We start from the raw sequence: 288,358 nt of genomic DNA, 5'->3' as shown, positions 1-288,358 counted from the left end.
AAAGGATTGACTATTACAATCAAAATTAATTGCGTTTAATAAAGGACTGCTGTACTTTTGTAATGTATCCAAATCACACTCCCATAACTTTCCCTTCATGTTTCAGAAAGCTTTTGGGAAATTCTGTTTTGCTCCTTTATTGTAACTATTTCTAGGAGAAAAGGGCATTCAGTACTTCCTGAAGGTAGTTTTATTTCTTAAATCACTGAATCAAAATACAGTGGTTAATGTTAATAAATACTTACTTTGGTTTTAAGCTTAGACTCATCAGCAGTGCCACAAGCTAATCTGTGGATTTGCCTGAGGTGATGTTGTGAGCCTGTACAGTGTTATATTTGAAGTTGGGCTCATCCGTTGATTTACTGAATAAAATTTGCATCTTTAACAAAGACCTGCCATAGCTTTATCTAGGTAAATAATTTTATGCATATTTTTCGGTAGTATTTTACGAAGTTTTTTCCCTTTTAGTTGTTTTAACATTACTTTCTTCTCTGTCCTGGGCTTGTTTGTTTGTTTTCTCTTTTTTATCTTTAGGAAAACTGTTGTTTTCAAAGCCTATCAGAAAAAAATGTTGGGAACAAAAGCAATTTCCTATCATCATGGACCATGAACTGTGAAAGTGATGCAAGCTCAACTAATCTTCTCACAAGTCAATATTAAATTTGTTCTGTCTCTTATTTTTTGTTGTTGTCTGCTTTGTCTGTATCTGCTTATTCTTTCCTTCCTCACCCTTATATTGCACATCCTGTGGGCTAAGGACAAACCTGCTCAGAGTTTGTACAGTGTCTTGTCTTGCGAGGAAGTGTCTTCAATGATGGGTTGGATTCTTCAAATGTCATTACTCTGTTCTCTGAACCTGATAATTTGTTGATTCTTATAATTCATATAATCTGCTGCCTTTTGCTTTTGTATTTGGTGAGGATGAGTGTCAGGATTTATGTTGCTGAATACTGGTAATGGTGTCTCTTCTATATTACATGAAGTTCTTGAACACTAAGAGATCATAGAATAGAAAAATAATAGGTAACAATGGTACTTATGTAGAATATGTTCTACTCATCAGTTTTGCTCATGAGCTGCAGTACACCCTCCAGGACACCTTTACCAGAAGGGCAAATCTGTGAGAGTCGTCCCCTTGTCAGAGGTCAGGGCCCCCTTTAGATCTGGAGCATTGGCAGTCCTGAGAATGTGCTGGTTTCCAAAAGTGTTTGCTGCAGAACGAGTGTGTCAGCCTTGCTGAAAGCCCTTGGCTTTTCCTCCTCTGCCTGCTTTGCTCAGATAATCCTGCAGCAGCTGTCAGAGTTTCCTTTTGATTCCTCTGGCTGCAGCAAAGCTGCAGGGACACTAGAAACCTGGCCCTGACCCCTGCTGAGCTAGTAGAGATAAGAGCAACATCATCCTCAATGAACCTGTGTACCATTGCCCTATTTCAGCTAAGTGAAGGGTCAAAGTCAAATCCCTGATTTATTTCCAAGGATGAGTGGCAGGCACTCCTGCCATCGCTGGTTCCTCAGTGATGCCAGCTGCCTGTCCCCTGTCCCTGATGCTACTCTTGGGGGTGGCTGCATGTGGAGTAGTGATGTGCTATGAGCAGTTCTGTGTGGTTGCATCCCTGTTTGCGAGAGCTAGAAGGCAAAAATGGGTGTTTGTAGATCAGGTTATGCTCAAATTTGATTGGGACCTGCTGTCTGTGGTGTTGTGATCTACTGTAAAAAGTGTCGTCCGTGGATATCTGTGGGGGAGCTGGGGTCTAGGCAGCAAGGAGATCATTAATACAGCTGCCAAGTTGGTCTTGTGTCATTTGGTGCTGTTTGTGAGGCTCAGTGGAACACACATGCCTTATTTTAGATGATGTCTCACTGTCCCTGAAAATATGTCTCTTGAAAGTTTTCCTCTTATTATTTTTAGCTTCAACATGCATTTGTGAACTGTCTGTACTCAGGAAGGATGCTCTGTAGTTGATTCAGTTCTTTTCCTACAAAGCATCCCCACTGGAAATGGCTTAATGTATAATCTGTGGTGTGAGGAGGCTGGCAGTGAGAAGTGTAGGAGTAGGTGATTAAATCATTCCATAAATACTGATAGACAGTTTGAACATATACTGCTCAGATAACTACCTCCACTTTATGTCTGTTGTTATCTATTGAAATAATTTGTTTTCCTACAGGTAAAACTTAATGTTCTGATTTTAAATTAATCTGCATTAACTTCTATTAGCACAGTCTACTTTCTCTTTTTGTTTTGACATCATATTCAACTCTGCTAGATAGATCCAATAGTTTTAGCATTTGAACCTGGTATGTAAGAGCTTTACAAGTATATAGATATTGCTGATTTGCCTTTTCTGGACCTTCCATGTCACACTGTTTAATAATAAAATTTTTAATGCTTAGAAAAGTAGAGGGGTGATGCAAAGGGTAGGCCTTATTATTTCAACCTATGAACACTCTTCATTAAGGACTGGACTTTGCAATAAACTCCACACCCTCAACTCGTCTATGCAATATTAATCCAAACATAACTGCTGGAGGGTACATGTAAAAGACTTACAAATATATTTCTGCAAAGACTTAAGATGTCATGAGATTAAAAATGTATATTCCTCCCTTGGTTTTTGCTGTTATCAAAATGTCTAGATTATGGCTTTATTACTAGGTAGGTGGTGTAAGCTTGGCTTTGACCCTTCAATGAGGTATCAGAAACTCCTGACTGAAAAAGTTTTCAGCTCTGAAGTCGCTTAGTCTTGAACCATTTTTCTTTGTTCTAGTGCTGGCAGTACTGATCTGACAAGCTGCGGGTGAAAGCAGCAGCCCGAGGTCCCCACTTGAAGTGTGTCTGGGGATCTTGGGCGGCTCACTTGCTCCTGGCTGCCTGAGAGCTGACCAAAATCCCAGGCATGGGCATGGGAACCTGCTTTGGGGCGCCTGATCTGCTGGTACATCCTGGGGGGATTAGTACCTAAGTGCTTTTTGCACAAAGTGTTAAGAATACCATCCTGTCACCTTTAAAAAACAGTGAAACAGAGCCCTTCATGATTGTTCACTCCTTTGTGTGCCTTATGGCTTCCTAATTAAAAAAAAAGCCACCTAATGTGTCTGTTCTGTTCCTTTCTTTCAAAGCAAGAAATCTGCATTTATGTATTGGAAAGGGGAATCTGTCTTTTATCCCTTTCCTTTTTCATCTGCAAAAAATGGTAGGAAAGAAGGAAATACTAATGCAGTGTTCGAATTAGTTTTTCCCTGTTTTTGAAAAGGTCTTTTTTAACCTATTGACTATAGTTTGTACATTTAGAAGTGACACTGTGTAACTCCTAGTGTGCAGCACAGTGACTCTTACGAATGCTGAGTGAGGACTAAAGTCAAATCCTCCTTTAACCATTCTTTACTCAGCTTAGTCAAGCTTTACTCTGCTGTGCCAGTGGATCTCTGCAGGTCTTCCAGATTTACAGTCCCTAATCCAGGGTGATTTTCAGGAGTTCCAGTTTGTGGTATTCTCGCCACCAAATTGCCCAAATATTAAACTTCTAAATTCCCGTATGTTCCTCCTGTTTGAGGAGATAACGTACAATGGGGAAGAAGGCATTTTTAGCCTGTGTAGAAAGCAGTTTCTCAGCAGCTTTACTTTCTGGTCCCAGTCTGATATTTCATAGGTATTGCTGTTTGGTTTTTTATTGTGGGGTTTCTTTGGTTTATTATTTTGATTTGTTGCGTTGTTTTTTTTTTGGTTTTTTTTTTTTTTTTTCCCCTTCGATGTAGGTATTGAGTTTGTTGAGGTTTCTCAGTTGTATTTCATTTCTACCTTCCTGAGATTTTTCTTCTTTACTGTGGAAAAACTGTTTTTTTAATGAGAGTTTTGAAAATAATCCTGGAACAAATGACTCAAAAGTGCTGTTGGTCAGGCAGGTTTGCCTTAGTCTTTGCCTTTATGTAGCTGGGCTCTGCTGGCTATAATGGAGGCAAATCTACTGGGAGATGCTTCAAGGGCAATATACACTTTTTCCTCTTCTCCAGGTATTTTCTGGTTTTGATATTTACTCAGATATTTTTTCTTTGTATTGGTTTTAATTTTTGATTAACAGTGCAATACCTGAAGAGATCTGCTTAGTTATTACAGAATTTTTGTTAATAGTTGACTGTATGTTTGCACGATCAGCCTTTTGTAGAATGTCTCCATTTATTTATTTATTTGTTTTACCTACCAAGACAACAGGCTGAACACTGTCAGCTTTAAACCAGCACCAGTTCAATGCATAGATGGAGAACACCTATTATGTGCCTGTGCTTCAACACAGATATGAGTAAGTGGAAGTCACATATACATTTGCTTAGTTTGTGCTTTTCTTCAAATTCTGCTTCTGTTTAAGGACCATCGTTCTTATTCTGTGATGTTTCTCTCCTGAGCAAGTGTGTAGAATAACCAGGGGGTGAACTACTGTTCCAGAGTAAAGTTGTACTTTTAGTCAAGTGGTGCTGTAAGCTCTTAAATTGTGTATGACCTGTTTGGCCTTACAACTCCCTTCTAGAAGAGATAGTCAGCAGATGTATTGTAACTAGACTCTATTGGAAAAGGTTACAGTCTGGAGAGGAATGTCCGCTCTGTACTTTAAATCTCTTTCCATTAAAAGTTACCTTTGTTGCCAAGCAAATAAAGCAATGATTATGTTATGGGACTGACAGTTTTGCTAACGCTTCATATTTCCAGAGCAAGACTAACCTTGTTAAACTGTTGAGGATGATGTGAAATTCAAGGACTCTTACTAATGTTTTTGATGAGACTAAAACATATTTTTACAACTCCTCCCCCCAAAAAACCCCAGACCTTTTTTCTCAATGTGATGGAGGGAAGGACTCCTTGTCTCATGGATTTTTTGTAGTTTTAGAAAGTAAGTAGGCACTCTCTACACCTATGGTGATGTAAAAAGCTCCACAGACTTTAATCTGGGCTGTCTTTACTGAGGATTAAGTATGTTGGGGTTCTCCCTGCTGCATTTCCTGCTGCTGCTTTTTATTGCTCCTTTGGTGTTGTAGGTCTTTGGGAAGAGAAGCTGTTACCCGTGTTCCTTTCATAACTGTCTTGTTCCTACTTTATCTCTTCACAATGAGAAGTGTTATTTTCATCTTTCTTTTTTCCTTTGGTCTGTGTACTTAGGAAATAAGATACAGAGACTATGGTTGCTCTCTCTGTTGCAGTCACTGAGGCATGTTTAAGGGCATTGGCCTGAAGAGTTTTACTACATGCACTGGGTATTTGTGCTCATGATAAAACAGTGTTAACTCAGATATTGATCACTTTTCCTTCCTCTTCTAATTCAGCTCATCAGTGTAAGACTCAGGAGTGACCAATCTCCAGTGAGACCATGATGCTGCATCCTCATCCTCTTCCCCCAGCTGTTTTTGAGAAAGAGACGGGAAGTGATATTCTTCCTTACTTTTGATGTTGGCAAACTTGGCAATGGCTTTTTTATTGAATAAAGAGGAAACAGAACTGGAGGCAGTTTGAATTCTAGTTTTTTCCTGCTGTGCATGTTCTTGGTGCATGTTTGGGTGGGTGGTGCCGATAGCACAGGTACTGATAGCACTTGCTGTGTAACCCATTTCTGATTTAAAAACTTGAGTCTGAATGACATTATAGCAGTATGAGAAAGATTTATTTTGCCTAACTTTGTCTTCTTAAAATGTTTAGGTCTAGTTGAAAGTAGTTATGTGGGTGAGAATATTGCTCAGAGGGAACAAAGATGTGCAGCTCCTGCAGGCTCAGTCAATTTCATCACCAGAAAGACTTTTCCCCTTCTCTGTCTCCATTCATAATTGTTTATTATTTCAAGTCAAATGTCTAAAACACTTACTTCTACATACGTGATAGGATTCTGTCCTTTAACTTGAGTATGACTGTTTATTCATAACTTTTAGAGATAATCATTTTATGGTAAGGAGTGAATACTGATGGTTTAGATGACCAAGATATCAAAGATTACCAAATAGTGTGGCTAAAATATGCAGAATATATCAAGTTAACCTTTGTTTTAACGAAATCTTCCTTTGCCTGTAATACTCCATGAGAAGACTATCATGTAGAAAGATGATTAGGTAGAGAGACTAGCATTATTGTTGATCTGCTGTGTACAAAAATACCAGTCCTTTTTAACCAGGATTACTGGAAAATATCATTACAAAATCAGTGGCACATCTTTTATCTTCCTTCTCTTCCCCTGTTTTTCATGTTTAAAAAAAAAAATCAAAACCCCAAGAAAATATCCTAGAACTGTTAGGTCTGAGCTAGAGTTTTAGCTGATGTAAGTTAATATATAGCTAGAAAACAGAATTAAGCTGACTCACAACAAAGAAAGATGTTCTTATTTCTACTTTCAGATGCAGAAGGAAGGTAGATGAATTTTTAAAACCAGCTACTATTATTACAAATTAGAGAAATAAAAATATTCTGTAGAAACATAGAGAATTTGTGGGGTTGTCTTTTCCTAGGCACGCAGGAAGAGAGAGACATGATGCAAGTGAAGTGGTTAAATTAGGTTGTGGCATGAACTTTAGTGGGGATTGCTAGTAAATAATTTGCACAGTGGAGGAGAGCTTCCTTCCTTAATTGTTTCCACCTGGTAGCAGTCTATTGTCAGACCAGGGACCTCTCTACCCCTTGGAGCAGCACTCTGAATAAGAAATATACAGTGCTCTGTGAGTAAGTAGTGTTTGGATAACAGCTAATTTTGTCTGGCTTCATTTTACAAAGCTGTTTGGAAATGTGATAGAACAGCATTCTCCCTTAGGAATATGTGCTTTCCCACTGCAGTCTCACTTGGGAGACTCTTTTTCTGTGTTTTTGTTTTTACATCACCACTGCTTCTGCTACTGCAAGAACTATGGTATATTTTCAAAGATCAGTATAAAAATGTGAGGTGTTACATCTACCTGTTCAAGCACTGTGACTTCTTTGTTGTGGAAAAATGCACCCTGAAGTTATTTAGGAGTGCACTGCCTTAATAGAAGAAAAATGAAATATAGTCCTTTATTATGCTTTTGATTTAGGTACTAGGAAGAAGAAACCTTGCCTAACACAAAAAAAAAAAAAAAACCAAAAAAAAATGAGAGGGCATGCATGTGAAGTGATATCACCCTATCTTGAAAAAAATCGTAATGATTTCTAACGCAAGTACTCAGTCTTTGGAAATCAACTTGTCACATCTAATGCAGCTTGTGGAATTGCTCAGTCCAGTTTTGGTAGCTGAAGGCTAGAATATGGAAGTCCCTCTTTTTGTAATCGATGCCTCTTTAAAAGTGTCCTTGATTTCCACCTTCAAAGTCTGGAGGACTTAAAAGTGAAATGGGACAAGCTTTCATCAAGAATCAACTAAAATGCCATGTTTCAAGGTAAATGTGTAGGATTACTGCAGGCTGCCTGTGTACACCTGTCGTAGTTTCACAGTCTCATTTAATTTCTCTCAAATGATGGTACTGTACTCTAATAGTTTGTTATATTTGTTGATGGGCTTGGGAATCAAAAATTCAAAATGAAATTACCGCAATTAAAAACGTACAAGCAATGAGACTTACAACTGTCTGGATGTATTAATAAATACAGTCCCATCGGTTGCTGACAGCCCACTGCTTGTGTTGGACGGACAGCTTTGTCACGATCAAACACATGCGTTCACTTGCATGTCCCTGACATCAGGCAGGAGGCAAACAATGCCTACTGACTACCAGGGAAGCTTCATCTGCCCAAGTTACCCTGACTTCCTGAAGCTGTTTGGTATTAGCTCTGGAATATTAAGCAGGGTTGAATCTGCCTTGGTATGTTGGAATGAGATTGCATATTTCATTAAAGCTTAATTTGTTTTTCATGGGGAAATACCAGAGGCTTCGGCAATTGTCATACTTTAAGATTGGGAGAAAGATGCTTGGATGAAATTTAGCAAACAAGGCTGTCAGTGCTCATTTAGTAACTCCTTTGTGAATCATTTTGAACTGTATTTGCATGATTGTAGCAGACTCCGAAAACCTTTTGCAACAATTATTCAGTGATACCACTATGTAATCAGCTGGAGGTAATGGATATGCTTCTCACAAAAATTTTTTTCACCATTTCTGGCGTTTTCAGTCCCTTCCTCTGCCTCTCTGATGGCATTCTGAGCCAACCTGACACTGATCCAGAGAAGATACATGAAGTATCAGTGGGTTGGATGGAGGAGGGGTGCTGACGTTTTTTGACAGAAGGATAAGATTCTGGTTTTTCAGGTTTGACCCTGCATTTCTTAAAATCTACAAGGTTTAAGGACAAAAATCTTGCAAGGTGCTTAAATCCCTCATATTGGAGCCTGGATTAAAAGTGCTTCATACTTCTAGGGTTCATGATCTAATCTAGGAACTGAATTGAGCCCGTGTAACTTGCATGCTAAATTTTGAAATGCTTGCCAGATGGAAAAAAAAAAAAGGAAATTGGAGAGGAAGTAGTACCAAGTAAGCTCTAAAGTTGCATCACTTTGCTCTTTATTTCAAGTAGTGCAGTAGGAAGGTGAATCTTGAGTTATAATGAAAAAGGAATTTGTGCCTTACAGTTAATATTGTTGCGACAGTTAAGTATTTGTAAATAACAGTTCAAAACTGACAGAAAAAATACATTAGATCTGAAATAGGAGCACAGACATTTTTGATGGTGATGGAGTGGGGTGGAAAGTGTGTTTGGAGCTCTGGGGGACAATGTAATTTTTGTTTCCAGCCTATGGAAGTGGTTAGCAGCTGCTTATTGCCCTTAACAGTTTGTTCTTAATTGACAAGGTTCCCCCCTTGAGAGTTTTCAGTTGTATGCTTGTATCTCATCAGACTTAGTTTCCTCAAAACATAAGAAGCCAGGCATATTTCTTCCACCACGGTGGCAGAAATCAAATTGCATCAGAACAATCAGACACTGTGAAGTGAGTTGTAATGGAAGTCTCTGTGCCTGAGATACAACTGTTTCTTAGGCATATGTTATCACAACAGCTACAAGCCTCAGTAATGCTGGATGGGAAAGAAAGAATTATCACTGAATTACTGTTCAAAAGAGGAATAAAATCCAAGTGAATGCTCGTCTTTGGAGGAGCTGAAATACGGCTTGGCTTGCACTTACTGCCTTTTGGGTGTGCTTGTTGTTTTTTTTTTTTTATTCTGCAGCAGAGATAGATGGCCTGAGGAAAAACCAATTAAAAATGCACAGACCCCTTTCAAAGATGGTGTTACTGGTCTGGATAGTGTCTTCTGTGCAGATGCAGTTCCAGTATGCTGTTGCATGTGGTTATGCTTGTGCACATAGAATACTGGCTTCAGAAGTTTAATGCAGTTCTTAGTCCACAGATGCTGTGGTAATTGCTTGGTTGGATACTTGGTATCAAAGCTGGAAGTAGCTTTGTCAATGTACTTCTAATGTTAACTAACACACTCCTAGCGAGATTTTTTTTTTAACAATTCAGAGATAATTTAATACTTTTTAAAGATATTATCATTGCTATTTAAAAAATGTGTTGGCTAAGCTAAAAGATAAAGGAAACATTAAAAATGCTTTGAATACATACATGTGAGCACTATCTAAACTGTTTCATTTTAAACAGTGATAACACTTCACCTGCAGTATATCAATTTCCTGAATTTCAATAGCCTTTGGTCTGATCCCTCCATGAACAGCTGAACCCTGCTAGCAGCAGAGCGATCTTTTTAAACTCATTGCCATGCTGTGTGCATGCATTTTTGTATTGTGATACTGTTGCCTCCAGTAATATTTTTAAAACCATACTTCCATATCTAATATTCTTGGTTAGTAATTTAACTGATCTCCTCTATAAATGTGATTTTTTAGTTTCCACTTCATTGCTGTGCAATTGCATGGCCTACTTAATTTTATGGTTTATGGACAATCTCTCTTCAAAGGATTTGGGAATCCCTCTACCAATTAAATAACATCCATTTTGCCATTGCTCTCATGTAATTGTGTATGATAACATAAAACTGAGACTCCTAAAGCAATTTGATTATTCATTCAGATAAGAAGTCTGACCATAAATCCTTGTTGACAGTGAAATGGAAACAGAGTGGTTTTAGTGGCTTAGGTAGATGTACAAGTGTTCCAGCATTGTCTCTGTGTACTATGAAATGGTTCCCTATAAGGTACCATATGACAATATGTTCTTTGATTATTTTTTTTTTATGGAAATGATTTCTTGTAAACATGGTGGCCTTGTATCTCTTGCTAGGTAAAAGCATTGTTGTTCTCTCCTGCAGAGCAATATATAATGAGGGAGTGGGTTTTGTGGTGAGGCCTCTGCTTTTTCTTTATGGGAAGACAGGGTGAGGATGTGCAGTGCAAAAGAAATGGGGATGGGCAGAGTCCTTTAAGTGTTCATGTTCTGTAGCAAAGGAAAAATGTTGCAGCATACAGAGTGGGGAGTGCACTTGACCTTAATGGTGCTCAGAGTAAGACAAAAATGACCTTTTTGATGTAAGAATCTTTCTCTTGAACCTTTAAGTTTCACAGCTGGTGGGAAGGAAGCTGCATGTGGCTGCTTTTTTAAGTAGCAGAGAATGTAATTGTGACTTGTATCCTTGATTTATAGTTGAGCACTGATAGTGAGTGACAGCCTTAAGCATGCTCTTAGAAACATAGTCTGTCTCAGACTTCATGCCTGGGCTTAGCTTGTCTTCAGCATCTGTGTTACGTGTGTTGGGTGGGTGCCCAGGTTGTCAGAAATGTGACTCTTCTCTCTGCGTCTTTGTCACAGTATCAGGAAACTGAACAAGAGATCAGGGGGCCAGCCCAGCTTTCTGGCTTTTCCTGCTACCTTGCTTTAGCTTTTGTAGACTGAAGGCATCCTTAATTCCTGTGCTCTCTGCTGTCAGAAGAGGTATGCTTGCCTAGCAGGGAAGGTATCAGCCTGATTCCTACTTGCTGCCTCCTGGAGGTAAAGTGGGACAGAAGAGAATCAATTAAGAGATGTAAAGGACATTTTAGAATAAACTGAGTAGATAAAACTCCCAAGAGGCTAAAACTATTTGCAGGACATGGTGAAGGTTTTGGCATTTGCATAATTACATTAACATGTGTAAATCAAACAGATTTCTTGCCTCACAGTGAGAGAAACTGGTTTTAAATATTCTATGAAATGTTGTTTAATATTTGATAGTGAAAGAATTTTTTTTAGAGCGTGTAATTGAGTTGGATTCATGGCTAAACAAGTTAAAAGTTATTTCCATCTGTGTTTCTTGTTCCACATAAATCCCCAATTTTCTATGCTCTCTTGAGTACTTTTAGTACTTTAGCAGTAAATTCTTTATTTTACCTGACATTACAACCAATTTCTCAGTGAAAGCAGTTTTTAGTATTAAAGTGTCATTCCTTCATCAGTAAAAATATTGCTTAATTGAAAATCCTGTCTGTAAATACTAAGTCATGCTTCCAGGTGACCCCTAGGTATGCTTCTAATCTTCTTGTTGGTATAGAAGAGTGGCTTAAGACCGAAGACAAAACTTCTAAAGGGACTGTGTTCCCAGCTTAGTTACCTGAAGATAATTTCTTCTTTATGACTTAGGACTCGGTGTCCTTTGTGCATAGTAGTAGCATTTTCTTCCGATTTTGTTTAGTTTTGCAAGACTGTTAATGATGTATTCACGATTTTTGAAATGTTAGGCATAGATCTGTTGCATATTATGTTTTTATAGACTTCTGCTATTTTGACAGTATTGTCACCACCAGTAATGTAAGATTGATTTGAAATTGAATCTGTATTATGCCAGTAAGTAGTGCATCCAATTCGCACATGTGAAACTAATCCATTTGTGTTCTGAACTCAGGGAAGATATGGCCTTTTACAAAAGGCCTGATCTCACAGAATGTTAATTACCTTTAAAATATCTTGCTGAACTGTATGAGCACAGCTTAATAATCATGCAGATTTATTTAAAAAAAAAATGTGTTAAGCTCCTTGATACAGGAAACCTTGTATAGTTCTTGAGCAAAGAGATTTGTATCATACTCTTCATCAGTCTAGGCTTCCGTGGATTGTTCTGAGCTGCAAGCACAGGAATCAGCTTTGTAAATTAATAGTTTCTCATTTGCTTCAAAGGTAGCTTGCAAGTGAAGTGGTAAGTTTTAGTTAAGGAAGGCACATCAAAGATTTATGTGCTTAAAGGAATCTCGGAATTGCTAAACTCTGATGTTTGAGGATAAATCCTTGCAGCATTTTGTATTGATAGCCAAGCCAAATCCTTGCCAGCAAATCACATTGCCGTTGTTCAGTGTGGAAGGATTGGAAAGTGCCTTGCTAGGAATTGGTTGGTATATGTAGTTTCTCAATTCTCTGTTGGAAATTATGCTTACTAAGTACAATAATGTTCTTGGTGAAGAGAAATAACATGCTATCAGGAAATAACTGAAGAAAACTGTATAGCATACCATATACTAATTGTAGGAGGAGGCAAATTCTTGGCAAGAAATTTAGGAATGTTTCCGTTTAAGACAGTAAAGGTCCGAACCTTTATTTTTCTTTTCCTTCAAGAGGGAAAAGAAACATTTGCTTCTCAAAAATTGTTAGATGTTTTGTCCCATTTTGTTAAGTAATGATGTTGCTGTTGACTCTCAACTGGTCAATGTAAGATGTCGCCTCTCATGGATATGGTACTTAAGATACTGTGTACTCTGCATGTTAGTCACAGTTAAAAGTTCCTATCAAGGAAGCCAGCAAATGAGGAGATAAGGCTGTACTTAAAATGTACAAAAATGATCGTAGACTCATTTATCTGACTGCTCTGGTACACACTGCATTAAAGTACATAATGAATAACTACCTCATGGTTCATGTAGGGTTTAACATTTTTAGGTTGGGCTTTTATCAAAGGCATTAAAAGAATGAATAGCTATTGTATGTATAAATCATATGGATAAGCAGAAGTGAAGTATGCTGCACCCCTTGGTGACTAATCTGCAAAGGATAACAACATACTTTCCCTGGATGATTATATAGCTACCCTTTCAGTTTGCATAGGTCCTGTGATGAATTTTCAAGCTTCAAATAATATTTATTTATAAAATTTTATTTATTGTCTGAATTTGAAGATATTATATATGAATAATGTGGAGTCTTCTCTGTTAATGATCAGTGCATACAAATAATTAGGAAAAGTCAAATACAGTGCTGTCTCTTTTGTTTTCTCCTCTTCCCTGCTCTCCCTCCTCCCCTTTTCTCCTTTTTTTTTTTTTTTTTACCTTCTAATTTTTTACTGGGTAAGAAAAGATTTGATTAGCTTGTCTGATGTAAGCTTGGAACATAAGACTCTTTTCTCGTAGAGTTTGGAAATAAAGGAAACCATATTATCAGTATAGATGGATGGTTAACTGGTTTTCCAAGATGCACTGAGAACAACGAAGAGAAGTAACTACATAGTAATCATGTATTTTCATCTCCTTTGCTTTGGATTAGGGAGCTTTGTTCTTTCTTTTTGATTGGTGACATTTCACCTGCACATCATGTTTTGGTCATCAAGTTTAATCAAGGTCTCGATTTTGGTGTTGATTTTTATGTTACTGTACTGTACTGAACCACTTCTTAAATCTCTGGAAGGAAAGAATTTAGTGCAAGAATGGAGTGTATGTGTTATTTTTAATGATATTCCTCACCATTGATAGGTGGCCCTTACCAGTATGTATGAGTGCAAGAAAATAGCTTGTATTTGTCTGCAAAGTCTGCAAGAGAATCTGCATATGGGTTCTCAGAAGCTGGTGTCTTCCACTAGCTAAAATATAGAACATGTCTCCAGGAGAGGCACCCAAAAATCAGTCTGCTTGGAAGGGGACTGGACTATTTGATTCTGAGGTTTTCTTCACTTTGGAATTTACTTAGTTTCTTTTTCCCTTTGATTGGTGTGAAATAGTCCAAACTAGGATTAGCTCCGAAGCAGGCTGTGAAGTCATTTTGTTGTCCCAGACTTTAGGAAGAGAAGGTTATGTTTACTTTACCCTTCTTAACCTCTGTTCTCATCCATGGTCAGTGTATTGTCTGGGTTTCTGGCAAGCAGCACACCTTATGGAGGAGAATTTAGTTAGCTGGTAACATTTTGTCATGAAACACTGATCCTCTGGCTCTGTATAATTATATATCCCCATGCTTTATCCTACCTGGGGGAATGTCTGAAAATTACTGGGGGGGGGAAATCTTTCTACTCATTGAATTGGGTTTTGATGATAATAAAAAGTGAATTATATTGAACCAAAAAGAATGTAGATCTTTAAACTGTCAAATAATATTAAAAATTAATCAAGAGGAGTGGTGTTCTTCCTGTGTTCTCCTTCTGCCTCTGATTTTAAGATCTAAGCATTAGCATGATATGAGACTGTGAGTTGTGTGAAGACACAAACCGTTTCCTCTCGTACCTTCATTTTATTTTGTTTCAGTTAAACAAACAAGATGAGAACTGATCAAGTCTCTAATACTACCTCTGAATTATTGCAAACTTGGTTAAGATGCATTTGTGACTGCACTGATATTTTGATAATATGGAGGTGCTTATGATGTGATTAACACATGCTACATTTTACCTTGCTCCTGCTGGGAATAAAAGTCTGGAACACTTGATATCTTAGCACAGTACAATCTGAGACTTCTCCAGCAGTCCTCAAACTTCCTCAGGGAAGGTGGGAGCATCTTCCATGTCTTGAGAAACAGTAGGTCCTTCCCAGCCCTAAAAAAGGAATTAGTACCATAGTCACTGTTTAAAACCAACACAAATAATAGCTAGCACAACCTTAAGACCATCCTAGAAGTGGGAGGGTGGTGATTGTTTAAGGGTGAGTCTGAAAGGTATCTGGTTTTGTTCTGATGTGTAGGAGATGATTGCTTGTGGCCACCTCTGGTGACGTTTACTTCTTGTGGGTTAAGAAAGGCAGGATGAGAGGAGGAGCTCTGGAAGGAGTTCTTTGTTCCCAGAGTCTTCTGGCACTAAAGGTTGTGGAGAGCACATCTACACCGGAGATGACAGCTGAGCAGGAACTGGGATGTTGTTGTTGCTATATTGTTTTTATAGTTGGAGGAGGAAGAGAGAAGGGGTGCTTGTAAAAGGTGTTTTCCTGCTAAGGAGGATGTTTTTCCTATCTGAACCTGTGACTACAGAAGGAGGGAAACAGAGGCCATAGAACTTGCAGAAGACACATTTCTCCAGTAGAAAGTTGCTAAAATGCAACTGTCAGCTAGACAATCTCCTAAAATGCTGTACTTCCACCCTGTTTGCTCCTTGTTCCCAGAGATGAGCAGTTGGACTGTCAGCTTCTGTCTGTAACTAGCTTAGTTCCTCCTGGGATGGGTGGGTGATGCAGACATGGCTACAGCAGCGTCCTGCTCATATTTACTTAAACAGTTGAGTTTTTGACAAGGGAGGGGAACATTGATGAAAAAGTTCAGATGGATTTTGCTAAATGTCAGCAGCAGCCTGTGCTTGGAACGTGGAGGGAGGGGATTATAGGATTTGCTGTGGATGATGTGAACCTGCACATCTGGCTGGTTTTGTTATGGTGAGGGTCAAAGGCTATTTCTGGGTACATGTCAGGAACTTCAAAGTGGTGGCAATATTTGAGTCCATAATAAGTATTGCCATGTAAAGGTTATGAGGCTCAATCATAAATGAAATGTACGTTATTTTATATAATCACATTGTACCTGATCCACTTGGGCTCTACTCATCTAGAAGCTTTTGGTGGTGGCCTGACAGCCTGTTCAGATAAGAAAATACTGACCTTTCCCTGCTTTTTTAAGATCTGACAGGGTTCATGTGATTTTTATCTTGCTATTATCATAACAAAAAAAAATTCCTGTACTTAATGATGTGTCTTTGAAAACAAATTTCTAATCGTTGTTCAGGTCATCATTTATGGCTCTGAAGTTCTAATGTGTTATTTATTAGAAAAATATTTTTATAATTTTGCACTCTTTCAAAACAGAATTGCTTGGTTTCTGCTTTTCAAAGGCAGCTTTTAGCAGATCAGTTACTGTGATTTCTTGACTGAGATTACTCTATGCCCACCTATCACCTAACTTCCTACCGTGTCTTTGAAATCAATGGCGTTGGGATGGAAGTCACTCTCTGCAAATGTAGTATTTCTTGTAAAGTTCTCTGGAGTGGTAACGTGTAAAACATTTTATTGAGAAGTAGATTGTTTTCCTCATAAATATGAAAAGTAGAAGTAGCATTATTTTATTTGTAATGTTCACAGAACAGTATCAAAGAATTTTATGTGTGTTTAAAAAGCAAACATGGAGAAGAACAAAAAATATGAAAGAAGGCTTTAATGGGCTTTTTTTTTCTCCTGGGCTCTTATGCTTACAGGCAGTAACAGGACTCTGAACCTTATCTTGTAGGGATTTACACCTGATAGGAAACCAGAGTGCATTTTGAAGGACAGAGCTACTTTGTTGTCTTTGGAATAGTTACTAAGCCGGGTAACAGCATGACTGTTTACAGGGAATAATGCCTCCAGGCTTTAGGCAAAACAGTGTGAAGGATGTGAGAATAATTGGCCCTGGGAGACACCAGAGAAAACCCAAGCCTGTTGGATAGGCTTCAGCATCCCAAGGCACTTGATCCACTGTGAAATTGAGCAGAAATAATGGTACTTTGTAACTCAGGTAACAAGAATTTAGGATCCAGTGTTGATGCTTATTTCTTTCCTGAAGTGGTCTGTTGACATTTATGTTGTTTCTTTTGTGTGCAGATGTGACTCTCTGGGGCTGTGGGGAGGTCTGGTAGTAAGATATAAATGTGTACTGTTTACTGTGTCTTTGGCTCTGACAACTTGCATGTTTCTTATTTAACCCTTTGAACTTTTTTAATGGGAATTTTTACTGTGAAAGATGTATTCAGTTGCAGAAATTGAGCTATGTGATTGCGTTAACCTTATTAATGTTTGCGCAGTTGTAACACACTGTGATTTTAACAATAATGGGATTTGCAGCTCTGGGCTGAAGATTTTAGTCCTGCAGTACTACCTGGAAATAAAGCTGCCTAAAATGTTTAGCAAAATTATTTATATACTCACTAAGCATCAGGCTGTAACCAAGATTGCCATCCTATGGGTGAGCATCCTACTTCTCCCAGACTGCCCTTCCATCTCTCTTCCTGCCTTTTCTATCTCTCCTTCAACTACATGCTTAGTATATTTTGGCAATAGTTCCAAAAGGAAAGAGTCTGTCCCCTGCTGACCCCTGGAAAGCCTTCGAAACTGGAAGTTAGAGGGCTTTGCTGGAAGGTAAGAGATCATATTTCAAAATAAAAAAAAAAGAGGGGGTGGGAGGTAGGTTTGAGTCCGGCTGCAATCTGGAAAGGGAGTGCTGGCAGCCCTGCAGTGCAGTGTCTCCTGTGTGTTACTTAGCCTCCTCATGTTAGGCAACCACTGAAAGGATGCTGGTTCTCTGAAAGGATTACTTCTGGCATGAACCAAAGGAGTGAGACACGGTATTTACTTAGCCCTCAATTTACATATAGCAAAAGTGTGAAGGAAGAGTACAGTTTATGCTGGCCTAGGGGAAATAATCTGTTCTTCATTTTCAGTATGGCTCTGCCATTGAAATTGATGTATGATAGAGCCTCTGTCCCATCTTTTTAGCAAATTTGAGCTCCTCTGAGATAACGGGCTTTTCAGGTTGTTGATAGCAGTGATACACTTGTAAGTCTCTGTCTTCTGCTACCTTGAAGTCCCTTGCATAGAAAGGAAAGAGGAAACAGCTCAGGTAAGTATTTGAAATAAGATTACTAACAAAGATCTTTTATTGAGAAAGCATTCATCTCTGTTCGGGGGTGTGCATGAGGTGATTCCACTACCACTCTGTATTTCACATAATCTTGAGTCTGCCTGTATTGGTTCCTCTGCTTCTTCCAGTCCAGCTCTGAATAAGGGACTTCTCTGTACAGGGAATTCTGTACAGGTAACCAAATAGTTCCAGTAGGTGTGACAACTAACACTTAAAATACATTCTTTCAGACAAAAGTGACACTAATATGAGAACAGTATGAATAATTAAAGTCTTTCTGAAACAATGTTTTGGAACTGGTTTGAACCCACACTCAATTAAAACAACTATTTTGAGAAACTATGTTTAGTTACACAACTTTGAACTAGCAGCTATACACAGTCTACAAAAATATCTATGCTATTATTTCCTTGAAACTAAAAACATCTCATGCTAACCTACATAAAGGGTAAAAGGCAGATGCTTCTGTAAGTCAAGTAGATGAGAGTATAAGGCTGGTTATGCTTTCACAATGTCATTGGTTCAGAACCACATAAAAATGGAAGTGTGTAGGAGTGGCCAAAAATTTATGTTTTTGAGATGGAAAAGGTCATCTTTCTGCATTTGAGTCTGTAGGGACACTGAATACAATTAAACACTGTTTAATTAAACAATTAACAGCCAGTTAGCTGGTGATGAGAGTCTGATTGTGAGGTTGAGCTCTACTGCTGTAAATTAAGTTTGTTTTGAGGGGTGGCAGGATTGAATTAGCACTTGTGTTAGTGAGGGAAACTTCTGGCTCCACGTTTCCTTCTCTTATTTTTATTATTATGCTATTTTCTGGAAGAAGGTAATATACAGTTGCAAGAAAGCTGTTCTTGGAGTATCAACTACAAAAGGTTGTATGTCAAAAAAATGTTATGGATATCTAGTGTATAAAGAAAAGAGGAAGCAAGTATGTTGTTGCCTGCATGTTCTGCTAGAAAATATTAAACTGAAAAAACTTTCAAAATCAAGAAGAACTTTCTGAGTAAAATCATAACAAAAATGTATTTTCACATAAATTCACAATGTAAGTTATGAAAGCAATGTTAAGATGTCCCATGATCTGAATTATACTAGATACTTTTAACTGCCACTCAATTATCCCTTTTGTAAGATGTTAAATTACTGGACAAAGATAATCTAGGGTTATACAACACTGCTGCTTAAGTACTTTGCTATTATTTTAGTTTTTATTTTTAATCAACACTTGCAGTCTGTGTGTCTGTGGCTCCTAGAAAGCTGAAGACAGACACATTCACTTCCTCATCTAATGCATATTTTCTGCAATTCAATAATTCCCACCCACTTCACTTTTCATCTTTCTTTGTGTAGTGTGTAAAAGAGGTGAGTTGGTTTCTTGAACATTTTTCTGTTAAATCTGTAGTCTTGGGGTTTTGGATGAGCTTCGTGAGCACACTAAGGGACATTGGTGGTTGGTAGAGTTGACTTAAAAGGGTATGAAATAAGTTTCAGAGGTGAGTTGTGCTTATAAGGGCTCTCCCTGCCATTCTCTCTTCCAGAGGAAGGTCAAATTTTGGTTTAGAGAGAAAGACCGGCTTGTACCATGGGAAAAGTTGAAGAGCCAAATTGTCTTTCTTCCACTTCTCTTGAAATACTCCTCAGTGTTTACTTCATCAACATTCTCAGGGAAGAAGGAGTAGGGAAGTTAGATTGCCTTATGAGTAAGGCAATCTAGTTAACGTTTGAGTTGCAGTATCGATAGCACAAATAATTAATGAAGAATAATAATTGAAGCCAAACAATGCAATTAGAGGGCAAGACTTCACAATCTGACTCTATAGGGAAGAATTAGTACATCATGTAAAAAACCAATCACATCAGGTTGTTAAAAATCTGGATGATATTTGCAATGTATTTGTGGCCAAAAGATATAAATCCATAAAATCTGGTTTCCATAGAAGAGTGTCAGACTCCTAAACAGCACTCATGTGTAGTGTTGTTGCTTCTGCATCTTTTGATTTCAAACTGTTTCTAGTTTTCTGTGGTGATGCAAAATGCAATAGTCCTATCGAATCCTGAGAACGAAAAATGTAGTATTTCATTTGCATTTACTTCCTATTTTTTTTCTTTTGTTAACTTACGGCCATAGAGTGGAAGTTTAGTGACTTTTGTCTGTGCTGCTCTGAAGACTATTTCCAGATGGCCTACAGAGAGTCATATGTATGGTGTCCTGCCTGGGTCCCTGTCAGCTTTGTTCCTTGTTTTTGTTTTTTCTCGAGTAAACTACATTTCTCTGGTTGCTGCTTAGCCTTCACTTTTAATCGCACAGGAACAAAGGCACATCAAATACTATGGAATAGAAAAGGAAAAACAAAACAGAAGAACTACTCTTGAAGACATGATATATATGAAGGAGTGAGCTTCTTAAGCTATTTTACTGTATAATTATGTGTAAAGGTTTTTATTACAATATGTGTTTTTAGTTCTTGAGAGTGCAGGTTGTCAAAGACACTTAGCTGATATTGCATCTCATTTCTCTGTTCTGAAACAAAAGTCTGTTAAAATCACTTATAATTTTAAGTGACAACTAGAATATCTATTTTAGCAGGGCTTTCAACCAGAAGCAGCAACAGAGCAGCACCAGTACTTGATGTTTCATGAAAAAAATATTGAATGACAGAATAGAAACCTTTCAAAATGGGGAAGATAGAATTTGCAATTGTCACATGGTCCAGTGTCTATACTCCCAAGTGTCCAAAATAATTTTCATCTTAGGAATAGAAATATTATTTTATTGTACAATGAACAGTACCAAAAATGGCTAGAAACATACGTTGTCAGAAAGGCATGGTAAATCCTTTTTGTCTCAGAATAAATGTTGCTGCAGCACAACACTCAGATAGTGCAACAGTGATATTCTAAGCATTATCAGTAAAATCTAGGCTTTATTGTGAATAAACATGTTTGTTGTGATGTACTGAGATTCCAGAAAGTCACTGATGCAGTGCACAGTCTCGATCAAATCCCACTAGTATGTACTCATGTGATTTGCAGATAACTAAACAAACTGCTTTATTATCTTGCCAGATATTCATTTTCTGTAAAACTGGCAGAATTGCTTTCTGACACTTGCTAAAAGGCATCGTTAAAGGCTTTTTCAAGTTCTCGTTTTTGTCTTATTTCAGTCTTGGACCAGCACTCTAAATGATGGTTTCGATTCCTCATTGATGGTGATAAACTCATAATTTTCATACTGAATCCCATCATCCTGAGCTCAACTGTTGGCAAAACACTGCTCTACAACACCTAAGTGCACTTCTTGTGATCTCATGCAATACTATCCTGTTTCATTTAATTTCATCAGGATTGATTTTTGAGTAAGCAGATGGCTTAGTCTTCTCTAAGAGTCCATAAGGAATTGCCTTGCCAGAAATAGTTTGTATTTCATGACATTTAAGTTTGCTGTGATTTAAGAGTTTGTGAGCATACTCAGCTTTTTTCTGTGCTGTTCATCAGTAGGGTTTCATTGCTGATCCTCAGACTCATAAATGGAGACCACAATTCTGTTGCCAGATACCTTTCAGAGCAAAGCCTGTTTGGCCGATAGGACACTGGTTCCGTGCGTGCCGTTGCTTGGACTGCTCAGGCAGCCTCATCAAAAGCTTAATCCTCTGTCTGTTTTGAGGATCTGGATATATTTAGTGCAGCTAATATGAACTGGAGAAAAATAGCACAGGAAGACAACCTGGTTTAGCAACATTTTCTTTTTTTTCCCCACACACAATGGATTAATCTAAGTAGAATGATTCTAAAATGCTATGTTAATTGCCTAAATCATTACTTAAAAAAAAAATAATCAGGAAATAATAAGTACAAAGAATATTTCATTATTTTTGACCTCTAACTATCATTCTATACTGGATAGTGACTAAGTATATAATTATTTAGTATGAAATTTAACTTTTCATTACTTAATTTTTGTTCTTTTTCCAATGTATACGTTCAGTCTTAATTTTTCCTATGTTATAAAAAAGTGAATGACACTTCTAATTGCATTTTTTTCTAGTTTTTTTCTTTCCAACCTATCTTTTGTTATGCTCCTTTTGGTTAAATATTGTGTTGCAGTATCTTGGATGTTGTTGTATTGTGTACTTGAGACAGTGAAGGCCAACCACAGACTGTTCTGTATTAGCAAAACCACAGCCAGAAGGTAAAGGGCAGCAGTGGCTCCCCTCTAACCAGTGCCTGAGATTTTGCATCTGGGAAATTGCTTCCAGTGTGGGGCTTCCCAGTGCAAGAGAAGAGTTTTTGAAGAAGAGCAAGTCCAGCAGAGGAATGTTGCGGTGGTTTGGGGACAAGGGCATAAGTTCGCAGGGGAAGGCTGAGGAAACTGAATTTGTTCAGATTGAAAATGAGAGAACAAAGGGAGATCTGACTGCTGACTTCAGCTGCCTAAAGGATAGCATTTAGAGGAGATGGATCTTGTTGGAAATGTATAGTGGAAATGGAAGACAACAGTTACATGTTGTTGCAGGAAAATTCTGATTAGGTAAAAAAATACCCCCAGTGTGAATGGTCAAACACTAGAAGAGGTTTCTCAGGTTTCTCTTCTCTTGGAGCCCTTAATACGTAGATTGAACAAGATATGGAGCAAACTGATCTTTCTTTGAAATTAACCCTGTCTGATGCAAGGTCTTAAGCAAGATGACCTCCAAAGGTCTTTCCCAACCTAGAGTACTTGGTGAATCAAGGAATATCCATATGAATCATGGATTTTTTATTTTTTTTTTAGTTCTTGTTGCCTTATATAAACTGAATAACTAAGAAAAATTGTGCTTATGACAACCTTCCCTCTGAAGTCTACTTACCAAAGGAGGTATTTCTAGTTAAGGGACTAGACCTAATTGATTTTGCTTACCCCTGTCCCTCCAGATTTGTTCATGGAACTAGAAGAGATCACACTTTCATTTTACTGATGGACTGGAAAATAAGCTCTTCTGGTTTGCAACTCCCTGGAGGTTCATCAATTTTGAATAAATTGGCAACTGAATGGAGCTATTTGCATGAACCAAGATTAGAAGAAAAATTATGGAGCCTTGCTGTATTCACAAAACATGCTATAGCTGTCAAAGTGGGTTTTTCTCTTTAATGAACTACACAGGCTTAGACAAACAAACTTATTATTATGTGGCTTTTTTTAAGAGCTCACTATAAAGTTTTCATTCTTGCATCGTCATACAGAGAATATTATTATTGAGAGTGTTAGTACATTTTTGTATACGTAAAAACTCATCTGTCTTGGTCTTCTCTCTTTGCCAGGCAGACCAGGTGCATTATGTATGTACAACAGAAGTATAAAGAATATGTATATGAAAAGGACTCTTTAGAGGGAAAGGAGCTTAAAAAGACAGGAATCTTGTTTTGAAAATTTCTAGCAGCTAATATAGTGTAACTTTGAAACCTAGGCTGTTTTGCTGGATTTTATTGTTATATTTTCCGTCTGTTTGTGTAGCTCTTTGCTTTTAAATTGAATGTTTGCTGAGATGAAAGGAAAGTTTTTTAAAAGGATGCAATGAGTAAAGTTGTGCCTCAGCAACACAGTAATTTTGTTTTTCAGTTGACTGAACTAAATGTAGGAAAAGGAACTGGGAAATGTCTTTGGACAGCACTGTTCATCAGTATATCCCCTTCAAAAACTGATAGGGCTGATCATCAGCTCAAATTAACTGTTTGTGATTGGGATTGTTTTGATGTGTCCCAAATCTTACCTTTTCAAAGCTACTGGCAGGACTACAGAATATTAAGGACAGAAATGGGCCTTTTTTGGGTATGTGTGGAAGGGAGCAAGGGATAGGATTGGAAGAAAAAAATGCTCATGAATTATTTCAGTATATTCTCCATTCACTATTTTTCTTCTGTTTTGTCTCTTAGTTGGCATTCCTGTTGGTCTCTCTGAGTGACCCAAGGAGGGACTTATGTTCTTTCATTTCCATCTTCCACCTTCTTCCTACTTCTGTGTCTGAATCTTTCTCTGATGATGTCTGTAGCTCAAACTGTATACTGTGACTCAAACATCTTTTCCTTATTACATGAAATTTCCAGGGGTGATGAAATTAGAAGGCATGTATGATAGAGAAATAGTTCCTTAGAAATGAGCATTCATTGGTTTCCTTTATTTCCTTGTTCAGTTTGCCCCCTGTGTGTTTCAGGAACTGAGTCTGGTGGGAAGCTGCTGCAAACAGCACTGCTCACTGGGCTGTTTTCTTACATGGACTATAGATGTATCTTTAAAAGCATTGGTCTGTACCTAGAAATGTAATAATTATAGAATCACTCCTTTCTGTCTTAATATGGATTGAGAACACTGGGCAATATCATAAAGCCTCATTTTGTTTGTTTATAGTAAGGCTATTGCCCTATATACTCTCTTCAGCTACCCTGTTTGATTCAGGGAGAAAAAACCCCAAACAAAACAAATCCTCAAACAAACAGACCGCACCAAACCCTCTAGAAACTCCAAACAAAAAGCCTGACACCAAACTTCTGCATAGTCATATTGTGAGTGTCCTGAGAGTTTACAGGCTAATGAGGAGAGTGTATAGGAAGGAGAGTTTGGCTGTACATTTGTGTGTGGTCACACTCCTTCCAGCTATGCCTGTATATTGTGGACTGTTTCAGCAGCATGCTTTGCCCTCTGGTCATGTTCAATGATTCATTCAATGCTGTTGATTGTAAATACTCTTTACTATTAAAAAGTAAAGGCTAACTGTGGGTGAAACAAAGAAAAACCATTTCACTCAGCACTGCTTTACAAGCTGGTACATTGTGCTTTTTGTCTCAGACAAACTGTCCCTCCTATTTCCTCTTAATATAATAAGGAATGGAGTTCTGGTTTATCTGCTTTTGAAATATATTCATGGTACTATTTTTTGTTTCTTGTGCAGAAAAATAAACTGCTTTCCAGGGGCAGATCAGACAACAAACTTGAAAACAATGCAATTAGGTTATAAAGCATCTAACCAATTTAATGCATTAGTAATAGCAGTATTTTTCCAGTATATAGCTTCACAGCAAAATGGGAATCATCACAACTACAATTACATATTTCAGATGGTCCAATGTATGTCTTTTACAAGTGAAATCAAGCAGATGCTATTCTGTAGCAAGAAATGCATTAGACTGAAACAAGGCGTATATTATTGGCCTTTACAAGTGTCTCTTGGGGTATGAATAACTGTAGATTCATTGGCCTTGTTCCTGGCTTTAGGGATCAGCAGTAGTGGCAGGTGCAGCTTTGGTGCTGTGAGATTTGTCTCTGGCTTCACTCTTCCTGCAGTGGTGATGGGGATGGGGGATGATGTATCTGAAGGTCAACTGAGAAGGATGCAATCTGCTGGAAATGTTAGCTTATTTGAAAAGCATTTTTATCCCATAATGACTAAAATGATGGCACCAGATGCAGAGCAGTGGTTTTGAGATGATTTATATTGATCGTTTTTGCTCATGTCCTGTTTTGCTGCCTGATTAGTACTACTGAGCTTTTTGTCCTAAGCTGATGATAAGATATAAGGATTGTCAATAGCTCTCATTATCATTATTTTGAATTTGCATATTAACACACAAACATATCATAATTACCCTGGTTTTTTATGGCTGTTTGCTGTATGTATACGGGGAGAGGAAATAAAAAATATGTTTTTCATTTTGCTTTGTAAGTCAGGACAGTAGTCTTGATGCAGTAACATACAATCATTAGGAAGGGTTATAGATAGTGATTTTAGAAACTTAACATTTTTTTCCTTTGTTGTAACATGTGACCTTTTCATCTCTTTGATCCCTTAAACTGTGTACTGCATAACCTTGGATTAGTAGAAACAAGAAATGCTGTGCATCATCTAATGACATATTTCTTCTGGCTACATCAAAGAAGGTTAGATAAGATCTGTTGTAGGAAATCATCTGCATAGTCTACAGGAGTGAAGGTTGTAGCCGAGGATACTGTGACTTCCTTTTGCAAAGAAGGATAAAACTGAAATAATCTACCATGCTGGTTTATTTTAAAATGCTTAGGGAAGCCTTGAACATACTTGAAATAATGTTGACAGTGTAAGAGCAGATTTTCTCATGTGTTCTCCTTTCCTACGTGCTGACATTGGAAATACTAGTAAGAAGTTACTGAATGTTGATATGGCTTGTACCTAATTTTAGATTATTGAGAAGCTGCTGTTTAATTTGCTTGGGTTTGATATTGTGGTGTTCAAAATTCTCCTCAAGCAGAGGTGGTGAACAGTATTTTTCTTCTATCTGAAACTGAAATAGTGGTAATAGGAATGAATGGCAAATCTGGCTTCATTCCAGTCTCATCTGTAAAATAGGAGTAATGTTTTTATGATTTGGAGATGGTGCAAAACTGGCAAAATAAGTTCAAAGATGCAGTCAGTGAATCTTTTTAACCATACATGGTGTGCTCCTCTCTTAATCTTTAAATAAAATCGGTCTTTGCTTCTATTAGGAAGAAAAATAACCAGTGTGAGAAGGAATCTTTAAATAAAATTATTCCCTCTCTTGAAAGCTTAAAACCAATTACATTTTCTGCTGTAGCCTTGCAGAACAGAAATGTGTAGGCATTGTGCAGAAACATTTGGGATGAAAAAGAGGTGCAGACAGTGATATCTTCTCTCTGGTGACCACTGACAGGACCTGAGGGAATGGCCTGAAGTTCTATCAGGGGAGGTTTGGGTTAGACATTAGAAAGAGATTCTTCACCCAGAGGGTGATGGGACACTGGAACAGACTCCCCAGGGAAGAGGTCACAATACCAAGCCTGACAGAGTTCAAGAAATATTTGGATGATACTTTTGGGCACATGATGTGACTCTTGGGGATGGTCCCATGTGTGACCAGGAGTTGGACTCGATCCTTGTGGGTCCCTTCCAACTCTGCACATTCTGGGATTCTGTGAATTGTTTAAAATAGTATGTACAGGGGGAGACAGGCCAGTCTCATTTTATGTAGAATTTCCAAGGTGCTTGTAGTTGGCTGGAATCACTGTGTGTACTTACAGTACAGTCAGGAGCTGACTCTGATGTCAGGCTGCATCTTCTGTTCTCTATTTGCAGCTCTTTCTTCTGACCCTTGGCATGGGGAAAGGTGACACGTGCCATTGAGTGAACATCCCAAGAATTCATGCCCTGCAGTGAAATGCTTCTCCTTTGACAGTTTATCAGTCATACATTGGGCAACATTATTGAGTGCAACAAAACTATGGTGCTGTTCTTGTTTAATTGATGGCCTTTAAGAATCCTTTGCAAAAGTGCATATTTTGACTATACCATGTTGTGAGTGATATTCACAGAGATGTTCAGGTGCCTCACTCATAAGTTAGGTTTGATGAAGGAAATGCCAAGGTAATAAAGTACTTAATACTGGCCAATGGAATTGATGATTTTTGAGTGTTTTCCATTTTTATATCTGAAAGTAACATATACTTTCTTTCTCATGTCGGAGAATGTGTAGTGATTGTAATAAGTAGCAATGAGATGATGTTAGGAATGTTAAATTTCCTGTACATAAAGTTGTTTGACAGCTGACCTGGCCCGAATCAGCATTTTCCTTTAATCTCAGAATGTACTAAAGGGATTCTGCTCCCCTCTGCCTGCCTCCCATTCCCAACGACTGAATGTCTTATCAGAGATCGGTCTTTGTGTCTCTTAGGAAGAAAAATAATCAGTGTGAGAAGGAAGTGAGTTTCTTATAGTTGGGCCCTTAGGATAGGAAGAGACCAGAATAGCTTTTATATGAGGGAGGTATCCTTTAGCATGTAGAGGATGGGAAAAAATTGACACAGAAAAATTCAATCATGCTACCTAGAATTTTTGTAATAAATGTTTTCAGAGGTAAAGTAGAAAGGATGATAGTTCAAGAATTCAGTTTTAAAGTGTTTTTGCAAAGCTTCTCGTGGGAGAAGTGAGGACGAACTGCTATTTTTACTCTGGCATTTTAGCAAGTACAAATCTTTAGCTTTGGCATGTCTTATCTTGAAAATCTATTCTTAGTTTAAACCTAAATAGCAAAACTCACATGAATGCACTGAAATGGTTGCATGTGGTGCTGAGTAAAAGTGCCTACAGTAACAATGGATTTAAAGTAAATGAAATATTTAGGATTTTTTTTCCTTGGCATTAGAGCTCCAGTTACCTCAGAGCAATACCTTTTCATCTCTATTCATTGTGGACAAAAATGCTTCTGATTCATTTCTGAGGGGGGAAGCTTTCAGTAGCCAAACTGCAATCCAGATATCTGAGGTGTGAGATCAGAATTTTTAACAAAATGTTTTGTGTACTTCAGGCAACCGAGTTGTAAAGATTGTAAAGATGTGGTAATTCTTTAAAATTTGGTCTTTCATAGAATTCTACGTCAAATTGTATTTTGATGTTCCTTTAGAGTCCAGTGTACACTATTTAGTGAGTTTATGTAGAAGTGAATCACATTGTGAAGTGCTTCTAATCACTTAAGACATTTGGCTTATTGGTTGTAAACATAAATGGTATTTTTGATTTCCAGGCATGATCACTGGAAAGAACACATCAAAATACAGTTAAGACTGTCTACATTTAAAGCATGTTTCCACTGATACTGGTTGCAATGGTGCAAATGGTGGCAGTGGTTGCGAGTCACTGCTAGTTGTTTGGAGCAAGTTCTTCATCTCCTTTGGCTGTTCATGGAACCTACAGCTGCTCTGTGTATCTGACTTTAGTATTTCGATTTAGAACAGTATGGAATGAAAAATATTTCATTAAAAAGCGCAGACCAAGAAAGGAATTCAAGACAGCTAATAGCAACCACCTCCAAAAAGATTTCTGTAAACAAAAAAAGCATAGAATTAAGAATGGGTTTCTGGGGTATTTATGAGGTCATTTGGACAAGTTCTATCTAATGTCCTGAAGAATATCTTGGGCACCTCCTAGTTCACTAAGTTTGGACCTCTGCAACACTTCACATGATATAAACAGAACAAAACTTTTGGTATAGAGTCATTTTACAAAATAATAATAATAATAAATAATAATAATAATAAAAAAATTGAGTGAATGAGCTTTTTATTCTTACACTCCCTTTTTTCAGTCTATGTTCACTCTGTAGCATTGAAAGCCTTTTCTCCTTCAAATTAGCGTGGAATCACAATTTGAACATATCCTTTCCAAGCTTCAACTGTTTAAACAGATGGGGGAAAAAAAAGAAACAGCAAGTACAGCTCTTTGCAGCAGATGACTCCAGCCGGTATGTTTTGAGCAAGTTTAGCTGCCGAAGAGCTTTTCTGTTCCTTAGTGATTCATTGTAGAACAACTCTGCCTGAAGCACTGATGTTGCTTGCTGGATTTGGTTTGTGGGACTTAGTGGTTTCAAGTTTCTTTTTTGTGTATACTTGTGTCTTGGTTTAAAGACAAAAATATTGGGAACTCCAATAAAATGAACCTTTTATTTCCCCCAAGGTAGAGAGACAAAAACAATGTGAGGAGGAATAAGTGAAAAAAATAGCAATTTACTAAAAAGAAAATACTAGTAACTACAAAGATAGAGGGGACATGGTTTACCCACGAAAGAGGAATCAACCAACCATGTGACCTCCCCCCCTGACCCGGGAACAAAGGGGAAACAAAGATGGTGAAGGGTCTTCCCAGCCGACCAGGCCTGTCTGCCCAACCAACCAAAAGAAAAGGATAGCAGAACAGGGGCAAACTTGCACAGGAAAACTGTGCAAGGAGCCACGCTACCAAACTGGCCACTCCACACCACAGATTAGGTTCAGGTCTTGACTGCAGTGGTGGTACCAGTTCAGAATCTCTTTGTTCCATGCTATGTGTTGTCACGCTTGACTTGGCTGGGCTGCGGGAAATAGGGATTCGTTTCACTTTTGCTCTCTCCAATTTGGTGGTCCCGGCACTGGCACGGGTTCTGGCATGGGCAGTGGTTCCACACAGTGAATGAGTGGCAGGTGAGTGATGAGTGGGCAGTGGTGGCACTGAAGCAGTGGTCTGGTGCAGTTGTCCTAGGCAGACAGTGGCGGCGATCCGGCAGCAGTGGTGACTGGGATGGAGCTCCAGCAGCGGGTGACTGTCCTGGTGAGGCAGGGATGGTTTCCACTTTCAGTGGCTCCTGAGATCCTGGAACTGCTCCAGCCCACAGCAAACCCCTCTTCCCCCTTTCCCCTCTAGCTTCCCATGTCGGGCGGGATTATGCCATATTGCCCTTAAACATAGTACCTTTGTTGGGGTACAGAAATGTTCTTTAATGGCCGAGATGAAAACAAGCATAAGAAACATTTAATTCTCTTAAAAATATGCATTTTAGTAAAACTCTTACTCCGTTGTAGTTTACTTCATTTTGTAGATTTGCAAAGAGATAACAAATAGAATTGAAAGACTGTTACAAGTCATAGCAATGAAATAGGTTGTTACCACTTCCTGTGCAGTTTACTGGCAGGGCTGAGTAAGATCCCACTCAGCTATTAAGCATAATTTTCCACATCAGTAGTGTTAGTGAAGGCTTTTTGACCATTTTGCTACCCTAAAGAGTCTAGCATGTAATTTATATCTCAGTCTTTGGACACCAGGAACACTGAAAACTATAATGAAAGTAGTATGAGGTTTCTGAGTAGCATTCAAAAAAATTAAGTTCTCAAATGCGTTCTCATTTTAATTCTTAAGAAAGAAAATGTGCTCAAATTCATCCTGTGATTTAATTTTATTTTTTTTCCCCCATGACACTGAGTAAATAGGTACTGTCAGGTTTTCTTTTTGCTTTGTAACTTGGTTGGATGGATTGACATGTGTCTACTGGCTACAGCAACTTCAGAGTGCTTAAGTTATGGATTTTACTTTTTTAGTTGACAGTGACTTTTTAGTCCGTAGCTGGTTTATGCCATGAGGCTTTAATGTGGCATGGAAACACTCTGATGTATTACAAACTGGACAACAAATTCCCCAAAAGATGAAGAAGCAGAGCTGAATAAAACCTGCAGAGTCCAAAGCAGCTAAATCTTACAAGCTGAGCTACTCACTTAGCAGTAGCACTGAAATGACCTCCACTATTTGTGGCTGTTTATTCTTGCTGGAAATGTTGGGTTAGAATCATGTTTACTACAACAGTGTGTGGTACGTGGCTGGTCTAGAGAGATTCATCTGCTTCACATACCAGTATGCAACCACAAACCATACGCTCTTAGCTATTGAGTACATCTCTTGTGGGTTTTGGGAGTTTGGAAGGAACCATTAGCCTCAAAGAAATGAAACTGAGATGGGGGGGAATATCTCTGCAGTGGTCTGTTTCATCAGAGGATTTTGCTTACTAAGCAAACATACCATGTTAAATAAGGATGTGGAGAAATCTGTACCTATAAATCTCAGTGGCTCTTTGCCAATCTGTCTTAGGGAAGAGTTTTTTTTTTCATTACTCAGCTGTGGTGATTTGATAAGATATTATGTGCTTGAGTAGGGAACATCAATTTAATGTGAGTAGAAACACTAAAGCATCCTTTCTGTAGCTGTTGTTGTCCAATCTATAGATTGTTGATGCTTTGGAAGAAGGTGAAATCTTCCCCCTCTTAATTAATGTAAATTAATTAATCTTCCTGGCCTGTTAATAAGAGGAATAGTGGAGCATTGAATGTTGTCACCTTCATTTAATGCCTTGGGTAGAAATTCTGATTTACCCCTTCTCTAATTCTCCCTTCTCTTGTGTGCTGGCTGCTTGGGGCTCATATTGCAGTGTATACCTGAAAATTCTCCTTTGTTCCCTGTGCTGGTTTAAAGGTAAACTGACAGGAGAAATGAACCCAACTCAAACGAGATTATAAGTCAGAATTACAATGTAATAAAAATAATACAATAAATGCAATTATACAGAAGAACAATTGGTTTTAGCCCACAAAAACCCAGATGTATAACCCGGCACCCTGGGGCACAAACAGAATGTTGTTCGTTGGCCCTCGTGCTGAGTCCAAAAGTAAAAGGAGAGGAAAAACCTGTTGGTACAAGTGATGGTCGCAGTCCGGTCGAGGTTCTGGTCCTCCTCTGGATCTCACGAGTGGTACCAGAAGTCTCAAGACCCCAAGATTATATACCCTCAGGTTCAGGCAGTAATGCCCAGGACCACCCACAGGGCAGGGAGTTCCACAATTGGTGCGAGGACAGGAGCATCCTCCTATCTCACAGGCCTCTTAACACCCAGTTTATAGCCTGAGGGGTCAGGCCTGCTCTGGGCAGCTGCTGCAAATGGTCTGTTGTTAACAATTCCTGGGAAATGACATGGAGAGTGTAGAATACACAGTTTGGGTTACACCCACACAGTGATGAGCTGCTCCCAGCTGTTCTAACTAGGGCATTCCCATTATCAGACCTGCTAATAAGTCCAGGACAGATAAGCTGAACTTTTCTTCCCTGTACTACTCAGGAGAGGCAAAAAGGGCTCTGAATAGCAAGAGATACCTTTTAGATGAAATGCTCAGAGCTCGTATTAGTATGTTCCTTAGTCTTCCTAGTGGTTGGTGGAGTAGCTTGGCCTGTGTAGAAGAGGTAAAAATAAATGCAACTTTACCCATGTACATATTTAAATATTTTTGAGTGTGATCTCTGGTTCATAGGTGCAATAATTATTGGATATATGGTTCTATTCTTAAATTCACACCAGTTTCTTTATTATGTTAATTTGCTTCTGTACATGGTACATGCTCTGTTGTGCACAAGAATCTGAAAAAAGGTGCTCAGATAAACATCATCTCCATAAAATCTCCATATTTTGAGATTTTTAGGAAAAGAATTTACAGACAGAATTGTACCTCAGGGTCAGCTGTGAGATAAAGCAAATGGTAAAACTGAAGCATTGAGAGGTGACAAGAGAAGTGAAAAGTTTGTCTTCATAGCACGGGGTTATTGTCTGCCTTATAGTAAATGAAATTGGCATTGCTGAATTGTATGAGTGTTGCACCTTACGGTTCCTGGCCCAGACTTTTCCTGGCATATTTTGCAGATCTCAGTATGGACAGAAGGAAGAGTGATTAGAGGCCTTTTTTTTGTTGTTGTTCTTTTTTAACATTAGAATGGGGAGGCCTAGTAGCATACATAATTTGATAAAATGAAATGGAGCAAAAATAGTTAGAATAGTTAGAATTCTTGTACTCCGTCAGCCTTTTCCTGTTACTGTATAAAACCAGAATGTTTACCTTCTTTTTTTCCCCTCTGTCAAATGCTCAAAGTATATGCTATTGGTTATCCAGGTCCAAGACTGAATAATCTTTGTACTTATGAGGGAATATGAAGTCCTAGTTTTTGACTTCCAACTTCTGCGTAAAATGTAATGCCATTGGGATTATCAGGCTGTGTCAATGTGATCACTATTATGCATCAAAGATTGTAAATGACTCTGAGTGGAATGACTGCATAAGACAAATATTAGGGGTATTTAATGTTTCCATCTGATATCTGAAGCAAGCTAATGCTACTGGTTCTTGGTATTCTGTAGATGAGCAGTAGAATAAGCATTTGAACAAAAGCTGATGATAGAAAGTAGAAGCCTGTGTGAATGGGCTAGAGGTTTTAAAAACACACATGAAAAAATAGTTCTTAAAAGGAGAAGGAAAGATTGGAGAGATGAGTCTAAAGTTCATTAAAACAATGAAATACTTGGACTCCTCAAATTACATTTAATGGATGCTAAAGTCGTGGCTTAATTTTAAAATTTCAAGAACCGAAAGCACACCCAAGAGTATCATATCTAGTATGTACCTAGTAGCAGATGCCAATAACCGTTGTTTCACAAGTAAAATATTTGTACCTATTCTGGAAGCAGTCACTGTTTTTTAATGTGATTTGTAGAATTTGGGAAGGAAGGTGTTGCTGCATTGTCTCAACCTCAGAATAGTAAAGGATATTTTTATGCCAGAGTGGACATGGAATATTTAAAAGAATTGTCATTCCCATAAAATGTCAATTTCTTTTCCAGTAAGATGATGGTGATTTGGTTACATATGGTGGTAGTTTTCTATCTGAACAACTGAATTATTTAGTAAAAACGTCATAAGAATTGCTGACTTCCTAATTCAGTAGCTTTTCATTTTACATGCTCAAGTAAATTAATAGCTAATTTCAAAGTTTAAAAAAATGAAATACCCCATCTGTGATTTATAGGGGTCACAGAATCTGTTTAATCATCTCCTAAAATGTAGGTAACCATGATATGCCTCCTGATGGACTGAAGGCTGCTCTTCTTCCAGATGAAGCTTGTAGACTTTGCTGTGAATTCTTATAACAAGTGCCTGCAGTGATATAGCTGTACTATTTTTGTTTTTTTAATGCCCAAAATAGAAGCAAATCACTGATTCCTACAGTATTTAACTTCTTAAAAGTTTCTGGTTTGCTATCATGCAATATATTCTAATGTTTTGAACTAAGCAGAGGTCTGAGCTTGCTGCAGTTCCTTTCCATTTTGCATGATTTGCACAAACATCTTTGCTAAGTAATTCTTTGAAAAATTTGTGTATACTAATTCTTCCTGAAAATATTGAATGGAATATTAATTGGATTGTTTCACTTTGACACACAAGTTGAATTACATGTGTTGAGCTTTTGTGAGTATAAGCAGGTTTCCTTTGTCTGCAACAGCAGACAGAGTTTGATGTAGCTTTTGGAGACTGCAAGAGCATTTGCCTATAGGGTTTCAAATGAAATTGGTTTTCTACAGCTGTTGGCTTCCTGATGCCAGGAGTCCACAGATTAAGCTGTTCCTTTTTGTTGTAAAGAAAGATCTGCAAGAACGTTTGTAACCCCCCGCCCCCACTCCCCCTCAAAACCCCTCACCCTTGATAATAACCATATCTGAAAATGAAAGCAAAATCTGTAAAATGAGAAAGAAGACAATATGATCTTATATATATGTTCAAAAATATATTTAAACTTGAAAGTTGATGTTGAATGTACAAGTCTTGTTCCCATCAGCTGTGTATATTAAATCATGTAGCAGTTTGAGCTTTATATTTAGGATGGGGAAAAATTATATGAACATTTATTATGCAAATATCCAATAAACAGATGCTGAACTTTTGAGCCTTAAACTTAGATTTGTCAGCTTCCAGTGTGCACTGTGTAAACAGGCTCTTAACAGGATGTTAGGATCCTGGAGTAAGAAGCTGGGCAATAATTCATGCTTTCTGCAGTTGCCACTGGAGCAGGCATGCTGAGAGGTCTTACGTGTGTGTTTCATGTATAACCTTTCCAAATATTACAAGCCTTTATGCTCTTTTTTTTTTCTACTATGTGTATGCAAATTAGGGCAGAATAATTAAAGTGCATGTATACATGCATGGGTGCAGATACACTGTCCCCTATGTGTGCTTTTACAAAAGACTTTTGACAACTAAAACCTATGTTGTATTTGGGCCAATTCTAATTTTATTGCTGTGTCCAGGTATACATACCCACCTTAGCACCTCCCTTAGCCATCTAGCAGTTAGTACTAAATTACGCTCCTTGTAGTTCAAAAGGATACTCAAGTTGTCTAGTTTCCAATTCCTGCTTCTTTCTCTCTCTCTGTATTATTTCAGTACTCTTCATTTAGCAAGTGAGGAAAGTGGCATTACTTAATACAGCTCACCCGCATTAATGAAGTTGGCAACTAAAGAATTTACATGCTATAATGATGTGTTTGTGTACAGTAAATTTTAAAAGAAGAATATATAATAAATTGTAGTGGAAAAAAGGTAAAGTGGGAACAGATAATGTATGGAGTGAGCGAGCAGTCTGTAAAGACTGCAGAAGGTTTTCCCTCTGGGGATGGTGTAGTTTCTTCAAAAAAATTAAATTTTCTTTTTTCTACTCTCAGAGAGAAGCATTCTCATTTCTTTGCGGTTTGTTTTGCTTAAATACTGTTGTATATTGTTTTATACATTATTACAACAGATGAAAGTCTCATGTAGGTCCAAGAAACAGGTTAAATGCCTATTCACTTAATGGATTACATTAAATATTAGAAAAAATGGGTTGAACTTTGAAGTTGCTTCAGAGAAAAAAACCCTATTGCCAGGTTCAGAGTTGGCATTAAAGTATTGTAAACAGTGGGAGCAAGCAAGTTCCAGACAAAGATTGCTCCAGCAGAGGTAACTCATTCCAAATTTAAGCTTTTTGCAGTAATGACCTGGAGTGCATCTCAACTGCTATTCATTATAAATCTGAACATGAATTATGTTATTATGATAGGATGAAATGAAAACCAGTATCATATTGTCCGGGAGGATCTCAGCAGAGCTTGGGTTCAAGTCCAAAGGATTTAAGTCTTCATCATGTGTGCTTTGCAGAGAGGGGTGAGTGCTGAATGGGTTTTCTGAGAGGTGGATGTTCTCCAGGCCAGGTTTGAACCAGGCTGCCTGAAAGACTCTAAGATCCTCATGTTGTTACCTCCTTGTGGCTTAAGTTTGATTAAAACAGAGAGAGACAGAATTTCAGTGTCTCATCAATATTTCTAGACAGAGTGGTAGCCTGTTTCCTTTGTTTTGTTGGTTAAAGAAAGGAAAACAAACAAAAGTGCAGGTGCCATTATGAATTGTGACCTGGATGTATTTACCAGGTCACTTCACTGACCTGTAAATTCCTCAGATCAACCTCATTAGACATCACAAGGTTAAAAGAAATATCAGACTTTGAAGAGGAGAAAAAGCTTAGAGTCATGGCAATGATTTTGATTGTAGAGGAAAAATAACTTTTGAAGCCTCATGATACAGAATTACCTACAAGTTGGCAGAGTCTCATTTAAAGAAATAAATGCAATTTATGCGATACTTAAATTTCAAAGCATATTGCATATTGTAGAGATGTCTTTTGATCTATGTGCAGAGTGTCTGAAACTTTGAATGCAAATGTTACACTCCTTGCTGTTACTAAATTAATAAGAAAATCAACATAACAGTAATTAGCATGTTCATGTCCTCGGTATAAATTCAGCTATCCAGAGGAACTGGTTTGCATAAACAATATGAATCAAAACTTCTTCCTGTGTACTGAAGAGCTGCAAATCAAAAAATGCAATGCTGTTATAGAGCATTGAACATACTGTTATAGAGGTTTTTGCTCTCTTTGAGGATCATGTAATGAAATATAAGCAGGTGGAAATACATTTATGACTTTAGTGAAGTAGAATAAATTTCTTACTTGCCTACTTGCAAACAAGTGAAAAAAATCCCAACCAAAAAAACCCAGACCAAAAACTCATTATACCTTACCTTAATGCAATCTATTTTTCATAATATCTTGGGAATTCTGTATATGCTCTGTAGTCTGACCACACAAATGTTTCTCATCTTACTGCATTATTATAGACTTGGTCTACCTGGATGCATAAGAAACTTGCCAATTAATTTTCATTCTTAGGGTTGCAGTCTGTCTTTCAGACTGCCTTGTGATCACACTCACCTAGTCTGAATTGAATTTAAAAGGACAAAGAATTGGAACTATTTACTTCCTCCCTAGAGATCTCTCATACATTGAGGTCGATTTTGCTTAATCAAAATCAGGCCTTATGAATTTAAGCAAGTGCTGTGGTTTCAAAAGTGGATTCTGCATTGTCCAGAAAAAAAACATGAGTGAAATACTGGACTTTATTCAGTCTTTCTTTGGGCCATATTACAGAAAATACAAGTTCAGGGAAAGGAGGGTGGGGTGTGAGCAATCACAAGGTCAGGTTTATTAAATAAGTTAATTAAATTCTGCTTATGGTTGTTCTTTTGTAAGCCACTTGAGGAAAGGAATGTGTTGAGAAAGCTGTACCAACCACAAGTAAAACCACTTGTTTGTTAAAGAAGTTGAGGGGAGCATTCCCTTGCAAGTAAGGTGGAGATAGAGCAGAGTCTGAAGAAAATCCCATTCAACCATTCAACAAGTTGTTCATTACAACTCTTAGTCCTGTAACTCTGGAAAAAACAAATTGTATATCTTCTCCTATTAAGTGGTTGAGTGGAACTAATATAGTATTTGTACTGTGGATAGGAAAGACATTACTGAAGCTCTGGAAATAACTCCTGCAGTGTGATGATCTGTGGTCTCAGGCAATAAACTTGTCAGATTGGTGTGAGTGTATAATCACGCCTAATAAAGCAAGACAACTTAGGGCTGAGGTAAAGACATAGTATTGCCTTACATTTGTGTTCAGTAGCTATCAGCATATACATTGTTTTGTTTATATGTATATATAATACTTCAAAGATAGAAAGGTGTTTTACAATACTCTGTTAATTGACCAGTTAATACAATTCCCCCCTAAAAGTCTAGCTGTAGCTTAACTTGAGTTCTAGGAAGCAGTGAAATGTTTAAGTTTCTCTTACCGTGTAAAGTTGTATTTCCAACAAAATATGTAAAAATTCCCTTGTTTCATTTAAAAGTGGGTATAGCATCTTTTCCCACTTGTGATTGATCTGATGTTTGTATTTATTGCATGAATATCTATAGAAACACATAGCAAATTCAGAAATACCTTGTTCTTAATAGCTATTTAGATGAACTGTGTAAGATTTAAGCAGCTATTGAAGAGGCTTCAGTCTCTTGCAAGGCATGTTTGCAGCGTGATGTCTTGTGAACTCTTGCATATGAGGATTGTGTGCATGTGACAGCAGCAGAGCTTCTGATTTACTAGGGGTGCTTGAAGAGTAAGGATAACTCATAACTTAAAGTAGAAAACATCCAAGGTAATGTTATACATCATGATCATCTGTATCCCACATTTCTCACCTTACTGATAGGCTTTTACTGCACCTCCCCTTTCCAAAAGAGCAGGTAACCTTGGTGTCCAACAGAGTACCAGTGGCTTAACATTTGTCATCCATGTGATTCATACTGGTGGGTCTGTTAGGCTGCTGGCTTTTGCAGAAATGTTTGATGGTTTTGTGGTGTGGAACATGTTGTTTTATAGAGCCTGAGCAGTGGCCAACAGATTTGTTTCAACTTTAACCAGAGCCCGATTCCAACCAATTACCCCAGAGAACGAATCCTGGCACCTTGCATTGGTGCTATTACTGTGATAGACATCAAGAACAGATCTAGGCAGCTCTGCAGCTTCAAAGTTAATATTGTTGCTTTCTTGTGCAGCATCGCGGTTGCTGCTGTAGATACTTTCTTATTTCTTGTACCTGCTGAAGGGAAGAAAGGTGAGGACTAACTACTTACTTAAGATTAGAGGAAACATTTTCAAGAGAAGCACTTAAAATGTGATTCACCTCCAGCTTGTTTGCCTCTCATAATTTTGAGTGCTCTTCACTGACTGAATGTTGTGTGCTATTTTGTCTGTATAGACCTCTAGGGAAAATTTAACTAAGAGAAATGTGTTAATACAAATTAAATACTTTTTTTTCTCTCCCTGGTTGACATGCCATCTGTCAATTCCGCAAGAGTGTTAAGTATTTCTGAAGTCTAATTGTGGATTTTTTTTTCTTTAGCATAGGAAGTACTTTTCAAGCTGTTCTCAAGCGCTGAGCCCCTGCCTTCTCTCTAGTGTAGCTTATACAGTGATGACTTTAACTTTTAATCAACTGATAGCTTGTTCTTGCTTTTTCCTCCACCTCTGGCACTTCAGCACTTCCAAGTTTGGCAGTGTTTTGGCTGGACTTCACGTGCATATTAGTTCTGTGCGGTCAATAGTCTCTTAGCTGTGTTAAGTTACCTACAATATTGCAGCTTTCACAGTATCACTGGACATGTTCCTTGCTGTCTTTTACTTGCTTGCTTGCTCTCCCTAACTCAGGTGATGTACAGTATAATAATTTGCTTGGAAAATATGATCCAAACTCCAAAGTTTATTCAGAAATCCATATTCCAGGAATAAAGAAACTCTACTCTTATTACGTGTCTACCTCATGATGTACTCACTAAGACATTTATCATTCTTTTTTGATAGTTACTACATCTTGGTTGCTCAATGATGTCATGACCAACTAATGTTCTAATCTTTTTTCTGTCAGAAATCGCATTCTGGGGAATGTGAGCTAAGGTAAATTGATGCTAACATGCTATAATACCTTATAGGGACTATTTTAATGTTGGAATGCTTACTGATTTTTCTACTCCATTGGATTGATCCACAGAAATTATGATTCTAAGTATAAAAAGCAACATAGCACTGAAGCTATATATAGCACTGCTGTTTGTATTGCGTGCCACTTGCTAGAGTGCAAGGAGAGAGTAATGTTTGCCCAAGTTTACTGAAGCTGTGTCTTCACTTAGAGAAGGGGAAGTTGGAAATGACCAGTTCTGTCTCTGCACTAAGACAGAATTTGAGTGAAATGGGAGAGTGTTCCTGGAACTACCCATGTGAGTGAACTTCAGGTAATAGTGGTGCACGTGAGCCTCCTAAGAGAGGCTGGAAAGGAAAGGGCTTGTGAGGGGTAAGAGAAGGGCCTACCAGAATGGCCCTGCAGTCTTCAGTATTTCAGCTCTGGATCTCTGTTTCCGGTTTGGAGGCATGGATCTCTCAGAAAACTAAAAAAACCTCTTTGTGATATGCTTGTTAAAATGTACACTGCTGTAACCCTGTCCTGCTTGTTTGAGGAAATGCTGGAATTTGAGCATGGATGAGTGTCATTTACAGTGTTTCTTACTTTTGGAAGCTATTCTCATCCAGGCCAGAGCAGATGGCATTAGGATAACAACCTTGAAGATTCATGGTGCTGAAAAAGGACATTATCATTTCTCTTCTTTATTATGTTAAACTGAGAGCCCAAACTGAAGTACCTAGGGAGACACAAGAAATAGAGCAGGAAGGAAGGGAAATCTTCTGTCTGGTCATGAGGATCATGAACAATGGTCTCCCTGGTACACCTGAGTATCTGAGACTTAAAATTTTGTATTTTTGATGACTCCCTCTCAAAGTGAAACAAAATTCCTTGTTCTCAAGAGTCCCAACAAGAGTTGTACCTTATGTATTTTTTTTGTCTTTAAACCCAACTTATGTGTTTGAGCTACTGAAGCACTTAAAGATGGTGCTTATGTTGGAACTGCTTAGTAGCTTAAAGTAGAAAGTCTTTTGGGATCAGGAATGAAAAGGAAAGGAGTAATGTGTATTTCTTCCAGCTTTGGGTGAAAATAGTGTGATGCAACATTTTCTGTGGAACCCAAATTCTTATTAGGGGGACAAATATGAAATACTGACAGCTGTTTAATATCCATAACCATATATGACTCTGGGACTGGACGGTAATCTTGTCTCTGAAGTACAGAGGCTCTATTATTGTTGTTTTATATGGCTTATGTTCTCTTTGAAGTGTAGATTTTTTGACTTTCAGTGATGTGTGGTTTAGGTTCTCGTACATTTACAAGATAGAGCTGTTTGTGTTGTTTAAAAAAAAAGTGTGAGAAGAGGGAAGTCCTTTCTGCTCCCTTCAGTTTGGCTTCTCTCTGGTTCCAGGAGTGTGGTGCAGAGGAGAAAGGAAAGAAATTTTCTTGTTATTGTAGTTTTTAACATTGAACAGTTGCTTTTAAAATTATTATTATTTATTTGTTCTTATATGTGCCTTCTGGTGTGACTCACAAGTGAGATGGAGTTTGTGGATTCATCTTGTTCCCTCTGGGATATTTGTCCACATTAGAGAAACATCACACATCCCGACAGCATTGACAACCTGTCTTTCACAGAGGCTCAATGCCGGAACCGATGGGTTGTTGCAAATTGGGAGTGAGGCAAATTTGAAAGCTTTCTCATGCTTACACAGCACCTGCCTTTATTGTGTCTTGATCAGGTGCTTAAGAAGTCACAATAGCAGTATAGGAACCAAATTAGCACTCTGCTTCACATGAAAGAGCAAAGAATTGTGCAATTATTGTGTGGTGCTTGTAAATTAGGCTGCAAAACTCCACCAATGACTTCCAGATTTAAATCTATAAGCACCCAACTTGCAGTGTTAATGCCCTAATGAAGACACTGTAAGAACAGCTTAAAAAACACAGCCCAGCAAATACTCTCATTAAGTTTCTAAATAGCATCTGTTTTCCCCTTACCTTAATATGTGAACGTGCTAATAAAATAGTGTTGTAGAGGACAGTGTAGATACTTACTACAGTTTGTGGCTTCACTCTGAAAGACAGGCTACCCTTGCAGTCATTTGAATTGTATTTTGCAGGCAGAGCTATGTTTCAAAAGAACTTACGCTGCCAGTCAGCAAACTGAAAAGGCAGAGGTGAAGAAGTGCTACGATCAGTATTCTAGTGTTCAGCTTGCTTGTGCAAAGCAGGCTTCTATCCAGATTCATTAAGTCTTTTGGAAGAAAAGTCTCAAATTTGTGGAGGGTTTTTTATGTTATTGCAAAATACTAAGCCTGTTTTTCCTTTTTAGAGAATCTTGCTAAAGGCTGTCTTCAGTCTAGTTTGCAGCTTCATCCAATTCCATTCTGTCTTTGCTCTTTTAAAGGTTTGGTTTCGCTGCAGTATAACTTTCAGCATCTGTAAGAACCCTCTGTGGATTGCTGAACAATAGGGGGAGAGCGAAACCATTGCCAGCTCTGTATGAACTGAAACCTCTACTTTAAAATTTTCTGGGCCTGAATGCATCCATCTAACTTCGAGGTCCTGATTGATCAGTGCTGGGAATAGTATCAAATTCCAGCTGGTTGTGATGTGCCAGGTCACGATTAAACTATCTCATTTGGGAAGGGGGGAGGAAAAGGAGATGAATGAATATGTATTCTGCAATTCCTTAAAAAGTCAGGATTCCTGTAACTCCACTCCACAGGTGTGGAATAATTTTGGCCACTTCTTCCTTAGTGCCTCAGAGCTCTTCTACACTGAAGCCAGCGAGGAATGGCTTTACGGGATCAAGCTGTTGTTAGAGGTTGGGGTATGGTGCTACCTGTGATTTTCGTGTACAAAACCCAAAACATTCAAATTTGGTTTAGCAAAATTCTGAACTCTTCTCGAAGCTGTGCTCTTGCAAACTGTGGAGTAATATTGCAAGTAAGTGTTTGTATGTAACTTAAGAAAGCAGAAAGATTGCATTTTGTTTTGTGTGATGAGATGAGGAATCACTTAGTTAAAGGCCTGTCCTAAATGAATCCCTCTCAAATAAATGAATTATATTAATGTCTTGAGTATGTTATCTTGAAAGTGTTTCTTCAACAAATGCTTTTAAAAAAACAAAACACTGAAGTTTGGAGTTATTAGATATGTTAAATGCAGGTTCTGTGTAGTGAAACTTCAGCTCAGCATAAAATAATGCATTTATTTTAATTACTCCAAATGCATAAAACTAATAAAGATGGAACTGCAGATCAGAATGTGAATGTACTGTAGTGTTTTTTATGGAGGTATGGTGTGACTGAATTCACCAAAAAAAGATAAGAGCAAGTTTGTAGATTTCCAAATCACACAACTAAAAAGATGATCGCTTCTTGTGTCAAGTAGTAGAAAATAGGAAAAGCTATTATAAAGAAAATGAAGAAAATTTATTTTTGTTTTTATTGATAGGCTTATTTCACCGAATCACGGAATAGTTAGTGTTGGAAGGGACCTCTGTAGATTATCTAGTCCCACCCCCCTGCCAAAGCAGGGTCACCTAGAGCAGGTTGTAAAGGATGTGTCCAGGTGCATTTGGTTGTCTCCAGAGAGGGAGATTCCACGGCCTCCCTGGGCAGCCTGTTCCAGTGCTCTGCCACCCCCAATGTAAAGAAGTTCTTCCTCATGTCAAGGTGTGACTTACTGTGTTTTACTTTATGGCCAATACTCCTGTCTCTGGGCACCACTGAAAAGAGTTCTGGCACCATCCTCTTGACACCCACCTTTGAGATATTTATATGTGTTGATAAGATCCCCTCTCAGTCTTCTCTAAACTAAACAAGCCCAGCTCCTGCAGTCTCTCCTTGTAAGAGAGACACTTCAGACCCCTCATCATCTTTGCGGCCCTCTGCTGGACCCTCTCCAGTAGCTCCTTATCTTTTTTGAACTGTGGAGACCAGAACTGAACACAGTACTCCAGATGTGGCCTCACTAGGGCAGAGTAGAGGGGGAGGATCAGCTCCTGCTGACCACACTCTTCCCGATGCACCCCAGGATACCATTGGCCCTCCTGGCCACAAGGACACACTGATGAGTCATGGTCAATTTGTCATGCACCAAGACTCCCAGGTCATTTTATGCAGACCTGCTCTCTAGTAGGTCAGCCCCCAGCCTGTACTGGTACTTGGGGTTATTCTTGCCCAGATGCTGGACCCTACACTTGCCCTTGTTGAACCTCATAGGTTTCTCTCACCCAACTTTCCAGTCTACCAAGGTCCTGCTGAATGGCAGCACAACCTTCAGGTGTATCAACCACCCCCAGTTTTGTATCACCAGCAGACTTACTGAGGGTGCATTCTATGTCTTCACCCAGGTCACTGATAAACAAGTTGAATAAGACTGGACCTAGTATTGGTCCCTGGGGAATGCCACTGATGGCAGGCATCCGACTGGATTCTACTCTGCTGATCACAACCCTCTGAGCTCTGCCATTCAGGCAGTTCTTGATCCACCTCACTGTCTATTCATCTAACACACATTTCCACAACATCCAATGCTCTCCCCTCAGTGACCCATCCTGCCATGCTGCCATAGAAGGCTATCAGATTGATCCATGCTGACTACTCCCAATGACCTTTTCTTTTACATGCTTGTTGATGATGTCCAGAATGATCTGTTTCATCACCTTCCAGGCATGGAGGTGAGGCTGACTGGCTGTAGTTTCCTGGGTCCTCCTTCGTGCCCTTTTTGAAGACGGAAGTAACATTGGGTTTCCTGCAGTCATCACAGCAATCTCCTGTTCTCCATGAGTTTTTAAAGATGATGGACAGTGGCTTAGCAACAACATCTGCTGGCTTCCTCAGCACCCATGGGTACATCCCATCAGTGTCCATGGATTTATGGGTGTTAAGTCTGCCTAGCTGATCTCTAACCCAACCCTCTATGACTAAGGGGAATTCTTCCTTTCTCCAGCCTTCCTGTCTTACTTCCAAGGTCTGGGATTCCTGATGGCCAGCCTCAGCAGTAAAGACTGAGGGAAAGAAGGCATTTGGTAATTCTGCCTGCTCTATGTCTTCTGTCACCAGGATGCCCAGCTGAATCAGCAGCAACCCCACATTTTCCCCAGTCTTTTGTTTTGCTGCTGTGGAAACTGTACTTGTAGAAGCTCTTCTTGTCCTTGATAGCCCTTGCCAGACCCAATTCGAAGTGGGTCTTGGCCTTCCTCATCACATCCCTGCATGCTCTGATGATGTTCCTATAGTCCTCCCATGTGACCTGTCCCTTTTTTCATATCCCATAGATTTCTTTCTTTTATTTGAGATTTGCTGGAAGCTCCCTGCTCATCCGTGCAAGTCTCTTGCCCGCTTTGCTTGATTTCTTGCTTATGGGGATACACTAGTCTTGAGCTCGGAGGAAGTGATGCTTGAATATTGACCACCTCTCTTGGGCCCCCTTGTCTTCTAGAGCTCTAACCCATGGGATTCCTCTAAGTAGGTCTTGGAAGAACTATCCCACCATGTCTCTGTAGTTGCAAAGAGACCATATCCCTGTGACTGCACATAGGTTTCTATTCTTTTTTATTCCCCCTGCTGCATGTGTTTGTATACAGGTACTTCAGAGAGGTAATCAAGCATGCAGGTTAGCTGGAGGATTCACCATAGCCATACACACCCTTGATGTGGTTAGCCCTAGGATTCTTGAGAGGCAGCCAAGGGACATCTATCGCTGCACTATTTGTCATGGCCTGCTCCCCAGGAGGATGCAATGGCATGAGCATTGCCACTTTGGACCCTATCCCCCAAATCCCTCAGTTTAAAGCCCGTCTCACCACATTGGCCAGCCAGCTGCCAAATAATTCTCTTACCCTTTTTAGACAAGTGGATCCCATCCCTCCTTACCATACTACAATCATTAAAGTTCAACAGCCAAATAATTCTCTTACCCTTTTTAGACAAGTGGATCCCATCCCTCCTTACCATACTACAATCATTAAAGTTCAACAGTACAGTAGAGTACAATCATTAAAGTATGATTTCTGAAGTAAACTTTAAAATCTGTGGTCTTCCTTTTCAATCATAACCCAAACTGCTATTTTGAAAGGTGCCAATGAATTGCTAAAGCCAGAGTGGATATTCTGCTGTTACAACATTTGTTCCTTAATTTCTTTGATTGAAATATTTAACACAACTTAATACTTGCTTGCTTATCTTAGATAATGTTATAGTTAATTGCCACCTCCATTTTCTGTCTTTTCTCCCACCTCAACTGTGCTTAACTTCTTGGTTTAAAGATTCATGAAAATAAATCTCCTGAAGCTTCAAAATAATTAGTCTTTTTACTTTAATAGTGGACCTTGAGAAGGGAAATTAGATGGGCTTTCCCTGAAGTTTAAATTCTCCTCCATTCTTTAAAGCAGAATAGTGTGATACTCCACATAAGCAAGGAGAAAAAAAATTCTTTTTTGCCCCATTACATTCAAAACTGCTCCTTAAGGAGAAGCTATTAAAACCAAATTGCATTTAAAAAAACAACTTTGTTTTTCAAGACAAAAGAATGTGCTCCAAAATCTGTGACTGAAATGAGAACTGAATGCATTAACACATTATACATATGGCATTTATTAGGCATATATAGTACCATGAGCATAAGTTGTTTTTTTGTTCCTTCTTGGGAGAAAATTTCCTGAAAGTCATGCACCATGTTAGTAGTCACTCTTAAGACATAGAATGAGACATTTCTTAAATTCTTAACTTGAACCAATAGGAATTAATCTCTAGAGCATTCACTGTAGTTAAGTTAAAATAAGTAATATAGGAAATATGGCAGTTAATAAACAGTTAAATACAGGTGTTACTTTAGAACAGCATTACATTGCTCTGTTTGGCAAGGTTATTCCCTCTCCAATTCATCTATCTGTAAACAACATTCAAATATGAAAGCACTGATTTATTTTAGCATGCTGCACTGCTGTTCCTGACCTGTATTATTCTGGAACATCTGTTGCCCTAAATTTTTAGGTTTGAAGTAGTCTAAAGTCTACAATATTTGGTCATGTTGTGTATTGACTTTGTCTGAAATTCCTCTTTGATGTTCATTTTGCTTGAATGATGACTTCAGATTTGACTCTTAAAAACAAGCCTTTCTTTCATCCTCCCTGGGCTTCAGTCCTTTTCCACCTTTCCTTGTGAATTCAGAGTTTTAGAATTGTCTTAGTGTTTTGGTCCATTCCTCTTGGTCACTAAGCACTGGTTCCATTCATGTGTATCCTTCCACTATCTTTGGAACAGTGACCAGCTGTTTACTCTTACTCTCATTATATTTTTAGTAGTCATGTCATTTAATCACTTGGATATTTTGAAAAGCATATTGAGTGATAGTTCCCAAAACCTTCAGAAATGTGGAAGTATTTTTAAAAACACGTCCTTTTCTTTCCTTTTAACATAAAATAATGTTTTCCCATTTGTTTATAAATGCATGGCTTTTATTAGCAATGCAATGTATACCTACTTAAATAAAATAATTGCGTAATGGCTTGCTCTTTATTCATTGCATTTCAGCAAAGTTCCCTAACTGATTAGAAGATTTAAGTGCTGGGGAGTGTTTTGTTGTTGTTGTTTTTCTTTTTCCTCTCCAGTTAACACATGGATGATAATTTTTATTCTGATATGTTTTATAATAATCAATACAAAACACCAAATATGACAAGACTCATAATCTCTTTGGTATGTAATTTCATTTTCCATTTTTTTTTTTTTTTTTTGTACCCTGCATTCCTCTGCCCTTCACTGGTCCAGCTCTTCCCTTGCTCTCCTACTGCCTCAGCTCCCTTCTCCTCCCTTGTGTGTAAACCTGGTTTTTGCCCTCCAGATCTTCCCAGCATAGACTCATTTCCCATTACCATTTCCTGCTTTTGTTATGCAATATATTGAGGTTTGGCCCTTTGAGCTTAGAGTAGGTTGACTTGATGCCAGGGAAGCCATGAGAAGCGATGGTCTCTGGCTGCTGACAGCTTATTCCTGAGCAAAGCAGCTGCAGGTGGATTTGGTTCTCTGATAAGAGCAACTCTTTTTTTTTCCGTCTTTTTTTTCCACTGGGAATTTTGACCTTTCTGAAAAAGGACAAGCATGTCATCAAAGTTTAAGGAAGATGTGAAGTTTGTACAGTGCCCTAATAGTAACAGCTTAGCTAAACTAACTCACTCAAATGAAATTTGAAAAGGAAAAAGAAATCCACCAACAACAGAGCTTCAATGTGTATGTTAACATCTAAGCTAGGATTCTGGACTCCCTTCAAAGCCAGTGGAGGAAAATAGGCAATCTGGGCATGATTCACTTAAAGCCAATGTTGAAAATGGTCAGATGATTGCTTATTTCTCAAAGGGAGACATATAAAGTTTGGAGTGCGTTATCGCACTGGAGAATCTCTTCAAGCTTGTGGAGCATTTACTTAGGAGCAATGATCAGGAGTAATTCTACTTTTAAAAAACAAACCTTCTGGACTTTATATGAACACCTTTGTTTTTTTTTACCTTTTCATTAAAGCGTCAATCCTTTAATAAAATAAATCAGAGTAGTTGAATAGGTACAAGTGATTCCTTCCAGAAATATTTCTGTATATTTTCTATCCTCTGTATAATGGGAAGTGTGAAAATTTTTGAGGGAATATTTGTACTTAATGCTCAGCTAATTGGGCCCTTGTATACAACCTAAATATTTTTGGCTGGAAGTGATGTGGACTTGGCCTCTGTTTATTTATGTTTATTCAGAAATTTGTAACTGCAAATTAGTGATCATGTTGCTCTGACAACAGAGCCATTTAATTTTTTTCTTGCCTTTAGGAAGGGAGAGAGGGAGTCGGAGGGTTTGGAAACTTTAACATAGCTTATTGTTTACGCAGACGAGAAACTTTGCTGCCCTGTAGCTTGTGTATTGTCCCATAGAGTTTTGGTGGCTTGACCCACTCTTCAGTCTGTTGACCCTTGTCTTTCTGCTCAAACTTGTGCCTGTCTGATGCTAATTAGAAAGCTGTTTTCAGTCATGTCCTCCTGAAAGCAGGATCTTGTCCAAAGACCACATTGGTGGTCCCAAACACACATTTTCCCAGTTGCCCTAACTGCCTGCACTCTGAGCAGTTACCATACGAGCTGCATTATGTAGTTATTAAGCGATGAGGTTAAGATATCAAGTGCTAAAACACTGTAATGTTGGCTTGCTTTCCAGCTAGCTAGATAACACAGTCATAAAGGAGTTATGCTGGTGTCCTGCCTGTCTTTGGTCACATTCTGCTTTAATTTTTTTAACTGTAGCTGTCGATTCAAAACACAAGGGTGCTATATAAAAGACTATTATGTTGAAGATTCAAATAGTGTAAGACTTTTTGTGTGCTGGGCTGCCTTTGTATTCTTTCTAAAAGTAGTACAGAGGAACTAATAGGCATTCGGTGTCAGGGCTTTACAGAATAACTTGAATATTTTGCAGCAGCTGGATGAATAGAACAAAAAACAATGTATAAATTATCCTCAAATGACCTGTTTCTAGTCTTCCCTTGTCATGGTGGAGCTGGTTAAAACTATGAATCTTGCCAATAGAATTTTTTGTTTCTGAATAATTAGTATAACATTGTTATATTGCACAAATCCTGTAAATATATTGTCAAATACTCTGATAGAAAACAGAGTTGCCTGGGTCCATCCAGGTAAGTAAGCGTAGACTTGACAAGTATGAACTTAGATAACTAGAATGGCTTGGAAAGCATACTAACTAAAACTTCTGTTCATAGTTTTCCATCTTTTTTTTTTGTGTCACAATTTCCTAATTTGAGAAAGGTTGATGATGGTGGCATTCAAAAACTGCAGACACTTTGATTTTTTTTGTGTTGTTTTATTTTTTCTTGGTCAGTCTTAGGAGTGATATAATGAAGTTTGCTTATTAGTCCGTTATAAATTGAAAACTGTTTTTAAAATACAAACTACTTTTAGTGAGCAAAGGCACAGAAATTGCCTAGATTGCCTTATGTATGCATCAAATGAATAATTCCAAATATCCATACTCAAAGTCAGCTGAAGCAGTTTTAGATGAATATTTACTGATGTGTAGAGTTTGCTCAGTCAAGGAAATAGTCTGCAAAAACTTGAAAAATGTGACAAGTTGTAATTCTAGAAATTTTGTTAGTGAGACCTAAGTGCTTCATTGAGTGAAGTTCGTGAGCAAAGAGGACTGTGTACGGTCCCTTTTTAATTGGGAGCTGCGCGCTTTATTATTTGGAACTGATTAGGCAATGCTAAAAGACTCAGTCAGCTAAGATAGAAAACTTATTTTCCTGCTGTTTTTAAAAACTGTAAATAGCAACCTAGAATCCAACAGGCTAAGGCTGATTATTATTCATAGAATATCCTCAGTTGGATGGGACCCACAAGGATCACTGAGTCGAACTCCTTGCCCCACAGGACAGCCCCAACACTCACACCATGTGCCCAACAGCATTGTCCAAATGCTTCTTGAACTTAGGGTTGGTGCTGACTGCTTCCCTGATTCCAGTGGAGCCTGTTCCAGTGCATGACCACATTCTGGGTAAAGAAAATTTTCCTAATATCTAACCTAAATGTCTGACACAACTTCAGGCCATTCCCTTGGGTCCTGTCACTGGTTACCAGAGAGAAGAGATCAGTGTCTGCCTGTCCACTTCCCCTCATCAGGAAGCTGTAGACCATGATGACATCACCCCTCAGTTTCCTCTTCTCCAGGCTGAACAGACCAAGTGACCTCAGCAGCTCCTCATACGGCTTCCCCTCAAGTGCTGAAGCCTGAAAATCTATCTAATGCAGTTCTACATTCAAGGCCCTTCCCCATCTTCATTGCCCTCCTCTGGATGCTCTCTAATAGCCTAATATCCTTCTTATATTGCAGTGCCCAAAACTGCACACAGTATTCAAGGTGAGGCTGCACCAGTGCAGAGCAGAGTGGGACAATCCCCTCCCTCGACTACCTGGCAATGCTTTGCCTGATGCCCCCCCAGGACACAGTTGGCCCTCCTGGCTGCCAGGGCACTGCTGACTCATATTCAACTTGTCATTGACAGGACCCCCAGGTCCCTTTCCATGGCGCTGCTTTGCAGCATCTCATTCCCTAGTCTATATGTACGTCTGAGATTGTCCCATCCCATGTGCAGAATCCAGCACTTTCCCTTGTTGAACTTCCCATGGTTGGAGATTGCCCAGTCCTCCAATTTGTTGAGGTGTCTCTGCAGGGCCTCCCTGCCTTCGAGGGAGTCAACAGTTCTGCTGAATTTCGTGTCACCTGCAAACTTGCTTAGTATCCCTTCCAGTCTGGCATCCAAGTCCTTTATGAAGATGTTGAAGAGCACAGGGGCCAAGATGGAGCCCTGTGGAACCCCATTAGTTACAGGTCACCAGTCTGATGTTACCTCATTCACTATTACCCTCTGTGCTTGATCCGTGAGCCAATTGCTCACCCACCACATGATGTGTTTATCCAGCTGTGTGCTGGGCATTTTGTCCAGAAGGATCCTGTGAGAGAGACACTATCAAAAGTTTTACTGAAATCCAAAAAACTTACATCAACCAACTGGCTTCCCTTGATCAACTTTGTGGGTCACCTTGTTGTAAAAGGAAATCAGGTTTGGCAAGCAGGACTTTTCCCTCACGAAGCCATGTCAGCTGTGACAGATGATTGTGTTGTCTTTCAGGTGTTTTTCAATATCCCAGAATAATCTTCTCCATAATTTTACTAGTCACTGAACTGTTATTATATGTTATTATATATGTGTGAACACAGTTACTCTGTTGAAAGTTTGTCGGTATGTTTGAATCTTTAGAGAAGTACTATAATAAGTGGATTGCCAACAGGGATTGAAAAAAATCTCCTGGTCTTGAGTCATCTTCTTGTGCATCAGATTGAAAAATTACTCCATAGAAGAATAATTAATAGAAGTAAAAGCTTTTTAGTGCATGTGTCTGTGGTTTGTAGTGTAGGAATGTGGATTTTATGTGTGTGTGCATTTTTTTCCAGCATCTTTGCTGTGTGTGATTACTGCTGAGCTTTCTATCACAGCCCCAAATTGCTCTTAAACAGGAAACCCTGTCCAGTTGTTTTTAAATGAAAGTGCTTTGGCTGATGTATTTGGCATGCACCTTGTCTGTGACTATGGTTATAAGATATCTTATTAAGTGAGCAAGAGAAACAACTGTAGTATAGAAAAATGTCATGACACATAAGGTCTCTTCAGGTGTTTTTAATCACAGTACTGCTTTTGTCATCCTAAAGCAGCATGGAGGTTTTCAGCCTTCATCACTCTCTGGTTTAGAGACATCTTCCTGAATGTTGTTTTGCTTCCAAACAGCTTCATTTTTACTCTGTTAAAGAAAAAAGCAGTTAGACTCTTATCTGCTTAGAACCTGTAACTCTTTGAACCTATTACCTGAACATTTTGATAAAACATAAAATCCTTTCTAATGTTGAATTCAAAACTAGTGTGTTGATGCCATTGGATGAAAGGGCTAGCTTAAAAGTTTGTTTAAAAACTTTAAGATCTACTTATGTGGGAAGTGTAGGTTATGTAAAGACTAGTGTGAAGATCTCTGGTTTTATAGCTAAATATAAAATTAGACTACCTAGAGGTTGTTGAAAAAAAGAAACACCTGGAACTTGAGTATTGATACCCTTTATAATTCTATTTTATTGTAACTGTGGATGTTGTTCTTATCCATGTTGCTAGTCTTACTAAACTATTGGAGTTAATATCTTCTAAGAACTAATTCCACCTACTTCACTTTCTTGCCTCTGCTGTGAAAACTGTTATTTTTAATTTTTTTTCTAAATTAAGAGAGCTCTCTTCCCCCACTAGTTTTGTGTAAGAGCATTGTTTCATTTTTCTTGCTGCATTCTGAATGTTTTATTTATTTACGTATTTTTTCAGTGGAATGGGGTTGGAAAAGGTCATTAAATAATTGGACATTTTCCATCCCTTTTTCTCACAGTAAATCAGGTCTTAATGCTCAATTACTCTGCAGCTATTCAGGCTGTTGCAGAGTAGGTGTAAGCTACTACCTTCTAATTTGGCAGTGTTTTAGAATTTCTCTGGCTTTTCTACCAACACTTCTGCTGTTGGTATAAATGACTATGATGTAAGGTAGAGTCAAACTTGAGGTGTAACAGAACATTTTCTTTAATACTAAATGTCTAGATCTGCATCTTTTGCTGTGGTGCCTGCGCCTTCAAGTTGTGATTCGTGATGCCTTTTGTATGACTGTGTTTAAAATTATTAATAAGCATTTTAAGGAGAGTAAGTTCTGTGATGCTAATTATCAGCAACATTTGAATTCTATATTATAGCACTTAAAAACCAGTATATGGCAGTTTATTGTGTTTTAATGCTAACTTGTGCAAATTCTAACCCCCAAGATGTCATTTCTTTAATAATTTTCCCAGCATTCATCGATCATAAACTTTTTTTCTCCCTAGTAATAAGAATGTGAGAGTGGTCATACTAGATCCATCTGGCTTACTATTTTGTTCACAGGAATGAACAGCGGGTGAGCAGAGGTGTGAATGAGAGCAGAGGAAAACTCAGTGATACTTTCCTAGAACCATAATAGCAAGAATCTGCATTTTGATTCTGCACTGAATACCCATCAAAGTGTGTGTTAAAGTGAAAACCTTACTTTGTATTTCATTTCCTACATGTCATGAAATGTTTAGGCATATCTGTTCTGAGGCTTTTTTGTGGTATTTTTTTCCAATTTGAAAGTTCTCGGTTTGTTTAGCTACTTCATGCATGAAATATGGTAGTCTTCTTTCTGTCTGTATGATTTCTGGTTCCTTTTTTAAGAAAAGAAAAACATAGTTAAGCACAGTGGCCTCTAAATAAATAAATAAATAATTGGGTGTACACATAAGTATATAGCATGAGATAATTAATTTTTTTTTGAATATCCTTACATTCTACTTAAATTTCATAATAAATGAGCATTAAAACTCCAGCTTAAGAATATCTAATAACTCCTGAGATTTTTTTTCTTCATGGGCAATAGCTAGGTCAAAGTTCATTACTTTCTGTGTGGGTATACTCAGGATTTGTTCTGCTTGACTAAATGTAGAATATATTAGGATTTATTAAAAGTGATTTTTTTCATGTAATTAATTGCCTGCAAAATATCATGAGGGTTTTGTTCAGCTCTTCAGAGTTGGCATTAATTTTTACTGTTGGATTAAACCCGGCAAACCCTGTCATTTTCACTGTTACTGCTTTTTGCCCTTACTCCCATTTTTCAATAATTTCATAAAATGGGCAAAAACAGAGGTGGTTTTTCCGTCTTTCTAAAGATATTGCAATAGGTATTAAGAATTTATTCTGAACCTTTCATATGGTTTATGTGTTTGTTCTACCTGCCATGTTTTAAATGAAAATACCATTTTCTTTTAATTTCTTTCTTCCGTGGCAGCACTGAACTCTTGAGCTTTTTATCAAAACCAGCGTACAGTAGTGGAAATTCACTGTCTTTTAGGAAGAAATCATCAAACTTGAATCTGTTAGGATGAAAGCAAACCTTTAGTTTACTTATTAGCACTATAATACAGGTATTTTCCTATTTTAATCTTTCTTCTATTGCATTTAGCTCTGTTTGATAGTATTAGAAGATCTGATTCTCCTTTTGTTGAATTCTTATATCAGAATTTTCATCAACATAAATGGTTACTCCTACTTTATACAAATTAAAGTAAGACTTACTATCTTACTTGCACCAGACATGGTAGTGATCAGATTTTTAAGAGATAGACTGTAAACCTAGGAGTGTACATGCAGTTTGTCTTTCATGAAGTTACATGTGTTTTATTTAAATATGCAGGAAGATTTATCTCTAGCTTAGTTTTGCTAGGCTTCTTGGGAACTTTGCACAGTACTGTTTCATCTTGACTAACCTACATAATTTCCTGCCATCAGCATTTTTTCCACCTCCTCTAGGTCCTTAATAAATACATGGAACAGTGTAAGTCCCAGCACAGCTCCCCAGGGCGCACCACTGTTAACTTCTTTCTATGCTGAGAGGCTGCCATTTACTAATACTCCTTTGCTTCCTACCTGTTGGCCAGCTTTCAAGCTATGACAGGACTTCACTACTCGTTCTGTGGTTACCAAGGCTGTGTTTTGTTCTGTTTGTTTTTTAGTCTCTGATGTAGGACACGTAACCTACATTCAGGACTTCTTCCTTGTCTGGTGTTTTCTTAACTCTCCCAAAGAGTTCTATGAGTGGAGAGAGGCAATATTTCATACAAATGTCTGTACTTCTTTTCATCCCTGTAATGCTTGTCAAAATGCTTAATATGCCCATGTATATTCAACCTCATGGTCCTCAAAATTCAGATATTTTTCACTTGTAAGTATGCTACAGCATACCCTTCAATAAAAGAGGGTAAGCAGAAAACCGTAATTCAAGTTGATGGTGTGTGGTAATGAATGATGCAGCTAGACATTTTCCAGTGAATTTGTATCACTGATGTTCTTTTATTCTCATGCCTACTAGCAAAGCAAATGAAATTATATCTACATAGGTTACAGCTTTTTTCAGTTACCTTTTTATTGTAAAACATATACATTTGGTTACTGCAAATTGCACCATGAAGGTAATTTACAGGATTTTAATCTTCCTGAATAAAGGATCCTCCTTCTTTCTATATACCATAATTAAATCAGCATATAAGAAACTGTAAAATAGTTTATTTTTTAATTTGGTTCTATTACAGTGTTTCTTTTATGTCGTGGTTTTCTTCTGTGGTATCATCCATTTGGCTTTGATTTTACTTTCTCAACTTTTCACTCCCTTCAACAGTTAACATAGTTGCTACTTTTTATTTTGGGTTCTTTCCCCAGTTTCACACTTCCTCCTGATTCTCTCAAACGGGAGAGCTAAATAGGCTGTTTGCTTGTTTTAGCTGAGTTGCAATTTATATAAATAAAAACTTTTTTGTTTAGCAGCAAGCATAGATATAGCAAGTTTTGTAGCTGGTGTGTCGAAAAGCAAAGCTAAGTTTATTCTTGTCTAAAAAATTTCAGAACATTGCCACTGTCAGTTGAAATTCAAAATCATTGAAATTCTGTCTTCTGTCTATTCTAATGTAAACTTGTCACATTGATACTTCGTAGGAGATCATGGGCAACAGCTTTGCGATCACAGGATTTGTGTGTATGCATAGACTAAATGTTGCCATATGCAAACCCCTTACTGGTTTAATATTTAGAAATTTGGATTATTTGGGGTTAGGCCATTGGTATTTTAAAGCATGATGCATGTGTCATATACTTGAATTTCTTATCTGATGTTATTTTGATTATAAACTTTTTGAATTAAGGAGAAAGGTCATGTGGATGAAAAGAAAATGGTCTGCAACAAGATTGTGTGCTGGTGTACTTGGGTAGATCCTTGTGTTTCAGTATTTAAATACATTGTGGCACTAATTATGTGGGTATATATGGGGATACAAGTATGTGGATCACTCAGAGCTTGGTTTTATTTAGAAAAGTACTTTAAAAGCAGAAGAATAATGATTTTATACTAAATATTACAACGGATTCCTCTCTGAAGAGTGTAAAATAGCTTTGAAGAAGGGATATGTCTAGTTCTATTAATAACCTGATAATAAATTTCAATGTCAGAAGGCTGCTGGGAAGCTGAAGACCTTGTCTTTTGGCTTCATTTGCTTAATTCTTTGTAGAGTCTGTTCTTTTGGGAAATACTTAGGTAATACCATTTATTTAGAGTGTTTGAGTAAGTAATTCATAGCAGATTGCTTTGACTGATAATGAGCGCTGCTGCTTTTCATCTTGATATGCTTCTTTCAGTAAGATAAGCAGAGATACACAGCTGTTCTTTTATACAAGAACTAGTGTCTTAAATATCTTGAAACTTGAAGCTGTTCCTTGTCACCCTCCCTTGCTTCCTCCCAAGTGAGGTACCATGTTCCAGCTGAAAACACCCAACCTTCTCCATAATTAAGAACAAAATAGAGACATCATAGGTCTTCTGTCACTTATACTTACTCCAGGGTTGTGAAGGAGTTCCAGTTGAGAATGGGCTTCATTGTGTAGCATCTAGTGTGATCACACCCAGGAGGAAGATCTTGTGCTGCAGATTCATTCAAATAGACAAAGGGATAGATTAGCACAAACCAAATTCCTTCCTTTTTTTCCTGAAGCATAATGCTGTTCCTTAGCACTCGGAGGTGACAGATTCCTGTGAGTGCAGTCAAGAAGGGAACTTGCCTTGTAGGAGAGCTGGTGCTTGAGGAAGGTGTTCAGTTACGTGTGCAGGAAAGATAAAAATGTTAGGTGTAAGCATTGATGCTTTTAAATGCTCCTTCAAAAGACCCAAGAAGTAAGCTAGAGGAGAGTTGTGAGTTGTTTCTTCCCCACTGTGGTGAGAGCCCAGCAGTAGGGTTGAGAATCCCTGTGGGCTTGCGGATGCTGAGCTGCAACACACTCATGATCTGTCTGGGGTACTGGGTCCTTTTGGGCAGGTACATTTGCACTGCTTAAGACCTGAAGTGATTTTAAGTCTTGTTCTTCCTTCATCGCAACTACAAACAACTAAATTTCTCTCACTTCCTTCCTTTATTTAAGACTTGGTTCATGGTTCATGCTCTTTTTCCTCCCTCACCTCTTGTGGCTTGTTGGTAGCAGGGAAAGGTGACCATGCAGGTCTTCATGGTTGTTTGGACAGTCCTTGTTGAAGGAATAGAATTGGTCATATGTGGCTCCAAGCAAGTAGTGACATATCTTGAGCTGGGGAGAGGTGTGTGTGTGTTGGGGGTGTCACAGTGCTTCCTTCATTTGTACAGCTGTTAAGAGCATCCAGGATGGTTCTGCTTTCTGCAAAGTATTTGTCTGCTGTTGTTCGCTTTCTATTGCTGTAAAGTTTGTTTCGTACTTTTGTTTCTGCTGAAAGTTCTCAGTAAGATATGCTTACTCACACCTAAATCATCTTGTCTTTCTGGCCAAAAAGTAATTCTGTATTCTCAAAATAAAAAAAAAAAACAACCAACAACATAATAGTCCTCTGGATTATTTGTTAGAGGATGACATCTTAGAGGTCAGGGCAGGCAAAGAGCTGCTGTTACGTTGATTTGGAATGCCACGGAGTACTTCTTGAAGGCTGGAAGTCATTACTTTTACAGACCTGTTATGTCTTATGTGCTCAGCATAAGCTTACTCTTTTGGCCCTTGCTGTATGCTCTCCTGCTGTGGTCCAAATGTTTCATACACTGGCTACACAGCCTTGCTTCCTCCTCATATCAAACACAGCTGATTCACAGATCTGTGACCTTTCACTGATCTACTGGTGTGTAGTCCAGAAATGTGAGAGGACAGAGGAGCTCTGTTACGCTTTGGAAAATGTGTTATAAGAAACAGATTCTCAGTACAGCTTTATAAGGTAGGCACTCCCTTTCATAGGGTCTAATTTGCCTTTGGCAGAACAGCCTCACAACTCTCTTCATGGATTGTGTTGTGAAGCCACACAGAAGTGTGTGTTTGTTGTGTGAATAGATGCCTTTTTCCCTGGATGCTGCTTCCATGGAATGATGTGTTAGACTTTTATGTGAGACTTCTAAGAACTGGGGACATTTGCATTTGTATAAAATCGTTTGGATAAAAGTCCTTTCGAGCTAATCTAGGAAGGAATTGAACAGAGATGTCTTTGCTACTTATTCAGAAAGTACTGAGCTGCCACTTCTTCCTTAGTCTGAATAGAGAGGTAGGGAATAAACTTAAGAGAAAGTTTAAGAAAACATCAGGAATTATCAGAAGAGTTATAGGCCTAATTCAAGCTGATTAGCTCCAAAAATGATGAGAAATTAAGGGTTCTTGTACTGATAGCTTCCACTTAAAAATGCAGATCATTAAAATATGTTATCTGTATGCACTCTGTATTGCTTTTCATACTTTTCATTTTGTTAACTGGAAAACCTTTGCTTTTCTCCACCTGCTGCTTTTTCCAGACAGTCTTTGAACATCATGAAAAATGCACACATCTTGTTTTCATGCTTAAAAAGATTTTCATGTGCCATCTCACTTGGGGTGCCATAAAAATGTTAGTGGCTTGATAATTGCAGACTTCCAATTATTTCAAGTAAGTGGTGAAACATGAACATTTCAGATACTTAGTTTGGAAAGGGGCAAACAAGATTTGTTTTTCTAACAATAAAAGTGGTGTTTTAGTATTCTTAGTAATGCACAATCCAATATTTACAAATAAAGTATATATGGGTGAATAAAGAATTCTTCTGTACATACAGGCAGGCACTGGACATATTTGCTCAGTAGCAACCACTTCCAAACTTCTGTCAAGTGAACTAGAGTTTAAAGAAATTCATGGGTAACGTACTGACTGATATTTGTTATTGTGTTGGTCATAGACATAATCACAGAGCAGCAATTCTTGCATTGTATTTGGTATTTTTAAAGCCTATAACTTACTTCATGTGCTACAAGGACAAAAGGAGAATTTGGCATGAAAAGTGATTGTTTGAAAAGCCAACTGATTCATTGCTGAACTTCCATTTTTCATACTGCTAGGCTATTCAAATAAATCCAGATCTTTCTGAAGCTAATTCCTTGTCAAAATCCCACTTTTGTCAGTGAAGCAAGACCCACACGTGCACTTTACTTAAATCTTAAAAGCTCTTTTACATGTCTTTTCAATTTTTTCTGCCCTGAAATGTTGTTCAGTGGAAATATTAGCACCTTCCAGGACTATTATGTTTGCTTAGGTAATAAGTAGAATTTTATTTCTCTCCTCCCACAACAGAAGAAAATTCCCAGATGAGACCATCTACAGGATTGAGTGCCTTCAGTGCAGAACTCGAGTGGAGGCCCAAACACTGAGCTGCTATTTTTCTTTTCAGCAGGAGAAAAATGTATAATGTCATAATAATATTACTTGTACACTTCCCATTAATGGCATAATCCCTCTCCATCCCATCAAACTAATGTCTTCCAAAGAAAATATATGATGAAAAAAAGGAGGAGGAAGACCTATTTGTAATTATTTTCATTTGTCAAGCAAGTTAGTGCTTGTTCTGTCTTGGTTTTACTTCTTGCATTTGAAACTGAGTTCTCCATTAACATTGTATGTGTACATAGATCACTATAACACTTGAGCTCCTCATGGTCATGTAGGACCTGTCATTACAGCAAGGTAATAATGTTTTTTAAAATTGTTTTACTACAAAGAAGGAGTTATGAGTCAAGAGGTTTCCTAAAGTTAGATCCCTAAAGAATTTCTTTGTGTATTTCGATGATTTCAATAGGCATTTAAATTCTGGTAGTCTGAGTTATGTGACACCACCAAGGTATTGATCGGTACTGGTCCTCTAAAAGCAACGTTTCATTAGACCACCGAGGTAACATGTCTGGTAAAGCCAGCTCTAAAACCTCCTCCAACTTGTGAGGTTTCTGTTGGTCTTTGGGACGTTGAAGGCATAATTTCCTGCTCTTCCAGATGGTTCAATGTGACCCGAAGCTGATGTTAGGGGACAACCTTATTACCCATCTCCCTAACAAAATGTACAACACACATCATTTAAGCAGTGAACCAGCAACAAGTTAAATAGTTGTACTGTTCGTGACAGAACCTTAATTAATAAAATCTGACTCAAAGTGAGTAAGTATGCCACTAGGCACATCCTTGTGATTAGATATTTAAAAGAATCGTGACAAATTTTTTCATATGTTGTTATTGTAATTATTATATTTTTGGTCCTGGGTTTTCATTCTTGCTTTCAATAATCCTGAAAGTCTGAAAATAGAGAAAGTAGAGATTACTGTGCTGTTGTGTGCTGAAGTATTGCCTACATTGTTCTTTCTGTATGTAACTCATAGGTTTTTTATTTATCCCCTCTGATTGCTTGCTGCTTTATTCTATGCCTATTGTTGATATTTTTAAAAGAAGACTGAGGGTGAAGTAAAAATTGGCTTAGGATAGATAAACCGCTTCAGTAACAGGGTCTTTGACTTGTCTCTTTGGGGCAGGTCTTGCAAAAAACCTGGGGCAGATGCACTTAAGTATTGCTACTGCATTATTCAATCAACTTGAATTAAAATAAATTATTTAAGTAAAATAAAATATTTGCATGAAAAAGCAGGAACTCCATAGAAATTTTAAAATGTGATTTTTTTCAATGACACTGTAAAGTGAACTTATTTTTAGCTTGATAACGTAAAAGAAAAGCCATATCTCTAAACAACTAGCTTTTTGGGTTCTAATATGTTCACTTTTTCAAGTATTTTACTTGCACGTGAAATGAAAATGGAAAGCAATTGTTTAATGTAGAATTGTGAGGAGTATTCTAAGAGTAGTCTAATTGCCATTAGAGTATGGTAGTCACTCAAATTTAGTCTCAAATTGCTTAGATCAGCAATCTCTTCATCCTTTTTTAAAGGGAAATCTTACTCTGAAAATGAAACGGACTATATTCTTTACTGCTGTTTGCCATTTTTGATCCTTTATCCTGGCTATAGTTAACAGTGTTCCTTTTGATAGACTATGATTTGTACATAAATGTGAGAAGACCCTGGAGACTTGGAGGTGCCAATAAAATGGGTCCCATTAGATGTAGTGGACTCACTTCAGCTCTAGAAATCAGGTGCATAAATAGCACTGCAATTGGGAACAGGTAGAGGTGTGCCTGACTTGTCTGAGTGGTGATGGCAGGACTTCAGTGTGTATTCAGATGTCTTTTCAGGTATGGGCTCCTAAACCAACATCTGACTGACCACTATTGCCTTGTATGAATATAAAACTTGCTGGTGGTGAAAGTTGCTACCAAAGTCTTAAGAACAGAAATGATGTTCTGAAATGAAGTCATGACTCTTTTAACGTTACTGTTGAAGCCAAGCATCTGGAACTAGAGATTTAAATGACCTGTGAATGCCAGGAACCCTTTTCTTGTTTGTGTTCCATCAAACTTTGACATTGCTGTAGTAAAACCAGAATACCATTTGAACCCTGAAATGTGTCAACTTCTGCAGAATATAAAAGGGTAGTCTGAAAGTGGCAGCAAAGAGAATTACATTGATTTCTTATTGATCTTGTGAGTGCATATACAAGGTATGATTTTTCTATTTTTGATGCCGATTTGAAAATGTGAATTGTTTAATGTAGCTTCAGACCAGCTTGTTCAATGAGGCTTATTATTACACAGCTGTGAGATGTTTAAATTTAGGCATGTTTCTGCGCAGGCTATTACTATATTTACTGATTTCTCTGCAAGAGAGATGATGGAAAAGATCAGTAATACCTCTATCCTCTGTATACCTACCTAGAACAATTGAAATATTTTCAGTCCTTTTTGGTTACACAAGTATTGATATGAATCTTCTCTTTGTTGTTCCAGCCACAGGTGCTTGCCTGAAGTACTGTGTGCGGTTTTAGGCATCACAATGTAAGAAGGATATAGAGCTGTGAGAGAGCATCCAAAAGAGGGCAACAAAGATGGTGAAGGGCCTTGAGGGGAAGCCATATGAGGAGTGGCTGAGGTCACTTGGTGTGTTCAGCCTGGGGAAGGCTGAGGAGACCTCATCACTGTCTGCAGCTTTCTCGTGAGGGGAAGTGGGGGGGCAGGCACTGATCTCTTCTCTATAGTGACCAGCAATAGGACCTGAGGGAATGGCCTGAAGCTGTGTCAAGGGAGTTTTAGGTTGGGTCTTAGGAAAAGTTTCTTTACCCTGTGGGGTTGGTCAAGCACTGGAAGGGGCTCCCCAGGGATGTGGTCATGGCACCAAGCTTGACAGAGTTTAAGAAGCTTTTGGACAATGCTCTTGGGAACATGGTGTAATTTTTGGGGTTGTCTTGTGCAGGGACAGGAGCTGGTCTGAATGATCCTTGTGAGTCTCTTCCAACTCAGAATATTCTCTGATTCAGGTTAGTTACATTCATAAATCTATCACTACTTAAGTTCACCTGGTTTTAGTAGCCCATGTAAATTTTAAGTGAGTTGTCAGTTGAGGTTAAACCATGACAAATAGAGACTTTTTAATATTGGAATGGAATAAATTATCCTGTTAGAGGGTTACAAAAACTTGTATAAATAGTGGAGTCTTGGTTTTTAACTTCACTGTTGGGAAGCATGACCAGATGGAGGACTACTGAAAAGAAGATGGGACACTGTGTATAACACCCAGCATTGGACCTTTCATACAGAACCATTTCTTCTGTTGAGGAATTAGCAGTGCTGTCCAAAAGCGATGTTTTTCTTCCAGCTGTACTGTTTAATGCAAGGTTGATAAACATAATTCTCTTCTTGATTTGATTACAGATGAAGGAATCTATTTTTCACATTCGTAATGGTTATGTAGGATGTGTATAGCAGGTCGGTGCAGTACCATATGTGATTATTCCAGGTGGCCTTTCACACTTCAGAGCCTAGAAGTTTTTACAGCGCAGTATGAAAACCAAACAACATCATAGTGTTCAGAAACTGGTGGTGGAGAGGAAGGAGGAGATGTTGGGAAGGTGTTATGGGAACTTCTTTTTCTAGTGTAGTGGATTTTTTGAGTAATGAGGATACTAGCTCCTTTTTGTTACTCCACTAATAATTGTTGACCTCTAAAACATGATTCGAAACTCACAGCAGTTAAAGCAGTCTCATTGCCCTCTATGGCTTTTTGGGTCACGGCAGCCGAAAAGACTCTCAGAGTCCTTGCCCTTTCATTTGGGAAGTATGATTTCATAGGGGCTTCCTGTTCCTATGAGGTGACTGCTCTGAGCTGACTTCATTCAAAACTGATTACAGAAACAATTTGAGGCTGTCTGTACTTTTAGTTTTCTATTCAGTGCCTAATAAGCATTTGTCAGGCTTTTTATAGACAGTTTGTGAACTTTAGAAGTATAAAATGCTTACATTTAGTATGATGAATGGGGATTTAGCTAAACTACTCTTATTAACATTAACTGAATGCCTTTAGAATTTATGTAGTATTTTACACTTTTGAAATGCTGTACTAACATTAATTTTCACAACACCCCTGTACAGTACTGTAGGTGAGAAACATGGTGTCTAAATACCCATCAACAGTACTGAGAACATCCCCACGAGGGTATAAAAAAGTGACCGAACAAAGACCTTATAAATTAAAAACCCGCTTAATTTAGTTTAATCTAATTTGCTAACTTTTGTTCATGTAGAACAGTAGATGACTGTGCTTGCTCTTAAGAATTCTAGGTATAATGGCACAGTAGAATGAAAGGAAAAATTCCATGTTTCTTTGCTTCCTCCCCCTAAATTATGCTGACTGGGTTTTGCACAAATATATTTAATGTGTTTGTGGTGCCTAGAGAGAGACATTGGAAGGCGTGAAATTTATACATATGCAAAAAACTCCATAAAACAACAATGTACTTGATGATAAACCTGTTGATGTCATCATGGCTGCATTTGTAGAAGATGGCCGTTTCGACCCTCGCCCGGCTACAGGGCTTTGCAAATGTGGATAAGGCCTTCAAGCCTGCGCAGTGGATTTTTTAGGTGAGACACAGTGGGCGCTGAACTGAACCCACCCTTTAATCCTAAAGTTCATCTGCCGGGGCCGAGCGAGCTTGGACGGTGGCAGCGAGGTCCTCAGGATGTAGGTTTAATTAGTGACCTTCTCTTAGATGGATGGCCTTACAGGGCTGAACAAGCTCCATATGCCCGGGTTTAGAGTTGTCCTTCTCCTCTGTGTGCTCCGAGGCTCCTCCTCTCATCTCCCACGAGGGCACAGCCCACGCTGGCGAAGCTCCCCCTCTCTCACTCCTTTCTCCGCGCGGGGCTGGGCTGCATGCGCTGCCAGGACCCACCTGTTGATGTAATTGGGGAAAAATAGAGGGTAGTGTATTCACAACAGCTCAGTCAGATGTAAAAGTTTTCCGATCTGCTTTTAGAACCAAGATTTCAGAACTTGGCATGAAAAAATTCTTAGCCAGACTATTAAAAACTAACATAATCCAAAAAGGCAGATTGCTTGAAATTTTGATCACTTGCTTAATAGAGTGTTTAAGTTCCTAAGAGCCAACACCTCATCATAATTTAGCACTTGGTTAGAGAGGAAAGAACCGCTATCACTCACTCCAGCTATCAACAAGGAAAAAACCATTATTTTTCCTGTGAATTGATTTATTTCTAGATTATTATAACATCTCTTAAAACCCAACCAATCCTTACCCCACCTTCAGTTGTCCATAAACTCACCACTAGCACAAAGTAGGGTAAAGAGGAAAAACAAGGAAAATAAAAAAGATTACTATTCCCTTTAGATATACTAAAATGTCTTTGCTTCTTGGTATTAAATAAAATATGGGAGGAAAAATTCTTCTCTTATAGTAGTGGAAAGGAAAAACTCTGTCCAACATTTAGTTTCAACTAGTCAGGCCCTAAATCATATTCTTTCTAAAATGAAGACTTTTCCATATAAATATCAAAGGAGTTACTATATCTGGTAACTCTCTGCAGACTAAGGTGATAACAGTGAATATCAAAGACGATTACATACTGGTATTTTTGTTTACATTTATTTCTGACCTCCTGAGCTGAGGAAGTCACTGTGTAATTTATCATGGATAGGTTTTTCTGACACAATTTCTTTTCCTTCCAAGCTCGCGTGTGACACAGCCACTTCATCCTCTGTTTCTAAAGGTGCACAGGAAAGCTATGAAGTGCAGCATCATTTTGTTGACTGAGAGGAAGTTTATACATAGTTATTTTGGAATGGTTTTGTAAGAGAGGAAAAATGGCATAAAAGTGTCTTCTCCCACTTAATTTTGCCCATTTTAAGAGCAAGCTTTAGCTTCTTGAGAGCCTTCAAAATGTAGGGGTTTATACAGAGTGGCTAAATTGGTAAATCATGTTCAGAGAAAGAAATATGTATGTCTGTGGCTGCATGCATGTGTGTGGCTATTTTTTTTTAGGCCAGTTAATTTCACTCAGTGGGGTAATCAAAGCTGAAAAAGGGAGGTAGAAACTTTCCTTTAAAAAGTGATTTGGAAAAAAAAATTCCAAACATTTATTGGATAGAGTTGATGTTTCTGACAAGGACCATCATATATTTGAACAACTTGATGGTTTTGTATTGGAATTTCATTTCTTTAGCATGGGGAAGTAATTGTAATAATTACTGTGTGACATTTTTTTCCCGAATGTGGTTTAGTAATCTTACTTTCTTAGGTGAAAATGGGAGAATTTAGAAGCCAAGAAAAAAAATAAAAAAAACTGGAGGAGAGGGAAATGTCTTGTAATCTGATGTAGAACTGAAGAAATGTTAAAAGGTTTGACCAGAGCAGAATAAGTCTGAAGTCTTACAGCAGAAAAATACTTGAGGCTCAGAAACTGTAATTCTTGAAATTACAATGTTTAAAGGCAGTTTGCAATTATAGTATTGAATGTTTTTTGTGCATGAAAACATCACTTATGAGAAAACATCCCCTGTCTGAATGTTAGATTCCTGCTGCTGTAATAATCTTCCTTTAGGTTATCTTTGTTTGGTAGATGACTCTTAAAAAATGAAAATTAACCAATAAAGCATCAGTCATTAGAAAATAATTCTTTACAGGAATATTTGTCTTGAAATGCCTGAGTTTTTATTTATGCTAACCACTTTACCCTATGAACTGAAGAGTTTTTGGATCTCATTTGGACTTTTCTCCTGAGCCCTAGTTTCCAGTGGCTGGTAAGTTATTGCCCATTTTCCTAGAAGTTGTGGAATTGTAGAATCCTCTAGGTTGAAAAAGATCTCTAAGATCATTGAGTCCAAGTCCACCACAAAATTGCATCCCCAAGTGCCACATCTCCATGTAAATGAGAACTAGGATATTGGTGAATATTTTAGTTATTTGGATTTAAAAATATAATCCCCAATAGATGCATATAAGTTATTTTTCTATAAAACAAGATATGTTTTACTCTTAGAAAGAAGTTGGCAGATTAGACAGTGTTAATGGCAAAACAAGGAGATGTGAGTTTGCATCATAATATCCCCTTGGCAGTGAATATTGAAGTTCAAAAGATGATTTCTGTCGTCTGACCATAACCACGCTTCCAAAAGGGCTAAGTGGCTGCTTAGAAAATAAACCACGTCACTTTATTGAGGGTCTTGAAAAGTGGTGTTCTCTGCCTTTATGAGTCTAGCTGTGATGTCAGTTTTACTACTGCTGGCCCTGCAGAACAGGTACAGTCATGGGAGGCTGAGCTGGTTCATACACCACCCACAGAATTGCTAATGACATTCCAGCTGGCAAATTCTGCCTGGAAATTAAAAGCATAGAACAGTTTCACCTTGTTTATGTGGCTATTTAATATTCTGCTTTGCTTTTTAATTCCTAATGAATCTGCTTGCTGCTCCAAAGCCTTAGACTTGTTTTTGTGTTTGACTCAAGCTGATTGTCCTGTACATTAATTTTGAGTGTTACTGTTGTGGGCACAGTAGATGTACTCTTATGCATGTCTTGTTGAGATCTGTAATGTTTAGCAGTGCACTGTATAAATGTCACTGCAGTTGTAATTAGTTCACTAAACTTTTGCTCGTAAGGCAAGGCCATATAGGCTTCAAAGGGAAACAGCTTGATTTGCAGAAGCCTGGTTGATTTTGTAGAGCAAACAGTTGGAGAGTGATAACTTCTTTTTGTGAGCACATTTGATCTGGATTAGAGGGGTATAAACCTAGAACCAGTCAGCCATTTTCACATTTGCTTTTCTGAGAGGAACCGCTCTTCATTTCTGGTTAAATGACACATAATTAAACAGCTGTGACGGATGAGGGAATATGCCTATGTCCAATTATGAATTCCTCTGTTCTATGAATAGGAGCTATGATTGCAACCATCAGTGTGGATTAGAAACTTCCATTTCATAGCAGAAAACATGCCATATCTGAAGATTTGAAAAATGGATGTAAAGGAAGTTGTCATCAATGGGTAGCTGTAAGTTTGTAGAACTCGAGAAAGTCATTAGTTTTTTACCTAATTTCTGTCCCTGTTGGTCTCCAGAATGGGAAATCCTAATGAAGGGTAAGAATAATGAAAGGAATGTTAGACTGCTTTTAACACAGGTGTTCTAGGACTGGAATCCAGTGGCTTCAATAGAGAGATAGGGGCAGACAGAAACGGGCTTCTCTGAATTCTAGTTCTAGGTAAGAGCCTCACAGTTGCTTCCCATCTTTGTCTTTCCTTCTCCTGCCAAATTAATAATGAGTTTGATGAAGGGAATGGGTGAAGTTTGAGTGATTCAGGATTATTCCTGTGGTCAGGGGTGGTATTTCACTGCTCAAGAAAGAGGCTGGGTTCTACCTTGTTCCAGCCCCATTGGAACATGCAAAATTCATTGCACTTGTGCTGTTCTCCAAAAATAAGACCCTCTGTTGGAAAGACTGCCAGTTTCCCTCCCTTACCTTAGCTAGTAAAATGAGAACCAAAATGCTGCTCTGTAGCTCTTTGTTTGGAAGAGCTAAAAGCACCTGATTTTAAGAAATGAGTTGCAATGCACTAAGGATTTCACTTTTATATAAGGGGTTTTCTAGTATACGATCTAATTAATCGTAATAACCTCTGCAATATAAAGCTTTCCACTGTCTTCCTTACTGCAAATCCATACCTGTAAAAATAGTTCAAATGTTATTACTGCATTGTTCTTTCTGAGTTGTTGGAACTTCTCTACTGAAATATTTCTGGCTATATTCAAAGAACAATTATCCACTTAAGCGAGGTTTTTTGTATTAATGCTAAGTAGATAAGACATTGAAACGTCCATGAAATATATACCAAAAATATTTTTACAATTTCATGTTTAGAGAGAGATCTTTTTGTATTTGTGAGCGTTTTAAGAGTGCTTGGAAGACATGCCAATATTTGATTATTTTATTTATTTTTCCTGTAAAATCACTCTCCTGAAACCAAGAAGTAATTTATGTGTATATTAACACCAATGACCAATTTGCTTTGTCTTCTTTCTAATCATGGATATCTGGGGATATATACTTAGATTTGATCTGAATGGCAGAGACGAAGAGGGCTCTGCACTTAAAGTTCATTCGTATAAGAGTTTGAACATCACAACAATGAAGTTTCATTTCTCAGAATTGAAAAAATCCCCCAACAATCCATGCTTATAATTTTCTAGTAGAAAAAATACCCAGAATCCTAAAACTAAAAAGTCTAATTGAATTAATTGAAAAGGTCTTCTGTAGAGGCTAGTGGCAGTGATTTGCATAAATTCTTATTAAGGTGAATAATGTATTTCTTCAAGATCCATTAAACAAGCTGTAATCAGTTGAGCTTGAAAAAACATCACCATGAAACTTTGGTTTAAAGTAATTACACAGCATATATTTAAGTTCTGAAAAATTACAAAAACATGTCTAAGAGACATCAGCATCCTTCAGACAGTCAGAAGCCATGTAATAAATACCAAGAGGAAGGGTGGATTGTTGTTCCTGGCTTTAAGTTAATTCCACAAAGGCAAAATATGTCTGGTGGGGAGGAAACACAGTGGGGTGTCGTATCAGAGTGAGGTATCTGCAAAGTAGTTTTTGTGCTATTTTGAGGAAGAGAACCTAATGAACTTGAGGTATGCTACAAACTTCAGTACTTACCACCTCTACCTTATGTGGTTAATACCCTACTGCAGGTTTGGCTTTTTTTTTTTCTTTTCTTCCTTTTTGAACAGTTAAGCTGAGCTAGCCATTAAAGCATTTACTTCTGTTTGCAACCTAAAAATTTGTTCCTCTTTTACTTTCCAGGATTAATTCAGATGCAGTCTTTCAAATCACAGGTGCTAACTGGTTAGATGCATTGTCTTTACCCTGTGTTTAATTAAAAACTTTCTGAGTTAGTCCATTTAGTGATAGGAGTTGTGTGGAATTCAGTTTGGAACAACCATTAACTTATTTTAGCAATCTTTTGGATGCCAGGAAAGGTGGGCTTTCAGGAACTCAGAGTGTCTGCTATTCTTGGCCATACTTTCCTCTCTTTATTTAAGGCCATAAAAAATGAGCACTTTATAAAAGGTTACTGTACTGACAATAATAATTCAGTTTTTGGTTCAGTAATTGATTTTTATTTTTACTGAGAGGTGCACTGGATCCCTTCCTTGGCATTTAGTGAGAAGTCATGTTTTTGTACCCTTTTGTGTTGCAGAAGCCAAATTGAAAACTTCAGATGATAGCACTTAATCAGCTATCTAAACCAGCAGTTCCTCAATTGTAGTGTATGTATATACACACTTGTATAATTTGTTACACACTGTTCAAAGTGGTAGTTGACCAGACTGGAACTGGTACTGCTAGAGTTGGTACCTGACAACCTTTATTATACTACCTGTTCAAAGAAAAAATCATCACAATTTGGTCCCTATTCTATTACATTTTGCTTGCTGCTTTCTTTTGTTTGATGTTTACAGTCTGAAATATAGACCTGGGGCCATGAATTCCAGAATGAATCAGGGTGACTGCTATTAGCGAGTTCTAAAAACTTCATTCTCTTTATTTATGTCAATTTAACACTTCCTGTCCTTGAGAGAGACCTTTGGTGGTAGATAGCAGTACCTACAGCAAGAAAACAGGGTAAATATAACTTTTGTTATGTGTGATAGCAACTTTGAAACATCTTTTCTCCTGTTGATCATTTGGCATAGCTTTTTTTTCTTTGAATTTGTCTTACTTGAGAGACTTCAGTTGTACAGCTTGAAATAGGATACACTGGTGTTTTCTTGTATTATGGAAACCTCCCTCAATTAAAAAACCAAAAGGTTTGAAGCTTCTGAATGAAAATGTAATTCTTGATTACTTTTGGGGCTCTGGAGCCCAGAATGAGAAACTGATTGCATGTTTATTTAGTATCAGGGTGTCCTTAAGACTATTGTCAGTGCCAGTTATTTTTAAATGTTCAAATCAGAATTTGTTTCTGATGTCCTCAACTCATTGTGGTATTCCTGATAATATGAGTTAGCTGTTACAGCTTCTTTTTGTGACCCTGGAGAAGAAAGGGAAAAAAAGAGGTTATTTTATTTATTTTAAAAAACCCCAAAACAAAACCCAAACAAACAGAACTCCCCCCCCCAACCCAAAAGACCCCAAAACCTCAGTATGGTGGCCTGAAGTACTTTCTTTGTTTTGTGATAATTGTCACTATTATTTTTTGTTTTATTATATTGAACAGTTTTGTATATTTCTTTCGGCTGTGTAAGGGCTTTTAGATTATTTATTTTACTTTATTTATTGTAATTAAAATGCACCCAAACTGTTGCATGACTCATCTATAGAGGAAAATACACATTAAAATATCTCCAGATAAAATCTGTTGTGATGTTTTTCCCTGTTGCTTCAGTTTTTGATGATTTTACATCTTGTTTAAAGAGCTAGTATCTCAAGGCTAGCTGATGTATGCTAAGATTCAGTCAAACCATTCCTTTATATATTATGGGAGGTCTATAAGTGATGGGTGGCCCAAAACCCAAAGTCACCATTCTATTCAAATAAACACTCAAAGAAAGTGTGTGCAAGACCTTTAACTCTTACAGGAGCTTGGCTGTGTGCCATGTTTCTGACTTAATGGAATGGCTGATTTCAGGGTTGCCTGGGGCCATAACCACAAATAAGCATATGTATCTCTGAGGTCATTGAAACCAATTTTATATTTTCATAGTTATTGGAAATAACTCACCTGGCTTGATTTTTAAATAAAATTGAAGAATATCAGCCTCCAGAAGTACCCTTTAATTTAAAACTTTCACCTGTTTTGTTAGCCTGTAATATTAAATTTAGAGTAGCTTGTGTCTGTAGAAATACTGTTTTATCTTTCTCAGAAGTTGATGATTGAGTGTTCACTGTAAGGTTGGGATTCAAGTAGAAGTGTCTTTATGTAAAATAAGTCTCATACTCAGCACTGCTGCAGTTTCTAGTTAGATTCAGTTCCATTTCCCGGGGTGGGACTTCCACCTCCTAGCAAATTTGAAAAGGAGATGGTGAGTTTTTGGGTTTCGTGTGGACTCCCAGTGCCTCTCATAAGCCAGAAACCACTTCCGTTCCACACTGATTTCTACGTGCTTTTGTCCTAAAAGCCCAAGATTGAGAAGGAACTATAGGGGGTGATAAAGTTGATTTGAATGAGGTATGTATGGCTGATTACATGCATCATCTGGGTAATTTTTTCTGAAGTAGTTGGATAGCAGTATTTTACTGTCTCAGTATTTCTTTGGATTTCCTTAAAAGAACATGGCAGTCTACACTGAAATCTTCAAATGCCTCTGCTGCCACATTGTCTTAGTGGATCGGATGTGTGGGTTGGATAGCTGTATTATTTATTGGCTATGTCTTAATTAATTTCTTAGTGTCTTTCTGTGTGCCATAACATGTGAGAAACCTGGGAGATTTATGGTGTGTACACAGCACTGTATTATTCCAAACAACTAATTTCCTGTGCTGAGAAATAAATCTTGAATTCCTGATTACTTTGTAGCAAGATCAATGTAGAGCCCCAGAAAGAGAAGCAAGTCTCATAGAGCAGAAACTACTTATTCCTTATTATGTTACTCTAGGTTGATTTTATTATGTAGAAATAAATACATCCTACTGTTGTATGTGGCCTGGCAAACTATAATTTTCTTCATTAAACTTTCAGTGGCTAACAATGCCATGAGAGAGAAGCAAAGAGGGACCCTGAACTCTCAAGAAGTAACCTTCCATGGCATTGTAGGCCATAGATATTCACTTTGTTTATGTAAAGGTTCAAATGGACTGTTACTCTTTGGTTAAAAAAAAAGGTATTACAATGCTCTTTCTTAAATGATATGTAAAACACATGCAGAGACCTAGCTGAAAACAGACTTGATTAAGCTCAGACATGTGAAGTTGAAGCTGCTTCTCTCCAAGGTGAAATTCTGTATTTTTAATATGCATATGTGAGAAGATGAGTTACTTGAAGAGAATATATTTGCCTTGTCAACAAATGCAACAACACAGTACCCACTGCTTTTCTCTTTTTTAAGTCTGAAAGTGCTGACTGACTTCTCCAAGGCAGCTGTCCTCTAATTTGTCACCTTCATCGCACTGAGTTACAGGTTTTGCTCTTAATCTATCTGTGATTTTTTCCCCATTTGAACTTTTTTCTTGTTGTGATCTCAGCCAGTCCTCCTTCTTTCAATAGAGGGGCAAAATTATCACTGTTCTTTATCAGTGATGGAATTTTGAAAGACAACTTAAAATTTCTGTCTTAGTAAAATACTACATGAATTGTGCTCTCACAGACCATTTCTGTTTGATATAGATTACTGAAAGAAGCAAACTGTTTACTTTTTTAAAGCTTTCATAAATGTTTGTGTGTGATCAGCTTTCCTCTATAGGTCTTTCTAGGCAGAACTTACAGCTGTCATTGTCTAAAGGCCAGTGTTATGAAATGCCATAACCTTTTGTGGCACTTGGGTTTCTCATCTGCCAGGAAAAATGCAGTCCTCTGGTGTGCTGCTGTCAAGCGTGGTTGGACTTAAATTTTACAGTAGGGAAGTTAAGCCTAGCGATTAAATATTGGGTTGATCTTTCAGCAGATTTTCAGACCTTCATTTATAGAAGTATACTTCTTTGGAAAGTAAAAGCTACTTGGGGAAAAATAAAAAAAAATCATGGAAATCACCAGTGAAGAAAAATGCAAGCAGTTGGCTAGCATAGAGTTGGAGAGACTTGAAAATCTGTAACTGTTTCAGTTCAAAGCTACTTGCTTTTGTAGTTCAGCTTAGCTTGCCTTAGCTCTAGTTTTATTGTCAGGAAAGTTGATCAGTTATATGATTCAGGTAATGGCTTCGGTTTACCTGAATTGCTGTCTTAGATTCTTCTTACTTACTGCCTGCCTCCTAACAGCTATACTATAACATAGAAAGGAATGGGTTTTTGTTGTTTTGTTTTTATACTTGGAAGTCTAAAAAGTCTGCAGAAAGACTGTAAAAGCTTATGCCAATTGCAGTTGATTATAAAACCTACTGGTTTCAGTGACATAAAGTGGAGGTTATTCCAATACCAATGTGAATTAAAGCTAATGTAGCAGAAATCAGGGTTTGATCCTGTGTATTCTGATAACATAATTCAACTAATTTGTTATTTCCTGCCTTTTTAGCTCAATCTTTGACTACATCCAGTAAAATCCTTGAGAGTGTATGGGATGCAAACTTGCATATAATGGCAACTATAAAGCTCATATTTTTTTTTTCCAAAATAACTGTAATTAGTCCTCTTGATGTCACTCCCAAACCATTGCCTACTAACTGTGTGCTCTTAACTGAGGAATGAAAAGAAAGTAAGATTTATTTTAAACACTGCTATTGTTTCAATTTCTAGTCTTTCACAATTGCTGTGGCATGCCACGAAACTTGGTTTACTCTAGTGAATCCCTGATCTTGATAAACTATTGTTGTACCAAGATGAAACAAATTAGTAAAACTCATTTTAGCTTTTTTCAGTAGGAACCACACTTTCCAAACGAGTGGGTGCCAATCTACTCTATTAAAGTATATTTATAAGGGGCATCTCACAGTGCCTCTTGTAAAGAAGTTAAAGAGCTGGATAGAGCATAGTTCATTCATAGAATCATCAAGGTTGAAAAAGATCTCCAGAGTGATCAAGTCCAACCTTTCACCAAATACCACCATGCACCCTAAACCGTATCACAGAGTGCTCATTTTTTGAAAACTTCCAGGGATGGTAACTACCACCTTCCTGGGGAGCCTGTTACAGGACTATGCTGAGCAGTCACTCTATTCATTAGAAGTCATTACACAGCTTTGTGTGAAAAAATATAGGTTTTAATTATCTGGGTTGTTTTACCTTTTGGTAGAATTTAGTTTTCATAAAAATTGGTTTTGACATAAGTCTGTAGTAAGTTCCATTTTTTTTCTGCTAAAAAAAATAAATATAAAAACGCTTACAAGAACGTATCTGGCATGTCTGCAGCAAGGCCTGAAGATAAAGTCTAGCTCCATTACAATTGCTTTCTAGCCAGATTTTCGGCCCTCTATATATTTTGTAGGAATTTTGCTTAATACGAATCTGAGAAGAAGTGCTGCACGATTTTTCAATTTGGAATCCTCTGAGAAGGTACTTAAAATATTTTGATTGATTCACTGGTGAGTAAACTATTATCACAGAGAAATGTAAGCCTCAACTATATGTTAACATTTCTTGCTGCTTTTTCCATCAAGTTAAGCTTGCTTTGCTTTCTGTGTTTCCTCAGACTAATTCATTGAAATGGCAGTACATTATTTGGTTCATGATTGTGTAGCTAGACTTTGGAGCTGACTCAGAATAAATTGTTGTAATCCTCAGGGAGGTTTTCCTTGCCCTCCTTGTTATTATTTGGTATCTGCCTTTAAATGGGACTGTGACTGCATATCAGACAAATTGGTAAACTAGACTAGGAACATAGTAATGACTTTGAAGACAAGTGATGTCTGTTTGGTTCCTTAGACCAGACTGATTTCAGGACAGAAAAATTGTAAGCAGAAGTGGATAAAAATGGTACCTTTGGTAGTGTGTTAATATATTTATGGGCAATCTTTCATATACGTAATTGGGCAACTTGTGAGGGCAGTTATACTAAAAATGGACAATACTTCAAGAAAAAGTACCCAAGATTTCTAGTTTCTTGCCATACAAAATAGTCTTTTAAGGCCTCAGCAAAAATATTTGTAAGATTCCAAAATAGGCTTAACCTAAACGGAAAATGCTTATTCTATACGATATTATTTAAAAAAGTAATTATTAAAAAAATCCCCAAACCCAAACAACTCACCCCACAAATCTGCTAACATGATATCCTTTTGGGTAGCAAAAGTGATATAGGGTGTACAATTGACGTGTGTCAGAATACTAGTTTTATGCATTTATGTATCTTACAGTGGGGCTAAAGGGAGGAAAGAGCAAACTTCTTGGAAACAGGAAACTTTTGTGTGGTCACAGATTCCAAGGCTGAGAGTTTGTAGCGTGGCCCAGTCTGTGCTTGGCAATTCTGTGGAAAAGCCAAGGTGGGTCTGACTGTTCTCTGAATCACTTGATTCTCACTGTGAATAACATGAACATGACCAGTGATACCTGGGTCTGTGATTATTTGGGTTTTTCCCCCCTCCCCCAATACAGACATTTCTTCATGTCTGAGTTCTAAAGACAGTATGAAGATTAAATTGACCTCTGTGGAGATACATACAGCAAATTGTTTTCACTGATCAGATTTTGAATAACACTTTTCAATTAAACCAGTAAAATCCTAAGTTTAGACCAGAACTTTGTTAATGAAGGGTTGTTTTGGTGATTAAATAAAAAGCTTGAAGAAAGGAACTTATGCACAAAAACTTTGATGCATTTTTTTATCCTTCCTTCCCTCCAAAAACTAAATAAAGGAGAGTGTATGTTATGTTGTGGTTCAGTGGTTTCTTCTCTACTCATTATTTCTATATTTGTACGTGCGTGTGTTCCTGGGTATTCTCTTCAATGCTTCTCTAAAAAATCAGAGTGCTGCCTAAAAATGTGTGCCTCTGTTTTCAGATAATGGCTTAAAGTGTGTGTGTCTTGGAAAGGCTTTATGTATATTCAGAAGGTGACCTGTCAAAAAAAGTAGTTTAATATCCATACTATTAATTTGGTTAAAAAAATCGACATGTCTACTTTAACTGCTATATTTAACATTTCTGTCCTTGTACTGTTGTGAGTTGCTGTATGTGAAGTGGCAAAAAATACTTATGTTTTTTTTTTCAATGGAAAGTGGGGAAGAGAAATAGTATAGTGCCATATTCTACTGCAGAATAGTAAATCTAGTAAGACCTGCTGGGCCTGCTTTTATCATCTAATATAAATTTGGGAAGGGCAGCAGAGGTTCCAACTATGAATTCTGACCATGCTTCAGAAGGTGGTATTACATACATATATGAAATAAACAAATTGGGAGTTCCTGTCAGGCAATAGTTTGACTCTGAAAAATATTTTAAAGAGCAACTTTGAATGTGTATTTGAAAGAATATGTATCAGATAATTGAAAAGTATCTTGAAGTCTTAGAAGAACAGAATTAGCAATTTTATGTTGTATGGTGTAGTCAGGGGTTACGATAGTTTATAAAATATCTGTGAGAATAGCAGGAAGCATTTTCTGACTTAGGAGTGTAAGTATCTTTTCACAGACCTATGGTACATGCTGTGGTGAAGAAAGTCAGGGAGCAAACAGAAAGACAGAAGCTGTTCTTACGTTTTTATCAGCTTCCTCTTGAGAGGACGCTGATGGTATTTCATTGTTCAGCATATGAAAGTATTAATTACTTCTCTCATTTCCCTCCAGTGCGGTTTTTTTTTTTAACCTGTGCATGAATAATCAAATAATACTATGTCAGGCAGTTGGAATTGATTAGGGTTTCAAATTTCCATAGTCCATCTTTCAGTGTTTATGTCAGGCTAAATCTTAAACTGAAAGGGAGTGGAGTGCGCTTAATGTTAATATTAAGGCCATATTCTTTCACCATATGAGGATACACTTAGAAATGGAAAGGCTTACAGTATGGAGAATGAGTCAGTTCAAAGCCTTTTTAGTTAGTTTTTGAAATATTTATATTCTGGGTGGAGAAGATTTTTGAGGCCATCTCAACCTTCTCGTTACCGAAATGTTTTGAACTTTTGGTTATTTAAAGTTTTTGAAGCTCTTTTAGTCAATAAGAAAATCAATACATGAACATACTTCAGTGTAGTTAAGGCAATTCCTAATAGCATTCAGTGTTATATCTAAGTATTGCCACCACTTCCTTCTTTCAAAGAACATCTTGCATCTTCAGTTGCAAAGTTGTAAGGGGTCTAGAAGCACGCAGCTGATGGACTGCTGGATCATAGCCAGTTCCTGGTGGACAAAGTTAAACCGCAACTGATAAAGGCGTTGGAAATAAATAAGGAACAAGTTAACTTGCTTAGATGTCTTTTGTTTTTATTTTTTCTAATTTTTTTTTATTTCCATACTGCTTATTTTAAAAGATCAATTTCTTTAAAAAGACATTGTGCAGTATAGAAAAATCTTAGAAAGTTTGTATGTCTTTATACTGTGATACAAGACAATAACCTTTCTCTGTGATTTTCCTGTTTGTTTTCTTGAGTATTTTTGTTTATTTGTCTGTCTTCATTTTTGGCAGTATTTGCAATCATTTAAGGGTGTAGTTATAGTTGTCTCACTCATCCGTCTTTCCACTCTGCTTATATCTAATGCAGGAAAGTCTCATCCAAGAAAGTTTTATGAGTAAAACGCTACTTACAGACCTGTTACTTGTAGTTCCTGTTTGTTCTGGTACTAAACTGAAGCTGACTATGGAATTGCTGTCATATTCCAAAATATAGAATTAAAATTATCATTTGTTAATATATTTTCCAGAGGTCCTGTGCTAATTCTGTATAGAGATAATAGCTTTCACTAGTAATTACATAAGATAGGAAAATTATTTGAAAGTTATAAGTTGTCTTTGGTGTTGGAGCTCTGGGTTTGGTGCATTCAGATGTTTCTATACAGTTTGAAAAGGACCATACTATTGGCATTATTTGAACCTAGGTGTTTCCTTCAATCCCTTTGGTATGTACAGACCCATTTTCAGAGCCAGCTAGCAACTCAGGATCCTGTATATCACCTAGCTAGTTGTTGCCCAGTATTTCCCATGTGATATAGGATTTTCCTTAGAGATTCACCTAAGAACAGGTTTTCTTAAGAGAAACTGAAAGCTGCAACTTGAAACCCAGAGGATGCAAAGATTTTGGTCTCCTGCAATATAGAAGTTTGTTTTGTTTTTTGATTGTTTATCTTAAGCGATTTTGTTTGTTTGTTTGCTTTGTGTTTTGATTTTTGTCTTCGTTTTCCTGGCTTTTTTTTTTTTTTTTTTTCCTGTGAAGGAGCATGGGTCAAACTTTACTGCCTGCTGGATTTGTAGCTAAATTCCACTTTCACAACTATTGAGGAAGAATGGACTTTAATACACAACATGTAAGACATAATTGCCACCAGAATTCTACTAGAATGGCAAATAGTTCCCTTGAGTCTATAATTAAACATTTAGATGAATGTGTTTTCATGTATTTAAGCTTATTACTTTATTATGACATCTCTATCAGAAAATAGTATTTTCTGATTTTTACTTTATCCTGTCAGTACAGACTACATATAAATTATAGTCTGTGGGCAAGTGTAAGAACTGTCCCAAGTATGACAAGCTTTCTGACCACCACGTGCCTAACAGATAGCCTGTACATAGCTTGGATTGACTCAGCTGCTACGTACTTTGGGGATGCTTGTACTCAAAAAAGTTGGCTCTGTCTGGGTTTTCAGTCTTGTTGTCTATACAAGTAACACATAGCCTGGAAAGCATACTTAGGGTATCTCATTAAGATCCACTGTTAAAATTCTCTAGGGTGCTTTCTTGTTGCTGTTTATGAAAAAGGACTAAATCAATACTATTTAAAAATGACTGAGGAAAAACAACGAAGAACCTACAAGTAGAGACTTGCCAGTCCATCACTACCTATCTATTTTATGTGAGAGAGGTCTGGTCAATGGCTTCCTGTGTGCACGTTTGGGATTTCTCCTTTTCCTTTAAAATATGTTGTCTACTTCAAATACTGATGTTAATTTGCAGCATATGGGGACCATTAGTAATACTGAAGCTGGATATAAGGCTTAACTTGTTAAATCACTTTAGAATGTCGCATCTGTTTTTTTACCCTAGTGTTAACACCTGGATCAGTTTAGCACCACTGCAGAAGTTTAGGATGTATATAGCTGTTAATTTTAAAAACATCTGGGATTTTTTTGTGTGTGTATGCATGTAAATGTGCCTGTGTGAATGGCTGGATCTCTGGCATTTTTAAGTTTGATGAAAAAAAAGCTCAGTGATTGCGCTCAAGGTGTGTATTGACCCGGGCAAATAAGTGGTTTGTGGCAGGAGGCAGAAGGATTCTTTTGAATGGGTTAGAAATTATGATTTTGCCTTTACAGTTTTTTGTCTTTCTTCACCTTTCCATTTCTGAAGAATTGGTAGCTGACTCCAATTCCTTCCCCTCCCACCCTCCAGCGCATCCATTTGTTCTATGCTCAGTGAGATATCCCTCTCTCCTGGGATGTATGAAATGGTCAGGCATTGCAAATTGAAGAAAGCAAGCTCCCTGACTGAGCCTGCAACCCTTATCAGAGACTGCTTGAAAGTAAAAATGCCAATTGTGTTGGAATTTTGAGAAATTACTTTTTTGGGTGACCTACTGCCTTTTAGCGAGAGCAGAGTTTGCAGTTCTGCTGAAGAGTGATGAGTGCAGTGGGAGAGCTGCCCTTATTATGCCCATTAGCAAGACTGAACTAATCTGCAGGATGCAACCTAAAGGTAAACTGTGAGTGAAGCAGCAGGCAAGGCTAAAAGCATTTTGTAGTTTCCTTTATTTCAGAGTCTTTCACAGAACCAACAATTAATAATTTTTTCTATCTGCAGAGAGTGAGTGTGGCTGCTAGCATGGGATGTGTTCCTGGGGTCACTCTTGGCACTACCTGCCAGGCTGGGAGGAGTGGTTGCTTTCAGAATTACGGCTGAAATTGGTAACTAAGCAGAGTTAACAGCTTGGTTATTTGGTAGCTAAAGACAAAACAGAGCCTTGCCCCAGCTAGGAGCTGGGGCAGCCCTAGCCCCAGGCATTGGGCACCCCCCTGGGAACAAGGCCAGGCTGGGAATATGGACCCACCTCAGCAAGACCATTGGTAGGGTAAGGCTTGGGGACCTTAAGACTGGCCCTGCTGAGGTGTCACTGGGGCAAAGGCTGATGGCCCTGGGGGACTGACATGGGGTCCTGGGCCCTGGGCAGCGTGGGGGGAGCTGACATGAGGTCCTGGGACTGTGGGCAAGGTGTGGGAGCCTTGGGAGGGTCATCAGGTTGTCAAGGCTCATTAGTGCCCTTGGGGCCCTAATATGAGCAATTGAGTACTATTTATTTTTATTCTTTTATTTTATTAGATACAGAGCTTGTATTTCTTTCCTCTTCCTAGAGATAAACATTTCACTTAATGTTTTTTTGCCAGTGCAGTTGGACAGCCAGGCTAGGGATGCAGATCCCAGCTTGGCTGGTGGTGCATAGGCTGGACTCAAACCCACAGACTCTTTCTGTCTGACCTCAGTGTTACTGAGACTTCATTCACTTTTATTGAGAGTAAAATGACACAGAGCTGCCTGGCTCTGGTATCTTGGGTGCTTGTATTCCAGCATCCTCCTGCACCGTCAAGTCTAACGTTGGCCAAGTATATTTTTCCTTACATTTTATGATGTGAAACAGGGTAGTTGAACTTTAACAATCAATCTGTGTGAGACTTGCTTCTTCACTGTAGGACCTCCAGCTTTCCTCTTGTATTAGACTTTTCTAATATCCCAAAGCATTAGCAAGACTTTTTTTTCTTATAAATATTTAATAAAAAAATAACCATATGAAAAGAAATTTTAACTTTATTTAAAATCCTGATTTCTAGAAAATACAGCATTTGACCTGACTAAACCACTGAGTAAACTGGAACTGGCAACTTCTATATGTTTCATGCTGACTGGCAGATTCTAGAATATGTTGCATTTACATTCACAAGAAACTAGGAGTATTTCAAAATTGCCTGCTGAAATCCATACCCAAATATAGGGTGATCAATACTGTATCTTCAGGGCTTCATTTTTATTTTTTTATTGTTTTTTTCCTTGTTTGTTTCTTTGTTTTAATTTTTAATATGGACAGGTCTAAACAAGAAAGGATCACGTTTGCCTCAAATTTGTTGCTAAGGCTGTGAATAAAATTTGACTGAATTAATGCCTTGGAATGCACAATAGATTTCTTTATGATATGGAGATAATCAGTTTACTTTTGGTGGGGAATAGTCCAATATGAGTGTGTGCTGCATGAAAACTGTCAGCTTAGAGAGAGTGCTAGTTCTTTCAGAAGCATAGCAGAGTTGTGTGGAGTTGTTTTATACATGTGTATTGATAGCCACAGTTCTGTTTGTTTTTTGGTTTTTTTTGCTACGTGGTTACATAGCTTCAAGTGTTGGAAATGGCCATATTTGCAAAAGATATAATAAAAGCTACCATTTCCTGGGAATAACCTGTGTACTGTCTAGGCTCTTTGAGGCAGAATGTGCTGCCTCGGGGGAGGGTGGTTGTTCTGGCAATATTGTTGCCACTTATTTTCTTATTATTTCCCCAAGAAAAAACACTATCACTGTTCAGGGTTTTAACTCTAAATCCTGACATCTGATAGCCGTCCTTAGCCTTTGGGAACCTGTAGTCTAAATATAATATATTTTTCTCAGAGAATAGACTCTTTCTTGCCTAACACCTGCTTTACTCTTGCTGAATTCCTAGTTTTCTGATAGTGGTTCTGAGAGTGATACTACAAACTGAAATCACAGAGGAATTAGGTTTCGGGAAAGGACTACACAGAAGGACGAGATAAATAACATGAAAACAAAGATCTTGTTTTCTTCCAGTGTTCTTTTGTGACTGGACTAAAATGAGAAAAATGTGTGTGGGGTTGGGAAAACAAATACAGGGAACCTGATCCACTGCATAAGCAGAAGTCAAAATGAAAATTTTCAAATATTCTAGAAAGCATCATCAGATCTTTAAAGGGTTTAAGGTGACCTCTCCATAACCTCTATATGCTCAGAGACAAAAGGACATGCTGAGAGGAAGCGTGTCTGAAAGCATTACAACAGTATGCTCTGGACAATGGAAATGCTGAGCTGCATGGTATCTGGAGTATTTGCATGGAGATTCTGTGGCATAGTGTATCAGTGCTTGAGCATTTTTCTTTTCCAGAACAAGAACGACATTTCTGAAGCTAATACCATAAAAAAAAAGGGATTTGGATAAAGGTTCCAAGGAAATGCAGAATGTGAGGGGAGTCTTAGAATATGAATTAGTCATGCACATGCATTTTAAATGTGGGCTTGCATTTCACACGTTTTTCCCCCTCCCTCATCTGAATTGAAAAATTATTAATTATAAGAGGATATTTGTTAGAAAGGCAGATAGAGGGTATGAGTAAAGAATTAGATATAAATCATCTCTCTTGTTTAGTATGTTGAATAGAAGAGTCTTGAGCTAATAAAATAAATGCTAAATGAGTTAAGCTCAGTAGTAACAACAATGCATCTTTAATTGCTTAAATACAAGTAACTAATTAAATTCTACTCATCTTTTTTCACTAAGCAGGTCTCACACCTTTTCCCTCTGCATAAATTTTAAATGCAAATCTTTGGATTTGTACAAACACTGTAGTAGACAGATTTTTACAGTAACAAATTAGACATGGAGACTGCTGATGGCTGGCACCAGTCCTTGCCAGGGTGGTCGAAAGCACAAATGCTGAAAGCTTCAGCAATTTTTTTTTTCTAATCAAGCTGATAGACTTGAATTCATAAGCTAGTACAACATAGAAACATGTTTTTTTTTCTCCTCTATTGGAAATACAAAAAATTTAAATAAAGGTATATTTTCGTCTTTAAAATATTCTGTTGTCTGTCTCTGGCAAGGTGTTAGCAGAAAATGTTGTCAGTCAAAATATATACAAGACAGTTTTGGGTGTGCCCTGTGCAGAAGCAGAAAATTGCATGCTCCTACCGACTTCTGTATTTATTGTTCATCTGTGTCAGAGAGATTCATTCCAAAATCTAAATTAAAATTTCAGTATAAAAGGCCAGTTGGGATTTTAGTTCTGAATTACTGGAGGATCCATTGTTTCAACAATAATGTTTGCAAGTTTTTCATATTTCTTTTAACATTTTAATTATAACTCATCAAATCTTAACCGATTACTCCTGGGTTAGACTCAGAAGAATGTCACTGAAGGGTGTTTTAATTTAATGGAAACAGTGTAACATCTGTTTCTAATGTTTTAAAAGCCAATTTATATGGAAATTTTGCTCTAGCAGGAAGTCAATAGATATGGAGTTTTTAAAACCTCCTGTAAAAATTCAAACTTGAATTAAAGCAGCACCAAAGCAATGCCATTCTTTCTTGTGGTAGCAGTGTGATTGCATTTTCTCAGCCTTTCTTTTATATCCTTTTTCTTCTGTTAAAATGAAGCTTTTATTTGTCTTTTGTAGTCGAGCTATCAAGACAAACCAGGACCTTCTGCCTGAGACGCCGTGGATCCATATCTTCTACAATGACTTTTGGGGGACATTGCTCACTCATAGTGGGAGCCACAAGTCCTACAGACCTCTCTGCACACTTTCCTTCCGCATTAACCATGCTGTTGGGGGAATGGACCCATGGGGCTACCACCTTGTAAACGTCCTATTACATGCTGCAGTCACAGGCCTTTTCACAAACTTCTCCAGGATTCTCTTTGGAGATGGGTACTGGACCTTGATAGCAGGCCTGCTGTTTGCATCTCATCCCATCCACACGGAAGCCGTAGCGGGAATTGTAGGGAGGGCAGACATTGGAGCCTGCCTCTTCTTTCTCCTTTCCCTGATGTGTTATGTGAAGCACTGCTCTTCCAGAGGTTCCTCACCAAGTACTTGGGGCTGGATCTTGGGAGCAGGACTGTGTGCAGGATGCAGCATGCTGTGGAAGGAGCAAGGAGTGACTGTTCTGGCCATTTCAGCTGTGTACGATGTCTTTGTATTTCATCGACTGAAAATGCATCAGATCATTTCTGCTTTATGCAAGGTGAGTCGTCTTTGCTGTAAGCTATTTGTAAGGCACCAATCACTGTTAAACAGGTGCTAAATGAGTTTTCAAGTCCCAGAAATGAGCACAGATGTCTAATGCTTAAAGAACAGTTAAATAGCTTTAGTATTGGGTTTTTATATTTTGTTTAAACCATGTATTATTAGCCATTGCTATTACTTGATGCTGGGGATGGTTTTTTTTTTCAATTACTTTCCTTACTTCCAGCAATTCCCTCATTCTGTTTACCAGCAAGCACTGAATATTTGAATTGAGCACTGAATATCTGACTGCCTTTTGTAAAGAATTCATTCATGCTCTTATCCTCTTGTATCTTGCAAACTCAGCTTAGTTTGGTCAGGCGTGCAAGTGTGGTGGCTGCTATCACCCTCAGGCTCCCTGAGGCAAAGATAAAGCTCTTATTGTTCTAGTTTAACAGAGATGCATAGGGCCTGGGTACGTTCCTTTGGCGCACATTGTTTTCTTCCCTTAGTAGGAGCTATGACTTAAATGTAACAGTGCCTTAACAAAATAACTATTTCTCATTTTTAAACTTCTTATCCAAGAACAAGCAAGTAAAATAAGCAAACAAAAAAGCTCACTAAAACCCCCTAGCTTCCCTCTCCCCAGACTGCATGTATTTTAGGGGTACTCAGAAACTCCATCTGAAATCAAGACTCGGTTACATCATTTACTGTACAAATGAGTGAGCTGAGTATATGTAATTTTCTTTTCACTGAAATGGCTTTCTTTCAGAAAAATACTGACTTAACAAAAGGAAAAAGTTTCATATGGGCATGTCACATTTTTTCAGTGAGACATAAACAAAAAAAGCAATAAAACAAATTACAGCTTTGCAATCTTTCTCAAAAACCTTGACGTTAAAATTTTGATTTCTCACAGAAATGAATCGAAAAGAAATTGTAGATTTTGATAAAACAGTGATGAGTTCTGTTCACATAGACTATACAGCTGTGGTATAAAATGAAAATAGTAGAGTAAAAAAGAACCCCACCTCTAGTCACTGGTAGTTTCCTCTTAAACTGCTGTGACATGTTGACTTAGTTATCATACTCTTTTCTAACAAAATTGAAATGGAAAGAATAATTTCCTGTGTATTTATATACATGTATATTTTTTTTTACTTATGCATATTGGAGTAGGTAAGACCTGTTGAATGTCAGTAGCTAAATACTGTATGGTACATAGTGCACCTAATGATGAACAGAAACAAACAGTAAATTAATTAAGGTTTTTTTGTTTTGTTTTGTTTTGTTTTTTCCTAAAGTGCATCTGTAACAGCAAGCTTTATACTGAAAGGCACAGGATGAGTTCATGGGGTTTATTAATAACTCAAGTGTTAGCTTATCCTATAAAAACATTCACATGACACAGAAAATTCTGAACACCTAGGAAGTTTTTTATTATTGAACAGTCATTGCTCAAAACCAAAACCTTTGCAGACATTTCTGTTGAACTTTTCATGGGGAAAAGCTTTTTCTCCCCTTTTTGCTCCTTTTCTGCTTCAGGACCAGGGTAAAATTGGCCCAGAAGAGACCTAAGTGACACAAGTGAAATCCAAGCTTCCACTACCTAACTTTTTGAACATAAGGCCTCTCTTCCTAGGTGAGGAGCTCTAAACTTGGACACCTGACTTATGAGGTTTTTTTCCATTCAGCATCAGAGTTGCCTTGGACAGCAAATTGCTGTCTATGGAAATTTGTTTGTCCATCTGTAATGATAGGAATAACAATTATGTGCTTTGTAGATTACAAACCTATTTGGAGATTGGATTTTAGCTGGAGGCAATTTAATGGGGAGAGACTACAGTGAACAAAAATATGAATGTTTTGCTTGATCTGCCAGAAATACATTTCCTAATTCACTAAATTACTAGGCTACCTGTTTCTTGCACATCTGTTCAGACTGAGTGCTGCTGCCCTGAGTTTTATCTCAATACTGGGGAAGCCTCTGTTCATTCACTTGCTGCCTCTGTTTGTTACATCACTGAGGAGATCAGCTGGGAGCTTCGGTTACAAAGTATCTCCAGTAAGGCCTCTTTTTTACTGAGGTTTTACAGAAATCATTCGCAAATTGTATAGATTTTTGTAAGGACATAGTGACCTACAGGGCTGGGGATGTCAGGAATGTCTTCATTGAACTAGCCTGTTACGAGAAGCATTTCTTTTGGAGTACTTGTCTGCATACTCTTTTGTACTCCAACTTTGCATGGCCTCTACCTTTAATGTCACAGTTTCCTGTTCCCAAGCACTCCCTGGGCAATAAAGGAATGAAATACAAGCCTTTTGTAAAGATAATAATTGTCAATTAAAAAATAAATAAATAAAGAAAAAAAAAAATAAATTAAAGCAAATGTATCAGTCTTCTGGAGAGCTTCTCGGTATGATAAAAATGCTTAAGAGCAACAAAACCATTACGATTTACCTAACAAAGATACTGAACATAATTATTCTAGTGCATTGCCTCCTTATCAATCATTATTTTCTGAAACACTTTCTTACTGTATTTATATTTCCTTTGGACTTTGAGTTTTACCTTTTCACATAAAATACTGTTTAGAGAATATTCAACTTAGTGGGTCTCTGGCCTGCTCCATATGAAGTCTAAAATTGCTTTTGGAGGATGCTATTTAGTTGATATCTGAATAGTTTGAGAATGATCAATGCACTTGGAGTTGAGAAATTTGGATTTTGATTGTAGCATGTCTGAGCAATATGTGACAAATCCTGACTGTGAAGGCAGGTTTAGATACTGCCCTTTTGATTTGCAATTACCTTTAAATTTATTTTCAAATGAATTGAGGATGTTTACTCCTTAAGATGGACAATTTAAAGTGATAACCTGTCTCTTTTGAAATTGTTAGTAAGAACAGAACTAAGATTTTTACTTAAAGCTTTTGGTTTAGTTTTGTTCTGTCCTTATATATGTTGATAAAGACAAGTGGATTTTTTTGTTGGTTTTGTTTTTTTTAAATTTTGTATTTAAAATAATCAAACCCCAAAGTATATAGCTGAGACTAATTTTTGCATTATGCAGAATTAAAGCATAGACTTGAATTAAGGGTAGTTTTGTTTTTTTTTTTTTTTTAAAGTATTGCATGCACTTTTTCTCTCTTGAAAAGACATTCTGCACTGCTAATTGATAAGGCCAAAATAACCATTTACAGAAGAGTCATCCTGTGTTCCCTAACTGGCTTGAACATTTAAAAAAAATGGAATACGGTTTAAACTGAACCAAAAACCTCCCACCAAACAAAGCCCCTTTTCCTCAGAGAATGTCTGGGCAATTAGAAAGAATTGTGTTTATGTACCGGTTCTGGAATTTGTACTTTGTGTTCTCCCAATTCAATATTAGAAAAGGGCAACTTCAGGAGAAAGGGAAAAAAAAAAATACATTAAAAAGGTCAGTCGAGGAAAAAGTTATGGTCTTTTTTAGTGCACTGGAGGGGAAAAGTGTAAAATGGAGCCAAGGAAGAAAGGAAAATAATTTTAAATTCATTAGCTCAAATCTGTACTATCTAAGTAAGCAGTAATGGTATGAAACTGAATGCTTTGTAATCGAATAGTGGAAAGGGTTCAATCTTCCAATCTACCTTAAGCCCAACCCTGTCCAGCTGAGCCTGGTGCATGTTTCCTAGGCTGTGCTGCAAACTGAACTCAGTGAACTCAGAGGAAATGCAGGTAGAAAAATAGCTTTTAAACACCACCCCCCCTGCCCAAAATATCCCAAATATATCTTTAGGAGTTATTTTAAACCTGAATCAATTCAGTTATATCCAGTTCTCATCATTGCCATACAAATAGCTGTACTCGCAAACACTGAAAGGAAAGGTGCAGGAACAGAAAGAAGGAATGGAGAGAGGCATTTTGGGGAGTGGGTGATTAAGGACCTGGGCTGGCATGCTGCCAGACTATGACTTTCAGCTTCTACAAGCTTTTTCAGAATATACCACTGGGGAAGCTGAGACATGAGTATTTATGTTTAAAGAATAGTAAAACTATTGACCATCTTCAGGATGATCAGCAAAGTATGAACTGGTAAAAGCAACTTCAAAAATGCTCCAGCTGATGGTAGGAGATGGTATTGGGGTGGCAAGCCTGGTTTTTTTCATTGTGTTCTCATCTTTGGGCCAAGTATCCAGTGAATATAAAGTGATGGCTACTACACAAGACCAATTATCATGTGAGTCCTGATTTTTCACACCAGGTACACGACAACATCCCAGTGCAATTTGAGTAGACTGGCAGGGCTTCTGAACAAGGTGGCTGCAAGAGCAGATGAATGTTGCCCCTTATTTAGAAGCTATTCTTGAAGCACCTTAAAATTGTATATCATAGCTACTTATTTAACTATCCAGCTCTTTTCTCTGTCATCTGTGTATTGGTTATTCAGTAGAACTTGGATGCTGATTTTTTTTCCTTTTGCCAAGTTTTGTATTCCTGTCTGCCTGTGATGCTCTCACTCTGGCTGGAAAAGTTGTCAGTCTGGATTCCATTTCATTTGGTTAACTCTGTTTTATTCTGACTAGCTGATGAGGATGTATTTGCTGTCTTTAAGACAGAAGATTTTGATACAATTGTATTTATTGTGGTCACAAATTAGTTGTCTGAAATGAGAGCTATTAAAAAAGTGGTGTTCTACTGGGGCAAACCATTCCTTATGAAAGAAAGTTAGACTTTTATTTGATTTTTTCAGCATTTTAGACCTTGAGTCATTTCCAGTGTAAATTGCATAGCAGGTATGCAGATTGATTGAGATGTCAGGTATGACACGTATCAGATGATTGTACCTGTCAGCTGCTAGATTTGTGCAAGTTAAGCCACCAAAGGTCAAGGAGTGGGAGGGGGGACTTGAATATGGGAGAGAGCTTGTTATGATAGAAAATATGCAGATTCAGAGGTCTAATTGCTTTGTACTTGCAATATGCAGCTTGAGAGCAGAAGCATTAATCAACAGTCTTCTGTCCAATTAATAGTGCAAACCTAATACAAACCCTACTGTGCTGCTGTTTTTTCTTGTAGTGGGGTTTTTTTTAGGTTTTCTTTTGTTTCCTTAGTTGGTTTCCTTTGGTTTTGTTTTTTTTTTTTAATTTATTTTATTTTTCGTGGGAATGGAGCTGGATAACATTAGCAGTTAAAAAGATGGGGCAAATGCATTTAAAGCTCATTTTTAATATAATGGTAATGATAAAGTATTTATTGCTCTGTGGTTTATGTGTACAAACTGCCTTACAGAAATAACTAAACCAGATGTATGTTCTAATGTTCCATTGCTACAATACAGTAACATTTTACCAGATCAACATATTGTTAGTACAGGGGGTTTGTTATACTAAAATAAGGAAATATCTCTTTTCCCATCACTTATTTGATTAAAATCTCCCTCTGGGGGGTCTGTCTCACATGTGGAATTAGTTATTGGTATCTATAGCTTAACACGAACCACAAATTGGATTGCAGGATGTATTATCTAGTCTTCTGTGCTATTATAGCAGTACTGGTTTTGTAAAAAGCAATTTTATTGAAGGCTTATATTTTATTTAAGGTAATGATGTGAACCTGGAGCTTCCATGGATGACATGGTCAACCACCAAACCAAGTTTCATAAAACTCTACTTTCTTTTATGGTCTTGGAACAGCCTTGGTTGTGGGTGATACGTATGATTGCTGCTCGGTATTAGATAAAGCTACTGATTTTTGAGAACACTCTAAACTTCAAGTAAGCCACTTTTGGCATTCTTTAGTCTTTGAAGTGGCTACTTTTAGAACTATTGTGCTTTGGAAAGCAATGTCAAAATAAAATGCTGCTCTTGATTAAAATTTGCAGTTTTGTCTTTCTCTTCTGAGAAGCTCTAAAGCCTTAACAATGTAGTAGTTGGTTTTGCTTATTTTTCACCTCTTCTCCATCCACAAGTTATGCTATTTTGCAGTAGTGTTTCATCATTATTTAAAATCTATTTTCTGCTTATTTTCTAGCACCTAATGAATTTTATTATACTTGAAATTACCCACAGGTCTTGATATTTTGACAGATCTGATCGGTAACCTATTATTTTGTGAGTTATTTCTCTTTTGGGCACCCTATGTCTTTGAAATATAGCATTTACAGTGTTCAGACTGTTAGAGGAGTAGCTGCTCTCTTGCAGGACAGACTTCAATCTTGGAGTCAGATATTTAGTAAGTTTACTTTCCCTTGATGCTGTTTTTATTCCAGTTAAAAATAATAAATAATTTACAGCTTCAAAAGATGATTTGACCTCTCGCAGGTTCATTTTGTCTAACAAGAGCTGCATATTCAAGTGCGCTAAGCTGTTAAATATTACACTGGTGGGCTGGGTAACCTTTAGCATTTCGAGAGCTGTGGGAAAGACTGGGGGCTCTGTTGCCAGCTGGGGCCCCATTTATTCCCTAGCATCTCTCATTCTGCAGTGGTCAGCTTGGGGTTAATTTTGCGGACAGCTTTAAGGCTGTACAAAATTGTGGAAATGCTGAGCCGAATGTGCCTGCACATACATTGCTCATCTTTGCGGATGAGCCAGCCTGATTATTTTCTCTTCACTCTGCTGGATGGCAACAGCGTGACGCCTGTGCGGTCTTGACCAGTACACCCCCTCCCACAGCAGATATTTCCTAGACAAAAGAAGCTTTTTGCAATTTACTTCTCTCTTGACAATTTCAAGTAGCTAGTACTGTGATTTCCTGTAGTTCCCACAGCTCCTTGAGGGTTTTTTGTTTGATCCTGAAATAAGAAAAGCAAGATTGGCCTCCACTATCTTCTCAGAGGTATTGATCTCCTGCAGGTCCCTGTGATGTCAGTGGAATGGTGCAGAATTGGACATCAATATGTATAAATAGCTGTTGTTTCCTGAAAATATTTTCATGGGGTGATTTAAACAGATCACATATGACAGAAATACAGCATCCTAAGGCAAATTTATCCATATCGTATCTTTTTAAAAATGAAGAATCATAAGCCGTCTTGCTGAAGTCACTAACACTGCCATAACATGGATTATATTTTAATATTAAATCTGTAATATCTTTATTTGAATTGCCACTAAAATTCTCATCACTTTTATCTACTCACTTGAAGTCTACAATAATATTTAGGAGCTTGTATTTGAGAATGCCTCTCTGGAAAAATGAAAAAGGCAAAGTTTCTTTAATAAATGACTAAGTAAATAAAAAAAAGAGAGAAGGCTTTTCGTATTTACGGGACCTGTGAAGAACCTTCAGTTTAACAGAGAGGTTAGTTTGCCAGAGGAAGGTTGTCACTGTCTTCAGTAATGCATAAGATTTAAACTGTGTTATAGCATAAAAGTATGCTGTGTTCTTCCATTCTTCCCTGCTGTGGCTTAACCTCAGCCCCACACAGCCGCTTGCACACTGCCACCAGTGGGATGGGGAAGGGGAAAATTAGAAAACTAATGGATTGAGATAAAAGCAGTTTAGTAGATAAATGCAAAAACTGCTTGCACAATAAAGCAAGGAATTAATTCACTACTGCTGGTGGACAGACTGGTGTTCAGGAGAGCAGGACTCTATCATGCGTTATGGTTACTTGGGAAGACAAATGACATCACCCTGAATATTTGGCCCTTCCTTCTTCTTCCTCCAGTTTTCTATGCTGAGCATGATGCCATATAATATCCCTATGGTCAGCTGTCCTGGCTGTGTCCCTTCCCAACTCCTTGTGCACCCTCAGCCTCCTCGCTGGTGGGGTGGTGTGAGGAACAGAAAAGGCCTTGACACTCTGTGAGCACTGCTCAATATAACAAAAACATCCCTGTGTTATCAACACTGTTTCCAGCATATAATCCAGATAAATCCAAAACATATCCCATTCTAGCTACTATCAAGAAAATGAACAAACCAGCCCAAATCAGTACATTCTCCCTGGCTTAAAAGGGATCTTTTTAAGAGTCACAAGGTGAGAAAGTTTCCGCAGGCTTTGCACAATTTTCGTTAGCGCTTATTTTTTCTTCTGAGGTTGTATGCCAATTATTGACATCAAGAACAGCATGACTTTTTCATAGTGTTGTGTATTGGTGGACTCACTACTTTCCAGTCTATAAAACCCATATTTAAGGAATCAATTGAAAGCACCAAGCTTACCATAGTTTCTAACAACTGTGTTTCAGACTATTAGGCATTTACAAGTGTAGGTTTTTCTTCATCTTAGTGATTATTTTAGCTCCCTAATTAGAGAAGCTCTTTAAAACTGTTTTTGCAGAAGCTGGCAATTTTCCTGTTTAAAATATCAGTGTTAAAGAACAGTTAAATTTTATGCTTTTTGTTAGGGTTGGTCAATGTTTATATGTTTAATACTTAAGTATATTTTGTGCTGAGATACGGGGACTTGGGTACCTGTGAACTTTGAGAGATAAGAAATATAGGCAGCTTTGCCCAATCTTCAGATTTCCATTTGTCCACTAGCTAGAAAACCATGTTCCTTTCCCCCTAGCTCTGATTCTTCCACGGGTCCATTGTCTGGGTACTAGCCACAAAATGGGAAAACCAACATACAGTGCTAAAGCTGAGTGATATTTCAGTGAGTTAAATGTTTCCTGGTGTAATTCCTTTTGTCAGATTTGCTTTGTGTGTGATGCCTTTCTGCTTAAACCTGGTTTAGTGCCTTGGTTAAAATGCATGTGTTCATGGTTATATTCATCAAGTATGGATTGTGTTTGTTACGTCGCACAAAGTTTATACCTGTACCTGTATGTACATAAGTGCTTTACATTAGCCTCCTAATGTCATGTTTAGACTCCTAAGTGTCCTGATTTGATGAAGTGTTTAATGCTTGTAGCTCCTGGTGAGCTTTACCTAATGAACGCATTGCACTTGGTCAATCACAGCTAAATAACAAGTTAAACCTTCTGCTCCCAGCAGTCAGGGCATGCAATAATAGTGACAGAAGAGGCAAAACCTCTAAATATGTCCCCAGTCAGAATCAAATAGATTAGGGAGCAGGTGCAGCTTCTGGATGCCCTGAGTTCTGACTCCCAGCGGTATGTTACAGCACCTTTGGGAAAGATAGCACTGCTGAGAGTACGTGACAATCAGGCTCCTGAGTATCTTAACTGTAATTGTCTAAGTTTCAGAACTGTAGTGCTCTGACAGCATTGCCTGAGTCTATTCTCAGTTGTCTTCTTAGAGTCCTAACAAGAAAGAGCCATTCCTGGTACACGAGCATGAGCTCTGATTCCAGACCCAGGAGAACATGTTTTGAAGGAGTGGAAACATATGCAAACCCTAAGTCACAGGGGAGACTTTTCTCTTGGTATTAGGTTTAATTTTGAATTTTCTGGCTTATGCTCATTTTCATTTAAGTCGTAAAGATTTAATGATTATGTGCGCGCTTTTTCTAAGTGAGTGATTCTAAACATTAACCTATCTAGACAGTTACAATATTAAAAAGGGGCAAAGTACAAGTATATGAGATTTACAGTGGAAACAGCCAGTTGTGATAGAAGGCAGCAAACATTTTTTGGCGTATTTACTAGAGGAACTGAACAATATTTTGTACATATGCCCGGATTTCTTTTTCCAGCTGCAATGTAGATTAGGTATGGGGAGGGAAGGAGTCAAGGCTTGCAATTCTGTGGCTATCTTTATGGCTCAGTTATTAGGAGGTGAATTTCTAGCCTCGCTAACCTTGAATGTCACTTAGAAAAGAGAAGAATCTCTTAATGCTGTGGATAGTCCACATTGAGAGAAGGGGAAAAAGAAAAATATTTTTTATTTTTAATTTCCTGGTTTCTAGGAAACTAGTTGAAAATGCACACACAGAAATTACATTAAAATTATCCAAAAGCTTTTGGGGGAAGGGAGAGAGAGAATTTTTGTACTTGGCTCTTAAATGCCAGGTAGAACATATGTACCTTTTTATGATCAGAATGGTAACACTTTCAGACACATATGCAGATTGTTTTTAAGGCTGTAGATTTGATTAGGTTGTGCAAAAGTCAGAGCTTCTGTGACATTTAATCACCAAAATCTTGATTTTCTCCTTGACAATAAAATATGGAAATAAATTCCCATAGCAACAAAGTCTTTAAAGTTAGTGTAGGGACATATTTAGTTAATAAAGGCAATGAGGGAGCAAGGGAAAAGAGAAGGTAGAATTGTGTTGAGTCTCTGTAAATTCGTTCTCTCCCAGAAAACAGGACTTTGGGGGTTATGGTCAAATTTTTTGCATGTTTTAGTCTGCATGTTTTAAAAGAATCCTGGGTAGCTTGTACTGCTGTAGAGTACAATGAAGCTTGCATCAACAGTGTTTATTTAGTAGGGATTGTGAGATTATGGTTTATTTTTAAAATACATGTTTATTATAGTTTTATCTCTTACTTGGAGATTTTTCTCCTTGAAAGACATTATTAGAAGCGGCAAAACACCACCACAAAATAGCTCCCCTGAGTTTTAACATAGAAGCAATGCCAATCTTTTTAACTCTTGCTTCTTTGTACTACTTCATATATAACATTTTTGGCTTCTTGTAATTTGAAATCTGAGGAAAGGCAGCATTAGCAATTTTGTAGAGTGATTTTGCTTTGTTTATTTGTTTAAACCATTATATTTTTACCTCTTCTGACATGAGCTGTTAACTCAGAAGATGACATTTTGTGGGTAATTCTGGTTGAGAGTATGGATTGAAAAACACCAGGTTCCATGATTATGCAGTTCTGTTTAGTTACAAACAAAATCCTAAGTATAATTTCTTTGAGAACAAAAAGTATCAATCTATGTATCTTTATCCCAGTTTAAACCCAGCTAGAAGGTACCTGCATAATGTGTATTTTTACCTTGCTTCCTTTGCCGCTTCTCTGATCTCTTACTGATTCACATACATACATACCAAACCAAACCAAACTAGGCAAGAAGAAAATCCTAAACAAAAACAAAACAACAACAACAAAAAATCCCTCAAACCAAACAAAAAACCCCAACCATCCCACCTTCTGTCCATGTATCTTTGTTCTGGTAATGACATTTTTCCTTGGAAGAGGATATCAATTAATTATTTCAGTCAACTTCTGTAAAAGATATTAGTGGTAAGAAACTCTTATCCTGGGTTAAACCTGTACTATAGTATGCAGTTAGTGATAATGGTAAAATGTGAAAGTATGCAAGCAAGCTGACTTAAGGGACCTTGGTACAGACTGCAGAAATGGATTTAAACACAAGGCAAGTAGATGGGGTCCTTGGATACCTGATACTAGATTGATACTACAGCATAAAGTTTGAAGCTGACCAGACAGGTACATGTGTGCTGATATCATAATTTGACCCAAGTATTTTTGAACCCTCTTTTTATCAGGACACCTTGTAGTCAAAATAAGTTAGCTCTATGATCATTTTGGGCCTTTCAAAATCAGTCTTAATAATTGAGAGGTAAACATTAACTTTGGAAATTTTTAATTTGCTTTCTGTTTTGCAAATCTGTAGAGTAAACCTTTTCAGGATTTCATCTCTAATCATGAAGTTTGAAAAGGGGAAAGAAAAATTCCTTACTTGCTCAAAATTGTGCTTCTTACTCGATGCTAGGATACTTTCAGATAAAACTGTGACCTGGCTGCACTTGTGGCAGATTACTTGTTATCTAGAATCCCACTTTTAACCACTTCAGGCACTATATGTAACTCAAATATGTTTTTTGGGAAAAAAAAAAAGGATAGCGCAATCAGTATCTGTTTTATATTTAAATTATTGTTTTGATAACTCTGTCTTGATGTATCTTTTTGAAGACGTGGTTTCTAAATGCAACTTTGAAAACAATGCCTCTTTTAAATCTATTGATTTTCAGTCTAGAAAATTGTTTCCACTCTAACATAGACCTTGATATATATATGGTACTATATTAGCTCTAAATGCTTGCAAATAACCATTTCTACCTTGGCACAGCCCTGCTCATGATATATTGTGTTGTCAGCAATCTGTGCCCAGTAGCGAAAAAGGTTGATGTGTCCTTGTGCTCTTGGGTTGGTCTCCAAGCTCTGGAGCACGCAGATGGCTGATCTGTGCTCTGATAATCTGATAATAACCCCAGCCATCATCAGGTGAAATAATGAAGATACAGGTGTCAGTCTGACCTCTTCACTAATATCTGCCTTACTTATATTTGTGACTGCAAATCTGCATCCAGTATCCGTGCTATAGCTACATGGCATAGATAACTCATTCAGTTATAGCCTGGTTTCCTACTAGAAATGAATTCAGTCTGAATTTATAACCTTATTCTGAAGCAGCTGTTACTTAGTAGGCTTTTTAATGAAGACAGTGCTCTTTGACTTAGTCCTTAATGCTCAGTGTTTTTAGCTTCAGGTCTATACCATCCTAACATTTGGGGTTTTTTCCTGTGATATTAGAATGCAAGAATTTCAGTGCCTGCTTATGCCCAACTCTTTGGACTAGCTGCCTAAATTATAAGGAAAAAAGGGAGAAATTAGTAATGGTGAAAAAAAAAGAATTGATTGAAAAGTTTATCATATGAAAATTTGGGAACCTACAAAGGTTAAATATTCCTATATTAATCAGCAGAGTTGTTCTTATCAACCAGATGATACAACACCTGTTTTCTGTCCTTATTGTATGCACTGCTTGTACATTTTCTTATAAGTTTTGGCAGACTAATGAAAAGTGAAATTTTATAAAATCTTATTTGATATGTGACCTTCCATTCTGTGGCTCTTGGTGGTTAGCAACCAATCTACTACCTCACTGGGGTAATAAATTCATGTTTTAATGCAGTTATTTGTTTTACTTGTAGTGTAGCAGACAGCTTCAAACCCTCAGAGAACACTTTTTAAGTCCATCTGTCTGTCTGCTCTGTTTTGCTATTTCATCCTCTGGGCATGGTTACAGTGTTTAGATTAAATTTTCTATTACTGTGATACACAAATAATTTAAAATACTGATTTTTTTTTTAAAAAAAAAGGTATTTAAAAGAACCCAAAACGTACATGTCTGAAAACTCACTGCAGGCTTAACCTTTCTTTGAGTCCCAAAGCCATACTGCTCAGCATCAACAGATTTTCTCCAAGCCTGTCAACATGAAGAGACACAGCAAAATGGCTTCAAAATTTTCTTACTGAAAGTCCTAGAAGTGCTTTTTAAGGAAACTAATTTTTCTGTGCATTAAAGGAAATAAGTAAATTTTTCCATTTTTTCACCCTGATGATAAGGTCAATGGCTGTGGAAATTTAAGTCTATCATGTTTTCTTTACAGTTTTTTTGATAAACTGATATATTCTGCCATTAGCTGGCTGTACTACCAATTGTAAATTACATAAGCTGCTTGCAGAAATACAGACTCCTCATGAAGGCTTAATGAAATGTAAATGTCCAGTTAACAGTGTCACAACTTCTGCAGTTCTGCACTTGAATGTTTCATCCTTATTCTATGTTCTGTCCTTAAGAGTGAAGACCATGGTTTTAATGTGGGACCATTGACTTTTTCTGGACTTTGTCCTGTGAAGATACTACTGAACCCTGAAGCAGGGCTTCATGTTCAAAAGTTGTTGTTTTGATATATTTGATGATCTAATGAAAGCTGCCTTTATGATGTGCTTAAGCCATCATGGGTGCACCTCTACTTGTATGTGGGAAATAATGACATTCTTCCTGGTGAAAATAGTTTGAAATCTAGTTCTGATGTAACTAATGCTAAACTTTTTTCTTCAGTGAAAAAACTTGTTTGCAAACTCATGCAAATTCTTAGTCAAGATTTACTTCACAAATTTAGCTTTGGTTGCTATTTGACTGTGTTTTTTTGGTGTAGGTCAGAAATGACTGGGCCTGAAGAGAAATTACCTAGAGATAACTCTCCCCAAAAATGGGAGGCTGGTTAAACAAGATCATTAGTTAAAAGGCTTTTATTTTTCTGATAAGTTAGTGCATGGTTTTCAAAGTCCATCTGAAACAAAGTTCTCTTGCTATTTTTGAAATTGTTACAGATAAGCAGAGAAGGGAAAAATGACTATGTTTCCTGTATCATGCAGGGAGAAAAATATTTCATTTCTTGTGTCCTTTGGATGATAAAAAATTCAATAGTGGGTAATATAGGTAAATAAATCCTAAATGTTAACTCACAGCTACTTCAGATAGGAAATGTTAATGAAGCTGAGGCTACCACTGAAGTCTAGTTAATCAATGTCCATATTAAGTTTGGTACCCCACTGAACACTAGGGACTTGCCATCTAAAGTTAACAGCAGCAATGGACAATAAAGGCTTATTGTTCTACTAGAAGATTCCTCTAAGTGTAGGATTGTAGTACATATGTCCATGGGGTTTATCCCCATCTCTGAAAATCTGTGATATTTTTCAAAGCATGCACAAAAAATTATTTGGATGAAGATCACATTGAAATGCTTGATGCAAAGTCAAAATTTCTATCGCTAAATCATAGTTAATCTTGCTGTAGCCTATTTGAACTGCCTGTTGGGAAAATCCAGGTTTGATATGTTGCAGGAAAGAAGATTGTTGTGGAGCAGCTTAAATATGAAAGTTGTGGGTAAGTGATTGGAAATATCAGGATCATAAGACATGATTTTGTGCCCAAATATCATTTTCTCATGAAGTTAACAAGCCTTTTTAACAACAAGCAACATTACCTTTGTAAAAGAGAAATAAAGAATACATGGACAGGTATATCTTTCAGAAGAAATCCAAGGAGAGTGAAAACTAGAGTGATTTAGTGGTTGCCAAAGAGAGTGAAGTGAGAGAGACTGTTAGCGGTTGAGAAAAAGGATGAACTTCATTAGAGACAATGAGGAGGGGCTGACAAAATCTCCCCCAAAATACCACACTCCTGCAAAATCAGGATGGAGACTTTGTCACTAGAATTACTTATAAGAATAACAACACAATTTGAGCAGCTGGGAAGAAAGGAAGAACATAGATGAACTTAATCCTGTTTTCTTTTTATTTATAAAGATTGTAAAGTAAAACAAGATGATGAAGAGAATGGAGTGTAATACGAAAAATATTACGAATGCGTAATCTTGTTGGATCTTGAGTTCATAGTTTAAATTATAGATCAGGCTTTAATGTTTTAAAGCCTCTCAGTAGAAGTCATAGTATACAGAGAGGAATGTGTGTGTAGTTATATTTTCATATACATTCATTTAATAGGTAGATCATACACAGTACTATTAATAAAATTCTGAAGAGGTGTTGGATCATCTTACCTAGAAATTCCAAATTTTAACATGTAAATGATTCAATTAAAAATACAAAATTTTTTTCCAGTAGTTTTAAAATTTCGTTGTCTGAATTTTGAATCTTGTTCTTCTGGTATATTTCTTCTCCATCTCAATTTTACTTTAAAAATAATTCATATTGATATTGTGAAGACTGTCACCAAGTAGATGAAAACCTGGGTAGCCGACAGACAAACCAGAGGTATAAATGACTGTGTCACAAATAACTGGAATGTTAGAGGCTTATATTTAGGTCTGTAGTATTCTATGTCTTTGTAAATATTTTATAAGGGTCCCAAAGGAAATTTGTAGAGGATTTTGAAATTAAAGGACTCAAATATACCACAATTGAAAGGGGATGAGACAAATGACAGCTCTTAAGCTAACAGAGGTAGTCTTTTGAGGTCATTTGAAACATTTCCAGATGACTACGAAACATCTATTTTTTGCATATTGACCTTTTATTAGAACAAAGGATCTGAAAAAGGTACTTTCTTGTTTTGTTTTGTTTTGGCATATAGACTCAACCCTTGTGCCACTTTGGACCTTGCCCATCTGCTGCAATTTTTATGCTGCCAAGTGTTTATTTAATAGGCACTCTATTGTGCTCAAGTATACAGTTGGAACTGGAAGCAGGGACCTAAACTTGATGATGTGCAATTTCAAAGTGGCTATAAGAGATTAGGGTAATGTGCTTCTAAGAAATTATAATCTAAAACTAATGATCACAGATGTTCACTCAGGTAAAAGAAAGAAAGTTAGGATACAGCTTTGCCCTTACTATCTAGATTTAACTTTTCAAAGTATTGCTAACTTATGCTATTAACTGTTAGTTCAGAAGAGTGCCCTTGGGATTGAATTAAAGATTGTTTATAGTCCTGTATTTTATTGGTTATTTATGTAACCAATTAGGCACTACTACTGAAAATGGATTAGAAATGTGAGTATGAAAATATATTTGAAAAAATGCTAGTTAAAGCAGGGGATTTGTTTTAAAAAAGGACAACTGTGTAAAGAAATCTTGGGTGGTGGTGTTGCAAAATAGAAACCAGATGTTAGAAGAGGAGTAATTTGAAGATGCTAATTGTGAAAATGTGTCCTACCATATCTTCCTAAAGATGATCAGGATTGAAATAGATTCTATGGGCTGTGTCATTCTGTCATAATACAAGAATGAAGTTATTCCTTGCTATACAACATTTTAGTATTTAAAAGCCAAATTTTTTTACAGAATTATGAGATAATTGTGGGTAAAAATGTTAGAAACCAGACAAGAGCAGCAAGAAGTCAGGGGCTAGATGCTTTTATTTTATTTTATTTTTTATTAGGTAAGCCAGAAAACAAAACATGCAAGTTTAGCATGATGATGAGAGAGTTAACTGTTAATTTAGAAATAATTGAATAATAAAAATATAAAGCTTGAAGGTACTTTTTACATATTCTGTAGCAAAGAATAAGCCTCTCTTCTACCGAGTTGTGGGAATATTCCTTCAAGTTAAAGATTGAAGCCTATTATGTAGTGTGAACAGAGCCAGACTGGAAAAGTTTATAATCAGGAGGAAAAAGATAGATAAATTTTGGAAGTGGAATGTGTTCCTAGTTCACAGTCTGATATCTTAAGATCTTGTCTTTACTTTGTCAGAAGAAACATGTCCTATGAAAATGTAAATCTGAAGAAAGGAGAGGTGAAAATATAAGTTAGCTGTAGAAGCTCACTGGCAGAACTTGTCAGTCCAGACTCTGTGATAACCACACAACAGATCAGGCCAAGAGCTGAACAAGACTTTTATGTAACTGGTTTCTGCTAAATAGCCCTTTGCTTTAGAAGAACGATGTCATACACACCAAAACTAAACATAATTCATTTGTACATGCCAAGACTGTGAATTTGCCATTGAAGGCTTTATTTTAGGAAAGATAAAAACCAATTACTCTCACGTTAGTTCTGTACTGTCCCAAGGACCCAACTCTTTATTCTTGTTTTAATGTCATCAATGATAACCTAAAGGTGAAAAGTTCAAAGTCTTATCTAAATATATAATCTTTAAAATTCCAGCAAGAAAATGAAGTAGGAAAAAAATCACTGAACCTAAAAAACCTGCTAATTGCCCATGCATCTCTATCCACTATGTGAAGTTTGTCAGTGAGACTGAGTGGTGTGCATGTCTCTCTCTAGGTCTAGTAGAAATTTTTATTACAAAGGATTTAAAAGTGCATTTGACCAATCTTATTTTATACTGTCAATTATTATTTAGATAAATGTTAAATAGCAACTGATTAGAAAACCTAGACAGCTGACAGTAGATTTTTTTTGAGTTCAGGGGATAAGCTGTAGAGCGTTTAGCATATTTTAACATTTTATTGTGTATCTGTGTAAAATACCAACCTCTGAGAAGGTTGTGCTGTCATGTCTCTCCCCTGTCAAGTAAATTATCGTAACACTATGTGTGAGGCACCAGGAGGTTCTCACTTCCTCCACCCATCAAACCTAAAAGGGAAAATATCGTCCCACAAAATTAGTGAATCTTATGATACATTTTTACAGAAAATTGTGTCTTCTGTTTTATGAACTATGTTATGTGTAATACTTAAAACCAAAGTTGTCAGTCTGAAAGTAACATCACTAATGAAAGTTGATCAGTCAGTATATTTATAATGGAGTCTTCAGACCCCAGGGCACTTCTCAGTTAGTAAGCAAGAGTAAAGCTTGTTGAGATCTACATCACTGAGATAGCTTAGGAAAAACTCAGTGGGAAAAGATAAGTCTTAAGCTGACAGTTTTAACGTCTGATCCATAACTACACAGATGACTGCTGGTCACATTTTGGGCATGAACCTGGAAAGTCCCAATCTGTCAGCCTGGTTTTCTACGGGATCTCCTGGGATATCTGTCACAACTATAGCACGGGGGCTCTAGGAATCAAGACAATGGAGTGATTCAGCAGCATAGTTCCTTGTGTGGAAGGGCAAAGGGACAACACATTTTGGACCTTGCTTCAAAGAAACAGAGACCTGATGCCAAGTACTGGAAGTAGATAATTTATTATGAATCAGAGAAATACAAATATATTAAAAGCCATGTCAAGCTTATAAGTGATAAGCACAACTGTGTTCCCTGCTGTGTATCTTCCTTTTTAAATTCTTCAAGTTCTGTTTTGTACTCCAGAAGGAATTTAATTTCAGAACACTTCCTGATAATACTTGAACCTTGGCATTTTTAGCTATCTCAGTGTTAACTTCTTCCCATGCATTCAACAAAATAACATTGTTGATACTTTCCTCCCATTGTCCTTCTAAAGTGGCCTCAACAAGCAGATGTTAGTTCCAAACTTATTTTTAGAATTTATAGCCTAGGTATAAAAATCATCTAGGTAAAAATTTAGCACAATGCATAAAGTGACAGAAAACATGTTTAGTATTCCTGAACTATAGATAGAAAATTAGCAAATTTAATCTCACAAAAGATCTTTAGCAAGTTAATCTCTGCATGATGTTGTATCAGAAACTAGTTTTAGTATAAGCTTATTTTAAAAGACACACAGATTACATTACTATACTTGGTATTTCTCTCCACCTTTCTACTTATTTACTGTAGTGTCCATCAGTCAAGGAGAAGCCAATCTGACAGAGGATCAATTGTTTTTTCCCCTCTTTTTTCCCTTCTTTGTAATAGAATATTTTCTGTGGCTACTTGATCAAATTTCTGAATCCCCTTACAGCTACTTTAGAGCTTTCAAAGAGTATTTGTTTCTTTTTTTCCTTTAAAAATAAAATAAGTGGTTGTAGTGGCAGGAAATGCTTCTTGAAAATGGTGTGCAGCTACTTAAATGCTTTAATATTTAAAAATAATAACTATTTCATTTTCCCTTAGTAGTTCTAGAAAGTTTCATCCATTCTAGAAAACGTGACTAGGAAAGGGCAGTATAATGTGACTGCTATTCTTATAGCTGGTTATCAGAAAAAGGAAAAAAAATGTTTACCTCAAAAGGCAGTGTAATGTAAATGTAAATTTTCGCTGGAGGAATCTGAGAACATTTGCCTTCCCCCCCTCTACCTTAGTATTCCCGGCTAAAATAGTTCCCATGTGTTGTATTTACCAACAGGTATTAAAGCGCTGTGGCAAGATGGGAAGGATTTGTAATTATTACCATTATTACCCTAGACAAGTTCGTTATTCTGTCTAGATTCTTTTTCTGTGGATTAGGAATAATAGTAGCAGAGTCTTTCCATTATTTCCATGAGTAGCTGTCCTCTAAAAAAGGTGCATTTCTGTAGGCTGGTTTGCTATAAGTTTATTGATATATTTTTGGAAGTGGTACAGTTAAACAGCTCAAGAGAGTTCAAGATGAGAGAGAAAGGAATGGGACCATCTGTAAATAGTATTTATGGTGTAAATTCCTCTTCCTTGAAAGACATACTCTATTTGTAGTTTTAGGTTTCAAGTATGAATGGAGTCCTTTTATAAAGTTTCTAAGAGACCAGCAATTTTAGAAGACACCTTTTTTTGTCTGTGAGATTACTTTACTGAGAAATTTTCCAAATAGGAAAGATATATGGAATACTCAGTCTTAAAATTCTGAAGATTAATTTATGGCACAAAAAGACCTGATGTCAGAAAAATTTCAGAATATGATAATTTTGTCTAGTGGTAAAATTACAACTTTTCAACTCGTAATTTTACACCCTAAATTGAACTCCAAGTGGTGGATCTTTCCCCTTCTTTTATGTATGTTAACTTTGTCAGACTCTAATCAGTTTTGTCAAATTGTATAATTTACAATAGCCATGAAGAAAGCAGTGTAAAGATTGGAATTACTTTAGTCCTTAGAGAAATGTGATTTGCATATAGATCTTGTAGTTTATGGGGAAATACCTGTTCTATTCAGTGGTGAGTTTCTTCATTCATGCTTTATCTGCTGCACTGGCTACCACAGCAGTGAGAAACCCTGCTCTATCTGCATATTTCTGTTAACAGTTTACTCTTTACTGCAGCTAAGTTAGTTTGACACAGCAGAGGTTTTCTCTTGAAGAGGTGGTTGTTTCCCACCTGTACAGGCTTCCTTGCTGGTCTGCAAGTTCCGGGCCTCATGTGGGCCATGTTTGTGTTTTATGCCAGATGTGCAATCAATTAGGAACTTGTGCTGGAACATTTCACACTTTAAAAAGATTTCTATAAAATAGCACGACTGTTTGTCACCTGGGACAAGGCAAAAATCCAAGGAGGTGCCCAAAGTGAAAGGTCAGATTCCAAAAATTTACCCAGTGCTTCCCCTGCTGCTTCCCCCTTCCTACTTTCTGTACAACTTGATGGAAGTGCCTCAGTTCAGACATGATGACCAAACTAGGCAGAATTCCCATTAGACATATTTGTCTAGGAATAAATACAATTACTCTAATCTGTTGGACAAGTTGTCTAATCTCATAGGTCTGCATAGCAGAGAAGAAGGTGTCAGTAAGAATGTCAGTGTTGGCAGTGCAATTAACGCTTACTGATGGTTTTCAATCATTGTGAAAAAATTGTGCGGGGTCAGAAGATCACTTCCTAAATAATTGCTGAAAATCATTAATCCTTTTTAGGTTTTCACAAAAGAACTTGTTCAACGTGTACAAAGTGCTTGTTATACGGTATAGGGAAATCCATGTCTACCATTGGTTTAAGTTATTCATGAAAGTATTTCCTCAGTAGTAGTCTGTTATGATAAATTTTTGGAAGGTAGCAACAAGGTACAAGATATTTTTATTGCCCAAGGGCTGTACAGAGTAGGATCGAGGATGGACATAAGAAGCTAAGAAAACCTGAGCTAATTCCTAAAATACACTTGATGTTCCCAGATATGTTATACTTTCCAGGCTCATATTCCTGTTTTAACTTGCTTTGCAAGGTAGAGCACTATATGAGTTGTCTATGAACATTGCTCCATGACCAAGTACCATGTGCACCTTTCTGTCTAGTGTAAAGGTGGACTCAGCACTGTCCCAGAGGGCTTGGCCTGTAAGAACAGCTGACTGGTCATGGAGAAAAGAGATGCTGCTTTACAAAGTACAGCTGTTGTAGACATCCAGTAACTTTCAATGTTTGCATATCAATCATACTTTAACTGTTCCAAATTTGCTCTTTGTGTTCTTTACTGTCTGGGTTTTTTCTAGATGCAGTGGAGGACCATGGGGGGAATTTGAGATTGGTTATATCTGTATATTGTGACTCTTCTGATTTTTCAGTTGTTCACATCCTCTAATATCTGCTTTTTTATTGGCAAGACTGTTGAAAAGGCATGTCATTATGGCTGTGAAAACAGAAGTCAGACATATGCAGTAATACCTTTTTATTTATCAGTCTGTCTACAGCTCAGACACACAGACCAGTGAAGGCTTAGGGGAAGTTTTTGACTTCAGATAACATAAAGGCGATTAGCCAACCAAAAATATCTCGAAGTAGCTTCCTTTGTTCTTCACTTGTTTATCCACCGCAAAAGCTAAGCTTGGATTTCTCAAAGCTGTTTTAGCCTTCTTTAGACTCTGCTGGAAACTTTCAGGCTTATCCCTAAGCAGTTAATGTTAATGAAAGAATGAAGGTAGTTAATTTGCGAAAGGAGATCGGTTTGTGTAAGCTGGCGGTTATTGTCAGTTGGAAACTGTCATGGTTAGCTGAGAACAGTTGATTTTTTCAGCCAAATAAATTTACCATGGCAGTGGCAAAAAAACCAAACCAACCAAAAACCCCCAGTGAAAAAATTTTCAGTCTAGTTAGGTGTTGTGGAGGTTGTCTATATGTCTAGCAGGATGGCAGAGCTCTTAAGTGGTTTTTTTAGCAGCTCATCCAGCCGAGTCCCTGACAATTCATTGTATGAGTGTGCTCCCTCTGCCTTCAGTATCTGGAATTTTTCTTCAGTCTGAACAAGTATAGTCTATCAAAAATATCACTGCTCTAAACACCTCATCTTTAGTCCACTTGCCGTCTCATTTTTTTTCAGGTTCACTTTAAACAGTGTTATTTCACTGTCACACATGCTTCTGCCTTGCAAAGCTCCTTCTGCCTTGTCATGCTTAAATACTGCCCTGTCCTGCTCTTCCCTTACTTCTTACTGATCTGCAACCAGAAGAGGTGTCCCAGCTGGCTGCTAAAGATGGAGTTTCAGTTGGGGCAGCTGCTGGGAGGAGTGAGGAGGAAAGAGGGTCTGTATTGCATTGAGAGTTGAGGTGGGCAGGGAAGGAAGAGCTGGGACCAATGTGGGAGGGCAGGGAAGGAAAGAGGAGTTTCCTGGAGCAAGCTTTGAGGTACTGCTTCTGCTCAACTGGAGGAAACAAAACGGATTTCAGGAGTAAGTTCCATGTCTTGATCCCACACATGTTTTGTTCAGTGACATTTCTTATTCTTCAGGATGTCCTTCTGGGAATGTTTTGCAATGCCCTTTGAGAAACCTGTTAAACTATTGGTAAAAAGTTTTACTAGGTACGTGGAGGGGAATGAGTTAAATTTAGCAAAAAAAGAACATAGGAATAAAAGAACAAGGGGTTTAAATAGTAAAAGGAGAATTTAAAGAGTTACTTTATTGCTGAATTATCTAGTAACTACATTGAACTTTGTACAGTGATCCCCAGTCTTGTAGTTGGTGCTTTGGAACTTTGCAATTTCTTGGGGGTTTTATTTGTTTGATTTTTTTTCTTATTTTTTTTTAATTTTGTTTTGGTTTTTGTTGATTTTTTGCTTGACTAACTGATTTTCGGAATCGCGGTAGGGGTTTTTTGGTGGTTTTTTTTTGTGGGAGGAGTTGGTGGTTTTCTTTTTTCTTTTTGTTTTTTTTCTTTGTTTGTTTGCTAAGTCTATTCATTTTGCATGCTCTCACACTCTGCAGTACAAAATGCAGTTACTGTGCAGAGGAAAACAAGCATTGTTTTTGTTATACATTTATTCTTCTCTGAGATTTTCAATGGCCTAACTTAGCAGGTATATCCTGGCTAGTCAGATGCACTTTCCATCCAGAAGTATATAAAACTGGGCCATTATGATTCAGTTATGGGTTCTGGAGGATATGAAAATTTTTTCAAGAGAAAACGTTTTTCCTCCCATCTATTTTGGGCTGGAAGGAGTAGTGTTAGGCTGTCAAATTATTTTAATCTGGAGAATTTTGATTGAAGTTCAGAAAGAGCTTGCACATTTTTAGTTGATGTTAACACAGTCACAATGGCGTGTTCAGGACTGCAAATGTCTTTTCTTATCTAAAAACCCATACTGTGGCAGAAGCAAAATGAAGTTTCATAGGATTTAAAGCATACCACTCTTCAAAATATGTTCTTCACTTGCTTTTACAAATTTCTTTTCTCTAGAAATTAATACTCTTTGCATTTATTAAAAGAAGTTGAAATGTTATTCCTTCTTTTTTTTTCTTTCTGTATTTGTGTCAACTCTTCCATTAACATATGGCCCAAAATAATTGAATAGTGGGGCTGCATAATGACACCTAATATATTTATAGATGAAAGAGCAGTATTTAAAGTATTCAGTCATGTGGATCTGTCCAGATCAAGAAGTCAGTCACAGCATAGAGGGATTTGGGGTTACATTTTTAACATTTCTCATATAAATACATCAAAGCTCAAGTATTTCAAGAGCAACCTAAATTTTTTATGCTTTAACACACTGATGGATCTGAAGAAAAACAATATGCCACTTCTCCATTTTTTTCTTCTTTTTTTTTTTAATTGAAGGAAGGACATTTGCATGAAAAAAAAGATCTTTGCGTAATGATGCAAGTTACCTTGAGTGTTAGCTAGATGGCACTGAAACATGCTTCTGCTGAGGTATCAAAGTGACTTGTCTGGAGCATAGTCTTTGTTAAATGAAATTTCAAGAATAAAATATCTCTTAGCTACTTCTTATACTTTTCTAACCATACTTAGATATCCCTAAGTCTTCATCTGAATGTATTTTTCTGTGAAGCCTGCTCCTAATTTCACAAACCTTTTCCTATTCACTAAGTATGTTATCACAGAAAGACAACATGAGATAAAAAATGCTGGAATTCTTGCAAACAATATTATATTTTTTGATTTTTATTTCTTTTCAGAATTTGAAAGTCCATATTTTAACATATCAAGGATACCGTTTTCTTTCTCACTGCTCTAGAAGGAAGCATGCTTAGCATTAATAACATTTTGAAATACAAATTCTGCATGAATTGCATTTGTGAGATAAAAGATAAAATTTACTTTCTAAGAAGTTAGCAGGTGTTCTAGCAATACTAGCTGTATCATCAGCTGGGGATCCTGCACAGAGACCTTGACAAATTAGAGGACTGGACAATCACCAACCGTATGAAGTTCAACAAGGGAAAGTGCCGGATTCTGCACCTGGGACGGGGCAATCCGGGGAACAGACTGGGGAATGAGATGCTGGAAAGCAGTGCCATGGAAAGGGACCTGGGGGTCCTGGTGAGTCCTGGCAAGTTGAATCTGAGTCAGCAGTGCCCTGACAGCCAGGAGGGCCAAACGTGTCCTGGGGGCATCAGGCAAAGCCAGTCAAGGGAGGTCATTGTCATGCTCTGCTCTGCACTGGTGCAGCTTCACCTTGAATATTGCATGCAGTTTTGGGTACTACAATATAAGAAGGATATTAAGCTGTTAGAGAGCATCCAGAGGAGGGTAATGAAGATGGTGAAGGGCCTTGAGGGGAAACTGTATGAACAGCAGCTGAAGTCACTTGGTCTGTTCAACCTGGAGAAGACTGAGGGGAGACCTCATTGCAGTCTGCAACTTCCTGATGAGGGGAAGAGGAGGGGCAAGCACTGATCTCTTCTCTGTGGTGACTAATTATAGGACCCAAGGGAATGATCTGAAGTTGTGTCGGGGAAGTTTAGACTGAATATTAGAAAGAAGTTCTTCATCCGGAGGGTGGTTGGGCACTGGAACAGGCTCCCCAGGGAAGTGATCAGAACACCAAGCCTGACAGAGTTCAAGAAGCATTTGAATGATACTCTCAGGCACATGGTGTGACTCTTCGGGATGGTCCTGTGCAGGGCTAAGGATTAGACTCGATGATCTTTGTGGGCCCCTTCCAACTCAGCATATGCTGTGATTCTGTGATAACACACTTTTACTGGCAAACCTTGGAAAATAAGGGAACTTGGCAAAAATTTAAAGCAAGCATTTTACAAAGCATTGATTTAGCAAATTCCAACCCATCCAGGTTCAAGTTACCCAAATACCACAAAAAGGAAATTAGAAGAAGAAGTAAAAGAGAGAAAGAGAGAAAGAAAGAAAGAAAGAAAGAAACAAAGAAAGAAAATTATAACTACTGCCTTAGATCTAGTATAGAACCAGCTAACACAAATCCAAGGACAATAGGGCCACGACAATGTGGAGGCCTCATGGTGTTGGTTTTATTTGCTCTGGACTCCTGTGGCCACCCACCCCTACCAGGTAGGGCTTCCAGTCTACCAGCCATTTGGGATCTGATTTAGGGCCTCTAGGAGGTGTGATGTAGGGTTTCAGGTGTACCAGTGGCTAATAGCCATTCAGGATCTCGTTAGGGGCTCCAGGGGCTGTGGTGTGGAGTAGTGCTTCTGGTATGCCAGTGACCAACAGCTGTACTAGATGCTCTCAAGGAGGTGGGATGTGGTGGCAGAGCACCATTCCACTGTGGCAGAACTTTATCTGCCCTCTCCCCCACACAGAGTTGTTTGGAGCCTGTAATAAGTTTTTTTTTCCAGTCTCTCACAAATGCACCAAGAATCTTTTAAACTCTTTTAGGGTTTTTTTGAAATACAAATACTAAAGTAAAGCAGAATCTTACAAAAGAGACAAATTTGCTGGATGATATGTATTCAAATAGCTGTGTTTGAAAGCGGGTTTTGTCCTTGCCTACTTTCATCCTTGCAAGGGAAAGACCTCTTTCCCTTGTTTATTAGATGGATCTTTTTGGTTTCCTGTAGGTCTCTAGGAAAGTCTTTCAGTTGACTTTGAGACCCAGTTCCCTACTTTTCTCAAGGCTCCTGTTCCCATCTTCATGGCTCGTTGCTTCCCACACCTTTCCCTGCACTGCAGCAGCATTTCTTGGTTTGCTGCTCTCTGAAGGCGAACTCCCTCCTCCTTCCTAACATCCAGTTGAACCAGTGCATAGTTGCCTGGTAAGACAAGCAGTCAGTTTTGTGCTCTTTTGACAGTGCTCTTTTGACAAGCCACAGCCCTTTAGCAAAATGTACACACGTACCGTAAACTGCAAGCAACGAATTATACACTTGTAACATCTGTCCCTGCGAGAATATCAGCTTTCATAGAAAAAAACCCTAACAAACCAATATACATATTCCTCATGGTTTTGGCCAGTGCTTAAGAATGTAAACCTTTTTAATCTGGGATTTCAGAAAGCAAATAACAAAAATGAAAATGAAGTGGCTTTTCTAGCCTTCCAGTTATTTCTGTGATAAAATTCAGAGGCTGACTGTGGGTTTGACAGAAGTGAGGTCAGCTGCAGCTGTTAATGTTCTTGTCCAGGGGAGGCCTGTTGCAGGCCGTAGGAGGTGTTCTTCATAATTTAACTGTTGGTATAAACCCATCTTTGTTTATACTTTTAGAATGTGGAAAGTATGTAAAGCTTTGCCAAGATGCAAAGGAGGAGGTAGGGCAGTTGATTCTATACCATCACATTACCCAAGCCCAAAAGTTGTGTATTCAGGTTCTGTTCATCTGTCACCTGCAGCTGAACCAGGTTCCTAGACACCTGGTCTTACCTTCTTTTAGGCATATACTAACAGGTTTAAGTGCAGAGTGCCTATAAAGCCTATCCATCCACTTTTGCTTCTGTGTCATCAGAATTTTTTAGTGCTTCATCCCGCTTCTGCTGTAGCATGCTGGGGCTGCTGTATGGATGGTGAGCTCTGAGTGATGAGAATGTGCTGAGACACACTAAATTAAATACTTATTCAATGAGATGCCAGAGCTCAGGTCTCCTCCAAAACAAGGGACTCAAATCATGCATAGTCATGACGGTCTTAAGAAGAGAATGTCTGTATAGTCTGGATAACGAGTAGAGACTGAAATGTGGAAATTTTGGTTTTCTCTTAAAAAGAGGGGTGTTTCCATGATACTGTAAAGTCACTGAGCAAAAGGAAGGAAAATATATTGTCTTCTAAAAAAAGTTCAGCTGCCTAATTCTTCTAGTTGTGAAATTAAGACAGGTAAGATTTCAAAGGAATTTGGAGACTAGCCTTGACAAAGTGATGGTTTCTGTGGAGCCTGTGCTTTAAAGGTTTTCGCTTTCAAACATTTGAGATTTTGATGCTTTTAAGTTGGTAGGTGCTTGAAAATTTAATATTAAAAACACTAATCTCAGAAATCATCCCAGACAAACAACCCAGCAATACTGAAACAGTTTGTTCCAAAGAACTGCAAATACCACTATAGGATAGTCTTTATAGTTTAGTTTCTATTTAGATATGTGAATTGTGGAAGATGTAGTTTTTAATAACTGGAAAAATGTTAAGGTTCCTTCATAGGGACTCCTGAAAAATTTAGCAGTTGATGTTTCTGTCCCTGAATGTATTTTGTTAATGATTTTTATGTTCTTGTACAGATAAGAAGGAATTTTAATGAAACTTTGAGATATGTAATTTAAAATGTTAGCATTTTCAGTCACATTTTTCATCACTGATATAAATATTGCCAACCAGATAAATCTATAAAGTGTGAGTACTCCTAGTCTTTGAAGGTTATTCTTGTTTCCTCTAAACAAGGTCAAGAAATGTATTTTGTTCATTGAGTGGCAAAGTTGAAAAGTACGTGAATGATAACAACTTCAGGTTGAAAATGTCCCTGCTCATTGCAGGGCTGTTGAATTTGACTACTTTAAATATTCCTTCCAACCCAAACTATTCTGTGACTCTACGAATATTTCACTTGGGCTTCCCAGGATGCAGTGTTCAGTTGTGTTAGATTTTACAAGACACTAGACATAAAATGGTGGACACCTTGTTTTTGAAAAGCACTATTGTATTTCAGGATATTACTTGGTGGAAGCAAACAGTGAAAGGAGCTAAGGACGAAGGATGAAAATAAAGTCATTGAAGGCTGTCACTTAGGTTGGATATATGTGCAGCAGAAACATGCTGGAGGAAAATTTCCAGATCACATACTAAAGGAGTTTACTACTCTTTGTAGTGCTTAATGATTTGTATAATTGATACGTACGTTGGGTAGAACCTTCTTGAACTCCATAGAAAGCATAATTACAATTCCTACTACGGTTAGAAATATAACATCTGAATTGAAGAATTAGAGCAAAAGGAAACAAAAGGTGGTTAAGCAATCTGCTTAATATAATTCAGCATATCAGTGTCAGAGCTGGTGACAGAAGAATTATCCTGATCTCTTATCATTTGTCAGGTGCATTTTGTCATAGTACTTGCAGCAAAACTTTGAAGAATCTCCACTTTTTGGGGTGATTTGAGGATAGCTATACCATCTATGAGAGATAGGTGAAGAAGGTTTCATAGGAAGTCTTAAGGTGCTTTTGACAGGAGAATGATAAGCTGATGATGGTTCTGTGGGTTGGGCAGATGGTTTGAAGTGTGGACAAACATGAGCAGTGAAGTTCATCTTACTATCTGAGGATTATCATGAAGCTGAAGTTGTGCATACTTCCAAGGGACAAGAAAATATGTCACAGAGCTTTCTGAAAGACTCAGGAATTTCGACCTTTACTAGCATGACTTTACTAGCATAGTGACGTATAAACCAACCCTGAAAACAAGCAGCTTGTGTAGAATGGATACTTTTAAGACTGCAGGGTGGGAGGAAATTTTGTGGCCATGTAATGCTTCTTTGTGCATGATAGTTCAAGAACTTCTTGTTTTAATGTAGACTGTGTATCTTATGTTTAGTGGAACTTGGTTTTTTTCAAGACTTAGAAAAATGAAATGTTACTTCTTGAAGTATAGTAGTTCTCATACAAGTATTTCCATTATAAGTCTCAGTTTGCTGAAGAAGCAGGGATGTGTGTGTTTTGTTGCAATGCATGGCAAAACTGAAGCTGTCTGATATTCTTGGAAGTCATGGTTTGATAGGCATCTTTGGTAGCAGTCATGGCTTAAGTCACACCGCTTTCTTCAGCTTTCCAGTCCTCTATGCTGTTCTCTCATTGGGCTGACACAATGTCACTCTGCACAAGGAACTGATGACTCTGAAATCAACAGAAAAAAATAAAAAGTTCCTAAAGTAGAATTACTGTCTAAATTCTCATATTGTCAAGAAGCCACAGTCTAAATCTAGAAAATAAAAGCAATTTGAGGCAATTATGCCTACATTTTTGATTTTTAGAATTCTGGCATACTGTGCTCCACTGTCTTCTCCCTACCTTCTCACTGGTGTCCTTCCTTAGCAAACTCAATACTGTAATCTGAAAGCCAAAGTTAATAATTTCTAGCATGCCAAGCCCTTATATCCCCATCTCATGTATGAAGATTATGGCATATAGTTTGCTTAAAAATTACTTATTTTTAAATAATTATTGGAGGCTGGATTTAGCTTTGATCTGAAAGTGGATTAAGGGGAAGGTTCTGGTTTGTGTGTAACTGAATTTGAGTCATCAGCCCACTTCGTGCTCCTCTGAAGGGGAGATGCTGCAGGGAGGCAGGTGACTGCCACAGGCCCATCCAGGGTTTGTCGACGAATGTTTCCTCTCTGCTCTTTTATTGTGTTTTTGCCAAACGGTGTCTTGTTTCAGAGCACAATTTTTTCTTGTTTGCACTATGGAGTGTCTGACCTTAGGCAGCCTAGTTTAGTTCATTAAACCTTGCTAACTGGTTTTATACTGAATTGTGTCTATCTGCTAATCACTGCAAATCCATGTTGTAGATTTGAAAGTACTTATTAAAAACAAGACAAAAACTCAAGATAGGAACAACTTTGAGGATTTTTATTTTGGTGGTTTTACTGTGGCAGAAATGTTCAGTAATGTGGGTGTTTGCATAATGTAACACAACTTATTCCAAATCTTGCCTTTTTTGAATTCTTGAAGAAATTCCACACTCATTAAATAGCTCTCTGCTATGATAACTCATAGAGAGAACTGCTGTACTTCAGCCTTCCTACTGAGTAAATTCTCATTATAAATCATCTCTTTATGGCTTCAAAATGCTACATTTCCAAATTTCACTCATTAATGAGACTGGAATGAATTTAATGATGGCTGGCTGCTTGCACTGGAGAGGTGCTAAGGAAAGACTGTTGCATTTACTTCCTTCATGTCCAAAACATGTTTGCAATGCATTGGACCTATAAACAAGGAATTACCAGGGATAGCTGCGTGTGTCTGTGTGAATATGAATGAGTATGTGCAGGCAATGTAATTTCTATTTGCACCATTTTTTTTCTTCCTCTTTATTGTGTCTGAAAAGCTGACAAACTTATTTAAAACAAATGTTTTGATAACGGTACTGAATGTATTTAACAAAAAATAAATTTCTTCAGTTCTTCTAAAAGAGTATGTAATTTTCCAGAGAAACTGGAGTGTTAAACTAGTTTGACCACAGATCATTACTTCACAGGAAATATTAAAGATTTTGTTTTAAACTAAACAAGATAACTGTGCAGGCTTTCAAGTAAGTTTAATGTAACTGGTTAAGGGGTTTCAGCATACCCCTTACAGTACCAGTAACTGAGCTCTTTTAAGTACTCTACCCCCTAATAGTTTGGTTGAGAAGTATCTTGGTATTGGTTCAGAGGAGGTTGGTAACTGCCTCATTTCTTCACATTAGCTTAATGAAGAGCAATGATATTCCATGTCATGAAGTAACCTTATACTTAATGTATATTCTGCTTCACTATTTTTAATCTCTCTTTATTTGGATTATTAAGGATTTGATTTGGCATTACTGAGGTCAGCAATTGCTTTACCTTTAAGTCTGTCTCTGATTCAGACCCTAGTAATGCAGTTCGTATTTTTAAAAGGCTGTGCTTAAATATCCTTTTAAATATCTCTTAAAAAGACATCTAGACTAAGGGTAGTAAAAAATAACAGTGATATTTTTTATATTTTTTTTACATATTTCATGTGTAGGGAAACAAAGTAGAGGACATCCTATTCAATGTATTCTGTTATTTTTATCCAACATACTTTTGAGAAAGTTTTTTGTCGAAGTGTTTAAAATTTTAATTATTAGCTAAATATTCTTATATTTGTGCATTTCTACTCCTATGATATCTTTGCCATTATTGGGTAGTGATTACTTAAGTAGTTAACCAGGGCTGTTTTCTGCAAAAAGTTTAATTTGTTCTCTCTATTCATTTTCTAATAGGTATTCATTCCCATTTCTGTTTAGTGCATTCAGTAGGGAATGAATAAAAAAACCGTCCCTGGTAATTAACATAGGACACAGCAAACTCTCTCTTCTTCAAATTAGTCTTTGACCATAACCAATTCTATTAAAAGGCTAGTGATCTAATGAAAAAGAGGAACAAATGAAACTGTTATTAAAATGGTAATTTTCCCAGTCTTACTTCTCAAGATTGCACTACTTACTAGTCAGGTCTTACAAAGGTTGTTCATGTAATTTCTTTTATAAGGTGGTTTTTTTTTCTTTCTACTCCAATGTGTTATTTTTCAAACTTTCAAGCATATATCTCCAGAATTTTATTGCCAGTGCTTCATAGCTACCTGGTTAGCTACATGGGAGGCAAGCCTAGGTTAGGTGAGAAAAGAGCATATAGGTGTGCTTCAGACTGTTTTGACTAGGAATTTGAAAGGAGTTCCTGTCAATACACTTGAAAACCAAGCTTTTCACTAGTGGTGAAAAGCTTGACCTATTGTTTGTTAGCATTCTTTGTGAATTACCTTTCATCTGCTCTTGGTCAGACTTCGAATCTTGAAGGTATGGAGTTCTCACTCTAAGTCACTTTTCTGAAGGCTTTGAGACTGTTAGCCATTGCTGTGTTGCTTTTAACCTCTCCAGTTCTTTGTAGTTCCCATTGCCTGAAATGTGATGCTAGTGTAGCATAGAATAAGTAGTAATTAAACAGAGATTGCATCCAGACCACAGGAGATGTCCTTTAGGCTATTATTTATAATAAGGACTGCATCTGAAAGAAATCATCAGTAAGCAGCTGATACTGTAAAATGTATTCCTACTTCTAAAGGGTACTGACTTCAAACATAATAGTTATGCTATTTGTGAGTGTCTTTTGGCCATCCTATTGTACCTACTCATAAATAAATATGTTTTGTGGATGTAGAAGGGAGATGAGGGAGGTGGGATCTTTTAAATAATTTTTTAGTTACAGCATAACCAATATTCAGTTTTTGTCACACAGATAGGTTCTGAGTTACTTAACTTTTTCTTGTCTTACTGAACTGCTAGATCTGTAAATAAAATATCTGCATAAAAATCAGCTTTAAATATTCTTTTTTTGAATTAAATAAGTGACTACTTGTATGATCTTAAATGAATCTTTCTTGATAGTATAAAATGCCTTCTGAGTTGATAAGCAGGCTCTCTGTTTCATGTGGACTTTCAATACTATTTGTGTTTCTTTTTGAAATGTTAGAGGTTTTTTAACCTTTGCTAGAAGAATTAGAATTAAATGTTCAAATTTGTAATATATTTTCTTTGTTATAAGTATAGTTTCAAGATAACTTTGCTGCTTCTTCTTTTGCCATACTTTAAAAGTATAAACAAAACAAACAAAACACCTCAATTTTTTCAGTTGGCAAAGAGAAAACCCAAAAACCCCACATGTAAGATGATGCTTGTTATTCACGATCCACTCCAGAATCCTGTTACCCACTGTAGCAACTGACTTGTAGCTTGATGGGCATCCAGCTCATAGATTTCCATTAAATCTACAGAGGTTGTTCTGTCAAACATAGAGCCAACTTGCTATTTATCCCACGTACAGAAATTGATGACTTCGTTCTACAGGGTTGATAAAGTTGGTTAGTCATTGCCAGAGGCTTAAATTGGGATTAAATGACATTTTTGCTCATAAAATCCATTTCTTTTTGCATTAATCAGTTAAATGTGTCTGTTTACATTCTTACAGTGTTTGTTTTTCTCACACTGCATATTAAACCAGCTCATAGGCTTTAATTTTCCTTTATTGCTCTCTTTTTAGTGTAAGAAACGTGAAACGTGCCATAATGATTTTTGGTGGTAGGTAGGATTCCAGTCTGTACTCTTTAAGAGTCACTTTATAGTTTTCTCTTTTTTTCTTAAGCATGGCTGTACATTGCATAGAAGAGCAGAACAAACTTTGTTAAGAAGAAAAACTGCGTATCCATCCATTCAAATAAGCAGGGCTTTAGTAAATTGCCAACACTTCATACAGGATGAGTAGTTCCAAAGCATTGTCAGGTCAGATTTACTTAATGTGGTGTAGGAGATACAAATGATATGTTAAGCTTCTGCTAGGGGTACTCATTTTCATGGTTCTTTTGTTACTGGAGAGGACAGAACAGCTATACAGCAGGTACAGCCCTTGCTTTCACAGTGGGACTGGGGCAAACCTTCCTTTCTCCTTGAGACTTTGCAGGCCTACTGATCAATTTGCTCAGGTGTAGTGCTGAGCTGTGCTGCCCACCTCAGCTGTGCCACTCAGCTATGAGACTGTCCTGCTTCCTTTTAGTCCATGTGGCTGAGTCAAACTGGTTCCATTTTACACAGCTGGAATCTTCTTTTGGTTCCCTTTGAACTTATATGAATTACTCTGTCATGTTGCTCTATCCAGTTCCTTCTTTTATTTCTAAAAGATCTGTGTTGGAACCAGACTCTTTTAGGGTTTATTAGTATTGAGAAGAGTGGAAGGATTACTTCATGTATCTTGGAGGGTGTGCTTTCATCTGTATTCTCAGTACAGTGTTTGCCTTACTAGCAATGGTTTAAAAATGTTGCTTGTGATCTGTGATAATCTCTGATGCTTCTCTGAAGATGAGCCAACTCCTTGTTCCACTTGCCATACTTGTGTAGCTTTAAGCAGCCAGTGTTGCCCGTCTTTTATATGGATTTATTTTTCTGAACATTTCTCTGTTATTTCAAAATAATTCTGAATTCCATTTCTGCCTTACACCATACTTACATGTTCAGTGAGCTCTCAGTGTGTCTAGTGTGGAAAGTGCAGCACCCTTCCTTCACTGCAAAACCCCTTGAATGAAATAATACTTGTTAAATGAAATACAGGTATGACTGTTGGACCACCTGTCTACCTGTGCAGGGGTGACAGTAGCACTGGACAACATTCCTGAGCAGTCTGGCAGTTCAGGAATGTGTTTTGGTCCCAAGGGGTTTCTAATATGTTCTTGCTGCTGCAGATACACGGATTGTACCTGGGAAGATATCCATAGCATTGCCATTGTCACACAGCATTTGACTGTGTGGACTTAGAGAAAGCCTTTTCCTCGCACTGATCATGCAAACAGATTTATCAAGCTGCTATAGTCCTTCTGCTCTTGTACTACTGTGTTAGGTTCGTGTGGACAGGTTTTGGCTTCTGTGAGAAGATGCCAGAAGCTTCTGGTAGAGCCATTGCCAGCCAACTCCAGGATGGACCCACCACTGGCCAAGGCTGAGCCAATTAGAAATGATAGTAACACGTCTGCGATAACATATTTAAGAAGGAAAAAAGTTATCGCACAGGTGAAATTGCAGCTGGAGAACAGCAGAGTGAGAACATGTGAACAGCTCTGCAGACACCACAGTAGTGCAGAAGGAGGGGAAGAAGGTGCCACTTCCATTTCAGTGCTGTGGCCTGGCAGGGTTGTGGCAAATAGCTTCATTCCTGGTGGGGGTATGTTTTGAGTTCTAGTTCTGCTCCAGTTTGGCTGAGCTGTGATCCAGGAGCCTCTACCTACTATGGAAACAAAATACTGTTAGTCTTGTGATCTGGCAGCATTTTACTACTATGGGAAGTCCCAGTTTTCAAGCCAATATATTTTAAGGAACTCTAAACTGGAAAAGAAACTCCTGTGAGTAGTGCCTGGTGATTTATCTGCTTTCATTTCTGCATTTCCCGAGTTCTTAAAATAACATTTTGTGTATGATGATTTTGATATCTGGACTGTCTTAACAATGTGCTGTATTAATGCTGCTTTGTGAAGTGGACAAGGTGAGGTTAAAAGAGCAGTGTCCTTTGGAAATGCTTTGGATACCACTTAGGTGATGACTGAGCTTTGGCAGGGGCTGCCCAATGAAGAAATCTGCTCCAGTGCCTTATTGAAGAACCATATAATGAAGTGAGGAATTAGGATTTAATGTAAGGGAAATGTGCAATGTGGGTGGGTCATGCAGATGGATTTTGATAGGGTAATGAAAAAGGTTTCTACAGTCACAAAGACTAAAATGGTAGTGGTGGTACTTGCCTATTAGCAGGCAGGAGAGATGTTAAATCTGATCTAAATCGGTGCTCATTTTTTCCCCCAGATGAAAATGACTACTTAAGAAAGGTTAGAGGATTTATGGGGGTGTCAAAACATATGGCAGATGGGCTGGATTAGGACTCATGAGTATAGTAATCCAAATCCTTTCTGCCAAGCATTACAGAGGATCTCTTCTGCTGCTGGACTGCACTAAATGTACACAGTCAGGTCAGAGGAGCACAGGCTGTCAGGGGGCTTAGAGAAGAGTTACTAGTGAAAGTGCTGGTCTGAGCAGAGTTCATTTTAAAAGCACTTTCTTTGCAGCCAAAAGTCTACTGGGGAACTGGCTATATTATTTAATTTCAATAAATTACTGGAATGATTTTTTTTTTTTCAAATTACTTCAATGATTTTCATCCAAAGCCTGGGAAAAAGTAAAGCCAAAATATATGCTAAACCTTTCTCATTCTCTCTGACTATATTAGCACAGAGGGCTAAAAGCTGTACAAAAGTCATGAATGTTGAGAGAGGAAAAAAGGGAAATGAGTTTGTTTTTGCCTTCTAGGCCAATGCTGTGGGATTTAAAAATAAAAAAAAAGAAAAAAAAAAAAGGAAAGAAAAAGAGGCATCCTACTTTAAATTGTTGTGGCAGAAGTTTTAAGTGTTAGGGACTGTTTTAATCTTGGTTCTAGACTGAGTCTCCTCTGAAATCTGAAAATTCACAATGGCATGTCAGTGTTACACTGGTTATTTCTAACCGAAGTTAACATGTAGCTAATTTTAAAAAGTTGTAAAGCTGCTGGCTTTTGAAAAGATCCATGTCTGAAATAGTTTCTGGGGAAGGATGCAAACCATTTGTGGCTGAGGCAACAACAGGATATTTGCACTTCATTCCTGTAGTCAGTTAACTAAGCTAAAGAATCCATCAGAGCTCCTTCTCCAGTTGAGTAGTGCTTTACTGCATGATAAATTGATATGCTGGTGTGGAAAACCACCTACTCAGATATCTCTGAGCTCCATGAGTGAATGCTTAGATATTTCATTTGACAATTATGTAAAATGCTTAAAAATAGTAAAAAAGTTTAGTTAAAGTATGAAACACAATACTGTATATGGATAATTTGTGTTCTTTGTAGAACCAACATGGATGTGAGGATACAGATCTTAGAGATCTTAAATGTAAGCTTAAAAGGCAGGCTGCAAATACTTACTTCAGCAATGAAGATGGATTAGCTCAGAGGTACAGATTGTTAGCATTTCCAGGGATAAATGTGAGAGGTAAACTTTTAATTGTTACTATTTTATGACCTATAGGAAGACCTGAAAGTTTTTAGAAGGTTTCACTATTATCCCTGAGGAATGGCATATCTGCCCTAGCATGGTTTTGTCAGAGAACTTTGTAATGTGAACTTTCTTGGCATTTAATTCAAAATTGCAATGGTTAGGACTTAAGGAAAGTGAGATTTTCTTCCAGTTGATAAGTAAGTATTAACAAAATAAGAAAGCAGTCTAATCAGACTATGATCATCTGTTAATCAAATTTTATTTCCTTAGTATTTGAGCTATCTTAAGTTTTTGAGTGGTGTATAGCCTTCCAGCAAAGACTTACTCTGAATTTCTAATTCAAACAAGCAAAGAAAAATCATCTTTCTCTTCCTAGGTTCTTTCTGTCCAAGCAGTCTCTTCTACCTGGGCAGAGACTCCATAAGAATTTATAAAAGGAAAAAAAATGTCACATTTAACATTTGAGAGTTGCATGTTTGAAGGAAATGAGTTTGAAAATAATTGAGCCAGAAGGGTGGGCAGAAAAAATTTCATGTAGCAAAATATGACAGGAACGAAAGGACAAGTTGAACCAGGGACATAAGGTTTTACTAAGGGCATACATGCAAATCCATGAAATCTGAATAATCTTTTTATTGCAAAGATAAACTTAGTTGGTAGTTTCAGTGATAACCAGTTTACCCAGCTTTATAACATTAAAAGCATTTAAGCAGTTTTGGCAGGCATGGATGAAACCGTATGTGAGATGAGTTGCAAAGTATTATCCAGCTTACAAATTAAAGTTCTAATAGGCTTTCCAGGGAATGTAGTTATCATCAAGTGTAGATGTGGGTTTTGGTTGATATATTACCAAAAACATGTGGATTTTTCAAGATACAGAGATATACAAAAGCTAATATATCAAACTGGAATTAATATGACAAATTAAATCTGTGAACCCAGGCTTTACTTCATGTATAAAAAGTGCCAGCATTTTTAGATGTTTCTGATACAAGTGCCTAAATGTTCTCATAAATTTGTTTGTTCCCTACTACTGCCTCCATTAAATTCTTCCATATTGCATCAAAACAGAATGAATTAATCTGCCATTAATATTTTAAACTTCACGAGGAGAAACTCTGTAGAATGGGAAAAGGAATAAATTTCTTCATGATTATTTATAAATGATCATGACTAGACTTATCATCTTGTTAATAGACCATCAGTAAACTGATGGTAGAAAACTATTAATAACTGACCTAAAATGAAACAGCACAATCATCTGTATTTTGTGATATCAAGGGTTGAGGCCACCCACAAAGGAGAAAAGTGGGACTTTCAGTAGTAGGTAGATCTGAAGGCTCCAAACGATCACTGTAGTTAATAGGTAGGAGGTAGGAGACCTAAACATGGAGTCCTCATTTGTTTTCCTCTCTTACCTTCTTGGAAAATTTAATCAGTTGTCTGGTGAAATACCTTAGGAGAGACTTTCGTTAGGGAAAATGGAACTGGAACATTATTTAGACTTTAAATCTAGTTAAGGCAAAGCATTTTGGAGGTTATGTAGGAACTATTGTAAGATTTAATAAATTCCTCTAAAATAAAGAGTTTTCAAAGGGTTATACAACTAAATCATAAGCAAGGACTGACAGCCCTCAAATGTCTGAAGGCTTGACTCTGGTACAGGCTTGATACAGCTTAAATGAAAGAGCCAGTTCTTTTAGTCTGTGGTCAACAACATACCCCAGCATTTTGTGATCCAAATATCAGAGACTGAGATCTATTGTACTTGTTTCTATTACTGAAAAAGGTTGTATCAGATGATTTCCTGGTTCATTTTGTATATAGTTTACACAACTAAATACATGGTGTTGATTTATGCTAATTTTTTTTTTTTCAGAGAAAGAATTTGACCCTGTTCTTCAGCATTGGTTTATTGACTTCCTGGGGCACTGCACTGCTGGGTGTTCGCTTATACTGGATGGGAAACAAGCCCCCAAGTTTTTCCAACTCTGACAATCCAGCAGCTGACTCAGACAGTTTTCTCACACGTACGCTGACCTTCTTTTACTTGCCAACCAAGAACCTCTGGCTGTTGCTGTGCCCAGATACCCTCAGCTTTGACTGGTCTATGGATGCTGTGCCTCTTCTAAAAGCAGTCAGTGACTGGAGGAATCTACACACTGTGGCCTTCTATGCTGGTCTCCTCCTCCTTGCCTACTTCAGCCTGAAGGGCTCTAGCAATGAGAGAGAATGCAATGGGAGAACTGTAATGAATGGCAAGCAAAATGCTAATGGGCATAGCTGCCACTCAGAAATGGAGTACAAGACACTGGAGGTGAAGTCAAGCTTTGCATCAAAAGAAGAGAATGGCATAAAAAAGCATGAAATTAAGAAACTGCAGCTTCCTTCAACTGAGAACATTGTCGTTCTGTCTCTCTCTTTGTTAATAGTGCCCTTTGTTCCTGCCACAAACCTATTTTTCTATGTTGGCTTTGTAATAGCAGAGCGTGTGCTGTATGTTCCTAGTATGGGCTTCTGCCTGCTGGTTACAGTAGGTGTCAGGGCCCTTTATGTCAAAGCCCAAAAGCGCTTTTTGAAGAACTTGGTTTTTTGTTCCACTGCTGCATTAATTATTTTCTATGGACTCAAGACTGTTGTCAGGAATGGGGACTGGCAGAATGAGGAGATGCTGTATAGATCAGGGATAAAAGTAAACCCTGCGAAAGGTAATTTTTGCTCTTTATGGTGAATGCTTTACTTATTCCAATCTGTCTCTGCATTTGAATTGACTGATTTTATCAGCTACATCTAAAGAGTATACTTGGGGGATGTCCTTTCAAGTTCCAGTGGTATGTGCATTAGTAAAAAATGAAGAAAAGCAGGAATATATTTTGATTAGGTGTTACAGGTTTGACATTAACATGGAGAAAATGAGACCCTAAGGTAAGAGGATACTTTCTTTTTCACTAATATTAGTTCTGTATTTTGAAATTAAAGATGCATTATTAGTATTACAGACCCCACCCTGGTAGTTTTCCATTTGGAATCTGGTATCTATCATGCTAATGAAGATTTTTCATATGTTCACCAAATGTTCTGTTTTCTTTGACTAGAAAATATAAAAAATAGTAAAGGACAGCATCAGGGAAGTGGTGTTTCTTTATTTCATCTGATGCAAATAATGTCAATACTACATAATAAAAATGAGGAAATGAGGGCATATAATTCAGCCTAGGAAATGACTGTAGTTCCCCCTGCATACAAGTACTGTAAAGAGTTATTGTCAAATAACTTCCTGTTAATGTATAAATGTCAGCTATTCGTAACATTGTCCAGCTACGTCTCTCGAAGGTTGTATCTACGCGGTAATGAAAAGTGACCACAGCTAATGTAACACATCCAAACAGGCAGTAAACCTGCTAGTTTAGGGATCAGTAGCAACGTTTAGCTGTAGCTCTGTGGTTTCAGCATATATGGCAGATCCAGCTGGGAACCTGAACTCCACGCTGCCTGGCTGTACTGCTCTTGGCACACATGCAAGTTAATATGAGAATGGTCAAAATACCACCTGTGAGTGCAGTGTAGATATTGACTAAACCTTCCTTATTCCCAAACTGTCAGAAGTGAGAAGGGATCAGTTGACTGCTTTGCCTGTCTGTGAAAGAAAAATTTGACAGTGCTTGAACACTTGAGTTTTTTCAGTCCTCTGCTCAGTAACCCATTATATGATGCAAAGTCATCTGCTGACAGAGTTGTGCTTCTTGGTTGGACAATTATATCATAATCATCATCGTGGCTAGGCTTCGTGAACGAAGATTTGGGAAGGGCTCTACCCACGTTTGTTACAAGTGTGCTGGTGGCTAAAAAGGCCAATACGAGATAGACATGTCCTGTTGCAAAAGGCACAGCAGAAAGACTCCTTAGGTGGTATATTCTGCAAGGCACGATTCCTTCTGTGTTGTCTTTTTTCCTCAAGAGTGATCCTGTGTGCTTTCTCAAAAGCATCAGCAGCGTTGAAGATAGTGTGTCTCCAGGTCTCCCGATTGGAGGCCAAAGTAGACCAGTTATGTTGATCAATATGGCCAAGGCTGAGATGTTGTTTCAGGGAGTCCTTGTATCTTCTCTTTGGGTCTCCTCTCTTGCAGCAGCTGGTGGCAAGTTCACCATAAATCAAGATCTTAGGGAGGCGGTGGTCCTTCATCCTTGAGACGTGTCCTGCCCAACTATGCTGTTTTCAGGGCCTCATAGAAACCTTTGTGATCACCTGTATCTGCACATAATTGGATTTTTTCAGCTAGATCAATCCACCACTTGTTCTGAATGTCACGGAGTTTCTGTTGGAGCTTGCTGCATGCAAGATGAAAGGCTGTTTTTCTTGCGTGACAGGAAGGCAGTGCAAGGTGTGCTTGGTGAGCAGCTCTCTTCTTCCTCAACAATTCCTGGATCTCTTGATTGTTTTCATCAAACCAATCCTTGTTCTTCTTGAAGGAGAACCCTAAGGATTCTTCAGCGGATTGCAGGATGCTGTTTTTAATATGGTACCAGATTGTTTCAGGAGAGGAATCTGCAGAATCTGTGGAATGGTTTTTGAGCCTAGTTTGAAGGTTTGCCTGGAATCTGTCTCTCACTGTGGCTGATTGGAGATTGTTAACTTGGAGTCTTCTCCTTGGGATATTGCCCCTTTTAGGTTTGAATTTAAGATTGGAGTTGAGTTTACAGCGCACAAGCCGATGGTCTGTTTGGCATTCTGCGCTGGGCATCACGCAGGTATGGAGGACATCGCGGGCATCTCTCTGTCGCAGCAAGACATAATCGATGAGGTGCCAATGCTTAGATCTGGGGTGCATCCAGGTTGTCTTCAGACTATTTTTCTGTTGAAAGATAGTGTTAGTGATGGTGAGCTGTTGCTCCGCACAGAATTGTAGCAGAAGTCGACCATTATCATTGCAGTTTCCAACACCGTGCTTGCCTAATATTCCTTTTCAGGCTTCAAAATTCTTACCTACTCTGGCGTTGAAATCACCAAGGATAATGATCTTATTATCTGCAGGCACCTTTTGGGTAAGGCGGCACAGGTCAGTGTAAAATTTATCTTTTTCTGCAGGGTCAGCTTGGAGAGTTGGGGCACATATACTAAAGAGGACAACGTATTGCTTGTTGTTTAGTGGAAGGCGTAGGGAAATAATGCGGTCACAGTGACCTGTCGGCAGATTTTCGAGTTTAGGAACAATGGAGTTTTTGATCATGAAGCCAACTCCCGAGAGATGCCTTTCGGTTCTGGGCTTACCTGACCAAAAGGGTGTGTAACCGGCACCATGTTCTCTGAGGCTGCCTTCCTCGTGAAGGCGAACTTCACTGAGAGCAGCAATGTCGATGTTGAGACGAGCCAGTTCATGGGCAATTAGTGCAGAACGACGCTCAGGACATCTGCTATCCGCAGAATCGAGCATAGTTCTGATATTCCAGCATGCTAGAGTTAATTTAGGTACATCTTTGGAAGCAGGTGCATGCCTTTGTCTTTTGATCTTTGTGTGACCACATTAGGTGTGATGGTAAGAAGCAAATGCAGGTCTTTACTGTGAGCTGATAGGGAGTGAAAATATCAGATTTGGCAGATAATATGCCTTGCAAACCAGCATTATAGTAGTTTGTCAATCTGATTTTGTAACATTTCTTCGTATCCTTTCTCACCCTAGGAAAATTATTACATTTGTTGCTGCAGTAAGTGACTTTTGTTAATTGTGAACAAGCACATCCCCTTTATTTTACTTTTTTCTAAAACCAACAGAGGAGAGAAAGAAATGAAGCAAATGAAAAGTGAGACAGCAGGCCAGAGCAGTTATACAAGGCTCTGAGACTTACCAGTTTAGTAACAATATAAAGCTTGCATTAAAAAACATTGGCATTCCTTGGAAAGAAAAGAATGTGTATGCACTTAATTAGTTAATGTATGTTCCGTTTTTGCTCTTGGTGGAGATCCCCAGATATTAATAGTTGTCTGCTTGTATAGAGCCAAATTTTGTGATTAAAAAAAAAAAAAAGCCAGTTTTTGTCCAATAGTAGGATTGACTGCAGCATTGTCTGGAAATTAGACTACTGGCTATTACGCTCCCAGGAGACAAAATGAGCTATTTTCATCATACAAATCTCAGTATGCACAGACTCATGTATATATGATCATCTGGTTTCTTACCATATAAGCTGACATTAAGTGTCTTGTAAGATATGCAAAAGCAAAGACAGCATGTCAGTGTGATGATATAGACATGACTGAGCTGACTTTAAATCTCCTTAAAATACTTCGTTAAACTTCTGCTGAATATTTACTAGCCCACACACATTGTAACAAAGCTGGGTATAAGAAAGTCCCAGCTAAAGCGACCTGTCACCAAACTATTCATTATTGTGAATACTTCTAAGATTATCCCTGGCTTTGACTATGCTAATTTTATTTTCTGTTTCTCATACAATCAGGCAAGTCTGACGGGACTAGTCTGGCTGCCAATCCTGCCAAAGCATTAGGAGATCAACAATTCAAATGACTCTTTGGTAATTAAATGAGGTTGACATAGGAAAAACAATTTATTTTTGTTTGCCTCTTTTTTCTAGTTTTATGAATGCTAGTGATAAATAGGCTATTCAGAGAGTGAGACAATGGCCTGCTCAGTCAAACAGTAGAGTAGAGAAGTGTTTTCCTTATTTTTAGGCTACTAAGAAGAGGTTGTCACTCCTCATTTCTCTCTTTTCATCGATTTGTAGCTGTTTCTCCTCAATAGTATTTTCTTCTGAAAATTTTGGAGTGGCAGGATCATTTTCCCTGATGATTCTGCTTTTCCTCTCTTCTCCTGGAAAGAACTTCTTCTATCCTAGGCTAAAAAGCAGCAAGGGATCCCTTCAAAAACTCCCCACGTGGGAACTGATAAAGAAGTAGAAATCTGTGAAGACCAGCTTTGCTAAAGCAGAGATGAGTGTTTTGTTCCACATCCATCTGTATTCTGGGCTAGCAGGATGAAAACCACTCATGGCTGGATGCTGTGTAGCAATATTGAGCTGATGTGCTGTACTAATAAGGTCATTTGCAAGGCAAGCTTTTAGCATAGGTGCAGTTGTGTACTAATGTGGCTGAGCTGCTTTGGAAATGGAGTTGTCTTACAGGGTGATGGTTTATAATCAGGTCCTCTGTGTTGTAGTACGTGTTAGAATATAATCTCGTCTGCTGCTGTGGGACTTTCAGGCAAACATGTTCTGTGGCTTCTCCATCTTCAATCATCAGTGAAGAAATGGGCGATAAGCACCTCACCAGCATTTTCTTCTGGTTCCTTCAGGGGCATCTTGCAGGCATTGCAGACAGATCAGTGTCCTACCTCAGGTGACAAAGTCCCTACCCCCTCAGGCAGCCACAGCCTTTCTGCAATTTATGTTCCTCCAGGCTGTTTTTGTCAATCATTGACTGTGTGGAAAAATGCTCAAAAGCATAGGGCAAGGATTAGCTCTTAAAACCCCCCCAAAATACACTGTGGAAGAATCAAGTGAGACAAGAGTGGTAATACTGCCTCCAAGCTACCATGTGTGTGCCAGCTTCCCTGGTTGCCTCAGTGTGTGGCAGACAGCTGCCATCCCTTGGCTGGTGGATTCGTAATGAGGACTTGGGATGCCTTAGCTGCATTTTTCTGGTCTTGTTCTGCTGTTTTGGTTATGACTGGTATTTCAAATAACTTTAAAGTGATCCAAGCATTACCTTTTTACAGCTTGTCAGCACTTGAGGGAGAAATAGGCAAGACTGTTTGATTTAGTTTATGGATCCTGAAATGGGTGTATGCATGTTTTGACCCTAGGGAGGGAAAGGCTGTGCTTCTCTGTGCTGCCTTCAACTTAATGAGCAACCCAACTGATATAAAACCATTCCCATTATCTGAGTGTTCTTTTATAGTGAAAGAAGCCTCCCAAAATGTAAAAACAAATAAAAAAAAGTTAAAAGTGGGTGGTGGCTGTCATGTGGTTTTCCATTACTGTGGGTCATTCTGTGGTGATGATTACCTCTTGTTTAATATAAAATTATAATGACACACAAAATAATTGTGCTCATTATGCCTCATCAACTATAGTTTTCTCTGTAGTACCAAAAGTAAGCTTGAAAAAGCATAATCTTTTTCCTCTGGGCCGTTTCATAACTTGCAGTCCATATTTGAACATCAAAGGTCATCACATATTTAATGTACCTGTTACAGGCACTGATTAAGGAAGTAGAAAATAACAGAGAGAGGCTTAGACAGCTAGACTGCCACAGAAGTATTAGTTGCTTGGTCATATTTACTGATGAAATTTTGGTCTCCTGGTATTTGCCATGACATTTGTGAGTAAGCTTTGAAGATCCTTTCTGGAAATAGTTGACCAACTACACCACGTGGATGCTGAACTTTAGCCATGCATTCAGGTTTTGCTAAATTTTTGTATGTGGCTACTGTTTTTGAAATGGATTGTACAGCAAGAACAGATACTAGGCTGCTTCCAAAAGCCATATTACTACATTATTGTGGGTCTACACCTGCTCTGATAAGCCCTGTGTAAGCCCTGACTAAAGTTGGCCTGGCAGCTGTTGTCTTCAGAATCAGTTCTGCATGTTGCTCAGGTGTTTGTCCTTTTCCATCAAGTATTAGTGTTAGTGAAATGGTCTGTGTTCACATCTTGAGCAAGTCATTGGGAATTGCATATGTGCTTTAGTCCTTTCCTGAATCAGTTCTGCAGGAGAAAAAGAAAATCCTTGATATTCGTTACATGAAGACAAAGTTTGGGTGAGAGTATTGAGTTTCTTGGTTCAAATAAGCTCTACTGTCAGAGTTGAATTGTTTAGATGATTCTGGTGATTGACACAAACACTAAAATAAATAAATAAAAAAAATTTTTTTGCAGATTTTGCAAAATTGTTCACCTGTGTGAAACACCTGTGTTTTAAAGTTAGTATTATCTACCTTTACAATCCCACTTTGAGTTAAACATCCTGTTCTTTGCATCTTGCTTCTTACAGTCATTACCCCATTGTTCTCAGTGGGCAGAAGTAGGACCAAGACGTGGTGTTGACAGAGAATAATATAGAATTTTTTCCAAATACAGAAAACCATTGTACTCCTATATTTCTACTCTTCTTCCTACTCCGAGTTCTTACGAATGTGAATCATTCAATTTTGCTTAATGTTTTCAGAAGATATTATAATAATGAAATACTCTTCTGGACCACAAAGCTCCTTTCCCCTGTCCTACTTTGCTCTTTTTTTTTTTCCTTTTTCAACAGGGTTGTGAGATCCTCCTGCCTTGTTCTGCTACATTTGTGCTTTAAAGAACTTCCTTTACTTCTTTGGCATCTTTGGCATTCAGCCTTGATCAGTTGTATTCCCTGGAACTTCATCTTTCTTTTTAAATTTTTGTTTTTTTTTCTCTTTCGCTCCCCCTTATCATCAGTTTAGCATAGGATTGGTAAGGACTGCTGCTTTATTCATGTATGAATGCCAAGATATGAAGTTCAGTTTGTGAAACTTCTCAGTTGAACAGTGCGTGAGGTAGCTGTATGCTCATCTGAGCAGCCATTAAAAAGGTGGCAAGTGCATTTTTCTTTCATTTGTAGTTTTAATGTCATTTTATGTAGTTAGTTTACTGTTTAGTTTGCTAATACTATCTGCTAAATAAAATTGAAGGAATCCTTAAAGCTGAATTTAGATTATTTAATCTCTCTATGAAGCATAATACTTGTTTTTCAATCTGAACTGAAAAAAAATATTCTCTCTGCTTTTAATATTTTTTAAATACTAATTTTGAATTTGTTTTCCAAGTTAAATAGTTTGTAGTATTAATTTCCTCTTTATTTTACCATAACTAATGAACTAGCAAAAGTATTTGCTATATGAACAATTTTAAGTGTTAGTGTAAGGGGAAAGAAATTAATCATGTGAGTTAGTTTTGTTCCATTTCATTTACATCAATTGGTTATTGTTAAAAAGGCACCCAAATTTACTCTTACTGAAGAGTTGGTCCTCTGACGTAAAAAATTTTAAAAATAAAAAAATCCATTTTTTTATGCCCATCATTGTAGAGATTGTGTACTCTAGTTCTGTGCACTTGGGTAGAAGTAAATACTAGAAGCTGTCTCCATCTAATTTGATAGCTTGCTGCTGTTACCCTTGTCTGCTCTTAGAAAATAATTTCCTAGTAGCAATCACTGTCAGTAAGAAGTGTCTTCTTCAGCAGGCAGTGAAAATACTAACAGTGCAGTGAGGAAAACCAATTTTAATACTTTGTACTAAACTAGGTAAAGAAGCCATATTTCCTTCAAAGAAAAAGGATTCAATAAAACATTCCTTTCCATTATTATTAATATTTTTGTATCACTAGTGATGACTGGAGACCAAAGGAGAAGAATTATTTTAAGGTATGGCATTCTTCAAATATACTTATTAACAGGAGCTGACATTATGCTGAGAAGAAGCTGGTTGCTCCTCTAACACCTTTAGAACTTTGTTTTCAATAGCTATTGCTCTGACACACAGCTTGTTGTTCAGCACACATTTTTTATGCCTCCTAAGTAGAGCAATGTGTTACTAACAACCACCACACTGAGCGTTTGGGATTTCAGTGTTTTGGTGCATATTTCAGGTTTTTTATATGCAGCTTGGCAGTAAAACTCCAGCTCATCTTTGGCCTAACAGCCCAAAATGTTACTCTGCAAAGTAATTCTTTCTTATTCATTTGGTTTATTTAATTTCAATAATAATAAAATAATTCAAAAAGTGGTACAGTCCAATTTGTATAACATTGTACTGAATAGAAAATGTGGGTTTTGATAAACAAGGCTTAAGGAGCAATTCTGCTAATGAGCTTTACCTTAGTCTCTGAACAAACCGCTTTAAACTCATTTTTTCCCTCTGGAATGGAACTCGTAAGACATTATTGTAAGAGATTGGATTATTATTTATTTATTTATTTAAATTTTGGTGATCTAAGAAGTTTTGTATTAAAACTTCTCCATATTTATGGTAGTATTATATCTCTCCTAAGGTAGTTGATGAATACATATCAGTATATATAGTCATTATAATGATTCTTGACATATTTTTTAGTCAACTAGTTGGTCATTAGTAAGCTGTTTGTGAAACAACCATAGTTATCTAAAGCATTTGAGCATGCTACAGACATCTTGGCCTCAGCAAAGCAGTCTGGTTATGCCAAATATGCTGGAGAGCTGAAGAAAAATGGTTTACAGTTCAGGTCAAAGTCTGAATTTGTTCTCCAGTGACCATGTTCTCTCTTTCAGTTCTTCAGTAGTGCTGTAATTTCCTCTGAAAACCAAGTCACTGTGGGATATGTGCTTCTCCTTCCGCAGGATACGAAAAAACCTGATAGTCTTCCTTTTTATCTATGTAGAAGTCTGTAAGCAGGGATTTCCCCCCCCCTCTTTTTTTCCCCTTGGAGTATGGTCCAACAGCATCTCTAATCTGTGAATCTTAAATTTCAGGGGGATAGGAAGAGAATTTATTGTTAACTACTATCTAGACTTTTTAAAGATACAAACAATTTTGAGACATGGACTCATCAGACTGTTATTTCTTCCCCTGCCTTCCCTGAGGTGCTCTGCAAAATCATTCAACAAGCTCATCTGGGCTGAGAACTGAAGTGCAAGAAAAAAAACCCCGGCCCTGGTGAAGGAGGAAATAGCTTTGGCAAGGTGAATTTTTTGTAGCATATCAAGTAAAATGGCTCATTTGGTATTTTATTTGCCAGAAAATGGTAGATTTTCTTTTCTAGTTTGACTAAAGGACAGGCCTTTGGTCCATATTTGTATGGTGGAACTATCCTATTTTGTTTTTCCAGAGGGAAAGAGTTACTTTTAATTAGAGGAAAACGAGATTATCTGGATTGATTCTCAAACTGAGCATGCTTAAATGCATTAGATAGTCATCCCATTGTTTCATTATTTTGCCTTTTTTCAAAATATGTCAACTCTGAAAAATTTCTTTTTATGTAAAGATTTTTCTCCCATGAGTTACATGACTTCATTTTCCTATCTGTAATGGATTTCATATCAGTACATATTGAGGTCACCTTACTTAAATCTGGTAGAGAAACTAGCCTTTAATATGGACAGGACAGTAATTTGCATATATACCGCTTCTGTTAGTGTAAAATCCCAGTGTAGATAGATAAATACAAGTATTTTATGAAGATTTCAAATACCTCTCCTTTGTAACAAGGAGTTTTATTAACAGTTAAACTATCATCATTGCCAACCCTCATGCCTCCAAAAAGTAAATGATGGCTGATGCAGTTATAGTATGCATAAAAGGCCTGCATTTAGTTTTGTTTTAAATTACAGAAAAAATCACAAAATCGAATGGCTGAGTGCTCAATACCATTTCTGTCTCATTCCTTGAATCCTCTAGCACACTGACCTTTTCTTTGAGGTCTTAAAATACAAAATTTTGGAATATAGACTATTAAAGATGCTAGTTAATAGTTGTAGTGTCTTTAATTAATGTCACCTCCTTGTTTGAGTCAGTTTGGAGCTCTGAGAAATTCCTCAGGGTTAATCCTGGGATGGCTGGGGTCCCTATACATGTCCTCTTGTTCCACTTGTATTCTTCTGCTCCTTTGTCCTCATTTCATTTTATTGCATGATTTAGATCCATTGTCTCTACAAAATATGGTTCCTTATAACATGAGACTTCTGGGTCAGCACTGTTCTCAGCTCTGTTCCTGACCATTGTGAAGTTTCATGGAATAGGAACTTTGTGGCAGTAATGTTTTACGGTGTTCACACACGTACAGTACAAAAGTGTGATCGGGCTCTGATTGAACAGAACAGTAACTAGATTAGATGTTAAGGGTATTGTGATCTCCTTTTTCTCTTTTTTTTCCCTAACCTGGATCAGTTTAGTTGTCTGATTTGTACCATACCCTTCCCAAAAATCACTTTAGCATGAGGAAGTGTGTGGCAGAACTGATGGCCTGGGGGTGCTAGGTGCAGAAATTGCTTAAAACAGTGATTTCACCAGAGCCACTATGTCGTGAAACATTACCCTGAAGTAATCTCTGACAGTTATCTCCTTTGACAATGGGATTTCCATTGAAATAAAATATAATCTATGTTTATCAGTCTTTCATTATTACCTTTCTGTCAGATGAAAAGCTCATGCACTGAAGTGTGCCAGCACAGCTCAGGAAGTAGAAAACTTATATTCTCAACAAGTCTGTGTTCTTGCAGTATCTTTAGCAGAGTTGCAACATTAAACGGAATCAAGTTGTACAAAGACTGGGAAATGAGAGGACATATCCAAAATAATGTGTTTCTTGGTGTTTTTTATTTGTTTATCTATTTATAGAGAGCACCTATGATATTGAGAGCACCTATTTATAGAGAGCATCATTGCAGTGAGGTTGTGATTTCTGGTTTGAATCTTTTTAGAGGTTCTGCAGTATCAGCACTGGTTTTAAGGGCTGAATCTGGTTTACAGGACAGCTTTATCTGTAGTATTGTCTTTCTGTTGTGGGAGAAGTGTAAAGGCTGTACATGTAGCACACTGGCTGCACGGAGGCAGCTCCTGAGAGATGTGAGATGGTATCACCATCAGAGAGATGAGCGATTGGGAAGCATATTTCTTTCTGATTTTGTCTGTTGACTAGTACTGAGGGAGGGCTGTGCTGTTAAGAGTTTCTGTAGTGCTACCCTGAAAATATTTTACATTGTACTTAACCGAAAACAGTAAGTTTTCAGTTTGATCCTGTGGCACCTCAAACAAAGGCAATGGTGAGAATTTCTTCATACTGTAATCTGTCAGGGTGTATAGGAGAAGTGTGAGTATGGGAGTTAAGCATACTCTCATACTTTTCACTGATGGCTCACTTTAGTATTCAGCCAGATGGTGGAGCACTCACACACTCAAGACTGGGTTCATCAAAGCTGATTGGATTACCAAAATCTGCAAATATGTCCTAGGCAGAATGAGGAGTCCGTACTCTAGACTAAACAGGGTAAATGGTGAAGCCAAAGAACACTTTAACAGCTGCTCGGTCTCATCTCTCAGGTTCATTGAACTGAGTCACTGTGCTATCCTTTGAGGAGGAAAAGTTAATTTTTTGTAACATATCAAGTGAAGTGGGTATATCAGGCAGTGATGCTGAGCAGAAGAGAGTCATGCACTGGTGCACATTTGCATCAGGGTTTCAGAACTAAGAAACAAAACTGAAGCACTGCCTGCCAAAAGTGAGTTGCTGACATGGCGTTGGATAGCTTTCAGAGCACTGCATAGTTTTCAATTCTGTTTTTCTTTCACCTGCTGTCATTACAAAAGCCCTGCAATTGATCAGCAAATGAACTGTTGAACAAACGATATAAATAAGTCTGCCTCAACATTACCACATAGCCATTGATATAAAAAAAATAAAATCAATGTGCAAAGTAGATCAAGCTCATAAATTATGGGTATATAGGAACCATTTATCCCATCAGGAAACAGGACATAGGGCAGTTTTGTGGTTGACTTAGCAAAATGGGGTAACTTGATCAAGATATTCTATTAATAAGTGAAATTTTTAGAGGATAATTATTGCAAATGATATGCATGAATTTATGACATATTTTGAAAAAAGATTATTATTTCTTTGAAATGACAGGAAAAATATAAATACTTTGTAGAAACCATCATAAAGAACTTATGCAAAACCTGTTCCACTTTGAAAGTACTAACCTGTAGCATTTAAATGAACTTTTCCATTCTCAAACTATTTAAAAACATTATCTAATTACATTTCTGAATATCTTTATGAGAGATAGTAGCTCTGCATGGTAGAAAAACTGTATTAGATGTTGAACTCTCTTTGTTACTTTTTTTTTGAGTGTGCAACCGAGCTTTCAGAGGTTTATTGGGGAAACCTGTTGTTCCTCTGTTCATGAAACTGTTTCTCCCTCAAGAACAAAGTGATTACCTGATGGAATGGGAATGCTAGAGACTGGAGCAGCACTCTGCTTTATCAAGTAGTACTCTTTTCAACAAAAAGGAAAAGTTGTTTTCTTTATAACTATGGTTATAACCTTTCAAATGTGAGTAATATAACTGGTGCTGTGCTGTTTCTTCACACTTATCCAGCAAAGGTAGTTTGGAATATTTGGATATTGGATACTTGTCTACCTCTGTTGCAAGTATCAGCCTTTATTTTTTTTTCTTTCCAGTAGGATGAATTTTCTATTTACAAACCTTGGTCTTAATGTTTCAACTTATGTCTCATGAAGTAGATCACGCTCAGAAGTCCTCAAAAGACTTAAAGGAATGACAGATTTTCCAGCTTTTTTTTTTTAAATAATTTTATTTTAAGCAATCAGATACTTTGTATGCTCCCAGATGTGTTCTGAAGGTCAACCCTTTAACAGAAGTTAAGAATATAGATCAAAATATAAAATGCATAGACAAATATCAGTCTTCTCACAAAGTTTAGACTGTAAGTAATGTAGTTTACTTGGCCCTTGTTTTGTGAGAATACTAATTATGTGGGGAAATATTCCTTAAATTTCTCTTCTGTATTGCAAGAACAGAATCATAGAATCACAGAATATGCTGAGTTGGAGGGGACCCACACGAATCTTTGAGTCCAACCCTTAGCCCTGCACAGGACCATCCCCAACAGTCACACCATGTACCTGAGAGTATTGTATTGTGCCTGAGGATTGTAATGAGAGGGAATGCAAACTGGAACTGCTGTTTCTAATTTCACAAGCTAAAGAGTAGTAAATAATGCACAAATATCTGTAAAGCTCCATAGAGGTTTCCTTGGCCTGGTGTGCATTTTTCTGTGAATTAAAGCTTCTAGTTTGAAACTGCTGACAAGTTGATTACAAATGACTTGGCTGTTTCCTAAATACTTCAGTCTTTGTTCAAGTAGTTTATTTCACTCCAGTAATAATCTGGTCCGCACTCTTTAATAATTCATCTATTTATGGTTTGACTTCTGTTTTGTAAGTCTAATAACTTAATGTGAGAACAGTATTAAAAAATTTCAGTAATTTGTTCCTGTGAATTGTCAATATCACAGATCAATTTTTTTAGATCCTACATTTTACTTCATTAGTTTTCAAGTATGTTTTCTCCTGCTAAAGTTTGCAAAAGACAGTGTTTATGGCATAACATACTAGAAAAGGCAGCATTTTCCTTTTCTATATTATTTTTAAAAGTTCACCAGGTTATATTTTAATGATTTAATAGTCAATTTTTGTTGGATTTTTTTCTCTCCATGTTTCAGCAGAGGTGTTTGCACACAGATATGTTAATAGGTTGTCAGTTTCCAAATAGATTTTATTATTATCAATTTTTTCATGTATTATATAGGGGTGACAGGTAGGAAGGATTACATCCTACATCCTGCTTAAATACTTTGAGTTCTCTCTGTTAATAATTTGTGGTTTGTTTTTTTTTTTTATTTAAAGCAAACTTTTGGATCAAGTAATCCACATATATGCTTTTAACCTACCTGAGTGCTCTTCTCTGACACTTTGTTGCTTTTAATTTCCATTTCACTGAATAGCATAGCATGATTCTTGATTCAGTAGAAAGTTTTATTTAAATGAAGATATTTGCACTCATTCATTTCCATTTCACATTTGTTTTCATAATTCAATTGCAAGCTGAAAGTTTACCTGTTCTCTTTAGTAAAATGTGCATCTTAAATCCAGGCAGATTAGACTGGATGATGTTGTTCTTCTTTGCTGTTGTTTGTCTTGCTCTCTTCCTGAATGAAGGTGCTTAGAGAAGGTTTAATATACCAGCCTGGTATTTTTGAGTCTTGTTAAATCTTAATCCTCAATTTCAGTTAGATAGTTGAGAAATTAGGCATGTTAAACTTGAGGCTGAAATTTCTCATGTTCATTTTCGTTTTGAAAGCACTTAAATGCCTGGTGGCATAAATACAATATTTAAAGTTTAATAGAAATCTAGTTTGATATGGCCAAAATTATAAAACCTAAACAATTGTTTATTTTCCTACTTAGCTATAAATAATATTTCTTTCTATTTATTTTTAAAAAACCCTCCAACGAACAGCAGAACAAAACCCCTTTTAAAAGTTTCATTTTCCTGCAAAGAAAGGTAACTAGTGTAGGAATTCTCAAGCATTGGGAGATTTTTCAGTTTATAAATGACTTATGATAGAGGTGATGAAATGGATTTAATTTTTAATATGCCCATTTATATTGAGTATGATATATAGAAAATGAAGCAATTAAATAAAGTTTAAATGGATTGACTGTTTTGTAGGTGAAATGTGAATGTTACATTTGTTCCCATGCTATGATGGAGTATTATTTCTAAAAGACCTGGGTCTGTTTTGGTCTCTTTTTTTGTTCACAGGGAATTAAGCAGCAGGCAGAAAGTAAATATTGCAAAGCTCTTTCATTCACAGCTTGCTTTTCTCTTTTGCTGAATAAGGTCTTCTATAGGTGAAAATTTGAATTTTTAATTAAAGATTAAATTGCTGTGTGTATATATAATTGTATATTTTCATTTCCCCCCATGTACAAATGGAAAATAGTTGACTGCTGAACTTTAGTTGGAGTCGTAGGTATGTTTTTAACAGGGATGTGGCTTCACTTAGTTATAACTTTGTTTCTATTTCTGAATGTGCCCATAGTTGAACTGATGTTGTTACAGTTTTGCAGGAAAAATTTTGTTTGAGATGTGGCAGTTAATAACTGAAATTCTTTGTTTTTCCTATGGTTAGTTGCACTACTTAACACAGAGCAGGAGTGAAGTTCTTGAATATCTCTTGTAGCCTCTTTTCCATGTATGTGTACCATCCTCTTTTACCCTCCCTCATATACCAAAAACCAAGAGGATGTGGTTGCTGCAGATATTAGCTGTTCATAACTTCTAGGGCTTATGAGTATGATCTCTACTCATAAGCATTTATTCTGCAATATGTTCTGTAAAGCTTCATCTCCAGTCAGAACTAGGTCATTCATCTAACTAATTCTGTATTTAAATAGATGGGAAGATTTATACTAAGCTTTTACAGTTCAGATAAGTAAAAAGACCTGTTTTTCATGTCTCTATTAGTGATAAATTGTGAGATTATCATGTTTTATGTTTGCTATTTTCTACTACTATCACTTCTTCTAATGCATCACATAAGGTTAATCATTCACAGTTCTAGAATTTTAGACAAAAGTCTAAATGGAATACATTTAAAATGAAATAATGCCAATTAATTATTGATTGATATTAAAAACTTGACACATTATTTTGCAAAACATAACTTAAAGTATTGCCTTAAAAGTTATATTAACTCAGATAAATATTAGAGCTTACGGTATGAAATGAAATGTAGAGGGGAAAATATTACAATTAATGGTGGTAACAGTGTATTTCCAGTCTAAGAGATGAAAAGATGAACTGAATCATTCTTCTATGGATCCTTTCAGTTACTGAGCTTCAGAATGTTTGGGAGTAAACAACTATATAGCAGGAAATTTTTATCAGTAGTCCAAATGGTCTTTTGATATAAAGCTCTGTTATGGAAGATCAGAGTGAAAACAAAAGTACCTACGGATTATATGGAACATACAGTTATGTCAAGTTGAATGACCATGTGCTGCAGAAGCAATATCGGGATATGTTTTCACAAATTAATTTAAAAACCATATAAAAATCTCTGTTTTTCTTAGAAGCATTAATGCTTACAGACTGGCTAGTCACCTTAATTGGTGCTTCCAAAACATTTTCTGCATGTAAAAAGGAAGAGTAGCAGTAATGGGGAAATAAATGCAGAATTCTGAACATATGATAGCAAAGAGTGTAAAAGTTGAGTGACTTTGAGAATAGTTTTAGCAGCTTTACTTCAAAGTGATGAAATATTTTTGTGACTTTTGTTAATTTATTGATAAATAACGTTTGAATTATTTCTCATCTTATCAAGTACTAGGCTAACTGAAGTGACTCACAGAAATGTTTTCTTTTCTCATGGAAATATTGCATTTATTTTTTTCCTTTGGCTTTGCAGAATACCTTGTGCACAGTTGGATGACATGATTTTTATGAATACTAAAATGATTTAATATGTTTTTCCCAGCAATGATTAGTTTATTCTGCTCAGAGGAAATTCTGTTCCATCCTTACGATAGGATGATTCTGCAGCAAACCACAGTAGCTTGAAAGCAATGCACTTTCTGAGGAAAAAACACACATCACAATTATCAACCTATTTAGCAATGTTAGATCAAAACTACACTGAAATTTTGCATTGGGCAAGATTGATGCAGATTCTTGTAAAAACAGGGCTTGACTAGAGCATCAGCGTTAACTGCTACTTGAGCTGATGTTTGTGGTTAGTATGTCTGGAGGGAAGAATATTTTGACATATATTTGTGTTTTGTGGAAAGAGCATGCATAATCTTTCCATTGTTTTTTCTCATTAAAAAATACATGTGTGAAAGTAGAACTTTTTATGAAACAACTTTGATGTATTTATAAGCATAATGTGGTTTGGTTTTTTTTCCCATGTACACACACATACACTATAACTACAATGCCAGTTAAACTAGCTTTCTAAATTCTTAGCAGCATGGGCTGTGTTTTCAATAAAATGTTAGTTCCAATTCCTTTTTTAAGTAGTTTTTGTGCTACTCAACAAAACTGCAAAGGGAACATGTGGAGCCTTAAATATTTTTTTACCTGAAGTCCTTTATAGATGGGCTATAAAAGCACACTGTGTAACATAATAAATTGTATGGAAAGGAACCACATGTTTTCCTGGTAGAAAAAATGCATTTTAGTGATCTGTGTAGTATGTTTATATTCATATGGCATATTTTTAATCCTGGTTACTTACCTAACCGTTCTTTCAATTCCTGCATCATATGTCAAATTTCCATACTTCAGTGAGGGCTACATCTTCTCTGGGAAAATTTCTTGCTGTTTAGGGTCAATAGGCTTAAAAAAATGCTAAAACTAGGAAGATGCCCCAGATCCACATTTCACTCTATGGATTTTTATTTAGAGGTGATATAAAATAAAATGGTCCCTTGCCTTTGCTACAGTAATTTCTAAAGCATGGAGACATTTTTTTTTTTAAAATTTCCTTTTCCCACCTGAATGCATGTAAATCACCTCTATGAAATGTGAGTCTCACAATAAGAGATCCAGAGATCCAGAAAACCGGGGGAAAAAAAATAACCAACCTCCCCTCCTGTTCCATAAAAATAGTTTCTTTGTGAGGTTTGTCTCCCTGAGGAACTTCTTGATACTTGGATACTCTGTCATGTGTAATTGGATTGTAGCTGTTTCTGAATACTGTTTTCTCCTCTTGGCAGCATGGGGTAACCTTGGAAATGTTCTCAAGAGCCAGAGCAAGATTTCTGAAGCTGAAAGCGCCTACAGAAATGCCTTGTACTACCGCAGCAACATGGCTGATATGCTCTATAATTTGTGAGTATGTGTGGCTTTCCTGCAGTTGAATTGGCTTTGAAACCTGTTGTGAATGGAGCTATTGATTTACTTCCTGGAAAGGGAGACGATATTATTTGTTGCTTTCTAGCAGTCATTTCATTAATTGTGCTCCTTAAACTATGGGGTGGACAAGGTTTTTTTCTTGGTCAACATTATCGTAGTATTCATGTAATGGGTATGGAGAAGGTAAACTTACAATCTGCTTTAAAAGAATTAAAAAAAAACCCCACACTAAATAAAGTACCAATAGATGAGTTGTCAGCTGTGACCTTCCATCTGTTTCTAACTCCACTAAATTGTAGAGGTGTTATTTAGACTTCTCTTTTAAGTCTGAATAACACTTGGTGGGAGGAGTGTATGTAAGCGCTTCCAAGCAAAGACCGGTACCCCTCTGTAATGTTAAAACAGCAAATTAGTTTTCTCCTGTGACTGACTTCAGAGCAGCATAGGTTAAACAAAGTTTAATTACTAGAACCCTGTTGTAAGTGTGTAAGAGGATAAATAACATGAGCATCAAAATAATTATACAGCAGGGAGAAAGATTTCCTAACTCATTAATGTACCAGATCATAAACATGGAAGCGATTGTCATGCTAAGGTTCTCACTGAGGTGAGATCATGCTGAGTGCCCCAGCAAGGAGGGGACTGATTCTCTGGCTGAATATCCCACCTGCTTCCTGCTCAGCTCTAGTTGTCGTTCTGGTGCTTGCCCTTCCTTCCCCTCCTGCCATGACTCAACCAGCCCAAGCCCCCAGAGTGGGGCTCTGTTGCAAGACAGGCTCTTCACCTCCACTAGCCATATGCTCTTGGTTCATGATGGTGTGCAGGACAAAATCCAGGTGGCTGCCATTCCATAGGTAGTAGTATGAAAACGATGTCCTGAGTACGGTACAAAGATGTGAATGTTAGATAATCAAAATGTGCAAAACTAAATTCAAATAGTAAAGCTCTTCAAATAAATAAACAAGAAAATAATGTTCTACCTGTAAGTCCAGTTTAAAATGGCCACTTATCTAAAAATGAAGTTTACATAGTTTTCTTATCTCTGTTAGGCGGTGAAGAGTATGCAAAGATTATTTTTAAGAAGAAACTCTTTTTTCATTACATTTATAAAATAACTTCTGAACACAGCAGAAAATTGGAGGAAATAAAGTGACAAGATTGATACTTGTTCATTTCTCATATGCCATTCATTTTGGAGATGAAAATTATAACTATTAAAATCTTTTGAATACCTATACAGTACTTTTGTCTCTTACTCACTGTGTCATAGAGGGAAACTGAAGTTAATACCAGGGTAAGAAGAGGAAAGGGAGTTGGACAGCAAAGATAGGGATATAAAAAAAATCACATTTCAGTTGTTTTACCATTCTCAGAATAAGTTCCTAGTCTTCCAGGTTTCCACTGATATACAAAATATATGCTTATAAACCTTCATCTCTATTGAATAGATTTTTTTTTGAAATTCTACTGAATTTGTGTGGAAGGAATTTAGCTAAAATACTGGTTGGAATATATAGGGCATAAAGTCACCTTAAATATACCTGTGAAAGTAAAGGAAGTTCAATTCTTAACCTTTCTACTACATTGAATGCCATAGAATCCTTTATTTTTTAAAAAAGCTTCACAAAACCATTAGTTATTCAACAGTAGTTGAAAAATCTTGCATATTTTTTTTGGTTTTGTAGTCTTTCTCAGTGTTGGGTGCTTCAAGATCCACCAGGAAAACTAGGTGGTAAATGGAGTGTTCTTTGATATTATAAGACCACAGATGAGTCAGTTCTTTTAAGCACAAATGCTCAAGAGCTCCTTTGCAATTGAAGTCCATCCTTGACATTTAGTTCTGTGAGTGCATTTTACAAAAGACCTCTCTAATGCAAAAATGTGTCTTATATGTGCTTACAGGAGGTCTGTTAGTTTTGCTGTTTCTGGTTTTCAGTATGTGCCTTTGAAACTGAAACAGTCATTCAATGGAAGCCTGGACAAAAAGCATCCTTACTATAATTTAGAAGCAATGTATGTGTCTCACATGTTTGTTATTGTTTCTAAGCACTTACGCCTCAGTATTTGATACAAATTACTTGGCATATGCAGTCCAGTGTTCACGCACAGCAGCAACAAATCCAAGTGCTCTCTGATTGAGGAACAAATTATTAAGTTTTAACTCACAGTTTTAATGGATAACAATCAAAGAGAGAAACTATATAAACTGAAGAGTTCGTTCTCTTTCCTTCTTTTTCAATAAATGGAAATGTGAGGTTGGCTTAGAAGTTGGCTGTGAATACATTAAAATCTAAAGAATTTAATAGATTAGATGAATGGCTGATTTCAGTGGTATATTATTTTCTGACTGTTGTACCTTATGGTTCTGAGTTACAGCTGCTTTTGCCATTTAGAACAATTTAAAATGCATTAATTTAGATTACATAGTTACATAATCTCCATTTGAAGGTTTGCCTGCTTCCTCACGTTATTTTCTGGTGTTCAAGTATGTCAATTCTGTAATATTAAATTCCTAAACTTTTAGAGACCAGCAGAATTTTTTTATTATTATTTGGATTTCTTTAAGAAAAAAGAAAAAGGAAACAAGAAATTGCAAAACTTGAGTTTAGGCTAAGGACTTGAATTATTGTTTGGAAGCTTATTTTCTGGAAGTCTCATGAAAAACTCGAAGGGTAGCTACTGTCAACTCTGAAAGCATTTGAGATTTTGAAAGCAGTTTCAGTGCAGAAGGGGTTTCAGTTGTTGTTTTGTACTTTAAATGGAGAATGTATTACAATATGCCTTTAATGAGGTAGCTTCAAGAATACATTTAAAGTATCCTCCTATAAATAACTTCTCTGACATCTTTAGACTGCACTGCAGGTAATTTTTACGAACAAATTTCCAAGCCAACTTCTTAAATCTATGTAGCACTGCTGATTCCAGCTAGATTTCAGAGGGCAGTAAATCAACATGAACAGAGTTATCTTTCTATGTTTTTTTTTTTGTTTGGTTTTGTTTGTTTGTTTTTTAAGTCAGAAAGCTGTGTATTTCAATACTGTGAAGTACCAAGGACAGAGCTGGTGAAAAATGATAGTTTATTCTTCCAAACAAGGGAATGTTCAGTAGATTAAAAACAAACTAATTTAGTTTGTTTTGACTTTCAGTCTTTGTTGCCCTATGATTGTTACCTTAAGCTCATGGGGTTATTTGTATTGTCTCAAATTGCTTCTAATTCATGTCTAAAGTAAAATTGCTTAACAGGTAAAGGAGAGTTTTGCATACATTATTTCACTTGTATTTAGTTCTGGCTGTGCTTAGAGTATTCTTTTGTCATCCATATTAATATTTTACATTACCTTGAGTTTCTCAGCTGATTATAAGGATGTCCTCAATCTGACATAAATATTGAATATTCCTTTAAAATTTTACTAAGTACTTGAAATGTTCTATTTTTGGAGTATACAATGCCCTATAAAGGATGAATTTCTACCAAATAGCCATCCCCTTGCTTCTCTTCTGAAATATCTCATTTTGCCTTTAGTGATACAGGACTGTGTATACGAGTTTATTATTTAAATAATTTAATTTCTTTGAATAAGGTTATGTTATGAATTTTCATAAACTTTACATGGGAAAACTTAGGATATTATGTTAATAAATGTGGATGGTTTTATGTTTCTGTTAGGTAAAGTCTCCAATAGTGGCTGAAATTTTTATCCTATAAAGTCTAGGATTGCAGAAGTGGTTTACATGCAAACTTTAACTCTTCATCCTTGGATAAAAATCAATATGAGCAAAGTTCTTCCTTGTCTACTGTTGTTAGCCTATTTAACACCTGAAAATGTGTTCCCTGCCTTTTAAGGGTTCTGGCATAAAAATCTCCTTATCGGATACAAAAAGCACTAAAAGCAGGCTGACCTACAAACCTGTGTTGAACTGTTGTTGAACCTGCCCTGGACAAAATTTCTACAGCAACTATGAAGTAGAAAACAAGTCAAGGTTATGGTTCCTCTTCCTTGATAGCCCAGAAGTTTTTATCATTCAGGATATGGAGTTAAAAAGCAAAGAGGATGTGTCATCTGGTATCTGCCCAAGTACTTGGTTATTGTTTTTCTCAGCTGTGAATGCAAACTTGTTGCAAACCTGCCTGGAATTAACCTCTGCTTTGCCAGCTAGCTCTTTCTCTGTCAAAGACAGAGGCTAAAATTTGTATTGTGCTATAACCATACCTTGATAAAATATTGCTGTGTCGCGAGTGACTGGTGGTGTCCTGCAGTGCAGAACTCTGCTCTGGGACACTTTGCAGGGCCTATATGAAGTACAGGTATTTTTCAAAGTAATACTGAGAGGTGAAAGGCATTCTGTGACCTACCTATTCAATTACATGTCTCAGTATTTGAAATTGTGGTCATTTATATTCCTTACATAAACTTTCACCATTTTATAAAATTAGGAAAATAATTGTTTGAGTCTGCCATTCAATTTCAAAGGAGGCCCCTCTTGTAAGAGGTTCTGTCCAGCTCTCTATCTATGGTGACTACTGGGGCACATGAGGGGGAATAGAAATCTGGTTTGAGGACTGCAGACATGGCACAGCCCTGCCCATTGTCCAGAGGAGTGACAAGAACAGGAGCAGTGCTATTCCTTATCCCCACGCCAGTCCTCCCTCTGTCAAGGAAACAGGAGTTGTGAGAGTGGATTTGGTGCTGCATGTGTAGTAATCCCAGTCAAACTGCACCAGTAACAGAAAAAAAGAAAAGGACGATATTTTCTGACCAATTTATTTACATTTGGGAAGCTCTTCTCTAGATCTTGAAGAATGTGGCAGAGTTTTACTGTGCTGTCTGAAAGACTAGAGATTGTTTTGGGGTGATGGTTTTGTTTTGATTTTTTTTTTTTAACTAATGGGACTATAGATTACTGTGCTTAGTGAGTTCCACAAAGGGAATGGTCATTCTTTGTATGTTTGGGTTCCTATTGAATAAAAAAGTAGGATTTATGGTTGCATCCATACCCACTAGTTTTGCAGATGACAGGGAAAGAATTGCCTTAGGCAAAGCACATCCTCTCTTGCTACGTGGCTGGAGACACTTCTGTGTAGGGAATAAAAGAGGATTATCTTCCATTTCTTTCTTTATTTGTCAGTGCAGCATTTAGGTAAATATAGTTCTTGGTAGATAATGCCACCTGAAATCAGTGGGAGGAACGTAGCTTGAGGCATGGAAGAACTGCAGTCATGGGAAAATAATAGCTAACAGCCCATGTATTAGTTGCTATAAACCAGTAAACAAAATCGATTAACCTATTTTAGTATTGTACCTGGCTATATTTTGTAAGTATTTCACTAATATATGTGTTTACTTTGACTGTTACAGTCCATTTATGCCAGCTTTAGTCACTAAGGAGTTTATAAGTAGACCAGCTGGCTTTAATAGGGACTACCAACAGAAAGAAATTAATATGTAACTTGAGAAAAAGGATAGATGATCTACCACCTGTTTATATTCTGTGACTGCCTTCCTGTTCTCAAAAACATTTTTGTGCCATTAGTATTTAATGACTTTGGGTCAAAACCAAAGCAGAGGAAGAAGACAGGAAGATCTTTTATTGTTGGTCAACCAAGGTACATAAAAGTCATCAGCTTAAAGAATTCAGGACGGTTACAAAGAATTCACTTGGGGGAAATGTTTTCCTGCACATATTAAATGAGCAATTATATCTATAGGGGTGATGTGCATCATTTCTAGATAGTCAGAACATTTTTTTCTTATTTTTATTTGTCTTCCTATTAGGAAAACAGTATTCTGAGCCATTTTCAAAGTCACTTGGTGAAGTTTGCCACTCTTGAAAGTAGTTAGCACATATCCTCCATTTCATAAATGATTAACACTCCACTGTAAAAGTAGCTAGAAGTAATGCAGGCAAAAAAAAAAATCCTTTTGTAACATTCCAGAATCTTGCTACTTATGATAGTTAGATCTTCTCTCCTAATTAATCCTAAATAAATTCATGGACAGTTTATAACTGTCTACTGTGTGTCCTATGGTTTAAGTAGCTTTTTCTTTACCAAGTACTTTCAGCCTCATGATACAGCAATGAGATAAGAAAACCAAGAGTAACAGCAACAGTACCAATGACAGAGGGTACAGGAAAGGAACAATTCACATGGAAACCCCCCAGTAACGGGCAATACCCGATGGCTCCTTCTGCCATGCTGCCCCCACTGCTCCCTCCAGCTCAGAACCAGCATTACCCAACTGCTCTCTTCAGCTCGGAACTGGGGCCACCCCACCATTCCTTCTGCCAGACTTACTTGAAAGGAAACCCTTCTCCCTGGAAGAGACTCCTTTCCCCCCACCTCCAGCAATGATGTGAGCTGGTGTAGAATAACCTTCAGGTCCTAGACATGCCCTCTCCTGGCTACTGCAAAAATTACCCCTGTCCTGGCCAGAACCAGGACAGAGCCCATCTTTTCGCTTTCTGTTCATCTTGACAACCGGGAAGAATTTTTAGGGCCAGCCGCTTTCAGAAGCAACCCTGGGACTTGCTGCATGAACTCAGTGTTGCTGGAGCAACCAACAGAGAGCCTGGGGAATGAGTACCCTGCTGTACTCTCAGGGCCCTTACCCTGGGATCCTTCACCAGCCCCGATGTCTTCACTGATCAGGTCCACTGATTTAGCAATGCAGTATCAAGGTTGAACTGTGCTGTTCCTCCGAACCTTGTGTCTGCCTCTCAGATGTAACACCTAACTGAAAATCATCTAATGGCTTAGATGCTGTGAAATACAGCAATGGAAAAGAGAATATAGGACCTGATTTGCAGTTTTGCTTGAACTGATTTTGAAATAAACAATAGTTTGTATTTGTTCCTAGAACTTATTTTATATTTTACTCAAAACCTAAATATTTATAAGAAGCTGGTAGTGTTTTCCTTGTAGAAACTGGAGGCAGAGGCAAATATTACTCATTTATATTCCTCCTGTGTGGTGAATGAGACGGTAGACCTGTGGAAGTAATAGTGGGAAATAATGTATTTGGAGACTAGGATTATCATCCTCTAAAATGAAAAGTGGAACATTTCACAGGCAGTATTAATTTTGGTAGTAACTAAATTTGAACTGTTTGGTTTTTCCATTTTGTTGGTAACTAGATAGAGATTAGTGAGTATATTTATATGCCTACATTTTATTTGAGCTTAAAGCTAGAGAGGATGTGATTTTTTTCATCTAGGAAGTAAGGTATAACTGTGCCTTAAGCTCTTCTAATATTCTTTGTAAATTAAGGAGTCTTTTGCGAGTTTAATGCAATGTTCGTCATCTTAACTTATCTATTTAAATAACTGTCCCTTCATGAGTGCACATCCAAGTAATTCATCTCTCAGAAGCATACTTGTCAAAGTGTTAACTATATTCAACTAAAAGTGGGGGTTTATAAAAACTTTTTCTTGACTTTGTTTAATCAGAAACTAGAACTGGAGACTCATAAAAGTAGTAATTTTTGTACTGCCAGAAACCACAGTGAAAACTAGCAAACAATCAGGACCAATTTCACAGGGACAAGAGACAGTTTCATGCCTGGTTAAGATTTTTTAGATTATATCCCTCTTCTTTTTCCCTTTCTTCTACCAAACCTCATAACAATATAAATAAAAAACTAATTATTTGCTGGAATTCAGCACACAGTCTTGCGTCTCAGCAGCTTGGGTTATATATATATGCAAGAGAGAGTAAGAGAGACTGATAGGCAGACTGACTGTTAATGGAAACAGATAAAAGAGAAAAGGTCTTCTGGAAGAGAAGTAGAAAAAACCCACCCTGAAGTATCAAGTAATTAATCAAGAGTGTCAGTATTAGAGCATGCAGTGAACACAGAAGATTAATTTGTAATAATTGCAAATAAGTTATTTTAATCTCAAACCCACAAATGTTGTACACTTATCAAAGTAATTTGTGTTGTTGAAGTTGACCAAATATTGTTACTTTTCTTAGTATGTTAAATTATTTATTCCAAAACTAAAATAAGAATGGAATTTCTTTGATAAATGTTTCTAAAATTGTGTGGTTTTGCTTTTTAAAAAATTAAGAAGCAGCTTAAATGTCAGACCAGACACCTCATTTATTTTTTCTATTAATTGTACTACTGTCAATAGAAAACAGGATCAAAATATCATAATTAATTTTCCTTGAAGTAATGACAGTCTATAAAAATTTTTACTGTAAACAAGATTCAGGTTCTAGAAAATTTAGAACATGTTATTTCTATCCTATGATCTATGATCATACCTCTTGCTATTTGCAAGATACTTAACAGTAGTTACAAAGCGTGGTGCCACGCCGAAAGGTATCCTGAATGTTACTCCATCATTGCTCACATTACTGCAAGTGCTAACTAAATGTAGGTTCTGTTAATATTCAAAGTGATTTACTACCTAATCTGAAGTTAATTACTACCTAATCTGAAGTTAATCTGAAGAGAGTTTCAAAGTGAGGTCATGTAGTGCTGATAGGATCATCAATGCTGATAGGATAGATTACAAGAAAAAGAGGATATATTCCTCCATTCTGTGAAATCCTAACCCAAGGAAGCAAACAACGTGGATGGTGGTTATTTCTTTAGCTAAATACCCTTCTCTTTTCTTCCCCTGAACTTTACTGGTCTAATTCTAATTACTGGTCATTTGCTGACATGTTGAAGGATAAAAAAATCTTTTCTGATTAGAGTCTGGGGATGGAAGAGGTCTAAGCTCTTCGCGGTTCAAAAAGCTATCAGCAGATAAAAACATAGAGGAAGAAAATTTCTGGCGGTTAGAGAAACTACAAATAAATGTGATACTGCTCCCATCTAACAGAAATAGCTGCATTTTCCTGGGTATTTTGAGTTCATAGAATCATAGAATCAACCAGGTTGGAAAAGACCTCCAAGATCATCAAGTCCAACCCTTGATCCAACACTGCCATGGTTACTAGACCATGGCACTAAGTGCCACATCCGGTCTCATCTTAAAAACCTCCAGGGACAGTGAATCCACCACCTCACTGGTCAGTCCATTCCAATGCCTGACCACTGTCTCTGTAAAGAATTTCTTCCTAATGTCTAAACTAAACCTCCCCTGGCAGACCTTAAGACTGAGCCCTCTTGTCCTACTGCTGTTGCCTGGGAGAAGAGACCAACGCCCACCTGGCTACAACCTCCTTTCAGGGAGTTGTAGAGAGTGATGAGGTCTCCCTTGAGCCTCCTCTTCTCCAGGCTAAACAACCTCAGCTCCCTCAGCCTCTTCTCATAGAACTTGTGCTCAAGTCCCTTCATCAGCCTTGTTGCTCTTCTCTGGACCTGCTCCAGCACCTCAATGTCCTTCCTGAACTGAGGCCCAGAGCTGGACACAGTACTCCAGGTGTGGCCTCACCAGGGGAAGAATCACTTCCCTGGACCTGCTGGCCACAGTGTTCCTGATCCAGGCCAGGATGCCATTGGCCTTCTTGGCCACCTGGGCACACTGCTGGCTTATGTTCAGCTTCCTGTCAGTCCAGATTCTCAGGTCCCTTTCTGACTTGCTGCTCTCCAGCCACTCAGTCCCCAGCCTGTAGTGCTGCATGGGGTTGTTGTTGAGTTATATGACAAGGGACATTTATCCCTGGATAATAAGGTCTGAGTCTCCACTCTGAAATTACTAGTTTTTAAGGATTTTTAAATCCTTCTGGTTTTAATATATTTGTATATGCTTTTTTCAGTCTTCTAAAACTTTGGGAACACTGTAATGCTTTGTGCCTTCATTTAAGCATATAATGTGCATTCATGTCAATGGTCTCCAGACCACTTATTTCTCAGAAATTTGTGGGTGGCTGGCTGGTGTAAATTGTAATTCACAAGGATGTTTGTCTTAAAAGCTAAATTAAAGTCCATGTGTTATGGAACTGAAAGTATTCAGTATAATTTTTAATACCTCTTCAGTTAGTAAAATTGCTTAGAACATAAATAATGCAGGAAAAGTGTAACTGTTGTAGGTGCTTAGCTGTACAGGAAATAATCTAGTGCAATTGCTCAACAAGGGGACTGGTTTATGTGACACATATCAAGTGCTAGGTGGTTAACTTTATCAGGCATTTGAAAAAGACCTACTTATTTCAAGTCAAGAAAAGATGACAGGCTAAACTTGAATGACTTAAAAATACCTCCATCATACTCTAGCCACTTTAAAAAATCTCACAAACTAATGTTTTCTCAAATGAGAAAATGAATCCTCTGGTTTCCAGTAAAGTCAAGACTTCTGCAGTTAAGATCTGCTTTTTAAAAGTCATATGAATGCGCCTGATGTCTTTGAATTAATATTTTTCACAAAATAATTTTTGCACTGAATTGTTATTAAGAGAGTGGTTAAATCTCTGAAATACCAGTCAGCATATTTTTCTTTGTTACTTGAGTTTTGTTTTCAATATTTGTTTTCAAGTTACTCTTTGTAGTAACCTCACTCTCTTCTGGTTTTCTTTTTATTTTTTTTCCCTTATGCAGAGGATTACTCCTTCAGGAAAACAGCAGGTTTTCAGAGGCATTGCATTATTATAAACTGGCAATTGGAAGCAGACCCACACTAGCTTGTAAGTATTTCAACTATACAAGGTTGTATAATATTGACTATAGTTTTATAGAAAATTCTCCTACTCTTTGATAACACTTCCTTTTTTTCAGAAGTTTTTAATTCAGAAAGCAAAAGGTGAAATTGTACACTTGAAAGCAAGTGTTTATTAGTAAATAACTATGTTTAGTGTGGTACAAGGAAGAAGCACATAATGAGTTAAACTCAGAAGCATAACTAGAACCTAAAATGCTTCTTATCTGGGATGTTGAGCCACAGATACTACTGCCCAAATTTTCAGGCACTTGTTTGCTGTTCCTTACAGCCACTCCCTGGTATTTATGGTATGCATGAGTAAATAATACAAATATTTTTGAAGTCCTTTCATTTTTCCTTTCTTTCCTGGGGAAAATGGAGAATAATCATTGGGATGTTACCAGTGATTGGTTCTAAAATTAAGTAGGTGATTTTTAAGATTGCTGAGACTTTTGTACCTTCAGTATTAAATCTTATATCTATGTATATATACATAGATATACGTATTAATGTATATGTATATTTTCTGTAACATTTCAAGCAATCGTGTTATTGCTTGATACAGTCCTAATAAGAGGAACGAAATGGAGTACCCTGCCTAACCACTGTTTCCTTCCCTCCTTACCAGTCTTTATGGCCACTTTCTTCTTTCCTTTGTCTTTGTACTTTTACCTCTCATATGTGCACATATTCATTATATGTTTATCTATAATAATAATAATAATAATATATGATCTGTATTACAGAAAACAAAATTAGATAACCATAAAATCTCTAGCAGATGCTTTGTACTTTGAATTAAAACAGTAGATAATGCATAACAGAACTCCATTGAAAGTAACATTTTGTCCCTCTTCACAGCTGCCTATTTAAATACTGGTATCATCCTGATGAACCAAGGGAAGACAGAGGAAGCCAGGAGGACTTTTGTGAAGTGCTCAGAGATCCCTGATGAAAATCTGAAAGATCCTCATGCTCATAAAAGCTCTGTTACCAGCTGTCTTTATAACTTAGGAAAACTTTTTCATGAACAAGGACATTATGAGGTAAGACTCCAGATTTGTCTATAATATCATGATAAAACATTCATACATAAATAATATCTACTACTTCCACCTAGACTTTCAAAATACATCACAGGCACACATTTCACTAAATCAAGATTAGCGTTCTCTACAGAGAATATTTAGTCTCCACAGCCACAGGTGTGATGGTATTACTTAGCAGTGTGATATTCTCATGTCAGAGTCAACATTAGTAGTGGTCACATCTGATACGTGTAAATTCATTGGTTTTGCCTTTGTACCTGTAGCTGATATGCAAAGGATATAACCTGATTACAGGCCAGTCAACCTAAAGTGTACTGACTTTATAATTCAAAACAGAGTAAGTCCATCCTTAGTTGGAAAAATGCAATTATGTTTGCTTTTAAGTCTCCAAAAATAAGACCCAGTTGAAACAATTTAAAACTTCAGTGATTAAAAACATCCCACTATGTGCTATTTTCAGATAACTTGACCTAAGTGCTAAAGTGGGTTGGATATTTTTAATGTAACCATATGCTACACCTAAGCCATCCCATCTCATTTACATGTGCGAATGTGACTGTTGTGATTCCTTTCCATTTTCCCTGATGAATTTCCTAAAACTGGACATTCACTTTAGTTTTGACCTTTGGCAGTATTTAAAAGAAGTCATTCTCTCCTGGCATTGCCAGGCATACTTCAGAAACAGGAGTTGTGCATGGTTTTGATCCATACAAGTGTTCCTGACCATGACAGTTACCTCAGCTGTTTAAGATTAGTCATGCACAAGCTCTGCAGATTCTGTGTCATCTGTCTGCTGCATTCAGCTCTGTCAGATGGCTGCTACTAATTGGTTAAAACACAGACAGCTAATGCACACATACAGGGAAGAGAACAGCAGCATGTTGTCTGCACAGCTGATACAGTGTAGAGCTGGATGGTTTATATTCTTAAAATCCCTTGCACCTCAATACCTGGAGGGACTTTAGGAATATAAAACATCATATTTTTGCTTGGTGGTTGTTGCATTCTTGATTTGATCATACATTTAGGTTCTTTTCAAGCATATTTCAGCCTTCATAAGCTGTGACTGTTTGATGCAGAGCTAACAGACTGACCAGTAACCATCCAAAGTACTGAATGAGTAAATATGTGATCAAGTAATTTAAGGTACAGCATATTTGCAAAGAGATTCCTGTTTTGGCATTCTTGACTTTATAGTGCATCTCATTTTTTCTGTGGAGCAGACTTCAGTTGTGAGGATTATGTTTTGTTATTACTTGGCAGTAGACAATGACTTCTTTATTTTTAGGTCACTTAGTGTAGCTTTTTCGTCAGAAAGTTCTTTGTCTGCAATTTGATATTACTCCATATTCTTTGACAGCCTGCAGAATTTTATATCTGTTTATAAACTCATCAGTCATTAAAGGGTATAAAAAAATGTTACTTTTGCCTGGGAAAAGAGATGCAATATTGGAACTAATCTGATCTCTTGTCAATAAGCTTCACTGAATTTGGTAAAATTCAGGTAAAAAAACCACTTTAAAGGAGAAATTCGAACTTTGTGTGATATTTATGATACTGTTGTGTTTTCTCTCTGCACCATTCATTTGGGGAAGGAAGATAGTTTGGTTTTACTTTATATGTGAAAGTATGCTTTTGAAACTTGTGCTTTCCTGCTTGTGTGTCTCTTTTCAGGATGCCCTTATGGTTTACAAAGAAGCAGTACAGAAAATGCCAAGGCAGTTTGCACCACAGAGCTTATATAACATGATGGGTAAGTGCATTGTTAGTGCTTCAGAATAATATCTGAGGAGTCAGGCAGGGTGAAACAAAAGAGCTTAGCCAGGCAACTGGTGCTCAAATGAATTAGCTAATAAACCCCTAAAATAATTACCTTCAGTAGATACAAGCCAAACTAGGTTCAGAGCTTAAATGTCAGTAACTGCAGTGCTGGATAAGGCACAATAAATGATGAGATTATTAGATGCTGGGTATCTTGAAGAGTGTCAATGCAGCAGTTTTACATTTAGAATGTGTGGATTAGTGCTTTTCTCTGCCTCCAGAATTTCTTGTCCACTATCTTGGAGGCCCAGTGTGCAATTCATACTTGGTGTTGTGTTTTGGTTTTTTTTTTAGATCTCTCATATATCTTTGAAACTTTATAAAAAATGAAGTGAGATTGATTATAACGTAAAATTTAGTGTGGGGAATTAGTTTTTGAATTGCCTTTCAAACCAACAAGGTGTCCAAACAGGCCTACAGAGGCAGTTGGACTCTTTTTTTAAAGTTGTGCCAAAAACTTATTCCCAGCTGATGGACTTTTGGTTAGACATCTACAATGGGACAATTCTTCTTCCAGCTATCTGTCCTTCAAAATTTTAGAGGAGTCTCTTGAGTACTGCAAAAAACATCAGTTTTGCTATGAGGTGTTTTATTTAATTTCAGCTCCTCATATTCTGCATCACATCTTTATACAGGATACATTAAACAGATAAAAGAAAGAAGAAAATATTAATTACTCTTTTTAGTACTCAGATCTGTAAACAAGAGGGTAGATTCTTATTGCTCCAGAGATGTTTTTAGTGGAATTTTCTCTGAAAGGTCATGTGTTTCTGCTAAGCAACTGAAGTGTCTGGCCCAGTACTCTGTGAGGTCCTCTCTTGGACAGAAAAGGATGTAAGAACCTTTACTTTAAAGTAGTTCAAAGTAAAGCAATTAAAAATATATGTGGAAACAATTAGGGTCAACAGGAAGCATGTGGGCTTTTTTTGTGGTTCCCCCCACCAATGCCTAATGTATAAGGGAATGTATTGGTTGATACCAATTGGTTTGACACAGTTGTTGAAAGGAGGCACCGCTCACTCTACTTATTCAGGAAAGGCATCTTTTAGTAGCACCTTAAAAGTACTAGGGCACAGGGAAAAAGTAAAATTGTAGTTGTAATTGATGCTACATATTTGAAAAATGTAGATGTAAATGCTAAACTAAGTTCTTCTCTTGTCATAGTGACAAAGCATTTAATGTCAGTAACAGTCTAAACACTTCCTTAGCAGTTCATATGGTTCAATGGAGAATTACTTCTCCATGGATAATGAACTTTATCAGATTGATACCAAGGGCTAAAATCTGTAAAATGGACAAATTGGTTACTTCATGTACTTTTGTTCATAGTGAGTCTTAGTGAAATTATTGTTTTATCGGTTCTATACTACAACTGCTGTTGTAGTATAGGTATCACTACAGTCACACCTATAGTGACTGCTGAAGTACTCTTGCATTATATTTCACAGATTATTCTGAGTCAGAAGGGATCCACAAGGATCATTGAGTCCAACTTTTAAGTGAATGGCCCCTATGGGGATTGAACCTGCAACCTTGGCGTTATTAGCATCATGCTCTGACCAACTGAGCTAATTTCAGGACCACTGCAGTGCTTGAGCAAATCCTCTGGAGTCTGACTGCCCTCTTTAGTGCAGATATGTATTTCATAATTCTGATCAAAGTGTTCCTCAGAAGTATAAAATTTGAAAAATTAAACCAACACTGTTTCTAGCATGATGGTTGTCCCATTACAAAGCGGGCCTGTGCCACCCTTTTTCTTTTCCCATGAATAGATGTTCCCTTTAGAACCACTATGACCTATAAGTTTCTCAGGTTTTTATTTTTTTTTTGCCCATTGGTTACTTTTTTAGGTTCAGGAGGCATTTCTCAACTTCCTTTGTAAGCACTGTCCATTACATCCAAGTTCACTCTGTTCCTGGGATTTGCATTTATTAACTCACAAAACCTTAGTGAACACAAAGACTAACTCAAGTCCTTTGCCCGGGCTTGGCTTCTGCTGTATTTCCTCACTCTCTTCCTTAGCCCATATTCCAGCTTCTGCTTCCTTTATGCAGCTACCAGCACTTCACGGATGTCCTAGTGGCATAACAAGCTATGAGTGTACCTTAGCCCCTTATGGAGCTCTGTGAAGTTTAGCTTATCATTAACATAGGATATATTTGTGTTTTGGTTGCTATTGTGATGGCAGCTGTTGCAGGGAAAGCAGAAATTGCTTCACGCTGGTTGCTGAGGTGTTGCTTGTAGGTTATACTGCAAAGGCAATCCAAGAGGCTGCATAATGAGTTGGATAGTGACTTGAATACAGTGCAGCTATATTAACAGGACTCAGACTGATTTGTTCAAAGCTGTCCTGTATGTGTCTACCTAAGCCTACATGACTGCAGTTAGTCTCTCCTACCTATAATAGTATAAAGGTTAGATGACAAGGTAGCTATGCTTCTTTATAGTGCGGAAAGAAAACCATATCTAATGAAGCCTGTCTGACTTAGACATCTATTTGAGATTATAAAAATAATCCCCTGCAAGCATACTTTTACTCTAAAAGGAGCTGAAATGACTAGCTTAGACTTAGTATCTTAAATACTAAATAAATCCTAAATACCTCATCTCTTTGCATTAGGTGTGATAGGAGAACAAGGCAACTGCATCCATTATCAGGCGTGCATCCACTTTGCAGCTCCTACTGTGTCACTGAGTATCAGAAGGCCGACTAGATTGTTTATTTCTGGTTTGATGTTCAAGACAAAATTATAAACATGTTCACTATAACACTTTCTTTGATAAACAGCATTTTATAAACTTGTCTGCCTACTTCTCGCCTTTAAAAGGGAGACTAGTGGAACTGAAATAGGCCAGTCCTGTCTTCTGCACTTGCATCCTTATAAACCTGACTGAGATGTGCCCACTCACTGTATGCTCACTGGTGGGAAGGAAGGGGGAGAAACTGGAGAGTGCTCCCCATCTGCTTGGGAACCAGTAGAAGGAAGTAGTCCTTTCCCCTGGAAAAAGTTGTCACCGCTTGTCATGAAATCCAAGAATAGTTACAGTTTTAGGATTATCTGCTGTGGTTGTTATTGTGGTTAAGGTATTCTTAGTCTCTGGCAATCTCTCTGCTTGGTTGAGTGGCACACATATTGCCACATATTGGCAAATGATATAAGAAAACAGTGCTTCCTCTAATTTTTAATAATTATTCAATCATGTATTTGAACAACTTTTTTGAATTTTTTTTCCCCTGTATGATTTCCATGTCCTACTTGAAAGAGAATAAACAGGAGATGAACTGTTTAAACTGAATTAGGTTTGAACTCCAGCACTCTTGAGTGGAGTAGCATTAACACTCTAGCAGTGCTAAGCCTTTATACCACCTGCTTTCCCTGTTTGCATTACACTTCTTTTCCTGTGCTTGCTTCTATTGGCCTTTTGGTCTGACAAAAGTGACTCATTCCTCTGGTGTGTCAGTCTGCCTGACAGACTCTCATCCTTTAAAATGCTAAATAATTTGCCTCTTTAAGGGAAAAAGAAGTACTGGGGCTCAAGAAGCAGGCCATCCATTTGACTTTGCATTTTATTCATGGTACAAAAGACAGGGCCGGAATACCGGCATCAGATGTTCTACGTTTGTGCATATGAAAAGTTGCAGGGAAGATTTTGGTCTCCTGTTGCTATGATTTATTTTGCCAGGTGTGCAAAAACTCAACTAAGGAAACCATATGTTTCTCTGGCTTTGCACCAAGAAATAAAACATTTTCTTTTTTTTTTTTTTTAAAGAACTCAGAACAGCTAAAAATTGAAACTCTAAAACTAGAATCAAAATAATTATTCAACAAGCTGTATAATGTTGGCTTGGTATTTATTTCTCTATGTCATATTTCTTTGATGTAAATTAAAAAGTACATGCTAAGGTTACACAAATTAATTTGCTTGGCATGGCAACTTGCACTACAAAGACCAGAGTCCAACTCAGCTGTATTAAGTAGGTAATATATTTTGTTTAAAGTTTCAATTAAAACCTGAGGTCAAAAGATAAAATGGTCCCAGTGGGATCTTGAATGCTTTAATGCCAATATTAGGATTACTTAAGGATCAGCCTCTGCTCTAGATGTCTTTTGCGTTCCTTGAAATCTGATATTGTACAGTTGATTGTATTACATTGCTTTTAAAACCACACTAGCCCACCTGCTACAGTAATTCATGCTCCTGACAGTTAAGTGGTGTGAGGTGGACCATGGAGGCTTTATTTTAATACCCAACAGTAACAAGAAAGACGTCAGGGTGGCATTGTTCAGGTTTAGGTTGGCAGGATACTGTCTTAAAGACAAATTTCTTGATTATATTTCATCTGCCCTTGCTAACTGACATCTGTCTATTTTCAAATGCGTTTAATGCAAAGCCTAACAAACATTTTTTATGAGAAATGCAAGTTACAAAAGAAACTAACATTCCAGGAGCAAATACAGCTCATGATGCACAAATTAAAGTTTAGATTTCTCATTGCTAATCTTCTGCATGGCACATGGACAGAAAACAAATCATACACAAGTGTACAGACCAGAAAAGGGGAGCCAGATTTTACATCTGGTGCAGAGGTATATATCGTAAGTACAAAGGCTTAGCATGCAGAGAGACTGTCTGTGTTGATGATTGTAACATAACTATCACTTTGATTTTACTTTTGGGTGGACGTGGCTGTTTCTACAAATCTGTTAATATTGTTAAGGCTCCAGTCCCATTTACCCCTTGCTCCCATTAAATGCTTTCTTATTGAATTATCTTAAAATATTGTTTAGAACTCCAAGAAACCCTTTTGCTGCTATAGTTTTGCTGTTCATGCTGTGCAAGATTTAATTTTTAAGATCCAAAGATGATTAAGCTGCGATGTACATATTCCACATCCTAACTTACCCAGAGTATGGTAACTGCGCTTGTCTAAGCTCCAGTCATCAGTATGCTTTCTATGCATCTCATGAAGCTTTACTGGTAATTTCTTACTAAGTGGACATTACAGGTTTTTTTTTTCTTTTAAAACTACTTTGATTCATAAAAAAGGATATTTTTTTTTCTTTCATATGGTCATTTTATTGTGTGTTCCATGGAAATAAAAATGGAGTTTGCTCCAATGGTGATGGGAACAAAATACTATGCTTCTCTTCCCCTTCTCGCCCCCATCCTGATACTTTAACCCTTCTCCCTCTGAGACTTTGCAGACTGGTAAGTTTATATCTGGTAGTTTAGATCTGCTGTTCAAAGCTAAGTAGCTGAGTGCTGCATCTAGTTAGTGGCCAGTCACTAGTGGTGGCTCTGTACTGGGTGCAGTCCTGTTTAATTTCTTTATCGATCATCTGGGTGAGAGGATGAAGTGCACTCTCAGTAAATTTGCAGAGGATGCTAAGTTGAGCATGAGTGTTCTCTGCTGGATCTGCTGGAGGCTAGAAAGGCTCTGTGGAGGGATCTGGACAGGCTGGATCGATGTGCCGAAGTCACTGATACGAGGTTCAGTAAAGTGAAGTGCTGGGTTCTGGACTTCAGTCAAAACAACCCCCTACAGCACTACAGGCTGGGGGAAGAGTGCCTGAAAGAGGCCCAGTGGAAAAGGATCTGGGGTAGCTGGTCGTCAGCTATCTGAACATGAGCCAGCAGTGTGCCCAGGTGGCCAAGAAGGCCAGTGGCATCCTGGCCTGTATCAAGAATAGCGTGACCAGCAGGACCAGGAAAGTGATTGTCCCCCTGTACTCGGCACTGGTGAGGCCACACCTCGAGTGCTGTGTCCAGTTCTGGGCCCCTCACTACAGGGAAACATGGAGGTGCTGGAGTGTATCCAGAGAAAGGCAACAGAGCTGATGAAGGGTCTGGAGAGTAAGTCATGTGAGCAGCAGCTGAGTGAGGTGGGCTTTTTAGCCTGGAGAAGAGGTGGCTCAGGAGAGACCTTATTGCTCTCTACAACTACCTGAAAGGAGGTCGTAGCCAGGTGGGGATTGGCCTCTTCTCCCAGGCAACTAGCAACAGAACAAGAGGAAATAGCCTTAAGTTGTGCCAGGGGAGGTTCAGGTTGGATATCTGGAAGAATTTCTTCACTGAAATGGTTGTCAAGCATTGGAACAAACTGCCCAGGTAGGTGGGGGAGTCAGCATTTCCATATAGTCACATTGTTCACAGTGCTGGAGCTTTGTGTCTTTGCTCTTCATTGACTGAAGCAACCTAGGAAAACTGAAATGGTTGTCAAGCTTTGGAATGAGCTGCCCAGGAAACTGGTGGAGTCACCATTGCTGGAAGTGTTCAAAAAACAACTGGACGTGGCACTTGTGCTGTGGGTCTAGTTGGCATGGTGGTATTTGGTCAAAGATTGGTCTGAATGATCTCAGAGGTCTTTTCCAACTTAAATGATTCTCTGATTCTGTGAAAATCTAAATCTTCAATCTGATTGCAGTGTTTCCTGGTTTTTCACTTTGCTTTGAGGGATTCAAGCTGAGTATGAAGGTGGATTTCAGTGGTGGATTGCTGGAAAGGGTAATGAATGCAATGTTTAAGACCAGGATATTTTTTGTCCAGGTTCTGAGATTTTCTTAGTTTTATCTTGTTGGATTATTGATGTATAAGTTCATGTGAAATGCTTGAGTTTTCTTAGGCAATATTCTGAAAAAGCTGAGTCTAAGCCTGAAAGGCATTTGCATTTTAAACATTTGGGGTTTTATATGAAAATAAGTATAATCATAACATATGCAGATGAAAAAAAGGTCTAATACTGAAATTCGACTAGATAGATCCCAGTTAGGCATGTTTCTAAGGGAAAGTGCTTCTATTAATAGTGTTTTAAAGAAACCTATACTGGCATGAAAATGAAATCATCTATCTCAGGTGAGCTCAATGCCTCTATTTTTGTCAGTATACTTCTTTCACTAGAAGCCTTTCTACAACAGGAAACAGCTGTGCAAAGTCCATGCTGTTCCATGCTGCATCTGATTTTGTTTTGCCTTTCACTTATATCTGTTTTCTACTTTGAGTATTTTCCTTCAAAAGTAGCTTAGTGGTCTAATTAAATCAGATAAGGCTTTGCTTTGGCTAATTGAGGCCTATAAAAATTTGTTCAGTAACAAAGTAAAATGTGGATTTGCCAAAGTAAATGTGGATTGACTCCCATCCATCAAAAGCCCTCTTAAAATACAATACATTCCTTGAAATCTTCAAGGAGATTGTTCTGCAAAAGGGAAAAAACCCAAGCAGAATATGCTTAGTCTATGCAGAACTTGGTGCTCATTATGTTCACATGTTTCAGCTGTTTCAGAGAAGATGTGCATGCACTGCATATTTATAACCAAAACTATTAATCTTTTACAGTATATCTTAAACATCAGTATAGTATAACATCAAACTGTGCTTCCAGATTTATTATGTTATTTTATGCACTAGTACTGAAGGGGAAAAAAGAAGGAAGTCATCTATCTGGGGAGGTGCATTTATGGTAGGCACATCTGCAGCCTTGATTTGTACAAAGCTGCATAGTTGCATTATCAAAGACACAAACTCCCTGTGGTATTGTGGCACACAGGGTTGCAGACCTCTCCATCATTTTCTGACACAACTTTTTCATATTCCCAATTCAAAGAACGATGGAAAAATGAAATTTAAATCCTGACTGAATGTATATATTAGAAATTTTTCTTTTCAAAGGGCATCTCCATCTTTCCTTGTACTTTGACATCTGGTGTCTTGTCCGTGTCAAATTTTATATTTTCCATATTAAATTTTTACCACCCAGAAATTTGAAGGTTGTTTTCTCCTTTATGGAGATAATTTTTTGGTTGTCTTTTCAACAATATCTTTTGGGGTCCTAAAAGGAGGACCACTGGAGGGACATATCTTCTTAACCTGAAAATATGGGTAGAATACATCTGTGGAGGCACAGTGCTGTTACATCCATAGTTCTACTGCACTTGCTCATCAGAAAATCTAGCATACTCCCTGCCAGGACATGGCCTTTGCTTGGTGTGATTACATCTGAAACAGAACAAATATGAAATCAGTAGGTGAGAGGTTAATCTAGAACCATGTAATATACATTGATGTAAATGGTACCTGATTTTACCTTTTAACAATGTATGATATGTATTAGAAAATCGTGTCCTTTTTTTTTTTTCCTTAAAATCACATTCTACCTAATTATCCAGTAAGAAGTTAACCTTTCAGGGGAAATAGCTGCTAGCAAGCTAATATTTTATTAGCCTAATTATTTAATATAAATAATGTTTATTATGATTGTTATTGGGGTTTAATTATTGTTACTTATATGTTAATTATTTTAATGATATGTTAATTAAATATTGTTATTTATAATTAATGTCCTGGCATCATTTTATTGAGGAGGTTTTGGCTGTTCTGTTATTTTGGTGGGGTTTTATTTTGTTCTGTTGATTTTGAAGGATTATTTTTAAATTCCAAGAATTCTGAGGAAATATGGGAAAATATTGTAGGTGAATGGTAGTCTTGCAAGTGATCTGTCTCTGTGGCAAATAAAATCCACCTCAGTATAAGGATTTTCGTTACAGTGATGTAAATCTAGTTGAAAGGTATCCTATTTCTCATTTCTTTGGAATTATTAATAGAAGTGTTAATGAACTTCATGTGCATTTCTTTAAATACTGTTTCAGTTGCGTATTAATGTTCTTCTTGCACTACATTAGTAAATGAAAGTTACAGTTTAATAATCTATGCTCTTTCTTGTAGAATAAGCCAAGAAATGGTTCATAAAACTCAGAAAATATTAACTGAACTAACCCCCTTAAAAATAGAAGCAGTTTTGCATTACTGATTTGTCCCATTTTACTCCAGTCTGCTATTGAATCTATTACCACCACTCATTGTGCAGGCAACGCTGCACATGTCTGCATGTTGATACAGATTAGGGAATGGAAATAACTGTCAATTTATGTCTTAAGGTTTCCACTACCATGAATTTCTTTCTCTGTTGTTGTTGCCTCCGTTGAACTTCATAGATCTGACGTCATTAATAAAGTGTCTATGTGTGATCTTTCAGATCTTTAGCGTGAATTTGGAAAGATTTTTAAAAATAAATAATTGTTAAATTAAATATAGAAACCTGCTTATGTGTGTGCTGTTGGTTTACATATTTTCTGCCAATGGACACTGTTATCTTTCTAATGGCTAAATTCACTTGTGTTGCAAGTCTATAAAAATGCATGATTGTAAATGACAAATATTATTATTCTTATTTTAATCTCAGACGCACAAATACAACCTAAATGGCAGAAATGAATTCATACATGTTTTCTCTGACATTGTTGGAAAATTGTCTTAGGCTGGAATAGCTGTTATTAAATTGCTTCAGTCTAATGCATAAAATCACTTGATTGATTTAACAGTTCAGTTAGCCATTGCTTGGTTTTATTCTGGTCTTTGAGTATGGCAGTGGTAGGAGCCATTTTCAGTTTTCAACTTTGATTTCTTTTTAGATAAGGGTATCACTGTGAATCATTTATAAGATGCAATTAATAAAAAAACCCCCTAACAGTATTTCCTTCTGTAGCAATGATATGTTCTAATTACTTATAATATAGCAATTCTTGATTATGGAGGGCTTATAGGCAGAAAATAGGCTCCTCAGAAAAAAATGTTCAGCTATAGAGAATTCCCTGCAAAGACTTCAGGGGAATACGGTTTCTTTCTCTACAGTTTGACATTTAGATTGACATATTTTAGCTTTTTTTCTAGATGTGTCACTCAGAAATATCCTGTAAAGTAGCTAGCCTGTAAAGTAGTTGAGCTATTAAAGCCTATTAAAAATTGAATTTGCCAGTACTCCAAAGATTTTAATCTCTTCCTATATCAGAATCCATCATGGAAAATAGATGAGAACCTTGGATCTATTTGAAATTTGGCAGTACATTCAGCCTTTACTACCAGTAGATAATAGCTCCATCTCTTTTGGCTGCTTACATTACTTTTTAGAGCATCTTGTTAATTGCTTGAAACTTTGCCAAGCTGTAACAGGTTGGGCTGGAATTTTCCACTTAAAGAAAAGGACAATAATGATTCCTCATTTCCGGTATGCTAAATGAAGCAGAGGCCTGTGGGAAAAACAGTGTGCAATCAGATTATTAAACATTCTTCCATAAAGCGTGTGGCTAGTGAGAGGAGTTGAGGGGAGCATCTAGCTTGGCTTCTGGCTTATTCCATCCTTTCAAGACTTCATGACTTTGTTTTCTGCTTATAGAGTATAATATTATGTCACTTATTTTTGAGTGCTGACATAGTGAAAAAACTTCACATGACGTTAATTCACTGAATGTGATCATGAGTTTTGAGGGTGTTCATGTTCTTTTGGGGTTTCTTACATGTTTGGATTTTTTTAATTTTAATTTGGTTTTGTTTGTGTTGTTGTTGTTGTTGTTTGTTTGTTTGTTTTTAATTGTTCTTTTAGTTTGACCCTAAACAGCAGCAGAATTACTTGAGTACTGGGACTGAAATATCATCTGCTTCTGTGTATGTAATCAGATATCCAAGACTAGTGCATGAATACAGAATGCTCTGTAGATCCTTGAGTTAGAAATCCTGGTCTGTTGTATTTACAGGCTTGCACCGCTTTTTGGAAAAAAACTCTATTTGTTCATAAAAATCATGTTGCCTTCCCTTAGCCTTGGCTCAACGTGACTTCTGACTCTACATCGTGCTCATTTTATCTGTGGGCTGCGGCTTGGTCATCTTGCATGCATTGCACCCTAACTTCTGAAGCTCAAAACTTATGTTCTACATTTTCCCTGGGATCCAGATCCTCTGGTGACAAAAATAACCGAAAAAAACCCCCAAAAAACTAAACTTCACTGGGCCTTGTCCAGTTTACTCTCATCAAGAAAATCCTTCATAGCCTCTGTAAATACTTGATAGGTATGAGTTCCTTATTTTACTTCTTTGAGCATCTTTTTCTCCGAGTTTTGGGGGTGTGGTTTTTGGCTTCATATAGAAGCTTGAATAAAGAACATTGGTCCCTCTCTCTCCCTGATGCCTTCACATGTTATTAATTTACATGTAGTGCATAATTGGGGGCAGTAATTCACCTGTAGGCAGACTTAGCTGACCTTTACATGGGTCAGTTATGGTCCTGTCTTGATCCTCTGATAAGCTGTGACTTCATAATTTTGGGAAGATACTTAGCCATTTATTTGAAATGGATCAGCTGGGGAGATTATGAAATCCTGAATCTCCAGTAGGCATTTACAGTCTGTCATTGATCTAGGGAAGGGCACATTTATATCTAGAGCCTTTGTGAAAGAGCTGTGTAAATGCAGAGTATTAATCTGAAAGCTGCTGTTCTTCACCATTGCATACATTTGGTATTGCTGATTCCAAGCTTTGATAGATTTAGTTGTTTGCTTCTTGAAGAAAGAGATTGTCTTTCTGTGTATGCTAAACTCTTCCTCACAAATTTCGGCTACAATTGTCTGTATAACAGTATATGGTTTTCTGACATCCCATTCACCTGTTGTTCTTCAAACTTGCCTGACTCAGCCTCTCACAGTAAAGTATTTCACTTTGAAAAATGTCCAGTTTTGGTCATTTGGTATGGGATTTCCTAAGACTAGCAATTTTAAAATAATAAAAAAAAAAAAGAATGTGGCAGATGACCTAAGATAACTACATTCAGAGATTAGGGTTTTTTAATGTCTTACTCCTCACACCAATACAGTTTTGGGACTGTTTTCTTAAACTTCCCTAGTTTTTAAAACAAAATAGGTTCTTGATTTATTGTGATTAAATGAAAATATTTTCTGTCTTCTTCTTGCTATTCCATGCTACATTCCATCAGGGTAGACTGATGGAAAAGAAGTAGCTTTTCTGCAGTAGATATGGTAAAATTTCCATTATTTTGAAACTTCTGACTGAAACTTAGCATCTGGAGCTCTCTCTGGCAATTCTGTTCCAGCAAGAGTTTCATCTCAACCATGCTCTTGAGCCCTAATAGAGTCTTAACTCAATCTCCTCATTCAAGCATCTCTAAGGCTTTTTTTTGCGTGTGTGTCATTGCAAGTTTTCAAATCACTTAATCTTTTTCAAGATTTACACATTTAAAACGTAGAAGATTATAAATGAGGTAACAAATTATAGAAGCCTTGAGAAATTTTGAATATTCTCACCAGCATTTGTTTCCCCCTGTAGGAGAAGCCTATATGAGAATGAGCCGGCTACCAGAAGCAGAGCACTGGTATGTGGAGTCACTGCGATCCAAGAGCGACCACATCCCAGCCCATCTCACCTATGGAAAACTGCTGGCTCTGACGGTGAGTTTGTCAGCAGCTCCTGGGAACTGGTCCCAGGCCCTTAGAGTAGGTTAGGTAAAGGGACAAGAAGGCTTTGGCCTGAAAATTGCTTATTGCTCTATTTTTCACACTATTTCAGTCATTCTTTTTAATTAGGGATTTTGACAGCATTGGGTTTTTTTGTGAGACATTGTATCTATTCTTAAAGTGTTGCCAACTCTGTGCCAGAAGAAAACAGTTACAATAGCATAGGAATATTATAATGCACAGTAAGGAGTTGATAAAGCCTTATCACAAGTAATAATTTAATTCAATAAGGTGTTCAGCATTTGACTCAGGGTTGCTGTAGCAGCCTATGGCTGGGTGCCACCTATGCTTTGTGAATAACATGACTTATGCTTTGAATTTACACTTCTTTAGGAGTATCTCTTTGAGCCTGTGAAAAGAACTACTCAACTACTAAAAACTTATTCTAAAAAAATCAGAAAAGTTGGGCTTTTCTATTTCTGTAAAATTTGCTTGCCTTCTGAGTGTAGATATGCTTGTAGCTCCAGCTAAATTAGCCCCATATGATAGTTATAGCAGAATGCCAGGCCCTTCTTGGTTTGTACGCATTTTGAAAATGAAAATGAATTTCTATTTTATTCACTCAATTCTGTTTTAAAATTGCTTTTCATTTCACATTTTCTCATTGCCATTTTTCTGACCAATATCCTCTTTCATTTGTATATATTCTTCATTTGCTTTCATTGTTCACCCTAGAGGGTTCATATTTGCTTTCTGTGCTCTACTGATACACCTCTGTATGACTCTTCAGTCCTTGTGCCTCAGCCTGAGTATCTTCCTCAGGTTTTCATCTAGCAATAAGCTTTTTCTATGACCTTGATTATAAGCTGCCTAGTCTTCAAGCAAAAAATGTCCTTTTACACAGGGTAGATATCCAGTGGAAAACAACAGCTCATAATTAATTTCAGCAGATCCATTACTGCTAAAAGTATCTGATTTTGGAAAAGGGGGAGAAATTAGAATAGAAGTTTTCTGTATGAATAACAGGTGACAACATACTTAGAAAGAATTAAAAAGTGATCAGTGCTATCATGTAATGTCAAATACAGAGTTTGATTAAAAGCTACCTGGATGGGAATTGTTTAACTTGTAATGGAAGTCAAGATGGTGGTTTTATATCCCCACTGCCTGTCAGTTCCAACTCCTGAAAAGGCATTTTTTTGTTACAATTTCCAGTTACAGTTAAAATTGCTGGAATATTGACAAATACATGCACTCACTGATTACCTTCCTCTGGAATAGAACTACAGGTAAGTTATACAGGAAAATTTCCTAATTTACCTTGCTTTGCTGGCAGATATCTTTATATCTTGCATCTAAAAATAATAGGAGAAAGTCAGTTATTGGTTTCTTCTTAGCAGATCTTTGACACAAAAGTTCTAATTTATTGGAACTGCTGTGGGAAAGTCATGGTTTAGGAATGATATTTTCCAATTTAGTATTCCCTCTGAAACACTCAAAACCATGTGCACTCACTCATTCTGTTCTCTCCCTCTCCCTTCCCACTGCAGTGGGATGGATAAGAGAATTGGAGACACAAGAGGTAAAGATAAGAACAATTTAATGGAAACAGCAATGGAAATGAACAGTATCGGCAACAATATTAATAACAAATTGTACAAGAGAGGTGAACAATTCACATGGGAATGCTCACCAGGCAGAAACTCCTGACCATATCTGACCACACTGCCAAGCTCCGTGACCTGGAAAGGACCCCTTCCCTATCCCCAGAAAATAATGAGGTAGTATAGGATAACCTGAGGGTTCCAGCCATGCCCCTCCTGGCTACTGCGAAGATTAATCCTGCCCTGGCCAGAATCAGAACGGGAAGAAAAGAGTTTTCTCAATTAAAATCCATTCTTTTTTTTCTCTTCCACACTCCCCCCCCCCCCCCCGCCCCAGTACTCTTCTGGTTAATTTTCTGAACTGCTGAGTGTGTGAAATATGAAGTCTGCTAGGGAAAGTCTTGCAGTGGTTCTGGGACACAAAGTCTCACAGTTTTCTTCAAAATAACAAAATCCCCAAATCCCAGAACTGTACAAACACAGCGAACCACTAATCTTTTAATTCTTTTATTTTGTTCCCTCATTATGAAACTGCAGGTATAGGATTAAACACTAGTGCCATTATTATTTAGAAAGAAGTGATGAAAAATGTATGTGAATCCTTATAGTAAAATTGAACTGTTTGCTTTTCTCCAGGGATATAAATTCAAGATATGTGTGAGGTAGATTGTGCCTTGAGCATCTGAGATGTGTTTATGGAAGAATGTGTCTCGTTAGCAAGGAGGAGAAGAGCTGTGTACACCTTTGAACACTGAATGCTGCACTGTGATAGGCAATACAATACCTTTCTTTTCTCAACACACACTTGCTTACCTACACTTGCTCTGTGCCGTAATTGTAGTCTGTTCTCATCACGTTTGTTTGTCATCATCTCTTGGCACTTTTTTCTTTTATTACTGTTGCTTCTCATATTCATGGCAATCTGTACAGATAGGTTTGATGTCCATTCTACTGACAGCAGCATAAGCTGAAAAGATGGTGCTGATGTCCTGTTGACTTCATAGGACTTCATAAACATATGGCAAGGCAACGTGTTAATGACAAAGTAATTAGAGATGGCAGAACATTTTTCAGGTGGTTATTTCATTCATGAAAAATAAAGTTCCTTTATTTTTGGTCTATTGAAAATTGACATTTATTTCACTTAGTTCTTTCAACTACTAAGTCTGAAAAGACATTCAACAGAAAAATGGATAATGAAGAGATTTGGCAGTAAAATATGGATTTTTGTCTCCATGTTGGTCACTTTTTCTTAATCAGTTTTGCAGTCTACTGTCTGCTCAGTGATTCACATTAAATAAATGTTGTTAGTTTCTGATATACTGAAGTGTCCTAGTATTAGTTCCCATTGCAAATATATGATTGCTGTGACTGACATGCTTCCTGGAAATCTTCATAGACTTCCTTGGGATTCAGATTAGAGCTGCTGCCTTTGGCATAGTCGTTTCAACCCATTCCCAACTTGAGGTACCACTGTGATTTATACTTCTGTTATATTTTTCTACCTGGGCTCATGATCGTTTTCTCACAGCCTGTAAATTTAGGAGAGAGAAAGGCCCTAATTCAATTAGGTTTTGAATTGGATGTTAGAGGAGAGACATTTGATAGGCTTTTTTCCCCACTTCTGTTGTAACCAAATGTTCAAACTTTTTACAAACCTGTTTCTGAATATAGGTCCTGAGATGAAACTGTTGATAACACTTCTCAGTGTCTCTTTTCCAGGAGAGAAATGTGAGATTGTTGATGAAGTGAAGGGTGCACGTAGGTGCTAATATAGATAGAAAGTTTTTCTCTGTCAGTGAATATGAGGGGTAAGGCAGGAGAGGAGGCAAGTTTCAGACAAGTTCTCAAGTTCCAGCCAAAGGCATTTCTAATGTAAAACCCCTTAGCAGTAAAGTCAGAGCTATAAAGTTCACAAATTCAGATATATTTTACTTCCTGACTTTAATTCCAATGAAGTGGCTTAATTTTAACCCCAGCTTTTATGCCTTCTCAAGTCTGTTGCCGATATTAATGCTTACTGAAAGCAGCATGACATAGAATCTTAGCATCATTTATATTGGAAAAGATACAAGAAATGCCAGGTGGACTTGTGCATGCTGCTGTATATGCAGGAAAAAACAGACCAACTTAAGAGCTCCAGAGGAATAGCTAATGAATTTACGGTCTTGTTACCTAATATCATAAGTCACAAGAATTTCCTAACTCCTATATTGGATCATGTTATATGTTCATATCTAAAAGTTACAGCTCACTAAGCTACAATTTTCTTGAAAGTACATTAGGATAACATAATTTAGTGGTTGAAAAACATGATTAGTAACTCAGCTAGTAGAATAATTGGAAAATAGCCAGTTGTCTGGGGCTTAAGCTTGTGCTTCTTTTATTTTTTGAAAGAATATGTAGCTGGTTAGAACTGTAATGCTTTAGCATTATGTGCTTTTCATACCTTTAACTTGTTAAGCTGCTTAAATTACTTATAGAATTTATTTGTCAATGTGACATGTTAGTTGACCTATCCAATCTCCTGCTAGCACAACAACTTGGTACCACAGCATCTGAGCCTTGTCCCTTGCTTAGGTAATTTATTTCTATATCACAAAGAAAAGCATAATTTTTTAAAAAGGTTTTAAAATTGCAAGGCTCCCAACTTTCAGATAAAATGAGTCTGTCAAAAATGACAGTGCCGGGTGACGCCTTGAGCATGTACTGTAATTCATTTTCCATTATACGAGCAGATCTTCTAGAAGAGAAAGCATTGTCTATCCTCCTAAAAAAAATCATTTACAAGTAAGGCTTTTAATTTTTTTTTCTTCCTCTCACTTTAGTAGTCCTAAAGAGAAGACTAAGAAACCCTCCCTCCTAATGTCTGGCCTCTCTACCATCAGTCAGTGAGTGATTGTTATAGTAGCACGCTAGTCTGAGAAGCTTTATTTCACTTATAAATAAATGTTTTGAAGTTTTATCTGTTTTGAGTGAACTTGAGCCCACAAACCACCCTGCATAGCTTGCAATAGTGCCTGTAGTTGCTAGAGTACTTAGGGACAGCCTCATACTGTAACTTTAATCTGGGAATTACAGGCTTCACTATATTTCTCTGGAAAAAATTGCACAGTGTTTTCTTGCATTTTACATGGCACCACACAGTGCTGTTAATCTCCTATTTTTTACTGGCTTGGAAAATCACCCAAAGTGCTGTAAGAAAAATTTACTTTACCTTGTAAAATTTCTGTGCTGCAGCTCCAAACTATTAAAATCAATAATAGTCATCCTAGAAGATTCCCTAAAATCTAAAATATTTTATTTTAAAATGTTTTCTTCAAGGGGGTTTGGGAAAAAACAGTCATAGACATGATAGAGACAGGCAGTGTTTTGGATTAAAATAAAAGTAACAGGACTGTGACATTCAAGTATCAACAGTTCAGTTTAATACTTTTCTTAAGTTTCAAAATAATTCCTCCTCAGTGGGTGACCATATTTTTCCCTGCAGTTGTTTGTTGCTTATGTTCCTGACAGACAGAAGGCTAGAGACGTATTCTGCCATTTTTGGTTAGTTGTGAAATTACTCAGAGTGCCACTGTCAAATATCCTACTGTATTCAGTAATTTGTGTAGTTCTTGACTGTCATCTCAAAATAAATATAAATAAACAACAACACAGAAATAAATGGAAGGGAGGAAGAACAGAAAAAAATGGGACAGTAGAGGAAAATGGAAACATAGTGCAATAGACTAATTCAACGTTTACTATTTCTGTAATTACTTGCTGCTGGTGCTTCAGCACAGAAAGGAAATTTGCATTTCTGTTGGAAAACTCTGTCATATTGTAATTTTTTAATATCACTGGTTGATTGCTGCTTTTTTTCTCTTTCTAGATTTACACAAATTGGAAGAAAGCAGGAATGAGGGAGAATAGTCATGAAGTCAAAAGACTCATGACTTTTTAAGACATAACAATTGAAATATTTTATGTTAAATCTAGGTATGATTTTCTAGAACAGTTTATCTCCTCTTCAGTAATCAATACCTTTAAAATAAACAAAAATATTTTTAGTACTATTTCAGTGAATGATAAATGCCTACATATACAGAAATCTTTAGTTTATGAAAAGGCATTATCTGAACAGGTAAATTTAATTAGGTCAGCAAAACTGTTAGGTATTTCATTTTGGGAGACTAAATCCCTTGGCTTTTAGTACTGCTTCTAGGAAAAATTTTTCAATGCAAATTGGATGTTTCAGTTGAACTCACATCATAGCAATGTATAAATGACATTGAATCCTGGAGAATGCCCTCCCTAAGAAATCGAGTTAAACCAAGCAATAGCCACTGCTGCTTTTCTGTCTTGTCTTCAGTTTGACTTTGGAGGCTGATGCAAACACTGTGGTTTTTCTTGCCACTTGAAATCTCTGGAGAGTTTAAGCGCAAAGTTTGTATTTAGTTCTGAGTTTACAAAATGCCAGAAGTTGTTTTCATTTTTGTTTCCAACCTGCAAGCAATTCACTTGTAGGGCGTAGGAGGAATGCGTTTCCCTTGTCAATGTGGAAAATCATGTTTATTGACTTCAGAACTGTGAGCACTATTTTTTTAAGGATTGGTTATCTGGTAAATCTGGATCTTTAACACCTCCAGGCTGAATGACTGGATTTCCGAACTACAGAAATTTCAATAGCTGACATCCATTGAGCTTGTATTTCTTCTGAACTTGGCTGCATGCCATAAGTATTGCATCCATAGATATACTTTTCAGTCCCCTTAGGACATATGCTTGGCTGCATGCCAGTTGTAATAGAATTAATTGTAAAGCAGAGCATTTTCATTTAAATATAATGTATCTGTCTAGTTCATAAATTACTCTGGAACAGGTATTTAGGCACATAACCCCTCACTAACCTCCTTTAGGGATCTCATCTTCTGTATTGTGTTTCTAACTTCCTGTAGACAGGAAAGGGGGAGCCTTAAACTTCTCGCTTTACTCAACATAAATTTAAATCTTTTTATAGAGAACATTGCTGACACAGGATGACCTGCTTTCATGATAGAGTCACAGAATTGTTTCGGTTGGAAGCGACCTTAAAGATCGTCAGTTCCAACCCACCAAGAGAGATCTTTTTGTTTTGTTACATGGTTGAATATAGCTGCTGGTCACCCGTAATTACTCTGTGTGTAGTAATTTTGTCAGTAATCACAGAAAAATGCATTATCTAGGCCAAATTTAGCTTAGAAGAAATTCATAGGACTCAATGAAAACAGTATGTGAGGATAGTGAATTTATATTTTACTGACTGGCCAATGAAATATGAGTAGATATTAGTACATTACTTTATCAGAAAATATAAAATGTGGTTTAAGAATGAATGGAAAAGAAAGGGACTAACATGGAAACTTAACATTTCATTACATATTCTTGATACAAAATAATCTAAAGCTTAATGACCAAGGTGAACATTTCAGTATGGCTCTAGACAGTGAATAAATCACAAGGTGTAGAATGAAATCTGTTCTTAAAAAGTTTACTTAATTAAGATTGGCCACAATATTTCTTGTTTCCATGGTGATGTAATGACGTAAATTCCTTATAGTCTTTGAGTTGCCCCCAAAAGAAAGACTAAAAAATAGATATATAATTATTAAAAAAATCCCAAACAAAACAAAACAAAAACCCACAAACAAACAGAACAGCCAAAAGAAAAAAAAAAAGCAAACTCCAAGGGGAAAAAAATCTTATGCCTAAATTTCTATATTATTTTGGATACTTTAATAGAACAAGAATTTTTTTGTGATAGGAGACACATAAAACAAGAAAACGGATGTCAAATAGCTTTAATATATTACTTATTAATTTGATAGGTAATACTTTACTTGAAGAATATATCACCTTAATAGTCTCTCAATCACACTCCAAGACAGTAAAGCTGTGAACTGTGCTTTAAATTTCTAAATCTATATATAAACAGTGGTGTCACATTCAAAAATACTGAAGTTCCAAAATCAATGGGAACTGCTTAAATCTCAACTCTCTGGTTATCATGCCTTAAATTATCCCTGTAGATGTAGACTCAAGAACCTAGTTTATGTTACTACTCTCTTAATTAACCCTGGCTCATAGAAAAATTATACCAACTTCAATAGAATGTCAGTGAAGCTAGTAGATGGATTTTTACTCAGCAAAAATCCACATGTGGTTGAAGGAGGACTAATGTGATATATTAAGATGGAAGTTAACCACTTAAGGTGCAAATAGAGGATTAAACTAAAACACGATGTTACATTTTATTGATCCTACCAAGGCTTATTTCCAAAAGCAATGTACTGGATTACACAAGCAGCATGTGTAGACTCATGTGTGTGTGAGGACCCTGGTCCAGTGAGATGACTTGGAAGGAGAATGTCAGTCATGACCTCAGTGACAAGGTTATGTGGATGTGTTACACTGGACAATAATGAGAAAGTTACCTCACATTTATTATAAAAATGGTAAATTATATGGATTGGTAGATACAGATTTATAACCTAATTTCCTCCAGAGTAATCTAATTCATGCACCCATACACTGAGATTAATATATTACACCAAAGAGAAATAATATTATGTTCTTGAACATACTAGAGAGACAAAGCTCGAGGCCAGTACTAGTATCAGTATTGTTTCTCACTGTGGTCATCTAAGGATATGAGAGAGGAAAACTTTTAGAAGATCACATCTTTTACAAGCCTACTGATATTAGTTGGACAAAGAATAGCTCTGCATGACTTTAAACTCCTCCCCCCACAACTATTTGTTTTTCTAGTGAAATATATATCGCTTCTCATTCACTCCTCCTTACAAATCTTACCTCATATGTGTGTTTCTGTGGGATAGATGCTAACCTTTAGAAGTAATTGCTTCTCTGCCACGTTCAGTTGCTTTTATTTTATGATAATAAGGATGAGACAGAGAGGCAAGATTTATCTCCTTAATGCACAGAAAGTATAGAACCTGAGATAAATTTTGGACCTTTGATGTTGATAATGCAAGTCCTGTATATTTCATTTGCACTAGCATTTCACATACAAATTATGATGCAAGGTATTTACATTGTAATTCAGAGTGAAGATGGAAGAGTTGTAGAAATAGCAGCAAAATGAAGGGAAAAGGAATTCCTTTAGTTACTAAATACTAGATATTAAAGTTGTTTCTTAACTATTAATATTTAGAGAAGGGGTGGGGAGCTTGCCTATGCCAGTGACATCATTGTAAGATACAGCTCTCTAATTCCTGTTTTCTTAGTCCAGCTAAATAAAAGCTTTTGAAGAATACATTACTAATTTCCTCATTATTGCACCACTTAAATTGTATTTTGCCTGTCCTATCACAACTTTTGTAAGGCGAAAGGAAACTGGTTATGAAACAGTTATGCAGGTCTGCAATAACTTAAGGAGACATAGAAAGGAAGTCACAGGTTCAGTTCCCACTTCTTTACTATCCTTGCGTAGTCTGTCTGTGACTTTAAAATGTCCTAGAGAGGAAGAAGAAAATATGTAAAATAATAGTTTTCTTATATTTAGTGTCCACAGCTTAATCCACCTTCCATTATGAAATCTTTTCATAATTCAATTAAAAATGTAAATGCTTGCCAAAAAAAAAGATACATTGAGCAGACCTGGAGAATGACAGTCAACTGCATTTGTGACACAAATGCAATCACATAATTACCAGTTTAAGCTCAGAAAAAAACCCTATGTTGAAGAATGAAGTCTCTGTCCTATTGGTGAAACCCTTGTAAACTTTGAAGAATAATTAATGTTTATGGCATATAAAGTTGGTTCAAATTGCAGAGACCACCTAATTTGTTGAACCACCTTACTGGTTGTCACTGTCATCATAGTTTCCACAAGAGGGTTATTCAGAGCTGCTCAGCTGTATTTTTCAGTTTTACTACCATCTCAGGGTCCCTGGGCCTCCGGCAGCCTGAAGTAAAACAGCTGCCTCAACATGGATTTGGCACAGTTTACCAGCAAAGTGAGGAAAAAATTTGGGGTGAATATCGAAATGGTAGTTTTGTCCTCAGTTTTTTTAATATTTTAAGAATAAAATCTTTACTAATATATCAACTGCCTTTAGCTAGCTCTCTTTCACTTGTCATGGTGATCATAACAGCCATTTGTAGGAAAGCCCATTTAAGCAATGTCTGACCATATTAGCAATTGCAATCAACTACAAAGAACTAGTCTTAAAAAAATCAAGCTTCTGAGTTAATATTTAAACAATTAACTGGCTTCCAAGACTGCACGCAACCAACCATTCTGATTTGAACTCTGCATGACTGAGGTCTTTCTGAAAGCCAAGACAACTTGTGTGCTAGGTTGTAAGAGCCCTCTGTCACTTAGCTGCGCTTTTTAAGCTTTTTTTTTTCATTTTAAATTCGTTAGTGTTGCTTGAGGATAGTAATCATGGGAAATTTGTCTTTTTTTGGGCATGGGAAAGGGGGACTGAAGTTTTCTTTATTAATGGAAAACTGCTGGAAGTTTGTCCTCATTTTATGCTTTAGGTCCAGATCCAGTAAGGGAAATACCAGCCCAGTCTTCCAAATCAGTTATGAAAGTGTCTTCATCATGTTTAAGTTTTTCTTCCTTAGCAGTGAGATTCACATTCACTGTTTTATGATTCCGTGTCGTTAGTCTCTGCATTGAAAAGCCATAAATATGCCAGTACGTCTGTGCAGAGGATCTCCATTAGGGCTTGGACTAGGACCACCCACTCATTTCTCCTGAGCAGGCCAGTAGCTGTCAGATAGCACCTTTTCATTAGCTACTGACCTGGGCCAGATGTATACTGGTGACCAACAGGTGAAAGGTACTTTATATCCCATTATTGATCCTCAGAGCCATCAAGTCTTTTCATCAAAATTTATGAATAACTTTTTTATCCTTCAAATAAGTCTGCTATCATGCAGATGTAAACTTACATTTTTTTTGCTTTGTACAATTGCCAAAGCATGTCATTGTGCATATATGACTGCTCACCCTACTGCTAGAAATCGTGAGGTTTCCAGTGACTCTCAGTGCCTGCGTTTATATGGGTCAATATACATAACAGTGAACATGCACACCAAATGCTTCCCTGCCCCAGATCAGTATTTTTCAGCTGTTTAAACAATTATTTGGATTTTCTTAAAAGGTTAGAATTTTATTCCCTGATGCCATGTGTTTTATTTAGCACCAAAAACATACAGTGGGAAAGGGACAATGACAGGGATTGATGTCAAGCTAACTACACAGTGTGTACATTCTGTTGTGGTAGTTAAGGTGTACATTGGATAGTTGGAAAAAAGTTGACAAATGCTAAATTTTAATGGTGAAATAGCCTGATTCTGTCAACTGATTGGATTTTACATCATTTGACACAAAAAATAATGTGTATTAAATCTATTCTGAGGTACTGACATTTGGAAAGTGCCAAAAAGAGTAGAGCAGTCATATATTTTTGCTGATTCCAGTAAATAAAAATTAATTATGTTTGGCAAATGTTTGTGGCCTTATAGTCATAGTTCAGTAGGCAGAAGCTATGATTTTGTGACTGTATTCAATGAACTGTCCTTTTATGTTCTAGAAATAGACACAGAGAGCAACCAGCTAAAACCAATTATGTTAGTCTGTTAAAAAAAAGCAATTATGCAAAATATGTAGATGTTCACTCTGTCAATATCAATGATATGTATGCTTGGTCCTTGTCATTTTGAAGCCTCAATGCTAGACTTAGATATGCCATTGTAACTTTTGCCAGACCAAAACTGCCAACCTTGGAGTTAAATATGCAAAATTTAGTGTTTGATTATCACCTCCCCCTGCCAATTATTTTAATTTGAATAATTATTTTAGTGACCCAAATTTACATTGTGTTTTCAATTGATGACTATTTTCTTCTTCAGTTTTTGTTCTCATCTATAGTTGTATGCTATTTAAAAAAAAAAGTGTTTAATCTATAGATGTATCTTTATTGCACTAGTAGAAGAGGAAAAATCATTCTGTGCTATGGTGTCATATTTCTTTTTTTTTTAGGATTTTTGTTTGTGGGTTTGTTAGGGTTTTTTTCATTTGGTTGGTTGGCTTTTTTTTAAGGCAGGGATGAGCCACTGCAGTATAAGATAATGTACTCTTATCATGTAGTTGCACCATTTGGTTGGCAGGGCCCTTGTGCCATGTGGATTTGGCTTTAAGGAATATGGGTTTGCCAAAGAAAGTTTACTAAATAATAAGGCTAAATTCTTACCTCCAATGAACATTCATTTTGTGAAACTGGAATACTGTTAATCCTGCTTGTATCTATGCCAGGATGACCTCTTAAAATATGGCCTCTATGATGGTTTTGATGGAACCTCGTCTTGATATAGTTCTTGGTGTGCTGCACAACTTCCTTCTCTCTATTTTATTGTCTCTAAGGCCCCTGAGGAAAATACTGAGAATCTGGAGCAACTGTAATCGTGAACAGATCTTGTTATTACTCCTATGTTAACTTGTGGGATAGTGCAGGATGTTTGCCATGTCTGTTTCCAGACCACAAAACTTTAGAAAGCCTATACACTTATATCTGTGAAATAACACTCAAGGCAACTTGAGAAATGCAGACCACAATGCCTTTCTTCCATAGGGGTTAAGCTTAGCTGTTCTTTATTCTGGAGGCCTTCTATTTTATAAAACCACAGTAACTAATTTCACAGGGATAGGGATAAACAGGTCAGAGGTATCTTACTGAATACGTGATGGTGATTCGTGTCTGTGTCAGACTAGGCTGTTTTCTTGAAGAACAGAGTAATGACCACTAATGGATCTGCTCTGGCACTTGTATAGAATAATGCAGCTTTACTAGTTTGGTGATTTCAGTGATAAGGAGACTTGTCTTAGAAGATGTATGTTCTTTTTACCATAATTTCTGTTAGAGTTTTGGTTTGTTTGTGGGGTTTTTTTCCTGACCATTTTGTCATTCCATTGACCATTGTCTTTAAAAATTACCATTTCTATTACGGTTATGTTTTATGGTTGACAGAATTGATTTTTGATGAAATTTTACTTCCCACATTAACATCAGAAATACATATTTCTTTATTTTCCACCGTAAAGCCCCAAATATTTTCTATTTATTTAGCTTCGTTTGTGGTAACTTTGGCTGTGTATATAGTGTTAATTAGGATATGAGGAAATGGAATGAAACTACATCAGGGAAGGTTCAGAATGGACCTTGGGAAAAGGTTCCTCGCTGAGAAGGTGACTGGTCACTGGACCAGGCTACTCAGGGAAGTGGTTAGAGCACCCAACGCATCAGAGTTCAAGGAGTATCTGGATGATGCTCTTAGTCAAATGGATGGTTTAGTTTTAGGTAGTGTGGCGAGGAGCAGGGAGTTGGACTCAGTGATCTTTATGGGTCCCTTCCAACATAAGCATTTCTATTATTCTGTGATTTCATAGGAGCAAAACTTGCTTTTTCCTCATCCCACACACACTTTTTTTTTTTTTTAAAGCAAGACTAAAGCTCTGTCCTACCTTCTCCTCTGATTTTAGCTTGGGTAAGTGTAATGCTTGTCCAAAAAAGTAGCATGGAGCTTGGTGTTCACCCAAAACTCTTTACAATATTTTTTGCAATACTTTTCTACTACTTCCTTACTTCTTGGACATTGAGGATGTTGGACGTATTTCTTCCTCAGTCTGGAGATCTGCAGCATAAGTAGTTGACCACAAAACTTCCTGTAACACTTAAACATTCATATTTATTTAGGTTAAATCTAGTGATAATAGTAGTTGTTTTTCTCTAGTGCCTGGAATTTGGAAATTTTAATTGTACGTGATTGCTCCATGGTGACACACTGTTAAAATAATTTTCCCCCCCTTTTTTTTAAGGGACGCAAGAGTGAGGCAGAAAAGTACTTCATGAAGGCTATTCAGCTGGATCCTACCAAAGGAAACTGCTACATGCATTATGGTATGTTTCAGATAGCTAGGGTTTCCACACGTATTCCAGGCTTGCTGTTAATCTCTCCAAGTGATTAAAGGTTTGAAAAGTGCTACTGGCAAAATATCTTCTTTAAAGGGAAAGAAACTAATCTACCACGTATAACTTCATTTCAACTTGTTAATCACTGTAGAGGGAGAGTGAAGAATTTCATATTTTGCATAGCTTTCCTCCTGTGAGAGGAATTTCAGTATTGCTCCCTCTCTGGGAAAGAACAAAGGTGACTATTGCCATATGTCAAAGTTTCATGGCCTGGAATATTATTGTTAACAGTTTTGGCCTAACTTTGCTGGTTGCCGGTGGGTGGGCAACTAGAAGTTTTACTTTAGTGTGCATGAGTTCTATATTTCAAAGTGTCTTATGGGCCTTATATCTAGCTCCTTCCCAGCACCTTCTTGGCTTGAAATGCCCAAGTATTACAAAAGATTTTGACAAGTTGGCTATACCTTTCCTACTAAGCCATGCATGTGCTTATGGCACACAGTGAATTTGAAGGTATCTTTATAACTTTGGATTGTTTTTGCTAGATGTGCAAAAAATATTTCCAGATGTGTTTAGTCCCAAGGAACCAAAATTATTTATCTTTGTGGACTAATTCTTACTGTATTTTAAAGCTGATAATAGACAAATCTTAAAATACAAGCAATGTAGTCCCAGTTGGAAAATATGGAAGTAAGTAATAAGATTCATCTTAGTTTAGGAAGAAGGTAGGGAACCACAAGCACACTATATATATCTTTGTATATTGTTTTAATTTCCTCTTCTGAGTCTAACTAGTAAATGTAAAATAAATAAAAATGAGTGACCAAAAGGGAAAATTAATCTCACATAATAATCATGTTTTTACTCTATGTGATATCTTTGTCTGAATTGCTCACATGATGTATTTCTGTTTGGTCCTATGCAGTATGAAATTCTGTATGTTAGACTCCCAGAATCAAACTTTGGACATAGAACTTGTATTTAAATTAATGTAACCCACTGTTGCATTATTTTACATTATGAAACATTGCAGTTAGTGACCTTGTCTTCTATTTATGCCTGTGCAGGTAAATCTGATAGGGGTATTTGTGCACATAAGTCACATTATTTCAATTGGATATAAGTATAGTCAATTCCTCAAGACAATGGAGAAAAGTTACTGCTGATTATTTCTTGGAATCCCACTCAAACCCCTTCCAGCCTTTGTTATTAAGAAATCTATCCTTAGTTATTAGGAAATCTTAATTGCATACAAATTCAAGGTAGGTCTCAACAATGCATCTCAGCAAAAGACATTTAGGATTGTGTGTATTTCATTACAGATCTAGACTTGTTTTCTTTTTCTCTCTCATTACTTCATCAACTTGTCTGTCCTTTTCTACAGTATTCCCTCTGTCTCATTTTCAAGTGCCCTATAAACTAAAAACATGGTTATTGAAATCATCATTCATGTCTGATACATTGACTGCTTTATTACCAGATCACAATATTAAAATGGTGTATTGTTTCCTAATAAGATTATTCCCTAAAAACATTAGCAAACTTCTCCTTTGTTGTCTTCCAGGTTCAAAAAGTGGGTTCTGTCCTTGTGCAGTGGTCATTACTGCACCATAAGTGAGGTTTTACTCAGCAGTTCAGGAGTGAAGGAAAAATTTAGTCAGTGGAGTAACAGCACAGTAAAATGTGATGCTGAAAGGCAATAGACACAAGAAGGTTCTCTGTAAAGCTGTTAGCTCTCTATCATGGAGCATTATACACAGAGAACTCTTCTGAATGCATGTGAAACCTTTTCCCTATATAACTTCTGATCACCTTACCAAATTCAGTGATGTTATTCTATGTTTATATCAAAGTATCTGTGAGAAAGATATGGTCTACTTCTGCTTGGGTTATGTGTCTGTGTAGTACAGCTGATTCACAAATCCTTGTCACTTTGGGCATGGGACTTCATAAAATTTGAAATAAATTATCCTTATTTTTATTTTCTTTCCCTTTTCCCTTTCTTTTCTTTTTAGCTTTATTTCTCTTTTCCCTTCCACCTATTGCTTGAATTGATGAGGATTGTTTGTTACCAGGGGCATTCCAAATATTACATGGGAATCCCTAGTGAACACTAAGCTTTATCTCTCCATCTCATTAATTTGTTCCAGGACCTTGTCACAGGTACATTCTACATCCTATATGCCAGGAGTTTAATTATGGGGAAATACATCTGTATTTTGCATGTAAATCTTAGAGATTCCTTTTTTTCTCAGCATGAAGATGTTGGAACAGAGAATAAAGTAGTTGGCATCAGTCCTAAAAAAACACATACCTCACAAAACAGCCAAATGAAAAGAGTGGTCAGTTGGGACATAGCAGTGTGTTGATGGATTAGCAGAAATAAATGGACTGTAGATTTTCTTCCAAGTGCACAGAATTGCACACACTTATAATTTGTGCTCCCAGGTTGTGCAGATGTTATTTTTGACTTTTAACCTTTTGGACTTTTTTTGGCACTATGAGAAAAACTGTCAATATACTGTATCTTTTAAGAAGCTTACATTTGTATTATAATTTAGTTCAAACCTTAAGCCAAAGCTATTTTTGGGTACGATTTGATGCAGGAGGCAAAATGATCACATGAAAATTTGGAGAGAGGTGAGCAGTTTTGTATTTGCTCCTTGAATAATACCACCACCGCACATTTATCAACTTAGCATTGTAATCAGTTTTGTATAGGTACTTTGCTGACTTTGGATTTCAGTGGATTTAGGCTTGAAGCAGTGTTTCCCAGACTTATTATGCTTGAAGATGTCTGAAGGGAGAACTAGTGGAAAAGGTGAAGAGATATAAATCGCTGTGGACTGCTGATGTGATGCCATGTCGTTGGGGATAAGGCAAAGTGGCTTTTACTCTAGTCACCAGAGAGGATCGCAGTCCCCTCTCAGACTGAAATGCAGACAGCTGCTCACCTGACCGTGTTTCTTTTCCCCTTCTTTCTTCTCCTCCTCTCATACACCAGTTATCTGAACATCTGAACTTTGTGCAAAACCATTGTCTTACAAATATGTGAGTGTTGATGGGTGATATGATACAAGCTGCTCAGGTACACAGCATGCTACCAGAAGCCCCTCACAGATGAAAGAGAGAAAATTCATATGAATCAGGAAGAAGAAAAAGTGACAGAGGAAGGATTGCAGAAGCACTAATGTAATTTTTTTTCTTTTTTAGTTCTCTTTCAATTAAAATATTATTTTTGGCACAGCATACAAGTTTTTAAACTAAAACGTTGAAGGAAATTATTTTGGATACTAAATTTGAATGCTCTGGTAAAGTTTGAGACTTAATTGGATATTTTAATACACAGTTGTTAAAGATGACTTAAAGTGAACAGTTTTGACTAAAACAGGTCGAACCTAGTAAATTATTTATTTTTGAATTCTTTCTTTTTCCTGTGGGAAAGTTTACTTCAAAATGTCTTACCACACCTACTCAAGATATTGGCTCTCATGCATCCCACTTTACTTTGAGGAGCTAACTCAAGTATTCCATTTTGAATCCTGCAAGACCTTGGTAGCATCTGTCATTAACAGATTGATAACAGAATTGAGGTGATCTCCATTGACATAGAAGAGATTCATTCTAAGCTACTTGTCTCGATTAAATGTCTGTGATCACATGAGATGAATCCAAGTGTCAATCCGAGAAACCACAAAGAGGTTCCTATGAACTATACAAGTCCAAAGGAACTTTCTTCTAAATATTTTAAGAACATAATGGCATCTAAAGAGTCCATGCGTCAAAGTTGTTAACAAATGTGCCAAACATAGGAATGTTCAGTCAGGTCAGACCAGTGCCCTTATGGCCTAGAGACTATTTGGTTTTGGATATAGTATTGACCATCCGCAAAGGAAGTCTCGGTGTCTGCACTCAGTCTATCTCAGTAGAAGTTGAAGAAAGATTATGTATGTATGAAATTTGTCAGTGCACAGAGATGAGGGGAATTTCAAACAGTGAAATACTTAAGAGCTCATCTGTTTGAAAAGAAACAAAAATAAATTCTTCAGTTAGTAGGATGCAGTGTAATTAAGGAGTTTGAAATTGTTGAAGGCTTTCTGTACCTCCAGAACTGTCTTATTTAATTTGTAATTTATTGTCTAAAAGTAAAAAAAAACCAACCCAACCAACCAAGCAAACAAGCACACAAAAAACCCCACCCAAACCCCACAACTAAAGCATGCTTCATTTTATTTGTTTGCTAAAAATACATTTTGCCACTGTGCCTCTTAAAGTGCATGTAATGGCCTCTCTCCAACATAATGAAAGTACAGTGGGGAAAAAAAGAGAGAAGGAAAGAAGCAGTGAGGTTTCAAGATAAATGTCTGTACAGAGGTCCCTTCTCCCTTACTTTTGTAATGGATTAATTGGAATAAGGAAGTCAGGAACCCAATGGGATGCTCAAATTAACTCTGTTTTATTAATCACTGTTGAGACCTCCTTTTAAAATAGTTTCCTTTGAATAATACATTGTTTCTAATAACTTTAAATTGTTTAACAAGTCTTTTTTTGTTATAAAAATAGATTATTCTTATTAGATTAATTATGCATTCACTTAATTAGGCAGTTCACATTGATCATCTGCCTTTTTCGGTGCATTCCCAGTTACAAATATAAAACAAAATGAAAAAGAGGCTTTCAGATTACATAAAACTGAAGTGTATTAGCTACACTCTCATTGAAGAAAGATTAACATGTTCCCAAATATACTTTTTTTTACATTGTCTTTCACTTTTGAATTTGTGATAATTTAGAAGTTACTTTTATAGGTTTTCTTATATTATCTGTTTCTTTTTAAACAAGTTTAGCTTGTTAACTGCTGTATTTGTTTTTCAATTTCATCCTATGTCTTTCTGATCACTGTTTCTGGAGAGGGCTTTTAGCCCTTTTTGATGCCTAAATTTTCATCTAAGTCTATGAGCACTCTGTATCTGTCTTATTTCCAAAGATAACTGCCCTACCACTCCTATGTCACAGCCTGAAAATTAATTGGAACTACTGTGGTTTAAGTCATACACTTAGATGTCTTAGTGAGTGTGAGAATTTTCATATATTTACATGTGAATTCAGTTTTCTTTTTAGGTGTTTCCTCTTAGACTGAGATATAATAAAGTGAAGTGCTGGGTCCTGGACTTCAGTCAAAACAACCCCCTACAGCACTACAGGCTGGGGGAAGAGTGCCTGAAAGAGGCCCAGTGGAAAAGGATCTGGGGGAGTTGGTCATCAGCCATCTGAACATGAGCCAGCAGTGTGCCCAGGTGGCCAAGAAGGCCAATGGCATCCTGGCCTGTATCAAGAATAGCGTGGCCAGCAGGACCAGGAAAGTGATTGTCCCCCTGTACTCGGCACTGGTGAGGCCACACCTCGAGTGCTGTGTCCAGTTCTGGGCCCCTCACTACAGGGAAGCATGGAGGTGCTGGAGCATGTCAACAGAAAAGTAACGGAGCTGGTGAATGGTCTGGAGAGTAAGTCATGTGAGGAGCAGCTGAGTGAGGTGGGCTTTTTAGCCTGGAGAAGAGGTGGCTCAGGAGAGACCTTATGGCTTTCTACAGCTACCTGAAAGGGGTTCGTAGCCAGGTGGGGATTGGCCTCTTCTCCCAGGCAACTAGCAACAGAACAAGAGGAAGAATTTCTTCACTGAAATGGTTGTCAAGCATTGGAACAGGCTGCCCAAATAGGTGGTGGAATCAACTTTTCCACATAGTCACATTGTTCACAGTGCTGGAGCTTTGTGTCTTTGCTCTTCATTCACTGAGCAGCCTAGGAAAGCTTTATTTTTCTTCTGCATATTTAAGGAAAAGATCTTACGAAGAAAAAGACTAGTGTACTTAAGAAAAATAAAATATCAATGTTGTATTTGTGAGAAAGAGAAACATCAACCATGACCTACTAATGAAATTTTACTAATTTCTTCAGGAGAGTTTTATGTTGATGGAAGAAATGTCACTCTAGTCCATAGGAAGGTCATTTTTTATCTTTGTCAGTGAAATGAATAAAACTTCACAATCCATAATTCCAGTGAATGAATTGTCCCATTTCTGACTGACAGCTTAGCTAAGCGCAATATATGCCAAATAATTAATACAAGAGTGCATGGATCTGTTACACTGGGAACACCAGATCCTACATGGTGATTATGTATTGAGAAAATAAATTCCTTGATGAGATGGAGTCAAAGCCATCCAGATATTGTATGTCCATCACTAAGTCACTTTACCAACCTTCCCAATACACGGTCTTGAACTTTTCTGCAAAGGAAAGGGGTTTTTCCATTTTATATCTTTTGGAAATCCTAACATTAATATACAGTGATTTTGTAGGGAAACTATAAAACAAGTTTATGATACTCAAATAATACATGTTCATAGAACATATGTGGTCTTTGGAGAAATGGTCACTCTGTCTTGAGCATACAGTGTCATCAAATTAGGGTCCTGAGTTTGGCCTATGGCTTATAGCTCCTCCTACAATATCAGTGAATGCAGTTCCAGGAAGACAGGATTCCTAGACCCAAAATGGGAAGGAGATGTAACTGTCTTGCAGAAAGACTTGATTAAGCTTCTGACCTCTCTGTTTCCAGAACTCTCTGTAATAACTTTGATTTTAGAAAATCTTTAGCTAGAACTAACAGACAAGACAGTATTTCTTACTTCCAAACTGAAACTGGAAAATATACCAGAAGCTGAGCTATTCAGAAGAATCCACCAACCTGAAGTCCTTTTTGTTGCTCTTTAGGCTGTTGCGATCACAAAACATTAAAAGAAGATTATTACAGACCACTATAATAACTATTTGTTCCAAACTTCCTTTAGTACCAGTCACTGAGGTGGAATGCAATGGAGTATTTCCAAGCAAGCTAGGTCACCAACCTTAAATGCTGTGGAATTTCCATTTAGTCTGCCTCTTCCCTTGAGTTTATCCTTAAATCTAATCATTCTGACATCTCAAATACGTGGTTGACTCTGCTTCCTCAGCATAATATACTAGACTGCTCAAGAGATATGGTATAGATATTGCAGATCAGAGACAGATCTAAAAATGTGGCTTTATGCTTCTTCCATGTTGCCAAAATGTAGGGTTTCTGCAGGAACTGAAAAAGCATGTGACACAAACAACCCTGGAGACTTCTTTGCTAATGATCATATGTTTTGATCTATGAGTACTATCTCATGAGGATTTTTTTAGAGATAGCATGAGACTGTTACAGAAGTACAACTGGATAGTTTTTTCCCATCCAGATTTCACATTTCCAAACTTATACATCACCAGGTGTTTGGGAAATGACAGTATCTGTAAATCATGAGGTCCCTGTAGTTTGTATTTTCATCATTAATCTTTTGTTTTAGTGAGAGCTTCCAGTGATCCAGATGTGATCACAAGTTCAGTCATCAAGTCCCAAAGGTTTGCAAGTTAATTTTTTCTCTCTTTATCTCTGATCATGCTCTGGATGACATCCAGTGGTACATTTAGCACAACTGCAACAGATAACTTTTTCAGACAAAGAAAAAGGCTAATAAAGTTTTTTCCAAGCCAGTGCATATACTGATATTGCAGCACCCACTGGCTTGCATAGTGTTTCTGTATATTTTATTTGCATGGAATAATTTTCTCCATGGGAACCAATTGAAAGGATAAAGTCTCCAGAATTCTTTCCAGCAAGAAACCAAGAGAACAGCTTTAGATTAAGATGGAATGGCATATAAGGAGCAGCAAAAAAAAGAAATGCTGCTACCATTTAGGTGATTGTGATGTAAATTGTCTTTGTTTCTCCTGTCACAACCAGCACATTCAGCAAGAAATCGTCTTAACAGGCCTGGAAAGCCAATCTTTAAACATTCCCTTGCTCTGGGAACTTCTGATTCACAGCCAATGAATCTGTTTTGAAAGTCTTAAAGGAAACAGTTACATTAGGTCATGTCTGTTGACTTTGCATCTTGCAACCTTGATTCATCACCTTAAAAGCTTTGGAAATCAACTTACAGACAAGGTCTCTCCTCATTTCTTCCACAGAATGCTATTTCAGTTTTCTATATAGAAAGCTCTATTTGCATCTGCTCTTTTGCTCTGCATTGTCTCAGCAGAGCTGAAGTTCAGCAAGCTTCAGTGGTGGATCTGCTCATATCACTAAGAATATAGTTCTCAAGACATGATCTTGCATCCTTACTGTGCTTCAAAGACAAAATACAATGCATTGGTTCAGCCGGAACCCTATCCCTCTTCTGGTTTCTGCTGAAACTTGAAATGTTTTGAAAGCACTAGCATATATTCAGCTTCAAATCCTCAGTGTTGAATATGCTGAAAGAACTTATAGTGAAGTTTATTTTTTTTACAGTTGGGTCTAGATAGAGCACTCTTCATGTTGTGGAAGTAGAAAACTTTTTAAGAGGATAAGAAGCAGAAGACTTGGTGACAAATGTATATTAAAAGAAGCAAATTCCTATTATGGTACTATTGGAAGTTTTTACATTCTTATACAGAAGATAGTTTACTTGGCTTTGCTTGGATTACTAAAGATAGTCTAAGTCATTGAAATATGAGTAAGTGCAGAACCAACAGCATTCTGAGAACATTCAAGATGGTTCTTTTCAAAAGCAACAGCAACAAAAAGAGCTATTTCAGAAATCTTCTCTGTTCTGGGACAAAGTACCTTTGAATATTTGCCAGTGAGTAAAAAAGAGAACATTTCAACTGAAGAAAGATTGGTGCAAATTGCACTGTTATCTACTAAATAAGCAAATTGCACTTCTATCTAATAAAATAAAAGCTCATAGTGCCTACAAGGAATAGTTAAGCCCATTCTAGAGGAACACACTAATGCCTTTGTGCTCTGAACATAAGAGATTACTACACATAGACATATCCCAACCAATTAATACCTTTCTTATTACAATAAAGCAGCAGAACTACCAGTTCAGATGTATGGCTTTTAAATTGTTCATGGTGCTTTTTAACAAAGTGCTTTACAAATGTTCATGATCATTTTAGAGAGACAGTTATACAGGATAGAAAGCTGTATGCTTTCATTTCTGTGGATAAATATTTGTTTAAAAAATTGATAAAAGATGAAAATAAGTTGTTCTTTTTAATGCCAGAAACTGGACTTTTTGTTGTTGTTTACATACATACTTTTATCTTACTTTTCAGTAGATTGCATATATTACCTCTCAAATTTTTGGTCAAGTAGGGAGTCAAAAAACACTGTTGATGATTTGCAGGAAAAAATAAGTTTGAACAAGGCTGTAGGTACAGAATTCAGCAGCTTTAATGCTATTTCTGATTCCTAGATACTTTAGGGAAAAAATAACTAAGAGGATTGTGAAGTATTGAATCAGTTCTCTGCTGTCAAAGGTCTTTAAAAACTCCTGACTGCACATTTGCACTCAACTCAGTGCTGTCTAGCAAGAAAGGTGGAAAATTCTATTTTAAAAAGTAATGTTCCAGGCAAAGTGTTGCTGAAGGTCACGTTGGAAGGTGGACTATGGATTTCCTACTTCCAGTTTAGAAGAATAGTAAAGAAAAATATGCTTTCCTTGGAGAAGGAAAATGTGGGATTCAGAGCTTGTAGAAGGCTGTTTTCTCAAAAGCTGGTTCTGATTCCAAAAAACAATCAGGCTACCGTAATTTATGTTGTTGGCAACAGTAAGAATCATGACACCTGCAATAAGAAAGGTGGTGTTGGGCAGTGTCTCTGTGGTGGGTCTATATCAGCGATTAGTAACGGAGGAAGAAGAAAAAGAAGAAGCTTCTAGCAAAAAGAAGGATGAGAAGGGGCGGATCAAAGAGCCAGTCCTTCAACAGAGGAAGTCAGATGAATCAAACAGGAAACCGAGGTTACCCAGTCCCTGAACTCATCAGAACTCCGGGACTTGCGGAAAGATTTCAGCCACCAGCCTGGTGAGTGGATTCCTACTGGGCTGCTTCGATGCTGGGATAATGAGAATACAGAAAAAATCTGTAGTGGGTTAACCCTGGCCAGATACTAGGTACCCATTAAAGCTACTCTCTCACCCTCCCTCTGCAACTGGACAGAGGAGGGAGAAAAAAAACCAGCTAAGAATTCATGAGTAGAGATAAGAGCTGGGAGAGGTCAGTGACTGATTACCTTCACAGGCAAAACAAGACTCAAAGTGGGGATAGTATTATATTTATTACTAACAGGATAAGAGCCAAAGAGTGAGAAATAAAACAGTCTTAAAAATACCTTCCCCACCCCTCCTTCCTTCTGTGTTCTCCCTCCTCCCCCCCAGCAGTGCAGGGGGACGGGGAATGTGGGTTACACTCAGTTGTTGTTTCTGCCACTGCTCAGGGAGAGGAGTCCTTCCCCTGCTCCCATGAGGTCCCTCCCATGGGAGACAGTCCTTGATGGACCTCTCCAGCGTGAGTCCATCCCTCGGGCAGCAGGTCTTCCCAAACTGCTGTCCCATGGGTCACTCCTCCATGGGGTGCAGTCCTTCATGAATGAGCTGTGCCAACGTGGGTCCCCCACAGGGACCACAAATCCTACCACAAAAAACCTGCTCCAGCGTGGGCTTCCCTCTTTACAGGCTGCAGGTCCCTGGCAGGACCCTGCTCCATCCTGGGCCTCTCATGGGGTCACAGCCTCCTTCATGCATCCACCTGCTCCAGCATGGGCTCTTCCATGGGCTCTAGGTGGGTCTCTACACCCCAATGGTCCTCCATGGGCTGCACGGGCACAGCTGCTCCACCATGGGCTGCACCACGGGCTGCAGGGACCTCAACTCCAGCACCTGGAGCACCTCCTGCCCCTCCTTCTGCACTGACCTTGGTGTCTATGTTGTTATTCCCATGTTCTCACTCCACTCTTCCCTGGCTGGAATTTATTCTGTGCAACAATTTTTTGTTCTTAAATATGTTGTCACAGAGGCGTTACTGTCACTCCTAATTGGCTCAGCCTTGGCCAGCGGTAGGAAGTCCATCTTGGAGCCGGCTGGCATTGGCTCCACAGGACAGGGGAAGCTTCTAGCAACTTCTAACAGCAACCACCCCTGTAGCCCCCCTGCTACGAAAACTCAGCCACAGAAACCCACTACAGTCTCATAGAACGTGAGGTTTGCCAGCTGCCTGTCATAGGAGAAAATCCTACATGTAAATTTAGACCCACACAAGTGGTTCCTGGATCTTGGGGCTTGTGGGTCATACCTTCTGATCCACCTTCAACACCTTGGCATTGTTACACCCTGCTAGTGCCCTTCTCTTGGGAAAACATATGGCTTTGACAGGAAAAGTTCAGAAGTCTACTTTTTATTGAAGAAAGTGCAGCAGTAAAGTGCCAATCCACTTCATTCTTGTATGAATTTAGTATATAATATTAAAAGGAATGGCAGCTAATGTTTTCAAAATGATATCTCTCTGCTTAGGTGCTTTAAATTAAATTGAGATGTGTGAATAAAATTAGTATGCCTTTCAGGAGAACTTGGCAAATCAATTCTCAGCTGAAAGTTTCCACCTTGTACTGGGTCTGGCTTGGATAGCATTAACTTTCTTTATAGCAGCCTGGATGATGCCATGTTTTGTATTTGTGACTAAAACAGCCTTCCTTGATAACACACTAGTGTTTTGGCTGTTGCTGAATAGTGCTTGAGCAGTGTCAAGGATTTCTCGTTCAATTAGTCTGCCCTAACACAGACTGTGGATGGGTAGGTGGTTGGAAGGGGACGCAGCTTGGACAGCTGACCTGAGCTGGCCGAAGGGATAGATAAAACAGATCATAACAAACCATATAACATCATGTTCAGCAATAAAAACTGGAGTAGAGAAAGAAGAAGGATTTTGGCTTTGTTGGAGACTGGCTAAGCATCAGTCTGCATGTGAGAAGTGGCAAGTGATTTTCTTCACTTTGCTGTTTGGTTGATTTTTTTGTTGTTTTTTTTCTTTCACATATTAAACTGTCTTTATCTTGATGCACAAATTTTCTTGCTTTTGTTCTTCCTGTTTCTTCCCATCACCCTGCTGGAGTGGGTGGGGATGAGCAGATGCGTGAGTGCTTGGATGCTGATAGGGGCCAACCCACCACACACCTGTATGCTCAGGTATTTACTTTTCCACTAGATTGAGAAGGTAGTAGTCAATTATATTTATAGCCCATCCAAACAGGGAAACGCTTGATCAGCAACCACTGATGAAATCACCTCTACTCAGGCAATGATTAAGGCAGGTAAGGGTTGTTTGCCTCATGAAATCATGGAATATCCTGCATTGAAAGGGACCCACAAGGATCAGTGAGTCCAGCTCTTGGCCCTGCACAGGGGAGGCCCAAGAATCACGCCATGTGCCAGAGAGTGTTGTCCAAATGTTTCTTGAACACGTAAGGTAACATCACTGCTGAGCTTCAGTGTTACAGAAAACTGGAAGTATGTTTCTAAAGATCTATCTCTAAAACCCATTGAGTAATTTTTTTATTGGCAATAATAAGGAGAGCTTTATTCTCCTTATGTAATTAATCTGCTTAATGAGCAGTTGACATTATTTTTAAATTGTAAGGTGCAAAATATTTTTCCTAAATTAAGTATATATTTATTTGAGAATTCTCCTGAATGTTCACTGTCTTGAAATATAAAAGCTTATGTCCTCCTTTTCCCCTCTGGCTGGATCTATTAATAGTACATCCAGCTACCAGTGTTTCATTCTGCTAATCCAGGGCTTTCATTAACAAAAGAACCTTAATGTTAACAATTTATGGTTGGTTTGCTTTAACATGGACCTAAAGATTAGGGATACTGCTTTACTTCACTTTTTGGAAGAGAATTGGAATACTGGTTGGTCAAGCTTGTTTCAAATAGGAATTCAGCCCAAATCAAGAGATATGAACTGCCTGTTGTAGTTGGTAGCTTTACTTGGAGAATTTTCAGATTCAAATCTCAATTTGTCCTGCTACATATAAGGCATACCCTGATGTTGTACCCAAACGGGGGTGGGGGGGGGGGAAGAAAAAAAAAAGGAAGCAAATTTACTGCTTTTGTAAGCATTTGTTGTCCCTTCCTAAAAGAATTCCACTAATGGTTCAACCCATGATTTCTAATTCTGAAGAATTATTTATTTATTTATTTACTTATTGTTCAGTGTGAGAGAATTTTTTTTGTAAATCATCTGTTTCTGGGCACAATAAGCACAAAGCCTTATACTGCAGCAAAATATAGCACGTATTAGAGTGTGGATGTAACTAAAACAAGCAAACCTTATACTGTGAATGCAGGAAGGCACCAGAATGTTTTTACAAGAGTTTTGCAGATATGAATAGAGTCATGCCTTCCTGCATCACCGGATTCACTAGGTTTGTACAGACTTTGCTAACTCTGGCTAACTGGATTTCTGGATTTTTTGCATAAGCACATAGCAAGCATGTGAGCAACAGGGAATGCATGAGGAAAGGAGGGAAGAAAAAAAGAGAAAATCCCTCACTATGAGAGGGAATCATTTGCTCATGGGATATTATTTCTGAAGAGGCTGGTGGTCAGTGATGGCATGGCAGACAATTTTTGGTTGAGTGATCTAACTTTACAAAATAAATTTAAAAGGGAAGGATGGCATGATGGAATCTATAATCACCATCCTTGAGGATAGCTTTTCCAAACATAAAGTTATGTAGACACAGAGTCTAGATGGCTGAAATCTTTTAAAAAGTTGTTGCAAAAATAATGCATTTTATGAATTAGGAATGAAAAAATCATTTAAAAGAGCAGAAAATAAGGTTGCTTAAGTATCTTCCAAATTTCTTTTTCATCTTCATCAAAGAAAACCTCATTTTTGTAGAGTTCTACTATGTCTTATATGTTCCATTTTGAAACTGCTGTACTTCAGTTAAAGTTTAGTTAGTCTTAAATTATTCATTCTTTTCAGTTGAAACTTGGTTTAATGATTATGATAACATCATTTGTAAAATTCAGTCACTTCATTTTAGCTATCTTCTGTTTATTTTTTTTATGGAAAAGGTAAGAGTCATGTAGGAAACTTGTAAAGAGCTACCTATTGGGTTAGTGCAATACATGATAAAATACCAGTTTGTCAAGGTATACATATATAATAATTTTAATGCTGATATCATTTATAATTCTAAAACTGTTCTCATGGATATATATAAAAATGTATCTTTTAATATGATTTTGAGATATGCTTTTAAAATGGGAGTGTATTTGATTCGTAGATGTTATTTACTTCAATTTGTCTTGAGGAAATGAAGATAAATGTAGAGGCAGAAGGGCAAGTTCTCAAATGGCAGGCTTCTTGGAGGTTGGAAGTACTATTTCTTGATGGCTGAGTTTTACTCTATTATTCTCACTTTTCCTAAATATGTTCCACAAATATTGTTATTACCTGTCATATTTATTGCATTTTTTTTACATTGACTATATTTTGAGGATGCTGAAACACAGAGCAAATCAACAAATAATATTGAATGTGATTCAACTGTTTGTTGATTGATTTTTTAGTTTGTTGGTTTTTTTTCGTGATTCCTTTTCCTAACTATACTCTCTGTAGTATATTAAATCAGTTATTATCTGCGGGCTCACGGTCATGCACTCCATTGCAGGTCAGTTCCTCCTTGAAGAATCCCGCCTGATAGAAGCAGCTGAAATGGCAAAAAAGGCAGCTGAACTCGATAATATGGAATTTGATGTTGTTTTCAATGCAGCCCATATGCTCAGGTTAGTGCTTTTACATCTGTCTTACTTGATTTTCCTCTCTTATTTTGGAGGGAAAAAGTATTTATAGCCTTCGCTTATGCAGGATTCTTTTTAAAGCCCAGCAACTCTTTTGAATAATTCAATATTGCTAATAAGATACAAAGAACTGGAATGAAACTGTTGCAGGATTTAGCACTTTCCATTTCTAATTTTCTGTGTATTATCTCATAATTTCCTACCTTCAAAACTTCTGTAGTTTACAAGTACGTAATCCATTTTGCTTACATAGAAGAATAAGTGTTTCTTTTGTGAAGAACCTTCTGCAGGATTTCCTTTCTCCTGATTTTTAAAAATTTAGTGTGAAAAGGTGAGATCATATTTCTGTTCTAGATGTAAATAGAGAATATTGAAAATTTCTGTTAGTAGGGAACACTACAATAATTAGAAATCTAAATATTCCCAGGCTAATAATGACTTTGCGACTCATAGGAGCACTTAGTGGTATTCTCAGAATCTGTGATTTAAAATGTAGTCTTATATTTAATTCTGTTCTATCTGAATAGAATTAAATTTTAGACTTTTTTTAGCTTTTCAAGCTGACAGACCAGGTTATTCAGTACCATTAAGCTGCTATCTGTGAGTTTAACATTATCATTAAACTCACATTACTGTAATAGGTATCCTCCATGCTTATTTCTAGGATAACTATCCAATTATTGTCTATTGTCTGCTTAACAGCTATAAGGATGCTTGATTTCATTTAGATGATATCTAAGCATAGAAAATGCATGAAAAAGGAAATAAAAAAATATACTTCATTAGCGCAAAACAGTTCTTGAAATAATTTCTCTGATGAAGATATCTCACTAGGCTGTTTATACTTTCAACATTTTAAATATGAAATGAAAGGAAAGGAAAATTGTATAAGAGAGAAGGACAAGGGTATAAAACAGATGGTAGAATCGGCTTCAGGCAAGTGACCTGAGTTTCAGAATTACAGTTTCTATACCATGATTTTGAAATATGCCCCAAAACACCTTTTGAGAAATAACTCTTACTGCTTGTAGATTAGAAAGGAAACCAAGAAAAATGGTTCACTGGTAAACAATAGTTTGACCTGACTCAGGTGTATGAGCTGTTTTAAGGATCCTTGCCTTCCCCTGATTATTTTGTGAATGATATCTCTTGAGACAGAGTTCAGTAATTTGAAACATTTAGATCAATGTTACAAATTCACAGACAGAAGCATAGCAAGCAGCTGAATTCAGAGGGGTATAGAGTGTGTCAGAGTCCTGATTTCAGTGATTGTGTTGTGGAAGATAAATTTAAGTGGTGTGATTGTGTGTATTTTAAAATATGATGATGTAGATCAATACTATTTTGGAAATAGGTTTAATAAATCTCTCACTTTCTCTGTGAGCAGAGTGAAGCATCCGAAGTCTTGAAGGCATGTTTGTTTACATCTGGATATGAGTATTTTTTAACTTTTCAAGTAACAGCAGTGCTGCTGTACTACGTGGCTGCTGTACATCAGCCATGGTTAACCTACTTGATCTGATTGGGAGTATACTGTTTTTGGGGTGCCTTGACCAGCATTGAGCTCAGTGATTCTAAGATGCATTCTCTATTTTTACTGTAAGCAAAAAGCCAAAACCTCTAGAAACAAAGAAAACTTGCCAAACAAAAACCCTTAAAAAAGGGGCCTGTTTTAGTTTAGCTGGAATCCACTGTACTGCTTTGGGATACCCGGTTGGTCTAATTTTTCACTTACATGCTCAATTCTCTTTGTGGAAGATTGTAATTGTCTTCCTAATATGCTCTGGGAGTCTAAAATAGTCTGGAGGATTTAGCAAGAGCAGGGTGGCAAAGTTAAATTCAGCGCTGCTAAGCATTTGCTTAAAACCCCCATGTGTTAGCATCTGACTGATTTTTGCTGAAAGGTTACAATTCTGTTGTCTGTCCTTGTTCACTGCTCTACTTAGCAATTGATTTAAATATATTGCTTTTGTAAGACTTGTTGTACAAGGGCAATGTGTATTCATTCATTGGAACAGGGCAACTACAAATCCATTGTGAGCCTACAGGACTTCAGAAGCAGCCGATTTTCAGGATCTTTAGAACAATGGAGAGCTAAGGTGATTCCAAGAGGAAAGCAGATACCAAGACACAAAAGAGGAAGGAAAGAAGGGAATAAACCAACTGGTATAGAGTGACACAGCTAGGAACTGTGAATGCTAAACGCTGTCATAAATAAAAGGCTGAAATAGTTTCATGTAGATGACCAACTGCTTTTTAGGTACCCTAGAGAGCTACAAAAACTGACCAGTGAGTAAGAATTTTGAATGAACTGCACAGCTGTGAAATAGAAAACATATTATAGAAGTTCATAGAGCATGAAAATGAATTGACTCTGGTGAGCGAGATGGGATAAATTTTAAAGATGTGTTGTGGACTAAGAGACAGAAATTGATACTAATGTGGATGATGCAAGGTTTCCAAAATTACTGCAAGATAATAACAGCAGCTTAGATTTTTGTATAGATTCTAATTTTTTTTTCAGACCAAATATTCTACCCAGTGATGTATTTTTTAATTAGGAAAGAATTATCTTTCTCTCCTCTCTTACTACTGTTTCCACTATTAGCCTAAGGAATGTCAGAAGACTGAGAAACATGAAGACATTTTTTCAGGATCACATACAGCTTCTTTCAAATTTGGTTTACAGCTGTTTTGGATGGAAACTAATCACAATATTCTTTCAAAGTTCAATTTGTTTTTCTACTCTTGTGCTAAAATATTTTCCTTTTTTTTTTAATCCCCTTACTCTCTGAGAAAAAACAAATTAAAATGCAACTTCTATAAAAATTTACAGCTTTTGAAAATTTTGAACTAGAATACTGCAAGGTAATCTTCTTTTTCTTAAATTTGCAACACAATTGTTAACTGGGTCCAAATGCAGTAATTGTATTTATAGATAGCCTGTTCTCACTTTATAAGTCACAAGAACTTCTCCTCCTCGTGTCAGGTATTCCAACATTGCTTACTTCCTTTTTTTGTGGCTGATCTGAAGTAAAAAAATTAACAACTGAGTTAGTTCTGTTTGCATTATTGAGAGACCTCCCTGCTCCTAATAGCACATAGTTTTGGGGGTTTTTTTCCCCTAAATGACTTCTGTAGCATCCTGATAATGCAATGCAAGATGAATCAAGTCATCTGTAAGAGGGGGGAGATGTGGGATGACTGTAATCCATTTCTTTGCAACAGTCTGGTAACTTTTCACTTGCATAATACTTGCCTGTAGAATGTATTATCTCAACAAATTTGTTTTCCAGACAGCTTTCTTCAAGGTCATGCAGCAATTTGGGTGGTACTTAAAACAGTATCTGGTCACGTGTTTTACTTTTGTGCTATTTCCAATGCTCTTACTTATAGGAATTTGAAGCCCTTCAGAAAAGCTAGATACATTTTAATGAAATGCAGTGAAGCACGTGTTTGTAGTGCTGTACCTTCAGGGACTAAGTCATGCATTAACAAGTGCTAAGTTTAACTTTTTAAGTTTTGTACTAAGTGAGCTGCCATGAGCTAGATTTCCTGTGGTCTAGGAGAGGATTATTTTTAGAATGAGGGACGGCAGTGGGATGACACTGATGTACTAATTAGAAACAGGAAAAGAGTTTCACATTGTCTTCACATGAAAACAAACTTAGGAAGAAGACCTATTTTTATAGGAATAATTAGTTTTTTCATGCTTCTGTAAGTGGGCTATTCTGGGAAACTCTCATATTACATGAAGTTATAGCATGTTTGTTGTCTATTTGAAAAAAAAGTCTAAATTGGAGCAATATTACATGACATGGTCTTTGTTTCTCAGTGAATTTCTGTAAGAGTATTTTGGCTCTCCAGAATACACTGATTGAACATGTTATTCAAACTGCTGACACAGTCTCATAGGCACAACTTCACTCTGTTATTGTCTCAACAGTTTATATTCATTCTTTAATTGCTGTCTATGTGCTTAATTATATAAATATATGTATGGCAAAGTATATAGTCTATATAAAATTTTTAAACTAAAAATGTGTATGAACAGTTAGAGGTATAAAACCTGATTATGATTTTGTTGTGACACAAAAAAATCCTTTAAGAATGTCAAGTATCAACATTCAGTATTTAAAAATATGAATCTCTGAAGAAAACTTCTTTGTATCTAAGCTGACATCCATGACTTCACTGAAAAAATAGTCAACAGTCTGAAGCCTTGTACCAAGCAACAGGCAGGTTAAAACTAATGCTTTCCCACTCACATGTTTATGTATGTAAACCAGTCAGCACTGGTGGTGTTTTTCTCTTACAGCAATATTTTTTCCAGTGATCAACATAAAGATTCAAAATGAATGTAAACTGGGTGTCAGGATAATCTAAGTGATGTGCTATCAAGCACATTTATGACGTGTCAGCATCAATCAGCTGGAACTGAATACAGAGAATTGGTTGGTCTGGAGGCTCAGGTTAAGAGATATGAGAGAACAAAAAGAGAAAACGTTTTTGTTCCTTAAAACAAGATTGAATGCTAGTGCTAATAGGGGAAGTCAGATGTGTTTTCAAGGTCAGTTCTCATGAAAAGATTTAGGATAGAGGTTGAAATATGTCTCATAACTATGAAAAGGACTCTGTCTTCTGAACTTCTCTTTGTTACCTTTCCTTCCTTTCTGTTTTATTATCAACATTTTATCTATTATTTTACTCTAATGTGAATTATGTTACCTTTAGTAGTGTCCTTCCCTTATTTGACATTTACTGCTCAGTGGCATAGGGTTGGTTACTACAATTTCCTACCTCTGTACCTTTAATTTTTCTCAAGGGAAAGCTATTTCAGGGCTTAACATAATGAATTTCTAGCTTTTGCAGTGAAAATGGGATCCAGAATTCTGAAGCATCTTAAGTAAGGGAACTGATGTTGAATGCCCCAGAAATGGAACTGGCATTTTCCTGACCAGGTTACTGTGTTGTGCATGCATTTCTATAAACTGTTTTTAATGGAAAACTATACATTCAAACTGACTTCAACTTAGCAATTAAGATGCGTGTTTCAAGGTGTACACATGGGAGGAAAGCAAGCCATGTATTTCCACTGGGCTAAAAGGGATTTTAATGTGTTCTACATTCACATGCCAACAACACTTTTTGGAGGTGAAGTGTACCGTTTGTATTTGCCTCCTGGGCAAGAAACCTTGTTTATTGTACGTTATTTCACCACTTTCAGAAGTGCTTTGTGTCCTGACAGTTCCATGCAAGCAGGGAAAAAAAAAAAAAAAGCTGTGTAACATGTTTCATTTTATAGCACCTTGTTGTAAATCCTGAAATTCATAAGTATGAGAATATTTTTTTTCCAGTCATTTCAAGTGCTACTGATGCCCAGCAGGAGCAATTCAGAAGCAGGTTGAATTAATATTTTTAGACATTCAATCATTTCTAACCACTGCAACCACTGAGTAAATGATACATGTGAAAAGTAATTTAAAACAGTTAACAGGTATAAACCAGATTCTACTTAGCAATTGTTACTCAGGAAGTGATTTCAGCTTGCACAGGAATTATGTGAGAAATTTCAAAGGGATTATCCTTCTCCTCTTCTCCTCCCAAGACCAATAGCTGTCAAAATGTATTGACCAGGATTAATTGACTATCATGTATTAAGTGGCTAATGTTTAAAATCTGGGTGGATAGGAACATAAAATTAGAGCACAGTTTGATTACTGAATAACAAAGCATGTAAAGGCTCATGTAATGAACAAGGTAAAATCTCCAGGAACAAGTGCTCAGTTGATTGATATTCTTTGAATTAGTAACTGTTCTCAAAAGCAGAAGAAAAAGGATAAAAAATCAGATGGCCAACCCTACTCAGTGTTATTCCGTTGTCTAATTTTTTGATTTCGTATCGCAGAAATGCACCTGTGTTATGTAATCACATAGCAAGAACAAATATGCTGAAGATCTGTCCTAACTCGCCTATGAAAGGGCCTATCCCTTCATAGGAAAAAAGGAAATAATTTTGGCAGAAGATATGTAGCCTGCCTGAAAGTCATGCTTGGTTGTTCTTACAGATTTACCATCTTTCTCATGACATGTATGTGATAAACTGATACTCAATGGACTGGTAGACAAAATGAATAGTTGGAGGGAAATTAGGAAGGTGGAGACAAAAGGGGAAGAGAGGAGTTTGAGAGACGAGATAAAAAGGGCCTGTTGAGACAAAAACATGTTGGGATTTCTTTGGCAACAAATTACATTTTCATTTGAAGATATTAAACTAAAAACTCAGGAGAAGAAATAAAAAGTAAACTACTAGGACCATGTAGATGCTGTCTGTATTAGTAAGGAGAAGAAAAACAGTTGAGCTGATAGTGCTTCAGGTACCCAGAAACTCATTCTCCTGGAACTAAGTTTAAATCCCCTCTCAGAATGATGTGAGTAAATGTTGAAATTGGAACTCTTTTCTGAATAAATTCCCTCAACCATGGAAACCTAGTTTTCAGAAATCATTGTATTATCTGACTTTTTTTCCTTTTTTTACTGGAATGATAGCGGTTTTGGGGAAGTACAATGTGAGAAATTGCATTATTGCATAATTTACAGTTTCTGAATTTAAAGTATGTCTGATGACAAAAGTGAACCAGATTTTCCTCTGGTGAAGACATATGTCTCTGTTTTTGTCTGAGATGAGTGTTCAGCTTTCTGTATTTCTTTGTAATGTGTACTAATATCATTTCAGAACTGAAAAAGAAAATGAGGTAGGCAAAGAGGATTTGTGCTAATGGACATTCTGAACTATAAGAAAACTTTTAGATTTACATATTTTGTGCATTTTTTAGGGTAATTTCCTTAAACAGAAAGATAGTTGCAGTGTTTTGGTTTTAGCTGTGTTTCTTTAGATATGAGTTTTTCTTAGCCCAAGGACAATGAGATGTAATTGTTGTTTTTTCTGTCCTGATAGACAAGCCAGTCTTAATGAAGAAGCCGAGAAGTATTATGAAATGGCAGCAGGATTAAGACCTAATGTAAGTACCTTCCTAATGATATCCATTACTTAAGTTGATGAATGTGCTATGGTACTGAACCCTTTTTGTTGAGTAGAACTTCTTGCTGGAGCATTTGATCTCTTGTCATGTATTATATATGTTCTTTTAATGGTTAATTATTGGGTCGTCAGATGAAGCTGTTCATTTGTCAAACCAATTACTGTGCTTTCAAGTTGCCTCAGTGAAGTGGTCTAGCAATAAGTGGCTAACAAGCATGGAAAAGACTTCTAGATTTAGATTTATTTATCTACATTTAAATGTGTTAAGTTTGGAAAGCATTTCCAGTTCCATCTATTTTCACTAGTAAAAGAGAATGAAGGGCTACTCTGTGATCCACTGTTTAAGGCATTTTAAATAATACATTTATGCCTTTTCCTCTGTCATGAACTTAAAGATAATTTTGCCTCAGAGGTATTTATCTCCAAGGTAGTTGTATATTGGCAAAGAAATACTTGTTTTTTGAAGCAGAAGTATGTAGGAATAAGTGACAGATGCTTTTTAAAAAGGGAAGCTAATTTCCAGTTTTACTGCATCTGGAACTAAAGAAATAAAAAATTTTTTACTCACCATTTTTTACTCAGTGTTATATTTCTTTTCAATTACCTGCACATTTTGGGGGGACAAAAGTCATGAATATAAATGAGGCAGAATTTATTTTAAATTATTTTGTATTATATTAGTTCATTCCTTGTGAAATAACAGTATAGACTTTGTGATTCTTTATGCTTTCAGATGTTTTTTGGGTTTTTTTGAGAGGATACCTTAATGTTGAAAGGATTCCCTCAGTTGTGTGCAAACTGGTACAAGTCGTCTTCTGTGGTTCATTGTACGCTTAAAATGTTTCTCAGAAACTCCAAAATAAGTTTGTTGTGTAAACCATATATGAATATGATTATTTGTGTGAGGTTTCTCAGAGAGCCTCGGAAGTAACTGACAGCTAGGTTAGGTGTTTATAATTATCGATGACAAGTTTTACATGCTAAGACCAAAGTATTCTTTTTGAAGAAAACAGTTCATTGTAGCGACTTTCTTCTAACTTTATTAGGATAAACAAAGATCTAATAAGTACTGGTGTTCAGCTTTCTTTAAGAGATAATTTCACTTTTATATTCAAGATCATAATTTAACTTCCTAGCATAGTATGCATATGATTTAAAGCCTTTAGAAAATATTTTACTGAAGAAGAGTGGGAAGATTGTGTCAGTTTTCACTGCCAGCATAAACTTTCTGATGACTTTACAAGGGCATTTCTCAAAAATGTAAACAAAATCAGAAGTAGTCATACATCTCTCTCTTATTAACTCTCAAATTTACCATAATAGTTTCAGATCAGGAGAAGAAGAAGCCACTTGAGGAGTATTACTTGGTAGTAAGCAGTATAACGTATACATGGTAAGAAAGAAGCTCCCAGTCTTTCCAAAATAATATAGAATGCAAATTACTTATGTAACCTCTACTTCATGGCTGCATCTGTACTGATAAATTAAATGTGCCCAGGGCTGTTTTGTAGTGTTGATTGAACCAGCTGCTTAGATTGTGTCCAGGTACTGTCTGAGAGACTGCAGTGTCCCAGTCCAGAGCTGTGTGGGAGCTGTCCTCACGGCTTGAAAAAGCCCACAGTTTAATTTGTCCTTTTGGATATAGCCTGTGTATCCTATCACTGTCTCATAATTATGAAGGATCAGCAAACTTATGTGAGTCAAGATGCTAAAGAAATATCCTTAAGCAAAATGTAGTGCTGAAGGATTTAATTTTATTTTTTGTATCCATCACTAATGATCTAGAAACACTTCGTTACAGAAAATTCAAAATAGTAGATGTATTAGTGATTGAGACGGTATCTTTTGATATTAGTGAATTATGGATCAGCATCCCAAGTAAACTGGATCTCGGCTTTTTTTTTAGTATGACTTTTTTTCCCTTTGGTTCCCCAATCACTTCTTCAAGTCCCAGGTTGAAGATTCATTTCTTTGTTATCAACTTCCTTTCACTGTGCCAAGACAACTAAATTACTGGTTATTCTTTAGAATTAGACCTGTACCTGGCTCCTGAGAGATTTCCAACTAGTGCAGTTTGAAAGAAAACTCAGATTTCCACTCTCTTGCATCCACTTCTTTACAAATATAACATATTGTATAATTTCTCTAATATCACTGCTATAAAATACAGTCCTTAGCAGGTATAAGACGTTAGCAATACTATAAAATGAATCTTTTACTGATTGTTATTGAATTTTTATGCTCATTGAGCTTTCATGACAGAGTTTTGTTCTCAGCATTCTCTCTGTTTTTCTTTTGCATCTCTTTCTCTGGTTTCTCAATCATTCCTGTTGCTTTTGGGATGAAGCAACACTGCGTGCACAATACTTACTCTCCTGTTCCCTACTGTATAAGTCCTTCAGATCCAGAAGCTGCTCTGCTGAGCTTTTCTACACCCTTGTTCAGTTTAAATGGCCATCTGAGTTCTGACTTTCAGAGATACTTACTTGGCTATTTCAGTGTTTTTTCCAAACATCAGTCTCCACTCCTACATTTGTCTCTTAGACAAGTCCTTTTATTTTAATATCTCAGAACTGGGGAACAACAGTGAGCAACCAGTATATCTGTGTCTCAGTCACTTTCTCATTCCATTTAATCCATTTTTATAAAGGTTGTGACTAAGGAGGCTAAAAACATCACCAGAAACACAGTATTCAGTTACAGAAAATATAACTTCGCTGAAACATGCAAGTTATTGTCTTTAAGAAAGCAAACATAAAAAGATTTTATTTTTGGAATATTGGAGGTGATTCATTCATCATTGAACTAATTTGGAGAGGTCTGAAAATACAACTTATTTTTTCCATGACAAGCTTTATGACAGTGACTAAAGTATTTGCAAGAAAAAGTGTACTGAGTAAAGGAACAACTGAACACAGCGGAGGTGTGTTAAAATATGTATCCACATCTTGAATGCCATCTTTGCTTTTGGATACACATTCTTTCTGCATAGTGCAAAGGAGTTAAAACACTTTGGTACAATAGCAGCACCAGCTGAAGAAGAGCTTGGATGCACATTAAAAAAAAGTCTGGCTGTGTTATAATGTCCATGATTGGTCTTATTTGCAGTAGATGTGTATTTATCCTCTGTGAAAGTAGTTTCCAGGCAAATTTCAGTAAGAACATTATTTTCTGTAAAACACACTGCTGCTGTGGAGACGAGAATGATTTGTCTTAAACTTTACTGAAGAAGCAAGCATTCTCAAGGTTATGTCTATTAATTTCCAAATAGGCTTCACAGAGTTGACTTCCCCTGGACAGCCAAGGAGAGAGAGAGAGAGAGGAATCCAGGAAGCAGTTCAGAAAATTAATCTACTTTTATTTGCTATGAATAATTTCTTATGAGATTCTCTTTTCTTCCTTCAACTCTGTAGGTGACCTACAGATTAGTCTCCCTAGCCCCTTGATCTTTATGAATACTTTCCAAAAAATGTGGTTTTGCAGTGTGTCTTGTACCGTGATCAAAACAAAATCATTTTAGAGCCTTCTCAGTGAGAAACACATATGTGTTTGTTCTAGCAATGTTGGCTTGAGTGTATGTTAATCACACTGGTCTAGTTTTAACAAATTCAGTTGCATGAAGAAATGAAAGTGTAAGTTTCTTAGATATATATACAATAATTATTCTGAGTGAGAGTATTGCTGAAGAAAATCTGTATTCAGAGATGATTTCTAGGTGCCCTACATATTGTAATGTTCACAAACCAGGAAATTGTTTTAACAAGTTGTTAGGCACTCTAAAATGTGAGCTTTAAGCTTGCTTTGTTGTGGAAAAATCAGTCATCCAGAAACTCTCTTTAAATTGGCATTCTTTTCAAGAATGTGAAATGTTGACTTAAACTTCAGCTTTTATTCAACTTTTAAGACATCATTTGTGTAATAGAGCTGCATTTCTAACTTTTTAAGTCTGAACCTGAAGCAACCAGTCTTAAAAAAGCTGCTCTAGAACCCCCACATATGGCCAGTGGCTTTTGAGAAGAAAGAGCACTTTGAAGTGTGACCTCAAGAGTATTAAATGAAAGAGAGCTCACCAGAGCCTTAAGACTTTGAGCCACCACCTTGAGATGATTGGCTTAGAAGCATTCCTCAAGGAGGTGCCGTGACCTGCAAGTCACTACCATCCCAACCACATATTAGTGCTGTTTGCAATCTGGAGCTCATGACAGCTTTAAGCCCCATGTCATCGGCACATTGTCAGAAACAGCTGTTTCCACTCTACCACTTCAAAAGGGCTTGATTAAATGTCTTACTGTAACAACACACATAAAGACATACAGAATGAGGGTGAAGGGAGAAATGTACCTATAAGCAAAATAAACACAATTTCCACTAGATGGTTTAATCATGATGTGGGGGACTAAACCATTTCTTGACTTGAAAGGTTTATGTAATCAGTTACCACAATATCATATTAAAAAGCAGTTTCTACAAGTGCTTTTATTTTTTCCCCTAATGCTGGAGTACAGATTTCATGTCAAGGGCTCCAGGCTTGCAATAAGCTCTACCTCAAGCTGTCTAACTGGTGAAAGAAGAATGCTAGTGATTTCCACATAATTGACTGTAATTTTATAACCACCTTAGAGATAACATGCTTTCCGTGACTTCTTATGGAAAGTGTTCATAATATATGAGGTTTATTCATGGCAGGACTTCTAAAAATGAATATACTTCCAATTGTTCATAGATCTTTAAAAATAAAGTAAATGTTGCATTTTGTCTTGAAACATCTGTAATCAAGATCTGCTTTATGATATGTTTTTCCTTAGATGTTTCCGTGCCAAATTTTCCTATTTGATTTTCTTGTGAACATTCAGTAATTGTCTCATGTAGATTTACCATGCTTGGAATAATTGTGAGGGAAACAACTTTAATGTATTTTGCCAGCTTTAAGGGCATGTCCTCTTATTCCCAGGGAGAATTTTCATAAATTTTTTAAGGGCTTCAGCTATGTTAATTCTGCTGCTGTTGGCAGTAGTGAATGGGTTAACAGTGATTCCTACATTGTCTGCAGCTGATCCTTGATTGACAAAAAACTGGCACTGTTCAACACTACACTGGATCCAATGTCATCCTCACACTGCTCCAGAGATACAGTAATGAATGTATTACTCCTGCAGCCCTTCTGAGCAGCTCTGCCTGGTCCCTGTATTGCGAGTGCAACTAAAGTGCCTTGCCATCATACTCCTGGTTTCTGGAACATAGTACAAAAAAAGCTGACATAGTTCTCTGTAGAAATAGTACTTATATGGTTTTTACACCATGTGTTATTGCTAATAAAGCATGACAATTTCCAGTTGAGAGTCCTTGTTTCAAAATGTTCTTCTGTCTGTGTACTTGTTTATTCAAAATAATGTACACATGGCAGTATTTTATGTTTATCTGCTGGTGCCATGGAATGACCACAGAGCTGTATTTTTAGGTAGTTAGCATCTACCAAATTAACCTTCAGTTGTCTGCCTTTACATAAAATAGGAAAGTGGGCCTTGTGGGGCAGAAGAAGCTTCTGCTGACTGCCTGTCTGCCTGCCCTTCGAGATGCTCCCAGCTTCTCCTGCCCTGTGTCCAGGCTGCACAGCTTTCTTCTATCAGCGTGGCTGCTAAGCCTCGCATTGTTTAAAGGCTTCCTCTCAAGTGTGCCAAGCTTTCTGCCTCAATTATATGAATGGCTGTGGATTCCTTCCAACCCAGCAGCACACTTGGCCCCCTGAAAAGGCCTCCTTTCTTTTCTCTTGGTGAAGGTGTGAGGAATAAGAAGATTTCCCAGTATCCAGTTCTTCCTCTCTTCCTGCTAAAGACTGAATGAATTGTTATAGGGCATGCAGGGACTAAAAAAGGATACTGTGGCTTTTTAGGGACTAAAAAGGATACTGTGGCTTCCTAATGAGGAGATAGGCATGACTGATGTGAAATGTATTTGCAGATGGCATGCTTTTAATAGTTTGACTTCAGGCAAATACAGTGGTGGGAGGCTTAGGCATGGATCGACTCTGCTGAGGAGATAATGCAACACCCTTATTGAAAAGAGGACATCACTCTCTGATCTCAAAAGAATAAAAGACCACTTTCTTGGTTACTCTAATTTGGTTAGACTATACCTGTTGAAACGCCATAAAAAACTGACTCAGAGATTTGATATCAGAATAGCTGTGATATTTTTCAGCCTGCATAGCAGAAGGGTGACGTTGCCTAAAGGTTGTACAAAATGGAGAAATTCGAGAAAATTAATATTAACTGAATGTGACTTTTCCTTCATTTCAGATAGAAAGAATCTTCAATGTATACACAGAAATAGCAAGACTTCTCTATGTAAAGAGTTTATCCATGCACAAACTCTCTCTGCCCCTTCTGAACTGGGAAGCTTTTTTAAATCTAATTTGGGCCCAAGTTCAATTTTGTTTTGTTGTTGTTTTGTTTCTTCCCTTTCAGATCCTTCTTCTCTGGGGCTTAGTCTAAGACATATACATTATTTCTGTCCAGCTATTTGGGAAAAACAGTATTTATTCTTTTGAACAAAAAATTATCTTTCTATATTTGCAATTGTATTTGTTCATGGCCCTCCTAAATATTTTAAAGTCGCATTTGGGGTTTTTGTTGTGCACAGTCATCAACTTCAAGACAGGCTTTTGTACAGGCTGTTGTTCTGAATCTTAAAGTACTCCTACTGCAGCAGAGATTAGTGCCTTCCACCTTAAAAAAAACCAGCAGACAAAACAAATAAAAACTCCTATACACTGTTTTTCATCCCTGTGATCTCCATCAGGGGACAAAGAAAGAACACAGGCTATTGGAATGGGGATATTTACCTGTAATACCGAAGCACAGTATCATGATGAGTTGTATCATTTGAAAACCAATTTACTCAGCTGTGGAAAACACTGATTTCCTTTATGAGATACGTGCAAATATTTATAGCCTTATCCCAGAAAACTCTACATGTGTTTTGTCCTGCATTGTAGCAGCTCTGTAAAAGCAAAGATTGAGTGTGATTTTGGGCAATTATGGAATACTTAAATCTAGTTCTCAGTACTGTGATCCATCTTTGTGTAAGATGCGGAGGAGAAAGCTGGAACTCATGTCATTACAGTTCTCACCTTCAGTTATGTGAGAATTCGGTTATGGGTTCATTTGTAGTTGCCTGATTGTACAAGCAGTTAAACATGCAAATATCTGACATCGATTGGCTCGCTCAGTGAAGTTTGTGAGTTTTGGGAATTGATTTAAAATGCCTTTAAGTTACCGTTTATTTCCTATCTAGAATAATTTGTTGTACATTGATATTCTATTCAATACAGAACTATTTTGTCTGTGCAAATTCTGAATGACTGAAATGAAAATACATTTGAGTTTCTTCTGCTTACATAAATGTTGCGTTGCAGTAGCACCACTGACTTGTTTAGAGTTGCTTCTGTTTCTCCTGCATGTGAGAGGTAAATTGGATTTTCTAGGTTCTGATTTCAAGTGAAATTATGCAAGCAGCTGTGAGCTCTTCTTAGCTTAAAGTTTTCCAAACAGTAAGCTGCATACCCAGAAACACTTGGCAAAGTAAGCCAGAAACTCAATGTCATGGTCATTTGGAGTCCTTTCCATTTCATTTTTAGCTATGAAAATATTTACAAATTTCCCATAAATATTAGTCCTCCTGCAGTCTAATTATTGACATAATGTATTTTCCAAGTCATTCAGCTTTAAGAACTGTGAACAAATGTTGGGAATTGGCAACTTCATACTAATTCCTTTTTTTAAATTTAATTAACCTTTAGAACTTCATTAAATAATCAATTACTCCTACCTAGAACTGTTGAAACAGTAATTCTGTGCTACACATGTAATTTGAGAGAAAGAAACTCTGATAACTCATGTGCTATTCACGTAGCACATAGGTCATATCAGGTTTTTGGTATGTCTGATGTCAATCCCTTGTGCTACTTGGACCTGCTAATAAAGTCTTCACAAAAAAAATACCCCAGGGTATTCTGGTTTATGCACTCATTTTTCATGGTAGGCTCTGTTGCCCACAGTGTTCAAAATGTTTCTGTGACTAAATCTCCAAAAAGAAAAAGATCATGTTTTCACAAAAATCTTACATGTTTATTATTAGTTTAGTGATGGTTCCTAAGAAGTTAATCATGGAAGTATTAATGTATAGATTCACACCTACCTATGTTCTTCCAATATCAATACCACTAAATGATTGTAATTGTCCCTGGACACCTCATAAATTCTCCAAAGAGAAAGCATTCTCATACCAAATAATAGTTGAGCTACTTCATTGTCAAGACCTGGATTCAGAAATTTTGTGGGACTGCATCTCAGTTAGCTTGAACAGAAATCTTAGTGTCCTCACTTTTTTTTGATTTCATATGTATTTGTGTTATGCAAATCTGAATTCTTTGTCCAGTATATAGGTGTGATCAGTCCACCATCAAAACTTTTTGAATTAAAAAGGATGTGAGGTCAGCTAGGCCTGTCTCTTGGATTCATTTCATCTATCATTTTAATGTCTTTCATCCACAGCTGAGTAGACAGATTTTTTTTCCTGTGCTTACTTTTCCAGTATGAAAAATACTGCACAACAGTTGTGTTTGTACTTAACTGTGATGTTCATTTACTGAATAATTAAAAAAATAGTTTTGTGAAACTAATTAATAGAAAGTCACAGCCTAGAATTTTACTACTGAGTTAAATAAAACAAATCATTTTGCTTTGAGATGATGGGATGCAGTAGTTTCTAAAGATGCAGTCTCTTTGCTGAAATTGTGGAAGTGATGTACCATCAATAGATTTATGCATTTGATTGTGATTCACAGCCTGATAGTAATATGACAGGGGGTACTATACTGCCTGCATCAGTTCCTGGAGAGAGCAAGATTGCCTTTGCCTTGTAAATGTAGCCCTTGGTGTCAATCAAAAGTAAAGTGCCATGAAATAGAGAACTCACAGCAGTAGATTAGAATTTCAGAAATTAAACCATCTGTTTGAACGCAATTAAGAGAGAATCTAGCAAGGTTTTTCCTAATAGAGTGTTCTAGTACTGATTCTGGAAACAATGCAATGGATTTATCATGCAATTAGAACTGATAAGAAAGTGGGTTTTATGTTCATTAAATAAACCCAGCAACTGTACATCCTCGTTAGGATGTTTTGCAATAAATAACTTCCTAATTTTCTTCCTGGTCTATAGTTCTGATGTATTTCTCCTTCTAGGAATGATTTTTAGTTGTGCATTGACGTCCTATTTTTTTTCCCCCATAAGTTCTGGAGACCTTATGTTTCATTTACCCAAGATGGTTTTGATGCAACTGTTATTCTTGCCCACCTTCCCACACCTCTGGGTTGAATGTGATTTTTTTGTGACCATACAGAAGAGAAATACCCAGCAGTAAGGCTTGTTTTGGTTTGAGATCTGCATGAGAGGGACTGTACTTTTGCAGACTGCTAGGAAGGGGATGGGTGTCTGGATGAAGTAATATTCTTGGAATTTGTCTTTAAAAGTAACTTCAGTACCAGTTTGAACATATTTTTCCCTCAGAAGATTACAGTTTAGAGTCAGATGTCTGCTACTGAGAAGATTTACTGGGGAGGGGATGGATAGCTTTTCATTTCCCCCAAACAGTCCCTTCTTGAGGCATTCTGAACCACCGTGTATTGGTTAGCTCTTCATAGTGCATTCGCATGGTTCTATTTCCTACAGCTGGTTTTACTGGAATGCAAATGTGCATTCCAGTGTGCCTACCCTTTTGAAATGTCTTCCATATAATGAACAGCTCTATTACTAAGCTGAGGCAGTTTTACTAATTCTTCAGGTGTTTCAATAAAGATTGACTTCCTTAACAGTAACTAACTTTAATCTGACATTATGGTTTGTAGCAGTGCCAGTTGCCTTAGCATCTGGCTGCCTCAAACTCACTGCAAACAATTACAGCATGAAAGAAAATAGAAACCTTTTCCAATACAACAACAAGAGTAAAACCTAAAATCCACAATAAAACCCCCAAATTAAATTCCATAGGAAGATTTGCTATATGTTTCCTAGATTCTTCAGGGTGAATGATTAATATATTTGTGGTGGAATATTTGGTGGAGCTTTATTGTAACTCAGTAGTTCTACTTAATCTCTTCACATTCTAACTGCATTTAAATACACTTAAAATTATCAGCCTTATTTTTTATCATTTTTGAAAGATCAATACATGATCCTTGATTAACTCTGCTTGAAAAATTCTATTCTGATAGCTGCATTGATGGAGTTTTTTGCTGATCAGTTCACAAATTGGGTGTTTTACTCATAATAGAGAAAGAAAATGCTCTCTGAACAGAGATTATGAAAATTGCATAAGAGGCAAACCTTATGGTTTGGGGGAAAAATAAGCTTTAACAAAAAGATCAGTGGTAGGACCCACAGTTGATTTCTGTAGGATGCCATGATGTTCATACAGAATGAGTGGTATGTGTAGTGAAAATTAAGGCAAAATAATCTGAACCATCAACTACAAAATTACATAGGAATTCTACTGGCCTTGAATTATAGTTTGCTCCAGCCATACAGGGCTTTTTCTGAGGCAGTTTGGAGCAAGCATCTGGTTTCACCAAGTAACATCTGACATTGAATTTTGGAGACAGGAATTGAATTTTGATTTCTTGGTGCTAGTCCTGCAAATATTAATTGTCCTCTTATGCCTCCAGAAATAATTAATTTAACCCTTTAAAAAAGGAAAATATTTTCAAAGTGTTCCTTCATGTCTCCATTTCTTAAAACATTATTTTGAAGAATACAGAAAGCTTCTATTTGATAAACAGCATTTGTCAGCATATTCTGCATCAAGTGGAATCTTTCAGAGTAGGATGTGTAGATCTACCGCTGAACATGTCTTGCTATTATTGATACTAATTACTGTAAACACGTGTCACTGTTCAGATGTGGTAAGTAAGGCTGCTACAGCAACAAACACTTTTGTTTTTTAGAAGTCAGGGTCTTGTAAAAGCCTAGTGAGTGATTAGTGCCCAATGGTCTTACTATTAGCGATCAAAAGACCAAATTTTAGAAACTGCAGCCTTGAAATCTTTAAGCTACAAGAATAAAAATTAAATCCTTGCACTTACTGTGGAAATTAATGATTTTAATATCTACTATGCGTTTAATTGCTAAATACTGTGTAGGGAACACCTGCGGGTTACTGGCTGCCAAAAAGTAAGTCATGAATCTTTATGAATTCCTCAGAACACTGTGATTCAATATTTTGCAAAGAACCACTTGTATATTCCTCTCTTCTCAGCTGCTCTCGCAATCCTGTGGGTAAAAACTAAAGTCAAGAAAGTGTGGGCGTAACGTTATTGCACTAGGTAACAAGCATGGAAGTGATAGGAGCCAAATGAAAAAGGGCAAAGAGGAAGAAAAAAAAGATCGACATGCAAATATTTTAAGGTTTTCTGTGTAGAAATTTCAGAACACAAAATATTTGCGAGCAAGACTTTTTTAAGCATTTTTCAGTTGTCTCTACTCTGTAATGAAAATATAGTTCTTAAAATGATGTGAGTTCTTAAAACGATCTCAAGAGTTTTGTTATTCATTTACAAAGTTATGTAGTTAGTTTTTATTTGCAAAATTGTCTTGGTAGCATTTCCACGTGCTGAAGTTGCATTTTTGACCTATTTGAAAATACCTTCAGACACTATTGATAAAACATGTAATTATGAGAATTATATCACTTCATGTGATAGACATCAATTGTCCTCTCCTGCCAGTGAAATTATTACCAGTAGAGGAATAATGATTGATTCTCTTGTCTAGGGAAAGTTAGCCAAGAGAAAGTGTGTCAATGAAGGGATGGAATAAAGGCTAAAATTCATCCTAAAACAATCTGCAATGCCTCAAAATCTCCTAGTGTTTTCTTTTCTGTAGTGATCTAATACCACACTTTTTGTGGGGGCTGTCATAACAGTGATTGTGCATGATAGAAGCCTTAAAAAAATTAGCAAGATTGTTATTCTTTGTGCTAAGAGCAAGTATGCCAAGTTGCATAATGGTTTACACAATGTGCCTGAAAGCAATGCCTTACAACTACAAATACCTAAATAGTTCATGAAAGCTTATAGTAATACTGATATTAATCTAGTTCTCAAGCATTTAATTCAGGTGACTACACTTGTCAGCCAAAGGTGTAAAACTTTGTTGGATATTTAATATTCATCTGAACATTTGAGTCAAAATACTGGAACCCTTGTGATTTTGAGATTCCCCTAATAGAACACCACTAAATTTTCAAGGCTAGAAATCAGCACTACTTCTTTCTGAAATTTCAGTTGTTGGCTGTTGTACTGCAAAATAGAAACTCTAATGCAATATACTTGTTACCAACATATTGGAAAAACTGTACAACCTTTTCTGTGTGCTGATGTATTTAACCAGCATCTGGGCAAAAATAGATGGATGATGCATTCATTCTCAGCAGACATTTTTATTTACCAATGACATTTTATTTGATTGGAAAAAAAATAACATTTTTTAGTGTTAGTAGTGTGAGTGTAATTGTGGTTATAAACTCATGATCTGTAAATTAGAGTTTTCTCTGAAGATTAGCCAGTTTTGATTGTGTTAATATGGACATCTATTCTAATCAGCACTGCATGTGTGCTTCTGGGTAATGTAGATTATACTAATTTTTCTTTTAACACTTTACATTTCTTTTAAGTAAAACTGGGGTTTATCTTTAGGCAGTAGCATAAAGCCCTTTGTTTTTCTGGTTTCCAAGGTTTAAAAACAAAAATGCATGCAAAAATACATTTACTCACAGATTGATTTTCATTTTTAAAAATTCTTACTTCTTTCTTAATAGGACAAAGTTCTGTTACTGAAAGATTTTGAGCAATTTCTATTTGTCAGTATGACAGTACAGATGACATTTCTATTCAAGTTTCTCACTTGCTTGAAGTACAGACCTCCTAGTTAGCATGTAGCATACTTGTGTTAGATAAGGTAAATAAGTTGTTAAATGTTTTATAATGTAATTGTAGCTATGTATTAAAATCATCAAATTGCAGACATTAGAGGACAGTTGGATTTCTATAAACAAAAATTAAGTCATTCAATGACTTTCTTTTTTTTTATGAAATCCTAAAGTACTAGGAAAACTGGATAAGATTATCCTGTCCTATACCATTGACAACATTTGAGCTGGAAAGCAAAGAAGTTTAATTAGAAACACTTTGAGGTCTGGAAACTGTTGATTTTTTTTTCAATGTAACTGTAATACAAAATACTTATAACGTATGTTCCTCTTTAGTTTTTTTTATGGTAATACAAGTGTGTTATCTAAAAATGTCCATCACAGTTTCCATATAAACTGAGAGTGATTACTAGGAGACTTTTTAAGCATAAATCAAAGCAATTGGGGCATGACCATGGGGGGGAAAAGTCTAGATACAGAGAAATTACAAATGTTAGTACATTTTTGTGGGATGTTTTCAACTGTTATGAACTGAAACCTTTAACAGTTATAACATATGCTTTTGTTAACTTGCTGATATGTAGACCAGTATACTATGAACTTACATAAAAACCAATGGTCTATAGCTTTTCAGCAGCAAAATGTAACATATATCTATATATGCTTGTTTGGTTTTGGATAACTATGTTTTTAAAATACTGAGCAGTTTTCTGAAGGTTAAGATGAATAAGATTTTGAGGAAAAAATCTCCATTGTCTGGAGAACATTGATAGTAAAATGTCCCCTATTGATATGATAATTTGAGAAGCAAAGTAGACTGCTTGATGCATCCTTCCTATGCCAAGTCTAGAACTCTTCCCTGACACATAGCTGTGGGTTTTTTTAATGATGCCGATGTCTCAACCTACAAGTAAACTGAATAATTTCATGGTGTATCTGTGGATGAAAACTCCCACATCTGTCACCCATAAATAGGAAAAAAAAGGTGAAAAACCTTTCCTTCACATTTTAATTTCTGATTTTAAATATAGATATCATGTAGTTTGCAGTTTTAGATAGGATAGTCTCCACTGTTTGCAAACACACATGATTGGATGCATACAAAGAATTTCCATGTATATCCTCTTTTCACCAGGCAGGTTAAAATGTCACCTGCTTTAGATGTCCAGATGAGAGTATTCAAATGTAAAAGAATAAAAAATTTTTAAAAAAAGTATATGACCGAATGTTTCTGTGGTATCATCAGATGCTGTGTTAAGACTCATTCTGGTTTTCCACCTTATTGACTTATTATCCTAACATGAGACTATTATTTAAACAGTATTCAACAGAAACTGTTTTATTCCTATCTAATTTTTTTCTGATGTCTTTTTTTTTTCCTGAAGGGTGTTCATAATTTGTTGGTTTGGTGAACAATAAATGAGGTCTCTTTCTGTTTAATGATATATTAGTAAAGAATAGGTAAGGTTGTTCTCTATCAGTGTTAACAACACAGCACTCTTAAAGAATCCAATGATCCACTCCCCTATAGAGCCTAGGCTTGTCATTATTTATATTTATATAGCTATTTATGTTACTCATTCTTAAGGTAATTAGGTAGGAACACAGGCTCCCTTTGCAGCAGAGATGTTTAGGTCCATTTCTGACTAATGAAACAGTGAAAACTGTGCTCTTCACAACGTTTGTTCAAATTAGTACTTTCAGAGTAAATGCATTTCCTCTCTTCACTGTTTAAACTGAAAGCTTGTCAACACAAAAACATACTTAGCAAAATTGTTCATAAGCAGACTTGCAATTTAAGTAATGTACTTAATTGTTGTAGAGGAAAAGTTGCAGAGCATTTTTCTATTTTAAGAGTTTGCGAAGGTACTGATTTTTTTGTTTATTTGTTTTCTGGCAGAACCAAATGTTTTGCTCTCTGGGCTGATGACACAGGAAATCCCTCTCAACTCTGAATTTTAGGGGTTTTTATTCTGTCTGATCCATGCTGCTTTGCTGTACATCCTGTCATCTTGATCCAGAATGTTTTTTGCACCAAGTTATCTGTTCCTAGACAGTATACTCTTGTCGTCTTAGCCAGCTTACTGGAGATCAATGTCTTAGTTGTGATCCATGTGCTGTTTGGAACAAAATACCAGACATAGCATATGCAAACTGCAGTTCTTAAGAAGCCTTATAGCGTAGAGAACCAAGTAGAAACATGAGTCTCTCTCCATAACTAGTGCTTGGTTTATCTGGCAACACAAATTGCTCATATAAAAAGGTCTGCTTCCATGTGTCACTGATGCATTTACAGTGTTGTCAATGTATTAATTGGAGAGTAAGATCCAGTTGGCAACAATCATCTCGCTACATGTCCCTCCCCTGCTGGAATGTGCTACCTTCTCTGCCCACACCATGCTTTAAAGTAGTATGTTTACATCTCGGAGCAACTATTAGGTCATGTTTTTTCTCAGAAGTTGTGAAGTCTGTCAAAAGCAAGGGCCACCCCTGAAATTATTCTGTTTTTCACAGTTACCTTTACTGATAAAATGGAACTGTAGACATTTGGATTGTTTCAGAAAATACTGTACTGTGCTACAGCAATAATACCAGTAATAAATATTCAAGGGAAAATTCTTGCTGTCACTGTAGGATGATAAAAAAGGCCTAACAGCTCATTATCCGATGGTCACTGATCAGATGAAACAGTCCACCACTCTTTTCTCTCATGCCTAGTGAGCCATTCTACAAGTAATACTCAGCTGTTTGACTACTTGGTCATTGTACCACCTACATGTCTTCAGTTATCAAAGAGAATTATCTGAATTCTTCACCCCTATGTAACTAGAAGTGCTGTGATGAAATATGCACTTGTAAATGATATTTTATGTCCGTCTTTAAATATGGACTTTACTCAATAGGAACCCTTAAAAATTAAGTGTGCTTAATGGCACTGTTTTAAAACAAAGCACAACCTTTGTGTTTCTGATGGGTTGGCCACACATATTACAGTATTTATTAAACAGTCCTGGGGTTGTTTTGAAACATCTACAATATCACACATAGCAATAATTCATTAAGAGCAAGATGGATTTTGGCAATATCTTTTCAGTGACCTTTTGAAATGGATAAGTGACAAGCAGCTTGCACAGGTGATTCTACTGAAGTAAAAATTGCCATAATTTCCTTGTAAGTGCTCCAGCAGCAGCAGCAGAATGCACTTTCATCTCAGAGTCTGCTACCCTGACCTCTGTAGTATTGACAAGAGAAGGTCATCTGTAAGCAGAGCTTTGAGGAAAACAATTTCAGACTTCCTTGCTTGTGTTTGAACTGTTTGTTCATACTGATCTGCCATATAGACAAGTTTGTGCTAGGTTAAGGGTTTGTGTATTTGTTTCTCTCTCCATAACTTCTTAGGCCATGTAGGAGTTAAATTTTATTCTTGTGTTAGGGACTGTTCTTCTGATATAGCATTTGCTATATGTGGAGACAGAGATTCCAAACAAGGAAGTAGTTCATCTTCTTGTCATTAAGATTCATTCCATTTGTGGGTCCAATACTCTACGTGGTTACATTAGTGTAATCCCGAAATACTACCCAGAATTAATTTGAATTATTTGAAATTCCATAGTTCTCTGATTTTAGAGAGGACTTTATGTTAAGATTTTGCATGCCCCAGTGCTCTCCTTTTATTTTGGTACTGGAGGGAAAGTTTGAAAAATTGTCATCAACGTAAACCAAAAATACCTCAGGCAACTAAATGCATGCCTTACGTTATTTTGTTATTCATTAACTATTCTGTTATTCCTCTCCTCCCCACAACCACTTCTCCCCACTGCCCCCAAAAAACCACTAAGGAAACAAGCGCACCACGATAAAAATGCTAATAAAGGGAATAATTCCAAATAGACCATAAAAGACAGCATTTATAATCTCAATAGAAATGCCAGTCAGCTTTTTTTGATGTAAAGCATCTGTCTCCAAAAGGAAATGAAGGCAGGCCTGTTTCTCCTTTCAAGTTTCTGAAGTAGTAGGTGGTGTCATTTGTTATACAGTGCTTCAAGTCCCATGTTATTGCACTGGTAGCTGTCGACTGCCTTTGTTAACGTACCGAAAAGTTTTATCAGCTGTCTTTAATAAAAGACAATCTATGTGAAGAAAAACTATAGGAAATGTCTCTTGCTCTCTTATCCTCTGACCAACCTTTATAGCTGTCAGAGAGCAATGGCAGTGATGTATAATGTTGCAGGCATGCAAAATTCATGTGACTATTACTATAAGCCATAGATATTGGATTGACTGATACCCTAGAAAGCTAGGGAGCAGTCTTTCCAAAATTCTGTGTATTTCCTCATTTGAAACGTAAAGGAACTGGAATGAACTTTCAGGACTACCTGAAATGAGTTATCAGTTCACATTTTCCATGGATACATTAGTTTAAAGCATTAATGGCATAGAATTTGTTAGGCCTCCAGGAAATTAGGGATGATATGTAGAAGTTGGAAAATTTCAGTTAAAAGTCATGCAGTTTGTCCTTTTTATTTGTTTTTGTTGCTTGCTCTTGTGAAATGATATATCAAAGAGATGGTGGTAGAAGAGTTTCTTAGGTAGTTGTATGATCTTATATATATGATGTTCTTTGGAGTACTGGATTAGTCCCATACACACACCATATTTTCAGGAGGGTATGGAGGAGATGGAAAGGAATTCTGGGAGCTGTATGAGACATCTGTGTTACTTACCACAGAATAGGTTTTGTGGATGCTGTAGAATTGGCCCTGAGCACATTTAAACATGTGTCTTATTTATGTGAGTTTTTCTAGGTTTAAGGTTTTTTAATCCTTATCCACTGTAAACTTTGTCTCAGTGCAAACACACACACATATTTCAAGTGAGAAGTCAGCTCTGTGTCAATAACTGTGCTCTTGAAGAAAGCAGTTTGATTCATGAACTCTTACTAGATAAATAAATAGCGTGAACAGAGGGAGTGGATGTTCCCACTCATGATGTGAGAAAATTCTCTCAATCAATCTGAAGTCTAAAAATAAATAAAATACGTGGATATTGGGGCAGCCATCCATATACAGTGGAGCTGATTTCCAATCCTTCTTCACTTTATAACATCAATTAGCACCCAGAACATTGGTGATTAAGGAGTGCATTATTCCATCATAAACTAGTATGCAAGACTGGCACTGCAAAGGTAAAGCTGTGAAAATGTGGCTGCTGCTATGTGTTGCCTGTAGGAAAGATATTTCAGGGGCATGGTTTTCCTTCTCTGTACAGAATATTATGGAAGAGAAAATCTTGGAGAGTATTTGACTGGCAAAACTAAATAAAACTCAGCTGTTTTTTTGTTTGTTTGTTTGTTGATTCTCAGTAGAAGGAAGTAACTGACTTAGGGGAGGTGGAAAAAATCTGTCAGGGTAAAGTAAGAAAAATTAAACCTAAAAATAACATCTTCTGATTCCACTGCATTTACATTGTGATGTTTACAATAGAGAGAGCTGAACTAATTTTGTTTTGCCTAATTTTGAAACTCTGGAAGCCACTTGTTCTGAGAATTTGGTATGTCACAAATTCTTCCTGAGATTTTGTGATTCATATATTGACAGGTGAAAAGAAGCAAGAAGAAAGCTGAAAAAATATGGAATATTTATAGGATATAAAGCTGTAGAATTATCTGAATAACATTTCCACCACAAAATTTAGGTTTTGGACACAAGAATTATTGGGGGGTTTGATTCAAAAGGATAAGAGTAATGAATTTAACTTACTAATGGAGAGGTTTGGAACACAGGTAAGTCTTCCTCATCATAATGATTTCCTATTACCACATCAGTTTGGGAGACCATCTGTAATGCATGTGCAATTGGCCATATACCTACTGTATTTTCATGGAGTCATGGAATCGTTTGGGTTGGAAGGGATGTTGAAGATCATCTAGTTCCAAGCCCTCTGCCATAGGCAGGAACACCTTCCAGTACACTGGGTTGCTCAAAACACCATCCAACCTGGCCTGGAACGCTTCCAGAGACTGGGCATCTGCAACTTCTCCAGGCAACCTGTTCCAGGATCTAACCGTTCTCCTGAAGTTATTGTCACTGAGGGGTTTCTAAAGCATACAAGCACCCCCCTCCTCACAGTAATCTGAAGCTGATTTGCCATGTGGCTTCACATTTTGAGTATTGTATTTTGATCAGAGCACTGCTGAGTGGTGTCTGGAAACACTTGTCCTCTGAGGCAAAACAATGTGACTTCAAAAGTGAGTGTTTCTGAAGCTCATTGGAACTTACAGTGACCTGAGAGGGAGAACCATAGTGAACTTTGTGTATCATTTTTCCCACTTTTTCTTTGAAAGGCAAGGTACTGATTTGGCAAATGCTCTCACTGTGCTCTTACTAGCATGTGAATACCTTTGGTACTTGGCAAAAGGTGGGTTAGACTGTTTGTAGCTTCATAAATGTGCTTTTCTGCCCTTTTAGTGTTTGTTAACTCCAATGACCAGCCATATTTATATCATGAAGAACCTATTATTTCATAGTGGAATAATCTAGAGATGAAAAAATAAAAAACAAGAAGCATTTTTTCTTAGCTGAATATGGAAAAATTATTAGTAACATAAGAAGCTTTCAAATGGATTTGTTATGAAATTTTAACATCTTTCTTATTAAAATAGCATGTTTTTCCACCATTGTTAATTTTATTCAGTCATTCATTAAGAAATGATTACCACAGCCTGAATCTAAATTAATATCCTAGAACCCCTGAATATCCTTAGAATCTGAGAACAGGTTGTATTTTCTACTAATTATAATTAAGACAAAGAGAAGAAAGAAATAAGTTCCAATGTGTTAATTATTTCCAACAATTATAAATTCTTTATTGGCAATGAGTTTGATTAAAATTAAATTCCTATCTTTAATCCAGTCTTGTATTACTTTAATTTTCTCTTGGAACCTGTGCTATGCCAACATAACCATATGTAAAGCTTATTGAGTTCTGTGTTTTCTAACATTAAAGTGGGAAGTATATGTTTGTAGACACCAGAGCTTGACCTGTTCAAAGCACAAAGTGTACAGCAGCTGTTCAGAAACTTTTTCTTGTTATTTCTATTTGCTTAAATTACTAAATTGCTTCCATGGAAAGTCTGAAAACATAAGGGAATAACTTCTTTAAGTACGAGAAGATTGTCTAAAAACAAAAATTGAAAATACTTCTAATATTCTTCCTTCCTTTTTTTTTTTATTGTACCAGTATCCAGCTGCCCTAATGAATCTTGGAGCCATTCTCCATCTGAATGGTAAATTGAAAGAGGCTGAAGCAAACTACCTCCTTGCTCTTCAACTTAAACCTGATGATGTCATCACCCAGTCCAACCTGCGCAAATTGTGGAATATCATGGAGAAACAAGGTTTGAAGACATCCAAAACATGATAACGAAAACTCTGAATTTTTCGTCCTTAAACTTATTAAATCCACAAACTAGAACTTCCACACAGTTGTTCGGTCAGAGAACTCACTGGACTTGACTGCAAAGATCAGAGGGCTTACTTACTGCTAAGGAGAAACTATTCTACCAGATAAATAGAGTAAGAGATACTTTGAGGTATTCGTGAAGGACTTGTTACCTCACAAAAATATTTGGAGCCATGGCACTTGAGAGGAGGTGTTTTGGCATATTTGTTAAATCATTGCAAATCCCATATTGCTTACTTTTGGGTGGGTACCTGAAATGTGTACTGTCATAGAAATACTAAGGGAAAATCTCACAATACACACTAAGCCATATGGGAGTTAAAGTGGTAATAGTGGGTTAAAGTATTTTGCTGATACTGTAACTCATTAAAATGTATACTAAATCCAACATGTTTGCAGTTTGTCTTAATGCTGCTGTATCTCACTTTTGAACCATTTGCTTTCCAATTTCTCAGCTCATATGGCCAATTTTTTCAAACCTGTCAACATGATTAGATGACAGCATTCAAAGTTGTTTACTGAAACATACCTATTATTTCAACATGTTAACTTTTAATGCAGGTTTCTTGAGACATACAGTCAAATTGCTGTCAGGTAGACAGAATGACTAAGGAACTGCCCATATTCTACATCAGATATAGTATGTAGGCTGGTAGAAAAAAGTTCATAGGTGTGATTTAGCAATACAAGCAAGAACGATGTGTGCCCTGATACCAAATCAATGTGGTCAGACTGTCATCTTAGGAAAAAAAAATTGGTATTATAGAATAATGTGTCTGACTCTCTTTACTTTGCCGTTAGATAAGTCCAACTTTAAACTGGACTCTGGATACAATATGTTTGCAATAACTAGTACTAGTGAGATTTGAAAGTATTAGTGCTGGGATATGCTACAAATGAGACTTTATGAGCAACTCTGAGAAAAGGGAATGTTATCCATTGGTGAGGCTCACAACTGAAGGGACTAGATTAGATTATGCTTAAAATAGTTTAGATCAAGAGAAATTTGTAATGGTGGTTGCCAGTTACTTTTCACAGTGGTGGTGTTTTAAAGAGTATTACCTATTCAGATTCTAACCAAATATTAGCGTTCTGTTTGTATTCTTACATGTGCTAGCAGCAGAGCTGTCAAATATCTAAATACGCTTTTGGTGAGGTTCAATTTATTTCTGTTTCAGAATGATTTGTCCTCATTACTGTTTTAGTCTTCAGATTTTCAATGTAAAGATAATTTATTTCAAATTGAGTGTATGAAGCTTTAGTCAGTTTTTTTTCCAGACCATTTATTAACTGCTTTCTTTCTTTGGAATAAATATTATTGCTTGTAAGAAGATTTACTATTTCATTTAGTGGCCCTTTGAATCTGCTTCAGTATTCCTTTCATAATGATAGATAAAGTGGTAGAGCACCTTGAACTGAAGCTTCTTCAGGATCTTCTGTTGAAAACTCTTTATTACTGAGAAAGTGTTTGGGTTTTTTACTTTATGTATTCCTTTTTAACTGTTGAGCACCATTCCAACAAAAATGTAGAGAACTCTTTGCTGTATTTATTTATTTATTACTTGACTGCAGCAATGTTACCTACCATTAACACAATAGTCTTTAAGTGTTGCTATTTCTTTTGTTTGGTTTTACTTGCATTTGTTTTGTGGTACCTAATGGGAAAGGGAACACTTGAGTTATACTCTACCTTCTTGGTCGTTCTCCCCTGTATTGAAATAGATTGGGGAATAGCTGTTTCAAAGTCAGTATAGTAAAAAAAATATAGTAATGTGTGTTTCTTTTTCTTTCTTATTGCTCACTGAAATACCATAAGTTGCTAAGTTTACAACTGGCCTGCCAGAAGGGCCAGAGGGGCAAGATTGTCTGGTTTTGTGGAGTGTGTCAAGTTTTTCTCAAATAATATTGTTGCTGGAAAAGCAAAAATGAAGGATCAAAAGTTGAATTTCTACTTTATAATTGAAACCAGTGTTAGAATACAATGGTAGCTTGAACTTATTCTCCTGCTTTACTGGCTTTCTGGGAAAAAGTATAGAAATAGATAGTCACTATAACTGAACTTGGTATAGAATGTGGTATCCTGGAGCTTTATTTTCTCAACAGTCATCAAACTTCAATGTCTTCTTGGTCTTAACCATTCACCATGTTATTTGTCTCCTTCAACTTGTACTTATTCTTGTTTAGTAATTTTTATTCATTGCACAAAAATGGGGAAAAGGGGAGCACTCCTGTGATACGGTGTCATGCTTGCATTGATAACTGGTTTTGTTTGTTTCTATAACAAAAAAAAGAAAAGAAAAAGAAAGAAAAAAGGACTACCATAAATTTACCAAGAATGTCCCTGAATACATTTTTTTAATATAGGTCTGGGCTTGATAACTTTCTTCTTTTGGGATAAATTTAAAACATGTTTAAAATATGTCTCTCTGCTCAGGGATTTATGGTGGATTATTGCAGACAGTGCTAAAAAAATATAAAAGAGCACAAGATCAGTTTTCTAAATTAAAATTTTATTTTTTGAAAAACTGTTATTTGTATAAATTATCAGATTTGTAGGCTTTCCTTTTTGTAGAAATAATTGTTTATGTGCCAGATAAAAAAATTTCAATTTTGTTTCAATAATAAAGCATTGATAATTAATACACTGTGTATTCTTTTGTGTTACTGTAACACTTTGGGGTTTTTAATTGTTCTAATTTAATGAGTAGTGTTGATTGTTTTATATATGGGAGAATTATGTAGCATAAGTAGAATACAACCTATCACAGCTGGCTTTCTTCTATACTCCATTGCAATTATAACTCAGTGGATATTTTCAAAAAGGTTCTCTGGAAGCGTCTTTTAGTATTTATACTCACTAAATCTGGCCAAAGGGATCTGGTAGCTATCATATTTGATTATTGTTTCTAACCTTTATAGGAATAAAAGCTGATGAATAAGATATATTTATAAATTGTTTTTTGTATTAACATACAAACACGATGTCAGTAAAATTGCTTCTGAAATGTCTAATTGGTTACAAAGGCTGGAAAGAAGACTTTGCCTATGTACAAGGTCTTTTTCATGTCTGCAGTCACCTTTTTCCTCATGCTGCAATGTCATATGGCAGGTTTCAAATCTTCTGCCTTCCTGCACAGAAGATACTGTGAAACTACATGGTTCTTTGGCCTTATGGTTTTCTCCTAATTTTCTATGGACAGAGCCTTCTTAGCTCAGTGCAACACTAATATTCGTATACCTTTCTAGTTCTGTTGCATTCAGGTCCTCTGCATTGATAGATTTGCTCTATGGTTGAAAAACGTAGATGGGCATGAGCAGAGCACTAGAGAGGCTTTGGGTCATCACTTGCAAGTTCACTTGTCATGCCTTATCAAAGGTCATGCCTCCTCTTCAGTGGTTCCTGGCCTAAGTAGGTTTTGGTGAAATGGTGTATGATGAATACAGAGTATGCAAAGAATCACCTGAACTGTGCCACTCCTTTCATGTGGAAATAGATTCTAAGCATGGGCTTGAGCTTCTCCTCTTTCATCCTAGCCAGGAACCCTTCTCTGGGAGATCCTGGTCTGTCTGCCTTGTGCTGTGCTTCCAATGTTTCTGTTCTTCCAAGAGTCACACTTTCGGGCAACAAATACTTGCTATATCTCCTTTTCTGAAAGAGGCACATGACAGCTCTGTGGGGGTTTTTAGTCCTACTTTCACAGGCCCGTCTGAACTTGCTCTAGGTAGCTGGTATGGATGGCTGTATTACTTCTGGGATTTCACCTAGTATAAAGGTAAGGTACTAAATTATTCTAAGTATACCAGCTCATTTGGATCTGGCTTGGGACTCTGTTGTAGGCATTTGCATAGTGGTTTTGTCTGACAGAGAGGAATGCAGGTGGCATGAGAGAGACACTGTCTCCTGTTCACATCTGATAACAGTTACTGGCAGCTGAATTACAGTGTCTATTTTTATGCATACTTAAGGGTTGCAAATGAGAGCTTTCAGAGAGAGAATCTGGAGATTTAGAAATAAATTGCAAGAAATCTAAGAAGAATCTTGTTTATCACTTACCTTATAGAAACTTCTATTTGTAGTCCTTTTTAAAAAAATAGAGACCCAAATCAGATATTATATAGGTTCCCTTAGTTAGACTGACCCTGCAATTTGAAAAGCCCCTTCCTTGCTTCACATGGATACTGAACATTTAATCTCTGAGATTCTGTAGTGTGACATTGGAAGAATGTGTCTAAAGAAATGGAATACATCTGATGTTGTGAGAGAGTAGAGAGCTTGGTGTCAGGAAGCACAGGCAGGAATTTTTGGGGAAATACGTAAAAATTTTACTTTATTCCAAGAATGAATAAGGAACCCCAGCATTAAGTTATTCTAGGATAAACTACAGGAAAGGGCATGCATCAGTAAATTTAAAAAACAAATCAAAACCTCAAAGCTATACAGACTTGTAAAAAGTTGTAAATTCTTCTAGTGTAATAACAAATCAAAACCAAACATTACCAACAAGAAAAGCTGGCCTCGGAACATAGTATTATAAAGGTCAGGACATAAAAGTATATTCCCCATTGTGCTGGTTTTGGCTGGCATAGAGTTAATTTTCTTAGCAGTAGCTAGAATGGTGCTTTGTTTCAGATTTGTGCTGGAAGCAGTTGATAACACAGGGATGTTCCTGTTACTGCTGAGCAATGCTTACAAAGCATCAAAATCTTTTCCACCCTTCACATCACCCCACCAGTGAGGAGGCTGGGGATACACAAGGAGTTATGAGGGGCATAGCCAGGACAGCTGACCCCAGCTGACCAAAGGGATACTCTGGACCACATGGCTTCATGCTCAGCAGTAAGACTAGGGTGGAGGTTGGCGGGGGAAGCTGCTGCTTGGGAACTGTCTGGGCATTGGTTGGTTAGTGGTGAGCCATTGTTTTTCATTTGTGTCACTTGTTTTTCTTGGGTTTTATTTCTCTCTTTTTTTTGGTATTTTCATTATTATTGGTAGTATTAGTATTATTATTAAATTTATTAAATTATTAAATTTATCTAAATTTCAATTATTAAATTTTGCTCATATCAACCTATGAATTTTCTTACTTTTACCTTTCCACTCGGGTTATGCCACTTGACTGGAAAACTTTTACAATTGCATTTTTATTCACATTTCAAGTTGATGTTTCTCCCTTTCCCATTAATTCTTTATCTTATTTACCCTTTTGTTGCACAGGCTCTTTAGTGGTGCCACAGTTCTAGACCTGAACAGATCTAAAGGTAAAGTATGAGGAAGCATTTCAGAAGGGCAGAAACATCACAGCAAACCTTCTAGAAAGGTTTAAGATAAAAAAGATTAATTAATTCATTCTTGCTGTATACTCAAATTATTTTGAATATAGTTTCAGTGACAAAGTGTAATTACATTTACTTACTGAAATTACTGAGCTTACAGATATGTCTGTGTAAGGCTCTAAGATTAAATTGTTGTTTATACTTACTAATTTCTCTCAGTTTGTGTGCATTGAAGCACAGATTTATATTTTAAAGAAACCTTAAGATTTCCTTTTGAGGAAATGGGTGTGAAAACCATGTCGTGAGAACAGTTGTGGTTTTTTCATTTGATAGAAATTGTGCGTAAGACTGTCTTTCGTTACATCACTGGTCCCTTAGCTGCTGACATTCTATTTCTGCATGGATTTTTTTTTTCCTCTCTCTTGCAGAGTTTGAATAGTTTAAGTTGCAGGTTCTGTTTTGAGCTAAGGAGAAATGGAGCTTGGCTTTGATGGCTAACCTTGATCTCAGTTTTGATTTAAGAAATTATTTAACCCAGGTGAACAGATTTTTCAACCAATAATGCAGTGGTTTGCTGCAACAAGTAATCCTGGAAAGCAGAGATTATTTGAGAGTCTTTGTGGGTTCTTCTCTAGATTTTTTTTTCCTGTCAGCCAAGCTTTTTTGTCCCTTTCTGAAGAAATATATTTTATTTTGTCTCTAATTTTCTTGAAAACAGATGTTCCTGCATGCCCAGTATTTTTATTACAAGGAGAAATTAATTTTTCATAGAACTGATTTATTTATTGTCATGTTTGTTGCAACCACAACCATAAGGTTCTCTACAGTACATAAGTGTATAATATAGTGTATTGTTCCTTGTATTAAATCAATTCCTTCTTCTGGTTTCTATCCAATATGCAAAGTAAATCATTACCAAAACTATTCACTTTTGTGCACCCACAGTTGCTGGAATATAGCAATGTTTTTTCTATTGTGATAGAGAAGGTTTTTATATGACAACATGAAGATGTAAGATTCTGGGATAGGATTATTTTTTTCCAACCACCATCATTTTATAGCCTTTTTTGTCCTTTTCTTCTCCTTAATGGAATACTTTAACAATTGATTTAAAAAAAAAGATATACCATTAATAACAGCAGAGCTCTATGAATGGCACTTATGCCTTAAAATGCATAGATAGAGCATAGTGGCTCTGTCATTAAAATCTATTATTTCAATTACTGTTTCTCCCTCCAAAGTGCTGTTTCAGTGGCAATTAATCTTTTAGCTATATAACTGTAAATTTGTTTGTGTTTCTTGACTTTATTTTAGTGGAATATGTCCCCTGATTGTTCTCGTTAGCTGAAAGAGTCTTTAGGATATTCTTGCACAGAATAATTGTTTCCCCCTTCTCTTCTCCTCTCTTAGTTTTATAGATTATTTAGAGATGAGAAAAGCAACTACTTTCCCTGAAGCTAAAGGCAGAGAAGAATTTTGAGTGAGCTTCTGCATTAGTTTTGTGCTTTGTAGCCGAAGACTTTAAAAAGAAATAAAATTTGGTTTGCTTTGTTTTTTTCCAGAAAATATATTAACTGTGGACCATTTAGGTCTACACTAAGTCTCTCATTAATATAAGTTTTAAGGCTTAATGAAAAGATTCAGGAATTGAAAATCTTGTCCACTTCTCCAACTGTGTCAGCTTACCTAATAAGAGAGCACCTCTCTGGATCTATTGGGCCTTGGCTGCCTGTCTCTCTTCAATCTAGGTAGTACAGATGGGTCAAATTTTTCCACCTGAAATGTTACGACTAAAACCCCACCAAGCAGTTTCTTGCTTTTACAAAAATTAGAAGTTTAAAAACCCATATGAAACTAATTAAAGAAAAAAAATAAACGAAAAATAATAATTTTTTTAAAAAATGATATTCTGTTACCTGCAAGTGCTGTTTGCAAGCTTATCTCATGAGCTTATGATTGACTTACAATTAGCTTCAACATTCTGAATTGATGTCCAGTTGACAGATTTTGCACTTCATTATGCCAGAGACAAGCTTTGTACACATGTGTACACATGTATGTCCCACTGGCACACCACAGCTTGATGCTCTTGTCAATTCTGCAGATACTTATCCGATTTATTCTGAGTAAGTTATTTGCTGTAAGCAAATTGTTTATTCTGACTGATGTGAAGAAGAAGCCATGTGAAATGAGGTGTGCTGGTTAGGATTTTTGTGGACTCTCAGTAGTGATATATAAATGTCGAGTAGAGGTGACCATATAAAAGTAGATTCTTGTTTAACTCTATGAAGATCATGATTTTGAAAAGAGATGGAATCCTAGTGTCTGCAAATAGGATTGTTAATACTTAGATTTATGAACAGATTAGTTTACTCAAATAGTTGGTTTTTTTGCAATATTTGTTAAAGTTCTATCATGTTTTGCTGTTTGCTTACCTTGTTTTTTCATCATCATTTCAGTTATGGTGCACTTTTTAATCTACTATTTATAAATTAAAGTATATTTGAAATAGTTTTTCAAATTTAATTGAGAAATTACTAATAAAAGATGTCATCAAACAGATCATCTTTTTAAAATTTATTTTATTCTGAGGGAAGTCTAGGAGTAAGAACAAGGAATGAGAAATCATATGATTGTATTTAGTTATTTTTTTTAGCTTTTTTCCCATATAAATAAATAATTGGCTATACAAAAGCCCCAGAGTTCCACAAAAAACTGATACATGCACCTGGACCCAGGTAACTCCAAGTGAAGCTATGGAAACATATCTCGCATCTCCCTGGAATAGCCACAAAATTATGAAGCAGGATCTTCACACTACGCTTATGCCAGCTGCAGGTTGTCAGGACATTTAGCATAATTTTGCTAAACCTGAAACCAGGTGAGCCTGTCCGAGTTCAACATCAAGTCTGTTTCTGAAAGTAATGCACAAACAAAATGATGGTGGTCCCTATAATATAATTCACTAAGTCTCAAAAGTGGCTACTAGCAAGAATTGCATCAGAAAATTTTCTTTTTTCTGCATCTTTTGAACTGTTACAGCCTGGCATGCAAAGCAGGAAGACAGCTTTCTAATGGCTGCTCATCTTGTTGCATGTTTGTGAAAAGTTGATCTTTCATATGCAAGGCATGCTTGGAAAGATTACACAGGGACTACGAAAGCATGATTTTTACTTTAAATACCTTTAGAAAGTTGACAAGTGTTAATTGACCATAGGGAGAAGCTGAGCTGGGAGAAGCAGGCTGGACCTTGATAGTTCCCCAGTGAGTGGTCAGTGAGAGAGGAGGGAGAAGCAAATGCAACCATGCATGGATTTCATTCACCTTATTAAAAAAGTATAATATGAAAAAGACCACCTGTACTGATTATGTGAATTTCTTTCTTTGTAGAGGTGGAATCCCAGACCTCATTAAGCCTGAGGGACACAAAATAGAAAACTATAGCAAAACTAGACCAAAGCATCCTGAAAGCATTTATAATCAAAGTGTACAAATTTAAAAGGCCTCTTTTGTTTTTAAATTGAATATTACCTTGCAAAGCTATGCAGTAGATTAGACACCTAACTGAACCTGCTGTCCTCATTTGCTAGAGGATTCAAAAACATGTTTTCTATTGTTTTATTTTACCTTCAAAAAGTAGCCATGACAACTCACTAACAGCTAAACAAATAGCAGGGTAGGAAATCTCTACTTCAGTCCAAACCCTAAGGGCAAAACCAAAAAAGTGTTTCTGAAAGGAAGTCTGTGAAGATTGGTGTGAGAACAGAAGTCATTTTAATTCGAGTTCTGGTGAGAAATTGTTCTAATGAGGAAAATTGTCATAATGGAGACGTGTAATATTGAAACTGAATTAAACAAAAACTGAAGGAAAGAAGGCATTCATTGGCAAAACAAGGGGAAGAGTAGCCTTTTAATAAAGTATATGGGTTTTTTTCTTTCTTTGTTTTTTAACATGATTCCTAGGAACAAGTCTTACTGCTTCAGGGGAAAAAAGGAAGACAAACAATATGGGAAGATGCATTTGCAAGTGATGGCTTTGTCCATTTTTATTTCTTATTGTAAAAGTACCGACTGATGTTTGGGCTCTCAAATGTGTTGAATGGGACTACATGACATTTTTTTGCAAATCCCAAATTGTCACACTCATCTGACTGTTCCCTGCTTAGAATCTCGGGAATTGACAAGACGAAGAGATCATCTCTCGAACTTCCCTAACCCTAGTCTTCCTATAACCTCACTCTTACCATTGGCTCTTGTCCCTACTTGCCTTGCAATATTTGTTGCAGACAATACTGTCTTGAGAGCAGTGATTTGTTCCTTCCAGTTGGCTGTAAAGTACTCTAATGGGACTGTATAAATAAAAGTAATTAGTTTTTCTGCCTCATTCAAGGGACTATAAGTAAGAACAACAGGGTACACAAGTCTAACTTTTATATAAATTACTTCTTTGGAGGGTTAATAGATTTTTAAAACCTCTGATTTTGCCTCTTAAGTGACAAGAAAGGACAGTAATACTTAAAACTGCCTCAATACTTAAAATTGCCTCAAACATTTCAGATTAGAGAGACTTGGAAAGCTGTAGAAATGATAGATTGATTTATTCTGAATAAGCAGCATCATTTGGTGTTGGATTTCTACTTTTAATTCAACATTGGAAATGATATAAGCATATTCCATACCTCTTAAGAGGAATTGCACAGGTTCCAACCATCTGCTAAATTAAACATTGATGATTACTATGAACATGTGAAGAAGATCTTGTACAAGGGGGACAATAACTCTGTGCATACATTTAGGCCCTAGGAACCTTCTTGAATCACAAGGGTGGATACCCAGTTAAAAGAACTGAAGGATGTGCTTTTTCAGTGGAGTGTCACTCACTGCAAAGGTCAGTGGCAATGATTTGCTCTGATCCTTCTATATCAGATACAGTATATTCTGTGTCTAAAATACTAAAATGCTGAAAAAGGTCCAGATAGTTATGTCTTTTAAATATATGCTTTAATATGTTGGTACTTTTTTGGCAGTAATTTCCCCTGCCAGACATTTCTGTCTTGGTGATAGTTTGAAAACCAGGGGAAGGCAGTAAATCTCTTAAAGAGAGAAGTTTTGATTACTAACAAAATCTAAAGAGAACAAGACATAGCAGTATATGTGACAAAACTGAAAAAAAATGTTGCCTTACAGTTTCTACTGCTTTTCAGACAATATGCCACTGTTTTTCATCTACTTGGCTTGTAAGGAAGAAATTCTGTCCCAGTTGAAGTTAATAATGGTTTTGTCATTGACTTGAGTGGCTAAAATTTCACAGAAACCTGCTTGGGATAAGGACTTGTTAACATTTATATGCTGGTTCCTCTGATTATTTTCCTGATCTTCTATTACACTAAAAATTATTCTAGCACATACTCTGTTCAGGAACAGAGACCTGGAGGGGTCTTTACACAAGGAACGCCTCAAGTACACTGTGTTTTTCTGTTAGAGCCTACTGCCTCACTCGGGCAACATGAAGCTGTGTTATTAAGAGCATCAAGACAGAAGCTGCTTTAAAGCACCAGTGCTGGGGCAGAGCAAGGGCTGCACTCAAACAGAAACAGTGAGTTGTCGTTTTAGCGTACAAGGTCACATTAGCAAATTAAAACAAGGATGCTTTGCAAAAGTCATTTTTTTCTTCTATGTTTGGGAAAACACAATTTGTTGGAACATATATTCCCTTCAAATGCTTGGAGAGCTTCTGTTGTTAAGGCAGTTAGAGTAACCAACTGAGAATTAATTCATGTTTCAGTTTGTCAAGTGCATATTTATATTTATTTCGGTACCGTACTGAATGAGTGGTAAAGCATGATAAGAAGATGATCCCTCTGTCATGCCTATGGATAACCCCTTCTTCCCCAATCTGCAAAAACCATTATTTTTTTGGTCATTTTCAGACTTCTCTTATGAAGGATTTCAAATGCACTTCACAGTCCACTGAGCAATGTTGTTTGAAAATTGATTAAAAACTGTAATTATTGTAGCAGGAACATAATCATGATTGATAGGATGGAGCCAAGTAATCAAGGAGAAGGGGAGGAATCTCAGCCTAAAATTTACTTTGCTCTAGCAAAATATAATTGAACAAAAAGCTGTATTTTCTGAGAATTAGATGGGGGTTTTTTACTGGTGTTTATAACACAGAAAAAAAAGAGAGAAAAACACAAATGCAGCAGCCCTAATAAATCCCAAGCCTCTTGAAAATTATGTGGGTTTCTGTTACCTGAAGTTATTATTAAAAAGGACAGATTCTAGTTGGAATAAACCAAAGAATCTAGTTCTAAATATGCTATCTCACGTGGATGAGGGTAGAATGTACACTTAATCCTTATTTTTCATTTGTAAAGTCCAGTTGTAATAACTCCTGTATGTTAATAATTGTTTTCTCTCATCACAGACTGGATGATCAACGTTTTCCTCTAAAATGCTGATGCTTATGTGGCTTGCATGTTTTTAACTTTTAATTAAAAAATTTGTGCCTCACTTTATTTACCAAAGAAAATCCACAAAAAACTGCACGAATGAATGTCTTTTTATGTCCTAATTCCATTTTCTAGAGTGATTGGATTCTCGTTAGTTCAGCTCTTCCTTCAGGGACACAGCTGTGATTTGTTGCATGCTCCCCTGATTTTTCTAGAAGCATCATGTCCTTCTCTGATTTTTCTAACAGCCTCACCTCCCATCTCTTTAATAGGTTCAGGTTTGTTTGCTAAGCACTTTCTGTCACAATGCTAGTAGTTCAGTTGGCATATTCCAGTTTTACAGGCTAAGGCAAAGCCTTAATTTGTCAACTCAGCTGAAAGATTTAGTTGAGAAGTGACTGAAGCAGGAAGCTTGCTTTTTAAAAAATCATGGATCATGCTGCTTATTAGGTAAGGTTTCTTTTTTAAATATAAAATGCAACATTTTAATCTTACCTAATCTTCAGTTTTAATATTCCTTATACATTGATGAACTCTACTTTTCAAAGAACTGTTGGAAGGGTTAATCATTGTTTTGTATGTAGATTACCTCTCATCTTCTCAAGCACTTAACTTACATCTGACTCTCACAGTACTGTTGCCTTCCCTTCACTTCCTTCAGTGCAGGTCTGTGCAATGACAGGAATGGGCTTAAAGCATCAGGGCTTAACATTCTTGTGGCAGTATAGATGAAACATGTATAATTGAAATGTGAAAGCTTCCCACTCCAAATCTCAAATCCATTAATCATGGCAGCACTTTTGGTTACAAATTTGCTTGCTAGATTTATAATGGACATTTTGGTACTTGAAACTCACAGAAGGTCTTATCTTCCAGGACCACCTTACAGAGAAATCAATGTCTGCATTTTTTTTGAGCTTTACCTTTAAAACAATACCAAACGAGCGCAAAACCAACAAAATCCCCACAAAATTTACAGTTAATTGCAGAGTCCAAATGTGCTTTTAAACTGTTGTGCCTATTAGAGATATTTGTCAGCTGAGGTTCAGCTGATGTCAGCAGTCACTGTGAGCATGGGCTAATTTAATTTAATTAAGAAAGAGTGCAAGAAGCTTAATTTAAGGTTAGTCACCTCACATTTGATATGTCTAAACATTTATTTCATGGATGTTTACTGTATGTCAGCTGACCTACAGTAATTTGGTACTATTATTCATGCTGAAAGCAAAAATCTACTTTTTGGTGAAGTAGAAGTTAACATGATTGGAAGTGATACAGCTGGATCCTAGGCTGACCTAGAATTATATGTGAGAGGGTTAACAAAGCAAATTGATGAGTTCATTTTGTTCAAGCTGCTTCTATAATTACACCAGATGATGTGTTTCATGCTTACAGTACATGAATGGGGGCAATTATTCTACCTGAGAAGCCAGAATGATTGGATCTATTGATAGGCCCTTCATGGTCCTTAATGTAATCGATCACAGTACTCGCTCCAGAATATGAAATCTCTAATCCTTTAAAAAACATAATGTTTAGGAGTGAAACAATAAAAGTTGGTTGTTTAGTTTTGGTTTTTTGCATAAAGAAGATAACTAGGAAAACCTTTAATATGAACTTCCCCATTTCAGATGAGCTTAGTGAAACCCAGTGAGATCAAATAGAACATAAATAGTCTGGTAGGGAAAGCCACGAGCATGGCAGGACACTGACTGAAATACACAGATCGTTTGAAACTGGTCAAAGAAGAGCTAGTGGTTCCTAATGCAATACATCAGTAGGAATGGGAATAGGATACATCGAGGACGGAGAATGTCACATGAGAATGTATTACAGAAACATAAGAAAAATGACCTTTCTACCATATCTGTTTTTCAGTCAAGTGTTGTAATAAGGATTAGATGTGAAACTTTTTGAAAGCTAACTGTCTATTACACGATAAATTAACCTCACATCCATTGTATCCTATTTTAATATCCACATATTACACTTTCATATCTAGAAAAATCATAGGGCCCTACTACAGGCTCAGGTGTAGAATCAAACCCTAAAACCCTAGGTTTTTCTTGTTATTTATCATGTCATTTGTTCCTCATAAAAGATAATTATGAAGAGCAATAGTTAATTTTTTTGTTAAAGCAAGCTTAAGAAGGAAAGCATGCTAAGGAATGAGTGTTAGTAAATAGGCTATGGTTTTATTTCCAAGCAAACCATAAAAAAACCCTCACAAACTTAGCAGCATCTGTTGTTCACTACAGATGAATCAGTGATGACAAACATATGCCAAGCTATTTGAATAGCTACAAGCTCTGTGTTTGATTCTGTACTTGCTAATCCTTGTTTCATAATGCTTGCATAGAGATGAAAAAGGAAATTACTAGTTTTAATTGTCGTTTTACAGTGGGTTAGAGACACTAATTTTACTAGTCACTGCATCTTGCAACATTTAGGTTGCAAGAGAGGTTCCTGTTTTTCTTGTGTTTGGACTCAGGATAGTTTTGACTGAAGCTGGACATTCAGAGCTGGAATGCTTACTATCTTTGGTGCTAGCTAAATGCATTCTGGAGGTGGAGCTTTACAACAAAGGCAAGTCTGTCAAAATTAACCTTAAGGGAAAGTACTCGCTTCATGGTGAGAGCAGATCTGTTTTTACCCACCGGTCTATTACTCTTGTGTGATTTAATGGTACCTGACTTCAACTCTCTATAAAAAAACCACAATGACGTACAGTTTAGAGGAGTAACACTGCATTTAATTATATTTTAAACTTGTTTGTACTTAGAACTTTCCACATAATCAATTAATCTTAAGAGAAATTTATGAATGTTAATTCTGAACATAGAATGGATTTTTTTTTCTACTTACAGGGTTGTATCTCAGTGATAGCTCTAGCACTGATGTTTAACAGCCTCGCTTCTGTCTCCGGCTTGGAGGACGCCAAGCAGGTCATTTTCAATAAGCAGGAGAGCTGAGATGAAGCACTGCTGTCCCCAGGACAAAGTGTGCAACATCCCAGTGTTTCCTAATACAGATAGGGTCTGTTTTCAAAAGAGTTAAATATTCTATATCTTTCCTAATCCTAGTTGTCCAGTATTGTCTAGTTGGGCTGTGGCACATACGAGATACCGATGCTTCATTTTTTAATGTTTAATTTAGCCTTTAACATTACTGAGAAATTTTTTCATGCTTTCTGCTTAGTGTATTATTAAACTGTTCTTGCTCCCTTGATAGATTTTTTTTTCCCAAGTGCTCTTGACTTTGACAGAATTATTCAATTGGTTGAGAGGCATCCATTCGATTCTGTTACGTTTTGAAAATATTCTCAATTTAAAATTGCTCAATAAATATGTTTCTTTAAGAAGTTTATGGTCTATTACTTTAAAATACCAAGATTACAAATCATTATGCTGTTCCATTTCATTATAGTTAATTGATTTCAAACATTTAAGAACATGATTTACTCCTACTACTACTTCAGAAGCCTGTAACAGAAGAGTCTAAATCATTATTTTGACAAAGTAGATTTTATTCTTTCTTTGTGGGTAACCTGTTTTTGAGCTTCCACATTTAACAGTTTGATTACATCTTTCATTGTTGCTACCTTGTTTTTAAAGTGACAGACAAAGTTGAAAGAGTTGCATTTCCCCAGAACAAGTGAGCTTACCTAAACAAAGACTGTCAAATGCTGACAGGAATATAAAGCAAGGGAAAGAGAGAAGGGGAAAAAATACCTGATGCACAAGTGCATGAAAGAAACAAGAAAAGTACTCCACAAATTGCAGAAACCAAAATAGTTTACTTACAGTCAGGTAGAAAAACAGTTTTATCAACTGCCATAGCTTTCTTGTATCATTAATGGTTTTGCATAAGCAAACATATTTACCTATTCAAGTGGATGTTTCCTTGCACACTTTTGGATCACATACTACTGTGATCAATATGATGAGGAATAGCAGTCTAAACAGAAACAGCGCTTAAGGAAGAACAGTATAAACTAGCTGATTTTGGAAAGAATTGACTGAAAATACAATGGTGCAGATGAAGTTTGACTTCTCTGTTAGTGAGATGAGGCTTACACAATGTCTGTCTGTCTATCTCACTCCTACCACCTTATGATCTTTCTTGGCCAAATTCTACCAAGAGCAATGCACATTAGTTGTCCTGTTAGTAGCCAGAAAATAGCCAGCTGGATACAGGAAAAAAGACTCTGCTATTGTGCTTTCCCCCATCCTCCCCCTCCCTCAGTCCTTCTGGAAGAGAAATGCTGAAAGCAAATCCAGATTGGAAAGTGAGAACCTCAATGTTGGAAAACAGGAGCTTACACCTTTTCAGACATCAGGGGATCTGACTGTTAGACACAACCCAGAGGAAACCAGGCCTCATTAGTTCTGCAGCCCACGGGCCTGTTTTTGTAAAGTACAGTGGTTCAGTTGTGCTAGCAATTTTTTTTTTTTGAGTTTAAATCTGTTTGCATAGTTTTGGGGTATATGACATAAAGTATTTTGGACCCCATTTCCAACAGTGAAGGAAAATTTCACTCAGTTAAATTGTTGTGCCTTTTATATTTTTAAAACTACAATTCCCTGTACGACAAGCTGGCAGTCTGCTCTTGCAGGGTGTGTTCCATAGATTTCAATGTCACATTAAAAGGTCTGATGTAAAGAAAGATTTAAAACACCAGTCACCATTTTATTAATACTGGTATATTTCCTAAAACCTTTTCCTGAGGCTATCAGAATATTTTAATGTCTCATCACTCCTGCAACATACAGAAGGGTCATAAAGTGATAGTTTTCCCATGGCAGAAATGCCTTTGAAGCAAAACAAAGCAGTATTTAACACTTCAGAGCAACTGAAGCTCAAAGGTGTTTGCAACAGTCAATGAGAAACAGTACTAAACCCAACAGCATCTGCCAGAGGAATGTAGGCCGGGAAGATGCAATTATGTGTCTAAAAATTTTGAAAGATAATGAGGTTAGTCCCCTACTCTTGTACCAAAGATCCACAAGGTTTTTAGAAACCACAGCTCAGAAAACACTCTGTCTTAATTTTTCTTTGAAAGAGAGAATCCCTGTGAAGTTTCCTGCTTCATAGTGTTATATGCAAGGCTGTTATGTGCAGTAGTTGCTTGCTCAGTGTTACCCACTTCCTATTGCAATATGGGGTTCCTGAAGATCAAGGGAGGTCATGAGATCAGTGTAAAATGCTATAACAAAATTCTTCCAATAAATTAAACCGTATTTTGAGGCTAACATCAAGGAACAAATTGTCAAAAGCAGTGAACTAGGAACTGGCCACCCAGTAATAGAGTATTTTGACATTCTATCTTTCATCTTAATGTATCCAGAATTATTTAGAATCATAACAAGCAGGGATCTCCTTATTTTATGCAACTGCTTGGGAGGTGCAAATGTATAGACACAATGGGAGCATACACCCTTGCTATTTAATATTATGTTTATTACATATAGCTTTAAGTATTGGCAATAGTACTGTGTTATGTGTGATTTTATTTTTTTAATATAACTTCATTTACAATTGTATCTGAATATGTTCTGGAAGTTCATAAACTGCAGACTGAAAAACTGACCTGTAGTTCATTTTTATTTTCTTCCTAAGAGATAAGAGAGTACGAATATATGTGAATGACTTAAATTTATAATTAAAGTCTACTTTATAGTTTTTTTTCTAATAAAGTTTTTTAATGTTATAATTAACACAGATGTCCTATTGTTTTCTAGTGCTGGACATCTTTGGCACAAAAAGATGTAAAATAGCATCTTATACTCAGGGTGGAAGCCAGTGAGGGCCTTAGTTCATATGGAAATCTGTTAAATAATTTCAGACCATCCAGTGTAAAAATGGTATCTCATGGTTGTGTAAGATTTATCTTGACTTTGAAGTGCTCTGTTGTGCCAGAAGAGCAAAACTGTATATCACGATTTTTATTAAGGGGTTTACATAAACATTTTGTATGCTAGACATAGATATCTGAAAACTTATGAATATTGGCTGCTCTGACCTGAAACTTGACATTTTCCACTGAAGAAAGCCAAGGATAACTTAGATATGCTTTTGCTACTCTGTAGTTCTTAGAAGATGATGCATGTTCAGCATTAGTAAACATTTCCATAAGGGGTGGTGATACCACCAACAGAAGGACAAAGGAACATTATGTTGCTGTTCAGACGTGGTGTGATAGCAGCATGTGGCAATCAGTCTTTTTGATAACATAAAGATCATTGACTTTTTCTGCAGTTTGGGAGCTGGAAAAATTGCACTGCTTTTGTCAGATATCTTGTCTCATCATGGGTCTGATTTGTGATGCACTCAGTTCTGACTACTGCTTCCAGATCAAACCTGGGCTGTGGTAGTCTGTGCATACAGTGAGTTAAAAATTGAAGTTAATTCCATTTGTAAGTGAAATTCAGTAAGATGAGGCATGCTTTAGTAAAGCTAATACTGAGCCTTTATCAGTCGCTGGTAGTTTCTTACTTGTGTGTGCTATGTAATCCAATGAGCGTTCAGCTTATGGTCTGATTACTTAGTGGAGTCTTTTTAGCAAGAAAAGAGATGGAAGCCCTGCTGACTGCCAGCACTTAGTTTTGGGGCCTTAGGAGAGCATACATAAATACTTTTAATGGCTTTAGTGTGTTTTCATTAGGGAGCATCAAAACCAGCCTAAGCAGGATGAGCCAGAGAAAGCAGCCGAGGCTTTGTCTGCACAGACGGGTGCAGACTGTCACACGTTTGATCTGCTTGCACACTGAGCTGTCTGAATGGAAGCCAGGTCTGGCCTGGAAACCATAAAGACATGTTAATGCATTGCCACACTGGAGCTCATAAGCCTTACCAATGCTAGGGCTACTTTTGTTTCAATAACCTCTCTATAACTGGTTTTTTTTTTTTTTTCAAGTTGCTCCTGTGGTTTGTTCCAACTACTAAATAAAATAGTCCATTTTAACAGGACCACAAATCACATTCTCAAAGAAAGCAAGCATGAAATGTTTTAAATGCTGCTGGACCTGCAAGCTGATTTGTAGTTATTATTTGAAAATTTTTATCTGTTTCTGACTCTACAGGTGAAAAAAAAAAAATAACACAAGACCCAGGTCTGATAGAAGCATACAAAAGTGAGATAAACCTAGCAACTATGACAGTTGTTCTAGTAAACAGCTAGTGATCATAGATAGTTTTCTGTTTGAAGTATCTGGACGGATTTTAGTATTATGTGACATAGCTGCAGGCTCTAATTTAGTGCTCTAGATTAATAGCAGGCATAACTTGGAGCAGCTACCCATTTTCCAAAAATTCTGTACCCTGCCACAGTGATTCCTCAGTGTTCCCCTGTGCCCAGGGTAGAGATGGCAGGGAGGGAAGACACTGAGCATAGAAGCTTGAGGTTTCTTTATAAGGAGGCAATGTTAAGTTTCATTAAAAAAAAAAAAAGGAGACAGAAAAGAAAACAAAAGAAAAAATTGACATAAAAAGACAGGGAGGATGACAGAGTGTGTGTTATGAAAACAGTAAGGAAAAAAGATGTGAACTAAAAGAATAAAATGATATTGTCATAACACCCACAGGCGTCCCTTCTAGAAAGGACAGGGAGTAATTTTCAGGAGCTAAACTCAGTGTTCTGCAAACTCAGTCTCAAACTATCATTAATAATCTTGAGAAATGAGTCTGGAAGATAGAAATTAAGCTGGCAGTATTTCAGAGGCATAGTCAGCGTCGCCTGTCATCCCATTGAGAGACATACTCTGTTAGGGCCTGCTAATGTTGCACTCCTGTCAGAGTAACCTAAAACATTACATGTTAAACAAGTGGCAGACAAGACACTGTGGAGGCAAATTGTTCAGCAGATGGCACAGCCTACTTTACTTACCATCTGAAGTTAGAAAACAGAGCAAATGCCTTTTTTTGCTTTCACTCATTCTTTCCAAATATTTGTCTGGGTACTGCTCAGCAGCTTCCTTTGTTGGGGCTATTGAGACAAGAGGAACTTCACAGTATGATTGTGAGATATGTCAAGTAGAACACTAATTGTGTACATACAATTTGAGCTGAAATTTCAGGAGAATTGGGTATAAGTTTCTGAGTGAATGCTTTGAGAGTATTATATCTCCAGATATCTGCTATGAACTGTGAATTTCCTGTAGCTTACCGTGTTTCCTTTCTTCTTAAAGCCTCGCAATTTTTAGGCACACTAAACTTACACCCCTCCTATATTCCTAATTCTTGAAGGAGAAAAATTTTCTTTGGGAGCAATGAAAATAACAGTCAAGCAGCAGGATAACTTTTTCTCTCTTAGAATTCAATTTCCATCCTTCTGCAGTATAGTATGGTGTGGTCATTGATTTTGGTGGTGTTGGACTGTGCTCTTGCAAACCAATTAACTGACCTATTAGGAAAAAAGAAAGAGTCATAAGCCATCAGTTTGGGACAAACTGAACAGAGTAACAATTTCAATCTAGACAGGTCTTCATATTGAGCACCCTCTAGATACTCCTGGTTCAGTTTCCTGGTTAGATTGGCTTTCTTCCTCTAGCCCAGGAAAGGGACAGTGAAAGATAGGCTATTGCTATGTAAAGTGACAGACAAGGGAAAACACCATCATTTGATAACTTAGCAAGAGTGTGTGCTCTTCACACACAGACGAGATACAATCTCTTCTCTGAGGAGTTTACAGGCTAACTAGAAGAGACAGCAGTGTTCAGATAGCTGTTGGTCATCAGAAGAAATCTCAGTCAATGGTTTGAGAAGACTTAGAAAGGAATAGTGGAACCAGTAGCAAATTCTAATCCTGTAAAGTAGGAGAAAAAAAGGAAAATCTCACTTTCACATGTAGAGATGATTTTTTTAGAAAACTTTGTTAAATGCATACCAAAATCATGATTAAACAGGCACAGGCATAAAACTCACTACTGTCATAAACTTCACTTCAGTGTTTTGTTGAAGAACAAGGTAATATTGACTTTTTAACTGAAACTTTAAATAGTTGACCACAAAATAAAATTATTTCTTGCCACACATGGAAATACAGCTGTTGAGGGATAATCATGTCTTCCCTTCTTTTATGTCCAAGATATAGGAGTTCCCTTTTCCTGTGATATAGTGAATATTTTATGATTTAGCTTGCATTTCTAGCTCATTACCGACAGCATCTTTTGAAAAAAATAAAATTATGAGAAACCAATGAGAATTGTTACTTAAATTAATATAATTTCTATAACTTTGACAATTGATTTGGCAGATGGATTCTGTTTGCCAGTCTGATCTCTTGCATACTCCAACTGGCAGGTCCAGTGTATTTCAGGTGTAAGTTTGTGCTTGTTACTTAAAATATGTACTAACTTGGTATAAAAATCTGAGCCTATTTTCTTAGCATCAGTGGGCAGTTTATGGAGTTGAAAAATTCTCATCCTTTTGATATTTTACTGTGATTATATGAGTGTGCGTATGTGTGCGAGAAAAGGACACAATTGTGAAAATTCTTTTATGGTAAAAATGGGCTTGGTTTTGGAAACACCTTGCAAAAATATTTTCTTCAAACTTGGGAAGCTTCTTCAGTATCGTTTGTGGCTTATAAAGCATAGGTATGAAATAATGCTTTTAACATTTTCAGGAATGTAATATACCATTAAAGTCATAGGTTGATTTTCAGTGGTGACATAACACTTCTAATTCACAATAAATCTGCTTAACAATGCTGTCATGTGTTTCAGTTATTCTCAGCAGTCCACAAACTCTTCGAGTATTCCATGTGCAGAAGTTCAATTTGAAACATGATGATTTCTCTGTTTTATTTCCTCGTGATAATCATCAGAAATGTACCTGAATGCAGATTTATTTCATAGATTTTTTTAAGTTACTGGGCCACATATTGCTCTCATCTTAACAAATTATTTAATATAGACATTTATATTGAAGCCAAGGAATCTCTTAAAGATGGGAGCTTTCAATGTGTAAATATTAAAAATTCTGCATCAATGTAAACAAAATCTCCTTTTTCTTTTACTGCCAAGAAAATTCATGCACCAATTTGACAAATCTGTTTTAATGAAAAGTTGTAATACAAGTACTTTCTACCTATGGCTGCTGATAGAGCAGTGATTTCTGTCTATCCTCTTTACTAGTCTTGACATTCAATTCCAACTCATTATAAAACTTTATTTGTCCCTCCACATGTCTGTTAATAATCAACTGCTGTTTCACTGTTAATATGTTTCTGGATAACATGAAATATATGAAAAGAAAGACAAATGGCAGTTGTAATTATTTTATAGTTTACAGGAAACAGCCTGAAATTGTTATAGCTATTTTTACATGGGAAAATTTTGGAGAAGGATATTCACAAAGGGTGATATAAAACTCACTACTCTTTTGCTACAATTTAATTGGGCAAGATAGACCTGACGTAGCTCTTCTAAATGGCCATCCACATTTTTGAATTGAATATACAGGGAGAGATTAGCCTTATTAGCATAATGTTGGCCCTTATGAACAACCCTCATACAGATTAATAGGAATGAAAGAGAAATAAAGTACTAATATATGTGTAAGCCTCTTCAGAAAAGGTTTTAAATAGATGCTGGTTTCCAAACTATTACAAAATCTTTACATCCAGCAAGACCAATTCAATGGCAGACATTCAGTTTGCCAAAATGAGGTAATAGAGAATGTAAAGCGGCTGATATTGATCTCCAGGGTTTTGAAGTCATTCTGTGTGGTTTTCCATTAATTAAGCAGGTCAATCAAAATAATCACGTGAAGTTCAATTTCACTTCAGCTCCAATTTCATTAATACGTTCTGTCCTTTCCAAAACCTACGACTACTTTTGTGACTACTGGACAGTAACTATTTGGATGTTATCACACTGAATACTGAGACTAATGAATCTATATAGCAGACCTTGGAAATGGAGGGATCAAAATATGACTATTCTCAGGAATTTACCAACGAGTTTAACACAAGAAAACCCCCACATGGCTAGTGTGGTGCCACTACTTATGTGAAAACCCTTCATAAATGGCAGAAACAGAGTGAAAAGGTGCACAATCCATTGAAAATATGAGAATATACCTATAAATAAAACAAAGTCCAAATGCTCAGACAGATGATGATGACGAAGAAGGCAAATAACGTTAATAACTGCTTTCAGAAAAGGGATCAAGGAAAGCAATCCAAAGGAAAGATTAATTGCTTTGTCTCAAGATTATCTGGAATCACTTGTTGATAGAATCACAAAGGGTGTTTCAAAGCTGTGGTTTAATTAAGAGATAATCCAGAATTATCACATTTAATTATTTAGTAAAGGTCACTATGTCTTCAATCTTTTTAAGAAATGTAAACACAGTCAAGTGTTAGAATAGGAGAAAAAGAACATGTTACTTCAATGGGTAAAACAACACTGGGCAATAAATGTGTGAACAGCTGATGTTCTCCATTAGATAGACTATTTACAAATTAAGTTGTCTTCTTGAAGAGACAAAAGTACAAATAATTAAACTGGATAATTCTGGATTACTTTATGTAATCCAGTGTTAAAGAATGGTCATTATTGCAGAATCAGTCTGATCTCCAATAATCCCTAGACTAGGCAATTAGTCGTCTTACCTCAGGTGTGATTGATGGCTTGTTTTAATTAGGGCTCATTTTCAGTACTACTTCTTTCCCTTCTCCCCTTTTGTCCCTGGAGTTAATTTAAAGATCTTCAAATTAAGTAGTCAAAATAACTTGTAAACAAATTATGATGAGATTTCTGCTTTTATTTTTTACACAAATGTTGGCTTTCAGCATCTCTTGGAAAGTCCCAAAAAAGTTCTAAGGTTTATTTACATGTTCTTTTTTGATGTTTCTCAAGATCACAACATATTTTTCTACTGAATATTAAAAACCAACATTAATCATCCAACTGTAAGAAGAAGAGATTTAGCTGGTATATACAGGCTCCATTGGCTTCAACAGAGCTGTGATAATTTATAACATAAGAAGATCACGCAGTAAATAGCCTATTAAATCTAAATGAAATTTATAGTTAATTGCACATGGCAAATGATTTATATCACTATTTGTTCTAGGAATTTCTTGACATGATATCGTGACTATTTGGCAAAAGACCTGAGATCTGTTGTTGGAAATTTGGCTTCATGTTAACCGTGAATGTCTAAATAAAGTAAGTGGTAGTAGCAAATCCCATTTGTTACTTAATATGTGTTAAATATAAAATATTTGTTGAATTATTATTATTTTAAACCTAGATAATAATTAAGTACAATTTATAAAAAAGGCTTTTAAATTTCTCCTTGATTTAAATTCAGATGAATGAACTTCACCTTGAAACCATTTAATATTGTAAGCCTGATTCCTCAGAAAGCCAAGGTCAGTAATAAGCAGAAGCAAGAGTTGCTTTCACTCCAATTTGCTGAAGTTGTATTGCAACATATTCTGGATATTTGCACAATTTTTCATTCTAACTGGGTGCCAATTTTCATTTTTTCATGAGAATTGTGATCTTAAATAGACATAAAATTGGGACAGAAACATTAATTGTCTAAAAGTAGGCTTCTGGTACTAGGATCTAAAATATAGTTATGAGAACAAAATTGCTATTTGCAAAGCAAGAAACAACAGCCAGATTGTTTCTTCTTCACTTGCTGTGCACAGTGTGTGTTGGCACCATATTGCAGTAGCTCAGAAATCTCAAACTGTCAGGAAAAACAAACCATGACCCACAGACAGAATAGAAGGTTGAAGAAAAAGCACAAAAAGGAAACCAGAAATTCATCTCCATTTATCAACAGCATGCTATATTTGACAACAGTGTGATAGAATCTACTTCTCATTCATGAGTCATGCATTCCCAGTTACTCCTTTTGATGCTGCTCTTCTCTCTTCTATCAGCTTACAGTACTAAATTTTATTTAACGGGCAGTGAAACAAAAAGGAGGCACATCATTCACACTGATGCTCCTTAATTGCATTCTAATCTCTTTGTTTTAAAGATTCTCTTTCATATTAGGAACTGAGAAGGTATTCTGATTACTGAACGAGCATTGTTTCTTATTTGAGTGTCTTTTCTGCGTATTTTAGGAGAGTTTGGTCATAATGTAATGCAGTAACTAAAACGTTTGCATCTTAGCATTATTCCATCATGTTATAAAGCCAGGATGATTTTTCTCTTCTGTAGCTTTTTACAAGGAAAATTCATAAGGAATTTTTTTCTCTGGATAAACTTCTTTTTGTTGTTCTTTGCTCTTTATATCTATGTATGATCTTGAATATTTGCAGCTATACACGGATCTTGCACAGGCCAAACTGTCTAGAATTAAAACTGACTGATCAACACAATAGATAGAGTCTAGTTCTTCAGCATGTCATCCAAAGCACTCACCATGGCCACTGGGAGGCTGCCAAATACCTGAAGTGTCGTGCAAGGAAATGCAGAGAACAACCTGCACCTGGTGCTTTGTGAATGAGCATCCATTCCATGGTGCTATGGGAATGAGCATCCATTCCATGATGCTATGGGGAAAATCTTTCCTATTCTCATTGTTGAGCCACAGACTGAATTTTGGTCTTGTGCCCTTTCTAACAAGGAACTGTGTGGTGCTCATACTATTTGGGTAAAGGAAGATGAAAATACAAAGCTGGTGCCAAACCCTTAAAATTGACTCCTTTCTTGGGAAAAAACTGTGTGAGCAGGGGAAATACTGGGCACCACTCAACTGCAGGCTCTTAAAAAAGATGGAGTATGGATCTGTAGGAGTGAGTCCAGAGGAGGGCTACAAAGACGACCAGAGGGCTGGAGCACTCTCCTATGAAGTCAGGCTGAGAGATCTGGGTTTGTTCAGTCTGGAGAAGAGAATCCTCTGGGGAGACCTATTAGCCCCTACCAGTACCTAGAGGGCACCTACAAGAAAGCTGGAGAGGGACTATTTACAAGGGTAAATAGTTGTAGATGGGTAATGACAGGATAAGGGGTAGTGGCTTTAAACTGAAAGAGGGTAGGTTTAGATTAGACATTGGGAAGAAATTCTTTACTGTGAGGGTGGTGAGGCACAGGAACGGGTTGCCCAGAGAAGCTGTGGATGCCTAATCTCTGAATATGTTCAAGGCCAGGTTGGATGGGGCTTTGAGCAACCTGGTCTAGTGGAAAGTGTCCCTACCTATGACAAGGGAGTGGAACTAAATTATTTTTAAGGTCCCTTCAGACACAAAACGTTCCATAGTTCTGTGATTCTGTGAACATTAGATCCAAAATGAAGTTGCTAAAGAAGATTTGTTTTGGGGGTTTGGTGTTTGGTGTTTTTTGTTTGGTTTTTTGTTTATTTGTTTGTCTGATTGGTTGGGGTTTGGGTTTTTGTTTGGTTTGGTTTTTGTTTGTTTTTTTGAGCAGGAGTCTGGACCCTCACTTAAATGTCACCCTTTTTTTCCTAACAGTGATTTGAGTGTTTTAAGTTAGCAACGTGGATGATAGAATACCCTGGCAAAGACAGCAAAGTAACTTTTCCTGTTGTATATTCAAGATACAGAGCCTGTCAACAGCTCTAATACTTCTTTTTCCTGGTGGGATTTCCTCCTCGCCCCTGGCATGGGTTGTAACATCCAGACTGCTCTTCTGCACCTCCTCAGTGGTGCCAGGCTCGATGCCAGCAGTTAGCCACCATGCTCAGCAGCAGGGAATCAAGCCTTAGAGAATCAGAGGACTTTAAAGTTCTGACGAGGATGGACCCTGCCATCTCCTATCCCTGCTGAAAATTATCCCTAAAATGTATTTAAAGACAAGTACGAATTTCTTTACTGTAGGCCCAGAAAAAGCCACTGTTTTCCAGAGTGCAGACAAAGGTTTTAAACAAGTAAACAACAGAAACACGTGTATAAACTGAAGACTTAAACAACAGTGATCATATTTTTGTCTACTAAACTGTTTCTTTGGTCTGTTCTTTTGGCCAGGCACCACAGTCCCACAAATGATTAGTAAATCCATGTGTTACACGTGGTTTCTATATACAATCTCTTTTGTAATTATAACACTCTCTATATGAATTCATTGGCCGTTGTTGACTGCAAAAGCTGAGGGAAAAAACAAACAGAGAAAAGCAAATATTACCATCTAACTTAAATTTTTAGCCCAGCTTATTCTTGTATACATAATTATGTTTTCCATCCACCGTCTCTATGATCCCTTAGCACTTAATTTAAACCTTTTTTTTCCAATGGGATGAAAATAATTTTCTTTCCCATCACCTCCAGCTGTCTCCTTTTCTTTTCCTTTCTCTCCCTATCTTGCTCTCAAGACTGCCACCTACTTAACCACTTGTTAATTTCTTTTATTTATAGGTTTGGAGTTATGGGCTGGTAAGCAACCATGTTGTCACCATGGTGTCCCTGAGCCCCAGCAGTGCGAGCTCCAGGAGCAGAGGATGCTCTCATGGCCCTTACAATTGATCAGCGATAAACTGCTCATCCTTGCAGACCAAAAATCCCACAATCCAGTTGCCTGTCTCATTAAGTCTTGAATCACTGACAGTTGTGGCATCATTTAAATGACTTATTTTCTGGCCCGTCATTAAAGCAACACAATTTCTGTGTTTTCTGAATTATTGTTTCACAGTATACATACATGATTGATGAGAGCAAATGAAAGTAATGGCACTGAAGGTTTTCAGAAAGCTTCTAAATGAACCACTCGATCATTTTGATATGGATTGAGATCTGAAAAACAACAAATGGGCAACAAAGACCATCAAGAGTATGAAATTACTTCTGCACAAGGAACAAAAAAGTTAGCAGTCATCAGTCTGGGAAAAACATGTTTGATGGAGGGGAGGGGAAATAATACAGATTTACAGATTTCTTAGTGGCATTCGGGGACTCTACTGATATTACAGTCTCTTTGCCACAAAATGAAATAAAACTGATGACAACAGTTTCAAAACAAGAGGACTTTCACCAAGTATAATTTGGAACCCTAAAGTTTGTTTGGTGCTCAAGAAAGGCCTGAATAAGTTCAAAGGAAAAAAAATATTGAGAGTAACAGTGTACACAGTAATCCCGTCTAGATCACTATGTCCCTGACTTGAAAATGATTGGAGCTTGTGATTGGTATAGGTAAGATTTATTTTCATTTGCTCTTATAATCATCCCTAGATAATCATATATGGCTACTGCTGAGAACAAGGTGCCAGCCTAGAGGGGACTTAAACTGGTACACTATTGTTTCTTACTTTCTTTTGTCTTTTTATTTAAAGGGGTAAATATGAGAGAATACGCAGTTATAGAACACAGAAAAATGAAACATTATTTCACTATAAATTAATTTTAAAAAAGGCAGTCTTCCCTTAATGACTCCCGAATGTTTGATATGTTTTTAAGAATTTAAAAATAATTAAAACAATTAAAGTTTGAAATTATGAAAACAGTCCATCAAAGAAAATATAACTACTCTGCCTTCTTGTAAATTCCCATATTCAGGAGGCCAGTCATTTTACAGTTCATAGTAATGAGATTAAATAAGAAATAATTGTCAGGACCAACTGGAGTTTGAATAATGGCGATGTTGAAGTAGAAAAAAGCACTTGTCTGGTACAAAAAAAAAATTCTGGCCCATGGAATGCCAGCATTGCTAGTATTAAATAGATAAGAGAGGTTTCATGGTTTTTTTTAATATATAACAGCTTATCCTTTCCTCTTTTGTTGCTGAAATATATCTGAATTTCCTCCTGTTGTTTTTGTCATCTCTCTGCAGGACTGTGATAGAGTGCCACAACAGTCTCCCTCTTATCCTGATGAACTAGATGCACAATTTACATAGAAAATATAACGGTTTCTTTTTTGTATGTGATTTTAATCTACAGCTTTTTGATTGTGTAGTAAACAATACTGCAAGGTTGGTGTTCGTCCTGCTCCCCCCCACCGACCTGTATAACTATATCGCTATAATTTTCTTCCTGTAAATTATTTATATGTAGTTCTCATAATAACTTTTAATTCTGTAGAATAATTACAAAATATTTAGAAAAATGCAACTGTCATAAATGCAATTAAACCACAGATGAATTTCAAATATATTTTTAGTATTCCTTTTAATGAAAGTAAAATGAGTGAAACGGATAATGTAATTGCTGAATGAGACAACCCTTTCCAAATAATCTTTGGTCTAAAACTTTAAAATAATTAGCTTAAATTACATAAATTCAATTCTACTCAGTGCCTAGTATAATTTTATTTCACATTTAGGAATTAATACATTTTGTATCAAGTGTGACTAAAGACAATATAAATAATATAAATATACATATAAACTTGTAGTTTCAGCTCTGCTTTCACCAGAAGTGTTACATATTACTCATTAGTGAATGATGAAAATGGTGCTGTCAGGTTGGATGGCTGAGGTTTTCACAGGATGGAGGTAACACAGAACAGGCAGTTAGTGAGCTGATCCTGTAGGCTCCTACAGCTTCTGAAGGGATGTTCACTGAGTGAGTAATCATTCAGTGAACAGGCATTTTAAGGAACAAGGCCAGTTGAGATTAGTCCCAAATGGGCCCTTTGTACTTAGTTCCACATCTGTAACTCAACTGCAGGCCAAAAAAGCATTGCATAAATCCAGTTATTGTTTGAGGTGTACGATGTGATGAAACAATTCAGACACTTAGGAAGTATTAATTCTTGCAGCCTAAAAGAAAGCCCAGTTACCTTCCTGCTCTTGTCAGAATGCTGTGAGGAATGAGAGGTTCTAGCAGGGAATAAGGTGTTTTTAAGATGCTGTGGTGTTAATTGCTAAAGCGAATGTGAACTAGTCTGCCATTCTGTGATTACAGTTTTGTCTTCACAAGGTAATTGTTAGGGCAAATGTAAGCATTTCTATGTGTAGCTGAGCATCGAAAATGTGTAAATGTAATTGATCCTTACAATTATTGCAAGTGCAGGACTGTGCCCATAAAACTAGAGTCCATTGAAAACACCTGCTTCAGCAAAAAATTTTTTATATAAAACAAAAGAAAAAAACCCTAATGCATCTCAGAGGTTACTGTAGAAGACAACATTTCAGGGTTCCCAGAAGGTAGTTTAGTGGAATAATGCTAGATTTTCAATGTCGGCCCCTACATGGTACAGTTGAAGATGGACCAAGTTTAAGGAAATTTAAAAGCTACAGCCTTGTCATATTTAAGATGTGTTTCTTTCAATAGGAAAACAGAGTTAGCCACATTTTTTCCTTCAAATAGCAAGGCTCTTTTTATATTATCAACAGTCTTACATAATACTTCCTGACAAAAACTATAAATCCAACAGCTATTGTGTTTACCCATATGCAGATACTCTGCCAGACTTGTGACTAAGTGGATAGTGGTCAAAGGAATACACATTGAGAATTTATTCTTAATCTGATATACAATACTTGTAAAAAACAGGCAAAAAAACCCCATGAAAAAATCATAAAGAACAATGTTTCATTTAGTCTATTTAAAAATTAATTGTTTTGGGGTTTGCTTCAGAATCAATTGCTGCTTCAAAATGGTATTTCAAGAGTAAATGACCCTATATTGTTTTTAAATTAATAGTGAAAAGGAAAAGCTAGCAAACTTCCAGACCCAAATGAGTTACCTCTTGGGTAAAATAAAGAATCTTGCTAAGTCCAAATGAATATGTTGCTTGTTTACAGCCCTGAGGCTTCCCCACTGGGCACTGAGGCTGATGGTCTCAGACCAGGGCTGCTGTCAGTGGAGGGTTCTGACACCATGAGTGGCCACTGGTCCCACAATACAGCTTGAGACAGCACTTAGGACTGAGAAACAGCAAACAATGGATGTAGAATGATGTCACATTTGTGAGAAAAACTGGTTAGGAATCTTTGAGTAACTGCTTTGTCTCAAAAAATTTATAAGTTGTCAAAACTAATATTTCTACTGGAATTGTATGTTTGATGGAAAAAAAATTATCTGTAGTTTCTTTTCAAGGCAAATTCCTGAAAAGCCCAGTGGTTAGACAGGATGTGAGAGACCTTGATTAAAATCCTTCTTTAGTCTTATCCTTTTCAGCCCAAAGAAGATTTAATTATTTATGGAAAGCAGGACAGTTCAAACAAATTAATTTGAATGGCTGAATTAAGGCCAAGGACCAGAGCCTGGATTTTGTACAAGGCAGTCTACTATGTATAGGTGGGGAAAAAAAAAAAAAAAGAGGTTTAGTGCAGATCAGGAACTTCTGAAATCTTTCCTTTCTTTTATAAGAAGCAAGGCCAATTCTGTTTTTTATCTGACCGAAGTCCAGGTCTAAGTGGAACTATGCTGGACTAAATATCTAAATCAGAGATTTCAATATGGTATTGCAAGAATTAAACATTTTAAAAGTATCTAAGAATGGAATATAGCAGGGCAGAAAGGAGAACATTTTCAGAAAAGAGAGGATCATCTGTAAATTATTTCAAAATAACTTTGCTTCATAGGTCACAAAACATTGTGGATGAGAAAGAGTTAAATATATTTTTGTAAACTTTCAGCTGGGCAAGGAGTACATCTATTAGTATAGCCAGATTGTGTTTCTTTTTGGTTTTTTGTTTTTTTTTCCAATAGTTTTGTAACTTATTTCAGCTTAAATCAATACTTCTCTGGGAAAATAAATTAACTATTTCCACTATGACAAGTTTATTTGTTCAGAGTAGAAAACAACATTTGATTGTATTTTGAAAACCCCTGTGGTGATTCTAAAGATAATAATCCACATATCGTCTTTATTATAGTTTCTTCTATCTGAGAAAATATTAAGGGAGGGGAGAAGGGGGGAGAGAAAGAGAGGTGGGTGGGGAAGGGAGGGAGAGAGGCAGGGAAATAGAGGAAAAATAAGAGCTTAGTATACTGAAATACATTAAAAAATACTGAAAAGCGCATTAAAAATATCAGCAATCACACAATTTCAGGTTAGTCTTAGAAGATTTAACAACAGCAGAAGGATGAGAAGACAAATGACCTAGGAAAATCATGGGAGAGAAAACTTTGGATACAGCAGCTGCAGCTAGAGAAGTCCTGTAAGTAAGACCTTCTTTTACAGCCCTGGTGTTGTAGTGGTGAAGTTTACAATAATAATAGGGAAATGATTTTTGGTTTATTTTTAGAAGAAATAACTTGCAAAATGAGAATTAAATGTACTTAGAAAACATGGCACTACAAACAATACCATGTGTGCGTATTACAGTCCAGGAGAATGGAGGGCAGTACATTCTTCCATGCCACTGAGCTGACAGTGGTCATGTTCAGCTGCACACTGATCATCTTTCCTGGCTGATCTTACAAGCTTGCCGCAAAAATGCTGAGTAAATAACTGCAAGTTTAGATTTTCACTCAACATAGAAAGCAGGCAGATGTTTGATTGAAATTCTTCAGTCTTCTCTGCTGTGATAAATGAGATAGGAGTTAAGTCAAAGCACTGAAACACATCATTGTGAGAATTTGTTAGTTAATTGGAAAATTTTGATTCAATAGAAAGCTACATAGCATGAAGCAGCCTGTGTAGACAACACAGCCATAAACCCTACTGCTTTGACTTGATAGTCTTGGCCAAAGACAAAATTTGAGACACTTAGAGACAACCGTTTGTCTTTACTTACACAGGCTCTTTTTACAGCAGTGTGTTCATAATTTCTTGTTGATTGGTTATTTTATCACGTTTCCTTGGCCTGATGAATTCTATTCAGAATCCTGACTGCATTAATTTGTGTAATATACACTGCTTTATTTGTATTAGGAGGATTAGTGTTTACATTACCAATATCATGACACCAGAAGTGACATCAGTACTTTTCAATTTCCTTTAATGTAAGGGTTCTGTGGTTACACTTTGGTCTGAGTGACCAAGATTTGTTTGTGTGTTTGTGTGTCAATAAAAGTATTTGAAGCTTGATAATGAATGTGAATATTTCTAGAAGCTCTTATGAAAAGGCAGTTTCTGCTACATATTCATCAGCCATTTCCTATTGTTTTGAAACCAAACCAGGTGCAGGAGGTGCAGTATATGCTCATATGCATTAAGATCTATATTTCTGTCAGTCAAAGCAGTGATGTGATAAACTTCTACTGTCAGTTTGGTCTACTGACACTCAAAAAGTTCTTACATCAGCATTCAGATTTTTGTTATTACTGGTGTGAAATGTAACCGATTACATTGATCTGCCACAATTTGTCATATAGAAATTGCTTTTTCTAAGTGCCTTTAACACTTTATTGAAGACATCCAATATAAGGAGCTTTAGGGCTTTCTTCTCATCAGGATGGAAAATCAAACTGAAGACAGAATCCAGACCCTTTTCCCATTAATGAAATGGGGAAATTTTATACTGTTTAATGTTGGTGGTTAGACAAAGAAATAATTCTCCGTGGACTTTTTGGAAGAGTAAAGGTCTACTGTAGGTTTCTCCATTACTCAAGGTAGTGGGATGATGACTTTCTACTTACTATATATGGATCTCAGTTTACTCTCTTTGGTATATGATATGCTTCAAGTGAGATATTTTTGTTTTGGAAAACAAGCAAGTGAAGGAAATTCCTTTGTGAGCAAATCCAAGATGGCTGAGAAACTTGTCTGGTGCTTCAGTGAAGTACTCTGCTTTTTAGTTCTTCTTATATCAGTTATCAGAACTTCATGGTTGTGGCCCTTCTACAGAGTACAAGATAATGCTCATTTTTTATCACTCCTTTTCTTCTGTTTCCATTCTGGAAAGAGCTAGTTCCTGGTCCGGAAAAATAAGAAGGAACGCTTTAAATGGACAGCAGACCCATATCTTTGCTATGCCAGCTACTGGATCTGGTTGCTGCCATCCTTCTCAGGCAATTTCAACCATTTTGGAGACCAGATTATGCTGAGAACTTTGTCTATTTATATTTCCCTGAATTGCATGGGGCAACCTATGTTTCCTTGATTATTTTTGTGTGTGTTTACTTGGTTAAACTTGTTTGAAACTCACATGATCTCTTATTTTACAAATCTCACACACCTCCATTTTAATAATAAGCAGTGATATTTTCAGTGTTTATGTAAAATAGAAAATGTAATTTACCTTTCTACCTTTTTATTTAATATTTGATTTACCAGGGTTATCAAAGGTATGAAAAAGTAACTTACTTGTGTCTAAACCTACATTTCTTATGAATTCATATTTCTTTTTTGTTTAGCAAATAATCAGATGTGATGATGCCACATCCTGTTGGCAGCCAGTCATTAGTTGTGTTTCTTTCCCAGGGCTCAGTATAATGGGGCTGGTTTTTAATACCTTTATCAATGATGTGGAAGAGGAGATAGAGTGCACCCTCAGTAAGTTCGCAGATGAGCAGAAGTGTTGATCTGCTGGAGGCTAGAAAGGCTCTACAGAGGGATCAATGATGAGGCTGAAGCCAATGGTATGAGGTTCAATAAGGCGAAATACCAGGTCCTGCTCTTGGATCACAACAACCCCGTGCAGTGCCACAGCTTTGGGGAAGAGCGGCTGGAAAATGGCACAGCAGAAAAGGACCAGGGGGTGCTGGTCGACAGCCGGCTGAACATGAGCCAAAAGTGTGCCTAGGTGGCACAGAAGGCCAATGGCATCCTGGCCTGTATCAAGAATAGTGTGACCAGCAGGACCAGGGAAATGAATGTCCCTCTGTACTCCCACTGGTGAGGCTGCACATTGTGTACTGAGTCCAATTCTGGGCCCCTCACTACTAGGAAAGACATTGAGGTGCTGGAGCATGTCCAGAGAAGAGCAACAAAGCTGGTGAAAGGTCTAGAGAGTAAGTTATAGGAGGAGTGGCTGAGGTAGCTTGGGTTGTTTAGCCTGGAGAAAAGAAGGCTCAGGAGAGACCTTATCCCTCTCTACAACTACTGAAAGGAGGTTGTAGCCAGGTTTAGCCAGGATTGGCCTCTCCTGGCAGGCAACAAGTGACCAGACAAGAGGAAATGGCCCCAAGATGTGCCAGAGGATGTTCAGGTTGGACAACAGGAAGAATTTCTTCACTGAAATGGTTGTCAAGCTTTGGAATGGGCTGCCCAGGAAACTGGTGGAGTCACCATTGCTGGAAGTGTTCAAGAAACAACTAAACATGGCACTTGGTGCTATGGTCTAGTTGACATGGTGGTGTTTGGTCAGAGATTGCCCTCCACGATCTTGGAGGTCCTTTCTAACCTTAATGATTCTATGAATCTATGATTCTATGCTATTTGCTTTGCCTGTTTAGGAAGGTGACATTTACTCTGATTGTTATGTTCTTTGAAGCTCTTCTTAATAATGAATTTAATTTTTGGAGATGCCAGCTAGAACTAACCATATTAGGGAGCAAAATAAGCAGAATCCAGTTTTCCTAGGAGGTTTCTGAACCACGGTGTTCTGTTGCTACTTATATTATCAAGGCTTCAAAGAAGTTATAAACGTGCTTTTAAGCACACTAGTTTCCTGAGTGATGAAAGCTATATGACTGTTATTGACCTCACTGAAGATGCTAATGTTTTACCTCAAATTAAAATAAAATTATTTGAAACATTCTAGGAAGCCATTCTAGAAGCATTTGAAATGTGGCTGAAGCTAGGCAAGGTATAAATTTCTGAAGGCAAACAGACTCCTCTTCACCACAAAGCTGCCTACTGTATCACTTTGTAAAAACAGTATGCCCTACCTGGAAGGAGTTTTCTCCAGGGGCATTTGACAGTAGGGACTGTGACGTTGCTCTTTAGCCACATTGTCATTCAACAAAACTGGAACCTGCATTATAACAGAGCTACTGTTATTTATACTACTGGTTAATACTGCAATGTTTAAGGGCAAGGTCTTACTCAAAAAATGTGCTTTGAGGTGCCCAGGCTTGAGAAGGTTCATTTCTGAAAAAGAATTACGCCCTGTTTTCATTTAGTACAAGCATTACAGAAGCTAAGAGAGAACTGGATGTTTCTGCTGCATATCCTTCCTTGGCAGCCATCTCATGAGTGAAAGGGAGGTTAAGTTTTATGCAACATCTGAAGCCCTGGTTCTTCAATATGGTAAATTTAGCTTTGGGACTATTAACATAGGATCAAATATGCATAACTCAAAATGCTAATGTTGAACAAACTCCTTCTGCTGGACCTAATGTTTCTCAAATTTTTTGACAAATCAGCTTTTATGTCAGAGTGGTATTGTCTGTCTATTCCACTCTGTTCTGGACGAGATAGCAACTGGAATATCCTATGGTTAGTTCTATGAAGATATGACCTGGTATCAAGGTTCAATTTGTAGAGGTGGGAACTCTGTAGAATTGTGTAGTTGGTGCAGAGCAGGTGCAGATCAAGTGATTTGTTGCTGCTGCTGCTGCTGTTTACCAAAAAAAGACTGCAATCCTCTGAAATATCCTAACTGCAACTGAAATAGTAAGACATTTTATGCATAAAAGACCTATTTTACAAGTAATTTAGATGTTAAAGAATTGCTAATTAATATATATTTTATGGTCTATATTAGCCATGATATTAGGGTTTTTTTGTTGTTTTCTCCTTTTCCAAAATGCAACAAATGGAGTCCATAACTACCCATGCTTTGGTGGCTGATTGTGCTGGGTATGACTGGGGTAGGGTTAATTTTCTTCATAGTAGCTAGAATGATGCTGTGTTTTGGGTTTGTGTTGGAAATAGTGTTGATAACACAGGGATGTTTTTGTTATGCTAAGCACTGCTCACACTGCAAGGCCTTTTCTGCTCCTCACACTGCCCCACCAGTGAGGAGGCTGGGGATGAACATGTAATTGGGAAGGGACACAGCCAGGACAGCTGACTCCAGCAGACCAAAGGGATATTCCATACCATATGGCATCATAGGGGAAGAAGGAGGAAATGAGGCGGATGTTTGGAGTGATGGCATTTATGCTCCCAAGTCACTCTTACACATAGTGGAGCCCTGCCTTAGGGGAAATGGCTGAACACCTGCCTGCCCACAGGAAGAGGTGAGTGAATTCCTTGCTTACCTTTGCTTGCACACATGGCCTTTGCTTTACCTATTAAACTTTCTTTGTCTCAATACCTGAGTTTTTTCACTTTTAGTCTTCTGATTCTCTCCCCTATCCTGCTGGGGTAGAGTGCGAGCGTGTGGCTGTGTGGGGCTGAGTTGCCAGCTGGGGTTAAACTATGACATATTTCTTACAACATCCTCATTTTGGACTTTGGTCTTATACATTTCTTGTTTTTCCTATCCATCATCTTCACTTCCTTATTTCACACATCTGCCCATGGAAATAAATTTTGTATGCAGCATCTACTGCAACAGGATCCCACTTTTATTTACTTCCTTCCTGCAGTCACTTGGACAGCTTGTAGACTCTCCTCCATCTAAGAATTTGGCTTTTTTTGAGGGGTTTGGAGACAGTGAAAAGCTTACTATATAAGTCTTTTTAGTGTTAATATTTCAGTTGTTTTCATTACTTTAAGTAATGAAAAAAGAAATATGAACTTATATTGTCAAAATATGCTAAAACATCCACCAAGAGCAAATGATATATTTTTTCCCATTTTGTTTATATTATCTCTTCCTATTAACAGGCAGTAAAACTGACAGACTGAATTTTAGCTGCAAACCAATAAATGACTGTATATAAATATAGATCTGATTTTCCAAGAAATTAGTACGTATGAATGACCATTTGCAATTGTTTTTGATATGACAGCACAGAAATTTTTATTCTGTTTATCCTATGAATCTCATCACAGAAATAAAAAGAAAGATGAGACAAGGAAAAACGTAAAAGAATATAGCTTTGGAGTAACCATGGAATTCCCATCACTGGGATACTTATACGCTTCGCTTATTTTAACTTGAAAGAGTAATAGTTTTAAATGTAGTTAAAAAACATGGATTAGCAACAGAAACAGTTTAGAAGACTTGCAGTGCAGGCTCTAGACATGTTTAAAAGAAACAGCCAATGCAAATGGATATAACAGAAGCTGCATTTTAAAACAGTGGCATTTGCTGTTTTGGTTTGGGGGTTTTCTCAGCAGAAAATCTTTTTCATTGTTCTATCTTCTCTTTAGTTGGTTTTGAGATAGAAGGATTTAAAGGACTATAAAAATGTTGTATAGCTGTCAAGGGAACAAATACATTTGGGATAGAGGGAAGCTGCACACATTATTAGCTTTCAGATGCAAGAGCCAGTGTGGTCAAGGAATGTTTATCATTCTATAAAAGATGATGACTTCCTCCAGAGTAAACAATCTACACCCACTCTACCATTAAGAAGATCTGCTTCTTGCAAGTTTTTGCTGGAATGTCATGTAGATACACTAGGGACACTTCTATTTTTGATAACTTAATTTGCTAGCTGGAAAATAATTTAATCAGTTTGTAGGGTCCAAAAATTATTATGTCTTCCTATGTAATACGTTGTTTTGCTATAGGTATTTTTATGTTCCACAGATCATTGTGAAGAAGCTGTTTCTTGTCACTAGCTAGTGTTCATGATTCCCCAAAGCAGTGTCAATGGTGCCACCCATCTCACAGTGCCAAGTGCCAAGTGTAGAAAGCAAAAACATTTGGGCTTTCTGAATCAGAAACATCAGATAAAAGAAAAACAAAAGTACAACCCCAAAAAATTTTATGTGAATTTCAAGTGGCTAGAACTATTGTCTTTTTTCAAAAAGAAAGTAATCAAGGCCGTGATTTCTGTGAACATTAACAACTTTTGGTCCTTGCTAAGTTGTCTTCAGGAGTATTCAGGAGTAAGATTTTCAAGTACTTCAGTCATCTGTGGAAATCTTGTCAATGAAGAAGTCTCTTGTAAGGGTTACCATGAAATGATAAGATTTAGAGTAAAATCTGTGCCTACTGAAGATGTAAAATATTTCTACATCTCATTCTTGATGCTAAATGCAAGTATATGAAGATACTTGGATTTCCCATGACAAACTGAAAAAAAGTCTTTTTCAGCATTCTCATGTGTCTGAATGACAAAAAAATATTTCTCCCAGAGTCTTAGAAAGGAGTAGTTTTTAAGTGGAAGTAATATTGCCTAAAGCTGCAATTTTTCATTATTTTTTGTTTCATAAGGCCATGTCCAGCAGAGGTAAGACAAATAATTAGTTGAAAAGCTTTTTCCAAAGAGAATCATTTGGGTATGTGCAGGGTTGATATTGGAAGGATGTCTTGGTGGGACATTGAGAGTTTTCCTAAGTGGCATTAAAAAAAGAAACCAAAAACAAATGGATAAGATGGTGAGCAATGCAGCTAATCAAGTCTGATCAAGTCTGTTCAGCTGGATTTGGCTGAAAATCACACAGCATTTCTCACCTGGGGATGAATAGATAAACAGCTAAGTAGAGATACACAGTTTGCTTTTAGAAGTCTCACTTTAAAGGGAACTAATCTTAAAAAAATAACAACAAACCCAAAGGAATTATATAACAAAAGAAATAGGCTGGTACTTTCATTGGCATCTGCAATTTTCAGGAATGCTTAGCATTTTTCAAATTACGCACAACACTGGACTTCTAGATGTGTGTATTTTATTTTCTTTACACCTCTAGTACCCAATGTTTTTGCTGTGGGGTTTTTTTTCATGTTCTGGCTTTCCTTACTTCATCAAATACATGTGAGGGTGAACAATCAGCAGTCCCTGTGAGCAGGCAGGAATACCTCTCCAGGGGTAGTGAACTCTTGTAATCCGCGATGACCTGTCTGCTCAAAGAAATGGATTTGGCAGAGTGCAGAGGGACGTTTCACAACATGCATGCAAAACAGTTAGGTTTAAATATACAGGCACTTCAAAAGTGCTCTTTTAAAAATGGTGCTGTTTTGTTTCTTTATGAGAAAAATGAACAGTTATAGCTAAAGATTTAAGATGGGGCTGGGTTTCTACTTCTTGTAATTACCATTTGAATACAGGAGTGCTATTAGTTTCTCTGAGCTCTGCCATGTAAGCGCCGGCTGTGGTCTGACAAATATAGCCTCTTAGTGGTTTGATATTGAAATCACGGGATTTAGTCTCTGGAATTAGCAATTTATATTCTGCGTGGTTGCTACAGTAGTTGCTGCATTTAAATTATTTATGCAAAGAAAGTGCGCCATTCTCTTTGTTACAAATCACACCGACTGCATGCTCAGCAAGGGTAGAGTTTTACCTCTGAAATTCTGCACCATTTCAAGAATATATCTTTGTTTTGTCATTGGCTGCTTACTGTGATGAAGACAAATTGAGATCACACAGAACTGCACCTTTCATTGACTCTGGAAACAGTATCAGCTTTATGTAGAAATAGGAGAATCTATGGCAGTGGAGAATTCCCCTTCAGTCAGTCAATAGTACTTCTTGTAAACCATAGAACCAAATCCTTCAGGGAATGAAACCAAGTTCAGAGCATGATGTGTGCTTGGCAATACAAATCTGCTTTTAAGAGGAAGAAAAGTTCAGAAGAGGAATCCTTGTAGTTTTCCCTGAAAAAAAAAAAAAGAAGAAAATAACAACACTGACAGCTCTTTAAGAACAAACTGAATAGAATTAATGCTTGTGGAAGTAAGCAAATAACAAACAGACTCTCCATTTTCCAGAATGGTTACTCAGTTTGGCATGCTAAATTCTTCAAGCAGAGAAAATTCACTGCAATCTGTAGATCAGTCACTCCCGCAGTTTCATACATATCCACTTACAATTCTGTTTTTCTTCAAAAAGCCTTAAATACAATTCTTCCTGGATAAATTACATCAACCATGTATAAATAAGAATTCCTTTCACAAAAGTACAGCTTCCTTATATATTTTTCCACATCCTGTGAACTAGGCTCTTCAGTTAGTAATGATTTGCATTATTTTAGCTCTTTTTTTTTTATCAGATCTCAGTAAAATATTGACATACATGATAAGTCTGATTTTTCATGCATGATCTGACATAAGGTTAGCTTTTATACTTCACTAATATGAAATTAGCCCTTGAATTTGCACAGGTTGATGGCTGGCTGTCACCTCTTCTGTACAATCTCTTTGAAAATGTTTCCCGCCTCTTTATTTATAAAAAATATACTATCTTCTATAAAAAAATAATTTAAGTTCTTCCTCTCTTTCTGTGGGGACTATTCCTGGCTACAAGCATCATAAGAATAAGGATAAGAATAAATGTTTCTGGGCAAGCCTATATTGCTAAATCTCTCTGCTCTGGTCTAGACTCCGGGTATGTCCCATTCCAAACAGCATGTAAGATCTGGATGAGCCCAAGTGAATGTCTGCTCAATTGTAGCTGCTGCCTGTTTGGTGCCTGATGCTCCACTGCTTTTCCTGATACCATATATGGATCTAGTTACATTGTTAAAATTAGGAGTCATAGGAATCTCTTTCCTCATTAATTATTTCCTCCATTTTATTTCCCTTACCTTATAAAAGTTTAATCTATGTGACTAGGATACCAAGCTGTAATAGTCTCTGTTGGTAAGGCTATACTTCCAACCTCTGGACAAAAAAAAAAAAGAGGGGGGAAGAATTTTGGTGCTCAGCAGTAAGTATGATCAGAGGGGCTACAAAAATTGAACAAGACTAATAACAGAGAACTTCGACTATGCACTTGTAGCTTGTAGAAATGTACAGTGCTTGTGAAAACTATTTCTTGACCTTTTAAGTGGCTGCTGCTTAGAATGAATAATTGCAAAGAATGGTGACAGAGGCTATTCTTGCTTAGTTTTAAGTAATTCACCGGAAAGCTCATTCAAGTCGAAACTGTAGCTAAACACCATAGTAAAGTTCAACACCTAAAGGACAGAAAGTGACACAAGCAGAAAATATGCTATAGAAGGAGATTTCAGTTAAAAGAGGAGTTTAGTAAAAACCAACAAACCCTCTGTATATAAGTAAATCAAGTAAAGTCTTAAGAAATTGAGAAAATTTTGTAAAGGAAAATAACAACTGTTTATGGAGACACCTAAATAGCGTGAATCATTGCTTGTGGCAGCAGTCATGTCACGGTTATGCTTTGTCCAAGCTGAGGAGTGTGGTTTACTGGCTTAGATGTAGTATATCACCAGTGCAATGACACTGTTTCTAGAAGTGAGCAAATATCTCAGCATGACCCTGGGCTCTGATGTATTAGTGTACCAGTCTGTGCAGGCTGAGCTCAAGGGCTTTTGCATAACACAATTTTAACATAGTTTATAAAGGTCACAGGAAGTTATGCATAGTCCTGTGAGTGAGAGGAGAAATGAAAAGGTAAGGATTGTTTACCTCCAAGAATAGGTAAATAAAGTGGGAGTGACAAAGTGCGTGTGTTTGATTTTACTTCCATTTGAAGGCAACAGCTAAGGACCAAAAATTAGGTTGAGATCTGGTGAGGAGAATGAATCCTGAGATTAGTTGAATATGTTTCTGATGTTTTCTTTTGCAGTCCTCTGTAAAAGCAACTGTGAGAGGTATATATCTCATATAACCATATCTGTGTTCCTCTACCAATATTCTCTTCAATTAAGTAAGCTTTGTGGTGGCATAACTATCATATTACTGGATGTAGGCCACTTACTGCTGGACCTTTGGTATAGAGGATTCATCAGGTCAGAACAGAAAGGAGTCCAAAATATTCTGGGCTCTTGAGTCAGGACAATGTCCCAAAGGGACTGTTCTGGCTGGTGCAAGAAAGAATAGACCAAATCAGATGCAACTTAAGGGAAAAACAGGAACCTGAAATAGCCAAGAAGCAAGACAAAATTTTGGGGTTTGCTTTGTTTTTTGTCCTCTCTTTACTGGAATTTTGGAGAGCTGGCCAAGAAAAATCAAAGTGTTGCCAAGAAGTGATGGAGCCAAAGAGGAAGCTAAAGTTTAGGCAGATCTCTTGTGACACTTTTATATTCTTCGCCTTAGGGGGAAGCCCGGATGGTGAAGCCAAAAGGAGAGCTGCCACGGATTTCCTGAGAGCAAGGCTTGCATACCATGTCTGGCTGTAAACAAGTTTTATAAATATACATACCAAACTATGTCCTTGGGCACAGGGACAAAACCTACTCTTAGCATGACTTGAATTCATGTCTTCAAAGTGGAAAGGATAGCCCAGTAACAGCTGGTGCCGAAGAGTACCTTCAGCCCTTCTGTTACCCAGGGAAACAAGATGTAATTATAGAATCAATGACTCCATTTATGTTTTAAGTAATATTTACCTTTTGTGTAATTATACAATTTTAAGAAAAAAATGAGCACCATTTCCATCCTCTCTGCTAAAGGAACTGCAAAGGATTCATCCCTACAGTATGTGTGAACATCTTGCAGCTTGTACAGATAGGGAACAAAACTCTTTGTTTGTGTGTATGTGCTGCTGGTCCAAAATTTACTGAGATACTTTATTATATTTTTGCATCTATTCTCTTTTCAGAAAGGAGAAATAAGCCCTAATGAGGCTTCTTTTCTCACAGCCAGACTTTTGACTCCTTATTCACCCATCAAATCCCATAATGATACAAGCAATCTTAATGGACACAAAAGAATTTATTATGCAAATTGTGTTACATATTCACTGCTTTAAAGAATTTAAGGTTTAGCAGCTGGAGTTCTGCATGGTGACAGTGAAACTCCTGGAGTGTCAACTGTGGTGGTGTTGTTGCTCAAGTACACTGAATAATTGTCATCTGAAGAAAGAGGACACACACGTCTATATTTAATGGTAACTAAAAACAGAAGAACAATTTTAATGTCAGTGGGTTCAAGAGACTTGTGGTAATTTTCTGAATTTTGGAATAAGGATTTTTCAGTTATGAAATGAAAATGGATATTAAATAGTTAATCATAGTGAGAGATTATTATGTAATAATGTTTTATTCCAATAGTGTTATTTGTTTAAAATAAATATTTTATTCTGGTTAACCTGTTAACCTCTAGTCATGTAGGTGTGGTTTTATATATTTAATATACTACTGCAGCCTGTTACGTGGAAAGTATTTGCAAAATATTTTTTAATAATTTATGAATACTCTGTCAGTAAGGTTATCAAAAAGGGCACATGAAATATTGTTTCAAGGGAACAAGCACGTGTGAGAAGTTATTCATTCTGCAGTTTTTACCCTTAGATAATAAGAATATGTAACTACACATATTAACAACCATTATTGATTGTCACAGAACTGTATTTGTCTGGGATTGCCTATCCAAGTCAGAATCTTTTTGCTTTGTTAAATTTTCTTCTTATAAGCAAAAATTATTTAAAATAGAAAACCCTTTTTAGTTATGAATCACCAATAAATAAATTTAGTAGGATTTATTTTGATATAACCATATGAAAATTTTCTACAGATAGCAAATATTTTCATTTTAATTTCATTATTTTCTTGTTTCAACGCTTGTGGAAGGGTATACACCTAAAAGGGAGAGAAGGGGCTTAATGTTAAGTGTGTGTGCGAAAGTGTCTGGAGGTCTTAATTCAAGTCATGTCAAAAACTTGGCATTTTGCTTCAAATTTGCTATCTGTACAAAGGTGATAATACTTCCTGCAAATTATAGAAGATGTGAAACTTCATTAGAGCTTGATAACACAAGAAATTACCTATTCCTGAATAATTCCATATGAGAACCATTTGTAAGGTTAATTATGTTGAAAGGGAAATGCATTTGAAAGTGGAATAACTGTTGTATATAAAAAATACTTTTCCTTAAAACAAATATTTTTTTAACTGGGCCAGGACATTCATTCATTAAGGTTATTTTAAGTGTGGAAAATCCAGTCCAGGAGATCACATTAACATGTCCTATTCTTGTGTGTTCAAAATACCACATATGAACTAATTTAAGAATATCCAGCTGATGACTACAGGATTTTCTAAAATTGTCTACATGAATACCATCTTAAGTGGTGTTCTGCTGAAGCAAGATGTTGTGGACAGATAATTTTATTCAATCTATAACAAAGAAGCTTTATGACAGCTTTAAAAAATCATATTAATGAATATTCCTGTGACATTATCTTAGCAATTTCAAAACAATTCTCTAGTAGCATTATGATGTGGTTTTGATGGAGCTTTTGATGTGAAAACCATTTCTTGTCACTTCTGTGGAGATAATCTTGAGAAAAAGGCAAATGTTGCCAACAGTTATACTGCAATGAAGTCAATGACATTATAAGGGTTTATTTTCATCATAATTCTGATAAAGCTTAAAACCTGCAAAGCTCTTTCCAAAGAGGCTGCTGAAGTCTCTGTTAATTCAAGGTGCTACCACCTTGGCACACATATTACCATGCATGGGTCTGCACAAGAAGGTTGCATAACCCTGGACCAACAGCACATTGCCAGAAAAGCATCAAAGCAATGGGAGCTAAATTTACAGATGAATAAAAATATTTTCAATAGCATCCACTTTCCATTTAGAAATAAGTTTGACCCAATCATACTGAGTAGCAAATCACCACATGTACAACATATCTCAACACTTCAACAGACTGTTTAAAGTCTGTTTCCAGATCTCTGTTGTTGCTGCAAGTCAACATAGATTTAAAAGGTCCTCGGAGGGGTGGAGGGGCTTCTTTTTTGGGAAAATTATGGTGGAAATGGCTGGTATGGATTTAAAGCATAAGACTCTGCAATTAAAGCTTTTGTCCAGTTAGTCTTAATGAGATATGTAAGAAAATGGAGTTTTAATCCACAATAATTGTATGCAGGGACCTATTTAAATTGTACCTGAGGGAGAAGTGTTGGGTGAAAGATCAACCATCTTCTAATAGTGGTGGCTTTCCTGTTAGGAAATCACTATCAGCTCAAGACTCCTGACTTCCGCATTTCTCCTCACTGGCACAAAAGTTTGTTCCACACAATTCCACAGTCAATACCAATACAAGACTACTTGGCAGACAGTGACTAATTGACCTAGAGATGGTTCTGGTGCCTCCTGGTATTGAGGCAGTGCTCTGTGCCATGCACCTGGGATTGTGGTCCCTGGGTTGGTCTGCTACAAAACATGGCTCGAGTGGACTGGGGCAGACTGCCAGTCCCACAATGGGATCTCCTGCCATGGCAATTGGAGCATGTGTGGAAAAATGGTGGGTACTTATATCTTCCCCTGAGGCAAACAGCTGGAAAGTGTTCTTGGATCTTGTAAAGGTGCAGGGCTGATTGAAAGTCAGTATTATTTTTGGTGTTTAATCACTCAGGGTTTTGTGAAAACCTACCAGTTTGCCCCTGTTCCAGTGCATGGCATGGTCTATCCCGAGTCAGACCTCACCATGGTCACAGGTCACAGGTAGGAAGACTACAGGTGTCTGTGTTGTATTGCACACTGAGAGTGCCTGGTGTATCCAGGAGCAGAGTTTCTCTTGGATGTGCAGTATCCTGGCATCTCTCCCTGCTGGAGTCCACAGGTCGTGTGCAAGTAATTGGCAGTTTAAACAGGGCAAGAGAAAAAGCTGCCCAGTTGGTAAGCTGCAGGGCCTGCAGCAGGCAACCTGAGATGGAGACCAATAGGTCAGACACAAAGAGAAAGACTTACAGCTGCCATTGCCTGGAGCCTATTTCCCATGTTACTGAAAGAGAAAGGAAACCTGGAAAAAAAGGAAAACCCCCACACCTTGAACATAATTTGCTCCTTAGTGACTAAACAAAAAAAAAATACAACCATTATTATTTGAGGTTTTTTATTTTGTTTGTGTTTGGTTTGTTTGGTTGTTTTTTGTTTTGGTTTTTTTTTTTCAGGTGTGTTCTTTACAGTCCCTTCCCTTTCATAGGGTCCTACCCTACAGGATTTTTATGTCAGGATTTTTTAATTCCCTGGGAGAAGTAAGTTTGGCAGCTTTAATTCTAGGTGATTGGCTGGGTGAGAATAGGGATTTAGTGAACATTAACCTCTGTAGGGATGGTTTAGGAGGCTTTAGAGGATTTTGAACCAATCGGGAGATTCAATGGTCGACAGATAAATGGGACATTCTCCGTAGCTTTGAGTAGGGGATTTAGTGGTGTGACAGACGGAATTTGATGGAAACAGGTAAGAAATAACACCTGGCTGCTTGGGCATGTTTTTTGAAACAGAATGCTGAAAGGTGCATTTAATTTTGGATGACTTATGTAAGGCTAAGTCTAGAATGAGAAACTTCAAGAAGAAATGGGAAAAGAGACAAGGATTATTTGGTGGACTTCTGACAGAGAAAATTGGGAAGTTGGGCCACGATGAGGTATTTTCAACTGTGGAATTAGTGGTGGGAGGGGTGTTTGGAGGGGTGAGGGCATGGTGATCTTTGCTACGGCAGGGATCCAGTGTTCTAGTGCTTTGAAGACAGGGTAGAGAAGATTTTCTAAAGTCATTCTAAAGCACTCGGGCGGTAAGGAGTCATTCCCATGGAGAAAAGAAACAGGATCTTGGATCATTTATAAGAATTGGAGGGGGCTCATGAAGAAGAAATTGGGGGATTGAAGGTAGAGGATTATCTCCATGTTTTTACAACAGGACCTGATCTCAAAGACCATCAGGTTCCCTCTCTCCTTCCCTGTTAGTCTTCTCTTCAGACTACTGCTAAAAAGAATTAACCAGAAGATCAAAACCCAGAATGAAATTTTAAGTGTGGGGAGATAGAGAAAGTTCAGGGTTAAGAGCTTCTACAGGAGAGTTCTGGGATTTGAAAGTCTTCTGGTTTGCCCTTCCCTGACCAGGAATCCATACAGCACTTAGTTTCTGTGGACAGAGAATATGGGACTCGTTACCCTTTCACGTTCCTCTCTCCATTTCTTTCTGAAACACAGCACCCTCAAACTGTTCTGCAGAAAACTTGTTCCCCTTATAGACTCTATAGCTTAAGAAGTAATCAGATGAAATAAAACCAAACATCGCCCAACATCCATCTGTTTTTCTAGGTCAATGTTTAAACAAGGAAAGCCTTGAAACTTCACAGTTCTACTTTGATCTGTAATTTGTATGGTTTAGACTCTTGGACTCCAAGGCCTCAGAGGTCAGACTGGACTCACTGGACCTCCTGCTGCTGAATCTGTGCACTCAAGTGCTGCCTCAGAAGCATCTACTGCATTTGCTGGTGCTGGTTAGATATTAGGTATTCTGCAATTCAGCAACTGAGCTGTACTGTAAATGTGTTCAGCATCCTTTGTTCTACAATTTAGAGAAATGAGATGAGTGAGAGGTAATGTGCAGAACTTCCTTCCAGTATTTTTATTGGACTCCACTTTGATATTTTAAATACCAACACACAGACCACAGAAGTGATGCTCCCTCTTCCCCACAATCACCCACGTGCACATACTACCTCCACTACTAAAACATTAGAAGAGCAGAAGCACAGACACCCTGACTGTGAAATCACTGAAGTTGCACAAATTGAACAATAGCTTTATAGTATCAACAGAGCTGGTACTTTTCAAAAACACATCATGAAAGTTAAGCTTATCTTTTACCTCCTGCACTTTGATAGTTCTTGGTGTTGTGCAGAAAGACTTTTAAAAGGCAGTTAGTGTTTTAGTGAAATGTTTGGACAAAAGGCTCCCAGAAACAAAAGCACTTTGCTTATACAGAAACCTGATTAGTCTTCTTCATACACCATCCATCCCACTGGATCTTGTTGCAGAGCTGCTGACAGGATGTGCTCCTGTGATAGGGTAGGTCTAAAGTGACTTTTTATCAGATAGTTTTTATTTTATGTGGATTTGAAAAATGCTTCCCCCCCCTTAAATATGAGTGTTAGGGCATAAACCATAAATTATCCTTCAACAAAAGGCTTCTACTTTCTGTAGGCACATAAAAAAGGACATTTCAGAATAGACTCCTTGAGCATCAATTGTACAAAGCATATTTAGACAAAATAGGATATTTTCAGATTCTAAAACAAGTGATGGTGGCATTTTAATAGATGGTATTCTTCACTGTGAGTCAATGTTAATTAAATTAATGTTCTTGTATAATTATCCATGATGTTGAAATTGCATTTTTTTGGCAGAAGAGTTTAATCAAGGTATTAATTACTTGTGATTAAAAATAGTCTATTGATTATATTTTCAAGAGGAAGATGGATAGCTCCATTGTTCTACCTAAATTCCAACTCTGCTAATTGCTTTGTGCTTATCTAAATTACTCCAGCTGTTTATTCACATGAATGCATAGATTGACTGGGCTGTTAGTGACTAATATGTTCCATCTTCCATATTTTCAGGTCTTGTCAAATTGATATCTAAATGCTGAAGTATGTTTTTGGGACCAGTCCACCTTGTTCTGTTGTCCAGAAAATGGCACTTAGCTTCATCCCTGCAGGGAGTATTTCTACAGTTAACAAGAGATAAAACAAGGTAAGAGTTATTCCTCCATTGCACACATTAAATACAAACAGTTATGCAAGGTAATCAAGGTAATGTGCAGCAGTGAAAGAAAACAAAACCCACTCTCAACCTAGAAAATTAGTCTAAGGAAAAAAAATTGACAAAAAGTTATGAAAACTGTAAAATATAAAAGTTAATGGGTATTCAGAGTAAAACTATACCTGTAAATTTAATTTCTGCCTCTAAGCAATTGCTTTTAGTTCTTTTATACATTTGGTGTGAAAAGTGAGAAGTAAAGAACCAGAAGTCAGGAAAGTAAGCGGGTTTCAGTCAAGTTTTAGGCTACTGGTTACTGGGAAGGTTGTTTGCATTTTCCAGTGTTCAGTGTTCCAGTACACATAGTACAAGTGGTGCATGTTTTCTCATCCCATGACTTGTTTTCAGCCAAGTGGTCACGTCTTTTCAACTAGGTTTGTTGAATAAGATTTTTCTAGTAATTTCCTATTGTATGTATAGGTTGGGATTTAACTCTCACTTCCTAAATTTTTAAAGCATATTTTTCCTATTTCAATCTATAACTTTAGTATTACTTTATATGTATAATTGTACTAAAAAAATAAATAATTTTTAAAGCTAAGTAAAAAAGTGATCATGCTCACTACAACTATTATATCAGTAGGATAGAAATATTAGATTGATGGATTCTTCCACCTTCATATCCCCTCTGTGACTCTGTCTCATAATGAGAATCTTTGGATAGATAGCCTATACTAGCTAGACTGCTTGTATGAAATTGTCTTCTTCAAAAATAACAGCTAAATGGTTTAAGGCTACTGCTGGGTCACCTTTGTGAAAAGTTTCAGTATTAAGGATATTTTGTACAGACTTTTCCACACTTCTCTGTGGACCCTAGAGAAAATACTAAAGTAAAACTGCAGAAGCTTCTGAGGAATACACTTCAAATTCACAACATCACCCAGGGGAAATATCTAGCTGTGTGCATCTTTGAAAAAAAAATCATCCACTTTCTTTTGTTTATTCACAGTGCATGTAGATGATTTTCCAATAATTGAACACAAACCAAAAAATTGTACTGGTACTGAGAATACGTGAATACACTCTCTTAAATCCCTAAAGCTTTCTAGAAAACTTTTAAGCCCTAAATAATTGTAAGTAGAAATGAGGCTGATGTGGCTTCCAGGGATTATTTTATAAAATAATTAATTAAAAAAAAAATCTTCATTTCCTGGAAAACATGTCCTTGTTTCTATTAAGTATAACATTAACATTACCTGGTCACAGGATAAAAATAAAAACAGATCAGGTGCAACACCCTGCAATATAATTTTATTCAGTGTGAGCTAATTTGATTTTTTAAGAAAAATATACCGTGTTGTTGCTAAATAATTTTATCAGGTTTTGTTTTCTTTTGTATCAAATCTTATCTTGCTTTGGGTTCCTTTTAATAATTGCTAAACATGACAAACAATTTATGAAAGAATCATACATGCACGCACGTACACGCACTGTCAACACTATAAGTGCCCAAGCCAAATTCAATTTAATTGAATTTTTTAGCACCTGCCTATCAACTGTTTCTTTTTTCAAGCCCTGACGTTTCTTTCTGTTATGTTCCATGAGGAAAAAACAAAGCCACAAAGCAGTTTCTTTCCATGCATCTCACTGCGTTATCTTTGTGAAGCTCTGGCAAACAGAAGAAATTTCATCTCAATTTTTCTAACATTCCTTGAGAGTCATATCCAAAACAGAAACCCTTTTTTGAGTGATGATGCTGCAAAAATATCAGTAAGAGATGTTTAATTCTCTAAAAGAAGAAAATCTCTTGCCATTCTCCAAATCTTCAGACAACTTAATACTTTAAAATGTTATCAAAATTTTAAGTAATTTGAAAATCCAGTCTCTTTTTCAGAAGCTTGGTGTTTTTCAGCTGGAACTTGGTGTGTGTGTCTGCAGGGCTTTTTGATCAAAGAAATGGAAGGACCTGGATAAACAATTTGAAAAAGGAGCAGAAAAAAAAAAGTCACAGGATAAGGTCATTTTCACTGCATTTCAGTGTTCTGCTGATTCTGGACTGGGGATTAATCTCTTTCTTCTAACTGGTGAGCTACTGTTTGATGATAGTTCATCCCTAAAGCATTGGTTTAACATAATTGACTGAATTTAAGTGTGTTTAAATAATAATCCTCTCTTGCCCCTTGGCCCACTGCTGGCCCTCACAAATGGCAAAACCACAGATTCTGGTTCCTACTTCCCAAAGTCCATTTTGTCCAGGTAGTAAGTTAAGGTACTTGGAAATAGCACAGTTTTACACTACTAGATTCAAAGTAGAAACAACTATGTTGCAAATTACTTGCTTTTTAATGGCTTATTATTTTAAATTTGTATATATATGTGTGTATATATATTAGATAGTCTGTATTTAAGAAAAACGTGCCATTAGTTTGCAATGGGGAAAGAAACATAAAAGGAAAAAAGGATCTGGACAGTGATAAATGGGCTCTTTGTTAATTGATCCCATATGAAAGAAAAATTTGAAATCATTTGGTTAAAGACATGTCTGTATAGACATAATTACTGTTTCTGACAGAGTTTTTTAAGCTCTATTTTCTTAGCTAAAACATCAGTAGAACAGGTCCTAAGACTTTTTTCCCAGTGAACCCAAATTGAAAAACAACACCGGGATTCATGTTATATCATGTTATTGAGACTGGATGTGACACTTAATGTGTCATGGTCTAGTAAGCATGGCTGTGTTGGATCACAGGTTGGACTTGATGATCTCAGAGGTCCTTTCCAACTTGGCTGATTCTTTGATAAATCATGAAATTCAGTTTTGTCTATATTCCCATTTTAATAAAACGACCTGCTGTTTCTCTAGAACTATTCCTTTTCATCAACAACCACACCTACTTAGCTTTTTCTGCATGCACTTACCAAAACCACACCACTATGTGTGGTACTCTGCGACAGAGATGACAGAGATATATTTTATAGGTGTAGACACATGGCTAAGTGTTACTGAATTAGAGATGCTGAACAAATAAAGGGTCTACTTGTCCACTTTTAGCCTCAACTGAGGCTGAGCTAATGCACTTTATCTCACAGACGGGGCAGGACAAAAGCAGGCGTAACCACTCAGTTGTGTCAGCTCAGCTGTTAGCATGCAAATAGTTGATTGGGGTAAGATGGCAACATTCAATCGTAAATTCATAAACTGAGTTATGAAAATCTGGAAGAAAAACTGCTTTTATGAAGGAAAATAAACACAAAATAATAATTTAAAAGTCTTAAATCTCAAATAGATTTTCCTGACATACAGATTAGTGAAGGGATTGCTCATTCATGTGCTAATCAGATAAATGTAGCCTTTTTCACACTCTACTCCATCCACACTCACACCTTTTTTAAAATCTAAATGGAGAAGAGAGGTAATGTGCACCTTTCAGCAGTATTGCTTATCTTACCTCTGGCTTCCACAAGGAGCTGTATTTACTACACACTTTGAGAATAATAATAACCTTTGCCACAATGTTTGAGGTTCTGTTGTGAAGATCAAGTTCTAGAAAATGAAACCCTACAGTAAACCCCTCACTTTCTGAGGTCTCCTTTTTAGGTCTTAACTTGTTACTCAGCAAGCTTATTTTACTGAAGTGTAGCCAGGTGCTACAGCATATTAAAATGTAAACATTGTGATGGAATAAATACAAATCAAATGTGAAAGCGTAGCTGGCACCTTTGAGTATAAAACATTATGTTGCTGTTAAACTGGCCATAGATACTGGAATAAAACATGTTTGACAGTGAAAAAAGTCCTTAGGCAATGTAGCTAGCACCATGTCAAAGGGAGAATGAAACTGTCTTTCTGTTACATATGGCTATTGATCACCGAGGTAAAATGTCTGTAAACAAAATACATTTAGTGTGTCAGCCTCTCCTACCCTATCTTTTACAAGCAGCACACTGACATCTCTTAAAAGCATGTAGTTTGGCACTTGAAAGCTATGTAAGACTTCAAAGGAACGTTGCACTGGAAAAGAGTCTCGGGAAACAATATTAGAAAAAATATGGAAAAAATCAGAAGGCCCATTTTCAAGAGCAGTGGGATGTATACTGCATAGTTTTGATGTTTGAGCTGTTTTGTTACATTTTGAATTAAGATAGGATGGTATGTTGGCTTGAACAAAGAAATAACTTGAATTTAAACCTGGCTAAACAGTACAACTTCGCTGTCTCAAGAATATAGTGAATATCTAATTGCTTCCTTGGTGCCTTGCTATAAAATTCCACACTTTTAAAAATCATTTAATCATCATTTTATTGGATTTCTTGCTATGGTTCTGTAGGGTGTTGTAGTCAGGACTAGTCATAAGTATATATTCAGTTTACATGTGAATATGGTGCATAAAAAGAGTGAATTAATACTTATTAAGAGAGGAATAGCTAGACAAGGAGAAAAGGGGTGGTGGGGAGGCAAGCGGGCAGAGAGCCTGAGCAAGACAGAGACTTCAGGGGGCCAGAACCATCAGGGTTCCAGATCAGAAGAACTTACTGGGGCCAGCAATGGACCTTCTCTCCTGAAGTGGATAAAATAAAAGGAAACAAATGCCCTGGAAGACAAATTCAATTTCCTAAACTGAGGATGTGGCTTTAAGATGTTTATTTTAAAATATTCAATTTTTAACAAGCCTCTGAAAGTCACACAGAGTTAAACCATGTTTCATCATCAGACATACCACTGGAAATTTTGTGGTTAATTAACAGGTGATATTACCAGAGGAAAAGTTTTAGAGGTATTTTTTTACCCTAAGCAAACCAGAAGTGTTGACATAAGGTATCTTTTATATTTTTTTTTGCCACATACTTTTAAAAATTATTGTTATTAAACACGTTAATTAAATGTATGTGTTACTAAAAAATAATTTAAAGCACATTTGTATTGCATCTTCTTTGAGTAAATAAAAATCACAAAGTAGTTCTAAAGATGAATGATAAAAGTTAAATGTTTTCTATTTCCTAGTTTTATTATATTCACATTTACTTAAAAATATTTCAGTTTCCTATAGCTCATTGGCTACTGTTTCATCCATACTTTTCAAGCTATAAACCAATCTGTTTTCCATATTGTTCATGAACATAATTGTAAGTAAAGCTTACAGGTTAAACTAACCATTTAAGAAAGAAGGAAGTTTAAGTAGCTCTTAAATAACTGTTGCCAAATATTCTTCTTCTGAAATATCTTTTCAACTCTTTAAATCATACATATTAATCATTCAGTCATATTCACCAAAATTACACAAGTTAAAAATTTTCACAGAATACTTCTTACCTCCTTTGTTATTTCCCTTTCTCTTGTATTATGTAAAGAATACACAAAGCTTCTGGCTAATTTTCTGCTCTTTTTCAGACAGATTGTGTATTGAAATCAATGCAAGGTTTTCTCAGTCAAGGAATTAATTACAAGGCTGAACATATGGCTTACATGGGCTTGGATCTCAGTTGCTACAAAATGGTGTTTTCAAACAACTGAGTTTGATTTGCTCCAAAACCTTGCTTTTGGCTTTTTTTTTTTTAAATTAGGATCATCAAGAAAATCTCAAATTCAATTAATTTGATCTGGCAATTATATGATATATTTGTACTTGCATAGGTAGCTTTTCCAGTTGTAACACTCTAGCAAATTGAGAAATAACTACCAGTTGATGTCTGTACCCTGCACTGACCCAGGAGAAATATAATTACTCTGTATTAGCATACAAATGGTCATAACAAGCACTAAGAGGCATTTTTTGTTAGTCAGCTAATGAGGAATTTAGTGGGCAGGAAAAAACAAAAATTAAATAATACTAATTTAATCTTATTACTTTTTTACCTTCTGGATAAAGCTGAGGATATAGACATGGTAGCATTGAATAAAACTACAGAATAAATTTCTATTTATTCTGTACTAATTTCTGTAAATAGATCCAGATTTAGAGATCAGGAATGCAACATGACAGTTGGAACTGAGCATATATGTAACAGGTTACATTAGATTAAAAGGCTGTTTTTGTATTTCATCTCAACAGCAGTACTTGTATCTTTGTTAGCATTGATTTTTGTTGGTTGAAGGGAAAGGAGTCATGCAGAAAACTAGGCAAATGTAGCTTATTTAAAATAAATTATTCTCAGGTAATGCAAAGACAACAAATCAAGACAATCAAGGACATGGAAAGATGATTTACCAAAGGTTGATCATATCTGACAAAACTGGTAAATTTTTTGTAATTCATTTTCTAAGCAAAGGAATTGTCATAAATTTACCAGTAAGGATTTCATTTGAAGACCTTTAGTTAAACTGGACTTCAGAAGAAATTTGTAGAAGAGGATGAGCAAGGCAATGGGGAGAAGGCATTGAAAAAGAAGCAGCCTGCATACATACAGTAATTTGGAAAGCTTTGCAAAGGTTGGTCTTGGATTAAAAATGCCACAAAAAGTAGAAAGATGACAATCAAATAAAGATAAAAGGCATAAGCAAATGCAATTCCATAAAGATGAACTGGATAACCTAGTGGACAGGGATAATTTAACAGTCCATAAAATTAAATGCATGATCATGCATGTAAAGCATATGTGTGTTTTAATTTATGGAAGGTTTGCTGTGTGCTATCAACATGATGCAGCTCTGAAAACAGATAGCAGACATTACAAGGAGAAGTATTTCTACTAGAGAGGGTAGTGCAAGACACTGGGTTCAGCTCAGAGAAGAATGTGTGCGGTTCTGCTCCCCCATGTTCTAGAAGAAATTCAGATTCTTGCAAGTATAAGGAAAGGCTATTGGCTGAATATTAATTTGCAGAGTTAATCTTACGAGACAAGGCTAGAACAGCTTTTCTTAATCATGGTACTGAATGAAAGTTTAGAAAATATTTTTTCTCTCTATAATAAGCTAATAAACACTAGGGAGTGAAAAGTGACTATTTCAGCTGAAAACCAGTGTTTTGCATGTGAACAAAGATAAACAAAATGGTCATGTATAAATCTAGAATGGAAATTAGTAGAAAGGTTTTTAACCATTTGAATGAGGCTTGAACCAATCTACTACAGTGCAACGGTGGGAGCAAAAAATGCCTAAATGATTTTAAGGGGAAGTTTGAAGACACATTAGAAGGACTATTGTGTGATTTACTTGAAGAGAAAGAATGTATGTTTGATATGCTGGGTGGCTCCTTCAGGTTCTTGTTATCGACATCTACTAGCAGCTTAGTGTTTCTGGAGTTGTGTTTCTGCAGCCAAAATGATCACCAAATTACTTATGGCTTCAGTAACCAAACACTGGCTTTCCAGGCAATAAATAACAACATGTTTTCCTGAAGATGACAGGAAGCCAGCATATTTTGCAGGGTATATAGGTCACAATAGAAACTCAGCAAGAAAACTGCTCACCTTACATGGTACCTTCTTTGCAAATCACCAGCTTTTAGGTTAGAGACGTATTTGCATCTTGTAGTGTCTGTCAAATCGCACCTTGATAGTTTTATGTTCATCTTTTAATGAACACTTCTTCAAAGTCAAGGTTTAGCTTGGGAAAGAATATTAAAATAGCACATAAACTGTATTTATACATACAGATTATAGATTTCATTTTTTGTGCTTTGCTTGAGCAGCATAGTTTTCAACTGCAAACAATAAGTTTCTGCATATGCAATACTAGGGAGGTTCTCAAATACAAATTTGTGACTTTTTTTTCTTATCCCCACATCCAGTAAAAGATGTAACTTCTGCAGAGATTTCTTTGCTAAACTGACCTACATTATAATATTTGAGAGGATTAGGGGATTTTTAATTATACTAATTATCCAAAAGAGATGTATGCATAAAGTAATGCCTTTTGGGTCAAAGGAAGTTTTACCCAGCATAATGAAATTCTGTTTATCTTTCAGAGTAGAATATTTACATTACATGACAAGTCTCACTGACTGTCAGTTATAGAATTTAGTTGACCTCTTTGGGGGAATCTGTAACAAACAAGTCAAAAGACTTTTAAATTCCTCCTTTACCTTTTTGAGTACAACACCAAGGGAACAGTTCTTTAGTGATGCTAATATTTATTTAATAAATATTTCAAGGTTTCATATCAGCTATTCTAGCTGATTCCACAGAATGACTTTCATAGTTGTCAAAAGAAGTCTGTACTTTTTCTCTCATGAAGAACTGTACCACAACACTTCAACACTCAACATTAAGTCAGAATTCAACTATTTGGGTGTGAGACATTTATTGTATCTGTCCCTCTTCACTCCAGGCTCAAACAGACTGAAACAATCAATCAAATAAAACAAAAAAAGGAAAAAAATTAACAAGACATTAGTGGCAGTAATATTTAGTTTATACACTGCAATCAGATTGAAATTACTGTAATAATTTTTTTAAAAGTATAATTAACTGTACTAAAACAAACACTCAAAGTAAAAAGGAAGGTATCGACAGATTCATGGTTAATGCTAATGTTATGAGTTCTCTAATCAGAATATAGCTACTGTGGACCCCATCAAATCACTTAATTACCTTTCCAGGATCAAGGGTCTTCAAAATCCATTTTTTACAAACACGTTGTGGTGTCATAAGCACACTTATTTTTTTAATTATATTTATGCTATTCTGTGTACGTGGATGTTATGGATATTTATTGTCTTAGAAGAGTGTGATTAGTGGGTTGAGATGTGAAAACAAGATACATTTCCCTGTTTGTGCTAAAATTAAAAGCATGTCGAATTCACTAAATTTCAGTAGATTACATATAAATCAGTATTTTCTGACAAAATAATATAGGGTAAGTCTTCCAATAGAACTGATTTCATGGTCTTGATGAATCATAAATTTCCCCCTGAAAATGTGTGATATTAATTAGACATCCATCAATAATTTATTATGGTGTTGTCAGAAGGCTATAAAGAGTGCAAAAAGCAAAACCCAATGTCACCTAACAGAATAATGCATTAGCAAAAATGAGAAAATAAATTTCCAGTATATACTAAGTTACAAGCAGCATGCATCTCTCTATGCTGACTTGTTTTTATTGACAAAAGAGCACAGAAACAACTAGAAAGATATTATGTTGTTAGAGTTTAACTTCCCCTAAGATATCTAGCACTACGGACCAAGGTTTGAACAAGGGTGCCATCTGATCACATGAACTAGCTAATCTTCTCTAAATGCACATGTATACTGAAGGTGTAGTCAGGGAACGTATTAGACCATCAGGGAAAGCCTCCCCAGAAACTTTTGCTAAATAATTTGGTTTTAATTTATTGTGAGCAATCCAAGCTCTGTGGCTCTTTGAATTGCTTAGTTTTAACTATGCTGAAATGACCTTTTGCATGTGGAGGATACTGGAACACAAAAATTTTGGAGAGTTGCCTTAGAATTGTTTGGAAAACTTTCTTGTTGGTCTTCATCTGTTCTGTGTTATTATCACTGTGAGTTTTTTGTTTCTCCCCAGTTTAGCCTTTCTTAAAAAAGGAACGTCTATATGTTCTTAACGCCAGTTGAATTAAGTAAGGAAGTCTGAGCCCAGATGTGAAAACCTAGGGAAAGAAAGAATTGATAGCCCTCCAAAGAAAATAGGAATTATAGCTGTTTTCTTTTCTACAAGACACTTTCTCTTAGTTCCAGGTTTGGAAGAACACTTGAACCTGAGAGAAGGCATTATTTCAAAGAAAGAAATAGTTCTAATTTACTTCAATGGGAATACTCCTGTGCTAGGGAATCACATGGATTTAAATATCTTACTGGATCAGACTTTTAGGTTTTGTAATTTTCACTGGTTGGATGGGGACTTGCTATTGGCTCACTGTTTTTACTACCCTGACAATAAAATTTGAAACCTCCCTGAATAGACTGAGATGGGAAGTTCCAGACTAAAAATGGAAATGTGTGAGGTTCAATTATTGTTCATGCATTTTCCTCACACTCACAGCTTAAGTCTAGCAAGTAGATATGCAGGCATCTTCCCCAGACATACTTTTAATTGTGTATAAGCATTTATATGGATGTTCCCAAGTCATTATGATTTTAAATCTATAAACTGAGAATGAAAATTTTCTACTGAAAGAAAAAGCATCTGGTAACTCTGGATGTATTTTTGAGATGTGGTATATTTTGAAGGGTGTAGTAACTTTCTTAGTATAGATTCCATTAGGCACTCCTTCCAGTGGTAACGATTGCTGCATTTCCTTTGTCTCTCTGTTATTTCTCAGACATAAACCAAAACTATATATGAACACACTACTGAGGATAAATTGAGCATTTTTTGTTACCTTTGCGTGTATTCCAGTTTGAACTAGAACACGTTTGCTTAAACCACTTTCCTTGAGGTTCTTTTGACATCTTTGACATTGTGTTGGGACTGTACAGTTAGCCATTGTTGTTCAGTTGAAGCAGAGTAAATCTGAAAGCTGTAATAATACAATTGTGTACAAGAGCTCTTTAAAAGAGAAGTTTGGTACTCTTCATAATGAAATTTATGGGTTTTGAAGTTCAAGCAGGATATGAAGGGACAACAGTACTTTGTTTTTTGTCAGAATATAATAGCTTGAGTGGGGCAGAAAACTTATCTGAAAAGCATCTTCACAATGGGCTCTTTTGGTAAGATTTTTAATGGCAGAGGGTCCTTTTGGTTTCTCATTTAAAGAACCAGCCCTGCATGTTAGACTAAGTTCCTTAGTGTAGCTGATGTTAGGAGACATCATCTGCTGGCTCTGCTTTGAGCAGAGTGGTTTAACAGCACAATCTCCAGAGGTCCCTTCCAACCTCAACAGTTCCCTGAATGAATGAGTCAAAACTTAGAGTCACCTTGAAGTTGGGAGTATTGGTGATCTTCAGGTACTGATTTCTCCTGTTTAGAAGACTGAAGGTTGCCTTTGCTGTATGATGAGGACTAAAAGGATTTTTTTGTACGCTGTATTTTCTCTTACTGATTTTATTTAATGCAGCATGAGTTCACTGATGGACAGCAGGGAAGATGCTGCCCTGGCAACCAGGAGGGCCAACCGTGTCCTGGGGGGCATCAGGTAAAACATCACCAGCTGGTTGAAGGATATGATTGTCCCACTCTGCTCTGCACTGGGGTGGCCTCACCTTGAATGTTGTGGCAGTTTCAGGCACCGCAATATAAGAAAGATATTAAGGTATTGGAGAGTGTCCAAAGGAGGGCAGCGAAGATGGTGAAGGGCCTTGAGGGGAAGCTATAAGAGGTCACTTGGTCTGTTCAGCCTGGAGAAGAGGAGACTGAGGGGAGACCTCATTGCAGTCTACAACTTCCTTGTGAGGGGAAGAGGAGGGGCAGGCACTGATCTCTTCTTTGGGGTGACCAGTGGACATAAGGACACAAGGGGATGGCCTGAAGTTGCTTCAGGGGAGGTTTAGGTTAGATATTAAAAAAAGAAGCATTTGGATGATAGGCACATGGTGTGACTGTTGGAGATGGTTCTGTGCAGAACTAAGTGTCGGACTCAATGATCCTTGTGAGTCCCTTCCAACTCAGCATACTCTGTGATTCTGTGATTCTGTGATCTAACTCTACCAGTAGCAAAACACAGCCATATGCTAACAATCTCAACATCCAGGTCGACATATAGCCATTGCAAATAGTAGCTGAATAGTACATAATTCATCCCATTCAGGCTAAAGAACCAGATTTAATAGAGTAGTTAGATTTTATAAGCATTTGAAATAGCAGTTGGTTAGTAAAAACCAATAAAACAGAGGTTTTATAGTAATAGAATATATGTGTATCTATTACATAGCTAATCATGTCTGAATTTGTTTTTAACAATCAGTTAGTATTTACTGATTGTAGTGTTCAATAACTGGCTAGCTAAATTAATAACTGGAAAACTTAATCTTAGGTGTCAGTGTTTCTCATTCAAAGTGCCTCTCATTCAACAGCCTAACAGAATCAAGAAAAATGAAAAAAAGTCCAATATATATAAGATGTATATTGTAAAAAAAAAATGCTGCTGAAGCACATTTATTGAATGAAATTGTTTGGTTTCATTCTAGTGATCATTCTCAGTGAGACAACCAAAAATATTTCTTACCATTTAAGCAGGCTGACGGTTCATTGCATTTGTTTCTACATGTATTGAAAAGAGAGAAATGGCATTGTAAGGAATGACTGGATAATGTACTCAAACAAAGCATCATGACTACAGTATCCTTTCCTAGCAGTTTCCTTTTCCATAAACTTTATGATATTTGAATAGTGGGCAGGTCTTATTTGATTGATAGCCCATGTGCCCTCCCATATGGAGGCCTGGCCATGTGAGTTCTGACCTGGAGACCTGGCCTCTCCCCCAGAGAGACAACGTTAGTTGATCTGACACAATAATTAATGTAGTAAGATACCAATCTAGTCCTCCCTCATATCCAGACAGCCAGTGAAAGTAGGTGACAGAAACTGAGTTAATGAGCACCTCTGTGGATACCTCTTAAAAGCACCCATATTCTTCAAGGAGTTAAGGAAAAACATATATCCTCCAGAGGAAAACCATGATTCTTGTAATGTGGAAATATCATCTTATTTATCTACTCTTGCCCTAAGTTACTGTATTTTTACTTTTCCTTAAAAAGTTATCAGAATTCTAGGGAAGATATAGATCAAATATGCTTGTTATTCTTTTCCAGCACCCATCCACATTTGAGTTACAGTTCAGTTTACACCTAAAGTGAAAGTACTGAGGGATACAAGAATGAGATTTTTTGAATTTTAAAAAACAAGTCCCTATTTAGAATTAAATCATGTCCATAACCCTAGGAAAAAAAAAACCACTTGCAAAATTAGGAATTGAAGACACTGAAAGTTGAAGCTGAACTGTGTTATGAATTAGAGATGGTTTCATCTTTATTGCTGTCTGACATACTGAGAAATGCCACATAGAAGCCCCTAGTATCTGTTATTTATAGAGTTTATATACATTCATTTTAAGATTTGTTCCTGTATCACTCTACTTTTTGAGGGCGGGCACATCTTTGGACATTTTTATTTGTCTGAGATAATATTTAAGTATATATTTACAGTTTGAACAGGACTCTGAATCATCTTAGTATTAATTCTAAGCAAGAGTAGGACTAGAAGCTCTTAACCAATACTTTCACACTTACAAAAAAAAGGTGATATTGGGATAGATCTACTCTCAAGATAAGTGTTCCCAAGTTGAGCTACTTTGATCATTGATTCTCTTTAGGCAGGAGACTGAATTTGGCTGTAGTAACTGATACATTGATTGTGGCATCATTCACTGATGTAATGGATCTGAGAATAAAAAGTCCTCTGAATTTTAAAATTTACCATTTAGCCATTATTATAGCTAAAAAAAGAAGTGATGTATTTGAAGCAAGCAACTACTCTTGCTCATTATAAGGCCAAATTATTACTGTGTTTTTGATTTCAAGAACACATGATTAAAAAAAATAATCTTGAAATAGCCCAGACCATTTTTTGAAACAATATATTCCTGATATATCTACCCAGGCTATACTAAATGAATTGTTAACAACTGGAATTTTACACCATTAAAACATGTAAAGGAAAAAAACCAACTTGTATGAAAATAAAACAGACTTTCATATAGAAAGTAACTCAAAGGTATAGTTTAACTGATTTAATAAATTAGATTATTTTAGCTTATTGCTTTCCCACAAATGAATGCATAGAACAATTCTTTGCCATGTATCAGCAAAGCATTATTAGATGCAATGGTATCCTCTACAATGGCATCTTAAGCCAGTAAGGACTTTTGTGTCATCTAATTACCTAATGACAAAATATAACTCCCTAACCAGATCATTTGGAACTTCTGAACGTTGAATTTTCTAGACACCTTCTTTTTGGTTGTGTTGAAGTTATCACTCATGTGCCTAGAAATATTTTAGTTTTCTTGGCACAAATGGTGTTCTGAGATCTGAAAAAGACTAAAAGAGCAAGTGTATTCTTTTGTTCACATTTCTGGGGAAGTGCAATCCAGGAGACATTCAGGAAGTTTGTGGAACACAAGCTCTTCACTGCTTTCTCTTGGAGCAATAGCAGTTGGTGCTGCTGTTACTAGGTAAGAGTCTGGTGTTTAGGGACATAAATCAGAACATAAATCATGACACCTGGCTAGTTCTGTCCATTTATCCCACCTTGTTCTACCATCAGGGAGACCATCCTAGCAACTAGATTTCAGTGTGTTCTCTGGTGATAATATTCTTCACCTTTTCCAGTAAAGTGTGTATCTTTTTGGGAAGGAGATACAGTGGAAAATGAGCCATGCCTGGTTCTGCAGTTGCAGCAAGGGGTATCAGCTGAGGAAAGGAGCTTCATCTTTAGGTTTTTCTTCCTTTTCTTTTTACAAATACAAGAGCCAGAAATTAGGGTGTGAGAACAGGTTTCCGAGTTGATTTGTAAGAAATACAAATTGTGTACATAAGTCAGTGAAATGGGTTTAATGTGTGGAACTTTCACAGGCCCCATACGTATACAGTTCAGTATACAGTGGAGATCATAAATGATCTGCAATAACTCTTTTCAGTTCTTCATTATCTCTTACTGCCTCTGATACCAATTCCAATGATAAACTTCAACAAGCTCCTCATTTGATCTCTTTATAAAATGTAATAATTTTCTCTTAGAATTTCACATTGAAAGAACCTTTTAGCTTGATTCAGCAGAGCATTTCTTCAGTTCTCTAAAAGAAAGTAGTTGCACTGACTGTTCTCTTTCTTCACCTGAACATATTAAATGTTAATTTATTTTTTTATTTATAACCATTTGGAACAATTGTAAGTCTATCCCATAGTTAAACAGTTAGATGGTATTTATATCAGAAATATTTTCATAAATTGTCATGTGCCTAAGTTAAGCACATTAACAAAAATTGTTGTACTTTAGAGTACTCAGTCTAATACATTTATCAAAACTAAATCAGACCGTGCTGTTTAATTTAAATTATGCACAGATTTTCCTCTCCACTGTTCAGATACAGACCTGTAGTTCATCAGATTTTTTTTTCCAATTTACTTTCTACCCTCCATCTTTAACATAATCCTTTCATTTTCAACTGTGCTTTTTAACAGCATGTGAATACTTATGTCAGAAAATACGGTTGAATTAATGCATACACACATATTTCCTTAAAAGTAAAATATTTCTTCACTTGTTGCTAATCAAATTGTTCTAGGTAGTTCTTGCCAGTATTGATTGTTATGCCAACATTTTCCAAGAACTTAGCTGATTTTAATATTTGAGCACTGTTTATTTTCTCTTGTAAAAAACATCTAATTACCATTTTTGCACGCTAATAAGACTTTTTAAATTATTTTTGAGAATGCTATGCTGTTATTATCTTGTATTGCACAAATCAAGAATATACTACAGAGGATTCTGGTGTGCATGTTTCATCATCTTATCACAGTAACTTGAGTATTAACAACAATAAAATAGTAATACTTCTGAGATTCTTTTGAGGTTTTAAATTGTTAGTCCTGTAGAAACAGTGCTGTGAAATGATGCCAATGTATGTTCTTGGAAACATTTATAGTAATAATATAGCTTCAGCAGGAAATACCAGAAATGCAACAGGTGCAATTGATTATATGCCTTATATAGGCATATACATATATATATAGGAGATACCCCACTTATGTGTTTTAACTCCTATCAATGTAAATCAAAAGGAGGTGATGTTGTCAGTAAGACGTATCACAGTCAAAATAATGTGCAGTGACAACAGTCTCATGCTGATGGAGCAGATCATGATTTTTGAAACGCAGAAGACATCCATAGCACAGCTGAGGTATTATAAATGAGAGGAAAATAATCTGATTTAAACATGCGAATCATTGTGAACTGTGATCAAATTTATGCAGAAAGTTCATATGACTGATAGGGCCATGTCAACTTTATGTTAAACAGGTAGGGCTGCTTTACATTGAGTTGACTAGTGTGTTTGGACTTGACCTATGTTTTATTCCTGCCCTAAATGTTTGCAGCTTTTGTTATTTCTCAGGCTTGTAATTCTGGAAGCTGAGCACTGTTTTTTAGGAACTGGAATGAATACCCAGTAAAGGCAAGCATAAAAGTCTTGACT

At 36.9% G+C, this 288,358-nt stretch overlaps 1 protein-coding gene across 1 annotated transcript; it reads left to right on the top strand.

The window, feature by feature from the left end:
* Positions 1 to 80,510: 80,510 nt before the first annotated feature.
* Positions 80,511 to 224,593, top strand: TMTC2 (transmembrane O-mannosyltransferase targeting cadherins 2). The gene is made up of 12 exons (XM_018080793.2): positions 80,511 to 80,536; positions 83,918 to 84,488; positions 123,212 to 124,040; positions 141,653 to 141,767; positions 152,282 to 152,367; positions 153,243 to 153,427; positions 155,105 to 155,183; positions 167,420 to 167,541; positions 181,024 to 181,105; positions 195,705 to 195,819; positions 202,793 to 202,856; positions 223,098 to 224,593. The coding sequence occupies exons 1-12, from the start codon at positions 80,511 to 80,513 to the stop codon at positions 223,275 to 223,277; spliced, it is 2,454 nt and encodes an 817-aa protein (XP_017936282.2). The 3' UTR covers positions 223,278 to 224,593.
* Positions 224,594 to 288,358: the final 63,765 nt, after the last annotated feature.

The sequence above is a fragment of the Manacus vitellinus genome, unplaced genomic scaffold (assembly GCF_001715985.3).
Source record: "Manacus vitellinus isolate BGI_N305 unplaced genomic scaffold, ASM171598v3 scaffold_5_pilon, whole genome shotgun sequence".
Classification (NCBI taxonomy): Eukaryota; Metazoa; Chordata; class Aves; order Passeriformes; family Pipridae; genus Manacus; species Manacus vitellinus.
The sequence above is the reverse complement of the archived record's forward strand: the minus strand, read 5'-3'. Positions and strand labels throughout refer to the sequence as shown.

What these genes read in the sequence shown, in the direction of transcription:
- TMTC2 (XM_018080793.2), top strand. Translation starts at nt 80,511, where the DNA reads ATGGACCCACCTCAGCAAGACCATTG. An exon ending in CCACCTCAGCAAGACCATTG is followed by an intron (nt 80,537 to 83,917) that starts GTAGGGTAAGGC and finishes TGTCTTTTGTAG; the next exon opens with TCGAGCTATCAAGACAAACC. An exon ending in GAAAACTGCTGGCTCTGACG is followed by an intron (nt 167,542 to 181,023) that starts GTGAGTTTGTCA and finishes CTTTTTTTTAAG; the next exon opens with GGACGCAAGAGTGAGGCAGA.